General features: G+C 41.5%; 9 protein-coding genes across 14 annotated transcripts; 4 read left to right on the top strand and 5 right to left on the bottom strand.

Annotated features, from left to right (window-relative positions):
* The first annotated feature begins 60,623 nt into the window (after positions 1-60,623).
* Positions 60,624-68,511, top strand: tbxas1 (thromboxane A synthase 1 (platelet)). The gene is made up of 14 exons (XM_042412377.1): positions 60,624-60,870; positions 61,765-61,921; positions 62,411-62,504; positions 63,213-63,265; positions 63,373-63,469; positions 63,617-63,733; positions 63,943-64,031; positions 64,113-64,261; positions 64,588-64,718; positions 64,874-65,203; positions 65,352-65,440; positions 65,628-65,765; positions 66,446-66,608; positions 66,924-68,511. Exons 2-14 carry the CDS (start codon positions 61,821-61,823, stop codon positions 67,035-67,037), a joined length of 1,665 nt encoding a protein of 554 aa, XP_042268311.1. The 5' UTR covers positions 60,624-60,870; positions 61,765-61,820; the 3' UTR covers positions 67,038-68,511.
* Positions 68,501-78,022, bottom strand: parp12a (poly (ADP-ribose) polymerase family, member 12a). Its single transcript, XM_042412376.1, has 11 exons — positions 77,536-78,022; positions 72,428-72,563; positions 72,024-72,288; positions 71,735-71,935; positions 71,420-71,609; positions 70,632-70,806; positions 70,179-70,414; positions 70,009-70,096; positions 69,763-69,893; positions 69,521-69,672; positions 68,501-69,219 (listed from the first exon to the last, which is right to left on the bottom strand). The coding sequence occupies exons 1-11, from the start codon at positions 77,856-77,858 to the stop codon at positions 68,963-68,965; spliced, it is 2,154 nt and encodes a 717-aa protein (XP_042268310.1). The 5' UTR covers positions 77,859-78,022; the 3' UTR covers positions 68,501-68,962.
* Positions 78,023-78,203: 181 nt separating this feature from the next.
* ccdc113 (coiled-coil domain containing 113) lies at positions 78,204-84,325 on the top strand. Its single transcript, XM_042412379.1, has 9 exons — positions 78,204-78,402; positions 78,950-79,085; positions 79,387-79,548; positions 79,633-79,782; positions 79,996-80,106; positions 80,360-80,458; positions 80,622-80,729; positions 83,504-83,659; positions 83,830-84,325. The coding sequence occupies exons 1-9, from the start codon at positions 78,317-78,319 to the stop codon at positions 83,968-83,970; spliced, it is 1,149 nt and encodes a 382-aa protein (XP_042268313.1). The 5' UTR covers positions 78,204-78,316; the 3' UTR covers positions 83,971-84,325.
* Positions 84,326-84,537: 212 nt separating this feature from the next.
* Positions 84,538-169,635, bottom strand: srgap1a (SLIT-ROBO Rho GTPase activating protein 1a). Of its 5 annotated transcripts, none has more exons than XM_042412371.1 (22): positions 168,866-169,633; positions 137,643-137,838; positions 129,590-129,752; positions 123,224-123,286; positions 117,748-117,927; positions 116,851-116,979; positions 115,067-115,288; positions 114,332-114,433; positions 109,005-109,202; positions 108,372-108,456; positions 107,219-107,246; positions 105,671-105,776; positions 103,458-103,518; positions 102,624-102,701; positions 102,266-102,400; positions 100,008-100,113; positions 99,581-99,805; positions 98,268-98,347; positions 94,108-94,288; positions 92,195-92,332; positions 88,236-88,608; positions 84,538-87,391 (listed from the first exon to the last, which is right to left on the bottom strand). In XM_042412371.1, exons 1-22 carry the CDS (start codon positions 168,927-168,929, stop codon positions 86,984-86,986), a joined length of 3,321 nt encoding a protein of 1,106 aa, XP_042268305.1. In that variant the 5' UTR covers positions 168,930-169,633; the 3' UTR covers positions 84,538-86,983. The 5 variants fall into 5 exon arrangements, with proteins under 5 accessions (XP_042268305.1, XP_042268306.1, XP_042268307.1 ...); XM_042412372.1 differs by lacking the exon at positions 105,671-105,776 and adding an exon at positions 104,947-104,980 and having other exon boundaries at positions 168,866-169,632; XM_042412373.1 differs by having other exon boundaries at positions 87,310-87,391; positions 88,171-88,608; positions 168,866-169,635.
* A 1,244-nt stretch (positions 169,636-170,879) lies between these two features.
* rxylt1 (ribitol xylosyltransferase 1) lies at positions 170,880-176,484 on the bottom strand. The gene is made up of 6 exons (XM_042412378.1): positions 176,229-176,484; positions 175,899-176,084; positions 174,511-174,613; positions 174,050-174,364; positions 173,742-173,912; positions 170,880-171,932 (listed from the first exon to the last, which is right to left on the bottom strand). The coding sequence occupies exons 1-6, from the start codon at positions 176,374-176,376 to the stop codon at positions 171,530-171,532; spliced, it is 1,326 nt and encodes a 441-aa protein (XP_042268312.1). The 5' UTR covers positions 176,377-176,484; the 3' UTR covers positions 170,880-171,529.
* Positions 176,485-179,066: 2,582 nt separating this feature from the next.
* zgc:112052 (protein C19orf12 homolog) lies at positions 179,067-183,199 on the bottom strand. Of its 2 annotated transcripts, none has more exons than XM_042412421.1 (3): positions 182,934-183,199; positions 180,036-180,196; positions 179,067-179,811 (listed from the first exon to the last, which is right to left on the bottom strand). In XM_042412421.1, the coding sequence occupies exons 1-3, from the start codon at positions 183,197-183,199 to the stop codon at positions 179,546-179,548; spliced, it is 693 nt and encodes a 230-aa protein (XP_042268355.1). In that variant the 3' UTR covers positions 179,067-179,545. The 2 variants fall into 2 exon arrangements, with proteins under 2 accessions (XP_042268355.1, XP_042268356.1); XM_042412422.1 differs by lacking the exon at positions 182,934-183,199 and adding an exon at positions 180,654-181,041.
* Positions 183,200-183,292: 93 nt separating this feature from the next.
* uri1 (URI1 prefoldin like chaperone) lies at positions 183,293-190,107 on the top strand. Its single transcript, XM_042412420.1, has 11 exons — positions 183,293-183,373; positions 184,485-184,519; positions 185,665-185,743; positions 186,017-186,152; positions 187,369-187,460; positions 187,562-187,625; positions 187,716-187,911; positions 188,019-188,259; positions 188,393-188,544; positions 188,680-188,920; positions 189,458-190,107. The coding sequence occupies exons 1-11, from the start codon at positions 183,302-183,304 to the stop codon at positions 189,644-189,646; spliced, it is 1,497 nt and encodes a 498-aa protein (XP_042268354.1). The 5' UTR covers positions 183,293-183,301; the 3' UTR covers positions 189,647-190,107.
* A 4,164-nt stretch (positions 190,108-194,271) lies between these two features.
* LOC121897360 (zinc finger protein 536-like) lies at positions 194,272-219,266 on the top strand. The gene is made up of 4 exons (XM_042411779.1): positions 194,272-194,304; positions 202,738-204,391; positions 209,909-210,844; positions 216,654-219,266. The coding sequence occupies exons 1-4, from the start codon at positions 194,272-194,274 to the stop codon at positions 216,887-216,889; spliced, it is 2,859 nt and encodes a 952-aa protein (XP_042267713.1). The 3' UTR covers positions 216,890-219,266.
* A 21,686-nt stretch (positions 219,267-240,952) lies between these two features.
* tshz3a (teashirt zinc finger homeobox 3a) lies at positions 240,953-257,851 on the bottom strand. The gene is made up of 2 exons (XM_042412840.1): positions 257,466-257,851; positions 240,953-245,206 (listed from the first exon to the last, which is right to left on the bottom strand). Exons 1-2 carry the CDS (start codon positions 257,503-257,505, stop codon positions 241,890-241,892), a joined length of 3,357 nt encoding a protein of 1,118 aa, XP_042268774.1. The 5' UTR covers positions 257,506-257,851; the 3' UTR covers positions 240,953-241,889.
* Positions 257,852-288,358: the final 30,507 nt, after the last annotated feature.

Raw genomic sequence — 288,358 nt, 5'->3', positions numbered from 1 at the left:
GGTGGTGATAAAACGCTCAATGTCCTGTCCAGATTGTTCAGGAATGTTGGAGAGGAGTTCAGTGATCCATATGTTCTTTTCCACATGGCACAGCTATCTGGACTCTTCAGATCACATCCAAACCAATGTGTTTCATTAGAGCTGGCTGTACACGCTGCCTGCGGGGGATTAAGTCTATAAATCACGGCTGAGTTACTTATTGAAATCAGCAGCAAGCTTGTGAGAGATATTCCCCTGCAAATCTGAATCGACTGATTGCTGACGTGAGTAGTGGCACGATTTTGTTGACCGCCGGGCTACAGGAGTGTTTCAGTGATGTTTGTTAGGGGATGTGTGTGGTATAGAGAATATGAACATGCACTTTTACAGAAATACAAAGCAGATCACCCACACTTTATCAAATAAGAATCAAAAGTGTCATTTAACATCCATGTTAAGAGGTGGCCTGATAAACTGTTGAGAAAGGGGGGGATATTAAGGGGGATATTAAAACATTAATATGAATTGACTTTCTCAGTATTTTGATAGTTAGTTAATCATTAATAGTCACTGACCTGACTAAGGAACACATTGTGAAACAAACATGTAATATGTAAGTAGGGATAGTGTATTTAAAAGGGTAAATAACACCAGCTTTAGTATCTCATACTGCCAATAAGCTTTGGAGGAGCCTGTAGCTGTGTGTGTTCACACCCTCACCTTTACCCAAGGAAAGACATTTGTGGTTAAAACATTGTCATGTTAATGTAGCATTAAAGAAAAACTAGGAACAGGATAGCAGTGTGCAGGTATTTTTTTATTCTCTTGTGCAGATTATTGTTGCCCAGCACTGCAAATAATTTATGGATGTGTGTGTGCCTCCTGATTATTGTCTGGAAACAGAACATGGAACAAAAAAAGCAAAAATCTTACATTAAATCGGGGTATTATTACCTTGCTACAGTTAGCTTGTTTTAGTCTTAGCTTGTTGATAGGCACAGTGATAATGGGAGTGACATGAGATTCTGCACGGGTAAAAAGTAACTAGTTGGCTGTATAGCTTAAGGACAAAATTATACTGACTGCTGTGTAGAATTGATTTTTACAGCATTGTTGCTGTTGTTGATGCAGTTTTACTTATTATCTTCTAATTTTCTCTAAATTACACTGCACATTTTGCTCCACTGCCAATAGAGAGAGCAGCAATCATCAACTAACCATATCTTTTATGAATCATTCATAACATAGTGAAATATGGTTTGGGGTAAACCAAGTGCTATCAAGCTTTTGTTTGTTTGTTTTTTTATCTGATTTTTGTATCAGATAAAACATTCAAAGGCTCGAATGCATCTGCAAATATTCACCACCAATGCTTTTGAATGGAATATCCCTTCAGTACTTCACTGCATGGCAACTGTAGTATGATTAAAGTTTGGCCACTGAATTACTAGCTTAAGGTTCATGTAAAGTTGGTGGTTAAATAGTAAAAATGTCAGTGAGACTGTATGAGCCTACACGTCAACAACAAGAAACCTCCACAGTATTTTTTGCACCGGCACTGAAAGTTGCTGTTGAACATACATCACTAATGCAGAGTATTAATTGTAGGAGTCATGGTTGCAGCAGCATAGGAGGTACTGTAGCAGCAGGTGAGTGAGGTCTCAATTTCACAAAATGGTTACAAAAACATTACACTTTCTGTTTTATAGCTACAGACAGGCTTCATAGAATCCTCTGGCTGATAATCAAGGAATCTTTTTTAGAATAATAGAGAAACCTTGAGTACTCCCTCTCATTATTCCCTTTACTTTGCATTTGCTGTATTGTTTTCCGGCACAATTAGGAGGAGACAGGGAGAGACCTACAGAGGCCTACAATTCACGCATTCTAAGCTTAAGGCATAATAGCATCTATTTTCAAAAATTAAACACAATCATCTTGTAAAGCTGGGAGGAGAAAAAGAAAAAAATGCATTGCACCAAGTCTGTCCACCTCATGTATAATACTTTTGCCTGTGCGTACACATGTGAGTTCATCTGTGCATCTGTTTGTTAATTAAGAATGCTTAATAAAAGGAGCAACTAGACTTTACATCCTCTGTAATAATCAGGATTTTCTCTTTGGTCATGTGGGCTGAAGCCCTGACAAGAGAGTCAGCAGCTTCTGCTAAGGTGTCAAAAGACTGCGCATCATAAAGCAACCCACTGCTTCCACCCCTCAGATACACACACATACACCTGCATACACACTCACACGACTGGATTACCATGATAGTGGACAGTAGACAGGTCTGCTGACTAGGCAGCCCTGATGACCTTCCACTCTCTATGTTGCAGTTTGACTTGTGTTGTCATTGGCCGACCTGGGGAGCGCTTATTGTTTAATTGGAGCTCATGGGATGGCTCACATCTATTACAGTGTCTAATCATATCAGTGCACAAATGTTCTTTACAATTAGCCTTTTCCTAGATGAGCAAATAACATAACTGAACGGCGTCAGTAATCATGATTATTACTTTTATCAACAGTCACATTTGATACATTAGAATAAGCAACAAATCCTGTAAATTGAACCTGTAAAGAACAGTCTGACCTGACTGAAAACATCATCAGTTCATTCTATTTCTATTTTTCCTCTCTTTAAATGTTTCTCTTTTTAACAACATTCAACCATCACAAGATGAGACACTCAGAGCCTCCTAGCAACAGGAAGAGTGTCTGCCCCCCCCTCCGAGAGCTCCTGTTAATCTCTAGCCTTGTCTCTGCCTTTACGACCGCACTGACGTCAAAGGACAGGTCTTCTTTTTATTGTTTCCCGAGGATTGAAGTGCCTCAGACGCGGGATTCACACCAGCACCATGCTTCCTGTTGAAGTCTAGAATAGCTATCCTCTCTTTCTCAGACTGGCAGTGATCATTGAAGTCACCTACAGTATGTGCTGAGAAGGCCAGCTTCGTGACAAGAAACCCGGCCTCCCGGGGGACCTGGCTGTAAATATCGCTGTTGTTGTTGAGGTGGATGATGTGCTCTGTGGGGAGGGGATGCACAGTGTTGTGTGTATGTGTGTGTGTGTGTGCGCACTGGTGGGTAAGAGCACCAGAGATGGCACAGGTAGGGGGGGATCCATGTGACTCACAGCGAGTGGAAAGACTATGGATTAAGGATCACATGCAGCTTTTGTGTTGCTATAGGAAGGTAGACCGGCAGGTATGGCATGCCTTTCTCTGTTCTCAGTGGTACACCTGGCTGATGATTTGCCCTCTTGGCACATATGACTTACATTAAACTTCATAAATCATATCCTCTCTCATTTTCCCTCATTCACTTTTCTATTGTCTCCCTCTCTGTCCGCTCCTCCCTCTCTACTTTGCTTTGTCATCTGTCTTCTTTCTTTTAGAGGAAAAAACATTCCCCCTTTTTTCTCCTGCCTCAGTGGTTCATTTCTGTCTTGTGTTGTTTGTGGAGGCTCAATGGAGCGTCGCTTACTGGCCCCTCGACAGATTCCAGACTACACACTGCAGCTCTATAGAATAGACGTTAGAGCTGGCACTGCGTTGCTCCAAATTACTCGCTCTGCTTTCAGTGTTTAAATAATGGTCTTAGCACAGAATTAATGGCAGCAGTGGGAGGCCAAGTGATGAACACACTGTTTTTGGTGCAAAAGTGTTCCAGCTAGTGCAAGCTCAGGATGGCCTGGGTCCCTGGGTTAATAGGGACCGGGGAGTGATATGTTGTCTTAATGGAAATGAAGGCTGCTTGAGGGAGGACATTACTGTGATTCTTCCATGTGTGATGTTTTCGAAGGAGTGAATGTGGCCATTATTTCCTCCCATCGCTTTCTCTTGTTGCATCTTTGGGGGATGGGAATTAGAGTGAATGGGTTACAGTCAGCTAGTGCCCTTTTGTTAACAGCGTCAGCTTACATGCAAAAGGACAAAAAGCAGCACATTGATCAATGTGCGCATGTGTTCCTCTCTTTCTTTCCATTTTTCTTTTGTCTTTCTCCACTGTCTCCTCTTTGTAACCGAACATTTCTGAGAGACAGAGACAGACAAAGTGCGGACAGTCCTGTCGCTGTACAGCCTAATTTTTTTCTCTGTATTTCAGGTCTGTGTTGCGGTAAAAGACTGTTTCATTAGAGAAATATTCATGGGTAGGGAGGCTCAGTTATTGATGCAGCTCATTGGCTTTTTGTGAGGCACAATGGGTTCTCTTGATTGATTGTGCTAGACGGCCGATGATGTGACACAGAGGAATGTCAGACATGTAGAACTATATGAGCTATAGTCGCAGATAAACCCCCACTGAGTGCACAAACACACACTCATGCACTAAGCATACTGTAAGAACATGTCTCTGTAATGAAGACAGCTCTGTGACGGTAATGAACAACATCTAGTCCTTTATGGTGAGGAGATTGGCCCATGCTCAGACAAAACAATTAATATTCATGCTTGGCTGGCAATTGAATAATAGCTGAGATTCTCGCTCGAGCCCCAGTAGGTTTCGATGATAAAGGATTGAGAGCAGTGGAGGGTTTTCTGGGTGAGCTGATTTTGGAATGCAACTTGACTTTTTAAAGACTGGATAGGCCAAGCTGGGCTGCTCTGATCTGGTTCTGTTTTTGCAAAAGCTTATCAGGACTAAAGTCATCTTCAATTTATAAGAACAAGATCAATGTTCTGTTTAGTTTTTGTTCATTTTGGGGCAGGATTGTAGCCTGGAGCTAACCAGATTTGGTTAGAGCGGATTCTTTTGGCTTGTGACTCTGCAGTGCCATAGCTTATTAATCAGAGGAGTGTTCTGGTCTCTGTGATAAGCCTGTGTATTGTGTCCGTGTGTGTGTGTGTGTGGTGGTGGTGGTGGTGGTGGTGGTGGTGCAACTGTGTGACCACCAGCCAGGATGTGGGAACTGGGACTAAGCTAATACAGACAATGCTCCACAGTGCAAACACACACACACACACACACGCACCCTCACACACATTCACTCACTTGTGACAAGAAATGTGCTACAGCCATGTTTCAAAGTCAGCACCATGCGGCATTCAACAGCATGGGGGCTCGTCCCTCTCTCCTTCCAACACCCTCCCGCCCCCTTTTTCAGTCTCTACTTCCTCTTTCTCTCTTGCCCATCTGGACACATCCATTTATTCATCCTTGTGTCTCAGTAGGCCAGTGTGGGGGTCTCAGGCAGGCAGATCTGATGCTGACATCCTTGCATGTACCTGCCTCTGTGTACTCTTTTTCTTGTGTGTGTGTGTGTGTGTACACTTGTGCATCTGGCGATCATGTATGTTCTCCATCTGGGGAGCTTACCCGGCCGTGAACAAATCAATGGCCATGTATCGATGCTGTTTTTATGAGGCACTTAACAATAAAAAAGCAATAAGCTATGACATGGATAATCCGGTGGGGCATCACAGGCATTGCAAAGCAATTATAACGGCTCTGCTCCTCTCTGTATGATTTAGAGACATGCCTGCAGTCTTAGAAAGCTCTTTGATACCAACAACATTTCCAGGAAGTGAAAAGAGGATTTATAGAACTGTTTGTTCGTTCATCCTGCGCTACACCCATCCATTTTCAGGGTTTTAACTGATATTGAGCTGAAGTGATATCATTAATAAATGGAGTGACTTTGCTTCTCCCTGGAGCTTGAAGTGCATTACACTCCGACAGTGGGTGTGTAGGTGTTTTTAAATTGTCACATATCACTCTTCACAGTCCATCACAGCGGATACATGTTCACTACTAATATTATAAAACCCAGCAATTGCATGATTGCGTGTGGGCTGATAATATTGTTTGTGGATTTGCCCACAGCTTGCCTACCCGCTGATCATAATGCCGGATTATTCATGGAGTAAGACTGCAGAGAATTACTGTGAACTGAGTGTAATTATACAGCACCTCAAAGTGGCCTTATGTGGGCGACTGAGATACATAACTCACATGACAGCAACAAAACTCCATTTGATCAAAACTTTTGTTTGGAGAATGTTTGCTGGGTCGTCCATTTTGATCACATGCTGTCATTCCTAACTTTGTTGTATCATATATTGCTTTTTGTGTATAGGTGTGTGTTTTTTTAATTTAAATTGACAATTTATTATATATTCAATGATAACAAACAGAATTTTCTTGTAAATGGATCCTGTGAACTATTAAAAAAAATTAATGTGTCAATATGTGCCCATTAAGGGCGTGGTGCGATATTTCACACTGTGGGTAACAGAAGCTTACCCCAGATAGCAAATTTGCTGTGGCACAGATCTGGCCCACACCCGATACTTTCAGCACTTTCATCTGGCCCACATACCATGTGGAATGATGGCACTTGGGCGGTCCCAGGCGTTTCCCAGATCTGCGCCATAAGCACGCCATATGTCAACCAAGAACAAACCAGAACTGGCCCACATCCAGAATACACATACCTGAGAGCACCGCATCTTTACCAAAAAAGGGACACATTTGATTTGGGATATTTGGGCCATTTTTGCTATTTTACATGTGGGCCATTTCAGGCTCACATCCATTTTGTCGGGACCAGAAGAAGGCCAGCAGTGCTGCATCATTGCCTGAAGTGGCCCACTTCCGTATGCTATTTGGGACTTCATCAAAATCAGGTGTATTTTACTCACTGACACTGTCACATAATACCAATTTCACCAAGGCAGATTCATTCTGTTTCACAGTGACAGTTGAACATGATTGATTTGGACATCATAAGTGAACTTTACAAGAATTTCAAGTACAATATTCTAAAGTAAGTAAGGTTTTCAGTTCAACAGCCCACTTATAAACTGAGCATCTACTCAGTATCTGGTACAGGAATAGTGGTTGTGAGGTTAAAAGCACCAACAGCATCTGTTATAGTGTCTATTATAGTGTCTGACCGAAGTTAGCTGATAATGTTTTTGTATTGTTTAGTTTTTCCTTTCATGTATTCAAATGCACTGCATGAACAAGGCAGCAGGTTAGCCATGTATGCCAGAAAGAAGCATGATTTATGATGATGATGAACCTTAGTACTCGGTCAATTGACATCAAAGATTGTGGTTTCTTACACACATTCTGGTCTTTCATCGTTTGTGGTGCAGCACTGTGCATGTGAAGTTAGTGTCACAGAGTTCACCAGGGTGGAAAACAAATATATTTAGGAACCTTTCAGGGCCTATATTTCTGTATTGTCTCACTCTGGCTTTGCTGAAATTGTGTGCCCCACAAAGGCTCTAAGCCAAGAGCCACCAATCTGTCATAATCTGATATAAAAACCCTTCTCACAATCTTAGCTCCCTCATCAGGGGGACACTAAATGGTTACATGCATATCACCTTATATGCAAGCTATATCTAAAGCTAACCATCTAAAAACCATCTCAAACTTACATTAGGTGGAAGAAATCATTGTTGATTTTCATGCATTATCAACTTCTAAAGTTTTTGGGAACTTAAGTCCAGTATGTGGAAATTTGCTTTATTCCCTCTTACAATAAGTGTCACATCCACTCTGATAAACATGATGTGAGAGTCCTCTTCCCAACACTCCATTAAAGAGAATTGCCAACAGCTGGTGTGTCAGTACTAGGTATGCTTTATATAGTTCCTGCATAAAGCAAAAACTGATCTGACCTCAGCTGCGGTCTGATAAAAGGAAACACTTATCAGCTATCAAATCCCCCAGGCACTAAATTACCTGTGGTCATTTCTTTTTCCTCTGTATTTCTATATTTCTATAACCATCCCATATTTAGTCTGAGTGCTTAGGACATGGTGTGTGTTTATGTGTGTATATTTGTGTGTCATGACGTCTGTGGATGAAACACGAACGTCACACAGCCCCTCCTCACACAGCATGCAACTATGCCTCCTCATCTTTCTTTCCTTCCCTCCTCTGATGGCCATAATCCATCCTCTGTCTCCTCTTTCTAACCTCTCTCTCTCTGTGCTGTCCCTCTCTCCATTCTTCACATTTGTTCCTTCTCTTTGCTCTCCTTTGGCTTGTGTATCCATAATACATCTTCCCTGATCTTTTTATCACTGCACACTCCTCCCACTCCCTCCCATGTGTTATCCTATACCTAACCTTCACTGATGTAATACTTAAAGGAGACACTCTTGATATTGGATGTCTATGTTAAAGATGGTCAGAGTTGCAAAACTTGAGGTGAACATATGTAAAATGCTCCCTGCAAGCCAAAAGCCCAGGCTTCAGCCTGCTCTGATTGCTTCGTTTACAAAGTAACCTCTACTTCCTTCTCGTGATGACGTCATATTGTTCGTGCATGCCCACAAAGTGCCGTCCATTCCATAGCCTTTGTTGCTAAGGTTGTTCCATGTGTTGTTCATGTTGTCCACTCGCATATTTCAGATCGGATTCTAGCTCAAACATGTATGGATGTATTTAAGAAGTTTCTGTTTTGAACAAACAACGAGAAAAAGAAGTGAAATCTTGTGTGGTTACGTAACCTCCTGAGCCGCCAGAAGTCTGACAAGGGGTAGCCTCCAGCAGTTAACCAATCAGAACGCAGTGGGCTCATTGAGAAGGGGGCCTTAAAGGTGCAATGTGTAAGAATTGGCCACAATTAGGGGGCAGCAAATCCCCCCCCCCCCCCCCCTGAAAAAACACATCACCCCACCACCATTATCACTGAATATAGCGTAAAGCTTACTGTTTACAGTATCAAAATGCTACGGAGACATTAGAGCCAGCAGTAAATTACAAAAGAACTGCACAGGTCAGAAAGCAGTTGCACCACAGAGATAAGTTACAACATAAGTAACAACTAAATAGTTACAAATGCCCCTAGGTTACATGTAAATCATAAAATGTCACAGAACTCACCAATGGTACACAGCAGTATTTCTGCCACACAGCCTCATTTTTCCATTAATTGCATGCCATTTTACAACACAGTAATCCAGAAGAGACCTAATTTAATGATATGATATTTCAATATAAATCTAGCTTGCTACAATGTGCTACAGTGCCAAATGGCTCATGCCAGTTTACACATAGCTGGTGCAACCCAGTGCAGTTCATCGGATCACACAGCTGATATGCCCAGCTGACATCTCACCTGGCCAGCGTCTGCAGCAGCAGCCAACTGCTCCTGCTGCAGCGTAATTTGGATGAACTAACCACATATTGGTAATCTAAATGGTTACTTTCTTGCCTGAAAAAATATTAAGACTTAATAAAGTGACATATTGACAGTCCTACAGTGAAAATTACAGCAGCTTTCAGCCTGGCTCCACCATATTGCTGCCGGTTGCCCTGGGCAGCGCTACTTCTTCTTTCTGTCATGTTGGACTGAGGGCAGACTGGACGCTACAGTGACTCACTATCACCCCTGTGGTACAAAGTTGTATTACAAGACAGTACGGGCTGGACGGGGCCGGGGCTAGCAGATTAGTATGCTAACTTCAGTAGATAAACTAAAATTCTGGCCAAATCTTATACATTGTGCCTTTAAAGCAAGATCTAAAATGGCCTTTTTAAGACACAGGCTGAAGTGAGGGGCTGCATAAAGGACCAGTACAAGATAAATACGTTTTTTCGAACTGTAAATCATGCAGAGATATACCACTAGAGAATAAAAATACTGGAAATGTGCATAATATGTCCCTTTTAATAATAAAGAAAGTTGCAGCAGCTGAATAAAAGTCAAAATGGTCATGCAGCCACTGTGTTCTGTAGACTTTGGTCATAGAAATCAAGATTTATGTCGACACTCAATAGTGTGTGAACTCTGTACTAACTAGACTTGCAATCAGGTATAGTGGGGACCAAGAACCAGACACAACTCAGAACCGAAGGCGCACTGTCTTGGGGCAACCGAGAGCACAAGGCCATCACTGAATAGGGCTTAAGCAGCATGTGTAATACATGTTTGTTTCTATGCTTTTGGCCAAGATCTGCTCCAGCCTTGGACTACAAGCACCGTGGAGTCTGCACTAAAACTATCCTCAAAAAATAATTTTGCAGCTCATCTGCAATCTTTTAAACCTAAAAGTTTCTTTTCCCTTTTTTTATTTCATGTTGAGATACAACTCTGAACCAACCACAGTATTCTGCATGCGTATATGTATTGTCTACAAAGTAGAATTACATGATATTATATGCAGAAAGACTTGTGATGATGAAAAAATATGATCAGGTACAATTGTATCAAAACTCTGCTCTAAAAAGGTCTTTAACCTGAGTTTATATGGACTGTATACTCAAGTACCCCCCCTCCCCACTCTGACTATATTGCTCTTAAGGAGTAGATGCAGCTCTCAGAGGCTTCCTCCCCATCCCTCCCTTCGTCCTTCCACCCCCACTTCTCTCCTCCCGCTTTGTGTGAGTACAGGAGATGCATCTCCCAGAGAGGTTTGTTGCTCATCTCTCTCTCTCTCTCTCCCCGGTAAAAAAGGAGTATCTCTCTCTCACTCACTCTGTCTCTCTCTCTCTCTGTCCCTCCCAATATTCTTCAGTCTCTCCACCCCCACCCCTGTTGCCTTGTTTTGAGGGAGAGAGAGAGAGATGCTGGCTCCCAGAGGCAGACTGCTCATCCCTCAATAACTCCAGCCGGCTCCCTGCGGTGCTGAGCCCTGTCCTCCACCACTCAATTACTCCCCTCCATAAAGGCGTACAGATGGGCTGGGATGCATATGTGCTACATGCACACACACACACACACACACACACACACACACACACACACACACACACACACACACACACACACACACACACACACACACACACACACATACAGGCAGGCAGGCAAACCTGTGCTCATATCTCTGCCAGTTTGCACACATTTGCAGTGCACACAGTCAGAAAAAGCATATGTCTGCACACACATTGGAATTGATACACACACACAAACATACACATCTTGATCAACCAGCAAAGCTCCACTCGCAGGTTGCTGTATCGTGCCCTTCCTCCTCTCACAGGTTCACAAATGACGAGGAAGACAAATCTTTCCTCCTTCTGCTAGTTTCCAGGATTTGGAGCTAAAATCTCTTTGTCTGCATTGTTTTTCTGTGTTTCTCTCGCTGCTTCTCTTTCTCTCTCTCTTTCTTACAGCAGCTTTCCCCCCTTCTTTTTCCCTCACTCACTGTGCATCCACAGGCGGTTAATGAGAACACAGCACAGATTGGCTTACCTGCCTGCCTTCCTGCCTCTGTTCAGCAGAAAACAGCTCGGAGTCTGACAATGACTTTCACTCCGTACAATAAAATCACTAACAATGGCTGTAAAATAAAGACTCCCACTTAAATACAAATGCACACACACGCAGGTTAATACAGGGGCAGCTCCATGCGCTAATGGTAATTTTCACAGGTTATAATGAGACAGTAGCACTGTTGTGTGTATGCATGAAATTTCAGGAGCTGTACAGGTACGAAACGTTGTAGTGCTGCAGGCATAATGGTGTTTTTGAGATGGTTTGATGCTCACTAGACCCCCTGCCACATGCAGTTTGAGAAAAGATACTTGCTTATTTCACCTTTTTCTGACTTCAGTCACATGAGCAATTTCTACCTGCTGAACACTATGAGATACAGCTGAAATCCTCTATGTGAACCTTGACTTTAGAATTTTTATCACAGTATATTTGTTCCCAAGGTCAAGAATAAACCGCAATGCTCAAATTGCATAAATAAATAAATCTGAATTTTTAATGTAGAGAGTAAGTGCAAAAATGGGAAGTAGCTCAATTTAGCTAGAAATGAATGCTAATCATGGTATCAAAGTATGCTTTGATTTAATCTTTGCATTTTTAGTTTCACACAGCACTTGGCTTGTGTCTCAGTAAGCTCAACATGGGTTGCAAGAGATGCTTTTTAAATTAAAAAAACCCCCAAACATATATCTATATATCTATATATCTATCTATATATATCTATATCTATATCTATATCTATATCTATATCTATATCTATATATATATATATATATATATATATATATATATATATATATATATATATTGATATATAGATATATAGATATAGATATAGATGATATAGATAGATAGATAGATAGATATAGATAGATAGATAGATATTGCAAAAAGTTAAATTTGGTAATCAGAGAATACTTTTTTATCATGTTTAGCTCATGAATCTATCCAAGCTGCTCATAAATACAGAGCAATCATGGTTTAGAAATCTTAGAGTGGTAGAATCTCGCCAAAAAAATAATCAATTAGTCCTTGAACCAAGAGCTCTTTGTCCACTAGCTTTCATGTGATCCAACTGCAGTTTTTGGAGAAAGTATCCTGCAAACAAACAAAGCATTCAAGCATGCACTTGATTTTAAGCAATTTGACTCAATTTCAAATTGTGCCTCGAGATCTGCTTACACATTTATTACATTTTTAAATTCCCAACATCAGCATCAGCATGAAAACTCTCAATTAGGAATTTCAAATACAACGTCTGTGGTCATATTTTCCCTAATTATCATTCTATATTTTCTCTGTTTTTTTCTCTCCTCACCTTTTACCTTTTGTAATTTTTCTTAGCTGTCTCTGTTGACAATGATTATTTTTATTCATGGTTTGCATGTTGCAACAATGAATTTATTATTTGGAAGATGCACAAAAGACAAAAACATTCATAAGTTTATCTGTATATCTAACTCTAACAGTATACGTATCTTGACAGTTGCAAATCATCAGTAGTATGGATTAGTCTTGTCTTGTCATTTAAACTCCTGCAATCTTGGTCCCAACCACATGCTGCGTACAGAGGTCTCCACTGAGACTGTCTTGACTACAACACTGCCATCTGCTCTGATCAGCCACAACACTGCACAGACTTTTATAGGACTTCCTTACATCGTATTAACTAAGCTGTTTGTGACAGAGAGAACCGTTATGTCTGTTTCGACCTAACCTGACTGAAACTTGCTGTCTTATATGCATTAAATAGCGCGTTCCAGTGTTGGAGCACCGCTTGTTTCTCTATCTCTGTGTCTACAACTGATATTTTCATGCCGCACACAAAATTGAGCTTGTTTTTTTTTTTTTTTACAGTAATTGTAGCTATTTGTATGGCTTCACATTTGTTGAATTTCTCAAATCCAAGTCAAGCATGGCACATGTGTACTGTTGGAATCAAGAAAACAAAGCATCTCTCTCTCTCACTCACATACACATTCTTCCTCTTCTCTTTCTCTACAACAAACATATACACTCTATGCACAAACAGACACACACGACATCAACACATACACACACACAGACTTCTCCGCCACGGCAACAAGGGAAACAAACATCGTTTCTCACCCAGTCTGCAGTGCTTACACTCACATTAGACGCCAACCGCTGTGTCACTCAAAGCCACAAAATACAATCTATTGAACACAATAGCAGCTTAGTGTCAGACACAGAGCAACAGTAAACTGTGTACGCTATATTATATCTGGGGTTTTACAGCTTAATAATGAGCACTCCTGCTGAGAGTATCCCACACGAAATACTGTTTGTATCAACACAACATTCTACAGATTTTTTTTTTTTTTTTACATTATTTAGGCCATTTTGTTTACAGTTTCCCACAGGTTCTGGGGTTATTTGTAGCTCTGGGTACCTCGGGTATGCAAGAGATACGGAACAACAGAAAATAAACAATTTTAATATGTTTATTTTGTGAGTTTGAAAAATCTTTTTTTGACACCAAGTAAGAGTAGCTGCTGCTGCTTAGAACAGATGTAATCTGCTCACAATAGCATCTACATCACCCTCCTCTCCACTATAGTTCAGACACATTGGCCCATGTCTCAGGGCCAGTTAGCAGGTGAATAAGCCAGTTTGTCATATTCACGCCTATTTATAATACAGGCAAGATGATTAGGATCAAAGCCTATATTTAACATGTGGAAGAAGAAGTAGAAGAGGACACAGTGTGTGTGTGTGTGTGTGTGTGTGTGTGAGGGTGTGTATAATATATGCAGGAGCCCTGTCTGTCAATTCTGACACATGCAGTTATAATTATCACACTGTCATTAAAATGACTCAGTGTGAGTGCCTGGCAGGCTGCTTTATTGCCGGGTTTAATCTATGACCGGTTCACATCTCATTATTAATATGGTAATGGATCTCCTTGAAGAGATTAAGGGATGGAGTGGTTGGTGGTGACAGTAAAAGCTATTTTAGATTTTAGAGAGGGCTTCAGGGGGGCTGATGCTACTGCAGATGAGTACTGTCGTTTAATCTAGAGTGAGGTTTTTTCATAGCTCTTCTGCTCTTTTTCTCGTGTTTTTTTTAGCAAGTTGTGGAATTGGAATGGGTACTTGTATGTGACTTGATAAAGATAGTCTGATATTGCATTTTTTGCCATTGTGAGTGCCTTTTTATGCACTTGTGTGTTCTCATGTACAAGCTAGTATCTGTGTCTTGGTGCGTTCAGTCTAACAGCTTTGTTTGCTGTCTGTAAATGCCATCACCACGCTGTTCCTTCCAGCACACAGTGAGGAAACCCTAATTGGCTTTTCATCGGTCAAGACATCCAGCGCTAATGCTGCACTCCAACACCGAACCCTCTCTTACTTTCTTTCTTTCACTCTCTGAGGAATTCGTAAAATACGCTGCAGAGCAGGGCACCAAACAGACGAGACATATAACATGACTGAATAACACCCTGCCACATCCCATAATGCCCCTCAAACAAAGTCCTGTACAGAAGTCCTCCACACATGGCCAAGGACTTGCACGTCAGCAAAAACTGTGCCGATGTTTATGAATAATGCATGGCGGAGGTTTTAGGAGTCTTGGGGGGATTTTTACATTCCCCTGAGCAAATAAATCCATCAAGTGTCATAATGTTATGTGTTTATGCGAGGGGATGCTTATGTAGTATATCCAGGTAATTAGATGTGGTAATGTTGGTTGGAATATCTCCTTGTATTGGCTCTTATGCATCACTCATCAGGATACTCTTTCTTCTAGGTATTCAGTCTTTCCTCCTTTCCAGTCCTCTCTCGATGTGGAATCAAAAATCCTAAGCCATTGCCTTCTTTTGGCAAAACATCTGTAACACCAACAACATTTCCATCCAACTTTTCCATCTAAGTTTTTTTCCCCTGGCTGTCTTTTCTTTGTCTTTAGCAAAGCATTTCACCCATGTCAAAACTACTTAAATTCTTGAGTCAAACCCACACACACACACACAGACACACACACACAGGCATATCACCCCCTAAGGTGAGAGAAATCTTGCTTCTAACATATTACTGCACTTCATTAGATTTGTTCATTAAAGAAGGCTCACAAGTAATGACTTTTTTGCACCATGTGACCGCCAAATAGATTACAGTATTGATAATTGCATTAGTTTTATGATGAATATGTAAAAAGTGGAAAAGAGTGGGCGTGTTTAATATCGCAGAATTAATAACGTTTTATTTTGTCTCAGCCTCAATTCCTCCACAAAGACACAGATTTTTCAGCGCTGTGTGTTTTACTGAAGGGATTATCAGCTTGGATGTAGAAAATGTATCCCCACTGGATGAATAATATCCATGCTGTCATCATGGCAACTATGAAAGAAGGCAAAACCAGATAAGGATAAAAGAGATGAGGATATACACTCTTATATATCTGCATATACCTATATTTTTTCATTACATTAAAGTGCCACAGGATTTGATGGTGCATGGATGTGTCTCTGCAGAGCAGATCCTGATGTGATTCAAGGATCAATACTTACTGAGTCAGACAAAGTGGACACGGTCCCTCTGTAGCTCCACTGCAGACATTTTAACCTTCTTGCTTATGACACACATGAATTTTCCCTTCAGCCTCGGCCTTTCACTCATTCTGTCAATTTCAGTTTCAATTTGCTTTTGCTTCTTTGGCTTGAGATTTGTGTTGCACAAAAGAAAACAGCAAAGATAAAGAAAGAAGTTGTGATTATGGGACAAACTGACTAAATAAGAAAAGGGTTATCAACAGTGAACAGTAAAGGCAATCATCTGTGTACGCTATCTTCATGTGTTATATTCATACGATGAACTTCTAGTCTGATGTTACAAATACAGTTGGGTCAGAAGCTCATATTATTCGTATTGTGTATTTAAAAACAAATGGATGTCGACGTTTGTTATCTGTGCCTTGTGGAAACAGGTAATAAACTGAGCTGGTAGTCTTGTGGTTTTTATATCCACACCCAACAGAAAAGGAAGCTTTTCATCATCAGGGAGGGTCATAAAGCCCGGAAAACTTTGATAATATTTATCTTGAATGGACACATTCCGAGGAAATGTATTTCTGTTTCAGTGTCCGGGGGAGAGTGGTTACAGATATGTTCCTCTGGTGGTTTCCATTATTTCATAAAGCGACCTCTTTCCATCTCCAGTTCATGAAGGCTCACTCACTCTGTGTCTCACTCTGTGATAATACATCTTAAATTCAAGCTTCACTTACAAGCTTTTTCCATGGCTTTTGACAGTATTGCACAGCTTTCTGCAGCAAATGGAAGCAACTCAGATGTCATCACATGACCCAAGTACAGAACTTTGGTCAAGTGGTCGAATAAAGGGGTCGTTTAGTCTCTTATTGGAGGTAAAACCTGATATTTTTTAAAGTAAGGCAACATTTTTGCTGCTTTACTGAGACTCCTGTCATGCTATTGCATATACTTTATCTACACGGGCTCCAGATCTCCCCAACTGTTTCTCCAGTCTTGCCAATTATTTGTTGTGGGTTTTTTATGTATCAGTTCAGAACAGGTAGCATTTGTTTATTAACTAAATAAATTGAATTGGGACCTCACATTTCAGAAGACTGACGTTTCTGCACAGTTCTTACAGTACCTCTTGCTGGTACTAGAGCTTTTATTTAATATTTTTGGCTTAATTTGATAGTTATAAGTATAAGTGCACACAGGAAAGAAGAGGAAAGAGGGGGTATGACATGCAACAAAGGTCCTCAGTTGGAATCAAACTGGGGATGTTGGGTTCTACGGGGTCTTAACCACTTAGCTACCAGGCTCTTTTATTAATTTAACAGAAAATGTTTAATTAAAACAAGGATCTTCCTCAGGTCACTCTTTCTGCCTTCTCAGATATATGATTTCACTTTTCTACAACAGCTTTGATTTTGAATATATTTTCTCATGTTTACTTTTTTTGTAGATTTGCTTATAACAATTCCTCTGCATGTTTTCCTGTCAGTATGATGATTGCTCGCATTTATATTGTCAAAAATGCAGTTCACTCTGACAGAGCACAGAAATCTACAATTAAACATTTTTAGTTTTAGACTTTGCAATCACTATGTGCATGATAGGTACATGAGAGCAAAAGTCAAACACACTGTCAAAACAAATCTTTTCTCCTCCTGACACTGTGTCTGCTAATGAGTTGTCACACAATGGCAACCTAAATAAATTTAGTGTTTGTTAATGTATATTCAATTTCCAGTCATGCCCTTGCACAAGCACATGCAAATAGAAAAGCTAAAAAAGAAGCTATGACCCAGAGTCCAGAACAAACTGAAGAAAAGGGAATGAATGGAGGAGTTGTGTTGGCAGTGGGTTTGGCAAAACACAGCAGTGGAGCCCTCTTGCTGTGCGATGGCAGGGAATGCTGCGACTGTGACAGACTGAGAAGGTGTTGCTGCTGCTCCTCTACAATTTCTCAAAGTCTATCACTCAGAGAAAAAAAAAATATAACCCACCCATCTGGCCATGATAGAAGATGATTCAATTCGAGCAAGATCTTGAAAAATACAGTTCAAATAGAGCTTAAAGAAGGAAGGAGTTTCGTGTAAAGAACAAAGGCCAGAAATCCATTCCTGTCAGACTGCCTGGATCACCTCTTCCTTTAATTCATATGCAGCCTCCACACCAACATACTGTACAGCATATTCACATTTTGTATGATCTTCATCAAACGAAATAAGATATCGTTTCATGTAATTTCAGGCGAGTCTGCATCAGAAGCAAGTGAATTTACAGCATGTCACCCCATTTAGCAGAATAATCAGACTCATTACAGGACTAAATGACTTGATAAGATGGACTTTTTCTGTAGTGTGGCTTCACTCAGCCTCTAACCCACTACCACCCCCTCTGTTCCCTGAATACCCAGCAGTACATTAGCCAGAGAGCTACTATTACAGAGTTCCAGTTCCACAGAGCAGCTATAGAAAGCTGAGTGTTGCAGTAAGCCCCCACAGGTTTAATGGCGTGGACTTCTCTCACCACCTCACCAGTTCATAGCCAGCTCTCCCCAGGAGCACCAAGGTCACATTAAAACAGAGGACACAGCAGCCTCTGCGTGTGTGTTTGTGCATTTGTGCATCTATGCTTGTGTGTGTGTGTGTGTGTGTGTGTGTGTGTGCCTCTGACTACAAAGGCAGAGGAGAGTCATTAGGAGGGAGCAGCTAAAAGGGCGAGGTTTTCTCTCTCTGGCTCTCTCACGTTTTCTCTCAACCTAAAAGTGGCTGAGAGCGAGGTCTCAACATCCTCAAACAGAAATGGAAGTGTCTAATCCCCCTCGGTAAAAGAAATTCCAATAGGACAAACTTCAGATCATTCTGCGTTGCGCAGAGTCAAGAGTGCCGTATTGATCTGCTCTGTCTGTGATGAATCCACAATTAGAGTCATGGCAGGCCGCTGGGGAGTCTGTCCTCTGTTTGATTGAGCCTGTCCTCTTTGCCTTCATGGCTACAGTATGTGGATGAAACATTAAACAGGACGGAGAGAGCTGTAAGTGTGTGCTCATGTGTGCGTGTGTGTGACAGCTGTGGCAGGAAGGAGCTACTTCTGCACAGCAGCAAAGAAGGAATAAGGGTGAAAGACAAAAGGAGTAAGGAAGTAGAAGAAATGAAGATAGAGGTGGTAGATTACCAAAATGCTGAACAGCAAGAGAGGGACAAAGAAACATTCCTTTTGGCTGATGTAGTGCAATGAGGGGATTTGGGTAGTGGGTGCACACCTCTTGGGAAAAGAAAGGAGAGAGCCAGTCAAAGATGTGGAGAAGACTGCCTAGAATTGGAGAAAATCATTATTTGGGCTGATGTAGTGCTACAGTAGGCTTATTTGGGACCCTTGGTTGTAGGTGCATACCCCTTTTGAATTGTGGGTGACATGGTTGGGGGGGTTCAGCCTGTAGGAATGCCTCTGTCAGAGCTCAGCAGTGCAGGGGAGAAGGGGGGGGGGCATTCTGCCAACTGGGTCTGCAGCTTAATTAACTCTAAAGCAGGCGAGCTGCGGGCTGCCCCGTCGCCTTGCATATCAACGACCTGAGCGCTTTCTAAGCACCTTAACAGACAAGCCCTCCTTTGTGAGCCTGAGGAGTCTATTCAGTTGGGGCCCGGTGGAGCCCAAGGAGCTCCTCTCTTGTCTCTCCTCCGTGTGATGGGCATGTACTGGTTTCCTCACATAAACATTTGAATGGAGCTTCTGGCTCTTCTGTGTGGAGAGCTGAGCCCTGATTGAGAGCTGTATATCCCTGTTTTTTCTGTTAAAAATGCAGAAGAGAATCACATTTAGGTGTCTTGTTTGTAGCCAAAGAAAGTCTTGACACAAAGACATTATTCTTTTGGCTTACATGTGTATAATGATACAAATTTTCTTATATTTCTCAAATCCAGGGGAAAACTGGTTGCTAGAGTTCTGAGTGTAATTAGGACTATGTTGCATTTAACCACAATTTGAGAGTTTGCAGCGACAGTATATAATCAATTCTTAGTTGATCTGTTCTTATCTTTGAGAAGGTCAAACCGGTGTCTCCTCAGACAAAGCTTTCTGTACTACAGCTCTCGGCAGCAGTCCTGCTCAACTCACTATGAGCATCAACTCAACTAGCCACTGACCTCTAGTGGCTGGGGATGGAACTAATCACTGATCCAAAATTAATTAAGCCTTTTCTAATTAGGATGAAAATGAAGGTGATGGTCAAGGGGACTCTGGTTTGTGATTAGAAATCAGCACTTAATAGTCATGGTCCATTATCTTTAAATTTACATTGAGGTTGCATATAGCCCAGCAATTTCTTTTAATATTTAATTTCAATGAGTAAAAGCATTATACTAGGCTACCAGTAGATTAAATAGTTTTGTGATGATTTATCTATCTGTAATTTGCATATAGGTGTTTATATATCAAGGATGCCCTGTTAGATATATGATGCACAGTGCACACACACAAACAAATACATAATCAAGTTCAAAAACACACATATCTCATAGAGCAGCAGAACAGAGGTCAGGCCTGATATATTCTACTGAGAGCTCACCATGATCTGTGATGAGAGCAAGTGGGATTATTAAATTTGGACCTGCTGGCTCCTTCAGGCTGGTTGGCTGGCTGACCTTGAGTTGCTGGCTGGCGGCACGATAGCACAATGACTGACTGGGTTTGTGGTGGCTGGCCAGTCAGCAGACTTATTGACTACATGCATGTCTGCAGGGAGGTCTAGCAGGCTGGCCAGCTGCCTGTTTTAGCTGCTTTTTCACTGACTGACTGAAAAGCAGGCTGATTGATCAGCTGCTGGTTTGTCGATGTCGAGGTGGCCATACATACAAGTGGACGTACAAGTGACTAGCTTGCTGGCTGCATAGATGGCCACTTGCTGTACAGTATATTTCATTATTAGGCTCTACTGTTACACAGCCAACACTTAACACACATCTACTATCGCCAACACACCTTTATTGCCCTGCAGAGTGCTGCATGTGTTAAGTGTGCAGATGGACAAACCAGTCTTTTGTTCAGTTACATCTCATTTTTAATCAAACATATCTCACATCGGACCCTCTGGGCTCAGTGTTTCATTTACACTGAATAATATCAACTGGATTCTGATGATAAAAATGAAAGCATTTGGTACACTTTTTAAACATGTTAATTGCTCCTTTTTAAAACTGAGATTAGACAGCGTTTATTGTGTATCCAATTCGCCCATGTTTATCTTATATGTATATCTTATATCTTTTTCCCCCCATCAAACGAATCAAAAGAAAATAATTAGCTAAAGTAATTAATGCATTCATTAGAAACCTGTGAGAGTAAGAGAGTAGGTTGTTAAGTTTGTTTTATCAACCTAAATTGCTGGAGAGCAGAAATTGCTTCATTCAGTACAGTATACAGTAAGATCACCTGAGATCAAAATCATTTATCATCATCAGTGTAGCTTTAAAATTTTAAAAGATGTTTGAGGTTGTGATGAACTGGTCAGTTGGAAAATGTATTTGATGCAGCTAAAGGGACACATAAGACCATGTTTTGGGAAAACACACTATCCTCACATTTTTATCTTGACAAAGCTCAAAAGACATATATAGAGATGTACATATAAAATATCCATACACATGGCGGGATTAAGCTGCCAAGGAGGCCTAGGGCAAAACTGAGTGGCTGGGCCCCTATTATCCACTTGAGAGACTGCTTTTTCTGCAGATATGGTGACGGATCCTAAGCTGTCCGGGCTCAGGGCAGAGCTCCTAACCATTGAGAGCCTGATCAGCGAACTACTTAACCAGCAAGCTAAACTGCAATCCCGCCTGGTCGAGCTGGAGCCTGCTGGCCTGGATAACAAGCTGCCCAATGATGACAGTGGAGTAAAGTTTGGTCCCCCCAGTAGAAAGTCTCCATCTGGGTCATCTTGGGCATCAGTGGTCAAAGGAAAAAAAAGGACTGTCTCTTTCCGAATCCCCAGAGGTTGACAGTGTCCTCTCGCTGTCAAACTTCTTTGCTCCACTATGTGATCTCCCAGAGGACAACAGTTCATTGCCCCCATGCCTGCTATTTGAACATCTCCTTGGAGAAGGAAGGACCCGGCTAGCCCTGTGAGCAATGCACTGTCCAGTCCTTCCCAGCCCAAATGTCAGAGGATATTATCACCACCCCGCAGGCCCGAGTCTCATTGTCCAGAGGCCTCCACCTTCCCTCGTCAGCTAGATGGGGTGGACTCCGTCCATCTGCGATGCCCTGCCTAGTCACCTTCCTGAGTGGCTTGGCAGTCCGGTCCCGTCTGGCTCTGGCTCTTGCTGACAGTGTGGCCCCTCTTGTGCCTACTATCAATTTCAGGGACCCCCCCTCCCCACCTCAAATCTTGCTGTGTACGGAGGCAATGTCTCAGTTTCTGCTGGTGGGAGACTCAATTGTTCACTTTGTGGAACCGCCCAGGGGCTTAACATACTGCTACTGTGATGCGAAAATTTTAGATACAGCCCATTTTATCCCTACAATTATTTAGCTTCACCCATCTGCCTATACAGTCTTCGTCCACTTGGGTACAAATGATGTCAAGTATAAACAATCAATCAAATTCCAACATGATATCGAACTTCTTCCTGTAACTGTTATATCTGGGCCCATTCCAACTCTGAAAAAGGGTGTGAAGGTTTAGCCGGCTTTTTGGTTTTAACCAGTTGCTTCTGGTGCTGTGGTCTGCCACCAGTTTCAGTGAATTTGCTGAATTGCTGTCCTTAACTCTGCTTAGATTTGATGAGTTTCTGATCCATGGAGACTTTAATATTCATGTTTGCTCTGACACCACACTGGGCCTGGAGTTCTTAAACCTTATAGAATCTTTTAACCTATCCCATGCTCTGACTGGACCTACTCATCCAAAAGGCCACAATCTTGATCTACTGCAGTCTTATCCCATGGTATAAAGATACCTGATGTCAAATGTGTAGATGTAGATGCCTGTAACTCTGACTACCAATGCTTTATGTTTAACATGGTGTTGCCTTGTGTTGCCTGTATCCCAGCCCCCAAAGCTAGATCTAGAACTTTTAAGTCATCCTCTGCTGCTAAATTCAATACTGCCTCAACATCCCCACTAGTTTCTCTGGCTCGCCTCTTTCAGCAAGTGAGCTAATGAATAATTTTAATAATACGTGTTCCTCCATTTTAGATGAAATTGCTTCAAGACCAAAAAATCTAGGCACCTCTTGATGCCCTGGATAAATGAAAATATTCAGGTGCTGAAGCAAAAATGCCAATGCAAGACTTTTAATGCAGAGGTTAAGAATTCCACATCTGTACTCTTTTGCTACTCTAATTGAAAACAATCAGTCCAACCCAAGAATGTTGTTCGACATTGTGAGCCATGTCACTGATCTTCCACCAAGCTAGATATTAGATACCACCTCAGAAATGCAACAAATTTATTTCCTTCTTTACTCAGAAGATCTCAATTATTAGAAGATATATTTCTCCCGCAGATTCTTCAATTACTGTTGAGAAACCCTGTGCAGTTTCCCTCTGCTCATTTAATCCAATTTCTCCATCTACACTGACTGATATGGTAAAGAAAATGAAACCCTCAAGCTGTCCTTTAGACATTATTCCTGCAAAATTTCTAAAGGACGTTTTTAACACAGTTACCCCCTCTAGTCTGCAAATTTTAAACTGCTCTCTGTCGACAGCTTCCGTTCCTGAATTTTTTAAAACTGTTCTTGTTCAAACACTTTTAGAAAACCTGTCTCTTAATTCCTCTGTTAACAATTTCAGGCCTGTTTCTAATGCCTATTTCTAAGCTCCAAGTTTTAGATAAGATTTTAGAAAAGGTTGTAATAGATCAGCTGCTAGCTTTTTTATTCATGAAAACAATCTCTTTAAGAAATTCCAATCCAGTTTTAGACAAAACAACAGTACTGCCTTATTGCTGTCAGCTGATGCTGGCCATAAATCCATTCTTGTTCTCCTGGATCTAAGCGCAGCATTTGATATCATTGTCCATGATATCTTCTTGGACCGTCTTGAGACCTGGGTGGGTATCAGTGGCACTGCTCTGCAGTGGTTCAGGTCCTACCTAAAAGACAGACGCTTTTCTGCATTGGTATCACTGTGGGGTGCCCCAAGGCTTGGTGCTGGGTCCGGTCATCTTTTCAATTTATGTGCTCCCTATAGGCCACCTTATACGCATAATATCAGTTTCCATTTTTACGTGGACAATACTCAGATCTATCTAAGCTGTGACCATGCAAACAACTATCAGAGCACTGTCAACCTGCTAAACTGTCTTCATAACATCCACAAGTGGATGTCACAAAATTTCCTACAGCTAAACACTGATAAGACAGAGATATTGATCATAGGTCAAGACAGTGTACATTTCCAAATATCAAACTGTCTTGGTTCACTGTATCATTCAATAACTCAGCATTGCAGAAATATTGGTGTTATTTTTGATAAAAACCTCAGCTTAGCCTAACATGTTAAATCAGTGGCTCAATCCTGCTTTCATCATCTCAGGAACATTTCAAGGATTAGAATATTTCCTCTTGCCAAAAATCTGGAAACTGTCATCCATGCCTTCATAACCAGTTGATTGGACTACTGTAATTCCTTGCTCTCTGGCATCAGTAAAAAAAATCCCCCTCCCGCCTCCAGCTCATCCAAAAACTCTGCTGCCAGGATTTTAACTTGAACTAAGAAATATGATCTCATTTCACTGATCCTGGTTTCCTTACATTGGCTACCTGTTGATTTTAGAATTAATTTCAAGATATTATTGATTACTTACGAAGCCAAGAGAGGCCTTGCCCCAAGTTATTTATCAGATCTCTTATTGCCTAAAATCCCTTCCCACTCCCTAAGATCCTCAGATATATCATTCTAGTCAGGGCTTCTAGACTTTGGAATGACCTGCAAACTCTGTCTTGTCTTTTAAATCACTTTTAAAAATCCACTTGTTTAAAATTTTGGTGATTTCATTTACATTTTATGGCATTATTGTTTGTTTTACTCTTTGTGTTTTATAATGTGTTTAGCTTTTTTGGCTTTTAGGTTTGTTTTAATCTCTTTGTATTTTGAATGCATTCTGTTTTTATTGTAAAGCACTTTGTAACTGTGTTTTGAAAGGTGCTATATAAATAAAGTGTATTATTATTATTATTATTATTATTATTATTATTATTATTATTATTATTATTATTATTATTATTATTATCCTCCCCTACTGTGTACAATATTCCTATTCTGCAATATTATATGTTTGTTGTGAGACAACACAAATCAATTTAGAAATATGCAAATAGATTCAGCCAAATTAAAAATGGATTTTGGAGTCATGGCCTCAAGTTCAGGTAATAAAGCAGGACCTACCTTTAGGCCCTTATCATGTCCATTGATATTGTGCTTTAGTGGTGCATACTCCAAACAAAGCTATAGTAAATCAACTGCCACACAATGAACCTAAAGCTTTTGGGGGCACCTGAGGGTCCAGCACTGTGGGGCATTTGTTTGCTTAGAGAGTTAAGTTCTTTTTAATGTTTTGTATGCTGACCCTGATGATATAAAGTTTTTCTTTATACTACAATTGTTGCTGGAGTTTTGACTTTTTCAGCATTTGTTCGTTTAGCCCAACTGACGAGCCAGCTTTGATCAAGCAAGTAGAGTCATACCTGTGTTAATGTGCACGGAATAAATATACAAACACTCACACATGCATCCATTCACCTGTTTCATTCCCACCTGTGGTTACTGGTTTGGTCAAGGATCATAGTTAGTTTCAGTGCTGGTTCTTTTATAGGGTTGTCAGTTGTCTGTTATATGCAGCTCTCATTGAGATACAGACAAAAGTCTGGACACACCTTCCCTTGAATGAGAAAGCGGGTCTAATCTTTTGACTGGTACTGTATTTAAAAGATTTTATACTTACAAAGACATTTAAGGATGGTCAGTTCAGCTTTCATCTTGTTTCTCTTGGCTCTCATACTGCTCTGTATTTTACATTAAGGCAATAGGCTGTGACATTTTATTGATTTCTTGCACAGTATGTTGTGAGATAAAAAAAATATGTGAGTTGAAAACTGTATGTTGTTAGCATATATATATATATACATAAATATATTTGTGTAATAAACACTGGGGAGCAAGACTTTTATTCCAAATCATGTTAGGTGAGAATCTCACCTTACCTATTGAATAAGATGTGACTAAATTGTACATTCATTCTTCTGTTTGCTTTCACAATACATGTCAGGTATCAGAGTGTATCATGAGTAGCACCCCACTATGACAGCCTCCCAGTGGGGATACTGGCATTAAAGTGCCACACTTTCCTATGGTTCGTCTGATCAGTCCTAGGTTGATGAGAAAAGGGTGCTTATGAAAGGCAGATTTCTTTCTTAAGAACACATCAAAGCGACCAGGCTTCCGTCCTTCCACATTCTGCTGAGGCAGAAGACAGAAAACAAGAAAGGAAGCAAGGTTGGGAGGAATAAGCACAGCAAATTGGGTTTGCCATGGCTAGATTTGATGCCAAGACCGGACGAACTAAGTCAGAATTCAGGGATATATGCCAAAAGAAATTACTACAGCTTTCAATGAGCGTAATCCACCACTTCAGTGTGTATTTCCTTTTCTTTTCACAGCTAGAGAAGCTCATGGCATCTTTATTGAACTTCTGTTATCTGTAAGTGTATACAGCATCAGTTGTCAAAGCATGAAGTATTCACTGAATATTTTTTTGAACAACTCTTTCAAAAAGTTTATTTCTCTCTCAGATGGATTTATAATTTATAAGTGCTTAGGTGAAATTTACTTTGATTTAAATACAATCAGTTGGTGCTGGCAGTCTCAACTATTACAACTCCTCAAACAGGAACCTACTGAATGAGAAAATCCAGTCAGTCAAAGATAAAATAAATTTGCATTATCATTAGCTAGTCCATTATAAGTAAACAGTCATATTAAAGCAATAAGGAGGTGGAATATAATACTTGTAATCATAAATGGAAGCGTGCAATGTTAATGACCTTGTATGGCATTTAATAAAGGCCCAAATCCCGTTGGAAGCTAGCATTATACTGCTTGAAAGCTGCTGACTCACATTTGGTGCCCTTGCACCAACATCAAGGCCTTTTTCTTTGTCCCAGAACCTGAAAGAATAACCTGTAACCGAAACATGAACACGGTGCTCTGAAAGCTGTCAGTTCTTTCTGGAAAGAAAAGCTTTTGATTCATAATTTGTGTGGGTGGGAGTGTGTATGGACCACCAGCAGTTAGAGGGCAGTGGCTACAGGGGGCCTTGGATGAGCATGGTTGTCTAAATGAGTACTGACAGTCTCGCTGCTCTTCTGTAAGTGTGAATACACACCGTGCACAGACAGCTGAAGATTAACTTAGCCTGTGAAGGATTCTGTGATGTATCCATTTTCTGAGCATCGCCTCCTAAACAATTTCCCAAATCTCTGGAGTAGTCACTGGGTATATCTTCACACCTGGGCTATGAAAATGAAGCTTTTTAACACCACCACGCTCAATTAATTGTTACCCCAATTTGCCTTGAATATTTGATATCCAATTATCACTTCAGCAATAAGAGAGTTTAAATTACCTACACATTTTCAATTTTTTTTTAACTCTCATTGCCATTCTCCATCTGAAATTGATTCTCATTTAGAAGACTCCTGAGAGTAAAGACAGTCATGTGTTACCTTTTAACTTCCGTTTTTACATTTAATGTGCTGAATACTGGAGCTGCTCCAGAAAAATGTAACAATATTCATTCTAGCTGAAACAAACTGTGCTCAGAAATCAAACTTTAATTTATACTTTATTAATGAATTATATATATCAATAAGGAACTGTACATCACCTCTCTCTTAACACTGAGTCTTTCAGTGTTTCAAGGTTCTTACTTACAGGGGGAGGTTCAGTCTCAAGTGCTCTTTTATGTTGTGTGTGTGTGTGTGTGTGTGTGTGTGTGTGTGTGTGTGTGTGTGTGTGTGTGTGTGTGTGTGTGTGTGTATGTGTGTGTGTGCGCCTGTTATTTTGACAGAAATGATTAAACTTTCTCCAACTCTTCTCCCTCAGGAATGTCAGGATCCCTCATGTTCAAGTTGCGGGTGTGTCATTATCAGACTGACTGTACTGAAATCTTTGTGTGATTCATTCAAGCTTGCCCTGCAGGTTTCTTTGTGTGAGGGCAAACACACATGCACAGTACATGTGCACTCATGTGTATCTGTATGTTCATGTGAGTAGATCGATACGTCAGGCACAGAGACTACAGGCTTTTAAAATATTGTATTAGATACTAGCAAGTCCATTCATTCACCTATTATGTAATGAAGGTAAAACATGTATGTATTTATTATCATTATCATTTTAGATTCCTGAGTTTCACTGAAAGGTCTGCATGTCCATTAATGGTCAAAATGCTGTTTCAGAAACTTGTCACCCTGACCAGAAACAGCGAATGCATGGAATTTCATGGTCATAAAAGCTGTTTTGTGTTGAGTTATAGAGATACAATATCAGCACAAAATATCAACTGTCAGCAGTTTCAGTATAAAAAGATTTCTTTTAAGGCACCACATTCAGGACAAATCAGTGTGGGTATTTCATTTACTATTTGGAACACAGACCAGCAGTGTTGAACTCAGATATATGCAGACAGGTGCTGGTCCAGATGTTTAGTGGTTTTCCTATCAGATTAAGCACACAAAACACACAACATGACAGTACAATGTTTTTGATGTAAACAGTAGCCTTGGTAATAAAAAAAAATACAGATAGAAAAAAGTGTTTAAATGGTTTAAATGAAATGCTATCACCACAAACAATTTCTGTGATAGCCTTTAAATGACCCATGAAGAAATATCTCATTTAGCAGGGTCCTAAACCACATGGAGCCATCTGATTCAAAAGCTGCAAAAATGTACTTCTCTCAGAAATGAATTTTACTCAAAAGCCCTGAAGCAAATAAGTATCACTGCCTTATTTTCTCATACAATTCCAAATGAAATGAAACCCACTCCAACTTTCTCTATCAAAGCCAGGAAGGGTTGGCCATGTGTGTTGTGTGTGTTGAGTGTGTGTGTGTATAAGTGTGTGACCCTGTATTGTGAGAGGATGATATGTGTTTTCTGTACGAGTTCACGCTCTGTGATTTCAGAATAGTCTTTGGGGCTTTGGTGTCCTCGTCCTCAGATCCCACAGCTGAACCTAATACGGGGGAGCGGTGTACGGTGGAAGAGGGCAGGGAACAGAGCGTGAAGGAGCAAAGCAGGGTAGGAGGAGAGCAGGACAGAAGAAAAGGGGAGTTTGAGTAGAGCAGAACAGAACTGAGTGAGGCAGGAAGAAACAACAAATGGAGGAAAACTTAAAAAAGTGGAGAATAACACAGAGCCGTCTATATACGACACCGAGGCGGAGGAAAGGGTAGATTGCACTGTAGTGAGATGAGAATGCAGCATAGGAGAGAGATCGGGATAGATCAGAGTCAAGCAGTATCCCAGGATGCCACAGTCGCAGCTAATGATAGGCTGAGACATGTATCAGACAGGGTTCAGAGGTCACAAGGCCACCCTGGCTTTCATCATCCTGTATATTGGCTCTGGGCTGTACAGTGCCTGTGAAATGTCAAAGGGGGATGAAGCAAGCTGGAGGAAAAATCAATGCACTTTGGAAACACTGTTTGGCTCCTGCGCTTTGTTTTCAGCGCAGGCTCTCTCTCTCTCTCTCTCACACACACACACACACACACACACAAAAGCATGATGCAGACCTGTTTTGACATTTACCTGAAATAAATCAGTCGTAACTGTGCTTACAGCTGGTATTGTGGGCGGCATCTGCCTTAATTTGCTATATCACTTTCCTGTAAATGAAATGCTCCAGGAGCTAGAAGCCACAGGGGTGAATTTTCTTGAATAGCGCAGCAAATTTGGGCCTTTTTTTCAATATGTGTGTGTGTGTGTGTGTGTGTGTGTGTGTGTGTGTGTGTGTGGACTAGGTATTCCTGATGTTGTGGGGACGTCAATCTGTTTACACAGTCATGTTGTGGGGACTCGCCTCCCTTATGGGAACAAAAAGCAAGTCCCCTTAACGTAAATCATTAATTTTAGGGTGAAGACTTGGTTTAGTTTAGGGTTATGGTTAAGGTTAAGGTTAAGTCAGTGTAATGTCCTCTGAAGTGATGGAAACATGACTGTGTGTGTGTGTGTGTGTGTGTGTGTGTGTGTGAGAGAGAGAGAGAGAGAGAGAGAGAGAGAGAGCATGCACAGGGCACTATTTTCTGTAAGAGGGCTTGTTCAGTAAAGCCGCAGAGCTTCATGTTAAATTATATGTTGGGTATTGAACATTTGATGTTTTTGAGTCAGCATCACTCCTTTGTGTTGTATTGCTGCTTTTCTTGTCAGTGTCTGAATCAGACAGTGTCATTAGGAGACCCATAAAGAGTCTGTGGAATAAATAAAAATATTAAATTCCCCACTGGCTAAACAGGCACTCTGAGCAGAATAACATTGATTCAGTTAAGTCAAGTGGGTGAATTCACTGTTCTGTGGAAATATAATGTGCCTTGACCATGCTTTACTTCTGCAGCTGTCAAATTCAACTTGTGTTACACAGACTGCATGTAGCTGACAAACAGCTTTATTTAATATTGTGCGGTTGATATTCTCTCCTGTGTATTCCATGTTCTTAAGAGAAGAAATGACAGATCCTCCTACAGTGATGAGTGGCATACAGTTAGCAAGAGCGTAAACAGAAAGTTCCAACACAAGGAACATACAACAACCTGATGTGGAGCATATTCATAAAGCACAGGCTCATATGAAGATAGGAGATGGGACAGGATCACCTCAGAGTGTTGACACTGTTGGTGGTGGAGTGGAGCCAGCAGGTGGTTGATGAAAACCTTTGGATATCATGAAGGTCGTGGTGGTGATGACGAGGAGGCGAGTTGCACAATATTAGGTTCAAAAGACTAAATGACAGAATTGCAGCAATATCTAAAGAACGGCATCTAGAGACTGATTAGCTTGAGGAATGGTGACAGCGTGGGAAAAAAGAAGTGATGGAGAGAAATAGAACAGGAGAAAATAGCACACGTTTAGCCGTAGTGGAATAAAGGCAAAACGTGAGGGCTCATATTTATCACACGTCTAAGAATTACACTTAAGGATACCATAAAGAGCCAACTTAGGAGTAAAAAAAGCTCTCTGCTGTTTACAATGTAACTCAAGTTGAGAGACAGACTGGCTAGATGACCCGATCACCAGAAAAGAACACTGATACTGGACAATTCTGAAAAACTGCAGTATGGTTGAGGTAAGGGAAAGATCGCGGTAATGTAGAAGCTCGAAGATGCCTGAGAAATGTTTTCGGTGTGGTGAGAAACTTACATCTGAATGGGGCACCATCTTAAACATGGTATGCTGTTGTCTTAATGCATCTATAATCTCACAGTATTTCCTGCACCGGTTCTTAACATTGTCACTGGACTTAAATCTTTAGGTATGGAACCTGGACAAGGTGTTTACATGTCACAGTATCCCAATTTCTATTGGAATACTCTATAATTGTATTCCCAAAGCTATAATTGTGCTTCCCAAAACCCGTATAAGGACTAATTTGAGTTTCTAATACTATGAGGTTTACATTCACAAACACAACCACAAAAATCAATCATAATTGGTGTTCACATGTGCCATTGTGGCAATACTGTATGGATCCATACTGAAGCAAAGTCTCTCCAGAAAGACCAGCAGCTGCTCAAAGCTGTCATGCAGCAGTTTAGTTTGTATTCTTCCAGAGTTCTGCTCTCCTGTTGTATTTCTATCTCTGAGGCCCAGGGATGGAAGGATTGAGGATTTAACGATGATCAAACTCACTGGACTGGACAGGAATAACACAACAGGACAGGCTCTCTGACTCCCCCATCTATTGTCGAGATGATTTGACCGTCTGGGGTGCTGGGGCCGTGGAATGAAATAATGACCCGGAGAATTGCCGATGGAGGATGGGGGTGACTTAGGGGGTAGCAGAGGTGTGATGGGTGGGTGGAAGTGTGAACAGGAGGGCCATTTTTCTATTTCTCAGCCATCTGATTCCCTTGTGTAATGTGGACACAATTAGGAAGGGGAAAAGTGTCCTGGAGCAGCTTTACCCCATCTGCCAGGATGAAAGAGATGAGGGTGACTCCTGCGATGCTCCTTTTTCTTTATAACTCAATAACCCTTTATAAGTTATAACCCTTTTTCCTTTTCAAACCTCTCATGCACTTCTAATCTTTATCCTTACATCCTTTCTCTCTCTCAAACCTTCTATTTTAACCTGTTTTCTCTCGTCTCACGACTGTTGCTCAGTCACTCTCTATATCCTCTGTATTCATTTCATATGCTGAGGCTAGATGTCACCCATAAATATTCATCCATCCAGTATTTATTCTAATAATGTAATTCTTATATGCATGTCCATGCTCACATGCTCATCATATGCTCATCTTTCACGTCCTTTTACTTACATCTCCAGCAGCTGTTTCTCTTTACTGTTCATGCTTTGACCGAATCCTACTTGATGTATTTTCTGTAATGGAGCCTCCCAACTAAAGTATTTCACATGATTGTACTTATATAACCAGAGTGACAATAAACATGAATATTGAATCTTGAAATGTTTTGCTTCTGGATTCTGAATTCAAAATTTCAGCTTTGCAGAGGTTATCAACCCAGAAGTTTCTTCTGCTCTGGATCTGGACCTACATTGCTGCTGCTGCTGCTGCTGCTGCAAGATTTTTTTAAAGGAGCAATCATGCAAACATATTCCCAGTGGGACTTGTGTGCGTGACTTTCCTATCCGCTTGTTCCATCTTTGAGCAAACACAGAGCATAATCGATTCTTGACATCAATGGACCACAGCTGCATAGTAGATTTACAGGTTATAAACATGCTGAAAATAATGCCTTGTCATTTGATTAATTCTTTTTTTAAATTCCAGCGTACATCCACCACAAAACAATGATTTCTTTTGCCACTCTGCTGTGTTTCCTTGTCTCCCCTCATGGCCACGGCAGAGTGCCATTTCACGAGGCTCTTTTTCAGCCTGGAACATAACAGCGAGGGTCTATTGCTTTCTGTGCTTTTGTAACACTCTCTTCCCTCTTCACTCCTTTTTTTCTCTTTCTCTGCCCTCCTGCGATACAGAGATAAGTGGCAGTGACACCACACACCTTTGCAACTCAGCCCTCCAACTGCTCTTTCGTTCTGCAGGTACAATACACAGCATCTTTCAGTTTTTATACTTAGGTAATGGTAGCTTGATATGTAATGTCTAAACAATATTCTTTCAGCTGCTGGCATGAATAGAGAAGTTGTTTTCATGACCAGTTCACTGCACAGATGTGCCACGCATATTGATTTTTAATGCTGATGATACCACTGGTACATTAATATAATGAAACAGCAAGCAGCCTTTTAGCTTTGAAGAAAATAATTCTTCCTTTGCCTCTATTGTTTCCAGACAGGATTATTTAGCTGTAAAATAAAAGAGGCCAACCACAGTGCTTGGGTGAGCTGAGCTGAAGTCTATAATTACCCAAGAGACGCAGGGGTAGAGGAGAGAGAGAGGTGGTCATTTAGATGGGATGTTAATTGTAATTACCATTCTGGTGGGATGTCGCCATAGCAACCTTAGCCACCATTGGTCTCAGCCTGACCTGGAGTCTGTGTGTATGTATGGAAGGATGTGTGTGTGACATTGAAGAGACAGGAGACTCAGATGTCCATGAACTAACTATAGTGGCACTCAGAGACCATTTTCAACTTCCAGCTCTTACTGTACACTCCTCTTTCGAGCGGATACGCATAACAGGACATCCTTGTTTTACTCCTCCACCTTTACCATCTTATCTATCCTTCTCGCTCCTATCCTTCACTCTCTTGTTTTGTTTCCTCCACCTCTCACGCTTTTATCTTCTCTCTTGGAACGCCCTCCTTTCTTTCACTCATGTAGCTCCTTCACCTCCTCCTCCTCCTCCTCCTCCTCCTCCCATCTACTTCTTGATTTTTCCCTCCCGTCACCGCTCCTTCATCCACGCTGACCCAATGTTTTGCTTTCTGCCCCGCTGCTTCCTCCTTTTATGTCACTCGTTAATCATACGCAAGTAGCTCACGGACAGAGTGTTTACTTGGTTTTGGTTTATCAACCAAAGGCTCTTCTATTTTCCATATTCAGAACGTAGCTGTGTGTGCATGTGTATGTGTGTGTGTGTGTTTAGCGGAGGGCTTTGGTTGAGAATAGCTCATAAAGGAAACAAGGCAGACTGGGAGCTCTGCACAACAAGAGGATTGTGGTCAATTCAATAAGAATTAATCACTACTCACTGATTTTGGTTTTCATTAAGCAAACTGCATTTCTTCATTGCATAAACATGTTATTCTGGGGCTGATGTTAGTGGTTTGTGGTGAGTGTGTGTGTGTGTGTTTGTGTGCAGTTGTAATGCTATGTTATAGGCAGGATTGTGTTATCCTTGTTCACTTCACACTCACTCCTGCGGATTAATGAGAACACCAATTACAACGTGGTCTATGACATCAGACTTTGAGCCTGGTTGGACACGCACTCACGTCCGCCTCTATCTTTATATCGCTCTCACACACACATACACACACAGAACACACAGATCCAAGTTTTTACATGGGAGACTGACTTCAGTGGCAATGATTTGGTGTGGTTATAAAAAGCATCTTAAATAGACCCTACAAAGCCTGCCAAACAAACATATTTGACTCTCACAAATGTTATCACATTGCCCAGTACTGTTTACTGCTTCATGCCTGCTTGCTGTGTATGCGGTACAAGATGGAGCAGCCACTGGTTTGGACTGTGTAGTGTGTCTGTACAGTCTACACTAGATAGTCTAGTCATTGAGGTTGCAGTGACACACATTAGCTTCGTGAGTCCTGCTACGTGGCTGTTGCTTAATAGCCTGTTGGCAGATTGAGGAGCAGTTTTACAACACAGACTAACAACAGTCTGTAATTAACTGACTGATACAATGCTTGTTTCAATCGTCATTGTTACACGTAGAGAGACATGTAATATTGCCAAGTGACCAGATATATAAGAAAAGAGGCAAATGCTGAGGAAACCAAGATCTTGTCGTAAGATGAGAGGAGGAGATTGGGAAAAGAACAGGGGAGGTGCAAACGCAAGGTCTGACTCAACGATATTAAAGTTTTGACCTGGATGGAAAAGCTTGAGATTGGATGCAAACATCAACTACAGAGAGAGAAAGACGACGCAGTCTGTGTAGAAAGTAGAAAGAAACACAGATTTAAAAATGTCTTTCACTAGCAAGGACCACAACAAAACAATACGTGATTAGAGATTTAATGGAAATGAGGAAGTATTGGACGTTGAGGATGATGGTTGAATGGATGAAAAAGCGGGCTGGGGTGAGTAGGTGGAAGGAGGATGTTGTCTGTCAGGCTGGTGTGGGAATGATGTGATGAAGATCAGACAGAGGGAAACTCAGTGTGAGGGTTCCATCTCAGGCGTGGTTCCACCCGAGCTGATTACAGGCCCAGACAGTACCTAGAATGGGACATGGGAGAGGTATGTACTGGATTGAATCAGAAGGGATGAGAGGAGGAGGGAAGAGAGGATGAAGGGATGTGGGTAGGGATGAGGTAAGAAGGCATATGGATGAAAGGAAGGGAGAGGGGGGGCGGGGAGGGAGAAATCTGAGACAAACAGAGCAGGATGGGTTGATCAGGTATAAGTAGGCTTGAGAGGTGATTAGAGGTGTGTTTGAGGCGTGGCCCTGCTCCCGAACCTAAGTTAACAAATTAACTTAATAAATCTAAAGGTTGATAACTTTTGGTGGCTATAATATACAGCAGTTTTAAGATAAAAGTTTTTAATTTAACATGATGAAATGGCTCATTCGTACTCTACTCATCTTGTGAAGATACATTTTTTAGAGACTGATATTGAGGTCAAGAGCACCAAAACGTCTTACCAGAAAATCCACACATGAAATCTTTTTCATGTGTTTCACTTTTCCTGCAGGTTCTTCCTCACACTGCTCTTTTTCTGTACTGACACCTGTCAGCATAAGGATTGATTAAATTCTTTATGTTACCTGTCTGAAAGACTATAAACAATGTTAGCTTCACTAGAAAGTCAAACTTTATCCAAACTTTATCCATGTGTCATATCCAAATATTCGCCTTTATTTTCTTAAAATTCATCTTTTCTTTTAGTTTTTTTCTTTTTTCTTGTTTTTAGGTATTTTGTGACCTGGACTGATCCTCCTAATAACCTCTATAGGGTTACTGCCCCCAGTAACCTCTATAGGGTTGAGGTTGGGGCCGTAGTGGGGTTACAATGTATGAATCCTGGCAAAAAAAAAGACATTGGATCCTGAGATTTCTGCCTACGAGGCCTTCATACAGAGAGGGACCTGCAGGTTGAATAAAAAACACATTTTGAATCTATGAAACAACTTCAAACTTGTTGTATACATGTTCAGACAGCAAAATATGTATTTTACTTTAACCTAACAAAATGCTACATCATTAAACGTGAGTATTTGTCTCTCTAAATAAAAGTGCTCTGGGTGCTCTTATATATTTTTCAGTTTTATGGGTGAAAATCTTTTGTCCATTTATTTCAGCCAAAGATGATAGAGATTCAAAAACTATTTTATACTATAATCCTCTGTGAAAGTCATGTAATAAGAGCAACAAAGATTTAGCACAGCATCTCTAATAAAGAACGGCACACGTAAGAACACAACAACCAAAAATTAACCTGATGACCAAGTAGAATACCATCTTACACCAAACAGGAACCGCTGACAGAAATCAAGTCATAAAAGCATCTGGCGTGTCAGCTTGTGTTCTGACTCATTTCTTTGATCCCATGAACTGTGTTGTCTACTGGTGAGCCTCGGTCAGAAAAAGAGTCAGGGAGCTGGTTGATAATAAAGAATTAAACATTTTTTGCCTTTCGAACATCTAGTTATATTTCAAAAGACAGAAAAAGGAAAAGAGTCAAAGGAACAAATCATATAACTTTTATTGAACTCTTCCTCGAGGAACTGGGCAACTTTCTCAGACTCCTTTAACTCAAACTCCTGAGTAACCCCGGCAATCAGTGGGCCATAAAAGAAAGATCTTAATAGCATAACAGAGCTGAGACATCAAATGGAGAAAAATTCCTTCTGTGAAACAGAGGAGGAGCTGGTTGGACTAGGAAGAAGAACTTTCATTTGCTACCTTCCTAGTAGGAATTTGTATTAAAAATTAAATGAATGTAGGAGAGTAGTGGAAAATGTAGCAGAACTGTTGTAGATTCACAGGACAACAGATCTGAAGGGTTTTTTTTTTCAGTCATCATTTAGTTGAGTGGGCACTTTTATCAAAGAATTCCCTCCAATTTCATATGCAGATTCAGAATTTAAGTGTTTGAATGAAAGGTTTAGTGCAACCACTGAGTTACACAAAATACCTCCTTGTATCCAATGTCTCTCATCTGAGTGGCATTGGATCGTCTTTAATTGGCTAGGTGAGATAAGGCCACCCCTTTAGCACATAAAAATCACTAAAGGCTGAATAAACTGCTGCCTCAATTTGCAAATTTGATCCCTCTAAACAGAGATGATTTTGAGATCATATGAGCTGTACATAGGGGAAAAGATGCTGGAAAAGGCATATGAACAAAATAGATATACTGGATTTATATTCTCAGGATCCTTAGAAGGTGGTTCTCAGACAAAAAGGTATAGTACCAACTAACTTGGCTGAACTTATACTGGAAGAATAAGCTTTGTTAGTGGCTGCCAAAGCTGTATCAAGAGTCCTGGACTAATTGTGCCAGTCATGTTTTTCCTACTAGCTATCTCAGCAGACCCACGGGATGATTAAGACAGATCAGAGTAGGATAGGCAAGAGCAGACTATGAATATCACCAAAATATTTTCTTTACTGTGAATGGTGTCTGTGTAACTGACACACACTCAGCATGGTGCTAGATAATGTGTCATACCAAGATTAAAATGAGCGAAAATCAAAATGTTCTTCATTTGTGTGACATTTATTGAACAATCCTTTGTGTCAGTACAGTGATTTGTTTGTCTTATTTATTAGAGTGTTCTCCCTCTCTCTACTTCTATCATGTTTATTTCTGTGTGTATATACAAGTGTGCACACATGCGTGAGTGTGTACATGTGTCTTACGTGTGTATATACGAGCATGCTGGTACACCATCCTTTGACTGACCAGTGGTCTCTTGTTGCCTGCGAAGGTCTGCTGCCGGCGTCACGCCATATAGATTTTCATTTGGGACTCTCGGCGCTGCAGAGAGGGAGGACACTGCTCCTGTCACATCCAATCAGCTCGCCTGTTCCTCATCTAACCCTCCCTCTTGTCTGCCTCAGCCCCTGACCTGGCATCCACCCTCCACCCAGCTGCACTCGAGCCCCCCTACATCACAGCTTACCTTTGAGTCCAATCCTTCTTTGTGTCAAGGAATCTTATTATTTTAGATCACAGCAATGAATGGCTCTGGCCTGTACACATTCCTAAACTAAACACAGCATCCTATCTTGCACATCAATGTTAAGATCTCATCTTTCATTTGATCCAACAACATGTATTGATTGCCGGGCAGCGTGGCGTGTCAAGTGAAAGAAGAAGGGGAGATAGCAAGAGATGGTGAGCGGGAGACAGTGGTGAGATGTGAAATTGTCGTCTAGTTTTTGCATTCCTTTAAAAATTGTTAATAGGCGAAATCACACACCTGCTAACACATACAAACTCTCTCTGTCGCCTCTCTTCTTCTGTGTTTGTCTTTTTGTCTCTCTTTTGCTCTCTAACAACTGACTTACACATACATACCCCTCCGCATGCCCACATCTCCGGGCTTAGGAAGCAACATAGCATGTTTCTGTCATTTCCTTGGCCTCTGGTCCCTGATCCATCTGAGAAGAGATCAATACCCATCGTTAATGTCTGCTGCTCCCCAACCACAGTTCCACTGGTGGGAGATGAAGCAGAGAAACTGACTGTGAAGCTCCCCCTCTTTTTGCCTCCTTTCCTTTGTCTTACTTGCACTCCTTATATTCACTCCTCGTGCTTGTCTTTCTCCTCTCTTTGCCTTTCCCCGCAACCAGACTGACACCTAGTGTGTGTGTGTGTGTGTTTGTGTATGTGTGTGTAACCCTGCTGAAAGCCAAAGCAGCTGTCCTTTGTGGCGCCAGAAAAAAGTCTATGTGTTTTAGTGTCCTTTGAAAAGCAGCCAATACTCTACACTGGCAATAAGTTGCCTTTGATGTTGTGTTCACGTTTCATATTCATATTTTCCGTCTCATGTCAAGTTTTGATGTTTCTGCAGAGACGCCGCACTTGATGTCTGACTGACTCTCCATTTTCATTACATTGCACTAACCATGCTTGCATGAGAGCTGTGCGTTAATGAATAAATTAATTAATTAGATCTTGTTTGATCCACCATCATCATTAGGCGTCTCTCCCCCTTGGTAATGACCTCAATAATGGTGCTGACTTTAATGGGATTTTAATTGATTTAGCTGCTTTAGTTTTCTGGTGTGTATGTGTCCCGCGCTCCTCTGACAGAGGTGAGCAAAGGAGCTGATCCTTAACTGCTCAAAACATTGTCTTGTCGTGTCCTCCTTTGCCAACATGAGCTTGTTCAAAACTGTAAAACACTGAATCAAACCAAATTAAATCAATCTTTTTATAGAGTGCCATTCAGGCAAAATTGCACCAAAGAAAATTCTGATTTGATGGACTATAACAATGCCAGGCTGAGAATACATTTCATAAAGATTTATTAGAAACTGTTTGCAGATTCTGATGCCCTCAGGTCTTCTGGAAAGTGAGGACCACAGATACTAAACCTGCCTTTTCATAGGTCTTATTACAGGCTAGTGTTGGAGGAATGTATTCACGCATTAATCCCCTGAGATTTTTTAAAAACCAGAAGCAAGTCTGTTATAAACATGTGCATGTATTATTCAGTGTTCACTTCTGATTCCCTTCATGTTACTGTGAGAATAAACAGATAATTTATAAGATATTCAACAGGAACACACAACCCTAAAGCAACATTAGTTAATGTCAGATAACATTATAACATACAAACACAGCATAAAGCACTAAAATGCATCCTAGAAATGTGTGGTTAATGATTTTCAAAGGTATCGCTGCCATTCTTTTTACTATCCAACACCTGAAAATAGATCAGGAGGAAACTCCTGCTCTTTAAAATTTCTCCTAGAAGTATGACAGCGGTTAAATTGAATGAATTTTAATTTTGACTTCTATTATTCACATTCTGAACCAACTCATATTTAATGTTGTGAAAGTGTCTGGCAATGAGGATCAAAGACACATCTAATATTTCAGATATTTGAGCATTCAAACATTTATTTTTAAATCCTGAATGTCACGAATCTGTTGGTGTGCTGTAATGCTAAAATAAGCTGTAAGCATGGATAAGCACCCAGATTCACCTGGAATAGAAAACTCAGTTCCTCATTATACTCTCACTCTCTGCTTCATAATTGCCTGTGACAGTTTTGTGGTTGTTGTCCATGTGCCATTAGCCCAGGCGGCTCCGCTGATAAGCCTCTGAGTGCAGATAGCTAGTAATGTTCCAGCGCCTGTCATAAATAAAGTACATTACCACTGCAGCTGCTCTGTAATAACCTCCTCTTTGTTTTGCTCCCCTGCTCTCATCACCCTGCTGACCATGGGGGTGAAGTGGGTTACATTGTGTGTGTGTGTCCGTGCCTTTTTGTGTATTTAATTTGAGCGAGCAGGAAGTTAAAAATGGAACATTCGTATGTTTCTTGATAGTGTTATCGACTGTTTGTTTTGTTTTTCAATCAGTCTCTCGATGTCCTGTAATTTGATGTTCAGATGACAAGCTGAATGGTCATTAAATGTAATTTTTGCAAAATGAAACAGCTGATATTTATCTGTAAATGGTTTGCGGCTCAAACTAACTGTGTATTTCATTGAAAAATGCAATGTTTTATAATGTTATAGTGTTTTAAAAGACAATTTCACCGATTTTCAAGATGTTTCCTATGGTTCTAATCTTGGAAATACCAATATATGAATAACATTAAACTTTCTTTGTCTTAAAATATCCCTCTTCATCCAGCTGCAAAAGTTTGCAAACTCTGGAGATCTGCCTTGGACTACAAACTACTTTTCCTTATTTTTTGTAGTGCTGCATTGAAGGACTGTCAAATGGGGGTCTCTGAACTCAGGGACCAAAACAATCCATTCACCATGTTGTTTTCTCGCTAGCAATAGGGAAAGACAGACACTAAAATATCTGTATATTTGAGTTAGATATGATGTTGGAATCAGAGATGTGGCACTATTGTTACGAGGTCAGATATCATGCTGTAGACACAGACACGACAGTGTGGAGGAGGAAGCGACCACCAGAGCTACGTTACAGCCACAGCCAAAAGAGAGACCTGGTGATGACTTGTGTGTTGTCTGTAGCAGATGCACCACGATGGAGACAGAATTGAAAATTCTACAATGCAACCAACTTCATGGTGCTTAGTTTCTTTTGGATAAACCCTGTGATTCTGCCGACAATGACCCAGAGAATTTTGGGCCGCTGGTGGACAGAAAAGCTGAATCTAAAATGTATTTGAAAAAAAAAAAACTCGCTTTACATTACAATATTGGAGTCATATATAGGCTACAGTGATACTGTTACAAGGCTCATGCTGTGGAACACAACAGAGTATGGAGGAGGAAGTGACCACTGGAGCTACGTAACAGCTACAGCTGCGAGAGATGTGCTGTGGCTGGAGTGACTTTGCAGCATTGACTGGTGCCTGGTGATGGATGCCAGAGAGAGAATGGCAACAGAACTGAAAACTCTGCTGCAAGCTGCAACTTCCAGTGCTTTGGTAAACCTGACTTTGTTTTCTCACAAAATATTATATTGGACTGCCAACTCTGAATACAGAACAGCACAATGGCGAGTGTTCTGGCAGCAGCTCTTGGTAAGTTTGCAATGATCCACATAACTAACTCCAGCGCGCCATTTGTTTTTATGATCCTTGCACACCGGTACAATATAACTGGACTCGATGAGGAAAAATGTGTTTAATGCTGCTCAATGCTAGCTTTGTCTCTGCTAACCAGCTGCTCTGCAAGGGAGCAAATTTGTCACCTGCATTCTGTAAACACACCATCAGTACATTTGGATATGACGGCGCGCAATGCATTGTAGTTGGCATCATTTTTGAAAATAACTGCACATTTCTACTACATAGGTGACCTAGTCTTAAGAAATCATCATGTACAGTGGTGAAATTCCTCTTTAAAAATAAAAAAAAATATATGATTTTATGATGCAAGAGTGCTAGAGTGCTAACTTTTTAGATAAAAACAAAAAAGACATGGTGTTTTTTTCCCCTCCAAATATGCATCTTAAAGGGACAGTTAATCAAAATTCCAAAAACATATATGTTCTCACTAAACCCTTGTAGTATCCAACAACAATTTGTCTTTCAAGTTAAATTATGAAGTTGTCCGTTAGCTAAACTATGCTAGTCAGTTTAATCTACTTCAGACACTTGAGACGTCATCACAATTGATTGAATGTTTGTAGCAATTTCCAGAGACATAATCTAATATGAGGTGAAATAATGTTGACACACATCCACTACTCGTTGTTCAGTGTCGCTATATTTTATTGGGAAATCATAACACTTCCAAAGAGGAGATTTAGAGGTGGATCTTTGAGCTCTGGTTTCATATCAATGACCTAGCGACTGCCTAGCATGGCTTAGCTAACAGACAACTTCACAATTTAGCTGTGTCTGAAATCACTCCCTCATTAACTCATATAGAGTATATTTACAGTAAAGATAATAACGTGCACTATATCGTAAATAGCGAGTGATTTCGGAATGATTCAAAATGGTTGAATTTTGAATTTGAATTTTTGTATGTGGCAGTTGTTTACAGTAATTACGCTAAAAAGATTGTAATTATTCTGTGATAGAGGATGTACTGAATTGAATGTCCTGTACCATCTGGTTCGGGATAAATATATACTGTACCATCACCACCCTCGTGTGTCTAATAGTGTGTTTTTGCTCATGTGTGCACCTTTGGGGATATGTTTGCAGTTTATGAAAGCCATTCTGTCCTCTCCTCCATGCTAATGCCCTGACCAAGGCCTTGGCTCTCTGCGCTGTTCTCGGGCAGCCAGCCGTCCGGAAGACAGGATCAAACACAGGAGGAGGAGATCTCAGTGACTGGAGTCAGTCGCTCTTTCATCTCTCCTCTGCCATGCCAGCACACACTCTAATGCTTCATTTTCCCCACACACAGGGGAGGGGGGTCTCCACAAAGAGTGCTTTCTGAGTGAACTCTCTCTGTGGTCTGTCTCTCTTTTTCAATTCTGCTTTAACTGATTCATCCCTGACAGAAATACAGATCAAGATTTAGTTATGCACTTCAATTTTATATGCGTCTCCTCTCCCTGATGTATGAAAGAGTAAATATGTGTGTTTATTTCTGCTTTTTCTCTCAAGGGATTTCAGGGCTCATGCTGACTGTGATCACATGGTGCAATGAATAGCTTTGTTTAAATAGACTATTCCCTACGAGAGGAAATGAAGCTGGTAGTCATTTCGTTTTCTCTTTAAGACCAGTACTTACAAAATATGGATTCAGCAGCAGTATTTATAAGATATCTATCTATCTATCTATCTATCTATCTATCTATCTATCTATCTATCTATCTGAGGGGGGTCCCTCATTAATTTGCTCCCTTTATCTTCTTGAGTAACAGAGTAAGCTGAGATTTTAATGACTTGGGCAGAGAGTGTGAGACGGGAGGTGAAAGAGAAAGTTGAGATGGAAATTACCAGTATTACTGTGTGTGGATGGTCCTGCTGGAAAACTGCAAAAACTATTCCTGCAAATGCAAGGAAGAGATAGTAAAGAGAAACTGAGAGCGATTAAGATCAAGAGTACATAGACCCCGGCTTCACAGAATATCTGAACAGCCCTCTCAGTAAAAAAGATCTCCAGAGGTGGTCAAATAAAATCTGGATTATCCAGTTTGATGCTACGTACTATGATGCATGCTATTCATTTACATCGGACTAACGAGGCAAGTAAAGTCCTTGATATCAAATTGCCTTGAGTAAATTTAGTCTGAGCACACTACTTCAGATCTGCAGACATGCAGGATTTAATTATGCTGAATTAGCAGCCTAGAAGTGTAAGTGTAAGATGTGTAAAATTCGAATGTTCTCATTAACAAAGAAATAGGAAAAGCCTCTTTCAGCAAGAGGAACTTGGCAAGGCAAGGGAAATGAAAGACTAAAAAAAAGATATAATAGAGACTGTGTGTGTATGTATGTGTGTGTGTGTGAGAGAGAGAGAAAGAGGTATTTAGAACAGATTCTGACTATGAGACAACTGTTTAGTCATACAGCTACATCTCACCTGCTGTGTTCAAATTATTTATTCATATCTTGACAGGCTAGAGTGGAGGAGAGTCTGGGGATATCTCTTAAACACAAATATGACACAACTCTTTTTCCATAATGAAATTCAGTAAGGCTCCAGTGAATCTGGCAGGATGTTTAAGCATCTCTCTGCACCTCTGACCTGTAACTACACTCTGGGTTTGAAAAGATGCTTCTCATAGTTTATTTTTCATATCTATTCCTGGCATAGAATTGCCATTATAAAATGGTTTTGTTGTGTGTTCGATATTATTGTGCATCCACAATTAGGCTATCTCATATCTCTTCAATGTGATTTGAAAATCAAAGTGTATTGGAGAGCTCTGTAACCCTATAGGTTAACCAATAATCCCAGTACAATTGGAATTTTCCTCTATCATTTGATAATTCATGAATAAATATTTGTTTTGTTGTCCCCATCTTTGAACGAGATGAAAGCCAGCTGGCTTACTGGCGACGCTGGTGGGAGGCTGGCTAGTCACATACTGTAGATGGCTGATTTGTTGGCTGTCCAGCTGGTTAGTATGCAGCCCATTGTCTGTTGATATGTAGTTGGCTAAGTGACCGTGCAGTCTAACTTTAGGCTTTCAGCGCTGTATATGATTGAGTGCAGATGGTATAGAGGGTACTGTAGCAGAGCAGGGAACTCCCCGAGGGTTTTCTTGCAGATAATCCTGAGAAGCTGAGGTCCTCGAGATAATTTGGACAGAAGGCTGGCCACAAGAGAGTGTGAATAAGAGCAGTACAGTGAGCCTCTAATTGTAGACCTCCAACACTGACACTCCATGACCCTAAAGCGCACATCAACCTTCCCCTGATAGAGGGGGAGAGGGTGGAAAGCAAAAAGAAGGAATGTTGATGAAGAGACAGATGGAGGTGGAGAAAAAATGATCAGTGGTATAAATGATTTGATAATAAATCCCTTAATAAGATCCCTCAGATTATTATTTTAGAATTGGCTGAAATCTTATACATCTCTTGATCAAGATGCAAAAACCCACTCAAATGCATTTGTGTGCGCATGCAAACGTGGCAAAGTATCTCTCCGCAGTCCCATTTCATCCCTGTGAGTGGCCTCTCCTCTCCGCTCCTCAGTGTTCACAGATGCCTGTCACGTCACCATGAAAAGACAAGAGAGAGGGAGAGCATGACACAGATGCATCCCCTTGACGGAGAGACAGGCGGATTGAGAGGTGTAGCTGATCCCTGAGAAGCACTGCAGGCTTAAGATCCCCTCTATATCCTCTCTTCGTGCTGTCTCGTACCATGACGCTCGGGGCTGACGTCAGTGTTATTTCTGTCCATCTCTTGGTCAGGGAGGGGTCATCATCTCTAATGCATTATTCACACACACACAGCATCAACCTAGACAGATCTTATCTCGACAGGGCAAAGCAACGATCACCTCACCCTTGGCTCAGTGGCTGAATAAACGCAAAAAGCACACAATAGATGTGGCTTCACACTTTTTGATAAATACTACTGATTTGAGTTGCATGGTGACTTGTTTGTCCTGGCATATTTTGAAAAAGAGATTAGTAGTCTGTGTACATTACCTCTCCATGTCAAAATGATGTGGGTTTTTTTTCTTTGTGCTCTTGTGTATATATTTTGGGTAGCACAATCTCCAGTCAAAAAAAAAAACAGGGGCAACAATGGTTCTTTCTTAGGCAGCGATTCTCAAAGAAAAGCAGGAACTTGAGGGAAAAGCCTGTCTTTAATCGCCCTAAACATAATGCCAAGTTATTCAACAGTGGATTTCTGACTGATGTTTTGAATGTCAACAGCTGTCATGCGGCACACATTGTTAGATAAGCCTTCGTTCCTACAGTGAATCCAGAAAAACACACACTTATTGAATACAGAATAAAACACATTTTCTTCATCTCTGTCACTAAACACAATTCTCAACTGCAGTAATAAAGGAGAGTTATCCCTCATCTCTCATTTCGTGTGTGTTTTTCATCATGCATGGTTAATTGTGCTGCCTGCCCTTGATGACAGTGATAGTGAACCGCCATCCTCCATCTATCCTCCTTACTACAGATATCTAACAATTGTACAGACAAAGACCTCCTCTCATAAAGCCTTGTGGAGCGTGCTTTAATTCAGTTGTGTTGCTAATGCATGTCAGATCAATGCACTTCAAGAAGTAAGGGAATATTAGAATATTTTGAAAAAAAATGTGCAAATACTGATGGTTGATATAGACAGTGTGAACTACAATAAATATGTCCGTGTAAAGTTCATTTTCCCACTGTCATCTCTGAAATATAACCATATTTTAGGTTTCCACATGAAAAAATAGGTGTTTTTATTTTGGTATCTGGTTTCATGTGATATCATTTAAAGATATCCCAGATACATATCTTGCTGATCGGATCGGATCTTTGAGCAACAGAGATTTGTCAGAAATTCATGTAGACACGATTTGCATTCCAGCTGGATTCTGAGATGTGGGGAGAACTGGAGCGAAGACAGCTCTCCTCTCTCTCTTTCTCTCTCTCTCTCTCTGTCTGTCAGATCCAGCTATTAGGAGTAAATGTTGCTCTTCCTTCCCAAACCCTGTGGAGATAACCCCTAGAAGTCCTCTGTGATCCTCTCAAAGAGGGAGAGCTCAGTGCAAGTTAAAGAAAAGACGTGGATCATCTCACTTTTGCCTTTGAACAGAAAGTTTAACTGTCTCAGCGTTCAAAGATTTACAAAAACAAAGCAATGACATCAGGAATAGTTGGTGTCAGTTACACTAAGAAGCTACTATAAAGTTTATTTATTTGAATGTCAGCAAGAATAATTAACTCAAAAACATAATTATGTTAAAATATGGTTTTTATGAACTCAATTTTATCTCATGTACGTGTCAAATATAGTTAGCTTGATTGTTTTTTCTTATAATAATGAGACACCTATGTTAGCTTTTAAGTTGATCATGTACTTCTCAGATTTTTCCAAATTTCTCCCAAGGAAGTTCCATCTGTGTTTAGCAGACATAACATACAGACAGAGCTGATCTAATAATGAGAAGATCCAATTAATCCCACAAGACCAGAAAAGCATCATCACGAGCACCAGATTTTCCCTGTGGGGTGAGCAGTTGGAAGACAGACGGATGAAACATGTTTGCAGACAACTAGCTTACCGTCCAAGCAGCAAGGCAAAAGTCGCTGTCTTGGCAGCCTGTCTGAGTGGCTGCTGTCTGCTTGCTTCAAAATATGGCCGTCCAGATGCATCTCTAAATGCTATCTTCTCACTGTAACATCACCACAAATGACAGACTCCACAGTATGGACAGAATACAGACAGGATGTCCATAGTGGCCTAAACATTTACCATTACCAAACCAACCCTTGTTTGCTTAAGAAACCAAGCTTGTTTTTACTAAGTCCCATATTCACTCTCCTTTTTTCTCTGTTTTGCCCTCACTAGCTAGTCGCTAACTTTGCTGCCTGCTGTTTATGTGCTGGGCAGGTAGCGTATGGTTGGTAAGCTCTTTTTCAGTGAGCCTGATACAACTGACACTGATGAGAGCAATAAGAGTGAACCAAGTAAAGCTGCAGGCTTAAAAACAAAACAAGATGGTAAAAAGCTAAAGATGCTAAAACGCTTCATGGAATGAAGGAGAGCTGCAGTCAAGTGATAATTCTCTATTGGTTTTCGCTATTAGTGACCCCTCTCACATGACACTTCTGTCATTTGATCCATTGTTATAATAAAAATATATACAATAGCAGCTTTTATCTCTGCCTCTTTTGCACCCCCCTTTTGTTTTTTACAATAGACTTGTGGCTCTCTGTATATTTTCCCATGCATATTATAAACCCATTCTATTTTAGTTGTTTACAGTAATGACTGTCCAGCTACCTTCATGTGCACTGCTCAGTACAAGACCCCCTGCTTGCCTGGCAGGGAAACACAGCTTTGGGGCTCCTACACTCTTTCATGTAACTCACAGCGGGAGTTTATGATAGCTGTTAATAGATCAACTGTTTCTGTTGATATAATGAAAACAATGCTTCCCAGAGCTATCTCATGTGATCTTATATAAATATCATCTACACCATCAGTACCATACTATATATGCATTTATTCTAAATGTTTTGAGTAAATATATTCCTGATTTCTGGCTCTACCCACCTACAATTTCCAGCCGTGTCCTAAACAGAACAGAAGGGACTCTCTTTTAGCCTTCAGGTAATGGTTATTCATTATCCATGTCATTTCTGCCCCGAACCATTCCCATGATCCTTGGCTTACTGTATATAAATGTGTGACTGAGAAGAAAGGCAGCTGATGGATGTATACGGCAGCCATCAGCTGCCTCCGCTAAAACCATAATTGAAATGGTAATTTTCTGATACAGGATGATGACCTCTGTTCAGCCAGAATCCCAGGCCTTATTGGATAATGAACAGGGAGAGAATTGTCCCATCAAAACTCATTGGCGGATCCATTCGCAATGCAGTCCTAGAGTCTTCAGTCAGTGTGAATTTAGTTCTGCATCCCTCCTCTCCATTTCTCTGCTTTTCCTTTCCATATCAGTAAAGACTTAGCTCTGATATGCTAATAGATTGTGAAAAGTCTTTCCTTAGATTCAGTATGTAGGACTCTCCACTATTTTCCTTTCATGAGGACAGTGTGTGGGTGTATATGTGTAGCAGTGAATGTCTATGAAAAGGTATTTGCATAAATGGGTTTCACCCTGAAACATGGTCTATCCTTTTTTTATTTTCAAAATTCATTTATTTTCCCGGAGCAAATCTCATCTTCTGTTCTTTGTTTCCACTCCTCCCTCTGCCTCTGTTTGGCATATGGCCTGATAGGCAAATGTGGTGTTATTTGTACTGTATGCCAGGCAGGTAGCTTTGTGTTTTTGTCATTCAAATCATTATCTTAATTGCTTTGCATCGCTTAGATGGCTTAAGGGTGGCTAGCTAGTGAACCTGAACAACGAGTGACCATCCCTTTTTTTCAACTCTTTCTATCTCTGGTCTCTTGTCAGACAATAACACAATCAACCCCCCCCAGTTCCCAACACACACACGCACACACTTTTAGCAATTACTTAAACTAATTAACAATTTGGCCATTGGAATAATTAACTCTAGTAAAGCAGAGAGACATACTTGAGTGTTTAGTTCTGTCTTTGTTTTGCTCTCATACTGGCTGTCTAAGTTAAAATCAGATATGTTGATACTATCACAACACTACTCTTCATTATTTCTATAGTAACCGATTATTTGGCCACTTGAGCACAGTAAGTTATTACCTTAGATTGTTAACAAACAGTTGCTTATCTACACATCCAGCAGACACGTAGCAACATAAGCATTCGTTTGGAGTTGTCTTTCTGTCCACCCAGCGACATTAAATCCAATATCACTCATTTTCCTTTTAGCTTTGTCTTTGGTCACCAACTGCTGAAGGGAAATATTTGGCTCTTCAGCTGCTAAATACTCCACTTCACTAGCTAGGCGCTAATTTTGTCTGTTTTCTGTGTGGTGCTAGGCAGGTAGTGTCCGTTGGGTTTTAGAGCTTCTACACTAATAGCTGCCTGCGGCGGCCGAAAATGGCATAATGGGATTGGTGAGAGTCAAACAAATCAATAAAGCTGTGGGCCGGAAAACCAAAACAATGAGCAGAAAGACACTATAAAGCTTTGTAGAGCTGAGGGCAACTGTAGAGTTGGGTGATAATTCTCTATGGATTTGTTACTACAAGTGACCAATGTATGCAGTCATTTGATCCATTGTTATTATAAAAATATTGATTATAGCCTCATGATCATCATAACTGGCTCTATTGTAGTCAGGTTTTTTATCGCAGTCACGTCTCATTGTCTAGGACCCTACATTTGATCCCATATTGGATGAAAAGGTTTTTCCCTCGACGTCCCTCTGTTGTGTCTGACTTTAAAAAGAAATCACAAACTGTCAGTCAATCTAACAGTTACCTACATACAAATACACATTTTTCTTCTTTATTATTTCAACATATATGCATCTTCATCAATAACTACAAGTAACCATTTCTATGGTGAAACTACAGTATATGTATGGAAGACAATAATTCTAAAGAGACCTGTGATCCTGTAAGATCCTGCTCAGCTTCATTATGCACTGTGTGTGTGTCCAGTTTCTATCTCGACCCGTCTCTCAGCAAGCCTCATTCAAATAGAATGTAATACAATGTAAATAAGCCAGGATGAGACTACAGCGGGAACTGCCAGGGCTAGGAAGCCAGGAAGGTACCAACTGGAAAGGGAGGCAAAACAAAGGAACATAGAGGTCCAAACACAAAGACAAATCAGACATAAAAGGCACGGCCACCACAGCCGACATGTGCGCAGTAATTGGTTGTTTTTGTCTCCATCAAATGGGGGCTGTTAATGAATGGAATGGAAATAAAATAGAGATTGCACTGCACCCCAAGCTTTTTTTGAAACGCCTTCATTTCTTAACCTCATTTCACAGAGGAGAGGCTAATATAAGCATAATATAAGCAGAGGCTGTTTAACGTTCTGGCCTGCCAAAGCGGGAATGTCCCTTGAAGTTTTTGGGGTGCTCCTTTGAATACAGAAAGGTTCAAGGAATTTCTGTGAATTTTTAATGCTACATTGCATTTGTGGCTAACACTATTAGACATTATTTGACATGTCGTCTAGTGGTTAACGTTTATTTTGAGGTAATTGCTTCTGAAGGCATGGGTGGTAGGGATTTCATTAGTTCCCTTGCCCCTGTCTCACAGCAAACATTTTACCTGGACTCATTAAGCATCAGACATGACACATCAGAGAGACTGTTCTGCCAGCATTCAAGCTGTTAATATGCCAAGGTCTGCCCTCTCTGTATAACCTGCCAAGTTGAGAGTTTCTTTTCTCTCATGCCCTAAAATTTTCTCTCCTTTTGAGTGGTGTACATTTGTCTTTAAACTGAGAATTTAGTGGTTTCTCCAGGCCTTGCAGCAAAGTCAAATGGTGAAAATTTATCTTTTTCTCAAGAGCTTAAATGCTATTCTATTAACAATTTTTTTTGGGCCTCTTTACTAAAGATCACTGGCCATATTCACAAAACATCCTAAGATTAAAAGTAGCTCCTAACTAGCCGAGTTAGGAGAAACTCCTAAAAATAAGGGGCAAGTCAATCAAAAATGTAGAATGTTTTGGGTCTAAGAGTAAAATATTTTATTGCAAAAAGTAGCTCCTGAGTTTGAGAGAAGTTAGGCAGTCCGGAGGGCTCCAGACCTGCTCATAATCAGTCAAATACTACAGGTAATGTGCCTCATCATGTCATCATTTTGGAAAAATACAACCTTTTAAAAGCATATTTTAATGGCAGAAGAGTTAATAAGGATCCAATCAAAAACTCCAATAACAGTGGCGATAACGGTTTGTGCAACTCTCCAGTAACTTGAGAAAAATGCAGTTTGCAGCAGTGATAAACTTATCTCAGCTGTCTGTCACAAACCAAAAATGCACTTTTCAGGCAAACATGGTAATCACTGGATGACTGAGTAAAATTTATGTTAAACAGTAGGCTGAATTACTTCATCAAAAGATACAGATTTGCTGTAGAAAATATCACATCACATCTACCTTTTTATTTAATTAAATATTGGGATTTTGTCTCATTTTTAATTCAAAACTTTATTGAAGTTTTACTTTTAATAATTAATATAATTTTTTAGTAGAATTTAGTATGCAGTACAGTTTGATATGATTGATGGTATTAATATATTAATTTATTTCTTGTGCACCTGTATATTGATTACTGTTTTATTTCACCTTCACTGACACAGACCAATCACAACCAGTGTAGACATACTGTAGTGAGTATGTTGACTGATAAAACATGATGTTATCCATAGCAACAGGGTCGTCCCCGCCCATCTCAGTTCCTTAGTAAAAGTTTCTCTCTGCAGCTTTTTAAATTGGTCTGAAGTGGAAACTCTTCAGACCAATTTAGCAGGACTTCTAGTGGTAAGATAAGATCCTTTGTGAATATGGTCCAGATGAAACTTTAAGGAGGTTTGGATTTGGGAAGATTTTTGCAGACTGAATTGAAATGATTTATCACTCTCATAATCCTTTGTCATAACAAATAATATCTCATCAGAGCCATTTATTTTATATTGGGGAGTGAGACAGGGAGCTCGTCTGTCCCCTTTGTTATTTAATCTAGCACTAGAACCTTTGGCAGTTGGGATAAGAAGTCATCCTCACATCAAGGTTATTACATCAGAATGTCTTGTTACTGATGATTTACTTGTTACCTTAATGAAATCTGAAGTGGGTATGCCTTATCTTTTTACACTATAAACTGGGCTAAAAGTGAACTTATGTTAATTGGAGAAAATACAATTTTACAGGATTGCCCCATATTTAAAATCTTAAAATCTCAAAAAATCATAAACTTTTGCTCAAATTAAATTCATTGGAAGGTATTAATAAACTAAAACACCATACCATAGAATGCTGGAGGACTTTGCCCCTATCCATGATTGGCAGAGTAAATGCCATTAAAATGTTATCTCTACAAAAATGTTTATACCGATTTTGATCCCAGCTGACTTTTTTAAGAAGCTAGTCAATCATTTTAAAATGTATTTGGGGTTATAAAAAACACTGACTATCAAAAAAAGCCATCTATTTAGCTTCCTGAAAACTGGCCAATCAGAACAGAGTGGGCTCAGCTGTAGGGGGGCCTTAAAGAGACAGGAGCTAAAACTGCCTGTTAGAGACAAAGGCTGAACTGAGGGGCTGCATAAAGCGCCAGTATAAGATAAATAAGGAGTTTTTTGAACTGTGAATCTGCAATGCTGCTCTAATGGAGTCCCCAAATAAAAACAAATATAAATAAAAATATAGGGGTGGAAATGAGCATAATAGGTCCCCTTTAATAAATCCATATGCCTCATCGTCCTCCTTAGTTTTTAAAAAATCCTGCATCTGCTATTAAATCAGTAAGTCACAGTTTTGTTGTAAGCAACTCACTGAAGATTCATACTCAAATTAAACATATCTACAAAGTCCCTAGTGTTTCGATACATACACCATTTTGTCACAACTACACCTTATTCCATCCATTAACACATTTGCTACATGGTGTGTAAAAGGGCTTAAGTGCATAAAGGACTTCTATTTAGACAACAAGTCTGCATCTTTTGGTCAATTAAGCTTAAAGTACAATCTACCTCACTCTAATTTAATATGCAACTTAAGCATTTTATGAAGGAAAACATCCCCCTTTTTGAGTCCATTTGTAAGACACACACTCTTTTGGAATTGCTTTCTCTTTCGCCAGAGAGTAAGAAGCTTATCACTAAATTTGTGAATTTCTTCTCTGGATTCTGTATCTGTCGACTGTATTAAGAAGGCTTGGGAGAGGGAAATCAATGCTGTGTTGCCTGACAAAATATGGAGGACTGCACTTTCCCGTATTCATAGTTGTTCAATAAACAGCAGAAATAGGTTAATTCAGTTCAAAGTGATTCACCGTTTTCATTATTCAAAAGTCATGTTATATAAATTTTACCCCTCTGTGTCTCCAATCTGTGATAAATGTAAATCAAATGATGGTACATTGTTGCATTTATTTTGGAACTGTCCACTAATTCATCCATTCTGGTCAAGAATTTTTTCTTTTTTTTCTGGGGTTTACCATATGACTCTCTCTCCTGACAGGGATTTGACTCTCTTTACATGCTCAGTGGACTCTTTAATTCTACCCTCACACATTCAAACAGCTGTATTGATGGGCATGGTACTAGCACTCAATTTGACTGTATTTGTATTTATATATAGATTGGATTTTTTCTTTTTCTGTTTTTTTTAATACTCCTATTTTTGATGGGCTGTAATCAATAGTCACATATGGATGATGTGTACTGTTATGTGCTTTTGTGTCCCTGATGTGTGGTCAAGATGAACTTCTCTTACCTATATCTTACTTGTATCCCTGTCCCCTGGTGTGTGTGTGTGCATGTGTGTGTGTGTGTGTGTGTGTGTGTGTGTGTGTGTGTGTGTGTGTGTGAGAGAGAGAGAGAGAGAGAGCGAGAGAGCGAGGGTGAGATAGAGAGAGAGAGCGCATGGATGTGTGTGTGTTTAACTTGGGTTTTGGGTATTGATCTTTGTGGGGTTTATATGTTGGTGTGAATAATGTGTCAATAAAAAATAATTCTCAAAAAAAAAAAAAAGAACAGCCATGTGAGAATGTGAAAAACTCCCAAATATATCTGGGCTTACTCTATTTCTTATCAATTATAAATTTGAGCACTCAACATGTTTTATAGCTGTGGACATATATGTTTTATAAAACTGACTCAACTGCAAGGGTGGGACTTATTTTCTTATTATGTTTTGTAAAGTGAAGAGATTATTTGGCTGTCCCTTGTTTAGACAAGACTTTGACATGTACTGTCATTTTACATTTCTATTAAGATTGTGCTTTTTTCCTGTTTCAACAAAGTTGAGGACTGGCAATAAAAGAACAGAGTGATATTACAGCAGGCTATGATGGAAGCCCTCCTGCAGGTTTTTTGCCCTTTTAAAGGTTGTCTGACAGACAGTGCCCTGATGGAGTCTGTAAAGATTTTGAATGGTTTAAAATGGTCTGAAGGTCTCTGAAAAGGTCCACATGTTTTCAAGGAGTCTTGAAAAAACGGCAGTGGGGGTCAGAGAGGGTACTTGCTTATACATGCCTACAGATCGCATTCAGCCACACACCAAACTTTGACACTCAGTGGCTTTCGGCAGTCTGAGTGGTAGTCGATTTGCAGAGGTGGAGGAGGAGGAGGGGTCTTCATCATGTTTCATTTTAGGCTTCCAGTGCCCTCTGGCGGTCCTCAGAGCAGGCAATACCCCACTCCTTATTTATTCCTCAGCTTGTCTCTCCATTAATAGCTTAGTGCCGCTCCAGCTCCCATTGTTATTCCTGCCTGGCTGCATTGCTGCGCAAGGATGTCGCATGTTTATCAGACCAGAAATATTGTGCATCATTGCTTTATGAGAATGAACTTTGAAAGAAAGCCTCTTCTGAATCCAGATGTCCTCTTCTTTTATTTTGTAACTTTCTTTATCTTTATTTTACCCAACTGTTAACTCAACCTTTGTTTAATCCCTCAGAGGATTTGGATAAGTAAGTGTCATTGAGTCTGTGCATAGTTAGGACACTATGTTACCAGAATTCAAAAAGCTCAGTTACCCTGATGATCTGTCACTTTTCCTGGAAGTCAAACACATGAGAATAGCCACACCGCACATCACCAGCATGTTACTGCAAGAATAGGATTGCTTGCTGACTTTGATTTGCATTGTTTTTTCTTCAAATGCAAAAAATATAAGTAAAAAAATGAAGTAAAACATGGTTGGAATGAGCTGTTCCTCTAAGTAAATATTGCATTATTCTATGATGTGTTGACACTTATGGAACAGCTTACCTTTTTTCAGTCCATGCAGTACACATTTATTTCAGTGTAGGACACTTTTGCTTGGTGTGTTCATAGGTGGGCTCTTTATTCAGATTGAGCTATTATTCATCATTTGTGGAATAAAAGTCTTCTTGTAAACATTGCTTCTGAGATTGGTACTGTTATTGATACCCATGTTTTAAGACTGAGAGATCATCAGTACGCAATGTGGTCAGTGAGTGCTCTCTACAGGCCACATAAGGAACTGCAACATGCAGCCTTGAAAGTTTATTATTGTTGGACTGGAGGCTGAGACCCTTCCTTCCTCCAAACCTATAGCAACCATTCTGCCACACTGGTGTCTTCATCTGACACTGTATGTATACAGCACCTCTCCAGCAACTCCAACATGACTTTTAAACTTACTTCTAGGGTCTGCACAAAGCAAGAGTGGGCAAGATTCTTCCACATCTTCCACCTGTTCAACTGATAAAATTACTTTTCATTTTATAATAAGCCATCAGGCTTGCATTTTGTAAGTTACTGTAAAGAACGGGTTAATTAAGGATTCTGCTCTACAGCAATCATTGTTATTACTATTGCTATGTTTTATCTATCTGTTTGTTCTGTTTTGGGGGTTCTTCAGATGACCAGCATCTGCACTGTTGAACCACAACTTCTTCAAGCTTTTTGTTGGTTTCAGTTGTTTAACCCAACTGTTGACTCAAATTTTATGACTCAACATAAACACCACAATAAAAGAGGGAGACATGCCAGAGTTAAATAAAGTTTCTTTGCAAACTTTTGTTTACTTAACTAATTGTAACAAAATGCAAAATTCAACAGTTGAATCTGGCATAGATAATTTTGTGAAAGGGTGCTCCTCGACCTTTTCAGTAGACCCTGATTCCCAGTATTACCAGTGTTTTTCGGATGTTCAGCCATTAATTTCAGTCCAACATTTCAGTTAATCTATTAAATTATTGGTCAAAAAAATAACAGGATACAGGTTTTAGTTGAGTCATTTGTTTCATAAGGTAATGTTCTGTTGAAGGGCTTCAGTGTATTTTGTGTGTGTGTGTGTGTTTGTGATGTTAGGGCAGATCAGTAATAATGAACAGGTCTGTATGTGCTCTAAGCAGTGAATCAGTGAATGACTAGGCACTGTCAGGTCGAGGCAGAAAAGATAAAACTGTTCTGCAGTAAATGACATTCTGTAAAATGCAGTGTTTTCATGTCAGTGTGTGTGTGTGTGTGTGTGTGTGTGTGTGTGTGTGTGTGTGTGTGTGTGTGTGTGTGTGTGTGTGTGTTTGTGTGCCCATAGATAAACTGTGATTTTATCATGTATTCCTTGAAAGCATTGTATTGGTCACCATATTATAACATGTGTAGATGCACAGCACAGGTGTCCACGATAATATTAATGATGACTCCATTCTATTGGTGGGATGGTGAGATGACAAATCAGGTTGGACTAAAGACATGAAGTAATTAAAAAAAAATAAGGCTTCATTGTCTTTTGGTTATTGTTTCATCTAAATTAAAGTGAACAAAATCAAAAGAACAAATATGTAAAAATATTTTTGCTGTATGTTTGAAGCAAATAGTGTTCAGGTATAGTTCTTTATTAAGGTTATGTTATTATTGGAAAATGGTAGAAGGTGAAACATGCTATGAAAAAGAGCACATAAATGTATGAGTTAGAGAAACAGAAACACAAGATAATCATTCCTGATCAGCACTGATATATTGAGAGAAGGATATTTCTACTGTTCTTTGTGTATCCAGCGATGCGTTGATGTTTTAATTAAACTTTCATTCTGAATATAGTGATCTCTCTGTAACTGTGATCAAGTATGCTGTGTATGAGAAACTGTGATTTATAATACATATCAAACATGGTACAAGTAGCTGTGCCTTACATATACATGTATTATAAATTATATTATATTAACATATATTATTAATATATTATATATTATTATATGTCAGTATGCATATAAAATTGTATATATAAAACTTATGTTCCGCTTGATTGACGTCTTCACAGATATATTTAGATGCAACTGAACAACTATTTAAAATCTTTTAACATTGAAATGACATCACTGAGAATAACAAATCACAAAATCATTTTATATGTCTGATGTTGTCTTATATTGAATTCAACACCAAACCAGACACACACATACACACAAAAACAGTAGGCTTTGTAACCATCTTCTTCTAACTGTTGACTATCTGGCTCTTCAGATAAATATTTGGTGTCTGGAAGCGAGCAGGGTGCTGAGAGCTGTTCAGTGTGTTCAGTGGACTGCTGTGGTGCCTGCGTTTCCTGAGATGATGGGTTGATTGACATCCACTCTCTTCTGTGCTTTCTGCCTCCCTGAAGTCCTCTGCAGAACTCCTCCTCTGCCTCTTCGCACTTAACTGCTCCCAGTTCTCTTCCCTGCTCCTGCTTGTGGATGAGATAAGGCAAGAAGTTGAGGGAGTCGGCTCCTCACAGATTTCTTCCTCCTTGAAGTCTTCAGTGGAACTCCTCCTTGGCCTCTTAGCATTAACTTGCTCAGAGTTTACTGCTCCTCTTTGTGGAGGAGCTAAAGACAGAAGTTGGTGGAGTTGGCTCCTCAGCACTTTCTGCCTCCCTGAAGTCTCTGCAGAACTCCTCCTTGGCCTCTTTGTACTTACCTGCTCCCAGTTCTCTTCCCTGCACCTTTTTGTGGAGGAGATGTCTTCAGAACTGTTTCAGTCCATGAAGATTTGCTCACATATTCTCTTCTGAGTTTTTGAGGGTGCTGTCAAAAGGCTGCCAGGACCACAAAAACAGAATCAAGTCATCAGCTGCTGCCCCTTAAGGCCCTGATACTGAACAGGTGCCTGCAGGTCTCTGACAACAGGAGCACCAAAGGGGCCAGGAGGAGACACCTGTTGCCTGCCATGCCAACACAAAGAGGGACTTTGATGCTTAAAAGAATGTGAATGTGGCAGGTGTCCACTTTATGTGACCAACTCAGACTGCTTCAGGATTTTTGCACAAAATGACTGTGTGGACACACTGTGGATTTTGGCCCCCATCACTTACATTGGAAGCACATATGAAGGGGATCTTTTAATAACCAGTATGAACAGGAGGAATGATTACAGCGAGGGAAACCTCTTTCAGTGCTCATTTGGGTACCTGACTGTTGTTTTAAGACACACTTGAAAAATTGTGAACCTGTCCTTTAATTTTAAAGTTATACAACAACTATCACATATATTTTAAAATCACTTAAGACATTACTGCAAACATATTTTTACTTTTAAAAAGCCAATCACACATCCGTTTTTCCTCCATCTTATTTAACCCTAAACGGTGGCTACTTGACATGATACAATTTAAGTTAAACACCCTGAATTAAAATAGTAGAATAGTAGGACAGTGACACTTACTACTGTGTATAAATTGATTTAAAAAAAAAACCTAAGCCTTAACTTGACTACTAGCATGACTGATAGTATAATAAAATCATTAGTAATGATCTAGTTAATTCTTATTTAAAATGTAAATTAGGTTTATCAACTTTGTGTAATGTAAATTTAGCTTACAAATAATCTACAGCAGTAATATTTCAAGGTATAGCTATTGTATTTGCCCAGTTTGTTAGTAATATGCTACACTTCCACAGAAATCTGGAAGGGACAGCCTGCTGCTGAAGATATTTGCGACCAGACTCAGAGTGGACGATGACTTCATCCTCCTTGAAGTGCAAGACACAGATTCCGGATTTTTCCATCAGTCCACTATCACCACACTCCAGCATGTTCTTTAATCCTGCTCCTGTTAGCCCTAATCTTTTCATTTCCTCCATCATTACCTTTCTCTCTGATATACTGTATATTTATTACAGCCAATGATCTCATGTTCCACAGTTTCTGGTAATTGACAACGTTCACAGAGACCAGTTGGATGCTTCCCTATTATATTAAATTTGCTCTACAGATTGCTGTGTCCTATTCTTAATCTAGTTATTATTACCTCCTCTTTTCTGTTTGCTCCTGTTTCTCACACTGCACACTCTATTTTGAATTGAATGTAAATGTCTTCCCCTTATCTCCTGTTCCCAGTGCTGTTGCCACTCTTTATTGATATTTTTCCATACAATGCCCTTCTCCTTTGACTTTGAGAGTTTAATATGTATGTCTGTTTCCTTTTCTAACTGCTTGTTGTGCTAGTTTGTCCACTCCTTCATTACCCAGAATGCCTATGTGCTGGAACCCAAAAGAATGTGACCTCAGTGCCTTGTTTTATTAATCTTGAATGTATTGCAATTATTTTGAATAGTAAGTCGTGACAATTACTTGACACGCCTGACATAAGACTAGACTACATCCAGTTTGCCTGCGTCATATTGTGAAATAGGCCCTTTAGCTTTCCAGCGGTTAGGTTTTGCAGGAGGTCAGCTTGTGTCAAACTGAAGGCAGCTTTTATATCACTATGGCCTGCCATCATTCCCATGACTTTTATGTCTACAGAAGATGTTTCCATAGTTTAGTGATGAGTGTGATCTTCCATTGTCTCTTTAGACACACTGACTCCTGCAGCACCTGTTGGGTAATGATGAACAACATACATGTACTCCACATAGAGCCAAGTGAAATACCAAGTTATCACTGTATTGAACCATGTTTACACTGTTGTATTCAATCGAGTTGTAGAGTGCATGTGTGCAATTATGTTGGTGTTTTGTGAATATAAAATAATTGACATTTTTGCTTTAAGCAAATCTTAAAATCTCGTTTTTCTCAGAATACCAAGATTTTTTCTAATGACTAACTGAATGCAACATTTTCAATCAAGGACATTTTTCAAGGACATAGCACACATCACCTTTATTAATTTATTTTCTTTTATTCATATAATTAAGCACAGCACACATCACACGCACATATACTTGGGCTCAAATCTCAAAGTCAGTTCTTGTTGTCATGTCCCTAGTCCATGGTGTCTGTCATGTGTCCTTGTTACTGTGCTTTGTTTTATTTGTTTTTTCCTACTTTCTTTCTTTTTTTTCTTCCTCTTTCAATATTTGATTCCACTGTGAATGGGGTAAAGTCGTGCTGGGTGCAGTACTCTCTGTACACGCCGGTACAGTAGGGGGCAGTATGTAGCTAAGCTCTCTCTGGGATGCGACCAGATGACAGGACGAAGAAGATTTCATAACATTTATGCAACGAGAGAAGAGAAAGCTATGAGGTAAATAACCGTCTATGGCATACTCACATTCGTTTTTGACAAATTTGGAACACAGCTGTGCGTATATCTTTTTCCAAATATAAACATGACGCTGGATATGAGGACATGAAAACGTCAAACATGTCAGACAGCTTGCTAGATGTTGTAGCTATTAGCCTAGCACCTCAGATGACCTATGACGTCGGGCAAACACTGTATGTCAACATAAACAAAGGCTGGTTAACTATTAAAGTCGCAGTGAAACGGTAGTTAGAACATCCTGAGCTTCTGTACAGGGTCGTATTTCCCAGTGAAACGGAATATTTGGTAAACAGTGAACAGTTACAAAAGGGATTTAACTCAAATTTTCGCATTTGATTGGACCGCTAAAAGTGGGCGGGGCTTGCAGAATAAACTCCATACGGAGCAAGTTTGAGATCTCAGTCCAGAAAGAGATGCCGCTATGTATCTCTTCCCTTTAAAGAAGTATAGTTCACAGCATGACATTTAAGATATAGTCTATCAGTCATGATTTGTGTGGTGCCATCAGCATACTTGTAGCTTTACAAAATACTTACACAGTGAGATTTTTAATAAATAATCATCTGTAATGTGAATATAATGACTAAGTGGGTTAAGGGCAAATAATAGAACAGCTAGAACGGTCTGGTAAGTTCAGAAAATTACATCACTGTACTGTAATGCAGCCTTGAAAACCAGGAAAAGACAAAACTTATGCCATATCACGATATTACATTAATCCAAATCTAAGACGATATCCAGTCTCATATCACGAAATTGGTATAATATCGATATATTGCCCAGCCCTACTTATAGTGATAACTGAGGTGTCACATACACATATTCAATAGCATTTACAAAGCCCTAATCTTTTTCTGTCTTGTTATATTCTAGGTGCAGTGACCCAGTGCAGGTGGTAGAAAACTAAGAGCTGTTTTTTTTGTAACATCATGGAGGCTTTAGTTGACTTCCTAAATGTATTCCACATAGAGGCCAGAGGACTTCCCGTCACACTCAGCCTCTTCCTCGTCTTTCTGGGTCTTCTCTATTGGTGAGTAAATGCTTTGAATCCCTGTTGCATTTGATGTCGCAGCTGCTGTGACAATTAACTCAGTCATATAACTGACCAGGAACATAAATGAAAAATGTCCATGGTATAAAAAGTGAAATAGAAATTATGAGATTGAGGAAAGTCAAAATGCATACAGAATTGGTAAATTATACCAACAGTATAAACTTAAGTCTTCTAGCAAGTTAAATGTTGTGTGTTTGAAACGCTGCCCTTCATGAATCAAAAAGTTGAAAATAAGATTGGAGAGTTTAAAACTAAGACTTGAATATAATATTTGTTTCATGCTCCCCTGTCTGAGATTATTATTACACTTAGAAATTCAACACACCCCAGATATTCATTATATGTGGCAGTGGCTGTGTGTTTATTTTAGCTGTTACATCCAAGAGAGTATTTTGGGATTTTTTTTTTTACTGTATTTTCCTTTAGTCATCACTCATCAACACACCTCTGTGCTCTTTCTTTTAGGTATTCAATCTATCCTTTTTCAGTCCTCTCTCGATGTGGCATCAAACATCCAAAGCCAATGCCGTTCCTCGGCAACATATTTATGTTTCGGCAGGTAAGATGTGATGGATGAAGATTTAACGTTCTCTGATCTCTAAAATCTGCTGGACTTTCTGTCAACCTGAGAACCATAGTAAAAAGCATAAGCCTGTACTGAAATAGCTTTGAATGCAGATTGATTTGTTTAATCCATCCAACCCCTGAAAAAAAAAACCCATCTCAGTCTCAGAGATTATTGTGAAGATGGAAGAGAGACTCTTATCATCATCTTCTTTGAAAGAAAGTGCACCAGCACCTGAATTTGTTTCTATCGGAACAAAAGTCATGAAAAGCATGTTTTACTGAAAATGTTTTTCCTGGTTTCTCAGTTTTTCACATTATTCCTCTGATACAAACCACAAGATGTACACACAAACAAATACACACACAAGTTTTCACAATTTTTCTTTATGTAAGTGCATGTGTTTAAACATGCATGCTTCTCTTAATTAGTTTCATTCCTCTCTCTGGCTTTTAGTTTTGGTGAGAGATTATAGTTTCAGTACTGGTCCTTTCATTGGGCCATCAGTTGACTGCTATGCAGTATATGCGGCTCCCATAGACGCATGTTAAATAGTTGTGATGCTATCATACAATAGTTTACATAAAGACAACAGTCCATCATTTGGTTTTCAACATGGGATTATTTAATTCTTAAAGAGCTTCACTAGTTCTTTCTGTTCTTTTACTCCGTTGTGATGTTGGTCTTTAATGTTGTTTTCAGGGATTTTTCAACCCTATCAATGATCTCATAAAGACACATGGCAGAGTTTGTGGGTAAGTAAAACAAGCAATACATTACATTTTTAAATTTGTTTTTTAAAAATCTTCCACATTGTGAAATAAGATGAATACTTTATACAATTGTATTGTTTGTATTTTAGGTATTATTTGGGCCGGAGACCAGTGGTAGTGGTGGCCGACCCTGACATGCTCAGACAAGTGATGGTCAGAGACTTCAGCAGCTTCCCAAACAGAATGGTGAGGACATTAACTAAAACATATCTAAGAGAGGAGAAACAGCTGCCTCATACATTAGATGTACACTGTGTGCTGATTCCAACATGAAGTTTGTTGATGTAACGATAACAAACGTTTGTGTCCTTACTCTCTTGTCCCTCTATATAGACTGTTCGCTTTGCAACCAAACCCATGACTGACTGTCTGCTCATGTTGAGGAATGAAAGGTGGAAGAGAGTCAGGAGTATCCTTACCCCTTCCTTCAGTGCTGCCAAGATGAAGGAGGTGAGATAGGAATGCTCAGATTGACTGGGCGCTGATCAGAGGCAGAGGATATTTATATGTTCCAATTAGAAGGGCACATAATAAATGGCTACATGATACACCTCACAGACCTATCAGGGGATTATTATTTTTTTGACTGATTATCTGTCCATTCCTAGAAGTCATCTGCAGTTATGACAAATGACACTGTCTTTTGTGTTGTCCTGTAGATGGTTCCACTCATCAATACAGCCACCGGTGCCCTGATGGACAACTTGAACACCTATGCCGAGTCAGGAGAGGCCTTTGACATCCACAAGTAAATGCGAACACACCTACAAATCACACACAATCAACATACACAATTAAGATTACTTAGTCTTGTTCTGTCCTCTCTCAGGTGTTTCGGCTGCTTCACTATGGATGTTATCGCCAGTGTGGCATTTGCAACTCAGGTGGACTCTCAGAACAATCCAGATGACCCTTTTGTCCACCACGCTCAGATGTTCTTCTCCTTTTCTTTCTTCAGGCCCATCATGCTGGTTTTCAGTCAGTCCAATCTATTTGTATTAATATTTATATACTGTATATATAAACTATGATATTTGGGACATGTTTCTATAGGATGCTATGAAGGAAAAAGAAATAAATTAAGAAACCAACCAGAAGCAGAATGGTTTACTGTCCTCTGTTGCATAGATTTAAGAGGAGTATGTCACAGTTATCTGGGGTTCCCAAGTAATTCTTATTTGGATGATAAATTTGAAGAAATTGAGCATAAAATAAAATAGAAACAAGTAAACATAAAACATTTTTATGATTGCACATTGAGTCATTTGCCAGTGTGTAAAACAGACTCTTGTTTTTATGTGCAGTTGCGTTTCCATTCATCATGGCTCCTCTGGCGGGACTCATCCCCAACAAAAGACGAGACCAGATGAATCAGTTCTTCATCAACAGCATTCAGAGGATCATCAAACAGAGAGAGGAGCAGCCTCCTGAACAGGTGAATCTTGATAATCGCAACTTAAAAATGTGTGTTAAATCCTTGATCTTTCATTGAAATAGTTCTATGGAAAACCCACAATTTCCTTCATGGATATACTTTCTGATATATAGTTTTTAAAAAAATTAATTTCTCATGTATGTTTCTGTATGTAGAGACGTCGAGACTTCCTTCAGCTGATGCTGGATGCACGAAGCAGCAGTGATGCAGCAAACCATGCTGATGAGCCCGAACACAGGAACCAGCAGACGCAGCCGTCAGCCTCGAATCAGGATGACGGTCTTCACTCACAGGAGACACCCACCAGGCGTCCACAGAAAAAGATAATGACGGAAGATGAGATTGTGGGTCAGGCTTTTGTCTTCCTCTTAGCGGGCTACGAAACCAGCAGCAACACGCTAGCTTTCACCTGCTACCTGCTGGCCATTAACCCTGAATGTCAGCGCAAAGTACAGGAGGAGGTGGACGATTTCTTCACCAGACATGTGAGTGTGTTGCCTTGTGGTTTGTTATGATCTCCTTATGGCATGGGTGGAGAGTTGTTGGTTTATCTCACTTGAACTTTCTTAAGTTTCTTTAAAACTCTTCATACATTACTCTGAATTTATCATGTATTCTCTTTTTTCCTTGTAGGAGTCACCAAATTACACAAATGTCCAGGAGCTGAAGTATCTGGACATGGTCGTCAGTGAAGCATTGCGCCTTTACCCTCCTGGATTCAGGTAGGAACATTAAATGAGAATAAAAGATGCATTTTTACTAGCAGTGTCATAAGGTGCAGTTCACTTTTTGTTATGATTATTCTGGCCAAGACCTTTCAGGCATTGCATGGAGTAAAGAAGGAAATATTAGTTGAGGTGTATATGACATGCATGATCACTCTTTTTCATGGCATTTTGTCCCAAAAAGGTTTGCACGAGACATCGACAATGACTGTGTGGTGAACGGCCAGTTCCTCCCTAAAGGAGCGACGCTGGAGATCCCAGCAGGCTTCCTCCACCATGACCCAGAGTACTGGCCAGAGCCTGAGAAGTTCATCCCAGAGAGGTAGACGGTTGTTTTTACAGTAGATAAGTAAATAGTACTATAGTATCTTCAGCTTGTGTATCAGTGTCATCTTAATCTTGTAGATGGCTCACTGACTTTGTCTGTTACCACCTGCAGTTAACTGAACAATCAATCTGTTGATATGTCAAATTACTTCAGCTGGACATTACTGAAACCAGCTCAGAACAGCACTTTGGGGGACATGGATCCTCACAAAAAATCACTATGATTGAATATTTGTGGATTAACATCATACCATGCCAGTGAATAGCCAATACATAATGACTGTCACTGGTGATATCTAATTGTAACTGTTTTTGACACATTGGCGGGCAAAATAACTTTACCTTTGTCTTCTACAGTGCCATGAAAAAAAAGTGGTGTTGCATCTAGTTTTTTTTTTTTTTAATGTTTTGTGTAAACAGTGATGTTGAATGAACCTCATGCAACTTGCAGTTCACCAGTGCAAACACATTTCTTCTCTTGTTTCACCATGTAACACCAGTACATAAACTGTATCCCTGCAGTCCAGTGAACTTGAAACTGAAATATGTCCAACACTGCTATAACAACAGCAGTAAAATCCCTGTATTGCACTAAAGCTAAATGAAATACAGTATTTTGACAATGACCTGCAGCTTTTAATTCATCCAAAAATATAACTTGTGGTTGATTTCCAGATTCACACCAGAAGCCAAGGCCAGTAGACATCCATTTGTATACCTGCCGTTTGGGGCTGGCCCCCGCAACTGTGTGGGAATGAGGCTTGCCCAACTAGAAATCAGAATGGCTCTAGTTCGTCTGTTCCAGAGATTCAGCATTGTGGCCTGCTCTGAGACGAAGGTGGGTTGGAACGACTGAATACAAACAGCATCTGTATTATCTGCTACAGATCATTTTGAGTCACAGAAAGGATTCATACACTTATGAGATAAACACCCAAACACTGCACTTGTGGGTGTCACTAGACATGTTGTCTAGTGACACCCATGTTGCTGTGATTTGCAAAATTTAGCTAATGGAACTAATAATGTAAAAATAGTAATGTAATAATATAAAAATTCAATATGCGTCTGTCAGCTGTTTCCATATCCTACATTAAAAACACAAATATTTATGGAAGATGTTGCTTTCACATGTGGTACTCTTTTCTTTCAGGTTCCTCTTGAGTTGAAGTCATCAAGCACTCTAGGACCTAAAAATGGCATATTTGTGAAAATCACAAGAAGAGACAGTGAAGAAAGTCAAGTGAATTCTCCACCAGACGATTAGACAATGAGTGTTTGTCTTCTAGATGTCAGAGGGAAGAATGAAGAGCTACAAACCATCCTGCAGGTCTATATTGTTATAGTGGCACTTGGTGTCATTGTCTCTGGCTCACTATCTATTATTTTACAGTAAGTTACAATACACAGTATACCTCCATCTATTGCCTTTTTTTTGATTGAGAGTGAGCTGGAAAGTGAACTGAAGATGAGCAACAGCGCTGCTATGCTGTCATGATGACATTTGCACAGAACTGTGGTTGGTCTAAGTGCTCTTCACTCAGGCAGTTTAGGTCCACTTGAGCCTTCGACTGACTTCTCCGATTGTTAGCGTGATAAAACAACAAGGGAGAGCGAGGGAGAACACAGAGAGCAAGGAACAAAGGAATAGGATTGCACTTTGCTTAAAAAGAGCAAATCACAGACTCTTACCACACGATTTAGCAGTATTGATCATTTTTAGCTGCTGCCTTTCATAAAGTCTTTTTCAGGAAAGGAATTTTCTCATTTACCATGAATCGGTACAATATTTTTTTTATTTCACAATGAGCAGGTAACTATTTTTCTGTTTTGCACTGTAGCATTAGGTTTTATAATTGATTTGTGCATTTAAAGGTTTGACCTTATCATCTTCTCAAGTTTCTGTGGTTATTATAATGCAGTAATGATGAAAAGGAAAAGAAAGTGAAATTGAAACTTGTGCAGTGTGTTATGTAAAATCTAATAATAATGACGAAGCGAGCCTGTAGAACTAGTTGAGCCAGATCAGTCGATGCTGAACCTGAAAGTTTGCACATTCCCTCAACAAAAGAACAGTCTGTTGTGTAACTAAGCTGCTCACTCTTTGCTCCTGCTTCCAATAGACTGACAGAAAACCAGCATCCCTGTATCCACACATGGGCTTTGTATACTTCTGTGATTCCCTACAGGGTTACTACTGATATCTCCCTGCAGTTTGGTTTGTTCAAGAAATGATACATGCAAGGAGAAGTTCAAACTGCTGTTTCCTGATACGTGATCCAGTGTTTATTAAATGTCTCAGAATAGGAAACTGGACCTAACTGGATATTACAGTGGATATTAGGTCCAACTTTAAGGTGTTGAGCCACAAGCATTTGATCACTTTATCTCTTAATAATGTCATCCATGATTCTTTAATGAGACCATTTATACCTTTTATTGAAATTGGACGAAGGGCATTACATAATTATTCATCATGTATGTGACTTCCATCCTAGTTTGAATTTTAGCTAATGACTGAGTGATCCAAGATCAATTTCATAAGATGAATTTTAATCTTGAATGTATACAATAATATGTATATTACAGCAACTGTGATCAAAGGTGATTAAAGGCCTGTTAAAAAGGTCTTCATTTAAAATGGGTCAAATACCTCTTGTTTGTGAATAAATATTATAATGTGATGAGATTTCTGTTGGATACACAATGAAAATAATGACATTAAATGAATACATAAACTACTTTCATGGTAGCTTGTGATCTGTTTATTTCAGAGCAATCAGTGAATTTCAATTCATATTTAAACACCAGATCATTTGTCGCCCTCAGTATCCTTCATTTAGACTTGTGTTCAGACATTGTCATGACGAAATAGACACCATCATCAAAATAGACATGCTCAAAGGAAAAGCTCTCTAGTAACTGTATACGATCTGCAATGCAAAAGTATTTTCTGTCACCTAATAAATTCATCAGAACACACCAATAAACTTGCAGAAAAATCCCATAAGCAGTCAATTGTATTATAAGTATATATGGATATCCAGAGTTCTAATCTTGCCACATTTTTGTGTTGATGTTATTTCACATAGAAAACTACACAAACCCTTAAAGCCACTAACAGCTACAGTATAGTAAAATTCCCCTGACCATTGACGTCCTCAACAAAAACAGCACCACTGTTGTCACAACTCAGGAGTAGTCAATGATGTACTCTGGATAAATCTGTTGTTTTTCAAAGACGACGAAGATGCTGGGGTCGCTCTGCCTGTCAACGCAGCTATCATAGAGGGTTCTGCTGTTTCCTTTTGATGGGGGCCGAACGTAGCTGCTGCTTCCCTTGGTGTACTCCCCCACCAGGACCAGAGCAACAAACATGATATAGTTCAGACTTCTTTTGGCCCTGGCGTATCTGTCTGAGTAGGACGCATCTCTTGCAAAGTAGCTCCCTAAAAAAAATTAAAAAAGTATACTTGTAGTATGCTGCTTCATGATTAGACATTCAGTTCTGAAAGCCTGATAAACCTGGAACTTCTTACAAAATAATGTGTTCTGAACATATTTTTAATGTGCACTAAATTTATGATCAAAATCGTCTCTAAACAATGTCACAGCTGCTGAGATGGGAAACAAAACTGTAATCAAGTCACAAGTGGACAAAGTAAAAGTGCGTTCTGGACAGCCTCCAATATCATATATGCGATATCATATTTATGATATTACTGAAATACTGAGGCTTTTTTTCTGTACCTTTGCCGTACGCCGTGCCATGCACACCACACATCCTCCAGTCAAAGTTTTGCTCACAGATGGCCTGAATCAGGGACTCATCTGTCCCATGGAACAAGTACTTCTCATCCACAGGTTTCCCTCCACTCCTCTCCTTCATCTGCTCTCTCTGCCTGAAAATGAAATATTTAAAAAATTAATGTGATTATGTGTTTTAGGGCTGCACAAATTATTATTATTAATAAGCCTTGTCTGTGATTTACCACTGAAAGACTTTCCACAGAGATGGGTTCTGGATTCTTTGGATGCTGTTGATTTTAGTCTGGGGCATGGTGCGCCTGAATAACATCTCAATCATTTTATACTCCTTTGCAGATGTCGAAAGAGGTATGAGCTGAAAGAAAAGAGCTCAGTGTACATAAACAGGTCATCAATCAAGGGTATAAATATGTGTTCAGTGTTCTTGAGGGGAGGGGGGCTGTAGTGTATAATACAAGCTATGAAGATACCTTGTATCCAAAATCAGGTAAGGCACTCTTGTCCCAGTAGGATGGGACATTTTCAGCTGTGGAGGGGCTGGAGCTAGGTGATAACGCACTACCGAGGAGAAAAACATACAGTAAGCATTGTCTGACTGGAGAAGTCACTTGAGACACGTAAAAGGATAATACAAAAATACCTCTTCAGCTGCACTTCCACATCTTGAACAGACACAAAGCGAGGCCTCCTTCTGACCTCTCGTTTGGTTCTGTATTTTATGTTCTGCTGATACATCTGCTGGGCTCCCGGTGCACCTTTGAAGTTGAGAGTATACTGCTGTTTGCCAGCACTAAAAGGAATCTCTGTGTCTCTATCCGCCAGGTATACATTCTCCAGAGTTTGAGAAGTGACAGAGACTGGTGTGTCAGTGTCACCCTAAACAGAAAAAAAACAAAACAAAACAGAGAAGAATTGAACAAAGTTTCGAAGTATAACTTGATAGAAAAAAAAATTAATTACTACGGAACAGACTAACAAAACCAAATCTTATTCCCTCAGACAGGTACGATACTATGAAGGATCACAGGCTCTTAAAAAATAAGTTGTCTGAACAAATGAGACTTGTTGCTGCTTTCATCGTCCTCTGACTGACCTGTCCAAACTCCTGCCACTTCCCGTTTTCATCCTTCCAGTACCAAAGCCATGTTGTTGTGAGAATGAAGTGAGGGGGTTTGGAGACAGATGAGGTGGTGGACAGGCGACGAACCGGAGACCCTTGGTATGTCATTGTCATGAAGTCCACTGACTGCGCAGCAGGGGGTGCAGTGCTGAAAGCAAACAGTGAGAGTGAACCAACAATTCCCCCCCCCAACACTTTAACTATGTGAATACCAGACTTTAAATTGAATTGTTGCTCTAGAATAGAAATAACCCGGGAAGACTGTTACTATGTGAAACATAGACTTAAAACCCATCATTTCAGACTGGCTTTTATGTAGTGCCTTATAATTTTATGGTTTTATGATTCTTAATGTTTTTATTGCTCAATTAATTTTACATTTCATAATTTTATTTTAATCTAATCATTTTGTATAGTGTAGTGTTATATAATTTCATTGTTTTGTGTTTTTTATTGCTTGAATTTTTCAATTTTACGTTAACTGTTCTCTCATCATTTACTTATCTTTTATTGTTGGCTTATTCAATTAATTTTTTACAGTGGGTTTTTTTCCTTGTTTTCCCCTTCATTATCTTTTATTATTTATTTTATTTATATTTTACAAGTCACCGTGTTTAAATTCTTGGTATTTTACTTGTATCTTGGTGTGCATTAGTCTCCCATCTTGTGTTCACTTGTAAAGCACTTTGAATTGCATTCGACTTGTATCAAAGCCGCTATATAAATAAAGTTTAATTGACTGACTCATTCATAATGATCACCTTTGTAAAGAAAGAAATCGAAAAATCCCCAATGTGGCCGATGCTTGATCGGTGCAGCTTGTGTCTTGTCCTGGGTCACAGTAGGCCTTCTCAATGTCCTCCATATTGGGCAAGTCCTTCCAGGTCACATGATCACTCTCTAAAACCTGCCATCTGTAAGGTAGGTGCCAATGGACACGGACACACTTATCTGCAAAAAAAACCATAACAAAGATAAAAAGGCAGTACAATTTTCTCTCCACACACAGATCTACACACATGTATTGAGAGGTTTCTGTGGATATGACTCATCTGTTCTGGTAGCAGCAATGTTACCTTTGAAGCTGCAGTGTCTGCGAATGAAGAAGAGGCATATTTCATTCCTGTCAGCATCACTTATTGTTTTAGTTGCCCCTGCAGAACTAGTGGGGGATGTGGGGGTAGTGGGGGTAGTGGGGGATGTGGGGGATCCAGGGTTGCTGTGGGAGGGCTTCTTGGAAGGCTGCGGCACCTTCACTGGCAGCACTGGAGGAGATACTAATCACACACATAAATACTTGTATAGACTATCACTATCATAAGATGACAAAAAGTTCTCAAATTATTCATAAATGTAATTCTTTACCAGTAACAGCAGAGGGTTGTCTCTCATGTTGACCTAAGATGATGAATTTATTTCTGTAGATTCCAGGAAGGTTTGAAATAGTCTCCTGACTGAACCCTCGGAAAATCTTCATTCCTTGTGCTTCAATGTTATGGTTCCTCTTACATGTCGAGCCAAACTTACAGTCACCTTGGAAATGGTGCAGGCAGACGTGAAGCTTGGTGCATGTGGTGGTGAACTTGCAGGAGCCGTGCACACCATTGCCCTTGTTGTAATGTGGGCATATCTAGGTATTGGGGGGGAGGGGGTTTGACCAGAGTGTTACAACAAAAATATATGATTCAGAGATTTACATAATTTTCTACACAATAGCAAGAGATTCTCAAGTCCCACCTCTGTTTCCCACTGTTGCCAGTATGACCTACCTCAGGCAGCAGATAAGGATCATTCTGCAGTAACAGCTGGAACAGCTGTTTCTCTGTCAGGTCGCGAAAACCCCATCTCTTCAAAAGTTCAGCATTGTACGGTGACGCCAGACTATGGGGATTTTTACACTTGTGTCTGAAAATGACAAAAATTCCATCCCAGGAGTTTTAGTTTTAATGAATTTTAAATTTCAATTAAAATGTGGTTTATGTAGTTCCTGTACACAGTGTATACGGACCTCTAGAGATTTAAAAATACATTGACAGTACTGTTTTAATACTACTGTTGATACTGGTTGCTGATGGCCAGGATATGAAACCTACACTGGCATAAATACACACATTTGTAATCATGTTTATGGTTTTCATATGTTAATGATAATAGTTTTGGGTTGCTGTTATTGTTGGTTGGTTTGGACAAAACTAGTAAAAATATGATATTCCTATATTCTGCAGTCTATGTAGTGGCCTTATTCCTTGACATGTAAATTACTGGCCATAACAGCTATAATCAACAACACTTACAAAGAGGAAATAATAAATGTGATAAAGGTGAATTGATAAGATGTGAACACTGCCATCTTCTGTTTGAATAAAGAACTGGCAATTTGCATTTTTGATAACAGCATACAGTCACATGATCTGCTGTTCAACCAAACTTAAGTTTTACAGTGTGTGGAGTGCATAGTTACAATAATAATAATCTTAATTAAACTTTGTTTTGTTATTTCCTTCATATAGACTTTCAACAGCAAAATGGTTAATTTTTCTTCAAATATAAAGGCCATCTTTTTCATGTATGAATGAGCAGCTTTCTTTTGGTATATTGTGTGTTAGACTGAGCTGAATAAGGTTTTGGCCATAAGGTCAAATGTCATAGTGACATTCTCAATTGACAGACATTTTGACCTGTCATAAGCAGGAAAAGCACAGGTGGAGCTAATAACATTACATTCAATGTACCAGTGAGTCATTCCAGTGAACTGGTATGCACAGTAGCAGGACCTTGAAACTGGCTAATCTAAATTGAATTAATGTTAATGATTACACCTGCATTTGTCCTGCTGTGACATCAAACTGTCTGCTGAGAAAAAGGCTTATTTCTTTATAAATGCTTCATACTCTGCATCTACCTGAAAGATTCTGTGCTCTCACACGGGTGTTTTGCATTGTTTTTTATTTGAGTTCCTCCTAACTTCAACTGAAGTTGAAGTTAGGAGGAACTGTGCTGGAAATTACATAACTTGTTACTTAGTGTACCAATTATATGATGAAGTTGTGAGTTGTCCTGTGCAACAACACTTACAGGGAACTTTATTTAACCTTTATTTAACCAGAAGAGTCCCATTGAGATTAAAAATCTCTTTTCAAGGGATACCTGGCCAAGACAGGCAGCAGCATAAATAAAAAAAACAAAGTTACAGACAGAAAACACAAAAGGAGACAAAATTAACTCTTTTAAAAACATTTTAAAAGAGAAATTTCTCGGAAGTCAGTTTTGTAACCAGGTAAATTAAAAACATTTACATCTTAAGGAATCTGCCTCTAATTCTTTAATTCTGACTAACATGTGAATCAAACAGTCAGCACATACCAAGTCATGAGCAAAGGTCTAATCAGGCAACACAAGTAAACAGCTATGAGGGTGGACCACGGAAAGGGTGTAGTCTCAATAGATTTAACTTTTTTCCAAATATGATAATCACAGGCGATGTAATACAGTAGATTTGACATAAGTTTTTTTCAAAAGTTAGAGAGTTATAAACCGACCGTTGCACTACTTTTGATTGCGAAACTGAGCTCGATATCTTTCGAAACTCTGGTCAAACCACAGCCACCTCTAAATTTAGAATGCGCGCATATTCTCACCTTTACGATAAATGCACTGCACTAAGCGAGCTGGGAATTAAACTTTACTCTGGCAGGTGTCTCACTTTCCAAAGACAAGGCTATGACGTATTTATTCTACCCGAGCACACCAAATACAATACAATTTATCAAACTACGTCAGACTAGGCGCAAGAATACACATGTGACTACGTCCAGTTTTCAAAATTAGGTGTTAACACAGGGTATATCATTGATGGTAAAAAAAAAAAATTATGGATAAACCCTCCGTGCCGTAACCCATAGATTTCCTGAAGAGTGGTTTTGAAGCTCAGAGTGGTGGGTCCAAGCCCCCAGGAACAGCGTCGGGCTTTGAGAGAAGGGCCTACACGACACGCCCACTTTACTAGATCACACGCCCCCCTGATGTTACCATAACAGCATGTCACATGACACACCACCCCGACCCCTAACCATCCCCGTCTTCATGCCTAAATACAACCAAGTGGGCGCAAAAAAAATCGACTTCCGGGTATGAAAGTACCTGGATCTTCCGCATTGTGCGGCCCATAGAGCGAGCGCACTAGTGACTTTCGCTGGCCGAGTCGGCTACTTTAGCCCACCGGCTAACTTGAATGGGGATAAAACAATTCAATCATGCGGCTCTTCTAGGCTTTTGAAATGTGATCGGACCGAATGGATTTAATTCTGACAGTGAGACAAGTCATTTCGCGGGGGATGTGACTCTCAAAAAAATGTATCCATCTGATTTACAGACGTCTCTTTCACAATGTAAGTCTATGGGAAATTGTCTTTTTGGGCTAGTGTGCATCACATGACCTTGTAATTACACGGTTTGGCCGCTGTGTCAAATTTGCTTTAAAGCCTGGCGCCCTTCCTGTATCCAGTTGTCTTTATACATCCATGGCCAAACCATGGAATTTAAACTTCCGGGTACGAAAGGGGCCCAAAAAGCATTTTTCCCACACGCAATCATGGGAAAAGGAGCAGCTGTAAAATGGTGGATACATTTTTTTGAGCATCACAACCAATCCCCCAGGAACAGCGCCGGGCTGTGAGGCCAATTTGACATAGCGGCCAAACCGTGTAATTACAACGTCACTTGATGCTATTGGGCCCAAAAAGACTTTTTTCCATGGACTTACATTGTGAAAGAGACGTCCGTAAATCAGCGAATAAACTTTTTTGAGCATCACAACCCCCGCGAAATGACTTGTCTCACTATCAGAATTTGATTCATTCGGTCCAATCACATTTCGAAAGCCTAAAAGAGCCGCATGATTGAATTGTTTTATCCCCATTCTAGTTAGCCAGAGGGCTAAACTGGAAGTAGCCAGCTCGGCCGGCGAAAGCCACTAGTGCGCTTGCTCTATGGGCCCAATGATCTCGGAAGATCCGGGTAATTTTATACACGGAAGTTGAACTTTTTTGGCTTCATGCGCCACTGAGCAACTTTCATAGGAATGAACGGGGCCCCGCCTCTGACACTGTATCCAGTTCTCTTTATACATCCATGATCACAACCCTCATGAAATGTCTCCTTTCACTATCATAATTTGATCCATTTGGTCCAATCACATTTTGAAAGCCGCACGATTGAATTGTTTTATCCCCATGTGTCTGTCTTGGCCGGTGAAAGTGGGCGCACGGGGCCCATAGAACGTATGTTTTCATGTGGGTAATTTCTTCACAGTGGGAAGTGGCTTTTTTGGCTTCATGCGCCACTGAGCAACTTTCATAGGAATGAACAGGGCTCTGCCTCTGACGCTATGTTCAGTTCTCTTTATGATCCATGGGTGGCTCTGGCCATTGTCATTTTGATTGTGCCTGACTCCACCTAACTCCTGGCTAATCTAAAAATAGGCAATGAGGTGGAGCATGGGTGAGCTGAGGCTAGCCACCTGTGACGGCACCCACTTGTCACTCAAAGCGGCCACGCCCTTAATTTTGCATAACTTTAAGCCTTAATAGAATTTAAATAAGTGAGTTGGTAGTTATATGAAAATAAGCAGTACAATGAAGACACTGTAATGCCACTCAATTCTGAAGATTAGTTCCTGGCGGAGAGTATTTAACCCTTCACTAGACCCATAAGATTTACTACGTGTCCAAATAAGGTTCTTCTTTACTCATCTGTACATATGTGAGGATTCTATTGGGTACTGGATCAACAAGAAACTATGCTTATTTACACACACATTGTCTGCATTCAGGTCACATTATACATTCTAAGAGGAGACAGTCTGACTGTCTGAAACAGAGTACAGCATATTCTCTATGACCTTGGTTCCCCTAGGATACAGCCAGCCTTATCAGGACAGCTGCCTTACCCAGTCATCTATAACAGACAGAGAGATGAACTGCTCTGAAAGAGACAGACCATGACCTACTGCTCCCAGGTTTGCAGATGACCCGAAAATGCCCCGGGAAACACTGTGTCATATTACCTTTAAGCCTAAAGATGGCAAATTACTTTACAGAAATTAGATTAATTGGATTATATTCATAGGAAGCATAAAGCATGTTAACTGTGTCCCTTATGAATGAAAACATCCCATTAAATTGCAAGTTCACTTCCATGACCGGTCCATGCATAAGATCCACCCTCAGCTTCACCCAAACACCTGAATGTTTCATGTGTTCATTCCACTGGTACACCTTTCAGCCTCACCCACTCCTAGAACTGGTCTGCTTGTTTAGAATCTGTAGCTGTCCCACCCAATCCCTGTCAGCCACACCCACATTAAAACCCATCTTGTTGTTATAGGGACTTTTCCATTTCTTTGGATTGCAGAGTGACAGAAAGTGAAAATGCTTGAGTGGTCACAGTTGTCCTGAACTCGAATATATCAGTCATTGTCAGGATTTTTTTTTCTTGCAACCCAAAAATGAAAAAATAAAGTAATGTCCCTCACGATTTGTGGACAGAGTTGCATACTACAACACCTAGTCTTCGGAAAGTGAGACGTGACAGAGTAAATGTCTGACTCTTCATGTCAGCTCGCTCTGACCCGTTCCAATGCATTTGCCGTAAAGGTGAGAATACGCGTGCAACCCCAATTTAGGAGCAGCCGGTTTCACCACGGAGTTGTGAGTGACGGCTAGCTTGACCGCAGTGAATGACGGCCGAGGTTTTCATTGTATTATACTGGAACTGCTTTAATCTCAGCATATTTTAGTGAAAGATGCTCTAGTATTAATATGAAGTAAAGAAAAATTACAAAACCTTCAAATATCGGCCTACAGCAGTCTGTACTTACCCGAAAGTGCAGTCTCCGCAAACAAAATACCTGCACAAATGCAAACTATCGCACTGTGCACACTCTCCGGGTTTTTTCTGACAGATCCGCAGGGTGGTTTTCGCCACAACCAGACTGTCCGGGCTGATTATTTGACCAGAACCAGAGACACTCCGTCTGGCCTCTCGAAGAGCTATTTTACCATCGTCGAAGAGGACTTTCCTCAAAACTGGTTCCGCGACAGTGAAACTCTGCCTGATCTTCTCATCCAGGCTCTTGAAGTCCAGACATCCCTGGTTGTCGCACAGGGTCTTGATAATAAAATTAGAGATGATCGTGGTCATCCTGACATGAGTTTCGCCAGCTCATCAGACTGTGTTTACAACAGGGCTGCCTTAGTTTCCCACAGCTCCAGCGAAGACTGTTACAAAGAAATGAAACTGAAACTTAAAAAAACAGGCCCTGCCCCTAAAGTCGTCTATCATCTAATATTAGAATAAACACAAACATTAACATTGAGCTATGCGCATGCATTAATGAATCTGACCTTTCTGTGGACGTCATTGCCTTCATAGAAATATGTTAAATTTACATCTAAAAACTGCAAATATAGTTATTCTTCTTCTTTTTCTTATTGTTGTTGTTGTTGTTGTTGTTGTTGTTAACGTTTTAATCACGCTTTTTAAAAATCTGTCTATAGGCCTATTCGTTGAAAAGTTAATTGCAGGGTTTTACACGAGCACGTGAAGGCAACACACTAGCCCTAGCAACCACTGCAGGGGCTCAGTGTACCTTAGCAACCATGGAGGACGAGATGTTGATGGAAGAAAAAAGCAAGGTCACGCAAGAACAGAAAGAAGTCCTCCACGGCCGAGTCGAAGAACTTAAGTAATGAAAACTTTATATTCAGAATATAAACGTATGGCTGAAGACCATGGATATGTTAAGAAGAGATGTATTAAAGACGTTCAGCCTAATGCTACATGGTGAATGTTAAGGCTAGCTTAGCTTCTTTAACGCTGGCTCTGTTGTTGAGCCGTGACAGCGGTAAACGTCAATATTATATTAAAACCTATTTAATATCTGTGGGAAGAACCATTAGCTAAATGCAGAGGGTCAGAAAGTTTCTCTCATACTAGTGTTATTCTTACCTAGCAGCACCTTGCTCATACTTCAAATTATTCTAGCATTTACATTGACTATGAAAGAAGTATTTTCGTTTAAAATGTTGAGCTGTTACTCTAGTTTCCTATAGAAATGAATAGAGGTGATGAATAAAATACAGTTATTAGCTAGATGGTCAAGTTGTAAACAATGTGAAGCCGTCTTGTAAAGTTTTTGGTTTATCTTTTCAGCTTAATCAACCAAACTTTTAAAGTTTGAAGCCTTTTTTTTTTTTTTAGCTGACTTTGAAGTTGTTGTCCCCTCCCACCAGGTATTCCATTGCAGCCCTCCTGGCAGAGAATGACATGTTTGAACGTTTCATCAGCCGCCTGGATCCAAAAGACCTGGTGCCCCAGCCTCCAGGAGAGGGCCCGGGGCCAGCAGGAGCCTCCCAGCTGGAGGGTGGGGTAAGACTATATACAGTCACTATCTATTGTGATTGGGGGTTTGCTCTCTCTGTCTACACACAAAGAAATATATAGACAGAAAGCTACTTTCCCCATCATAAATGACAAATGAAAGTATTGTTGTTAGTTATTTAAAACCCTTTTGATGAGCTGCTTATATTCTTTTCATGCCAGTAAATTTTGATATTGACACTGAAATGATTTTAATTGTGTTCCAAGGAAAGATGACCTGTCTGCACTGTACTCCTGATAGCCCCACGTCATTTTGTGTGTGTGTGTGCTTATTCTTGTGCCTTGTCAGGGTCGTGGACGGAGGCGGAGGTCCCGGTCCAACATGTCAGATCGCCTCCTGCAGCTGACTCTGGAACAAAAGCTTTATATGGCACAGAAAGAAGTAACAGAGACACAACAAGACCAGGAGAAACTCAAACAGAGATACGAGAGAATTCAGGACAACTACAAGGTTACTGCATGCTCTTGCCCAAAAAAAACAAAGACGAAAACACATAGTTATATTTCTCCTCAGTGATTTCTTTTGTCATTCCAGGCCTCCCTAAAAGAGGCAGAATTACGTCTAGAGGAGATCCAGAAGGCCAAGAAGGCGTTTGAACACAGACTGCTCAAACCTAAGAATGAGAGCAAATTGGAGATGAAGGAGCCCAACAAGGTGCTCCAGTGCATTGTGGACAAGTTAAAGGTAAAAATCAGGTTCAGTATAATGACATCAACCTGTTCAAAAGAGGAATATGAATAGATGCTAAAACATAAATCGACTACTCATTTTAACTGAAAATTTTCTCTCTTTTTTTTCCTATTTTATCTTATTTCCACTGTAATTTTCTTTCATTTTTCATCTTCTTCCCTTTGTCCACATTCTCTTTTTGGTATTCACACATACAAACTCAAACAGGTCACCCAGTTGGAGAAGTTTAATCTGAAGAACCAAGCACTGAAGGTCCAAGAAAAGAAGCTCCAGCAGCAGCTTCAGCAGAAAAAAGAGACGGGAAAAGCTGAATATGAGGTAGAGAATAAAAGCGTGAAGGTATAGCTGAAAAAAAGAGATGCTTATATCAGTTATGTCTCAATAGATTGTTGGTTGATTGTGTAGTTTTTTTTGTTAGACCGTTACAAAAAAGCTGTGCTGTTCTGCTTTTGTAAAACAGGGTTAGTTAAGTAGTTACATGCTTGGGAATTTACCTTTTAACTGTTGTTTATCACTTCCAATCATTCACTTGTTAGTAAATGTAACAGTGTGTACTGTGTGTCGTATCTAGGACATTTTCCAGGCATACAATGAGCAGAGAATTGAGAAAAACCTGGATGAACTTCAAGTTAACAATCTGAAAGTACAACGTGTCCTCAGTTCACACAAGGTAACTCATTCTAAATTTGCATATGAGAGAAAGACACATTTCTCAGTGTGGTTTAGTGTAGATGTACGAAACCTATCCCACCTTTTGCAGTATAGTTGATCTTACCTCCAGCTTGTCAAGTCTGTGTCTATATGTTTGTTTGTGTGTATGTTTGTATGAACAGGAGATGCTGCAGAGTGTGACATGGGAGTCTACGGAGCTGAGCAATGACATCACCAAAAGGAAGCAGATGCTGGCAAAAATTGAGGAGGAGATACAGCATGCTGAGGAGGTTTGTTATGAGTCCAAAAATGTTCTGGACATTAAAATTATTCAGGACAGACTCAAATACATGAATGAATCAGTTAATATCCTCTATTGTCTGCTCTTTAAACTAAACTAAACTTGGACCTCTGTTTTGGTAGAGACATGCATGTAACCATTATTGGTATGTATCCCCCCCAACGTTGATGCTTTGGAGGACATTGCAAAGCTCTGGTCACTGTATGCCTCCTCTGAGTTAATAATAATGGGGGATCTTAACCTGGACCAGCTCTCTGACAGCTCTTAACAGATTAAAAGAACAATGCATTGATCTTAATCTTTTTCAGCTCATAGACAAACCCATCAGCTCAAATTTCAAAAATCCTCTTAACTCTACATTAACTGACATCATGCTTACTAACAGTCCGCACAAATACCCTGCCTCTGGAGTTTTAGCCCTTAATGTTGGTGATCACTGACCCGCTTGCCTGTGTCAGAGACACCAAAATCCCTAAATCTCAATCTCAAATTATCACCACAAGAAATTACAAGCATTTTGATCCGCAGGATTTTTTAAATGATTTGTTCATCTCTGACATTGATAATACTTTCTCTATTACTGATCCTGCCATGGCACTGGAGAACTTTTCACAATCTTTCAATGTTATTGCTGACAGATATGCCCCTTATAAAAACATGGAATTAAAAACAGACACAGTCCTTGGTTCTCCCCATAACTCTCCAATGCCATCCACAACAAAAACAAAGCCTGGTCCAAGGCTAGATCCAGTGGACTGGTTAACCTTTAAGCAACAAAGAAACATCTGCACCAGTATGATTAGGAAGGCTAAATCAAATTATTATCAGTCAGCTCTCTCTGCCTGTTATAGTTCCACTAAATTTTGGAACACTGTAGCGTCTTTTAAGAATTAATCTCGGTTATATCTCTCACCTCAAATCACATAGATCATCCATAGTTGAAGCTTAAAATCACCATTTCCTCTCCTCTCATCTTTTATTTAATAATAAAAGTCTAAGATTCAACTGTAGACAATTACCTTATCAAATACCTCAGCTTCTTCTGACTGCAAGTTCTTTTAGTTTGGCAAGCAGTGCAGATGTTCACAAAGCTCTGCTTAGGTTTAAAGTGTGCAAAAACACTGGTGCAAATAATCTTGATCTTCTCCATCTAAGTGCCGCCTTAATCTGTCCACATCAAGCACATATTTTTAACCAAACCTTTTTAACAGGCATGATTCCAGCTTTGCAGAAAAGCACCTTAGTAGTACCCTTACATAAAAGTGGTGATGTCTCCGATCTAAACAACTACAGTTCAATGTCTAAACTTCCTTTCTTAGCAAGAATCCTAGAATCATTGGTCAATTTACAACTACACACTTTCATTGATTCACTCAACTTTCTACAGCCACAACAGTCTGGTTTTCACCCGGGTCACAACACAATAACAGCTGCTGTTTGAGTCAATGATAACATTGTCTCCTCCCTGGATAAAAAACAATGTTGTGCTGCTCTCTTCATTGACTTCTTCTGGCATTTGATACTGTTGGTCATAAAATCCTACTCCACAAACTACAGTCTATAGGTTTAGATAAAGCCACACTTAATTACAGACTCAGACTGTTGTTGCTGATGTAAATGGGGTGCCACAGGGGTCTACCCTCGGTCCATTGCTGTTTACATTATACATAAATAACAAAATTCTCCCTAATCAATACATCAATGCCCATTTTTTTGGCAGATGATACAATTTTATACGCCCCAGGCTCCACCCTGGCCCAGGCCCTGACTCGTCTTCAGTCTGCCTTTGATGCTTTCCAATTATCACTCCGTAATCACAGACTAGTTTTAAATGCAGAAGGACTAAGTACATGGTATTCTCCACCTCCATCAGTGAATCTGACTATCCTGCCATTAAAACTTTAAATGGCACCCATATTACTGTTGCTAGGTCATATAAATACTTGGGAATTTGGCTTGATAGCAGAGTATCATTCAAGATTCATGTTCAACATTTGACTTTGAAATCAAAAATCAAACTAGGCTTCTTGTATAAAGTTAAAGAACGTCTGTCTTCTTCCAACTGTAAGACTATTGTGCAGTCAACCTTCATGTCTGTCCTTGACTGTGGAGATATTCTGTACTGTCATGCTGCCCTATCAACACTTCAGCAGTTTAACTTTGTGTCATAGTATCATAGTGCATTACACTTTATCACAAATGACAAATTTCATACTCATCATTGTTCTCTTTATCACACGGCTGGATGGACTTCCTTAAAGTCAAGAGGAGATAACCATCTCATGTTATTCATGTATGAAGCTCTACTGTTGAAGCTTCCAAACTACCTCACATCTCTTCTCTCATTTAAATCTATTAACTACAGTCACAATCCACTAACTACTTAACCTTAGATATCCTTCATGTTTGCACTTATATTAGCAGAACTGGTTTCAGGTATAATGCACTTTTTAAATGGAATGAACTGAAAACTGCCCTCAAACTTGAGTCTTACATTCCTCTTGGAGATTTTAAAGCCTTATTATTTGATGTTTTTATGATTCTTGTAACTGTTTTTATTAATTCCTTGTTTGTTGTGTAGTTGTGTTTTTTCAGGCTGCTGATCGTGTTCTTGTCTTATGAATGTTTCTTCTCAGGTCTCTCTTGGAAAAGAGATTTTAATCTTATTGACATTGCCTGATTAAATACAGATTAAGTAAATAAATAAAATAATTCCCTTGCTGTACTCCATCCACTTTTCCTACTTCATTTTTTTCTCTTCAGGAGCGTTTAAAGGCAGAGGCCCTCAACCAACACCTGCGCCGCCAGATGGCAGATTATCAGGCTCCTGAAATCATTGAGTACATGCACATCAAGGATAAACACAAGAAGCTGCGGCAGAGCATTCACACATGGGAGAGGAAGGTTGGGATTGCCGAGGTAAACCATGTTTTATTTTCACTCTCTGGTGTAAAAACGGGAGCAGATTTTGAAGCGTAGTATCTTCTGTTGCACATTTATATCACACCAAGCCTCAGTCCAGCTGGAAAAAAAAACGTTGGCGTGACAGTATCCAAAACAATGGGCACTCTCTTTTCTTTTTTCACCAGATGGCCTTGAAGACCCACACTAAAGCCTGGAACAAACAGAGAGCCACTCTTACTCCTGCAAACAGTGCTGAGGCTGGAGCTCGGTCTGGAGAACACCAGATCCCAGTAAAGCTCCCATACATAGCAGAACACAGCACTTAGATGGGCAGAGAATCAGAGAGCTTACAGGATTCATGTAGGAAAACATTACCTGTCCCAAACTACGGTGCTGACTTCAGTGAAAAATGCCTCGTGTCACCATATTACAATTATCCTACATTTAATGATTTGTCATAATAATTTGAGACTTTCTTGTTGGGAAATGTGGAAAGAAAACTCACTCAGTGTGAGTCCTTGAAATATTTTTACTACACACCATTATTAAGAATGAAATATACTGTCAAAGTTCTGTAAATTTAAAAGCCAAGCTTCATCAAACTATTTCTTAAATATCATAAAAAAATCTCTGCATACCAAATAATAATGAAGAATAAAAACAATTTGATTTCCTATACTGTATTGATTACGATGTCCATTCTGCATAATGAGTACTTTTCAGTATATTTTTCTGATAATACATCTGTACTTTTACTTAAAGTAGAACTTTTATTGTGTATGTTTACATTGTGGTATTTCTACTTTTACTTACATAAAAAAATCGGAATAATTCTTCCTCCAGTGATTATAAATAAACTGAAGTTTACAGTGGAAAAGAAATCTACCTCAGACTCGACAAACTATTTCCTTTATTAGAAAGAAATCCATTGAGGTATAAGCCCTCAAAGAACTCTAAATGTTATGATGTTACATGCCATATATACAGTTATATACATAAAAGTGCAATGTCACAATGGGTAAGCTGTTTATTTATTATTTACTCTGTCATATAACTTTGGAAAATGGCATCATTACTTATTCATGTGTCTTCTTCCTGCACTGCATTTTCTCAAAACACAGCATCTGACATGAAAATGCAACAGCACAGAATGTCTGAAGTTCCTCTAAAACATTTTCAAAGGCACTTTCACAAGTACATACTACAGATGTACAGAACACCACAGAGTAGCTTAACGCCTACACACGGCATAACTGAGTCCTACTGTTGATGATGTTACATAGTGACAAAAGCACACTTTTTTTTTTCTTTTTTTTTTTTACAACTGGCTTCATAGGTGCAATATCTGTATCTCTGGATATTTATTCTACATCATTTGTTCTAAATTTAAAGTAATTTCTACCCAGAAACACAAAAAAAACAACAAAATGATTATAAAAATAATGAAAGTTAGTAATTCAGAAATCAATTAATTTTTGATTACTATACACACAATATCTGTCAAGTCAAAGATAGTGTAAACCTGCTGTTAGAGAGCATTGCTTATTCATTGCAAACCAAGTCTTTTCTAAGTGTTGTTACGCTAGCCACACATCCAAGACATGCACCCAGTTCTGCTATTTTTTTACAGTACAGAGGTTACTTAAAAAAGACACATACAGGGGTGCAGTCACACGGTTGGAACTCTGGCACATACAGTTTTATGGGGCTATTGCGTTTTGAAATTATTACTTGACATGGACGCGTATGAACTGACCGACGGGCTGTTCGCTGACGGTGGAAGACTTCCTCTTGTTCCACATTTCCTGCCACACATCAGGCGTTCAGAGGTGTCATCATCCACAGAGAAAGCCTCAAGGTTAGTCAGAGAGCAACACAAGAACACACTACTGACATTCTAACCTGTGCATAAAGCAGACTAGAGGGACTCAGCGAGCTGCTGTTTTCAGAGATCTTGACAAAGAGAAGCACAGGAAGCAGGGGGAACACATTAGGAGGCTTTTACACTAACAGTCATTAGGTCCATGGCTACCGGCAGCACTCCCACAGGGCGCTGCCATGAGTCTATACACATCAGTCACTATGAAGAATGCCTACATCGTATATGGAGGGTCAACATCCATGCTTTAACTTGTAGTCATGTCTTTGGGTAGATAAAGCAAAGCAAGGCGCAAAAGAAGCGATGGCATGTGTTCCACGCCGTATAATAGCATATGTGTTGTATATACTGTAGGTAGGAGATGATTTGTCATAATTTTTAAAAGTACAAACCACTTTCACACTGCTCCCCATGGGATACACAGATGCAAAGGCATAAGTTATTAGGCATATTTTATCCCCGCATCATAACTTACTGACGCAAGAATTCAAGAATGCATCGAAAATGTTCAAACAAAGTTCATAATGAAGTAGTGGTTTTATCCAATAGTCATATCTCATTCCAGGCAAAGTGGAAAATATGTTAAAATAAAATTTGAGTGGATCCAGCACAGAGGTGATCTTTGTACATTTCTGAGACACAACTGATGGTATGCTTTGCCAAAGAAAGTTGCTGAGTTTACACGCTACTGAAGAAAAAAAGCCTACTTCTATCAGTACTATTAATTCATTAACAGAGTACCGTTAGTTGTTAAGGGCTCTTCAGACCCATTATCAGTCCAACCTTCATACCACTTCTGTCCAGGTAGTCACAGCACCTTTATAATAGTAACATTTTAATATTTGAAATCAGTTACATCTCAGAGTCAGTAAGGCCTTTGGACCAGTTCACAAATGCCTTCAAGGGCCCTCCTAGGTTAAAGAAAAAAAAAAAAAAAAAATCTAGTTCTATGTGTGAGAATGCCACTGTGGTCACTGCAGTTCTCATCAAGCTCCGTTTCAGGTTCAGTGGTAAACAGAGGAGCTACATGCACTGTGTTTTGTTTCAAAGTTACACAGTTCATGAATGTCTGTAAACTAAACTAACTAGTGTACATTTTCTAAAACCTTAAAGGAAGCCTTTGTGATTTGTTGTTTGAGTTCATTAAGAAACAGACTTATGTTAGATAATATTAACCTAAGCTTAAAACACATAACTGTGCACGTGTTATTGAGACAGAAGATTTGTCCGGCTGACAAATCCGTAACTCCTACACCAGTCTCAGAGTGCCTTTTATGATCTACTTTTTTAACTTCAGAACACCAAAAGGAAACAGCCATCTCAAAATGCAAGTAGTTTTTTCCTGTCCAGGTCCATGTATTCTACACGCTCTTTAAAGTATAGACACTGCTAGCAGCCCCCGTGGAAACTGGTTAATGAGAGTTTATCTTGTTTTGCATGTCTGGTTTCTGTCCCAGAGGTTACATGGTGCAGGACTTGTCCAGAGGGTCCTGAGGAGATGTAGCTGGAGGCTGTGGGACCTGGTTGGATTTGGGCAGGACCATGGGCTTGGGTCTCAAGGCGGGAGGTTTGAGCTGCACCCCCATGCGGGGCGCTACCATAGGCTTGAAGGTGCTCATGGTATCGCTGGAGGAGCTGGTGCTGCGGCGGATGGGCGGCTCAGTGTTGGCGGTGGACCTCAGCATGACGCCATGGATGGGGCTGAGGGACTCGCTGGAGCTGGCCGGCGTGGGACCCCCGCCGCTGCTGCCGGAGGTCTGCCGCTGCTCCAGGGTGTCCAACACCACGTCGGGGGCGTGCTTGGCTGAGCTCTGCCGCTCCAGCTCGCGCAGCTCGTTAAGAGCCGTGTTCATTGTTTCCTCTATGTCCTGCAGGAGACAAAGAGAGTGTGTGTAAGAGAGGAGGAGGGGGGGGATGTGGAAGGATGATAATGACATAGGTGAGAAAAATGAGTTGGACACAGGAAGGTTGGCGTTAAAAATGAGAAAAAAAACAAAAAAGACAGGGTGGGGGAAGGAGCGAGAAAGAAAAGCAGAGATGATATGAACAGCAAAGACGTGAGAGAAGGGATAAGGTAGAGTTAGGCTCGGTACGAAACATAAAAAGCAATGTTAACAGAGGACCACAGTGACAGATTCTCAAGAAAACACATAGCATGCATTATACATGCAGAGAGTTAGTAGAGAGTATTACTTTGCACCGACACCCTCCCTCTGCATGCTAATGACTTTGGATAGCAAAGGAGATGCAGAGATAACAAGATATGTTCATCTGAGCATGCTCCCGGTAGGCAGACAGACAGCACAGCACAGTTTAAAGTGCTCTCTGTGACCTCTGCTTTCCAACTGAGGCTCTATACAAGCGTCATTCATGGCTCTACTTTTCATAAATATGTTCAATCTGTGCCAACATCCACTTCAACGCAAATTATTGCCTGTCAGGCACGAATATGTTTTGTAACTCTATATTTCATAGGTTTTCTTTGCATGATCACAATCAAGACTACTGTAAATAAACTGTGATGAGTCCCAATGTCAAACTATGCTCCCTGCTGTCTGCCTGTGAAGCTAGTCTTTTGCGTGTATTTAGCACACAGACACAGTTGCAGCCAGAGGAAGCAGAAGACAGGGACTGACTATGTTTTTACAGGGCGGGGCAGGGCTTTGATGATGGAGGGAGCTGCGGTCGGGTCGCCGCTCTTCCCGCGCTGACCTGTGCGATGGTCTCCGGATCCAGGGGCTTGCCGCCATGGTGGTGGTGGGTGTCAGTGAAGCCTGTGTACTGGCCCGAAGAGGTGGAGCGGCGGATTGGAGGGCTCTCCATCTTCTTCAGGGACTCGTGGCGGCTGATGTTAGTCAGGCTGCCGTGGCCAGTGCGGCGCCGACGCTCGGGGCTGTCCATGGGCAAGTGGTTGCGACTCCGCAGCATGTCCCGCGGGCTGAAGTGGCCTAGAACTGGGGAACCCATCTCAGGGGTGCCTCCATGTCCGCCATGACCCTGCTGGGAAGGGTGCACCATGCAGTGGACGTCGCTTGGGCGGGCGGGAGGCCGCCGAGAAGGTGGTTCTGATCTTTTCCTGTGCCTGCTGGGAAAGAAATATAAGGGAAATACATTTATTTATTGTATTACAGGTTTCATAACTGCAGAAAAGGCATCTTTTACTATTTTAACATCTAGCTGCACTCAAACACTGTACTTTGAGTTAAGCTTATTGTTTTATAATTACAGTTTTGTGCCACCTCGCATCTCTCTTATGTAAACTTCTAAGCCAATAAAAAAGACAGTCTTGTTTTTGGATTGACTGCTATGTACTCAGTAATTTAAGCCCTTCAATTACTGAATTTATTTGGGTTTAACTCTTGAGAAAAAGTTATCCTTCACACATGAAAATCCTCAAAAGACATACAAAGTCTTTATATTACAACATGTGAGCATTATCTCTGGTCAAATATTTGAGCCTCATCAAATATTTGCCACTGTAGAGAAAAAAAAATTAATCATCAATATTGTGAGAGGAACCCTAGCGTTAGTGCCTGACAGCTCCAACAAGCTTATTTGGAGAGCAGGTTGAGTGGAGTCTAGCTGTCAGCCAGAGGGGGGACGCCTGTGGTTCATCAGAGCACCAAACACCAGGGCTCTCTGGGAGAAGCTACAGCTGCCTCAGCAGGATGGCTGTCCTCTATCTGAACCTGGACCAGCACAGCACCACATACACACACACACACGCACACATGCACACACACACACACACACACCTCATCTGTGACACTCTACTTCATACTCACACAGATGCATGCTTGCTGGGTTATGCATGATTTTGCTCCACAGTAACATCTATTCCTTTGAAACTGTTCTATTGCTCCATAAAAGGCCAATAGAGCAACACATCTTCCTCAGTACGGCTCTAATAGGCTCTGCTCTGCATATTTATGAATACCAGCTCCACAGTAGCTGGGGACAGCCTGAGTCAGAGCTGTAATGTTTAATACAGCTATCATCACACCATCATCACTTACAGCCTCACAGCAGGATGACTGAAGAGGATATTTGAGCATGACTGTTGGCAAAGAAATAGAATTTTAATCTAGAGAATTTAATAACTTATTAATTTAAAGTTATGTGGTCTTCATTACATGAAGATATTCAGATGAATTTTTAAAGTGAAAACAGAAACTAATATATCATTTTTTCATATTATGCTATCGCTTTCGGTGACAATTTGAATCATTAAATTCATAACATATAAAAGCTAATACATGTCAGGTTAACAATTTTAATTGCGTCAGCGTTACTGGTTCTTTGTGATGATGAACAAGCGGTGAATGAGTCATACTTTAATCACTTCTCTGAGGCAAATGGCTCAATTTGAAAGTTTACATCTGCCTAATGAACGTCGTCAGAGCCATTATCATTAAGTTTTACAGGCAGCTTCATCACCATGCTAAACAAAAAGCAATAACGAGTAGGGATATCAATGATTACAAGGCACTTAGATAATGTAATTGGGATCTTCCCGTAAAGCCACTGTGCTTCAGTATCTCCCCAATCGTGTCATTTCATCACCAACAACCCCCCCCTCAAAAAAACAACAAGCGACTACTTGTCTACATTAACTAGAGAGTCTCAGGCCGATTCTTACGCAAGACACTGAAACCCATACCTGCTCACACACTGCAAAACCCTCTAGGTTGAGAGTGTGAACAAAATGTCTTAGACTGATGTGCCTGGTGAGAGAAAAATACTTTTTTTCTGACTGCAGAGAAAAACCTGGGAAAGTAAACAACTGCAGGAAGCACTGATAACCTGCAGGGGGAGCAGTCTGCATTCGTAACACCAGTCCTCCTCTGGGACAGCGTGTACAACAACAGTCACTGCAACTTACTCTGCATGCTGTCACCACACCAACAGCTCACCCTTTGTTTATCATGGCCTTGCCCGATAATAATGTAAATCACAAGACATTCCTTAAGTTCCTCTGCCTCGAATACAGAAAGCGACTGTAATACTTGATATGATCGCATCAGCGTGCGTCCTTTCCAGTAGAAGTGTTCATTTGAAAGCCGCACTACTGTTTACTGACACTTGCTGTGATGCCAAACTTGAGGTCCGTTGGGTGAGTGGGTTGTTGATTGAGAACACCAGGAGAGGAAAATATCTAAATAAAGCTCAGGCTATAAATGATTCAACAAACAAGGATTTGTCTGAATAGCACAGCAGAGTGAGTGGGAGGAAGACAGGAGAGGAAGCATGAGGTGGGGATCACCTGGGAGCTGGTGACAAGTAGAGAGCGTTGTAGACGCCGGCTTAGGGGAGTTAGAGGAGTCTCATTAAGGCTGAATGTGAAAAAAGACGATTCATTCACATATATACTTCATCCGCATACAAATACCTGCAGTGGTGTAAATATTTCTCCTAAGTATGAATCATCGACAGCTCGACGGTGAAGCAGGGGGAGCGAGTATGGCTCGGAATAAAATAGAATTTGTTCATGTGTTTGGCACAGACGTTTCAAGGTCGCTTACTCCACCAGCAGATATGCGGCAATGAGAAGAGGAGAAGGAGACAAAATACTGGCACGCAACCAGCGCACGCTGCCAGAAAGACTGAGGTGTGACTGGATATGTGTGTGTGTCTCCTCTCTGCGTGTGCCATTCCTCCGTGTGTATGTATATATGGTCCGGTGTGAAATGCTGATGACCAAGCACCGTTGTTAAATGGGTTTTAATACTCGTACTTTACAACAGGAACTGTCTGTTCGCTGGGAATAAAATAGAGAGGGAGAAGTATATTTCTCTAGTGGCAATTAGGCTTAGAGAGGTGAGGTGAGGATACAAAAATGACAGGAGGAAGCGTATGTGACACTAAGGAGTGGGTGCACACTGTACAGCTCGTTCCTGCTTCCTTCAGTTCTGTTTGAAGGTGGAAAACATTACTGATGATTTTCAGCAACATATAATCCAAGTACCCCACCTCTCTAAGAAAAACTGTATAACGAATTCAAAGTTTGTTCATTTTTCTAGTGTCTGAGTGTGTGTGTGTGTGTATTCACACCTAAAGCTATTTTATACATCTTGGATTATGCAACCGTAAAGTCTTTGCAGCTAGACTATGAGTTGTTATTGGATTGGCCATCTCTCATTAGATAAAGCCAATGTGAAGTCTTAGATGTGTTGTGGTCATTCATGGATCACTATGGTGTGAGGAGGACGGGCATTAATTAGCACAGTGGGGTGCTTGTTAGTCTCAAATGTGTCCTAATGCATGTTTGGGTGCGGATAGAAATCTTAAGTACTCATCAGAAACCTTTATGAGCTTTGGTCAGATCTTTGCTGCCTCTTCATTATTAATTTTGTTGCTCTGCGCCTTGCAGAAATTCCTTCTCAGTTATTATGGCAACCGTTATTTGATTTTCAAGTCATTAAGTGTGAGTTTCTGTAGATGATGCTCTTCATCTGTTCGACAGTAGTGTTTATCACTTCTCATGCCAACTGTCCTTTTCCAAACTGATCACTGCTGCTGCTGCTGCTGTTGTACAACAGAAACAGACATGTAAAACTCATCACTTCTTTTGGACTAAAGGACTTTTTTCCGGAAAATTAAAATTCTTATTTAAGTCCCATACAGCATGTTTTTGAGACAGACATAAATAGTGCAGTTGGGTGAATACCAACCTGGTGATGTAGGCCTCAGAGATCCTGGTGTCAGAGGGTGAGCCGATGTCTTTTCCTGAGCATTTATCCTCCCCGGCGTGGCCGCTGCTGGCCTCGCTGTCAGCCTTCTGACTCAGAGTGTCTGAGAAGTTGTCATCTCTGGGACACAGAGACAGAGTGACATTGAAGCATAGAGAGAGCAAGAGGAAGTGACAGCCAAAAAAAAAAAAAAAAAAGGGAGAAATCAGCGAATCAGTCGATCTTTCATATTTTGCACCATTCTTTGATGACAGTATTTGCTATCAGTTTCCTGTGAGTCAGCATGTCTCCCTGCCTCCCGAGGCCCAGAGAGTCAGATGAGTCATATTCCTCAGTAGCCTGGTGATGCACTGTGGTGGTGACATGCACACACCCACACACCAGCCAGCTGTAAGGGTTTCAAGCGAGGTGTGTGACTGGATACTGGCTACAGTTGGTGCCTGTCAGGTGGCGGTAATCAGAGCCACTGAGCTGCACTGTTGCCCATGATGATGGTGTATTAGCTGATATAAAACCACAGTCACTTATTTTGTGCTTCCACATGGATACACTCAGACAGAGACAGAGCAAGGACAAGCACTTCTCCAAAGCGGAGGCGGCAGTAAACTAAATTTACAGACAGACAAGAGAAAGTTTGAACATCCCGATCGAGCTGAATCTGGAAGGGAGACATCCTGTGCTGAAGTGGTCTCTCAGACGTCTCTCTGCGTGTTTTATTCTGGGCTCTTTCATGGGACCAGTGAAGATCACAACCCTGTCTGCTCTTAAACCCCGCCGCCTGCTCTGTTTGAAGTAGAGAGCAGCGTGTTACTACACTCGGGTCAACCCGTACAGCTGTAAATTCCCCCGCTCTTTCATTAACTAAGAAGACACACCATCAGCAGTGCCACTCCTGGTGAATTATTGATAGAGGCACATTGACAGGATGGTGGCAGAGTAAAGAAGGGAAGGCATTCTAAATAGCCATTTTGTTGGCCAGCTACTAAGCGATTGGAGTGATTTTGTTCTTGTCCCAACAAGACAGTAAATCCAGTCCATTAGGCACCAACAGTAACCATGGCAGAGTGAATGCTTGTTAGGGCTGGGAGCGGGAGACAGTGACAGAGGGGCTGGTTAAGGACTTTGGAGATGGAGAAATGCTCCACAGCTGAGCAGGGAGAACAGCGGTGGGCAGGACAAACAAGGTTGAAGGTCCTCTATGCATGACCCTATGCTCAGCTGATGGCCCATGGCCTATTACATAGCAAAGTCAACAAGCATGAGTTGTTGTTTAACCTACAGGTATATCATCAGGGAGAGCTGGAGAATTATTCTTTGAAACACACCTCTAACGCTCTGACTGGAGCTGGTACTAGTTTAACAGGTAAAACAATCAGAGGAACTAGAAGAATACAAAGTAACATTTTCTCAGTGTACCACCTTTATGATTTAAAAAAAAAAGATAAAAAAGGTACATACATGTTTTGGTTACTCTCACTCACTCTCACATGCTGTATGTAGAAATGTATGTAATGCTTAATAAAAGGCATATCTTTATTTTCAGAAATAGTGGTATAATAATTTTCAAAAACTTCCCACACTTAGAGTTGAGGTCATTAGAGGTGACCTGGTTAGTATTCACTGTGCATGCAAGATTTGTGCACCATGCAAGTTTGGAGGACATCCCATATATAAACACAAGATTGCAATCATTATTATACCAGTTACTTCTGTACACAGTGTTCTAATATCAGTATGAATTCAATATGCTGTCATGGAGCCTAAATTCATATGCTCAATGTATCAGTGCATCAGCTCCGAAAATCCACAACACTCAACAACTTGATGCTGAATAGATTTGTATACGTATATGTATATATATACACACACACACATATGTATATAAAAACACTCACATGTCCTGGACAACTATATACTGGTGTGGCACCAGGCCGTCGATGCCGTTGTGGCGTCCCTCCCACCAGTCTTCAGACGCCCGTTGATACAGCAGCAAGGAGGCGCCCTTCTTGAAGGACAACTCCCTGGATGAGCGCCCGACGTAGTCAAACTTGGCAATGGCTTCAATGGGCTCACCCTCTGTCAACGGAGAGAGGATTAGACAGGTCAGGTACAGTAATACCTGATACATTTAATTTTGCTACAAAACACTCAAGTTTAATCTTAATCTGGTCAGACAATACAGTACTCGCACTTAAATACATGTTGATGCGCCGAGAGTTTGACACTGGCATGACACACGTGTGCATGTGGATGCTCATGTGTGACAGTTCGTGCACATGGAGTTCAAGTGTGCCGCCTGTGTGAGCCAGTTGGTAATTTTAGTTGTAGTCAGGCCAGGGCCACAACAGGCCCTGAGGAGCTTTAGCAGGATATTTATAGCAGCTGGTGAGAGGAGATCTATATGACTCAGGGGCATGTTAGCCACTGTGTGGATCATTAGATTGGGTTGATATCTACTCAATAACTATACAAGTAGACCCCTGGATCACTGACATGGGAAATAAACATGAGAAAGACCAGCAAAACTTAATAGTATACCAGCGCAAGTGGTAGTTGCAGTAATAATGATGCTTTATTTCAGTTTATTTTTTATTGATTGCTCTCTCTAAGCCCATTATTTTTCATTTAAAAATCACTGAAAACCATGTTGATGTCAATCCCGAGGAAAAAAATCTGCGGTTTCAACAACAGCTACCGTCGACTCTTCTATATTCTCCTACATAAAAAAAGGTACAAGTCTCCGAGCCAATATGCATGCACTACAGCAACACAGGTCTAAAAATAGCTTCTTTATTCCTCCCTCACTCCTACCTCTGCCCTCCTCCCGTCTCACTCTCTCACTTTAAGTCAGACAGGGGGTCCCTGGACAGACGTAGCCTCACCCTAGCGCAGGTTCTCCGTATACATTGGCAGGGAACAAAGTAAATGGCTGAAAGCTTGTATCGGCTGTGAAAAAGTCATCATGATATATCTTTCACAGTAGCCTGAAAGTAATCCCCAGATGAGCAGAAAGGCCACGTGAGCGAGGAAAATGCAGCCACGGTTCTGAGCAGAGCGGAGGTTCCTTCGTTTCTCTCTGTGTCCTTTTCAACCTTATCTATTTTTATTGTATTTCTTTTTCAACCTTTCATTTGCCACCTTCCTTGCATCACTGGCTTGTCAAGATTGACGTGGTGGATGTGACGTGGCTCCAATGAAATGTGACAAGCAGGAATTTACTATCTGAATTAATTGGGCTGCACTGCAGCGGACAGGCTGTTAATAAAGTTGACGGCGCCCTTATCGGTGCAGGGGATTTCTCTTCCTCTCTCTATTTTCGTCCGTCTCTTTCTCTCTCTCTCTCTCTCTCTCTTCAACCTATCCATCCAACCTCTTTCATGGTCTGCAAATGTTTACCCAACATCTCTGCCAAAGTCACACAAACACTGTAACGTGGCTGTGGCTAAAAGCAGCGGGCGCACACGCATACACACATTCACTGTGACTAGAGTTAGAGAAATGTTGAACCGTGAGAGCCGGAGGCCTGTGGTGTAAGAGATACGAACTGTCAGAGGTCTTACACAAGCCACTGGAGCGGAGGCAGTGTGGATGTTGCTCTACATCCGTGTTCACACATAGAAATAGGGGAGCAGAGGCCTGGCATGAGAGATGATTAAGATCAATACAGTAGAAGAGGGTATAAAACACTTTTTCTTTCTCTTTTATCCATGCTTTGCTCTGATGAAAGATGCAAGTGGGTTAAAGGCCCCTCTTTATGGGGGGAAAAAGGATAACCTTCCTCGTACAATAAAATGCACTGCCCTTTAACATGTGCAATCCAATATACAGTATGCCTGCTGGGGCACTTGACAACAAGGACATCCCGCTATCCTCCTGCAAAGTGATATATAATCAATGTGCCAGTTAGGTCACCTCTGACCTTGTGGTGAATTTACCAGCAGATAGAACATCAATGTATTGATGGTGTGCGAGAAGTGCCACCCTAAAAACAGACAGTTAATCTCCCTGCGTGACAGCCACAGCTCATGGGACTGTCATGTGTGTCAGCGATGGGCAGAATTACACTGAAGGACAATGTATGGCTGAATACAACATGTAACATAACACCGAATATGTCTTCATCATCCATGATGGTCCCTCTCTTCATTGTTTACGCTAAAACCTGATAAAAGTTAACTTCATAATGCTTCCCTTCCTGTGTGTGTGTGTGTGTGTGTGTGTCTCTCTGTGTGTGTTTGCTCTGGTCAGTCCAGATCATCTATCTGGGCTAAAGAGCTCTAACACACTCCAGGGGGGAGCTGCACCGACGAGAGGGCGACTTAAACCAAACAGGTGAAATGACTTTTACTCCTCTCTCTCTCTGTTTCCTGCTCACTTACTTTAAGGACAAAAAAGGGCAAACACATTTTGAGCCTTGAGGAGAGAGAGAGAGAGAGAATTTAAAAAAATGTAGCTCATTTCAGGCTGCAGAATCAAGTGCTGGTAACTAAACAGCAGTTTGTTTTTGTGTCTGAAATCCAAATGAGGTTATGGGGATTTAAAAATAACTGATGGCAATAACTTGACCACAGTTCAAGGCTCCACTGGGAGGGACTCAGCTCAGTTAGGGCATTCTCCCAGTCCACTCAGAGAAGCTTTCAGAACAAAACCGTGGTAGCTAGCGAGGGATTTCTGGAGAACATAATCTTTCATTAATTACTCAAGGAGTTGATAGCTGCCATCTGTGTTTTACAGTGGGGATCCTCACATGCAGAAGTTTCCCTGTCCAATCAAATGTCCTCTTTAGTTATGAAGGATATCCAGATGATGATTTTAATTTGGAAGCGGAGTGATTAACAGCTTATGTAATGAGAAGAGATCAAATATACTTCCAATGTGGCACTCTTGAATAAACTCTGCCTATTGAAACTGATGATGAATGATGACAGGGAGTCCATAAAAACAATTGGCTGGGAAAAGGAGACGGGATTGGGGCAACTGTTGTCACCATGGAAACAGGTTTAGGGAAGTCTGTTACTAAGGCAAGATATAGACTTAGCTCAACTACAGGTCGACTCTTTTTTTTTTGCTCACACTGTCTACATCTGGTCAGCTCTCTGTCACGGATATTTATCACTTTTTAATGAGCTGGAAGTTTTATTGTCTTCTTCTACATTTCGCCGGATTTTAAACAGCAACGCCTGACCTCGTCTGATCTTCTGGTCTCAGCTAACACAGTCACTGTTTAATTTGGACTGGACCAACCGGTATCCGTTTCACTCGAACAAAAGCACCACATGTATGACCACACATCTTGAACGTATACCACCATGTCGGACAGAAGTCTATTGTGTCCTCTAGTTTCTACATGATATTTTTCTTGGACACATGGAAATGTGGTTAAAAGGAGAGAAAACAGACAGTGTAATTTCTGAAAATATATTAAAATCTAACACTACTGACACAAACTTTATAAACTACTCTAACACTGTTTTTTCACAAGGTAATGAAAAAACAATAAAATCAGGGGGATTTAAAAATTTAACCCAAGACTGTGACCCTGAGAAAACAGGATTTCTCTCAAAAGGGGTCCAGTTGGTGCAGACCACCATGGAATTTGCAAAAGGGGGGGGATGTGGAGGTGTCCAGGGCCCCAAGGGAGAACCTGAACCATTAGAATATGAATGGCCGTCCATCCTTCTGTGCCTAGTTCCCTGGCCATTCAAGGTTACTGCATTTAACAGGCTGAAAGGCAGGATTAGCCACCCCGAGCTGAAGAGAGCTGGGTTTAACCCTCACAAAACCAGACACTGGGGAAAGCTTTAATCTGGAAACAGCATATGGAAGGGAGAGTGCAGCGTTTTACTTTAGGTGTGTGTGGTGCAATGGTTAAGATTTACGAGTGTGATGTTAAATGAAGGACGCTGTTGTAGAGGAGAGGCTGATAATACAGTTTGGTGGGAAACTTTAAGGAAAAAAAAGGTCCAAAAAAGGACAATTAGACACATGATTTCTATAAGTAAGTGCATGTGATTATATACTACATGAATGCATAGATGTTAGTGTTGTTACTCACCATCCTCACTGGTGTGTGTCTCCGTCCCTCCCTCATTATCTACCTCCTCCAGGGCTCCATGTTCACTGTAGGGGCTCTCACTATGGGAGACAACATGCAAACCATCAGAGTCACAGCCACGGCAAAGGTCAAAGGTCAGGAATTTTTTTTTTCCCCTGCAGCAAAGTTTTTTTCTTTCACTACTTTTTTCTTTCATCTCCTAAAAAAAGATTCTAATTTGAAGACACTTCATCTCCTAATCATGTTTGCAGCAGAAGACTTATGCTTAAATCTCAACGGCCGAGCCTCATTCCAGTGAAGATGACAAGGAGGAAGTTCAAACAGCGGTCATTGTCAGTATTCTATGAGAGGCTTATATCCTCTATCTGGTGGTTGGGCCTCCTTTTCTAAATGGTCTCCTTCTGGCATCGTGCTGAGAGAGCTGGCAGTAATGCCACACACATGTCCACAGATTACCCCTGCCCGGAACTGAGTTTCCCCTCTCGTGCTAACATGTCACCAGCCTCCTCTTCTGTTGCAGGAGATGGTGAGATGGGTGATTAGCTCAAGCCAGGGATAAATCCCTGTGTGCCTCAGCCTGTGGTGATGAAGGGGATACAGGCATAGAAAAGAAGAAGAAGAAGAGGCAGATAAAGAGAGGAGGAAACAAGTGATAAGTCCTGCTTAAAGATGTGAAGCTGGCAAAGAACTCCGGTATGTGCTGCTATTCACCTAATCACCGTGTCCCTGCCAGGTGACCTCTTTCTCTTTCTTCCTGCGGTGATCATGGTAATTAAAGTGATTGTTTCAGCCTGTCTCACCTAGAAAGTAGTCCACCATGTAAAGTCAGCACTGAAACATGCTCTGCCTTGTCATGTTCTTTAACCACAGACACCTAATTGGTTTGTAATTACTCATATAAACTCCACTGACGTACTACTAACACAGCTGCAGCGTTGAGCTGCGTCTCAGAGCACACGCATACCTGCATGCTGAGTGAGTCTCAAATGAAGGAGGTTTGGCTGTGTGCCTTTGTGCTATTCACGATTTAAAAAAAAAAAAAAAAAGGAGTGAGAAAACCACTGCTGTCTGCCCAACTCTCAAACCTACATCTCATTTAAGAAAGCAGTGACCTCAGAATGCTTTTTGTCTCCATTTTTAATCCTGGATAAACTACGACTTTACCCTTAGGCACCACTGACAGGGTGGTATTGCAGCTAGCAAGTGTGTGTGTCTCATAACTCAAGAGATCACAGGAAACTTAACCCTGAAGAATGACGTTATGTTTGGATGATCCATCTGTAAAAGCATCAGCTAAATGCTTCATTCCTCACCAATAGTCTCCTCCAGCCATGCACTTCTCATAGATGGGCCCGTCCAGTTCTTTGGCATCAGGAAAGATGGTCTCATGGTGGATGATGATGGTCTTGATGATTTCGTTCACGTGGGCCTGGCAGGACACCTGGTCCTGGCTGTCCGGCGTGGGCATGAGTGTGGGGCCAAAGCATATGGCCAGGTTGTATGGGTCCATCATGTTCTCGTCACTGTACTGGGACAGGCTGGAAAGAGGACGGAGGGAGGTAGGAAAAGAGAGAGAGATAGGGATAAGGTGAATGAGAAAAGGTGGAATGAGGAAACAGTGAGAAGGACATGGCAGCAGAGACAGTATTTTAGACAAATCATGATGCATAACTTAAGAGGGAGGAAGCCTTATAAAGTGAAATAAGAGATAGATTTACTGTTTAGTGTCTTTAAACTTACTGGTTGAGGAAGGCGAAGAGGTAGCGCATAACGATGAGGACTGATCTCGGAATGGTCAGGAGGATCTTGCGGATGTACAGCGCTCTCTCATACAGGTTTTCTATTCCTACAGCAGCAAAATAAAAATAAATTGTTAAATGAATGAAGTTTTCTTAGCTTCAGTTCAGTGTGAGAGTAAGGATTTACATCTGGAGTTCATTTTTGTCAATTGGCCTCTCAGATCCAATGCACCACCTCGCATAGCAGCATATTTAAAACACTCATCTATCTCATGGTGTCCACATATTGGTTTTACTAAACCAAGTGCCAGGATATAAATACAAGAGCATTATTGAAGCTGAGCCTGTTACTTATCAAAATGACTGTAGGTTTCTGAGGGACTGGCAAAGATTTACTAATGCGGTAACGTTACGTGTGTGTGTGGAGCACACAGGAAAACGTATTCACTCTGTTGTCGTGACCCTCACGTCAACCTGTGTTCCTATGCTGACACCACACAGGAAGAGGAAGAGGAAGTGGGGAAGGAAGTCGGCACTCTTCGTTAGCACCTGACACTGAACACGCCAAGGGGTTTTTCCTGCTCTAAAAGAAAACGGCATCTCTCTAAAACTGTTCTGTCCACATCTCTCGTCCCTGCAGAGACGAGGATAATAACAACAAAAGAGTAACCATTTCTCAATAAACTTCAGCACGTGATCATTATGGAGATTTAATACATAGGCAAAACATTTTAAATCAATCTCGTTTTTTGCTTTATCAATAAACAAGAGAATGCCACCCTTTAGGTCTTTCATTACTATCTCATTTGTTCCGCTGTGGCACTTGAAGCAGCCTATTTTATTTGGCTGAGCTGGGGCTGTGCTCGCTGCTAAAAATAGCCCTGTCACCCTCCAGCCACTCTGTGCCATCTGGGATTTGGGCTTCTGGGATACTTGTGATGCATTTCATCTTTCATGAACACCTAACTAGGATTCTGCAAGGTTCCTGAGACCTTCGGAAGCTACTATTTTAAGATCTACTCCAGTGCAAGCTTATACATCACTACAAAACACATGTGTAAGCACACCCAAGAAAAACATCCCCACTGCAAATTCCAAAATGAAAGATATCAGGAGCTGCAGTGTGTTGCTGTGGTGAAAAAAAAAAAAAAAAAAAAAAACACAGTCAACTGAGAGTAGTTAAAAGGAAAAGTGATCCTGAAGCTGGTCTAAGCTGCTCCATATGTAATAAGCAGAGGGTTTTTAATATGGAGCCTGCTGGGCGTACAGCCCACACTGCAATCACTGGCATGTTGAGCTGGGGAATGTAAACAGGGAATCCCCATTACTCATCCTGCACAAATGTGTAAAAGTACACCCAGGAAGCACACACAGCTACACTTTGCACGCTCACGAGTACACAAAAGCCTACGCGAACACATTTCACACACAAGTACACATGGTGCACACGTACAAGGCGTTACAGCGCACATCCATGTCCATGTGACTCCATGCCTGTTTCATTGTTCTTTAACAGATCCTCAAAGCCCCCCCATGTAATGTCTTAAAAGATCAGAAAAAGCCACACAAGGAGCTGACTGATCTTCGAGCTGACTCACAGTAAAGTGACAATGTGACTATTCTCGTGAGGATTCAACTGTAGATTCAGCTCTGGGTTCAACCATTGCTCAGGACATTGCTGCGGACATTTAACATTCCACCACCATCATGTAAGCATGACCACTTATGACACATAATAGCCTTCTCAGTACTCAACCGATAACACAGTAAACACAAAGTGTCAAAGAGAAGTCAGAGCCATTCTTCTAATGAAATTCTACAGACAGTAGTTTTATCTATATAAATTTATTTGTATAATTTTATACACTTTTTTTTAATGTTACTAACTTTGAGATGCACACATAGCCAGATGAGGACTAGTGCATATTCAGTGCACATACATGATATACAGGAGAAGAGCTATGTGATGTGCATAATTTAGTTTTAGTTTGATCATTTGCTCTAAGAAATCTAGACACAACTGAGGGAAATGTTTTTCCAGAACTGCTGTATGCTATGAGTTAATTTGGCAGTAAAGTACATAAGTGAGGATCCATATTGCATCTGGGTGAGATGAATTTGCCTTTTGAATGAGACAAAAATCATTAAAAAAAAGTTAAAGATTTGAACAGGAAAACATAGTGTTGTTATGTCAGAACACTCTGCTCTGATTGTAACCTCACAGATATTAAGCTAGTAAAAAAATGTGTGTTCACTTACTGATGCAGGAGAGCAGATCACTGAACCTCTCTTTGGGGAAAAGAGGGTTCTCCAGACCTCGGAAATAGAGTTTGAGAACGCCAGCCACCGAGTTGATGTCATGATTGTTCTCATCATCTGTCAGAGGGTCGTTTCCTAGAGACAAGACAGCAGGTCAGTTGGATATCTTTAAAAAAGATTTAAATGCACATGATTTAATGTAAAATATATGCTCCACAAATCAAAAAGCTCACTGGCTAAATATCACGATGAGTCATAATAATGACGTAATTGGCCCAAACATTTGGATCTGATAACAGTGAGTCAAAAATAGATAAAAATCATTTATTGTTCCGGGAATTTAGCAGACATCATGTACCTCTCTCAAACGAGTTCTTGATGTCATTGACTTCCAGCTGGGATCCAGATACGCGAAATATTCCTTGATGTTGAAGGCCTGCACGGAGACAGACAAAGACAAACAGTTTAAGGAAGGTGAAACAGAAGCCAATGGAAGAACATAGACACACTCATAGAAAGAAACTCCCTCACTCAGCAAATAAAGCCTACTTTAGTTTGGACCTAAAAGGCACATCCTGTTCGTTAAGCCCCTTCACTTTTCTAATTAGAGATAATTAATGAGTCAGAGACACCGCAATCAAGTTTTACTAAAGTGTCTTCCAGCTGGGATTAGGACTTAATAAGGGGAGAGGTCAGGGGTCAAGACGAAGCATAATTAGTCTGCTGTTTGTCTTCTTTTAGCTTTTTCTTAGTACGTCATCAGTTGGCTGCTTGATGAGATACAGCAGACGACCCAGCGAACCCTGAGACCTCGCTGCTGTCTCATCTTTAATGCTTCAAAGTTAACATTCTTTCTGAGTGTCCTTTTCAATCTGGTTTAAAGCCTCATCACTTGTGCCAGGCTAAGCTGTCTGTCTGTCGGGGTGGAAAAGGCTGCGCCGTTGTAAACAAGATGGAATCTGCATTTTCCCATGACTGCAACCAGAGTGGAACAAACTGTAACCCCAAGATGAAAAAAAAAATAATGTACACGCCCAAACAATTAGCGCCTGTAGATTGCTTAGGTTTCACTTTACACCAAAAATAAAGCAGGTTGCAGACAGTTCAGGAAGAGAATATACAAATATCAGTGTATGATTGTTTTACTTAAGTGGCTAAATGTCTACACACAGTATAATAACAACAAACTCACCATACAAATTTATGTAGCGAATACAGCTTTCAACCACACGAGGAATAGCCTGTCCAGAGTCCTTAAAAGACAACAAAAAACATCAGATCACCTATAATTTACACTAATTGTATTTTTTTTTTACATGCACAAGAGCCATAGAGCCCAACCAATACTGGATTTCTGAATATGATACAAATAACAATAATTGAGAATAATACTAATTTTTTTTAAAAATAACATAAAAACATAAAATACAGTGGTAAAGTTAAGACATTTTACAGTTACACAATGCACTTTTTTTTTTATAAAATATAATTATACATATACAGAATTATAAATGTAATTGAAATAATTTTTAACAACTCTAAATATATAAACACTTGACACAAAACTTTATGCAGTATCGAATGTAGGATAACACTTTTATTATGGCACTTTATGTCTCTACAGTGTCTTTTTACATATCTGAAAACATACATGTTGATGCCAATATATATCTGTGATGACCCAATATGGACCGATGATATTAGCCTTCCGAGGTATTGGTCGGGCTCTGACAAAAACTGGTTAACGTGACGTTCAAAGTACATAAACATGCACACCCAGTGTAAGTGAAGTTGGTAGGTTTAGATAGAAAGTGAGGGTTAGTATGCTGAGATCTCACTGAGACAGACTGAGTTGACATAACAAGCTGTGAAATATCACAAAGTATCGAACAAATCACTTACTAGACTACAACAAGCAGCATGTAAAACCCTGTTGTCCCACACATTTCAACGGGGCCCCAGTGATCCTAAATATACTTTCTGTCTTGTTATGCTAGCAATCAGTGTGTTTGAAGTGATGAGAACTTATCTAAAGAGCAACACGCTCGATATGGAGTTCTGGGCAGAAGTAGAGGAGATGAGAGGAGCTGCACCGTCTCCTTAAGAGAAAACACATTCCTCTCACGCACTTAGACGTGGACTGCACTCTTGTTCTGCCGCTGTGCCAACTGCTCCCGAGGCTCAGTGCTGGACAGGGACTCAGTACATGCTTTTAATGATACAGTGGATCTGTTCACATCCCTCAGGGGTATACGCACGGTCCAAACACGGCAACCATGCCAAAATCAACTATCTATCGTTGGAGTGGAACCGTTGAGGGTTGAGGCACAGGTCTGGTGCAGCAGGATTATGTAATACTATCTCTTTGCGTATGTGAGACTGGGGATGAGTGCTTTCTATCAGATAAACTCAATACCAATTTCGACATTGGAAATGGTTCATGCTGTTAATTTCCAAAGACAATTCGACCTAAACAATTTGCTGTAACATCTTTGTTGAAGGAATATTGATTGACCAGATTTTGGAAAACAAAACATCAAATCAGTCTGTCTGAGTCAGTTGATGATTACAAGATATTAACAAACACAACAAGAAGTGAAAATGCTGTTAAGGCAGGACAGATAAAGGAAATGAGCGCAGGCAAGCAGCATGGGCCCCCCAAGATGCTTCAAGGTGTCTACCTGATGTCGAGCGTGTGAGTTCCGTCGTCCGCGGCTACAGAGAAATGACGCAAGAGCCACAGATGGAGAGAGAGAGAGAGAGACAGAAAGAGAGAGAGAAGCAAGACCCAGATTAGGACCACAGCAGCTGCCCATCAAAGCTTTTACTAAGAGTGCACCCTCATTCCACTCTGTGCTGGCATCACACCCAAAAGAAAACAGTGGGAACTGGACAGGACAAGGCAGGACCGGACATGGTCACTGGTGGGAGGCAGAGAAAAGGCCGGAGGAGAGAGGCGGCACACCTTATCAGTCTGGCATCCGCTCACTGACTGTCATTTACCCTGCTGCTTTCACTGGCCTCTGCTCTCACTCTGGAGGAGGAGGAGGAGGAGAGAATCTCTCTGCCAGAGCAGCTCAGTGATGCCGGGTCAGCAGTGAGTCAGTGGAGCTGACTGAGACAAACATTTATCCCTCCAACTGCCCTTCCTCTCCTCCCGCAGCCCTCCGAATCTATCAGTGCCACCCCTACATCTCAGACGCCGACTGCCAGAGCTCACTTACTCATGAGGGAGGTTTCAAGAATCCATCTTAGCACAAATACGTTGTTGTTATTTGTTGGTAAGAGATAAACTAAAGCTAAGATGCTTTGGGGGAACCCACCAAAATGACCAGAAAGCCAGAGCAAGACAGGAAATAGATAGGAGAAGGAGCAATGTCAAGCGGGCAGACTGGTAATCGGTACCTTGATAAATGACTCCAAATTGCCATTAAATAACCTAACATTAAAAACAGAGCGGGGTCTAGCCCGCCGGGTGCCAGTGTGGGTTTTGAGCGGACCATTGGGATGTCTAGAATACAAAAAATGCATTAGAATAAGTAAACAATGCAGTTTTCCTTTCAGAATAGTTCATCTCTGCGAGGCTTCTCTCCAATAACTTTCATGCCCTTAAAGAACTTGAACTGAAGTTGAGGCTGACTAATCTTTAAAACCGCCCGACTTAAGATGACAGACAGGTGAATGAGGGTATTTTCAGCTGCCGCTGAGACCCATGAATTATTTTTTTTCTTTATAATCCTGTCTCTTCTCTCTCTACAAGATATCACAGGCCAGTGAAATATCAGACCTGCTGAGAGCATCATGTGTCAGCATCCACCTCATGACAGGCCCCGCGGGGCACTGCCTCTCTTAGTTTGTGTGAATGTGTGTGTGACTTAATGCAATTTGGCTTTTTGTGACCAGCAGGACTGAGATGAAAAGAGTGGAGGACTTTAGTCCCTTCTGCTGCTCAATCACAGTGACAGAACTACTCTGCACAGGAAGGACTGGTGATGAAATATCTGTTCATACCCACACAGAAAATGAAATATTTGTGACGTGAGTAAAACTTTGTTTCAGATTTCCTAATGATGTAAAAGCACTGTTACTTTACTGATATTTCACCTGAGTATAAACACCATTAATTAGTTTACTCAAAAAATTTTGTGTGCACAGAAGAAACATTTCTATTCAAAAGAGAGGACATTGTTGGACATGACCTTTCCTGTGTGATTCTAAAAGGACAAACTAAACTTCAACATAGATAGTTTTGATTATTAATATAACTAAATATTACAGAATAACATGCAGTAACAAAGTTGAATCAAATTACTTTTCTTTGCTGACTCACAATTCACTGTGAAAGGCTCCATAACTGTTTCTCATAAAGAGCTGAGAATAAGGTTATATAAGTCAAGTATGCTGATTCTGTGATGGGAATAAATGTAATAAGTTAATTCCATACTTGATCCATTTTCAAATATGCAAAACTCTGACTAAGGGTTCAACTGACCCGTCAGTTCTTATTCACTCCTCTGGTTGTTCTTGAAACCTGACGCTAAAAACATTAAAATTTCATGCGAATCTTTTGCTCTATGATTACTTAAATATTCTCCACTTTACCACCTCTCATTCCCTCTAAAGGTCTGATAAATAGTACTATTAGGACCGGGAAGTACAGTAACCCAGCCATATGATAGCAGCCTAAGCTTAAAAAAAAAACACAGAGGCTTGCACATCTGCTCAGTGCTCTTCTGAGTCTAACTATGGACTCCTCTGCTTTCATGGTCACAGAAGATTTCACACGACAATTTCCTGAGGCTAAGTGCTCTCGCATTGATGAGCTGCAACACGTCACAAAAGTTTCTGTCGTCCTCGGAAAAGAAAAGCGGACTGGATGTGTGTCTTGAATACGCGCAGGTCCGTGAAGTGTGTGTGTGTGTGTGTGTGTGAGTGTGTGAGTGTGTGCTTTACCTTGTGGTCATGTAGTCAGCTCTGTGGCCTGCGGGTGAAGAGAGAAAAGAGAAGAGATGTGAGGGGAAGCTAGACATGTGGACATGCCAGAACCTGTCTCTGAGGTCCCTGCGGTGCATTGTGCATACGCCTAGTGAAGCATTTGAAGCCTGCCATCTGTCCGCAACCGCTGGCCTCTTGAGCAGCACAAACAAAAACCCATACACACACCTACGCGCACACACACACACACACACACGACAGCTCATGGCTTGCACAGAGACTTATACAGGCAACTCTTTAGTTACATCGACCTGGCACACAGTTGTACGTTGACAACTGACACCGGCACGGCCAAACAGAGACACACTAATCATTAAAGTAATACACAGAGCTTCAAGTTTGGACAGGCAGAGTAAGATTTAGCACAAAATAAGTTCCAAATGGTTTTGGAGAACAGGAGTAGTTTTGAATATGGCCATCTGTTCCCGTGAACAGGATCTGACCTGTCTGTGTATCTGAGTGACTCATACTGTACCTCAGCTCATTGACAGCAATATGATTAAGGGGCACGTTGGAGAAGCAGGAGACTTTTCTCTTCCTCATTAGGACACGGCTCCATCACTTATTTAAGCAGACAGTTTGACTGAGACCACCAGGACTGCAGGTTAGCACGGTGACTGACAAGACACACTTTGGGTTGACGGTAGATTAGCTGAGGCCTCCAGGAGATCCCACCAATGTAGAACAAGGGGAGACCCGTCGTAATGACCACCACCCCTCTAATACATTGCAGTCCATTAAGTTTGGAGCAAATCAATCACTAAGACGGATAATACGAATTCACAATCCCCCTCAGCTCTGGCTTGCCTGGCTAAAACCCAGATTACTGTCTAGGAGCTTTGACTAGTGGAAAAAGCAAGCAAACAATGGGAAATTTGCCATGGAAAAGACTGAAATTGCTCTGGAGGACTGCAGAAAAAAAAAGAAGACAAAATTCAATAACCAATTGTTAGTTATGTTGGCTGTTTGGACACAGATTAGAGCTAATACATCCTCATTTTTGGCTGGAGGAAGGCAGGTGGAAGGTAAGAATAAAGTACTCGACACAGTGTGAGAACGAGAACAGTGGGAGCTACGAGAGGAGGGTAAAGTAAAGCGATTGTGACCGTACCTTCACCAAGTGTCCTCTTCAGCAAGTCATGTTTGGCCTGCAGTTTGGAGATGAGATTGCTGCCCTCCAGAAACTCCCGGAATTTCTGTGGAGAATTGAGAGTAATTACACGGCGGCCCTGAGTGCCAGCTACAGTGCCCACTCTTAAGATAGCAATCTCCGATAAGGCAGCCAAGGGCAAAGGACACACTGAGAGTCTTTTTAAAGCCTTTATCAGAGCATGTCCATCTTCAGACTGGAACAGGATAGCGGCTGGGCTTACAAAATGGAAATATTTTGGGAGAGTTACCCCTCTGCCGGCAGATCAAAGATTTCAAAAGGGGGCTAAGTGAATAAATTCAGAGTTTTAAGTCCAATAGAATTTATAGATTAAGCTTTTTAATTTCTCCATAGAGGCTTTGAGTTCATATTCTAGAGATTTTCGTAGCATCTATTAGAGTGTGTAATCAGACATGGGAAATGTGGCGTTTTCACTTTTTAAAATATCTAAATATAGAAAGCTAAACGAGGCATCAAAGAGTCTACAAGAGAGATTTATTTTTATTTTCATACAGAAATATAAGACATCTTTGAAGGTTTTTCCTCTTTCTATTAAGCACCCTTTCTTCTCTTCAGCCACACATCTCTACTCACCATGAAGTAGAACTGCTCTGTCTCCTGCTGGTTGGCCCTCCTCTTGGCAATGCTGGGTTTGCTGAGGTACGTCTCCGACACAGTGGACTTGACTGACTCGGTGGATCTGCTGTGGTGGAAACACTCGGACACGTCATAGTCTTCGATGGTCACCATGTCCTGGATGGTGGTGAGGGTGGCCTCTGACGTCTTTTTGATCTGAGCGAAGAAGGGATGGAGGGAAGATGTTGAAGAGTCATTTGCCAGAGGAGAGACCGCCCCGCTTAAAAGCTTGATGTCATCTCTTCACTTTCACCACTGCGGCGTACTAAGCAGCTTGAATCATTACACTTCCTAAAAACCTCTCTTGCTATCCTATGACACTCTGAAAAATTCAGGTGGTTTCTGACAAGACACACATTCCAAAAAAAAAAAAAAACACTATCCCTTGAACATGACGCCCAGCCAAAGCAATCAATTTGCATGCACTCAGAGGGGCCAGAGGTGAGTAGGAGATGGTACATCCAGTTGCAGGCTTTTAAGATTCATTTCCATAACCGCCTCTTCCCTGTCAACAGAACTGCTTCTCTTGGAGCTTATAAACGTCAGGACTTGGCCAAACATGCCCCGCCACTTACTGAGAAAGATGTTCGGCGAGGGAGTGCTGCAGGCCATGACTGTGTCCAGTATACAGTGTGATCACACAAGACAAGAGAGGATGTGACATACAAATAAGAGGGCAAATGAGTTTCTAATAGCCCAATAAAAGTTTAAGACATCAAAAGCAGATAAAAATGGATTGTTCTTGCAGTATAGTGTGATGGAACAAGAGTCTTAGGGCCAACGTTGGCTAAAAAAAACAAAACAACAATGTTATGAGAATAAAGCTGTACTTTTGAGAAATAATCATAATTTATGATAATAAAACTGGAATTCTTGTGAGAAGAAGTGAAATAAAGAGGATTTAACTAAGAAAAAAGTTGTATTATTTTGAGAGTAACATTTTAATATTTTGCTATAAAAGTTCTCATAGTAGGAGAATTAAAAAAAGTCTCTTTTTAGGAAAAAATGAGAAAAAATCATTATATGCAACTTGTCCTCAAGAGTGGCCCTAATTCTACATTAAATACAGGGCCATATGGGCAGAGGACATTTGCAGAATGAGGAAAAATAGGGATAGAAAGAGAGAGAGAAAAAAATAACGGAGACAAACTGACAAGGAGGAAGAGTCTAGAGACTGTAAAGTGTGAGCAGGAATCACTGATGTGGAAAAGCTGCAGAGGAAAAGAGGCCCAGCTGATGTAGAAACACCAACAACTGCCTCTCAGGAAAAATTCAGCAAAACGCTCCTCTGCATTCAACAGAGACACTGCGGGAGGGGGGGGGGGGGGAGTGGAGCGCTGTGACCATCGCAGCTTGATTGTGTGGGCTTTTAAAAGGTGGGGGCATCACAGGTCAACGGGGCCCTGAGTGAGGCGCAGCTGGAATTCCTCCTAATTATGTTTAATGATCAGGAGGACCCCCACTCAAATGTGTCACCATTTCTCAATTATTAAGGGAGTCTGACCTCAACACTAATGAAAGAACTAACTGTTACACACACAGAGACAACAGTGGATAATAGCTTGTTTTTAACTGCATGACCTGTGACTCATTTGGCCTTTAAAAAAAAAAAGAAAAAACCCCACCTGAACAGCAAGGTGGACTTCACCTCTTTCATGTGTTGCTGTGATGGATTACAGTGCTGACACGTATGCCTCTGTGCACAATGTGAGTGTAGTTACAGTGTCATCCATCCCATTGGAAAGCAAAAACACACTGCAGGTTGGAACAAGGCTAATGACAATGTACAAAAGGAAATTGGGAATTCTGGGATCATAAAACTTCGCAAAAACATCATCTTGTCTTGTGACGACAGTCAGGGATTGTCAGTTGGTGATCAAAGGATTGATTTTCTGTGCCAGAATGAAAAAGAACCTGCTGACTCTAATAGACAGAGAGAAAGGTAATGAAATAAAATGATAGATCGGTGATGCTTGAGTCCTCTCCTGTGAGATTTAGACAAATCAAACATCCATGACGTGTCCCTAAAATAGATAACTACCTGCCACAAAAAGTCATTAGTTCTGCATTCTGAGTGCTTTTGGTCTCCCTCTCCTCGTGTCCCTGCAGCCTCATCCTGGGTGGCCTCGTGGAGGCGAGAGGCCCAGCTGTCATCAGAAAGACAGGACCCATGCATGCGAGAGAATTGCTCCCAGTGAAAAAAAGCTGTTGGGTTTATCCATTATTCAGCAGACGAATAGTTACCAGTGTTCACTGCTGGGCTCAATTACAACGGAGCTCTTAGAGAGACATGGTGGACATTCTCATTAGTCCCTGCCGCTGCACAACAGACCTGGAGAAAGTCCCTGGGATTTAGTTAAGTTTGTTTATTTTAATGCAGAACCTTCACCCAAGTGTCTTCTACGGTGCTATATCAACAGTTCGGCAATTGATGAGCCAAGTCTCAGTTTGGTTTACTTGTGGTAAACGTTTTCTGAGTTGAATATAAGTCATGTTCCATTCGCCACACTTTTGAATCAATGTTATACTACGGGGCAGCCGTACAACGTCACTAACAGTTATTTCAACACCTATTATCTCATCTCAGAAGGAAAACTGCTGTCCCCAGCTTTCAACAGACCCTGTAGTAAGTGTGTAATCTGCTGATCATCCCGCTATGAACACACACACATGCACAGGCTTTGATGTGCCTCCCTGAGATTTATCTGAGGAAAAACAAACACTCCCTGCAAAGGAGATGGTTTTAGATTGCCCGGGTTTAGTGTGAAAAGTCTTGAGAATAACCGTAAAGTGTGCTTGTGTATCTGGTGAAAAGACGGAAGAGAGTAGAGGAGGAAATCATCATCTGTGCCGGCTCTGGTGCATACAGAGGCAAATGAGATCTAAATGGCCAGATTATTAAATCTGAAAAAGAGATGAACCATGCTGACTGATTGAGGAGCTGCAATGAACGGTGTCTTTAGAGTAATTGTAATTGTAATTTCTGCCGTGACTCACACAGCAGGGTGATGTTACCCCAACCCCTCCAAGTGAGAGTGAGATCCAAAGTCTTCCTCCCCACATCGCACCCCATTCACCACTGATGCAGAGTAAATTATTCAGCAATGTTTTCTTTCACCATTTCACGGGAGTCAAAGAGGTTTGAGGAAACAGCTGCACTTCTATTAAGCACTGCCCTGCAGCTTTTCCTGGCCGGACGAGCACGGACTCTCATGCTCTCTTGTACATTTGACAGTCGTGCTTGTAGGTCGACACAGAGCTTTGAAAGTTCATTTTTCAAGGATGTATCTGGCACGCTGTGCCCAGGAAGAGAGGCCATCTGGTGATCCTAACACAAGGCAGCAGCGCCCTCCAATTCTGACCCACCAGGACATCCGCTTAGAGAGGCAGGCAGACAAGGACATGAAGCACCAGAGCTTGTCATCATACCCCCACACACACACACACACACACACACACAAGGGTGCAGTAATATTGTACATACTGCATGCAGTGTGAACTGTGATGACACCAGCAGGACCCAGACCAGCCTGGATACACATCATAAAACAACACACTGAGTCTGAATGATAATTAGTAGGGCTGCAACTATAGTCTATGAGATGTCAAAGGAATAATAAAAATTGCCCAGGAAGAGAGCACAAGGTCATATTTTGAAATGTCTTGTTCTCTCTGGCAAACAGTCCAAAACCCAAAAAATATTAAGTACAATGATATCAAACATATAAAACCAGTAAATCCTCACATTTAAGAAGCTAGAACCAGCTAATATTTAGCATTTTCTTGCTTGATTAAAGTCATAATCCTTAAAATTTTCATGAAATCAAAGCCAGTTTTTGATATGATTTATGATCAGCATTTTGGCACATTTCAGCAACAGCCATATATAGTTGTTTAATTGTTAGTGGTGGAGTCCGCCATTCCCGTGCTGGATTCAAATTGCCTACGAACATACAAGGTATTCACAGGACACAATGCATGCATTTAATCATGTTTTTAATTGTCTCTCATTGATATCAGCCTCACTGTTTACTGTTCACTCTCTTAATGCTCTATCAGAGCTGTATCAAGTTACCACTAATGCAAACCCCACATTTCCTACTGCTGCTAGTTCACTTTAAAAGCATTCAACTGGTGAAACATGGAGTAACTTTTATTGTGAAGCAGTCACAGGAGATGCTAAATATTTGTCACAGAGATTAGTGCTGACAGCAATCATTCATCAAAAATGCACCTACAAAGTCCTCAGCTGGGTAATCAACTTGCATTCTCGCATTTCTGACAAAGTAGCTACTAAAGGAGCATTTGTTGCATTCTGGAATATCTGTCGGATTATACGGCATTTGCTGTTACCATAGGTAACCAAGGGATGTCGCCAAATAAATCAGGACTGAACTCTTAAGGATTATGACTTTAAACAACTTTAAAAATTAATTGATTATCAAAATTGTTGCTGTATAATTTTTTGCCCAAAAATACAGCTATCTTAGTCATCATCGTTCCTTCCTGTAGATGTATTTTCAGTCAGTTTCACTTAAAAGAAGCTCAAGCCACAGTGGATGTAGAGGAAGTTGAATGACATGTTCCTGTGTTTCTGTTAGTCTTTGTACAGGCATAAGAGAAAGTGCACTGATGTGGAGGGAAGGAGAGAAACAGAGGATAGAGACAAAAGGCAGTGAGAGCTCATAGAAGGGAAGCAGGCCAGACGTTATATACAAGCCAGTCTGATGGACGTGATTGCACTCTGTGAAACAACAGCAGTCTTCCCTATTGGCCTTTGTTTTATATTTAAAAAAAAAAAAAAAAAAAGTCGAATTACTCAAGCATGCTGCAGACAGATTAAAACAATACAGCCTGCAAAGATGCACCTCCAGTGTCAAAACAGAGCAACAAAAGATAGGTTTGTGCAAATAAAAGCGAGACAGTGAATTCTACCGGCGGGAAAAAAAATTGAGGCTTCACAGAGAGGGTTTGATGGCTACCTGCAGGGCATGAGAGAGAGGAAAATATAGAGTGTGTATGTGTATATGCAACAAAAACTTTAGAGATCATCAGCAACTATTCTCTGTCTCAGCTTGGATGACTCCATGATGGCTAAAGTTAACTTTTTCTTTAGTAGCTTTAATACTCCACATCTTGCAACCAACAAATGGCAGCATAACGGAACTCCTGCATCTCTTGCAGACAACAAAACCAGAGCGGTATAGAATATTTTTGACGTTTTCGAATCCCCTATCAACCGCAAATACCTGGATATTGAGTTACATTTATTTGCACCGTTTTACCTCTTCGTTTTCGATCTTCAGAGTAGCTAGGCGAGACTGCAGCTGCTGGAACCTCAGTATGAGCTCCCCGTTCACTGGTGGCTGCACTGAGATCTGACACACCTGGGGAAAGAGGAAATAGACTGTCAATGATCAGCAACCTGAAATTACAACCTACTGGAGGAACAAGGAGGCCAAGTAACCTTTGGTTTAAACAGGATATAGGAATCCAAATTCTTCTTCAATTGCAGAGCAAACCACAGTGAATTCTGCTGACTGAATGCAGACAGCCGCACAACAACAGCTAGTAAACAGACATGATATCAGCGGTGGTATTGCCAGCCAAACAGTAAAACTCTTAACACATGGTGAGCTACATGACTGCAGGGTGAGGAATAACACATAATTTGTCAATTGCAGTGCCCCATAAAACCTGATCTGGCAGCTCAGACGCAGTAAAACGCTGCACTTAAGCCACTGAAAATCAGACCTCATTAAGTCTGAGACTTTTTTTTTTTTCTAAAATCAACTCCAAATTCACCTCCATGTTGTTCAGTCTATCTGCAGTATGCACTGAGCACACAGATGTCTTTGGAGCATTTCCACACTTAATAATAAAATTTTTAAAAAAAACAAAACATATATTTTATTGATTCAGATTTGGTCATGTAACAACAACCCAATTTATATAACGACTACACAATTACATCAGATATTATCATCATCACACCACCTCTTGTTAAATGAACTCTGTACCTCGTCTCCCATGTGAGGCTGGAACTCGAATTTTGCTGGTGGGCAGAAGGCTGTAGGGTACATCTCCATGAACCTCTGTCGATCACTGCGTGGGTCCAAACTGTCCACAGCATTTTCGATGATGTCAAGACCCTCGTGGCGTGACGTCTCAAGGTTGTATTCGGCTGACAGGTAGGTCCGCAATGCCCGATTCAGACTGGCGTGGTACCCCAAATCACAGCACTGGATGGAAAGAGGAGGATCAACGTAAAATGGAAAATCATAAAGATGAGTAGTTATAATTTGATGAACCTTTTAAACTTTTATTTGAAATACTTTGCGAGCACTCAGGACAGGTAGGAAAACTGGAGACAGCTGAATCCAATGTTTTCTGATACTGTTTAAGGTTTGTTTATATTAGTAATATCAGTAAATCCGGAAAAAACAGGCCAATAATTTCATATGATCAGTTCAAAAACAAAATACTAAAGAATAATGTTGAAACATACCTGTAATTCAATGGTATATACTCAAAGAAATAAGACACATTCCACTACTAAACCATGGTTGTCCATTCACTTTTTCAGCCAGCAGTGTTGCCTCTGTGTTACACAACCTCAATGTTACCTCCAGGACCTAATGCTGATTCTTAATAACTAGAACCTTGGCCAAGGTCTCTCCTGGGAAGACACATGAGCCCCAGGCACACAGTCACATAGTTATACACACAAATACGACATGGCCTGACTGATAGGCAAACAGGATACCACTACCAGCCAGCATGTACACTTTGTTTTTGACTATAAAAAGTCTCCTTCATCAATAAACAAATGTGTACAAGCCTGCAAATACAGCTCACGCAGAGCGCATCCCGCACACAATCACACACACACACCCTGGTGAGATGTGAAGGCTTGTGAGCAAAGCGGGGAGCAAGGGAATTTCAGAGCACAGCATGCTGCTGAACAGAGGTTGCGTTTCTCTTCTCCTTCATTCCTGTCTGGAATATAAAACCCCAAATGCTCACTAAAAACCCGGCCTTCTCCTGTTTCCTTAGAAACACCACAGAAAATAGTGCTGTAAGTTAGTTTCTCTAACAAAATAATAACAACCCAGGTGAGCCATATTATAAATAAGTCATGTTTATTGGTGGGGTAGCGGAAGGTCAAACAAAGCAATCTGCTGGCAAGGCAGAGTAAAGAGACCTGAGTGCTGTAGTGAATGGAGTGATGACCCACAGCTGTAAATGACAAAAAAGGGGGTCAGGGCCAATCCCAGACTCCATTCAGCCTGAAGAGAGTCTGAGAGATGTGGAAAATATTCAAAACACTGACATACTGTCAGAAAAACACGGTAGAACTGAATATAATATGTGGGATTTCAATAATGACATGGAGAGAGGGGAAAGAGGAAAGAATAGTTTTTCTTCACAAAATTTAATAAGCTGCTTTACAGTAGTTCTGTCCCACACTGTAATTTCCATCCCACAGTCTGGTGTCCTAAAATGTCTTTTATATTAGTCCTGGCTGCTAAAGTCATCAGTCTCTCCTCTGATTATGATTTTCAAACTCTTCTAAAGGTCTGTGAAGGTGGTTCGTCTGCATGAGGAACACAAAGAAACATAAAAACTTCTCACATGAACCTTAGGTGGTATAAAACTCCAGAGAAAGACGGATGCAAAATGTGTTGGCACTCTGTTTATGTAAGCGTGTCTTGAGCAAAAACTTTTTTGAGTCTTATTGCAGGCAAATAAGCCTTTGGTGAGAATGAAACTGTCTTAGAATAGTACGTGGTTTTATACTTACATCAATTAAGTCCGACAAGTCGTGGATGTAGTATTTGAAAACGGAGGAGTTTGACGCTTCCAGTGTCAGTAGGTACTCGTTCCGCGCTTTGATCGACTTCAGCTTGTTCTCGGAGTACTTGGCTTGACGCTGATGAGAGAATTAGAGGCAAGAATGAGAAACAGACGAGCAAGAGAGGAGGAATGTAATGAGTCTGGAAGTGCCTTTCTGACAAGTGATTGTGCTTTTATGTCTGCACGCACTGCGCATCACGCAGCTGAGACTGGATTGCCGGCAAAGCAACAGCTTCAATAAACATAAGAGCAAAAAAAAAAAATTAAAAATAGCCAAAACAGGAACAAGAACAGAAATAGAAAAATCTAAACTAAAAGTGTCCTTCACTTCATCTGGGATACGTCTGAGCCACCTGTCTTTATCCTACACTTCCTCTCAACCAGACAAACAAGGCTGTTAGTTAGTCACCATCCACTGACCAATGGGCTCCGACTCACGCACTTCCAAATCATCCATATTTTAACACTTCCCAAATGCATTGCAAGAAGAGCGGTGTGAGAAAAAAATTCCTTTCCCCTGGACATTTAACAATTTGTCACAGAGATTTAACAGAAAACAGGCCCCTTCAGAGAATGTAAAGCTGTAAAAGACTCTGTTCAGCAGGACTTCTGAGCAAAGATAGTGTTCTTGTGGTTGCACGTGATAACAAATACATGTGAATATGAAAGTGCTTCATATCCTGATCAGATGTTTTGTTATATTCAAAGTACTAAAAGATGCTTAATGTCTAATGGAAAAGTGGATGGTGTGACTACTAACTGCTGATGGCTGCCTTTTAGTTTACACGCAACTGCCACAAATTGGACTGGAATGGTTTCGGAATGTAAACCCCAGGCGTTTTACCTTCTCTTTCATCTTCTCAATCTTCTTCACGGAGTTGCGCTTCTGGTATTTGTCCTCCATTCGGATGCTGAAGACAGGATCTCCCCTGCCAATCTGCTTCTCCTCTTGCTTCTCAGCCTCCTTCAGCTTGCTCTCGGCGCTGATGCTCTCCGAGTGGTACATGTGGTAGGTCTTCATCACCTGGAGACACAGAAAAGGATCTATGATGTGGAGAATAAAAATAATTTCTAATCTCTGTCATTATTTCATCCAACTATAAAGCAAGAACTCTCTGTCTGTCTGTATGTACATATGTACGTATGTATGTACGTATGTATGTATGTATGTATGTATGTCCTTCACATATCTCAAGAACTGTTCATCCGAACTACTTCACACTTGGCAGGTGTGTTGCTGGGGACCGAAGGATGTGCAGTGTTGAATTTGGTGCAATTTGAACATGCAACACGTTCAATATTAATAAACACTAAATAAGCTAGAGATAAGCAAGTCACTCCAATCTGCAGCAGTAGGGCCCAGAGGCTGTTCTGGACTCAGCAACTGAGTGACAGAGAGACAGGCTGGTAAGGAGAGACAGTGGTTGACAGCTTTCTCTGAGAGAGAGAAAGCCTGTGAATGACAAAAATAAAACGTTATTTTCTTATTGTTTCACAGCAGTTATGTTCTAAAGCACGAATAATTAACCATCAAACATTCAACAGGTGATTTACTATGGAGACAGATGCTCTTGGTTTCTGTTTCTTTTTCTTCCTCTGCATTTTTCCTCATACATCCAACTCATTCAGCAGTAAATATAAAGAACAACAGGACAAATCAGTGTTGTTTTTTCCCCTCATGTGTGAATGCTGTGCACGGCAGCTGAAGAGCGTGCAAATGAGAGAGAGAGAGGGCGCAGTGTACCGAGGAGAGGGAGCGGTGGAAAGCTTTCTCTGAGACAGAAAGCCCGTGAATGAGATAAAAGACTGACCAATCAGTGGTCTACAGTGTTTTCACGTCACCTTTTAATATCGGCTCAGCTCAAGAAAAGATTTTTCACATAGCGTGCTCTAAAAAAAAGAAAAACAGACAGCTTTTAGATTCTTAGCTTTTATACTCGCTCAAATGATCCGAACTGAAGCCACAGAAAATAAACCATCTAAGAGCCCGATATGATTGATCCACTTAATTTTAGAATGCATGTTTTTTCAAAAGCTCTGTTATGTATTGTATTTTTAAATGCAGCCCTCATTATACTTGAAAAGAGAAAAGACTCACTATTACAGTACTTAACATCTGAATGTTAGTTTCTTTCATGTTGTTGGTGTTAATACTCATTCACACCTCACATCAACAGTATTCATTTTTCTATGCGTTGAAGCAGCAATACCGGAGGCCAAGCAATAGGTCCGTTCCAAACCGGCATGTTTTGAAGGGGCACTGCACTAGTGTGCAAGATTGACAAAAGGCAACACCCTGAAACTGAGGTCTCTGTTAAAAAAAAAAAAAAGTTGTCTCAGGTCAGTTTCTCTGAGGTCAGGGGTGAAAATAAACCTTCTTCATAGTCGAGACTGACCTTTTGTACCCACAACTGAGGCTTTCATCATTTGACCCGCTCATTCATCTCAAATCGATTTAACTCATCTCACAGCAGGCGGTTCGTCTCTCGCTAAACCACAAACCAAAGACAGATTCTGTCTGGCCCTTTCATACAGGGCACTCATACAACCACAACAACCACAAATCACTACAGCTAAATGTAATGCTGCCTTAACTGCCTCATGTTAGGAAGGGGGGAGGGGGGGGCATTTAGCTCTTGTCTTTGAAGTCAATTCAAGTGAATACCTTTTGAGTTTTTATTAAAGGTGTAGCAGTTGATTTTTTTTTCTGTTTAACATGTAGCATATACTCTCAAATAGATTTAAATGGGGATATTTCTTATTGTGCAAGCTATAATGGAAAATAAGTTGAACCCTTTCACTCCTTGTGTCATCACAATGCAGCTATTCAGTACAAGAAAAATGCATTATCTTGATGGTGAACTGTTGATTAGAGCTACTTCCTACGGTCTGAGTCATCATCGTAAGAAAAGGTAAGAGTGTGTGCGTTACATACTCCTTGAACCCATTAGGCAGTGACTCAGTTGTTCAGCAACAGGTAAACCACAAAACACAAGCAATGAATTCTTCAAGGGCGGAGAGACCAGAAAGATTATAAAAGTCTTATTAACAACGGCTCAGAGTGTATTTCGTCAGGAGAATGGAGGACAAAGACATCTGGGGGCTCTTAGGACAGTGCAGATGAATCTCTGGCTGTGGAAGAAATACTGATCTGCAGCCCCTTTCACACATGCAGTCTATCCCTGAAATGTTCAAGAATATTTCCTGCTGTTACAAAAAAGGTTTGCAGTTACACATCTATCTGTTTGTGGGTGAAAAAAGTTCACACAGAACTCAACTGAATGTGTGAATCCCAAGTTTATAGCTACAAATCAAATCTACGAGTACAATTTAACAATGAGGATTGGTGATGGATTGCTTGTTAACTAGTCGTTTAAGTTACATTTTTACTGAAATAAGTCCACATTTACCTACAAAATGGGTGACGAATTAAATAGTGGCTCCTAACGTTACTTAATTTTTAAAATATCATGCATGTTGCTTGTCTTACACCTACAAACAAGGCCTGTTTCAAATTGTATATTTTTATAAGGGAGTTCAGCATGAGTGTTGATAAGTTCAGAGCCTCAGAGGCTGTTCAGTTGGGGCGTGCTTTAAGCACCCTCAGTGGACACGCCCCCAGCATTTCAGAGCATCCCCATTGGCTATTCGGGAGGAAGCGTCAAATGTGGGACAAAAATATTTGTACTGGCAGATTCTGTGTGAACTTTTTTCACCCACAAACAGTTAGATGTGTAACTGCAAACATTTGCGCACTCACACTTTGGAAATTATTTGTGCAAATCTTTTTCAGATATGGTGATACACAGCTACAATGCATATGACCCTAATTTAAGCCCATACATTTGGAGATGCCAACTTGTATAGTGTCAACTTTAAAATGCAAACTGATCCAGATCTTATAGAGGTCATTGAATCATGTAGAATCATGGGTGTTATAGTGTGTGAGTCTAAATCTTTCCATATAAACAATCCTTTGCTTTTTGCATTAAATTAGTTAAAAAATGACAAATATACAATATTGTGTGAATATCTAATCAGAAGTGAGACTTGATCAAACCTTTTTGATACAAAATCTGTCTTCAGTAAAGCTAAATGAGTTTGAGTTCATGGCATTTGGCCAAATTTAGTGAACTGAGAACAAGGGCAGAAAATACACTCAAACACCCAGGAGAAGACAGCAATATAGAGCACCTGTGGTTTAACCTGGAATGAACCAACTCCAGAAAATTACAGCTCCACAACCTGTGTATGCAATACACTTGTCTGCACCAAACCTCAACTCCAGTACAAATAGAGACTCACCCATCTCAAAATCTAAACAGCTTTCTCCCAAACTGAGTTATTTCTGTATGAATGGAACAACAGAGCAAAGCCCGATTTGTCTGGAGCCCTTTGCCTTTGGTGAGGTTTGGCCTAACTGGAACCAGTTTAGAGATGGGTGACTGACCTTGGGCCATGTACTCTTTACTTACTGGTCTGGAGTCTGCCGCTGCTGTGTTTACTTTGCTGCTTCTTTTAGAGGGACATATTTAGAGACAGACCAGACCTGTTATTTCATTGGCGGTAGCCGACATCGGGACTGTGGCTGTCTGATGCAATAGCTACCAGCGTGTGTGTGTGTGTGTGTGTGTGTGTGTGTGTGTGTGTGTGTGTGTGTGTGTGTGTGTGTGTGTGTGTGTGTGCGTGTCTCCTCCCACAGGGGCTAAACCAGGTCAAATCTGGAGTGCGGACTGTGGTGAGAGTGACACACATTGAGTTTGGAGTAACACGTTGTTGTGTTTGGAACACATCGACTCCGCTCTAGTCCTCAATAGTGAGTCACTGGAGACTATCAAGCAAACTAAACTGCTCTTCGCTCTATCTCTCGGGAGAGCACCAAACCCGCCTTGGCTCATATCTCCATCTGTGGAAATCCCAAGTTACCACGACGATCAATGCAGTGATCATAACATACAGTATCTGAATATCTGACTATATGAGTTAGTTTTGATTGATGAGCAAACTAGTGCACACTGATCATGCTAACAATGTCACTGATTTAAGTGAGGTGACATGGCTGACTGATGACACACACACACACACCTTCCAATGTTTTTTAATTATTTTTTTGGGTTAAGAATGAGACATTTTGGTATCAGGTGCACTGTGGTAGATTCAAGTGCTGTTGGTCACGGTGTAAGTGTTCATGTCGATAAGTTACAGCCTTGCTAGAAAATGAAAGGATGGGCCCCTGGAACAGTTGTTTGAGACCCTAGAGAAAGTCATACTGACATTACATTGCTTGATCATTGCTTGTTGTGGTTGATGCCTGTGAGTGATCGAAAGTTAGGAGACAGTATAAACCGATAGCAATAGTATGTAAACATCACTGGATACAAGTTAAAAAAAAAAAAAGAAAAAGCCGAGATTCATCCAGGTAATCTAAGAGTGCACCAGATCAACATGTGTGAGGCATTATACTAAGCTAGAAGGCTACCAGGGCTGATTGTGGTAATTAAGGCAGTGGAATTAGCTATTGATTGACCAAGGTCAGAGCAACACACAGACTTACAGCAAATGCATCGAACAGAGGAGATGAAATAGGCTTTATAGGAACTAGACTGCAGATGTGCGGCTTGTATGATGCAGAAGTTTGATGGTCTGGTGAAATACTACTCAGACAAACAGAAACTTAACCTCTAGGTTCAAAGGTCTGAAGCCAGGGCTACATTTACTATGCTGTGTTTCTCAAAATATGTACAGCGTGCGTCTCTGTGAGCTAGCGGTCTACGGTGTAGCATACAGAATATACTATGTCTACAATTCAGGCTGGGGATTTTCTGTTGCATGTCTCTCTGTCTCTACTGTCAACTATTAAAGTAATGATGCCAAAAAACACAAAAAACAATCTTGAAAAATATATATGGCAAGCTTGTTACTTTTTCGCTGCAACCCCCCTGGTGTGGCTTTGCATGAATTTGTTTTGAAGAGCAAGAAAACACAGCTGATAAAAACAACAAAACATGAACTCCAGTGAGTCGAGCAAACATGACGATGACACTTTGCATTTTGAACAGCGGGTCCATGATGGTATAAAGATTATGTTTTCATTCTTTTATGCTGTAAAAATGATTTCCCTACAGTTTTGAACAATCCTCTTTGTACTGGTCTATTTGTTTGAATGTTAGATACAGGACATCTAACAGATATCCCTGAGCTACACGTTAAAGACTTCAAGCTGTTACAAATGCAGTCAGTGCTATAAACCAGTCTCAACCGCAGCAAAGACCAATATACTTAAGTGCATTAGTAAAAAGAAGGCAGGCATTACTACTTACTGTGTATAGCTCATTTAGGACCTTCATTAAGTCTTCCTGGAGCTGAAAGGCTATTTCCTTGCTCTGAAAATGAAACAGACAGAAAAACAATTAGACTTACATTGCAAATTGCTAATTTGACAAAGTGATACGCTATGTATCACTATGTTTCTTCCAGACAAAACATTATAGTGAAAGCCCCTTTCAAACAATGTGACCTCATTTAAAACCATTCAAACCATAAATTCATCTCTGCTTATTATCAGGGATACTCAAACATTTCTTTATACGACCAAATTAAGAAATTAAATCCCATCATGTTTTATGTATATTAGATCTGGTATAATTCTGGGGTTTAGCAGTGATGTGTAAGCTGCAGACTCGGGTCTTGTAAGAATAGTGAGCAGCGAACAGACATTAACCTGTGACCACGGAACAGAACAGTGCATTAATCATCCCGTGTCAAATACAGGGTTTTTTGTGTGAAAGTGGCGTCACGACAGCTTTTCCACTCAAATCGTTCAACGCAGCTTGAATTTCACTGTCCACATGCTCAACACATTATCTGGCTTCTACACTTGAATGTGAGGGATTTTTTCCCCAAATATGTTAACTCAATCAGGCGTGCCACAAGGCTGACCCAGTAATACTATCACACACACACACGCCCACTTTAATGCATCTCACGGTGTGGGATACAGTTAACAGATGAGAGAGATCCCGTGATGGATTTAGTAGGGCTTTTACTATTAAATTAAGTGTGGAGCGTCCATATTTCCTTCACACTGGCTCATATACTGTATCACGTTTATGAGATTATGAGTCATGACAGTGAATTTTTGATCTCTCCACTACAGTTGATACCACGCGCCTCTACCTGGGTGATGTTACAGCCTTGGCCTGCACTCCGGGTCTTTCTCTAACCCAATTATGCTCAGACAAATCTCATTCCGGGAGCCGCTCCTGACAAAAGGCTGTGACGGTCTGAGAAGGCATTGGACCATCTAATGTAGTGGGATAGAGTAGTGATTTACTTCTGATCAAGAAATGGAGTGCACAACACAATTTCTACTATTGCAATTCTGTCAGAGTTGTTGTTGTACACACAAAGGGCAAAATGACTGATAGGAAAAGACTTTTTAAAAAGTAGGTTGTAGGGCTGTTCTTTGGTCGTTTAGCTTTAGCACTAGATTTATAAAATATGCATTAAACAAGAATTTTCTGGATCCAAAGCCATGTTTTTATAATGGTTGAATCATGGCCATCAGAATTTGTGAGCAGTCTGTCAACTGGCTTTAGCCGCAGGATCTAGTTCATACACAGATGTAAGCTGAAGCAAACCCGCTCACACCAGGATGATCCCAAACCCATAAACTAAATACATTTCATAGTGATAGCGCATGCATTTTGAGGAGCTGTTTTCAAAAAAAATATTGCTAGTTACTCAAATTATGAAGCAGTACTCATGGTAAAAAATACACTGCAACAAAACTGCATCCCAACAAATTGATGACCTGTGTATGGGATGGGATTTCCTGGCTGGAGACTAGATGAGTCACACATACTCTGCAGCCAAGCACACATGTGGCCTCCTGTGGGTTTGAGCAACGGGGAAATGTCTCTACTGAGGTCACACACCTCATAGAATCAGGGGGAACAGTCTGATTCTCAGCCCTGAAAAAAAAGATTCCTCTGGACTATAAACATGCAGACAGAGACAAAAGGAACCCTCCTGGAAACTTGGGTGCACAAACTCTCACTCTGGTCCAAGACAAGTCACTCACAGGTAAAGCTGCACGATGTCCAGACATGTGAATAGACGGCAAAGAGGATTATGCTCTCTGTTACTGGCTGCCAGGCTGGTGTCTGAAATTAGAGCGTCGTGCTGAGTGACCTGGCCGAATGGCAACATCTTCCTAGTCACCACCTGGTCCGTCACTTCCCTGATTTGTAGCTCTTACCTAATCGGAGGGCAAATAGCCTGTAAGCCTGGATAACCAGAGCTTTAGAGGGGCCAAACTTGGCAAGAGGCAACCACAGGCATGTTTGTGAATTAAGGTTAGATAAGAGAACTGCAGTAAAGTCTTGAGTTTTGGGTAAATTATAGGGTGGTCTGGTTCTACATTTATAGGAGATCTGTAATTATTTCTTGAAAAAGATGACAGTACCATATTTTAAATAGACTGCCTTTTAATTGTAAATTCTTCCATATCATAAGGATGGTAGAGATACAGGCTTTCTCCTGTGGGAAAATCCATTAGCAACCATCAGTTCAGAGGACAGAACCTTTGACTATCTGTCAGATCTAACACTCGTCAGCTCTTCTCCATTGAGAAGGCTGGGAAGTGATCCAGAGCTCAATGAAAAGCCTTCTAAGGGATCACATGAGCTGCGAGAGTGTGTTTGTGTGTGTGTGTGTGTGTGTGTGTGTGAGAGAGAGAGAGAGAGAGAGGTAAAGACGGGGATGAAAGCAAAGGGACATTAGATTCAAGACATGTTTAAAGTGCCCTAACCAGAAAAGCTGCAACTAACAAAATACTTTTAAGAACTCTTTTTTTTTTTTAAAGTAATCTCGTTTTTTAAACAGCAGCTAAATGTAACACGCATACTGTACACCTCAAATTACAAGCAATAAAGGCTGTTTACCAAATGCTGTTTTGTGTAACTGATGTCGTTGATTTGATTTGCACAATTTAGCCTCCTTTCATTTTAAAGGAATCTCAATTGAATTGGGGGTTTCCAATTCGATCCAATTTATTAAAAGGATCCTACAAATGGGTTTCCCCTTTTAAGGTCGTACCATCTGTATTCCAACCACATTAGAAAGATGAAACAACCCCAGAGAGGAGAAACCATGTCAGCCTTTGGGGAGTGGTGGGTTTCATATTGCCACTGACATTAATCATGGTATAGAGATGGCAGTTGAATACCCTGTGGGGCTTGTGTGTGTGTGTGTGTGTGGGGTACTGAGTTTAGATCTGAGTGTCTTGTAACTGTAACACAGACAAGCTGTTAAGATGCGCAGTAGAAAGTCTGACAGAGTTAGGTGGTGGATTTGGTAAAAATGTTATCTAGTGGTTAGATGAATAACTTAGTTACACAATGTAGAATTATAAAAGACGACAATTTATCCATCTTTTACCAGTAGCTTCTCTGACTATAGTGAAGGTTGCCAGATACGGTCAGGTTTCGGTTTCTATAAAAGCCCAATGGTGCCAACCCTGGCAACCCTCACTGTGACGAAAAGACTATTTTTCACTTTGGAAAGAGCTAGACTGTCCCCCCCCCCTGCCTCAAGTCTTTATGCTAAGCTAGGCTAACCACACACTTAATACACAGACATGAGGCTAATATTGATGTACTCATCTCGCTCTCTGGGAAAAAAAAAAGCTAATGAGCATATTTCCCAACATTGTTGAACTATTCCTTTAAGATATATTGTAAAACCAAGTGTTATCTTCAGCTGATTAAGCGCGAAGATCAAACACTGGGGGTGTAGGCCTCCGCTCAGCCATAAATACACGACTGTAAAATGAACACTATTCAGCACATGCTTTGCCTGTGGAAAAGTTAAAAACTGCCTCGAGCTTTAAGAAATCCAGCTTGTAGCTGCAGCCACAGAACGTGACTTCCATAAATAAAATAGGGCAGAGTAAAACAAAGAGCCAGTTGTATGAATAATGAAAACTGAATACATGTGATAAGATCTGTCCAAGCATAAAGAGAGAAAGAAAGGAAGAAAGAAAGAAAGAAAGAGAGGTCCACTACTTGACTCTTGTATTCAAACAAAGAAAGCAAAAACAGGGTCTTTCTGAAAGGATTTGCGGCTGTGGTGTCATTAAAGATGTCCACAATACGGAACTGAAGAAATAAACACACATGCCAAATGGCAAACAGGTCAACCGGAGGATGTTGACGAAGACACCAGGGCTACTCTGGGGTCCTCCTCTACTGTTCCACCTCACAGCATGAGACCCAAACATACAAGGAAATAAAAACACTAGTCTTTGATGTGCTGGAAGGATGACAACGCTACAGCTGTCTCCTAGAAGCTGTGAGGGAGCCCACGTAACATCGGGGACTTCTCTGTTGTTTGTGCCTCGTTACTGAAGCTCTGCTGAGATCAAAGGCTCAAAGAGGCTTTAATTAGAGGCCGAACCGTGTCTCAGGTCTCCTATGAACCGGGACCTCCCACCAGACTGCCGTTTGTCTGCACAGTGTCACCTGGATCCACTGAGAAACTGCATTAGAAACTTTACAGGGACAGCTATTGCACATATGGTTGGATATTGCAGATTCCAGAGCAATAATGATGCGGGTGGTGCAATGGTGGGACGGGTTGGATTTAGCAAAGTGTCTTCAGAGTTACACTAAAAACTGTAAATCAGCGTTGAAGGTACTCTATCATTATGATCATCAAAGTGTGTTGAGTGAGGGGAGGCAACGAGAGTAACATCTGAAAAATTACTGTCTGTTTCACATCTGGCCTCATTAGTAGAACCATGAGCCTTTAAACATTATCAAAAGGAAATGACTGCTGCAGCTTCCTGTTTGTGTGCTGGGGGTTCTGGTGAGTATTTAAAAACCACGCCCTCATACAATCAGATGAAACCGCAGCCTTGAAGAGATGTTAATTACTTTGAAAACGAATAAAAAAAAAAACCCTCACTTTTACTTGGAGGGTTAGATGGAGGTTTGCAGCATAGTGGAGTTAGAAAGAAAGAAAGAAAGAAAAAGTGGCAGCTGAACTGACACAAAAGGCACTCCTCTGAAGCAAGCCCACTTTGTAATTTGGGCCTGCGGTGAGTTCATGTGACTCCTGAAGCATAGGAGCTCATAATCTGTTAGGGAGTTGTCGTCTTTGTGGTGAAACAGGCAAGCAGAGGCCCGGTTTTGGTCATGAAGCCACAGTCTTCAGACGGGAGAATGGAGGCATACTGATCCGAAACTGTGGTGACCGAGGCTCCTCTGCGTTGCTCTAATTCACAAAACTAAACCACAGGACTGCAACAGAGCTTCATCCCATCAATATATATACTGTACATACAGTACATATCCTATCGTGCAACTAAATATACTTTGTTGCCAAATGAATGGGTTAATTGAAAGTGAAAGATTGTTTATATAACATGAGTGACTGGAGACATTGCTGACCACTATGAAAAATCTGGATTGTGTTAGCGGTGAGTTCAAACTTCTGTTTTGTTGATCAAAGACAAAGTCATATCTGAGCTGTTTTAGTAGAGGTCAAACATTGGTATAATAAAAATCAAGAGAGAGGGGGGTTGAAGCACTCGTGTGTGTGAGCGTGTGGGAGTGACAAATATATAGAGAGAGAGACAAATACTAGTGGAAGTGAATTTATTCTAAAGATATTTCATAAACATCAGAGTGAAATGAGTCTCAAGTCCCAAGATGAACATAGTGACATTAATGTGGACCAAAAAGGATGTTTACCTTCTTGTACCCCGTCTTTGAAGGGGACATATATGTCAGGTATGTTAAACATAGTCAACGTTCCAAAACTTGCTCTGAACACTTTGTTTGTGACCTTTTTTTCTACCTTGCGAGTTGACGTCAGCTTTTCGCCCAAGCCCATAAACTGCCGTCCGTGCCGTAGCCTTTGTTGCTATGGCTGTTCGATGTGTTGTTTGCGTCGTCCACTATCATACTGAGGATCGGATTTCAGCTCAAACATGTATGGATGTATTTAAGAAGTTGACATTTTAAGTAAAGAAGGAGAAAAAGTAGTGAAATCATACTACTATAGTTTGTTGCATGGTTTAGCCTCCGTAGCCAGCGGAAGTCTCCCAAGGGGCAGCTTCCAAGAACTGGCCAATCAGAACAGAGAGGGCTCCTTAGGAGGGGGGCCTTAAAGGAGCCAAAAGGACCTGTTTCAGACAGAGGCTAAACAGAGGGGCTGCATAAAGTGTCAGTGTGAGTTTTTTTTTTTGAACTGCCAATCATGCAAAGATATTCCAGGAGAGTCCCAGATTAGATGCTTTTAATTTACCAAAGTTTAAACTTTCTCTACAAATATGTAGTCATCAGCTATTTAAAAATTTTGATTTCTTTTCATTCTATTCAATCTCTTTTAGATTCCTTTCTCAGCCCAACCACCTAAAAGGCCTCTCTAACCCTAACCCTAAAAGGAATGTTTTGTTTTTTCCTCTAAAACCACAGAACCTACCCCTAATTTCTACCGTATTGGAAAATGACTTAAGGGCCTCAAAGCTTACATCACACATATTATAATACAGCTAATTACAAGGGTATTAGCTCACTTGTATAATCAAAATGTAAGCATGTGTTAGCATTGTCTTTGGGAGTGCCCTGACAATTATATTTAGCTTTAGTGTGAACATATTTTGTATTTTCCACCCTCACCTTCTTGAGTAGCCGCGTGGAGTCCTCGCTGATCTGCATGAACCTCATGATGACGTTGTTGAGGTAGATGTCGCTCAGTGTGGCGTGGTCCTTACTCTCCCTCCTCACTTGGTTCAGCAGCAGGTACCAACAGTTGACTGGCGACAGCAGGTTCTGGTCTTTCCTAAATAAACCAGGGAAACAGGGTTTTTTTGCATTAGTGCAACATTTTTCTGTCACCATGTCGATGTCTCAGCCCTAATTTCTTAAGATAATATTCGTCATTTTCACACGGACACTGTGACAGTTCCTTGCCAAGCAGGATGTCTACAAACACCTCAAGTGCACTGAGGCCTGTTACAAAAGCAGAAGAGAGATACGTCATATGCCTCCCTTGGTATTAAATGTCCCACATACTGCTGGTTCTGGACCTAAAATACTCTCCATATATTACAAGTATATTACACAGTTAAAATGGAAATACTTTGTATCAGTGACATTTCTGGGGCAGAGCTCATGCAATGCTCTGAGCCAAGCGGACTTCCTTCAACTAGGGAAGAGTGTGCCACAGGCTTTAAATACACTTAGTGGAATGAAGTGGGAGAAGCCATGGATGTATTTTAAGTGAAGTTGAAAAGTATTATTACATATGAACTGTGACAGTAGAAGACAGACAAGGAGGGGGAGAGAAGTCACAGCAAAGGGGAAAGATAGGGATCTGAGTGCAAAAAAAAAAAAGCTAAAGAGTAAAACATACAGCAGAGCCTGAGAGTTGTTTCCTGTGCTGTGTGCTGCTGCTTCCAAGCTAACTGTAGGACATTGTCCAGGCCAGAGTGAGCTGGGGCCCTGCGTAAGCACTGGCCTGCAGGCTGACTTCCTCTGGGTTAATCTATAACATTCCTCCTGCCTGCCAAAGAGCAGCACAGAATACGAGCGTGTGTGTCTGCGCATGTGCGTGTTTTGGAGAAGTTTTAAAGGTTGGGTCGTTGAGGTCAAGCCTTGCAGGAACCATATGGAGACTCGCCTCTGCTCTCTCCTCACAAAGTTAGTTTGCATAGATAGTCAGCACTTGTCAACACAACAGGTGAAACTCTGCACTCTGCAAGTGACCTGGCCCTGAACTAGCCTTCAGCAATGGCACAGCATCTGCTGTAAGAGCAAAAAAAAAATCAAGCATTTCTCCAAATGAACAGCTGATAAACATTCCAACCGGCTGAAAATTTCCCTTAGACTTCACAAAAACAGGAAGCAAAATGCATTTGATAAAGGCAGAGCCAAACAGGCTGACATGAAAAACATCCGAGTGTTCGAGAGCACGGTCGTTTCCTACCAGTAAAACACTGAATGAAAAAAACTGATTTAGCTAAAAGCTGAGTGATGCACTGGTGCCACATGCCCAGGCTACACGTGCAAGAGAAAGCTAGAAAAAGAGAGAGAGAGAAAAAAAAAGAAGCAGTACCAGAGCTATAGCAGCAGGACCGCTGGACAGCATCACACACACACACACACTCACTGTCAAAGAGCAATTACCATAAATCCTTTCTGAATTATGTATCAGTAGAGTGCGATACTTCCATTCTATGGCCCTAAATCTAGACGTGTGAAGACAGCACATGTGTGTGTGTGTGTGTGCTTGTGTGTTTATTAATTCATGCTCACTTTTGCATGTGCAGTTGCATAATGTCCAGGTGACCACTGACATGAAGTTGGACATCATGGACTTCTGCAAAAATGTATAAAATAGCCTCCTCAACAGCAGTCCTTTGCTTTATGTTTGATGTCCCTCTGACCACCTGTCACCGTTTTGCCCCAGTTGTTAAAAAGATGAAGCTAATTTGATTAGGGATGCAAAATAGCTCGAGTAAAAGCAGCCTGTTGGCAGGATTAGCCGATGTATTTTCAGCCAGCACTTGAATTTGCTGGAACTCACCTTATTCCTTAAAGCAACACAGCAGGACCCCTCACTGTGAATAGTTTGACCTAATTCACAGCACCAGAGCTAAACTGATACAGTACGTGCACACGTCTTATAAAAATTCAGCATGTCACACTATAGGCAGTCAACAAAAGCAGCACCCTTCTTTCACATGAAGCCTATTTTTTTTGATATCAGACACAAGGATGACCCAGAATTCATTATAAAACAGTCAAAGGAGAAAATAAAGTAAAAGTGTGTTACACAGTAGGGATGGCAAAAATTACAAAAAGGTCTAGAGAAACTCTGGGGGACATCACTACTGCACCCAAATGTTATTTCCCCATGAATCATGAATACATTTCTTCAAGCACCATGTATGTTTGTTAATGGGCTGACCTACTAAAATCAAACTGAAGGCCTGCAGTGAAAAGAGGACAGAGTGAGAAAACAAGCTGGGACTGACAGGCCGTGACGACAAAATAACCTCTGGGAGTTGCTTACCCCACATAATGGCAGGAAAATCTCTCAATGTCATCATTTCCCCCTCAGCCAGGGCAGGAACTCAGTCAGACAGACACACAGACAGATAGACGGGCCACAGGAGGCAGAGACTCAGGTATAACGGGAAACTGCTGGGGCTGTACCTGACTCTGAATTTTATCAGTCGAATCAGATTTGGCTGTTCAATATGGAGATTCAACTATTCGTTCCTTTTTTTTTTTCATACAGACTATCCAGCAATCAGAAAATCCATTGGCATGAGTTTCAGTGATGATTTCAACCACATTGACATAGTCAAATGCATCAGAGTCAAGGAACATATTTTTGAGCACTTAAAAATCAATAAAAGACAGGTGCATATGATTCAAGATTTGAATTGCGGCCTGTTTGAGTTGCTGACACATTATGTTGGTTTACTGTATGGATTTGTTGGAATAATGAGACAGGCAGCACACATGTATTTTTGTTTGTGTTTCTGTTCTGTTTGTTATTGCCTATTTTTTTTAATTTCACTTTAAATATCGAAACGTGTATGAATAAAAAAAAAGAAATAGTTTTCATTCATACCATTGGCCACTATGAAATAACTCTTCTTCAACAGGATAGGCCTACTTCTTTATTTCTCTTTAAACATAAAAACAAACAAATCTAAACAAGAATAAATTAACAAATGAAATTATTTAAGATTGGAATTATTTTAAGATGGAAATAAAAACAGTAGACCTGACATTTTTAAATAAATTCACGGAATTGTCCGCTTTCAAATAACAACTTCTCATCTTCAACAGGATCGGCTTATTTATTACGACTGCTCGACTTGAAGAATCTCAGTCGACTGAAGGGTTTTCCGACAGATTATTATCATTTTACAACACAAGGTTGCATAACGAAATGTGGTCTGTAGCCTCCCGACGCCACACACAAATGGACCAACAAACAACAAGTCACAAAAATTATTTTTTATGTTGTAGTGAAGAGGATGAATTGAGGAGTCTCACAGCCTGAGGAAAGAAGCTGGTCTGTAGTCTGGTGGTGCGACAGCGGATACTTCTGTATCTCTTGCCAGATGGCAGCATGGTGATCAGGCTGTGGCTGGGATGGGTATTGTCTTTAAGTATCCATTGGGCTCTGTGCAGGCTCCTCACCTCACTGATATCACATCAATTTTAGGGCACAGCCCTGGAAACTACTGTCCTGGAGAGGCCGGTAGGGAGACAAGCTCATTTTCAACTTGCTGCCTGCTGTAAATGCTTTTGAACGTGTGTGTTCTGTCTATTCTCGCAGCCTAAATCCAGGAGTCACTGAGTCAATGTCAACATACTTGCATGCTCATACAATAACGGGCTGCTAACAATGAATGAAAATTACCACTTAAGTATGCAGGGCATTGAAACAGGAGCTCTTATCAGCAGCGGAGGCAAAATGGCAAAGTCCTCTATTGCCTTACTGATAAGATCTTTCATTAATGAACTGCGCTGGCGGCCTTTATAGCTGCAACACAGTGACTGACGTTCATCTACAATGCGGCCTTACAGCTGCTACCAAAGCAACGTGATCACTGCAAATCCAGTTGGCCTGAGTGTATCATTTACAGGAAGATTTAAGTTTAAAAACTAAAAAGCAAGCAACAGGGTGAAGGTTTTCGGCTGAGCTCTTGTGTAACATTATAAAAACAGTTTGATTTACTTTATCAACGCATCACTTGTCCAGCGAAGACGTCCAAACGAAAATGGCGTTGAGCTTTAGTCAAATTAGATTGTTTTTAAGAATTTTCTCCACTTTGCAGCTCGTGCTCAATTCTCTGCAGACATTAACTTTTAGCAATATCTACAATATGCAGCCGCAGCATGTTGTACACCTACGTTCTATCCTTCGAGACAAAGAGAGGAAGTCCTTTAACCAGAAACCCTAATTCTGGATAAAAGCAGCCTATTTAAGATGATCCCCGCTGTGGCTTTGGCAATATAAATAATTCAATGAGTTCTCTGAGCACCATCTCCGTATCCCTCCCTGAACAAACTTTGCATAATACAGTATCTGGTTGTGTGCATGCACGTGTGTATGAGTGTGTTTAAGAAGGAGCGGGAGAGACAAGAGGAGAATGTTTGCCCATATTTGTTCATTTGTGTGTGTGTGTGTGTGTGTGTGTGTGTGTGTTCTGCAAACAGCCGCTAGAACACAAATGAACGGCAGACAGGACTGAATAGCGCTCCGACAGAGCGTTGCTGTGGCCTGGACATCATAATGTGGCCCTGTTGTTTTCTCTCGGTGCAGTTTAATTGAGAGGAATAAACGTTTATCCAGAGATGAACAGTATTCCAGTCCATACATGAATATATATTCAGAAAATCTTGATTCCTTGAGAAGGTGCGGTTGTCAGGGTGACTAACCAGGTAATATCGTGCATTGCTACTGTTTATCTGGGTGTGTCCATTCGAAAACCCACTTAATTCTTAAAAGTAATGGTTCCTAACCTGGAGTTCAGGACCTCCTGACCCACGAGATAAATCTGAGAGGTTAAGCGTTGATTGACAGGAAGAAAAAACATATTTCTGCTGCACAAAAATTGTCATTGTTAAAATCATATTTCTAATTTGCCCTCTCTTTTCTTTTTTCTAGAGAAACACTAGATAGTTTTACCTCTTCAGATGAAACACTCGCTCTATGTCTAATCTTCTCACACCTCATATGCACAAGTTGTGACGAGGGGTCTGAAGAAGACAAAAAGTTTGATAACTGCTGTCTTAAAGGATGACGCTGGTGGAATTGAACTTTTTCCTTATTGTCATTAGTGGCCGTTCGATGTCTAAACCCCCTGATGCATCTGCTACAATTAGAGGCTACGTGCTGCGTGTTCCTCTGCAGTATTTCCTGACTAAACTCCATTATAAACAGCTCACAGAGAGATGATCATGCCTCGTGTTGAACAGCATGCGTTTCTGTTGTGTTTCCTTACTTGACTTTACAACAGCTAAGTATCAAGTTTAATTGGGACCGTTTCCCATTTTCCCATTACAGCACACATTTTTAACAGTTTTTACCTCTGATGGTGATGAAGAGGAAAAACAGAACTTTAGGGAAAAAACACAAAAGTCTCTTCATACTGTATTTCATTATTTAGTAAAGCCGACTTTTGATATAATTGCAAATCACTGTTACTGTGGTGCAACACAGCCACACCAGCAGGAAATGTAGGCCAATACGTGTTACTGGGAATGAAATAGTGTGTTTGTCAAGGAGGCAGGATGTCTTTGTAGCTGCTTAAATTGATTTTGTTAACAACTGGAGGCTATGACGTTCAGCAGGTGAAACAAACCTGCGGCAGAAGAAACATCTGTAGCTTCTGAATGCTGCAAATAGGTTGGTGTGTTAGTGTGTTTATTTTTTTATCATTTTGTTTTATCTTCAACTCCTCTTACTCTCCCAAAAGGCACTTTGCTTTTTTTACAGACCTTCACAAGAATTTGCTGGCTTAATTTTTATATTTTAATTAGCTTAATCAAATAAAAATTAGAATATGAATTATTCATTGTGTTTAATATATTTAATTATACATCAGACATATAATATAAAAATGTTTCTGAGAGGCTCATATGTCGTCCAGACCCCCTAAAGCTGAAAGTCTGAGACAATCTCTGTTTCTTTAAAAACATCAGCTTTTTCTTTCTTTTCTTTTTTATAAGAGTTGGCATTTTTACTTTCTAGAGCAATCTTGCCTGCAGTTTTGTCAGACTCGACAGCTGAACAGCAGTACACAGGACACTTCCCCTGAAGCGAGATGGATTCCTCTCCAACAGAGAGCTGGCGCAATACTCCCACAGGTGGCACAAACTCTGTGCTTTCTGACAAACACTAACTTTATTTCACTCCTGAAGAGGATAGGACTCAACTTCTACTGTGCCAAAACTTTTTCCTAGTGCCTAAGGAGCATGAGAGTGACGGAATTAGACCTGTGGGACATACAATGACATATTGGTGGCAGAAATGAAAACATTTACCAACCACCTGCAGAGATCCGGGGTTGAATGGCAAGGTTTTGCAGCTGGGTGGGAAGCCAGTGTGGGATCATGTCCCCCGTAGCTTCACGAGCAAAAAGGGCCTTTACAAATCAGGTTGGGATTCTGAGAAGATAACATCAATTTCCACTTGTGTTTTGTCTCGCTGGTAAAGATTCTCGATGGCGGGTGAAACAAAAGTAGCTGGTGAATCGAAAGGAGGCTCGTGACCACCGTCCTCTCCACAGTGAACTGAGCATTTCCAATTTAGGGAGAAAAGGGCGAAAATTATCCTCCAAACAAACAAAACCTATTACACATACTGCATATTAATGCAGCTTTAACTACAAGAATGATGTCTTGTCAACTTGTCTCACCATCAGTTATGTAAACCGGATTCAGAAATGCCGCTTCACTGACAGTCACAGCGCTGGCCCCCTTTTGAATGCAGCTTGTCTAGACTAATTACCCAGAGATTTAGCCCCTCATTTTAATGCTACTTTAGCATTTTGCTTCTCTGCCAAGCTGACCTGTCATTTGAATGCTGGCTAAAGGCTACGGACGGGAATGAAAATGCATCTTTTTACGCACCATAGACAAATCTGTCCAAAGAAAACAGCCGAGAGAATGTGGGGAACACAGAAGCCTTACTGTATGTGTGTTGTTTATGTGAATACAAAAATATAGACCTCGCGATTTAAAACCCACAGGAAGGTTTTTAATGTTATTCAGACGTCTTGTATTTACTTAAGAAATACGCTCCTAGGTACTTGCCAAATGTTTGCCCTGTGAATCAAGTGACCAGACTGTACATCACGCGATGAAAACCACAGAGCGCCATACCAGAGTCCCCTCACCAGTTACTCACATGGGCACACACAGCTGCTAGAGCCATTGGAGTTTCATACAGAGAGCAGGGTCTATTTGCAGACGGCGAGGACAAACATACGTTTTATTTTTGTTCCCACCACAAGTTCAAACAATATGCTAATGTCTGCTTTTTCCATGAGTAGAGTCCTACAGTTTAATAAGGTCAAAAACTACAGCACACTGAACTGTGTCAAGAGAAAGAGAGAGAGAGAGAGAGAGGTTAGGGGAGGAAGAGAGAAAGAAGAGATAGATTGAGAAAGGAAGGGATGACAAAGGCAGCAGTTTCCTCTTATCAGTTTGAGAAAATGTTCAATTTTATGCCGTATTCTTTTTTTGTACCAATCCAGTTTCATTTGTTGTGAAAGCGGAAAAATTTGCATCTTAGAAGAATTAAAATCATAGCAAGGAATTAACTTGTAAAGATGAATTTCCTGCGCTAGACAGGTAAACATCACTGTAAGAAAAGAGAGCATCCTGGCAGCAGAGCTTCAGAAAGGGTGATTTCTGTGATGAAGACATGAGACGGCAATGAAAATAAGATGTCACTGAGCTGCTTTTCTGTCTTCATCTGACTGACTTTGAATATGAAATGAAGATTGATATAGCTCATCAGCACAAGAATCATATTAGACCTTAGTGATCCTATCAACATTACAGTGAAAATGAGCTCCATATGTCTGCCTAAAATCAAATGTGTTGTTTTTTTTTTTGTTTTTTTTTAGACCAGCAGACTATTAGTATTCCCAGGCCCAAAAATGAACCCACATAACATCATAAACAAACTCCTCACTTGTACTGCTGGTGATCCTTGGTGCTGCGAGTCTTTGCCATGAAGCGCTCGGCCAGTTTCTCCAGGTTTCTGGAGTATTCCATCTCAATCTCTGCCTTTTTCCTGAAGAAGTCCTGCAGATCCTGCAGCAGCTGGACCCTCATCTCTGTCTGCTGGTCCAGACATTTCTGCTGCTCCACCAACTGGGCCCGGATCTCTGAGAAAACACAGGAAGAAAACAAACACACAGGTCAGGATGGAGGCAGAACGTGAAGGGCCAGAAATACAGTTTGTATCTTCTGATGATAAATCAAGAGATTCTTAATGTGGTAGAAAATATGATGTACAAATGTAGATATGATGTAGTCATTTCAGGTGTTATTTATTGGAGAAAATCATCTTTGATCAGCATAGTTAAGACACTGGGTGCAAACAGTAAGATGAGCAGACAAGGGCAAGGAGTTAATTGGCTACAGATGAGCGATAACATGATAATACCATTTATCATTCAACTGGCAAAATCAAGAGTTGCTGATTTTCACCTCTTACAATTTTAATACATTACCCCAAATTAAAATCACAGCTCTTGCAATTTGAAAATTACACTTATTTTAATCATCTGTTTGAAAAAAAAATCCCATAAAGAATCTGTATTTGCTTTGGTTAGCTGAAGGTAATATGTTGAAGTTGGCTCTTTAATGTGGAGATTTATAGAAATTGTCATTTGTTTTAAATGTTCTCTTTTTGAAATTGGGGAACTGGTACATTATGATTTGACATAGGGCCGTCCTGGTTGTTGTTTGTCTTGTAAATCCATAGGCTAGGCACAAAATCAATCATTCTTTCAAATCTTGAATGAGTCAAACACTGAATCATTCAGGCTTAGTTGTTAGTTGCACAACTCGGATCTACAAATCAGCAGGAAAACATCATTCATCTAAAATATACTGATGTGCAAAAAAGGACAGCACATGTACACTACAGTAGTAGAAAACAACTGAATGCAGCTTATTATCCCTTAGTTATGGCTCTTTGGAATGCTTGTAGGGATGTGAGGTTGGCCACAGTGGTCTCAGGTGTTTCATTAAAGCTGAAAATAACTCCAGGATGAATGGAACCTGATTCCCATCACACCCGGAGTTACAGTGTAGAGCGGGCTACACACACATACACACACACACACACACACCCTCATCAGTGCTTGTAACTGAAAACCCAAGTCCCAAAAAAGCAGAGGGGCTGGCCTCACTTAAACAAGTTGTATTTGCAGGTAAATTACCCTCTGAGGTCTTTTCTGAGGAATCACGCCTGTCAAGAGTGCCCCCTCATTTAAATTTACATCCTCAACAGGACAACTAAGATCTAACACACATACATGCACGCACACACACACACATACAAATTGTTCCCTCTCTGTGTCCTGCCTGGCCAGGGCCATGTATAATGGATTTCTTCTAATGGAAGGTAGCCTGGGCCAGACATCTTCAGCAGAGGAAACAGATTAATGAGGTGATTTAGAACCACACAGACAACAGAGAGGGGCAGAGAGTGATTCCTCATCTTAAAAAGGCAGAAAACACTAAAGCTGCAACATGCCTTCACAAATGATTTGTACAACTCACGGGACAAGGTGCTATTATAAAAGGTAACAGCTTGTATGGTCTTAGTGGCTGTTTCTGGTAACATATGGAAAATAAATAATACGGTCAGCGGCACTGAACAAGGACCATTTTTTCAGGGCAAAGTTTAACATGCATGATATTTTCCCTACTTACAGTTGATGTGGTGATTATAAAGTAAACACCTACCAATATATGAGAGTATGGCCATTCCTTGAGAGCAGCTTTAAATATGTGTAGTGGGATTTGAGAAAATTAAATCAAGAAACAAATCACCCATTTCTGATCTGGTTATGTTACTTGCGTGCTGATTTTTGAGTCCATAAAAGGAGTATGAGTCATTGTTTATCATCAACTCTTTTGTTTAGCTGTGAGACACAGTATTCCTGGAATATGGGAACATCGTGACAGTGCAGTGTCCTCACCATAAGATACACCGGGTTCTTTTAAATGAGATCATATTACTGTACTCGTCCAATATTGTACTGAACAAAAAAAGTTCATGCAGTACATTCACTGGGACAATACTGATTTGTAACACTGTCATGTGCACTTCATATTAATATATGGTTAAATAAATCCCAGCCCATATGAACGAGTGTTATTCATTAAACCATCTTATTATGTTATGTTGCACAGCCCTCCAGTTTTTTGCCCTTTATAGCAGCTTATGCCGTTCTGCCCAGTTTCAGATGTAGGCCATTCCTGAATAGCGGCTCTGCTGCAATTACCAGCTTTCAGAATGTCACAATAAATCATTTTTCTTTTTTTTTTTTTTTTGGTTAGTCATAGTTTAGAAACTGTCCTGTTGAGTGTCTTTCTGTCTCAGGCAGGGAGGTTCAACTTGCAACTTTACCACATCAAATAATTTGGCTGTTTTTGTAGCCAATAGACTATTTTTCCTCCTTTGATGATTACAAGCTCCGTGTAACGACAGACACATGCTGCTTCCATCTTGTGTAGCAGTCTGTAATTGTAATTTATTGTAGTTACTACAACATTAAAAAATCATTTTCATGTGCAGTTGATTTTGTCATTGTCTGCCTGCCTCTGACCCCATAATCAGCTGAAAAGAAATATTCTTTTTGTTTATTTCAATGAGAACTTCAGCTTTTGTAGTCAACATCACTTGAACTAGAGACTAAACTGAACCGGAGCTAGGCAAACAACAACAGTGAAAACCCATCCTAGCCAAGAGTTTCAATCTGGCCAACCTGCTGCCTAATGAATGCTCTCATTAATATGGAAGTAAAGTGGACTGAAACACAGATAGGCATTTGATGAGAGAATAAGACAGCAACAAATGCCTTTGCAAAAACAGCCGAAAGATCCCCGAGAGCCTTTAAAGGAAACCATCAATAGCTCAGTACATCAAGCTACTTAATGGCCAATCAACTGCTGACTCAATTAGAAAACTTCCCGTCAATGAGGGGTGAGAGCTGCATTTATGTGTGTGCTCGTACGGGCACGTGTCCTTAATGCAGTAATCAAATTACCACAAGTTTCCCCTCCATTCATCAGCATTAAATCTTCTCACAATCTTGATAAATTAACCATTTACGTTGGGGTTTTTTATTAGAAACCGTTTATTATTTCTTGCATTTTAAAAGGAGCAGCTACTTCCTTTCTGGCACTCACCAGGAAATAAACCACTTGATGTAAACAGACGTGACACATGAGAGGCGTTCCAGCAAAACTAAATCTGAATGAATGCTTATCATGGCAGCTACACTCTCAACCACAGTGAACGACGGGCATCGTTAACTTGGATGATGGGATATCAACGGCGGAGTAGAGGCTTGGCTTCAACCAAGAACTCAAAACTTCAGGTCACTGGTAAAATGTATAGATGACCGTGTGCATGAAGAAGGTAGTTGTGTTTAAATGTGACTGCAAGTCCACCAGGCCTTTTTGATAAATGGGTAAACCTTCCAATTGCTTCCATCTCCAAAGGATGTGGGGATTAAAACAAAGCTACCATGGCACTGACACAAAGGAGCGTACTGGATCATTTAACACAATTACATTCATGACTGCACATGGAAACTCATTAAATCATTCATTTTCTGAGTCAAACATTGGCAATTGAAGCTGTAGCACCAAGTTGAAGTATGGAGGAATTAATGCTGCAAGGCAACCCACCTGTCAGAGAAAATTACAGGTCTAGCACTTCCACAAAATAGGACATGTTTTGCAAACACACTTTTTAGCTCAAGAAAATTGGCCATGTCCACACTAAGGCAGATCTTTATTTTCTCAGTTTATTTTCTCCTTTTATACTGAACCGTTTTTTGTGTTTGACAAAAAAAGTGGTGTTTTACGAAACCCCTTTCATATGTAAAAACGGCAACCTTTTGTCACCTCTGTGACTGCTAATTTTGAATGGCAGTATATGTCATCTGAGGATCAAAATGTCCTTAATAAATTGGGTACGAGAGTAGGGGATTCTTACGTAAAGCTTTATGGTGCCTAAGAACTATAAAGCTTATAAAATAGTTTAACTGATCATCAGTGGAGGTTTGGTTTTTGTTTACCAAAAGAGGATAATGGAAAAGTTTTTACTGTTTTTACATTAGATTGTAGATCTTGAACTTTTCACATACAGCAAGTGTTCATGTACAGCATTTTCAGGTTTGTCTGCCTTATATTATCACCACAGATTATGATCTGGCATATATATATGTAAGAGAGAGAGAAAGTTATCTAAACCCAATTGCAAATATTTGAAACGAATAACTAAGTTACTGTAGTGTTCAAGGACAGCCAAACAGCTCCCTTTGATCACACTGATGCTTCATTTGAACCCCCTGCTGCAGGCAACATCAGCTGTCTGACTGCTTTCTCACAAAACTAACACAACCCACACAGACTCACACATGGGACCTTGAATTTACTTAACGCGCTAACCACTGTAATCCACATTTTTTCCTCAAGTTAGATCCATCTTAGTGTCATTGCGAGTGTTCCTCTACTATTACATGGTACATTCCTGCCATTCTGAGGTCATCTGTATGGTAAACACGTGTGGCCTCTGTGCCGAGGGATTTGGGTGTGGGGAGAGTGTGTGGTGGGGACATCAAAGCCCTCTGTGATCCTTTTCAAACTGGGGAGCTGAGAGGAGATGAGAGCACCTGTGCGCCGTGTTGAGAAATGACGCTACAGGATACAGAAAGAAATGGTGTAATGTTGCTGAAAAAACAGTCTGTCACTGCATTTCTCTCTCTCTCTCTCACTCTCTCTCTCTCTCTCTATCTATCGAGCAAACAATCAATCCAACAAAGCTCCATAGGCTTTTATAACCATTTTGGGGTTCATGTTGACATGAGTGGCTTGCAGAATTAAAACAGGGCCTATAAAGCAGTCAGCAACAAATCCAGCTGACTGATGAACATTCAGTCAATGTGGCCCAGAACGCACATGGTGTCGATATGGACAATGAAAGAGCGCTGTTTGGTCTTTGTGGTGATCAGTTTGGACCAAAGCCCTTTTGTTTCTAAACTGGATGTTATCCAATTGCTCCTTTGGAGGCCACATCACATACTTCCAATAACCCCATTCATGGCAACAAATATGTCCAAAGTTGCAGTTCAGAACGGCTTCTGATTTGCCAGATAGGCCTGTTCCATTGTCAAAGAAACTGCCTTGTAAGCAGGATGGGTACTGACCCACAATGTTGACCTGCAGAGAGAGAAACTGGGCTTCAGTGAAAACAACTCACCCACTGTGAGAGGGCCAGAGACATACGTTTTTTTTTTTCCCCCTCTCTGGAACCCAGTAACATGCTCTCCCCTGATGCTCCCAATTAACCTTGTGATGAATCGCTCTCTCTAAAAAAGTATCTGTTACTTTTGCTGAATGCACTGTATGTATTCCTCTGCCATAAAAGATTACAAACTCTCCAAAAAGTTTCTACAGTTTCTCCAAGTTGATTACAGTCTCTACCAACAGCTATCTGGGACATGCTGTACCACATCAGTCCCAAGGCTGCGTTTCCAAGCCACATGCAGAGTGGCTCATCAGCAGTACCTGAAATAGCAGCTGAGGCTTGAGGAGGGACAATATGCGAGGGTGCCCGGCCGCACCATCTGCCTTAGATCTAGGATTTGGGACTGGCAAAGTTGCCTGTGCCTCTTCTGGAGGTTGGATACAAAACAGAATAGATGTGATCAAAGGTAATTACGAAATGGCTGATCAAGTTTTTAACAGAGCACAAGCTTTCAATTACAGCTGGAGTGGGATCACATGCCTGAAAGAGCCAAGTATCTACAGTACGTCTTCTTTTGACATTTTTTGAGTATTCATAAAATCCAACAAGGCTATACTGCCATACGTAATTATAGCGGGGCTATCAGTCATGTTCATGCTTCTTTGATAAATGTATACCATATGGTTCATTCCAGCAATTAGATTGGTAAAAGATGTGCCTACTACGTTGCTAATTTCCACTGAGCATGGCTCACTACGTAGTGAGTTGGTGTTTATGTTGAGTCTTGCAGAAACCAGGAATCTGTTGTTTGAGCTGGTTTACCTTCTAATGTCTCTACACATTTCTAGTTGCTTGTCAAATAACAGACGATACACTCATTTGCACTTCTGCCAGTGAAGAATGCCCTCTTAGTTATTAATACATTACTGTATCAGTTGAAAAGAATAGTTTGGCTTTGAATAATCAATGCAAGCTATGGAATAAGGCCATGTTCACATTAGATATTAAAGAGCAGAGAGATGCAGGAAAGATAGTAGATCAAGAATGTGGGAAATATAAAGTTGGACGTAAGCCCATGGCAACACATGGCACACACCTGTGCCAAAGAAGCTACCAGCACAATTCATGTAGTCACAGTGTTCAACCGATTCCTACCCAGTTTGAAAACTGATATGGCTCATTCCCTAGAAACCTCTATTGGTTGGATGGCCTTTTGGCCATCCTACTCTCCACCTGAAGCGCTCTCTGCCTTCTTTCTTTCCACAGTGTTAAGGAGAAGCAGATGGATGTGAGCTAAAGGTCTGCCAGGTGACTGACTCCTCACCAGTCCTGTTCCACCGGGCTGCTGTGGAGCATTTTATCACCAACACCTGGACCAGATGGGGAAACACTTGAGGGACTGAAAGGTGTCATGTGACCGACAGAATTAGACATAGGCTTTTTCGTACGCTACTTGAACTGTACAAACTTGATTTGTAAAAAGCAAAGTGATCAGCCTCAGCAGATACATCAGAGGGGCGCATAACACAACTGGCCTCGAAAGTTGCCAGTGAGAGTCTCCAATCATCACAGCAAAATTCCTTGTGAGTATTATTACTAAAATGCACAAAAACAAGTATCCAGGAATTCACTGAAAGCCCATTGTGTACTGTCAACAGATGGTCACACTGTTCCCTCAGGTGGTGTGTTACAACAGGCTGTATTTTGGTCCTGAATACTAAACCCCTCTTGAATTGTACCAGTAAGTTCAAGTGAAACCAAAAACAATTCCAGGTCCATTATTTCATTCAACCATTTTATACCTAAACATAACTATTTTTCATCTTTTTTTTTTTTTTTGAAAACTCTTAAAACAAAATGGGGTAAACCCACAGCCAACTGTGGCCTGTTGGCTACCAGTGTAATATTACCTCACCAACCCTAGCTTTGGCTAGACTGCATCCACTGGTCACATGTCCCACATCATGACTGGTGTAGCACCCTCAAGAGTCTCCCAGATGGGAGAAGTTTCTACATTTGACATCCTGACTCATAAGGGTCGGTGAATCATGACCCAGAAAGTCACAAACAATGTACTTGTAAAATAATCTGCTGTTAACTACCGCTAAGTCACATGGTATTCTTGTAATGACTTCATTACGTTGGTGGGACCAGTAAGAAATTCATCATGTGCTTGGTATGTGAGACATTGCTGGACCTTACTACCCCCTTTGCTTGATCTGGACTTCACCGCTGAAGTGTGTCACCGATTCCTGTGTGGTTATCATCTGAGATTACGTCACTACTCAGATTATATTACTAATGTCCTTATCTCCTTTTATTTACCAGCATGTTTAATACAGTCTCAGTCTGTGATGAAACATATAAAGCACTGGAATGGCGACAAATCCAATTTTAGGTTAAAATAAAGCTGTCAGGGACACAGTTACAACCTGAGGAATAGTCAGGTATGTCTGAAGAAACATAGATTTGCCAAAAAAAAAAAAAAAAAAAAGCAGAGCAGATTCTCTCCGATCACAGCCAAGCTACACACAGCATACTGCCAGCTTTGCTAAAGCATTTTATCTCAAAATATTACAGAACTGGCAATGTGGGCCCCATTACAACATCTGACTGACATGTTAGCAGCTTCCAAAACCACAGAGAGTGTTCCAATGGAAGTACTGTAGACTACGGCGATCCAGAGAATGACTGTTAAATCACGGTGGAAAAGAGCCTGGCCCATAATCCCCTGTTTCTTTCAAACACTGTGAGCTGAACCAATGTCCTTTGGGATATTTCATGATCTAATAGGAGTATGGCATTACTTGTGTGAAGTGGCTTACAAGAAGTACATATGCAGCAACATATCAACAATGGCAAATTAGTTTGTTGGTCACTGCTGCCACATCCATACTGCTGAGGAAGAAAACACTATGAACTGCAACTGGGTCACATAAATTAAGATTTCCTCTGACACAGACACAAACAACCCCCCTCCACACAACATAACAGGTCCCATGGACAGAGACGTAAACCAAAAAAATTTGTGATTATACACACACACCCGCTGCTTCTCTCAGCAACTACAATACACACATACACACACGCACACACAGGAAATGCAGTAGTGGCTGTGATTTGACTTCTTGTGTTTTCTCTTGGGCCTGGGAGTATTGTGGGCGGCAGACCTAAAGAGCTCAGGTTCCTTCCTGCTCTCTGGTTTTTATAGTCTGATTCAGAAACAGCTCAGCCATGCCGGCTAACCGTGCTTACTGTTCAAACACAATACACTCCAACAGTCAAAAAACAGATGTGAGACTAGACGATTCTAAGCGGGCAAAATAAACACTTAAATCTGTGTCAGTCCCGTTTAACGAGGTAATATTTAAAATGTGTGATTTCAATAACTGAAATGTAATAATGTCTGCCAATTAGATTCAACTCTGCCAAATAACATGAGCCAAAAATTCACAGTTGCTAAGGCAACACCCCTACAGACAAGAGGCCTACAGCAAGCAGGAGGGAGATCAATCACCACTGACATTACGGTGGCCTGTGAGGACCATCGTTTTGATCCAAACCAAATAAGAGAGCGAGGAGCTGAATGCTGGGAGAAGTAAGCACACTTTAGAGGCAGGGCTGTTTGTTCAGCTGCTGGTTAACATCGAGACATTCTGTTTGATCTGGACACCAGTCTGTCCAGCCGAGATGTGTGTGGTTGTATGTGTGCTTGTGCTTGTGTGTGTGTGTGTGTGTGTGTGTGTGGGTGGGTTTGCTTCTGTGTGTGAGTGTGTTGATATATACAGTGCCAGTCAAAACTTCACACCTTCCCATTTTCTTGAATGAGAAAGTGTGTCCAAATGTTTTGACTGGTACTGTACATGTATGTTAATGTGTGTACCCTCTCAAAGGAACACTACACTTACAACCTTTTGGGTGTCAAATAAGCCCTGTAGACTTGAAAAGTGATGCAAAGAAAATGTGTAGTTTCGTATAGGATGACAGGTGTATCATCTTAGATTCATAGCAGTGATGGGATTGCAATGGAGTCCCGTCAAAGCTTATTAAAACTTCCATAAAAACTTCTCAAAACACTCCTGTGGTTCACTTGGCTGCCCTACATGATAAGTATATTCCAAACACTCATAGTTTAGTCATCGTGTTGTGGCCTCCTCAGAGGTAATGTATTAATTGAATTATTGGCGATGCAAGGATATTAGGAGCATACTGAGTATGCAGATCAAAGGCAGAGAGAAGGATTAACACAGTGAAAAATCACCCATGTGTCTTTGTGAAATATGTGGGACTACTCACTGGGCTAGTTTGTAAACTACTGTTGTTAGCTGCCAAACCGCTAACACTCTAGCCAGCTGGTCTAGAGCTAGTCAGACACACTTGGTCTCCGGAGCATCTTTCTTTTTTTCCTCTGTACTGGGCCATTTACTCCCTTTTGGCATTTTGTTCTCTGGATTCTACATCATTTCATTTCAACAAAAAAAAAAAAAAAAAGAGTTAATGAAGGGGGAAAAGGTTATCTCGGGTAGCAAGCTTGCCAATTGTCTGTTAGGAAGCTAGTTAGCCCATGAAACAATAAGTTTACACAGTTTACGCAAACCATTCCTCTTTTACGGAGCAGAAAATAAGCTAATAAGCCATTATAGCTTTCTCCATTTTGGAATCTCTGGCCCTCTGTTCCCTAAGAGGTTAACACTGTCAAGACAGCTTGCTATTGGTCAATGGCACAATGTCAAAGTTCATCAAAGCTGCCAAAAATCAGTATAAATTCACTTCACACCCTTGAGCGAATCCACTAATCGCAACAATCCAAATGCAATGAATTGATTTAACCACAAAATGTTAACAATTCAAAGACTGATGTGATCAGGCTTTGATACTTCAGAAGTTGTTTGAATAGTTTCCATGGGCATTTGGTCTTTTCTGTTGCTGTAACTCTGGGTCACCGTTGGAATTCTTTTGTAGCTGCTGTGAGTCAAAGCTGACTACAGATGCTGTCCTCTGCGAAGGAGCAAGCACATTTCAGACATATTTTAAGCCTATACGGGGCGAGAATTTGATACTCAAAAAATAGATTTTCAGCAGACTATCCCTAACAAAACAGGGGATAAAATGATCGACTCACCTCCACTTAAACGCTTCACGCAGTGGTAGAATGTGGACACGCAACTCTAAAGATGGGAAGTGGTTACATCTGTGTGGCTCAACATCAGAGAAAATGGAATTTGTGCGAAATACATTGATCTCTTTCAGTCTCTTGGCCAGACCTCACCCACTTTTCTCATTCATCTCTACACCATACCCAGCTGCTCTGTCTGCTGCCCTAAAGGGACCAGTGTGGGAGCTTGTGTATGAAAGAAAGAAGAGAGAAAGAGGGATAAAAAAAAAAAAATCTGTATACTGAAAACCAGTCCGGGCAAAAGCCCTCAGCATGTTTTAATTTAAAGGCTAGCCCATACACTGAAGTTTGAAAAACTATACTGGGCAGAGTATGAACAGCTCGGATGTAAACTTTTTCAACTTTTCCGAATGAAAAATGACACCTCGCCTTGCATATGGCCTGCCTTTGTGCTTTTGTTTGGGGATATTAGTGATGGGAGAGATAAAGGGGCTAAAGCTCATATGTCAAGACAGCCTCTCATTCTCAACAAAACTAACCTCAGGCAAAAGACTTGGCTGGGCAAGCCTATAGCTCTTACAGTTGGGATGTTTGTTTGGGGTAACAATACTATGAAAATTCTGTGGTCAGACAGCTGAAGAGATAAATGCCATTTAAAAAGGGTGCCACACCAGAAACATCTGGAACCGAGGCGCGCAAGCTTTCATCTATAGGAATATTTACTTCCCCTCGCAGAAACCAAATAGAAACCGAAGCATGCTAGCAGGGACCTGAATAATACAAACACTGAAAGATGAACCTTAAGAATGGCAGAGCAGTTATGTGGCCTGCGGTGATAAGCGTTTGAAGGAGGGTTTGTTTCTAAGAGACTGTGGATATATTCCCTCCTCGTGGGCCCCAAGGAGGCGGGAAGGAGAGAAAAGAGAGACAGAGAGTGCATATAAACGAATAGCTGCACAATAAGACTCCTCACCTACGCACCTGCATGCACCCTCAACACAAACAGGTAGACTTCAGACTGTGCACCTGTGTGGGGCTTGAGTCCATTACATTTTGCAGGTGTGCAGAACAGACGGCTGAGACATTTCCAGTGGGGGAGACGGATCCATATGACAGCTTTGTCACTTTCACCTTCTTTGCCCTCAGTTCCTGAATCTCCTGTGTGTATGTCCTGACCTCTGCTCTCCACCCGTCTCCCTCTGCTGCACACTGGACAGTTTAGTCTCAGGTCATGTTTTGTCAGCAGTCTCTGATGGAGCTCAGAGTGCTTGTGGTCTGCTCTCCAACACTGATGCTTATTCCTGTCTGTAGGTCATCAGTGCATTTACTGACTTCAGTGAGATAGCAGTGCACACAAATTTACAGTAAAGCAACCAATTATTATTTATATTATTGCTTTATCTATTCATTATGGTTTTTTAATGAAGCAAAGTCTATAAAATACAGAAAATGCTTTTTAAAAACAGTCCAAATGCTCAAAATATTCACTTTACACTGATACAAAAAAGTAGCTAACATTTGAGTAGCTGAAAACAGTGAAATGTGTGGTATTTTTGCTTGAAAAAAAAAAAAAAAAGTATGCATATCTATTTGTCTCCACACTGTCTGTTTGCTTACCTGTCTCTATTGTCCATCCACCTGTTTGTCTCTATCCAGACGATCTACATAGCTGCTGTCCTACGCCATCTGTCTGTCTCTCTGTCCAGCTGTCTATTTACCCGATGTGTTTGTACATCTGCCTTCCTTCACAGTATGCACACCTCTATTTTAAAGGCCTGCTCTTTTGTCTGTCTTCCCACACAGCAACGTGGAGACACAAGAGCTGGGCAGGGACCAGGATCCGTGGCCCAGAGCCAGCTGGACCCGCTGCCAGCTCGGATGACAACATGTTCCCGCAGACGGGACACCATGGCACCGTTGGGCCAGAGGAAAGTATAGTGGGGAAGAGATGACAGTACATAGCTACAGCTGAGGTGTCAATGACAGAGACGGACCACCCAGCTAACGCACGACCAAACAATAAGAGAAAAAGAGTCATGGATCATAAACAAAACTCTTAATTTGATCCAACAGACTCTCCATTTTTTTGCCATGAATTGCACAACAATAACTGGATACAGACCTAACCATGATTTTTTTTTTTTTTTTTAGTTATGTGTGAGTCTGTGTCTGTGTGTGTGCACTCAACTTCCCTTGAACCTTGACCTACTGAAAACTGCATCCCAAGAATCAAAGCCAAGCAACTCAACTCAATTCAGGGTTTCAAGTTCAGGCTTTTGTCTGAGCTTAAGGCAGAAGGTCCACTGAAAAAGCACAATGCAAGCAAATATGATGAACAAGAGATTAAGAACATAGTGTATTTGTTTTCATTCAAGTGCAGAGTATTCTGATCATTCAGGTTAGAAAGGCTTGCTGGCTCAGGAGATTGGACAAACCAGTCCCAGTGTTACTGAGGTCTCTGTTAAAGCCCCCCCGAGTCTCCCTTATTCTACACACCTTCTCCATAAAAACAGCCTGTCTCCACGACTCCCTTCAGACTCTTCAGAAAGGTTTAGGCCCTTAATGTAATTTTAGTGGACGGCTCTCCTAGATGAATTCTACATATAACCGCAGAAGAGGAAGGGGAAACACACCTGGGGGCTATTTTTCATTCTCCCTTTCTTGTTCAAATGTTTCATCTTTCGTCTTAATGAAAACAAATACCAGCAAAAAAAAAAAAAAAAAGGCCAGTAATATTAGCTTAATCCATCTTTTCATGACTCCAAGAAAAAAAAAAGATCAGTAGATGAAGGGAGACTGTGAACTTCAAAAATATGTTAATGCAGGAGCAGCTTTAAGAACACAAACAAAAACACAAACACCAGACAGCAGTGAAGTAACGAGGAAGCTCCTAATGGTTTGTGCTTTAATCAAGGTTTGTCCCGCAGACACGCTCTCCATCATTACTTCCTCTCTCGACCCGGCCGGTTGAGGCAGATGGTCGCCCACCTAGAGCCCGGTTCTGCTCGAGGTTTCTTCCCGTTAAGGGAGTTTTTCCTTGTCGCTGCCGCCTGGCGCTCGCTAATGGGGGAATGTTGGGTCTCTGTGAACTAAAGAGTAAAGGCCTAGACCTGCTCTATATGAAAAGAGCCCTGAGATAACTTCTGGTGTAATTTGTTAAGACTGAGGCTGAAGCTGCACATTACTGACAAAAAGTTAGTATCCTCACCAGCTGATGATGAGGAGCAGCATTGTTCATGAGCAGATAGTTAGTCATAGTATTATAGTACAGTGTTCTAGGTTTAGTACAAGCAAAAAAAAAAAAATTACACCACCCTCTAAACTCTTCAGACATCAAGCATCACTTTCATTAAAGAAGAGAGAAATCCAAAGCTTGACAAACTAGTTGTGCTTAGTTATGGTCACTGTGCTATGATTGGACAATCACTGCTCACCTCAGAGTTTAGCAAACGGTCAATTCCTGACAACATAATGTTAACATATGGAGAACATTTCATCTATAAGCCCACAACGGTCAATGTAGAGTGAGTGAAAAGTAAATCATTGTCAAACACAAGTGTATGTGGTTACTTTCCAACAGTAGGGTGGGAAGAGATTTATCTCCGCTGATATGTTGTTTGATTCCTACTCATTTCTTTCTGTGGTTGGGTCAGTGATTGATGACACCTTCAGGAGTCAGCCAACCAGCACGTGTGTGCCAGAGACAGAAAGAGCAACAGCCAACCTCAATCTTGCAGCGTGGAGTACATTACGACTAACATCACAGGGGTGCACAGCTACCCTGAATTAAGGGCAAAAACCAACATGGGAAACATCAGCCATTCCTTCCTGATTTGTTCTGTATCCACTAAACGGCGAAGAAAAAAAAACATCATCCTTTGCTCATGTGTTTTCCTTCTCGTTACTGACCACCCCTTGCTGCGCCCCTCCCCTCGCCCCGCCACAAAAAACAGCACCTCACAGGATGTGTGGTTTCTAGGCCTTTGATAGGGTTAAGCCAGTAGAGGAGCTGGAGGGACCGATGAGGAACAACCCTACTATTCAAGACCAGGCCTGTAATTCCAGAGGCAAGGACATGTGCTGCAAAGCACGCTGGGGGAGAGAGCGAGGGAGCAAGAGAAGCAGAGAGGGGAGGCAGAAATGGTATGAGGCCGGTTATTAGTTGGAAAAGTGTTAAAGAGGAGGACTGAGAGCTCCACTATCTCATGAGCCAGAAGTAGGCAACGAAGTAAACTTTTCGACAAAAAAGGAAGAGTGGCTCACATTTTGTTGTCAGGCCTTCAAGCTCTGCATACAGTAAAAACTGTTCCTGGACCAACTCTGGCTTCTTTCATATTATTATATTGTTGTTTTAAGTAAACTGAAACCTGCTTCAGATGCATGAGAGATAGGTCAAGTGGCACCAGAAAGGACAAATCCATGATTTAAAAAAAGGACAAAGACAATAAAGGCGACGCAAATAGACAAAAGCATCATACAGACGTGTTCTTAATGGACAGAACATTTCACTGGTGGGAAAAGAAAGTTAGCACGACTGCACAGTGTCAGTGTTCATTCCACAACAAACAATGGAGTCTTTTCTCAATTGTACACAAAAGCTTCCATCTGTTGCTTTTTTCTTGGCCTCATCTGTAAATCGAAGGATTGTTTTGGTAGACTTTTTTTTTTTTTTTGTCCCTCTTTGCTTCATCTTGGTTATCTCCCACTTCAAACAAAATAGAAAAAAAAAATATCCCCAAATTCAATTTAGGCTTTACATTTGCTAACAAGACTCTTAAAAAAAAAAAGAAAAAAAAAAAAGCTGGAACCCATGAAACAGACTTTCAAAACTTATAATCAGTTCCAGCGTCCTGCTCAGATATTCCCGGGACAAGTTTTTTAAGAGACAAGGCTACTTTCAAGGTCAAAAAAGATGGATAACACGTCTTATCTGCAAAAGAGCAGCTGGCTGAGACAAAGCTTAAAGTTTATACTATCACTCTACGCACACACACACACACCACACACAGACACACATGCTCATTCAGCATAGTCTAAAAATACTTTTACAAACCCAACTGTGTCTACACACAGGCAGTATTGATTACTAGGGTAATGCCTTTAAATTAGAGTCCAAGTAGCACACAGCGTCCTTGTGTGCTAGCCTCGTGAGTGTTAGTAGGATGTATAAATGTTTGTTTAGCGTCATGCTCTGTGTGTGTGTGTGTGTGTCTGCCGCTCCCATCTGTCATCATTTCAATCTTTCTGTGCGAGTAAATGATGGTACATTTGACCAAAAAGGGTTTGCAGGTCATGAGAAGTTCTACAATAGTGAGGAGTTCCATGAGACAGAAATCACATGCATAATGCATAAATGAGCAGAAGTACTGCAGAAAAAAATGCAACACGGCAACATCAACAGACTGTAGGAAAATGTTCTTAGTTCAGTCGAGTAAACTCTCGGCCTTGGAACAACAGTTTATAGGTAGCTGACCATAAACGGCATGACAAAGAGATGGCATAAAGATAAAAGCTCTCGCTACCAGTGGCAACAGGGGCAATGGAAGAAAAGCACTCTAGCATAAGGAGGCATTTATGCTCCTATTTTAAACTTTTCTGTGTATGGGCTGAAAACAGTGTGTACAAAAAGCAGAAACTTCCCTCAAACTCCTCTGAGGAAAAACAGTTCATCTTTTCCCACCTGGTGCTCAGAGTTGTGACAGCTGAAATAATCCACTGGTGGAGATGGCTTCAGCCTCGTGTAAACATAGTCACTTTGGGGAATGCGGAGTGTGATCTCTTTGCACGAACGGTAGAGTGATATAAGAGTTGTCCTTCAAAAAGGTGCTAGAATATACAGTCTTCATTAAACGTAGAGTTTTTGAGATGTCTGAGTGTTATTGAGACTAGAATGAAGCAAACACTTAAGACTGCTGCAGTTCTCTATACTGAGGACGTTAATAGAGGTGTTCAAACGTGCTTCATTAAAACTTAACACTAAAGGAGAGAGTTTGCCTGCTAATGTTCACAGTGCTGAATCAAACACCTCAGTCAGCTTCACATTTGCTGTCTATTAATATCTTTGTCATAAGAATCAAGTCGAACTAACAACTACTACTTTTGTCTCAGTGCGGTTGACAAATAGCTAAAGCAATCTATTTACTTTAGTAATGGGAATGGCTCCTTTGTGTATTGCGGAAAAATGTTCTCAGTCTAAGCTGATCATCATTTCGCTATCCTGACGTGGTCATCTCTGAGCACAGCTGATGACATCAGCTCTAAAAGGGACATGGGGAGCAGAGTAAAAGCAGATCAAACACCTGATGTATCTGGACAGCTGGTGTCCCGTGAGGAGGATAAGAGAGTTGGGAGCCAAGGTCTCTGAGGCCAACTGAGTCCGATCAAGTCCGCCTCCTATTTCCTCTATTCATCTTTCTCACTCTCTTGACCTCAGTTTGATTAAAAGAAGGGACTTTTAATACATAGTGTAATGGGATTATTGTCCGTTGTAATTAGATTGTCTGTTGTTCTGGTCGATTATATACCAATCTTCTTCAACTGATTTTTTTTCTCCCCAATTGACAGTGCTAGCATATCCTTTTAATACTTCTTCTGCTTTTCTAATTGAGTGAGGATGTTTTGGAGAGCGCCCTGTTCAAGCCCCTTTGAAAGATTTTGCACCTCTCATCACATTTTTCTGTTGTCTCTGTGTACATCAATATGTGTCTTTTGCAAATGTGTAAACAAATCAAAATCAAAAAATCAAAAATCAACAAAAAGGCCTGTGGATGTGCAAACATTTGGTTCTTTTTCAGGATATTTTCTCTGTAAATACAGAAGTAGGAAGTAACCGATGCATTTTCTTGTGCACAGATCCAATATGAAGATTTCTGAGAGGATGAAAAGATCTTTCATCCTTTGGGAGGCTTGAAGAGAAAAACCTGAGAGTTGAGGCGGCATTGACGACAGGCACAGTTTTTGGAGCTGTAAAACCATGAACACACTGAGAACAAATTTGAAATGTGTCAAAATTCATTTTCAGTTGGTAACCACACTTTGGCAGCTATTTGAGCTGAATCAAATCACCTCGACCTTTATAAATACAGTAAGTTTTATGTTTGGAATTCTTTGGGAAGCACCCAAGGAGTTCCAAAGATCTAAACTGCAGATACTATTGCGGGACTGTATCTGCAACTAAATGTGCAGAGCAGGGAAAAAAAAAAAAGAGAGACCACTGACGAGCACATGGTTCATGTATATGTATATGCGTACAGTCCACCTGTACAGTCATAAACTTTCAGCTATATGCAGACAATCCATGCAGACGCTCGCAGACACGGGTAGACGCTGAGATTTACATCACGAGGACCTTTGCGGCCACACAAATGTGGAAAGTATTTGAGTTTAAACCATCCCTGATCAGAGACCAAAGCGAAGTATATACCCCTATATTATATATAACTCTCCTGCCTGAACAAGCACATCAATATGACATGCTTTAAATCCACACTTGGCACGCTTTGGCCTTTAGGCTGACTGGTCACAGGCTGGGGGATTGAGGGCACGGGGTTGGGGCAAAGAGGGTATGTTGGGGGTTTGAGTAATAAAGTGCATTGGTGGGTGCGCTAAAGCTGGGATTGAAGATTGAGGGTAGAGAATTAAGGGCAGGTGGAAGACAGTGGTGGGGGGTTGCCCGAGGGCTGTGGTTTAAGCTGAAAGCCAAATCTGATAGCCTTTATGAATAATGATACCATGCACAATGTCCCATACATACATAACCATGGTCCTTGTTGACCATGGTTATGTATGCACAATCATTCTGTTTAATTTTAAAGGTATTATAATTAGTGGTGTATGCAAACACTGAATGAATACAAATATATATTCAAGCTGATTCCCACCATCACAGACATTTGTGAAGGGTCTTTTCCAAAAGCCACGAGAAAACGCCATTGAGATTTTGCCAAGAGCCGAACTTCAAAGTTAAAGCATAATCTAAAATCAAAGAGTTATAATTCTGCTGATATGATACACTGCTACATTTCAACCAAATATGCACACATGCATTTTTAATGGCTGATTAAGAGCTGTAAATGAATCATCAGAGCCAAAGAAAGAGGGACCATCTTAAGCCTGCAGTCATTATCATTTTATTATCATGCAAGTTTCAAACGTTCCCAAAATCGAACAAAATATTAAGTAGAACTCCGTGTTTCTTGAGCTGCGACTAACCAAACTGACAGCTCAAAGCAAACTTTAAAAGAGAGAGAGAATTTAATGCTGTACTGAAGGATTTGATTTTTTTTTTTTTGCTCTGTCTGATGCAACAACATCTGTAAGGCCAAAGCCGCACTGCGAGGGCATAATAATGAGGCTGCCTTGATCGAGACAGCCCGCTGCAGTGCAGCTGAGTTTAGTGGTTTAAACTGAGGCGTGGATAAATATTTGCTCTACATTCCTCTCCCCCCAAACATTAAAAAGGATCATTTCGTCAATTTTCAACCTTATCTCTAGCTATCAGAATTAGGGATGGAGTATGAAAAACGCCTGCTGTTGTTGCCGATGTTCTCTGTGTCTCAGGAGCACAGCTGCAAAATCTGTTGTTCTTCTGGCACTGGCGTCGTCATTTGACGGGGTGTGCTGTAGATGCCACTCAAAAACAGAACTTCCTTGTTCTCTTCGGTTGTATTGCAGACTAGCTACATTTCCAACAGCGAAAATGGCATCCCATAATATGAGTGCAGAGGATGTTATGGACGAGGATACATTTTACACAGTGTTTTGGCTGACTCAGATATTCTGCCGTATTTATTGGAGCCAGAGTATACAGCCGAAGAAATGCAGTGCAGAGAGGTCGAGGCTGTGGCTGCATTTTGAGGGAAAGCAGCTTGTGCGCAATGCATCCTGGTACATGTAGGCACTGCTGGTAGGGCTCCATGAGTGGGAAAACTCAGCTTTCTCGGTCGATATAGCACACACTGAAGAAGTTATTGCTTCAATTGACTACAATTACCATCAACACTGATTGGACATCCACATTAAACGTGACACCTGACAAAGGAATCTTAAGAAAAGGGGAGCACGAAGGAGGAGGATAATGACATGTTTATGTCAGATTGAGAGCTACTCACTCAAACATGTGAGCAACAGAGCACATTTTCTCAACTCTCAGTTGTATCAACACTTGATAGAACAGAGGTCTAATTTTTATCTGAAGCATAAATTTGTATGTGTAACTTTTTGACTTGTAGCTAAAATATGTTGATTTGTGCAAGCCAAGCAACTTACTAACGATTGGAAGCATAATATACTGTAAGTAGTTCAATCTTTATTAGGTCTTTTTCCTCACCCAGCATTGCTTTAGAAGACGTAACTGTACTTCAAATCACATCCTAATCTTTCCCCTCACTCAGGTTTCAGATTGAGCGACCCAACCGCATCCCGTACTGCCGCCTGAGGCCCAATCAGTCCCCTTGTCACAGTCCTGGTCACAGCCAGCGGGGGTGATTTCTAACAAGGTATCTGAAGTGAAAGCCAAGCCGCAGAGAATGAGGAAGTCCACAATGACCGCCCCCTTCCTCACAGGGCAGAGGCTAACATGACTAACTTCAACACACACACACACACACACACACACACAGAGAGAGCGAAGACGAGAAAATGAGGAGGCTTCACAAAAACCTCATTTCCAGATAATTACAGTGGAAGCCAATACGGAGGAAGTGACAGAGGGTTACGTGTTGTTATCTCCTCCGACCTACCCTGAGGGAAGCTTTAACGGCCAATCCTCCCCCACTTTCCTAAGTACCAGTGACGGACTCTGAGAGCAGTTTCTCAGGAGCTGAGATGACATGTCTTCTACTTTAAAGATGTCCATCAGAATATCTCATTAAAAGCCTCTGTCATCTTCCCTGCGCGAACACAAACTTGACTAGACTGGACAGGTGAAACTGAATGCCGGTTTTGCCCGCAGGAGGCAACACCACACAGATCCGCCCAACGCTTTCGGATTACCATAAGAGATCTGAGCCGAGCGCGGCCAGAGGATGGGATCGACCTCTGGGCAGCTGCTCAGAGTGCGAGAGCGGGGGACAAAGAGGGAGGAAGAAGAAAAGAACAGACAGATCAGCTTTCACTGCTCTTTGTTTCTCTACACTATAGCGAGCAAGACTGGGGCTTTCTCTTTTCTGTCTCCCACAGAGCTGGGAGATAGAGGCCACCCTTTCGTGAGCGTGTATGTGTGTGTGTGTGTGTGTGAGAGACAACGGTCCAGTCATGCATGTGCCACACACCCAGCCAGGTTGCCATGCATCACACACCTCTGACACGCCATTAACCAGGACAAATCACAGGACCCCAGGGGAGATGGTAGCTTCCTCCACATTGCCTGATTAAAAAGTGAGATATATGAGGCATGTCCACAGTGTCTGTGGCCATGCTAAAGCAGCTGACTGAGCAAGTGTATGCAGACCCACACACACACACACACAGTGCTGACATTTTTGAATTGTTCTAAACATATTCCCAAGCGACAATGGTGCTTCAGCAATTTCTGTCAGCCTGCTCTCAGAGCAGATCATAATCTATAATTAAGAGGGAGATAAAAAAGTGTCCTCTATACTATTTTCTTAATGACCATTTGTGTCAGATAGACTACTTAGGGTTATGAGAAAAGGGGCAGAGCAGTACAGAATCACACTCATTCTATTTCCAGACCGGTTTGATCTAAAAAACTAACTTTGCTTTGCAGCCCATGCCACTCCTATTAAACTATAATAAAATGGGCTGTCAGGAGTCTGCAGGGACTTCTTGCAGAGAGGAATGTGCTCCACTTCATCCTAACCTAAAAAAAAAAAAAATCCCCCAGAAACAGATATGACACGACTAAGATTTCCAAGAACTCAGTTGCAGCTACATGCGGTGCTACTGTGCTTTGCCAGGCCGGTTCCTTAACAGGATTTCTTCACACAGACATCACTGAAACAATCAGTAGATGGAAATATGATAACAGAAGCATTAAATTACTTTTTTAAGTGCAAGTTTAGTTTCTAAGTGCGCTGTGGAAAAATACTAACAGCTTGTTTCCACCACAAGAACTTTTCCAATGGTCCAGGAACCATTGAAAGACCTCAAGAACCTCACCTGTGTTTCAACCAGAGTGACCAGGGACTAAATTGAGTTCCTCTGCTATAGTTTCCTTAAAAAAGTAGCTGATTTGGGGGCGGTACTTTCTAATGATCCAAGAATGAGCAAATCAGAGACAGCAGCTATCAAGAGAGCTAGCCAGTGAACGAAAGAAACAGAACTTCATTTGCCGATTGTTTCATCACAGTTACGTACTAAAGCAAAAGTAAAAAAGAAACATAAAACACTACCCTACTTTCAGTATCCTTTTCCATCTCTGCATGTCCCCAATATATCTGTTCATTACTTTCATTCAAACATCAAAGTCGCTCCACAGTATATACAAAGAACAGCATGACTGTTTCTTCTTCCTTCTGTGTGAAAATTGCGTCGTAAAAATCATTTTTTGAATCTGTCAACAGACTAGTTTTCCTAACCTTCACAGATCTTCACGTGTACTGACAATCCAAACAGTAATGAGCAAAGGTTTAGTTCCTGTAGCTTCATATCTCCTGAAACTATTTGGGCAAAAGGGGGCTTTTATTTCCAGGGAAAGGTGTGCCAGTTAATAGTTACTTTGCAGTACGCGGTATAAATGTGAAAAACATGAGATTGAAGACTCATTAATTATTCATTTGAATGGCCATTGGGCATCCGCCATCCCTGCTGTCGGCACACCCATCCAATAGGACAGAGGAGGGAGTTGGCAGAGCTGAGGACTCGGGTCAGGGAGCAGAGGTCAGAGGTTTGGTGACCAGAGTGTCAAGTTGTCCTGGACAAAGGGCCTCCAGTAGGGGTTCAGTGAGAGGACAGAGACAAGGGGCAGCACAGACAGAAAATGAATACCACAAGTTGCATGTCAGAAGCATTTCACTTAAATTCTATTATTAATTAGACTGCTGTGTGTGTGAATGTGTAACTGTGCTAGAAATAGTTGATGACTCAGGTGGATTCTTTTCTTTCATCTGACGGTAAACCACAGGCAAGAGGAGGATACGAAGAAAACATCCGCTGTTTCATCTATTGCATAATAACCGCATGACTTCAGGTCTCATGACAATAAAATAATTGTGTTATTTATGGAAACTGTTGACCAGTGTTGCATAGCAGCAAGGAGAGTTTTCAGGAGAACTAAAAGCTTCACAAATGCATCGAAAGATAAAAAAAGAAACTATAAATATAAATTCATGTGTCACCTTCAGTTTGTTTCCCTGTTTAAAATGATCTGTTAGCCATGGAGGAAATCTCTTTGAGAATGGGGCATAACACAACCAATGAGAAGGACAGAAACTTTCATCATGTGTGACCACTGGAAGCGGGACACAACGAGCAGCGGAAGAACACGGCTGACAGATCTTTATCCGAAAATGGCTCTTTTTTTCTTTTTTTTTTTTGAAATTTCCGAGCACCCCTCGTATTCTCGAACCGCAGCTATGGCTTCGGTTTCCATCTCGGGGGAGGGTGGAGGAGAGTTCAGGCTGGAGCTCACAAGACCTGCCCCGGGGCTGCTCAGACACCAGTCGTGGCTGCACACTCGGCCCTGGCTGGCCTCCTCCCGCTGCAACCCACAATGAGCCTTTATTGTGAGGCTGATAAACTGAGACCATGGGAAACTCTTCCCAGCTCCTCACTGCACTACGAAAAACAGACCGCATGCACCGAGAGAAGCAGAAACAGAGGGAGAGGTGACCACATGAAACAGTGAAGAACATTTTGGGGGTGTCCGCAGCAGCCAGACTGCATTATATTTTCAAATTAAACAGAGCCGGCTTCTTGGCTTGAAGCTATTATCAATCAGCCTTACAGACACAAAAAGGGGAAGAAGCCTTTAGTTGACATTTCATTGACCGCTGCTTTTTATAATACTATTCCCCCCCCCAAAACCTCTCCTTAAGGCAGTCAGCCAATATGGCAGCCGTCCCTCAAGGGGTGGTCTTTGGTTATTGATTAGGGGGGCAGTTGCCTCAAAGGCCGCTTCCCTCGGGTCATAAGGTCAAGACAGAAGAAAGGAAAACGGGGGGGAGGGGACAAGGAGGAGTCACGAGATCAGTAAATTAAACTTGTGTTCATCAGTGTTGAGGGTGAATGGGAGAGAGATGACGGCAGAGGGTGGAGGGGAGAACTGTTTGGAAGAGATAGTGTGTGAAACTTTACACTTCATGTAAACTGTGATTTTTTGCTTCACATTTATCAGACCCAAAAGGATCTGGTGTGTGTGTGTGTGTGTGTGTGTATGTGTGTGGTGTGATGACTGAGGCCAGAAACTAGTGACTTTACAGTGGCTTTGGAAAAAAATGTGATGCAGTTTGCAGCATTTTGGGTTATTCTGCAAGAAATTGTGGCAGATGTAGCGCTGGGGACAAAATTTCAAGCTCTCATGAGAAGTCTTTTCTTTTTCCTACGACACGGAAAGTAGCTAATGTGATTGGCTTGTCTTAGTCAGGTGCTGGAAATATGACTAGCCATTTGATGGACGCAGACAAGGCTTGACTTGCCGCTGGGTTTGTTATTCCTGCCAAACATTTGATTGTTTTGAATTGCATTATTTCAGGAACACTGGGAAGACTGCCAACTAAAGGCAGTCGGAAGTAGAGAGACATACAGGCACAAGTTAAGGCCCAGGATCAGATAAGGTGAACACAATGCTACAGTTGTTACTAAAGAGACTCCACATTTCAGGGTGTTTTTTTTTTTTATATATAAAGGCATTTCTTATCACTTTAGGTTTTGGTTTGTTTATGTCTCAGTGCTCTAATGAAGTCAAAATATCACACAGAACCAGATCTCCTTCCACGCAAGAAAGTGGAACAAAGGTGGGAGTTCTTAGTTTAGTCATTTTTCAAATAAAAAAGCCAAATTGCAGCTTATGTATTAACTTCTTTTCTGTTTTTAGATTACTGTAAACTAAATATCTTTGGGTTTTGGACGAGATATTTCAAAATGTGGGATTGCAATGGCACTAAAAGACCGAGTCAGCAGTCCACTGTGACCGATTGAATGTAACGAATTGCAGAAACACACATTTTTTATAGTCGGATTGACAGACAATCTTTAATGTGGATCAGTCACGTCATGGTCAATACATGATTCACTTCATAAGGTCAGTATCAGTATCGCTGCATGCCTAGTAATTCAAAAACCTGATAAGTAAGCCAGCTGGTTATATAGCTATGCTTACTGCAATTACAAACTTAACGTGAGTAAAATGACCTGATTGTGGTGTTAAAATGCCTGTTTCAGTAATCAAAGATCTGCCTTGCATAATCAAATTAGCGGAGCGCATGTATAAGCAGTGAGTGACTATGACGCCTCTCTCTGAGCACATCAGTAATTGATCTGATGAGTTAATAACTCAGTAGCAACAAAGGTTTTTACAAAGGAAACAAGTATTTACCTATCCATGAAAAAGTATTCTGCTTAAACAAACACTGAGCACCGTGAGTCTTTGCCACTGGGAGTAGATGGATGACTGTACAACTCAACTATAGTTCCCAGGAGGTTGATTCAAGACCTGCGTACCTGAGCCGAGCAGCAAACCCCAGCTTGTGGACAGATTGTCGTGGCCTGTCAAACCTTTGACACAACAAAAGAGGGAAGCTAAAGTGACAGATGTCACATTGTTTAAGTGAAGACAGGAAACAAGAACCAGCAAGACACTTCACTTATAGCATGATTGCACTCATCTTAAAAAGCTTTCGGCACCGCTAAACGCATAAACGGCTTACAACCGGCAGACGAATCTGTTGAACACACACAGACGCAGATTAAAACAAGTCAACCAAGTCGGAGCTTATATGACCTCCGCCTTCACTTATTCCTGCACTGACCTCACACCATCCTTTCCCATCCCCCAATCTCCTTCCCCCTAATCCAGTCCTACTGGGAGGCAGGCAGCAGCATGGCCTGATGGTCAAACTGTGTCTGTCTGCCTGACTGTCTGTCCATCTGCTTGGGGCCCAGCAGTGGTTGAAAGGAATTAAAGTTGTCCAGAAAGTAGCCAAAATCTCTCCCAAATCCTCCTTCAGCCCTCCCTTTTATGTCACTTTTTCCCCCTTCGGTTTTAATTCCTCTGTCGTACTTTCTCTCTGAGCGTGGTCCAATTCCATTAACACCCTGTACCTTCTATTAGCTAATGCAGTGGAGCTACACACTGAATCTCATCCAGCTCATTACCAGCCACTCCGCACCCACACAGGGATCCTTCTCCCTGCCTAGTGGGGGGAGTCGAATCCGGATCCAGTATTCGGAAAAGCACAAATAGTGGGTTTTTTACGAATATTTATTTCGTACAAATACTTTTTTAAATTATTTGTTATCGAGAGGAAAAAAAAAAAAAAAATCAAATAACGCGCAGGTCGAGACTCGTAGCATAGCGAGTTTACCACTGTCTCCTCATGAATGTAGCCTATAAATAGCTGCAGGTCTGTGTGTTTGGCAGAGCTGAGCATTAGCAGCGTAGTCAGCGTAGTTGTACATGGTCCAGGGTTTGAGACCCGATGAGGGAACCCTCCTTCGCAAAATGGTCTACTGAAAAACACTTATTTTAACACTTTAATATCCTAAAGTTATACGTGTAACGAAAAAGAAAAACAGGATTGTTACGCCCATTTCCACTTATTTGAATACAAATAATTTTGCTGCCTCAACAAATACAGATACAAATACTGGGCTCTCTGTACATCCCTAGCTCCAACACCACCAACAGAGAGATGGGACAGAAAATAGCAGCAGAACATTGCACGTGCAGCAACTTGGTCAAAAGAATGATACACTTATTTCTCAGTCTCTGCATGATTCATTCACAGGTAGAACAGCCTCAGTCAGCGTCACACTGCAGTGGGTTTGATTGGATCCTTTCTGGGAAGAAACTGAATTCACCAGTGTCAGTTACAACTGGAGACAATACACCAAGGTTCTTGTTTTGTCTTCAATTGCAACAGTGCCACTTGAATTTCAGTTCTTTGGTTCAGGGATGCGGGGGCATGGATAGGGGTTGGTTTTTGAGGGGGAGGTGAGGGGTCGGAGGGCTGCAGCAATGTCCCACTAGCCTTTGTGGCTTCATTGAAAAGCACAGCAGGGAAAGTGAAGCCTTGCTTGTGCTCAGCAGAGTTTATTAAAACTGCAAAAAGGGTGAGTGGCCACAGATGGTCCTGTCAATAACCATTCACCCACTCATGCATGCTGGTGCACAAGCACCAACGCCACACCCTGTGCCATACCACAAAGTGGAAATGCACTAGAGACACGCACACAGTTATAGACAGAGGGGTAGTGAAAACAGATGGTAAGTGTGTGAATGGTGTGCGACACTCTGAAGAAGTGCTCCAAGAGGCGTTGGGATTCCATTAGTCTCTCAACCTCTAACCTCCATCAACACCTCTGAGAAGCTGTTAGGACAGAGATATCGGCTGACCAGCATGAGCTAAAACTTAGCTAACTGTTGCAGCAAGTGTAAAATAGTTGCCAAAAATAGTTAAATCTGCTACTTGACATAACATATTATGGCTGTTTGGATTAATTAATGTGCTATGGCTATTGAAAACAGCAGTGGTTCACATGTTGTTAGTCATTCACCTTCCGGTATCCTATTTTACTACTACTACTACTACTACTACTACTACTACTACTACTACTACTACTAACACATCTCCGGATGACTGTACATACAAAGGGAGGCACTCCATCATGTGGCTCCAGCATGGTGTTAATGGGACAAAATGTGACTGGTCACATTTTGTCAGGTCAGGTTATAGTGACAGCTCCGCATATCCTCTCCAACTCACAACTGACAGTGTTTGGTAATGAGGAAGGCGAAGGTGACATAAGGACACAGGAGTCTGACAATTGCTTTCATTTTCATAATCACTCTATTCTCAAAAGGGAGTCAATTCATAAATCTGTGGAAAGATTTTATCACTAGTGATTCTGATAATCAATTCATTGTGTAAGTTGCTGGTTTTGGCAAAAGTTTCATATATAACAAAACAAGCGATTTGAAGATGCCACTTTTGGCTCGGTGATCTTTATTTGTCATTACTTTTTCATTTTTAGCAAATACATAATCAATTAAAACAATAATCAGTAAATTACAAATCAGTTATGACATGGGGAACATCAATATACAGCAGCTTTAGTTAAGTATTCTGACCTAAAATGATTATGTTTAATATTGAATGTAATGTTGGTGCATGAAAACACTGAACTGCAACTGAATTGTTTGTCTTTCTTCCCCTGCAGAGACTGTTTGCTGAAGGACTCTAAAGCATTGCCAGTGTTTTATCATCTAAAAATGTGTTTTTTGAGTGAGATGAGCCACAGGTACAGTGAAGAGCCTTCTTTAAATAAAGAGCAGGCAGCTTCAGCACACCATCATCATCATCTGGTGACACATTGTGTAACGGACAATGATCAACACATACATATTAATCTTCCGCCGTACGATTGGACAGCATTATTTCCCACTATTACTACTGTACATAAACAAAGAACTCTTAACTGCCAGACAAATATTATCATTTTGAAAGATAATCACAGCCATACCACCTCAGTTCAGCTTCCTCCCTCTAATCCCCCTGCATACAAACATGAGCAGACCACTCTCTTTGAGTATGCAGAGGGGCTTGGCTCTGATTTCAAACAGCAGTGAACGCAGGTCAAAGGGGGCAGCCTTTATGATGATCTGGGAGAGAACCCCTGTCAGAGGCTCAAGGGGTCCTGCCATCAGAGTCACGACCCCCAAGTCACAAACAGCGAGCCATAGCCTGACATCAAACCGACACTTTGCCCAAGACAAAACAGGGGAGAGAGTTGCTATGCCCTGTTCCACCCGTCCACAGAAACAGAGGCACACACAGAATGCCGACATACCCACAACCTTCCCCTCGCTGGTTTAAAATGACTTCAATTGACTGTGACCGATGTGCACTATAAAGCACAAACAAATTCCACTGTCTTAACCCAATCTTCTTAATGTTTTTTTTTTTGTTTTTCCAAAACAAGCCCAGCCTCGGTGTGCATATCGACTCAACAATTAGCAAGAATTAAATCCCAATGCTAGAGAGCTTTTTCAGTAACAGCACAGTTTCCCTGAATGGCCTAAATGACATCCATTTTCATTTCATCTGTGGGAGGCTATTGGAGGGTAGGCTACTTAAGAAGTGAATGTCAGCTGAATGACAAGTCGGGCCTGAGAACAGTAGCGTTAGCCATTGTGGGGAAGCTTGCAGGCAGACATGAAACACCTCACATCTACCAACTTGAATAACAATCACAATCTGCACACTGTCGCTATCATGACTTTGATCAATACTGACAGAGTATAGGAATAAAAAAATGATTTGAAAAATACAAAAAAAAAAGAGGACTGTAACACTAAATATGCATAACTGCTGGATAGCTGGATGATGGCAGACGGTGCACACGTCCCCTGTCACAATCAGGACAGAGGCTTCAGGCTATGGTTCAATGCGTAAGGTGATGCACAACTGGCCGCCAGACATGTGGAAATACTGTGAAAATTAGACCAGTTTTTACACTGTGAGACAAAGCAGATGCGGAGCAGAGGATCATGCATCAGCTCAGGCTGTTTCCTAGGCTGCTTGTTGTTCTACTTCTTGAGTAATCAGTGTCTGTTCAACAGACTCTGCCTCTGGCTATCACAGCTCCACTGCAGATGTGATCCCACTCATTATCACGCCAAACTCTCAACTCATAAAAACACTTTACAGCTGCAAGATCAGGAGCTACGCTGAAACAGAATACTTAATGTTGACTTAACACTTATTACTAAGCATTTTCTTCCACTGCTAACTAACCACTCGTATCTTAGCTGTATCCAAGCTGACAGCTATTTTTCCAAAACAAACAGGGTCTGCATTTGCAGTAGTCATCTGACCTACCAAAGACTCTCATTGTTATGCTTGCCAATGAGCATAAACACACTAAGTTTTGCAGACATGAATATGCTGTGCATGAAAATATGAAAGATAATGTTTTTCCGTGGTTAATTAGTGAATTAAACTACAGCTGAGTGATAATTTGTCAATGGTAAATGGAACACAAAAGATGAAAAAAATGTCTTTGTCCAAGAAAACAAATTTGAATTGAATTCAAACTGAATACCCGCAGGTTATTTGCCATGCAAAAAGAACAAGTACAGTTCTTTATGCAAACAGTTGAGCACAACCTGTGTGTATCAACTCTCACCAATGAAATATTTACAGTCCATGACAAGCCTCCGTGCATTAGCCTCAGAACTGAAATCTGCATCTTCTGAAATATAACTTCACACTGATTTACTGAGGCTCCGGTGGTCCAATCTAGCAACAACTATACTCAACAGCATCAGGTTGTAGTTATTACTCCGCTGGGTTCTGCATGACAAATGGGAGGGCTTTGTCATCTCTTGTTCAGCATCCCCTATGACTGTGCATCATCCACTATTATAGGCCGAAAGCCCTTAGTCATCCTCACAGGGAGAAGGAGGGGTGCTGAACATTTCTTGCAAATGAGAGCTTCTACTCAGGAACATGCAATCTTGTAATTCCTCAAGTAGCACTGCCCCCGACCCCCGCTAACCCCCCCCCCCCCTTCCCTCCCACCCTTCTCTCTCTGGATTTAAGGTTGGCTACAGGGACCTGAATAGGTGGTATTTCAGCATGCTAACGGCGCTGAAGAAAAGAGCTGGTTGGCTAGGGGCCAAATCCCCATGGTTACCCTGGAGCAGCAACTGCCTCTTTCCTGTGTTGGTCTGTCTGGGAATAAGCTACCTCTACTCTGCATGTGTGGGGAGGCTTTAAGGAGACAGAGGAGACAAGATAAGTTAGGGTGGCATCATTGTGGAGTCTTGCACACCTCTAAAATCATCTACCCAAGATCAAGGCACATAACAGTGAGTGTGTCATTGCGACATTAAGAGGGAAACGGAGACGGTACAGTAGTGTACATAAGGGCCCCAAGCCGCGAGCACCAGCTCTTCTTGAGTGCCCCTGAGCAATACACTGAATCTTCACACAGGTGTTCTGTCTGAACTTGTGCTCCTCCTTTCTTCAGTTGCATAATCCTGCTGTGGGAGCAATGCGGTAAATACAAAGTCTCACACGACTCAGTCACCAGCCTTAATGGTAACAGGTTGCTGAACACATCAGCTTAACATAAAAAAAGGCACCAAACCAACTCAACAGTGAGATGTGAGATGGACCAAGGTTGGAACCAGCCTGAACATACAATCTGAACACAGCAGGCTATATCTGGGAAAGATAGTGATATCTTTTCAAGGCTACTGGTGAATCTGTGGAGCACTTTCACTGGCTTTCACATGCAAAACTACCAAACAAAAGCCCCCGCTGAACTCAATTAACAATCTTTTTAGTTTGCTAATTAAGTTCATCCCCCTTTCAATGCATAAAACTCTTTCAATCCGACCAAGCCTGTAAAGTAATATCACTATAATGCAAGTTATGAGGATTTTGGTGTTTTGGGTTTCATGTGTGCTTCTTTGCCTTGCAGTAAAACCCTACTAGTGGTCAAGTATTACCAACTTTTTCTTTTTTTTTTCCTCCCCAATGTATCACACCATATCACTAGCTATGACTCATTGGCAAGCAGTGATGAACTAGCCTGGTCCCAATTAGTCCCTTCCCGTCCTCCCGGTGGCTCCAACAAGCACATTTTCCAAGCGAAACATGTCACTCTCCCTCACCTTTTACTTGACTCTCGTACTCCGCGATGATTTCTTTATCCTTTTTGAACCTCGGCGTGGACATTTTCTGGCTGCTAGTGTCCGGAGCTTGTTGTAAACTTCTTCTTGTCAACAAGGGGGGATCCTACAGCAGCCGACGCATCCCACACACAGGACGAAAAAAAAGGAAGCGCGAGATAAAAAAAAAATGACACTATGAACGGATTTAACTTTGCAACAAGCTCGACTTGGAGCAAGAAGAAAACGTTTAGTCCTTCATTGTTCCTCTTCCTTCGGGATAAGCGGTGTATGTACAAGCAGGGCCAATGCGCAATCCTGCTGCGACCAATGGATCCACTCAACTAGTAGAGCAGCTCAACAGCACTGCTGCTACCACAGGAGGAGAAGAAAAAAACAATCACGCAAGTTTCAGAGCTCTCCGCCGTATCCACTGCTCTGGAAAGTAGTGCCAACAAGCCAGCCGGAGCGCATTAAAGTCGACTTCAATGTGTGCGCTTTTTGGTAGTGGTTTCCAGTTTGGACCCGCGCGCGCTCACACACACACGCACGCACGCTTCAACACACACATATACACACACTATCACCCCCTTTGGTCGTTCGCTCTCTCCCTCGACGGTTTTCTCCCCCCCAAACTCCCGGCAGGCTCAGAGGCAGACAGGGCAGGCCGACGGCAGCACACAGCAGCTGGAGCCAGGCAGGGAGAGGAGAGGAAGGAGAGGGAGGGATCTGCACACACACATATACACACACATACACACACGCACGCACACACACACCCAGACGCAGCTAGTGGACACCAGTGGACTGACACTCTGCTCCCAAATCTGCAGGGTGTTTTTTATATATATATATATTTATTTATATTAGTCAGCTGTTGGAACAGACTAACCTTCACAGTGTGACTACAGGCTTCTGCAATTTAAAAAGTAATAATGAATGGAGTAAATATGCATGAGACATTTTTTGGATGATTTCAGATAAACACAGACCCCTCCAAAATGTTTTTATGACATAAAACTTTTATCATTTGTCCACAAACAGAAATCCCATTACCTCACTGAAGAAATCTGGAAATGTAATCTACTCTCGTCTCTCTCATTGAAAAATTCAGAATCAATGAATGTGCAAATGTTGTTCATTTCAAAAGTTTAAATGAATGAGACTAGATTTTAGTTTGCTACTTCACTGAAAAGTCTATTGTCAGTATATATGCACAGGAGGTCTCAGTTTCCACATCACTCTTGTGTCCGGACTCGTGATGTCACAAAAACAGGCTCATTGGTACACATCTTAAACTGAGATTTAAGGTGGGAACAGAGAAACTTTCCCCCTTCAGCAGGTGAATTCGAAAAACATTCTCCTAGTTTTACACTCCGCACATGCACATTTTTGCGCTGTGAAGCTCAAACATCCAAGTGAAGTAACAATAGGCAAAACACATTTTTGAGTAGAAGGGGACTTTAAGTATTTGTAATTAGTTACTTTTGTATTTATTTAATCAAAAGAAAGACTCCATAGAGATTAAGAAATATTTTTCAAATGTACACCCAGTCCTGGAACTGATGGGATAAAAGGTAGTGATATAGGGGCCCACAAATAATCCAGTGAAAACACATTCAGGGGCCCCATACATCCAATCTACAAACATAAACTCATAGCTAATATAGGCTTCTTGTGTCACTAGAAATAAACATGTGTTCAGAAGTTCTTGAGATTTATTCCTCTGCTGGAGCAGTTGCTAATCTTCCCAGGGTCCACACAAAATGTTAAACATGTTAAATTAAAACATGAATATGAAAATGAAAACTAGGTCAATAGAGAGAAACCACCATGCTTTGCTCTACTACTTACGTTGACTTGGGTTAAAGTCAAAAGTTTCAGTTTCCCTTCATCACTGTAACAATTTAGCAAGGCTTTTGTCTCACATTTCAGTAGAAAACGTTATCTACTGACAATTAACTGGTCCACAACGCCATCTGCAGGACAAATGAAAAGACTGGAGAAGCACATCAGCTGATTTCTCATTAGGACAACACTCCACTTTATTTTATTGCACTATCTAAAAAAAAAAACCCATGCACCACAGTACTTAAATAAATTGAACAAAAACTGTAAAAAAAATAAATAAATTATATTTAAAAAAAGATCAGACAAGCTACACATGCCACACCAACATCCATTTTCAAGCTGCTCACAATACATAATAGATTTATGTACCATTTTCAAACAAGGCCTATAAACACATTATTATCTCATTCTACTTCTAATGTGACATTGTAGTGTTTTCGTAAAAATCACATTATTAAATATGTACAAACAGAGATATAAAACATACTTAAAATAATACAAGGATTTTAAAATGCAAAGGCAGCTTATTCATTATTTCTAAATAACTGGACATTCCACCACTGTAAACATTTAATTGATAAATATTCAGAAATGTCAGGGGCTCCTCACAGGGCTTAAACTGATTTGTAGTGGCAGCTTCACTACATACATAAATGTTTTTATAATAACCTGCACAAGAAGATTACACTGAACATCACCAGGTTCACTACACCAGTAGGCTATCACATTTCTCCACATACCACAAAATAAATTAAAATCAACGTTAAATGATACCCCTGTTGATCTTTTTTAAAATTTGTTATTTAAGCACCACAGTCAGCCGCTTTTGAAGAAGGTCTCCTCGATGACCTCAGTGAACCTCTCCTTCATCTGTTGACGGAAGCTGGCGTACCATTCCAACAGCCTCCTCCTCCTGTCCACCCGCTGTTCCTGGCTCATCCCTCTCTCCCTCTCCAAGATGGCCGGCAGTTCCTTCCAGTCACTGATGAAGATGAAGGGTGCTCCCGCAGCTTTGAGGAGACGTAGTGGGGAGCTGGGCCCGGCTGCACAGGTCCCAGGTGTCTGTATGTCTTCCACCACGGGCACTGAGCCGTAAGAGCACGCCTCGTAGATGCGGTAGCATTCTGTGTTGACCCCGACTGGGCAGAGAGTGAGCTCGCTCTGGGCCAGAGCTGTTTGATAACGTCTCAGACTGTCTGATGTCTCTTGAGGGAGCCACCTACGGCAAGAAGTGCGGAAAAGATACTTAAGCCAACAGTTAAAGCTACTAGAACAACCATACACGATAAATTCCAGTACTGTGCCAGTAAGACAGTTCATGTTGTAGCTGTCTCTCTACAGCTTAATAAATCTGAACAAAACAAAATTCTATGTTTAAAATGAGCAAATGAGCAAAAATGTAGCTACTGATAATTATTATTGTTCAAGGAAAACCTCAGCTGAGATTGCTGTTCAGCTAACTCTACATACATCTACACATATGTGTGACATAATGGACGAAATGCATTATGTCACAGCAGCCATCTTAAAATATGAGCGTAGCATCTAAACTCATGAACATGCCTCAGCTATCTCTGGGCCTTTTTTTAAAAATTTTTTTTAATGCACCATTATTGCATTCTACTTGATAAGATCAGCACAAAACTCTCTGTGATGTCTAATTTTCCCCTAGAAACTTTATCTGATGTTGTTGAACTGTTCTTGAACTTCATCACACAATTTAAATCTCATTAAATCTGATTTGAACCAACAATACTGTTATCATAAATATTCAAAAAGACTTTGTTAAAAAATGTCTAGAAAGGTCTGTAAGACTTTTTTTTTATATTAATATTCTTCATATCAGTCTTTTTATTGTCTATTTATATGATATATGCAACAATGCAATATATAAATTGTGTCAACGGGCCTCATTCACTAATATGCAAGTAGAAATGTTCTTACTTGGCGCAGAAAATAAGTGTGCACGCAAAATTACCATCGGATTCATGGCCAATTTTGTTATTACCACCGTGCGTATGTATCATTCTAAATTGACAGGCGCGTGCCCACTATCAGTAATTAGCATACTACCACGCTACCATTTCTCTATATAAGGAAAGCTCTGTTTGAGCGGTGCAGCAGTGCAGAGAGCTGTCACGCACTGCAAAGAGTGCAGTGATGGTAAAAATGTAGAAAAACTTCACTGCTCAGAGTAGAAGCCAGAAAAGGCATATTTGGCTGGTAAACATGTCACTGGCACAACCGTTTGGAGCCTGATTGTGGATATAGCCTGCGTACCTGTTGCACCACTGCTTCCATAACAAAATAAAAAGTTGGTAAATGCGTAAATGTGATCTGTGGAATTGATCTGAATAAATCTCTTCTGCTGCGCCAGGTGTGCATGGTGTTTCGTCACTGTCCACAACAGGCCGTGATGTAGCGACAGCAGAGCGTCCCTCACCGGACCACTGCTGAACTGTCAGGCTGTGAGGACACTGAACAGGCTGCTGGTTAACCAGCTGCATATGTCACGGCCAAATCTGATGCGGTCACATACTAATATGGAAATGCCGATATATAAGCTACTGTCATCTAAAAGTGGGAACAGGACAATTTTAATATATTAATAATTTCATTACATTTATGATGATGATTTATGGATTACAATGTCTTAACTATTAAGTTTATAATTAGCCTAGTAAATAAATTGTGCAGCAATTTCACAATTTTAAATGTTGTATATTTAGGCCCAATTATTTTTTAAAATAATTGTGGATCTACTATATTGTTTACATTGAATAAATATTGACTATGTCATTTTTGGCTGTGGGACATTTATGATTTGTGCGTACACATGGTCTAAGGCAGTTGTAAATTTGTTCACAGAGTAAGAACAAATCCAGGTAAGAACATACTGATGAATCCCGGATTTGTGCTTAAAACGTTTATACACATGGTTTAAGCTCAGGTTTGTACGTACGCATTGTTTGTGAATGAGGCCCAATATATCTGTCCTAAACTATGACTGAACACAATAATGACTCACTTCTCCCTGGCAGTGGTGATGCATTCCTTATCCAGGCCAGACTGCTTCAACACCTGCATGAGTGTTTCTCTGGAGGAATTCTTGTAAACAGTTCCTAGGAAATTGCAGAGGTATGGTCTGTTGGACGTGATCATCTGGGCATTAGGTCTGATCATCGGAAACTGCCTGTATCTGCACAGAGAGACAAGAAAAACAGCCATGGATAATGTTATTCATTTAAAAAGACAATCCAGTTTAATCTATGAGTGTTGAGCACTAATGATGTCCACATACACACAAACATGCAATACTACTAAAGGATGACATACGTGGCGACACCAAGAGGCCACTGGAAGACATCTTTGTCATTGACCCAGGGACTGTCGTACACCACAAACAGTAGATCCACAAAGCCACCGTTTCTCTTTAAGTACGGGCCGATCCAGTCATTGTTGCAGTGCTCGTTGCCCAGCAGGACCACAGCCACATGAGACACAGTGTGGGACTGTACCAGAGCATGGACATGCTCCAACCAGCGCGTGGAGTACGACACCTTCTGCTGCTCGCGGCCGTTCAGAACCAGAACCAGGCTGTTCATATCCAGAGGGACGTGACCCTGGACCACCGCAGGACCGGTGTAGAAGCTAAAGACAGACGGGCAAGAGGGGAGGAAAAAAATGTAGTGGTTCTGTCTTATTCAGTGGTATAGTATGTTTCATGGAGTCACAAAAGCAGAATATATTATACTTGGGTTTGACAGATTTTAAGTATTCCATGTGTGACTAGTTACCTGAAATCTATTTTTTCTGACTGCAGCTCCCCCTCTCTCCATTGTGCTACTTTGTCAGTGGGGTTGAGGGGTCCTTCTAAAATATGTTCCCAAAGATAGAGCCCTGAGGAGAAAAGAAGGGTTCAATGCAATGAGTTAAACTGTCAACGTGTGCAGCACCATTATGTTGTAACTCCTACATTGCCAGACAGCAACAGAGTATAAATCAATTTATATCTGCAGTATAAACTTGTGGACACTCACACTTTAACTTAATAGCTTGTGAAATATGAAAGCATGTAAAAATAAAATTTACAAAGCAGCAAAGGGATGAGAAAAAATCATGCTGAAGCTTACAATTTTTGTAATTTGTTTTTAACTATGAAATGTTTATATTTTAAGCTTTATTTATTATTCTAAATCATCATCAAGATTATGTAATTTTCTCACAGAGACCATGAAAGTGGTTTCCCTTTTTCTAACAAACAGCATATTTAAGCAATGTCGCTTTAAATAAGGATGATTTATAAGTAAGAGAAATTATTTAAAACCCTTTAAAACATTTTATGGACGCAGTTTAATTTGATATTTGTTTATCTGATATTTGCTCTTTTTCTGGGCTACACCAATCAGACACTATTTATCTACTATCATATCTCATTTACTTTTAGACTACAAAAGAGAATGGTAGAACAATCTTTTTGATTCTGGACATTAAGATACTCACAATCGCTGCAATTCTTTTGATTGTGAAAAAGAATTCCAATCTTATTTTGCTTTAGATCGAGTGTATTCATTTCAGATTTTCCAGAGGCAGTCTGAGTTGTACTTGTCAAATTACAATTTTTCCAATCTAAACACTCTTCACTTCCTCACCAAAGTGTCCTCTTACATTTGGCATTCACACAGCAAACTTTAAGTACAAATCTTGTAACTATCTCTTGTTTGTTTATTGATCATAATGGGGTGAGAGTACTTTACTTAACTTTGCCCCTACACAGACAGGCTCAGTTTCACATCGGCAGACATGCACGACAACTCGTAGTGATTCTGTGTATTTCTTGATAGCACCTCAGAACTGCAGATCACGAGGCTAGTAGACAGGTGGCTGATAGTCTTCCAAAACATTTAATCTGGATATTTATTATTGATTATGTATTGATTACACGGGTTTTCTAATCTGCATAAAAAATCACAAGAGTCAATGTAATTTAGGAGCCATGACGTCAATTTGGAAAATATATCTGCAGTCGTTGGACGAAAGTTGGCCAAGGCCAAAAAGTCATTTGTTGTGTGTTACTTTTATACTTTAAATAACTGGATTGGATAAAGTTAGATTGATGAGTTCATATGTTGAAAACTAGAATCTGGGACGGACGCCAGTGGCATTTCATGAGGACACGCCTTACCTATGGCAGCTTTCCCCCAGATTTGGACCCTGTATCTTTTAGGTTTGTTCTTGTTAACTCGGCCCAGGTGCTGTTTGAAGGCCTCTCTCCTTTTGTTGAGAGCAGAGTTGTAGTCCACCTGTTCATCCTCCCACGGATTCCACTCATCTGCTAAAACCGGAGCAGCACCACCACCTCTCACACCACCTGCAAAGCACAACACACAACTGTTTATCGACAAATATTTACCTAATTGACAACTAAGTTTGTAACCATTCATTTATGAACATGTCAGGCAGTTTATCTACTAACATTATAGCAGCTAGATAACAGTTGTGTTCCGTAGACTACCTGAGTGGGCTGCTGACTCTTTCTTTACCACCCGGTGAACGCGGGAGATTACTTTGCTGCTGAAGAACACATTGTACGCAGCATAGAGAGAAAACGCAACATAAGCAAAAATTATGAGAAGAAACAGTTTTCTTTTGGGTATTTTCATTTTTTTCTGTTTTTTCCTCTCTCAGGTTACCATTGTGTAACTCATCTCCATATTTTGAGAGAGGACCCTTGTTTACATCACGAGGACCCCTGAATAAGCTGACCCAGAGAAGTGCCTGTCCTGAATTTGTCGTTATTTTAAATGTTTCTAACCTTTTTTTGCACCAGACATATATTTAAAAAAGGAAATAAATACGTGAATGTCGATATTAATCGGAATCTTTTAAGCAATCTTAAACCATTTTATTCTTTAAAAAACCAACGGCACACTTTTTTACGGTCGTGTCTGGATGGTTACCTTAGATTTGCGAAACTCTCGAGAGATTTGTACGCGTTGTTCAAATGATCATATCTTAAGATGTGACAACGCTGTGGTTAAGGTCTGGTTAGGTTTAGGCACAAAAAAACCCCCAAAAAAACACTTGGTTATTGTTAGGGAAAGACGGAAATATCATGATTTAGGTTGAAACGATCAGTCTCGCGAGATCCATCTAGACACGACCCACGGTTACAGCACTTTGTGTATATAACTTGAGTGTACAATCACAAACACTCCAGGGGGGGACTAAAGGTTGTAAAATTAAATAAACAAATGAATAAGTATCTTGCAAAGCTTACAGTGGTTTACGTTTTCACTGATTTTTTGTACATTTGGATGTTAAAGAAATGTATTGTTTGAAAAGTTTGGCCTTTTACTCATGAATTTGGATTTGTGAATACAACATTTAAGTCAAAAATAGTAAGCAAAGTAATCAAATAGTACGGAGAGCAGAGATTCCTGTCATATTAAGTGAGTACAAACAATACATTGTCAGAAAAGCACAGTGTGGCAGGATGGATTAAGAATGAAGTGGGCGATCAACATTAAACGCACCGGCTCGATAGTCGTCGAGTGTATGTCAAAGATACAGATGGAAAAAGCCTTGAAAATCTTGGTGTTGGGTGCTGGGATAGATATTTACCCAGTGGCATGTTTTCCACTCAGCAAGAAAGCTCCAATAGAAGGTGTTGATGATGGAGTCTCACACGGAGTGGATGCAAGGAGATTTAAAGAGTGTAAAGGGGTGACAGACAGCTGAAGAGGTTTAATGAAGTTGGTATGAAAACATGTGGTAAAGGTGGGGAGAATGATTGTGAACGAGACTGTGAAAAAAGATCCAGAGTGTCTTCTTCGCAATCATGCAGTATGGAAGGATAACTGTCTCAAGAGAATAAGGGAGGCAGAAATAATCAGGGTTAGCTCTCAGAAGAGATTTAAGCATGAGGAAGTAGATAAGAAATATTTTGATGTGAGGCAAGAAGCTATAAGGAGGCAAATCAGCCAGAAAAAAATGATGAATTTTGTTTTTGTAGGGTCAGGTGAAGTTTTTGGCCTTTTTGGCAATGGCAATTCATTGTGCTGCTGGAGTAGAAAGAAAATCTGAGGAAATTGACATAATTGTAGATGCAGCAGGGAGATTTCTGGGTGTTGTTGGAGTTTCTAGAGAAGATGTTCAGCAGCTGCTGAGAGAAACTTTTAGTCTCTTTCAAACACCTGAAAAATAGAGAAGTTACAGGCTAGCAGAGTAGGAATGGTTGGGAAGGGGTTGTTATTTTATTCAGTCATTGGAGATTTGAGTTTAAATCCAGTAGATGGCAGTAATGTGACATTTTGGACGCCAACCAAAAACCAATAAGGATAAGAAGATTAGCACATCATAACAGAGAGGTTACATACCAGGTTATGTCCCCTGCTGCGGGATGCAGGTGTCTTTATTTTGAGCAAATATGATGTCCATAGACGAACGTTACGGGGCTTTTGTCCTGATTTTGCAAGCGACAAACCACCCAGTAGAGTTTGGTTTTGCCTGGAGCTCCGAAGCTGCTGGTAAAGTCAGTTAATGGACGTGTTGCTGTTAACGTTTGATAACGTAGGTTGGTAACTTATAGAGTAACATAACTTGACATTTCGATATTTCACTAGCTAAGTTACCGTATGAATTCAGTGGATGACACAGTCATTGTGTGATAAATACTGGAGCTCTACCTCAATTCTCCTCTGTAATATGTATTTTTAAATATTTGTGAGAGTTGGGGGTGACATAAGTTGTGTGTATTTACTAATAAAGAGATATTTCCAACTTTATGACACTCATTGTATCTTTTCACTCTGTCTCACCAGATTTCTCTGTCTCACTGTAACAGGTTAATTGCCACTGAATTATAGAGGGTTTCACATATACTTTAAAACATGAGCTTTCCTCGCCTGAATTCTACTATATACTAATGAAGGCCTTTGATGGAGCCTCATTAACCTGGCATAGGAGTAATACATTTCCTACATCTGCTTAGAAGTAGCGGGGATTTTCCACGGTTTGGAATGGAGGGGTGTTTGATTGTTACATGAAGTTGAGTTGTTACAAGTAACATCATCAAGAAGGCGCACGTGAACTACCAGAGGCAGTGGGAACATTTAGAAACAGAACAGTTGAGAGAGCAGGAAATGGTAATCTCAAAAAGTATCATTCAAACCAGTTCAGGGATTGAGATCAACAGATATGGATAGTCTTCTTGACTAGCACCAGGTTACGTCTTAAGAAAGTGTAGATTTCTTGTTTTTTTTTTGTTTGTTTTTTTTTACAGTTGAATTACAAATTGATTTAATCCTGAGCAACAAAGTGTACTTTGTATAACTACTATATGAAACAGTGACAAATTTGTTTTTGTTTTTATTGATGAAATGGTCAACCACACTGTGCACAGATGCTGGTAAATTCCTACTCTTAAATAGTGTGGTGCTTAATACATTTACACAAAGTCTGCATATTTCAAACTGTCTAATATATGATAGGTAATTTGTACCCTTTGTACCCCAGTTTTATATTGTCAGACCTTAATTCATGGTAACTTTTACAGCCAGATTTGATTATCAGTGCCATTGTAGGCATAATAAAAGAATCCTTCAGCTGATAAGTGCACTTCACATAATAAATTAATCCAGTTATAAAGCTGTTTGAATTCACATTAATGTGCAAACTTTTAACCAGTGTTACCTGTTACCAGGACTGTGATGGCTGTGCAATATTAGTATGTGATTTCACATTTAATTAAGAGTCTGTCCAGCTTCATAAAAACAGTTCATGTTCTTTTCAAAGGCTCTCTATCCTCCTGAGCCAGTGTGTCCACAGTCATTAATCCACATAGTGCACCTCTGCTTGGAGCTCCTTGGTGATATACCCAAGGAGAGCGACTGTAAGCTGCTGCTTCAGGGCGGCGTTGCCCATCACCAAAGCCGTTAGCTGAGCCAAATCTGTCCACTGAATGTCTCCCAGGATGGCCATGAGATCACCATAAAGCTTCTGCTGCTGCTGAGGACTGAGCTCCATGATGATCTGAGGCAGAGGTTTAAACTGTCCACTGGTCAGCCAGCAGCCAAGAAGACCTCCGACAGCACCACCTACGGGGGCAGAGGGTTTCAAACTTGTGAAATGAAGTAACTGTATTGATCCGTCCCACATAGAAACAGACTTTCGCAATAAATCATTTGCTTTTGTAAATACTGAACAGAGTACATACGCTAAATTCTAGTATACCAGCAGTCACAAATGAGCCAAGATGACTATACATATTTTTTATTCTTCAACAAGGTAGACAAACAACTGTTGCCTTTTTTCCACTCACCCACTGCAATACCAAGAGGACCTCCAACCAACCCTCCAGCGAAGGCCAACCCCCCAGCTGCTGCTGCTCCCTTCCCTGAGCCCCTCACTGTGGTCTGGATTTGCTGATTGGCAGATAACTCACAACACAGCTTCATAACATCATCGATTCGATGACACATACTGTGAATCACATTTATAACTTTATGAGACATGACAAGTTGTAAGTGTAAGCTACTTAACAACAAGCATAGGATAAGAAATCAGGAAACTATTGTAGGATATAATTGTTAAAATTCAGGTTAATTGTTAGCTGAATTTCAATTAACTAACTGAGCTCTAAATTAACCAACTTGTTAATTGATAGCTCTTTAAAAAAATCACATGACACTGACATACACACTATCATGATCATACATTTACTAAATACCGTGGCACATAATTATATGTTTGCTAATGCAATTATCTACAGATTAGACTATTTTATGGTGTAATAGACCTGATTGCATCAGAAAGCATCACAGGACCTAGGCTACACAGTGTCATCTGATACACAGTGTCATCTGTAGCCTCTTTATAAACACAATACTATAAGAGGCAAAGCCTGCTGCGATAACAATCAGTAAACGTTTAAACATACCTTGCTGTGTTATGAAATCCACATCAATATTATCTCAGCTGATGTAACACTGTTATTGTAATTGAAGCTGCGCTGCGCCCAGTCGGCTACACCTGATTTCTGAGCTTGTGGCCGCAAAGCGTGATGGGAGCAAAAGAAAGGATACGTTCAGGGACCATCGAACAATCCCGAATTTTACTAGTGATACCTTGTGACAGGAAGTCACTGAAAATGCTCATCACATGTTTCATAACAGATTTGCTTTGTAGGAGATTGAGACGAATGATGATAACTTTATTCCAATCCTATTAACAAAAGCAAATGTGTAAACTGTGGAGAAAGTCACATACCTCTGTAACTTTAAGGATTGGTTCCCCTTAAAGGATTGGTTCACAGTTTTTCCCATCACTTACATTATAAGTGCATTATGAAGGAATCTTCTAATGATCAGTATGAACAAGAGGAATGATTATGGCAAGAAAAAACTATTTCAGTGTTTATTTGAGTGCCTGACTGTTGTTTTAAGACAGATTTGAAAAAAGTGTGATGCTCTCCTTTAGTTTGTTAAGTAAGGGCTTTTAATTTTATTTTTTTTTTACCAAACAATCTTTGTTTAGTATATTTTAAGGGGCAAATTAAGGATTATTTAATGTTTTGAAGGTATTCTTTTCTTTGCTATTGCAAGAACTTGTAATTGTGATATTTCCGACAACAATTAAAAGCAACAAAATCAGCCAATGAGCGTCAAACAAGAAGGGGGCTGGAAGCATAGATAGAAAATGTATTTTCTGAAACCATACTTGTTCATCACAATAGCACTGTGTGATATAATTTATCTCTGCAGATAGCTATATGGGCTATTATGTGCATGTGTGTGTGTGAATAAAGGTTGTCTGTAACTACGACGTTTGTGCAACCAAAGGCAAACCCACCGGGTCACATGGGGAGGAAACCCTGTCCTAGTTTTCAAATACATTCATGTCTGAAAATGGCTGTGCTTGTCACTGCGTTGCTGTGTTTGTGTAGCTGCAGCAGGATTTTAGCTGCTTAAAGTATGTCGATTGTTTACATTTGTGCATTCGTCCACATTTACCCAGAGTACACCGGGAGACAGAGAAACAGCTGCGTCAAGCTAGCTTGTTACGGCTAGAAAACGGAAGTTTTAATATTTTGTCTTAAAAATAAGAGCGCGAGAAAGCGAGCGAGTTAGTGGTAAAATGTAACCAATTTTATTTTCTCAAGTACTGCATATAAGTACAATTTTACTGTACTTCGGTCTTATGCTACTTCATATGTGCATCTACTCCACTACATTTGAGATTTAAATATTTTAATTTTCACTCCACTACATTTATTGGTTACTTTGCATATTAACAATTTACACACAACATATGTGACCATCTTATAATTGCATATAATTTAACTTAAATTAAGTCACACTTAATGAAGTACAAAATTATATGCTGCTTACACAATCATATCATCAATAGTATCAATAAGAAGAATTCAATAATGCAATAATACCATAATTATAAACAGCAAAAATGGAATCATTCTGTATGAGTACTTTTAATTTTTAAATATTTTGTACACTTTGTTGACAATACCTTGAGTAGTTTTACTCAGTGCTTGACTGCAAACCAGGTAAAGCAGGCAACTGCCTTGGGTCCCCAACCCAGGGGCCTCAAAAGTGCCAAACTCACTATCTGGCAGTTGTTTTGTGGCCACTTACTAAATTGTAATTTTGTGTTGGAATATGGAAACACAGGCTTATGGTGGGTCCTGCTTCCGTCCTTAATTAATTTCAGCGTGTAAGCAAATTACCACACAGCAAACAGGACTATGTAATATTCCAGTACAAGAATACTGTATACACTGTTTGGAGAGAGGGAGGAATGGGAGTCAATAAGGGCCCAACCACACTTTTAGTTAAATAAAATTTTGAACACAGAATTTTTACTTGGAGTAATTTTACGGTGTGATATTTTTGTTACTGTATTGTAATTCAATTACTGGCTTACATCTGTTCATCCCTTGGTTTTTTTCTTTATCTATGTTTTATGTTAGTATTTTATAATTTGTCACAACCCGACTCAAGGCTGTACAAAGGAGGGGAGACCACACGAGTTGTAACTAAAAATAGGTGTATTCTACACAATTAAAAGGGAAATTAAAGTAAATACAACCAATCTTAACACGGTGGAAGACCAAACCCAAACTCCCTGACTCCTACTGACTCCTGCAGAGAGAGGGAGTCTGGCACAAAGAGGTTCCTCACACATACTGAAAACAGCGACCTACCAATGAGCTGTTTTATGTTGAATATCCTGACCGGATGTTCTGTAGTCATTTCCAGGATCTTGACGTCGGTCTGAGGTGCATGGCGCAGCGAGAGTGACGAGGAATATTTGCCCTGGGATTATTAAAACCGTGGATATTTTTGGGAATAATGCAGAAATCCTGAAATGAGAGTGTGAGATGGTATCACTTCCGAAAGTGTGGATAACAACCACTGCCACATTGATGAATAATACCGGAACGGGTCTCAGGAATAGCTGCTGCTGCATTCATAAACACTTCTTTAGGACTCACAACAAACCCTGAGCTTTTGTTTCGGGGTCAAAAAACACACACACATCACAGATTCCTGCTGTGCACGCGGGTTGACAATGGCTGAAAAAGGTAAAATGGATATAGAGCATCTCGGCGGAGTTGTCAGGATGCGAGAGGAGCACGAAAAGGTAATTTTACAAGATGACACTCAACACTTTGCTGGCGATCAACCAACGTCTCGTTTAGCAAAGCCACGCGGTCTTTGCGCCACGAGTGGGTTTGCCGAAGTGCTCTTTACACTAACTGTAGACGCTTGTGCACTTATTGTACTGTGTAGAATATGTACAAGTTGTGACTTTGTCGTGTTGACTTCTCGTTTTCTAGAAGCTTCCTCCTTGCAGCCCCTTAACCCAGTGGTTCTCAAAGTGTGGTCTGGGGACCCCCAGGGGTCCTTGAGGTGGTTCCAGGGGGTCCCCAGCAAGATAATTTATTTTCACTATAATTTTATTCATAAGTAACACAATGAGAGACTTTATGACTAGTTTGGTCATGGGTTTCATACAGATTCTTTAAAAGCAACTCTCATATCAGATGGCGGTCTAATCTGCGTCAGTTCAGGGACCCTTGACGTGAAAAAGTTTGAGAACCACTGACTTAACCTACATGTTCAAGCTCCCGTTTAACAAATGTTGCCTTAAGGAAGGTTTCATTTCACTTCTACACTCCTAACAATACTACTAGTTTCACTTGTAGGTCTATTGGCCTCCACACCTTTCACTTAAAGCCAGAGTTAATCAGCCAGGAAGTCACAAAAGTCTGGTTTTCCTTTTGGTTAACAACTCAGTGTAAAGTTGACACTAGACAGAGTGGAAACCTTTCCTACGGTGCACTCCTTTTACAGCGCAGTATTCAAATAGGCCTATTTTGAGTAGAGATGTGTAGGGGTGATTGTGCTGCTGTCCTGACCATTTGGATGTTGTTTTTCCAGCTGTAGTGTTTGTCTTCACCTCCTGTGTCATTGTTTTGCTTGGGTGTTTTGTATGTTTCTCAGTGCATGATTCTTCTACTTTGACAAAATATTCATAATCTGTGTGTTTGCATAGTAATATCTGTAGTAGCAGTCAAATAAAAGCACTAATCATAAAATTTTTATGTTTAGAGAATCTGCTAGTGGTGATTATCACTGTGATCACTGTCCTATAACTTCTGTAGGCTATTATTAAATCCTCAACTCATGGCTGTAGAAGATCTATAGATTGTCAGTGTGATTTATGTTAAAATTATTTGTCCTAAAAACAGGTGGTGAAAGACTGTGAAAGTCGGATTCAGCACTGGTAAGCATGACTTTTTCAGCAGTTGCACAGTGTTGGTATTATTTTTGCTTGCGTTTGACGGAACTGTATAAAATCCTGATGTTGCATCAGGCGGCAAAAAGCAGCAGGTCGACAGAGGTTCTGATATGACGGCTCTTTGTCTGTGCAAAGAAACTCACTCAAAAGCTCAATATTATTTTACTTCACCAAACACAACTGTGTCTCTATTCTGCACAAGTCCTGCCATGTAAAATCATGTGTAAGTCAAAGTCAGGAGTTTTTTTTACAGGACCAGCAACAGCTCTTCTGCACTCGTGTGTCTGTGAGTGTGTCCATATCTATGAGTTCAACCAATTGGAAAAGGAAATCAAATGGATACTTCACCCAAAAATCGAGCTTCCGTCCTTCCTGTCGGTTAAGGTTGTGTGTTGGGTTGAATCACAGTTGGTATAGCTCCACGTTTCAACTGCGCAAACCATTTTGTAATAATAATTGTGAGTTTTGCCTCCACAATTAAGCGAGCGTTATTCTGTGCAATATTGATGCTTTGCATTTAGAGTGCCGACTCTGGTTAAAATCAACAAATTAAACACTCCCTGACTCATCAGAGGCATTTGTTTCAAGTAGGCTCTGATTGGCCGGTTCATTCCTGCTTCCCAAACACAGTTGGTGATGGCAAGAAGGAGAATTTTCAGTACACAGGCAACCTTAGCAGCATGGTGGGAGTTGTGTGATGTCATCATACTCTTTGTTAAGGGTCCATTTTCCTGTTTGACTACTTGAAAACATCATAAGTTGTATTTAGGTTTTAGAAGAACGCAGTAGAGCAACCAGTGAGGAAAACCAATGAGATGAAGTCTTAAATAAGGGCTTTTGGAAGCACGGTGCATTCTTCTCTCACCAGTATACCTATAAATGTTGGCAAAGGCATTAAAAGTTATGAATAACTACAACATCTCACTTAGTCAACAAGCCTCCCGTCTCCACTGACAGGGAAACTGGGACTTCCCCATTATTCCCTCGCTGTGGTTTGCTTTCCATTGTTCTACTTAACATCCCAAAATAAGTCAAACAAACAAAACTAGATAACAATGGCTTCAGAAACAGATGTGATTTGTTTACTTGAATTGTTGGCCTAACATCATTGTCTATCCATGATTTTTCAGGAAGAAGGTGTCAGGTGATTACGAAGCCCTGAAGGACCGGCTCACAACTCTTCCAGATCAACTGTCTTATGACATCATGGTGAGTGTTAACCTTATTTACAACACCCAGGAGAGAAAACACACCTACTGTTACACAACTTGTTTATAATGGGTCAGTTTTAGGGTCAATTCCAGTGTCATGAGCAGGGCTGGTATTCTTAAATTTGCAGAAGCAGACCTTAAAAGTATATATTTTTCACCACTGTCACTAAAATCTCTTTCTTTATATCACTTTCATGTCCGCATTCTGCCACCTGCTTTGTTTCAACCGGTTCTCTGTCTGCTCTTTTTCCATCCGCTGTGCTATAAACAGGTACCGTTTGGCCCTTTGGCCTTCATGCCTGGGAAGCTGGTGCACACAAACGAGGTCACGGTATTGCTCGGTGACAACTGGTTCTCCAAGTGCTCCGCCAAGCAGGCTCAGAAAATTGTCGACCACAGGATGAATTGTGAGTCTGTTTTGAAGAGATGGTTACCTGGCCTCTATGATAACAGAAAGCATTGTTTCGTTTTAAAATATAGAAACTCAACACTGCTCTACTTTGTCCAACAGAGGGAGCTGCTGCACCAATCTAGATAGCTTGTAGGGGCCAAAAGAACTTTTAGCTTTGCCGTGATTCACCACTTCACTAGGAGAAACTTTTCTTAATATCTGCGCCATGCAAAGATATCTCCTAGATTGAAACTGTAATGCTGCTTGTGATAACTGTACTGTACGTGCTGGAGCATGCATGATTTTTAACAAAGGCAAGGTCCTTTATTTCACATGTGAAATCATCTGCAAGACACTTTTGCAGCACTCATTCACTGCACTTGTTTCACCACTGTCACGGCTTTTGTTGCAAATCCTGTGATAAGCGTTTTATAGCCTTTTGCCTTTCATGTAGTCAAATCAGATCCTGTCTTATGCAACATTATTGTCCGATGAAGTGCAAGAACTTTTTTCAGGAAATGATTTGTTTATTGCAACACAGGCTATATGTTGCTTTACTGCCCTGTGTGTTTTCCTTCCTGCTCATTCTAGGTCTGAAAATCTCATATCGAGTCAAATAGGCCCAAGTAACGATCTCTGATGTGAACATTATTAGAGTGTTTAGTGAAGCAGAAATGTGCTGCCACAGCCCATCCGCAGCCGTCTGCCCCCCCTCCTCCCATCACACCCCCCCACCACCACCTCCACCTCCCCACCCCACCAATCTTCTGACCCTGCCCACCCCGCTATTACAGAGCTAAATGCTGTAATACAAACATAGCTAGCTGAAATGTGTCAGACAGCGGCTGAGTTGTCAGGCCTTCTGTGTTTAACCTTTCCTCACTTCCAGTTGATGCACTGACTGGAGGGGCTCCCGATCGCCATGGAAACAAGGGCCCTCTGCTGCTATTAGTAAAAGGGCTTAATTGTTGTGAAGATTTAATGATCCGGAGTAGTATTCAGGGCAGAAGATATTATGAACTGTTTGTGTCATCATTTTTCAAATTTCTTTTTTTTCTCCCCTCAACTTGTTTAGGATTTTAACTCTTTAGTGGTCGGTTGTCAGTGTTATGTTAAATGTTTTAGTTAAATCTCTGTTGGCTTGCAGCCTGTTTTTTTGCTCATTAGGTTTTGTCAGTCTGTCCCCATCTCCCAGAATGCACAACATGATGATGTTTCACCGTTTTCTGCAGATGTAACCAGTGAAATTGATGATCTCTCCAAGACGATGAAAAACTTTGAAGCCAGAGTTGGGTTGGCAAAGGATTTGGAAACCATGTCAACCGTATGTTGCATTACTTCAAAGTTGTCTCACAAATAAGATATTGCATAAGAAATAAATGGATTGTGAACAGAACAAATGTATTGACTTTGCTTCTGCTTTAGACTAAAGGGGAGTATGTTGAAATCAGAGAAGACGTCGGAAACAATGACGCTACTGCCACCAAAGGTATCTTTGTCAGCCTTTAAATGGATTCTACATCAAACTCCGAAAGAAAAGATGTTAGAAAGTTCTTTCTCATGTTTTCTGCCTCAACAGGAAAACAAAGAATAGCCCACAAACCAAATTCTAAGCCTAAAGTGGATGCCGTGTTGGATCTAGAAGAAGAGGATGAGGAGAATGAAGGAGAGGACAGAGATGGAACAGGCATAAAAAGCGTCATGACCAAGGAGGAGTTGTGGGCTAGACTGGATGAACTGGAGAAACTGGAGGAGCTCCAGGATGAGCGGGACAGGTACATGAACACTCTCTGTGAAACTGTTGAAAGTTATAACTGCACATGTTCAAATCTAGTGAGTAATTCAAATGTATATGTTTGTTTTGTTTTGTTTTTCTCTCCAGATTATCCGATAACGCAGACATGAACGGTGAGGACACATCATCCTCTTCCTCAGAGGAGGAGAAGGACGGAGATGCTGCTCCTCCAGTAAACGGATTGAGTCTGAAGCCAAGCTGGAGCTCCGTGCCCCACAGTAAAACGCCACCCAGCGGAGACATGAAAGAAGAAGAAGACGACGACGAGGAAGAGGAAGGCAACTGTTTGCCAACCATTTATTTCTCCCACACAGTCGAACCCAAGAAGGTCAGAGTGACAAATAACTTTAACAGCATTTTACAGATAATCCTGCAAGTCAGTTTTGTTTTGGCAACTTTCTCTTTATCCTTTCCTCCTTCCCTTGTTTCACTTCAAATCTGTCTTTGTCGTTTGTTTTTAGGTGAGGATAAACACGGGAAAAAACACCACGTTGAAGTTCAGCGAAAGGAAAGAACAGAAGGAACATTCGAAGAGGAAAAAGAAGAACGGCCACAATAACGGACACTCTCATCACGAACTTCATAAAATCATAACACCAGCAGACATTTACAGGTGACAACTACACATTAGCACTGAGCAGTATACCAAATCTTTGGAATTACTGACACGCAGACTAAATTCATTCATATCGTAATTAGGTCTCTTTTAGTGATGCTGGCTGCTTGTTGTTGTTGTTGTTTCTGTCAGGTTGTTCGTGGATGTGAAGAACGGGGAACCCATCCCCAGGAAGTCCATCCTAAAGTCACGTAGCCGAGAGAACAGCGTGTGCAGCGACACCAGTGAGAGCAGCGCGGCAGACTTCGAAGAGCGCCGGATGATCGGACGCAGCTTCAGCCACGACGAGGCGACGCACAGCGACACCAGCGATGGCATTACGGAGGAGGACAGTCCGACAACGGTGCCACTGCACCCCGCCAGCAGATTTGAGGTAGAAAAGACGTGGTTGTCTTTTTGGTTTTGTTTTCTTTGTCATGTTTCTACAGTGCAGACTTTGCAATATACCTATATTATGAAGCAGATAAAGAAAATGACACCTTTGAGCCTCGGATCCCTTAATGAGAACACAACAGAAGTTAAAATGGGAGTGGAGCACGGCTGAACGATGATTAAATGTTAGTCACGAAAGGCAACATGAACAAAGAAACAGAGGATGAAAACGGTTAAACGCTTTTGTGGACGTCCTTATCTGGCACAGAGCATCAGGTCTAACCCGATAACTATGTTCAAGCCACCGCCACCGCCACCAAGGTCATCATAGGAAAGACATCTAGAGCAGAGACGTCAGGAACAACTATTTTCATCTCAGGGGAGGCTGAGGATTTAATGCTCTCTCTTGCTTGATAACCAATTACCCTACACTTTTGCCGTCTCTGTGAGGTGAAGGTTATTAGTCATCAAAGTTAACATAAGTGTCTTTTCTTTTTTTTTCTTTTTTTTTTTTTTTCGCTTTTTCTTTCCTCCGCAGGCCTTTTCAGGCACAGTTGTAGAAAAAGACCCGATGCCTTCAGCTGTTCCCCATCTGACCATCGCACCACCAGCTCTGCCCACCATACTGGAGAGGAAACAAGAGGAGGTGATGCCCGACGTCACCCCGCCCCAGCAACCTCCGAAAAGGGTGTCGAAGTTCAAAGCTGCCAGGTTGCAGCAGAAGTGACTGTTAACAAGCAAATATCCATCATTCACAATAACTTCTTCTTTTTCTTTTTTTTTTTTCTTTTCTACAACTGGACAAACCACAAACCATCCCCTCTACTCCTTTCTTTCACTTGTCTTCTTTGATTGATCTCTTCTCAGTCTTTCCGGCTTGTGTTAGCTGATTGCTGTCTGAACATGTTTTTTTTTAAGAAGTCCTGTTTACCTGTCTACTGCTTTTCTGTTGATCCATGCTATTACCAGTTTAGGTAAGACTGTAGGCTGCGCCACTTAGGATGAGTTGCCTTTTCTGTTTCTTTTCAAGTATTGATTATTAAACAGAATCAGGTACCAGCTAGCTATCATTTTAACTTCTCCTGACCTACCTAATGAATGTATGTATTCCTTTGTGACAAGCTTTATGTAAAGACAAAAAAGACTATTGATGGAAACAAAAAGGAAAATAAATGATTTTGGCTAAAAGTCTTGTTTCTTTTTCCTTCCTTGTAAGAAAATATTATCTTGTTCTGCCCCTGAAGGGATGGATCCCTGTTTGGTTGCTCTTCTGCAGACTGTGTGTTGCTGACAAGTCTTTATTCTGCTTCAGAATTTTTTAATCATAAACTATTTTGAAAGGTTTTCTCAAATTGTCATCACACTGCATAGCAATAGTGTATAATAGTCAAACATTTTTGCTCCTGATACCTGTTGTAAATTGTTTTGGTCTTTAAACAGCTATTACCAGACACTGTCTGAGCTAATATGGTCTTTTAGGAATCACTGTTACCCCAGTTGTACATTAAAATTTGAAGAGCCATCCCTGCGTCAAATTGCAGCCAAACATTTAAGGGAGCAATAACATTTCATCAATGCTGTAATGCCAGCTGAACACAAAATGCTCACTCCAGTTAGTAAAAGTGCAGTCAAAGTTCAGCCTTAATGGGAGAGAAGAAATGTCCAAGCCAACCTCTCTGGCAACAAATCAAGCTTAGCATGGGCTCAAAAACATCAAAATTGAGCTGCTGAAGATGTGAAGAAAGTCTGGTTTAGAGGTTGAACTCTATAGTTCATGGCTGCAGTCAGTCAGCTTACATAAGGAGAATCCTCACTGGAACACATACAGCACAAAACTGCTGCCCTGCTCTATGAGTGGATATATGGATGGTGGGGAAACACCCTCTGTGGCATCACTGATTGAGATGCAAAACACTTAAAATCTGAGCTAACAAACAGGACAACATGGTGGTGGAGTGTTTCACATACTCTAGTTGACCACTTTAACCTGGAAAAAGTAGCATTTTTTATTTGCATTGAATGGTTTCTGACCATTCATGCACTTAAACATGACCTGAAACTTTGTCAAGTCTAGTTTCAGGATAAGGAAGAGCAAAGAGTGGTGACTTGCATGGCTGTTCTTTTTTCATTTGAAACAAACATCACAAGACATAGTGGGATACCGTAACTTGATTCTGATTCTCATGTATGTTTTCTTAATTCATATATGATAATATAAAAAGACAACAAGCGACAATCAACATACCAAACTTTAACTCAGCACCATATCACTTTACTACTTTGAAAAATAAAGAAAACATTTTTTTTAGAGCTATTATTACGATTACTTTGCTAATTCTAAACAGATGTACCACTATTTGAAAAAAAAAAAAATTAAAAGTTGACTTTGGTTCAATTTAGTGTGACTAATTATTCATTTTACAGCTCATTGACAGTTTGGAATTGTCTCTGACTCTTTGTAGTTGCTTACAACCATCACTTTGAGCCCAGATTAATTTCTTTTAACCCTATAGGGGAAGACATGGTTTTGCTTTTATAGAAGACTGGAAAAGACCATCCTTAGGGACTGAACTGTATTGTTTTGGACATGATTTTGATTTTGAGTGGGGGCCACTTATAGACACCACTGTACTTCGTCTCCCACCGAGCTGCTTTAATTAAAGCTGCGGCTTGTGAGCTGAAAGGCTATCACTCCCCTTTTAGTTAAATGGTGGGAGTGCAGGTCTCTGATAAGAAGCTTTTAAACAGGTCCTGAGGTGACTCTGCCCCCCCCTGCACCCCCCCTTCATCAGGATTATTCCTCCAATATGAAAATCCAGGTAACATGAGACAGATTAGGCAATGCTTAACATGCTAGCGTTCTGTTGGTGAGACACAGATCAATGGATTTATGTGGGTTAAGCTGTGAAGGTATATGCTGGAACATAGCAGAACTACATTTCAAAGAAATCTAGCATACAAACTATGTAATGGGCTGGAACAAGCACACATGCGAGATCTACATTTCAGGGATTAAGAGGGATTTTAAGAGTTGTGTGATGAAGGATTCCAGCAGGTATTGTTGTCCAGACAGGTGCTCGGGCCTGAGAGGGGGAGAGGAAGAGTTGCACTTAGCTGCGAATGTCAGACAAACGGATTAAACAGCAGCCAGTATATCTGCTTAACTGCTATTTGAACATATGATGCTAAAGATCCAGCTACGAGGTATCTACATCATTTACACTCACGGCCTATAAGAGGAGATGTTTCTTTGTTCATAGTCTAATGAACCTGAGGTGGAAATCACAAGTGAAAACAAGTGTTCAGGTGATCCATGGTGATGTCACAGCTTGGATGATCACACTGCTGCTTCTGTCCTCGAGTTCAACTCAAACCAATTTCTACCAAATGTTAAAAAATATTCGTTCTTGCCGTTTGTTATGTTTATTGTGTCTTTGGGTGGATTAAAAACTCAATATTAATCATTCAAAAAAGTATTTTGCTTTAACTTTCACCTCATGATGTTCTTTTTAATTTCAATACAAAAAGAGCACAGAATAAAAAAATAAAAAAGAACCTGATCCAACATTTTCTCTCTGAACCACCAAGGACCTGTTGCTGTGTTGGTGTCCTCAGTGTTTATTTGCTTTAAAAAAAAAAAAAAAGTGTATTATGTGTAAGAATTTCTGAGAAGAATATTTTTGGAATGCATTCACATATTTGAAGTAAGATAGCTCCTCTTCACTTTCTTGGAGGATGATCAACAGTGAAGGTCAGATTGGTGGCAGAAATGTGATAGATGTTAGAGAATCCAATTTAGCTTCCTTAATAGAGCCATTTACCAACTAAAATGCTGAATCACTGACGTAGTCATCCTTTGTTCCCTTATATGCCAACAAACAGTTTGGGTCCATAAGCAGCTGTTGTGTTAGTCAATACATAACAACACATTACACAGAGCCAGCGTGTGTAAAAATATGTTTGTGCGAAAATGATTTTTGTCTCTAAAGAGTTTAAAGATAATGAATCCATCGCGCTCTCACGAAAGTTTTCAAAGAACATAAAAGTACTCTTGCAATTAATCACCATACCAAATTTGACATCCATAATACCACATAATACGTTCAAATACATGCATCTCAGAGGAAGGACTGACGAGGTCTGCGTCTTGGACGCGCCAGTGCACATTTTACGCACGGTGCCAGTCTGTTACACTTACACACCAGCGGCCAGATGAGGGAGACATACGGCTTCCGGACATGTCGAAGTATCCCGAGTAATTTTATAAGATTTCATTACCTCTTTCTTCAAACTGGAAATACAACACAGCAAAGCGCACTGCTGCCTTCGTCTGGTGAAAGCGTTTCAGGGTTTCAGTGGAAACGGCAGTTCAAGAGGAAATCTGGGTCCGACTGTGTGCTGGGCGTTTATGATAAAAGCGTGTGAAGCGTTCAGTCCGTCAGTCAGCAGTCAGTCATCCAGTTCAACATCACTCTCCTCTGAACTCCAGCTGTCACCTCGTGTCCTCCGCGCCTCGAATTGGACAGGTAAGACATCACTGCCGCTTTTTGAAGATTTACTCAAGTTATTTGTGAAAAGTGATTGACTTTAAGTTTCTGACGAGTCGGATTCTGATAGACATGCGTTTGCCGGAGATGTTACTGTTGGCTTTTCTTTTCTTTTCTTTTTTTTGACGAAAAAGAAAGTAATAGCGAGGACAAAAAGGTGACAATGGAATTTAATTATTATAAAAATTAAACGAGTTATATTTATGTGTTGAGTGTGGAAAACAGCAAGTGTGTGTTTCCGGGGTGTTTATTTGTGAAAATGTTTTGTGTACAGTGGACCATGAACATATTCCACGATGTTTATACGACCTTCCATCATATCAGATTATTTCAGAGCGCATTAGATATTTTTTATTCAGTGTTTATTAATGTCTCGTCACAAAAAATAAAAATGATACACCACATCCCATTCAAACATGGATTAAAGAAGTTATGTGGTTGTGACTAAGAATCATGATGCAAGATTTCTGCATATTTAAATTCCTCCATATTTATTAAAGACAACGAGTTGCCTAAAATGAATGACACCATTCACAGGTTTTTAAAGTTGCAGCCTTTATTGCTTCAACACAGTTTTTTTTTTTTTTTTTTTTTTTTTTGAGAGGCCATGCTTTAGGTATTGAAACCTTTTTTTTTTTTACTGTCACCTGTACAGAGTGGCACAGCCACTTTCAAAGCCTCCCTCACCCTCTGCCCCCCTTCCTCCTGTTTCCAAATGCTCTCCTTTGAAGCGATGATGCCCCATCTGTCATATGTGAGCAAAGAGAGACCATGCTCTGCTCTTCTCAATTACTGAATTCTCCTCATGCCAGCTCCGGTGGGACAGGAGGAGGAGCAGGTGGGTGGCAGTCAGTACGATCAATCAACATGAAATATTCAGCTTTGAATATACACATCATTTACTACTACTGCTGCTGTCCTTGTTAGAAACACCCCAAAAAAGAGTTGGGGCATTTGTCTGAAGCGTTTTATAACTGGGACCATGTGCTTTCTGTGACACAGTTTCTGATTTAAAAAAAAAAGAAATTGGGGAGAGGGAGTGTGTGTGTGTGTGTTTGGGGGGGTGTATTCAGGTGACACCATCTTTTTAAATGTAAAACTATGACCTGTATGGAGACTGGGGGGCACGGGGGGGATTTGAAATTATCATCATAATTGAGAGGAAATTAGGCGGAGGGAGGGAGAGTGGATGAAACTGTATTAAATGTATCGTCACAGCCGTTTCCTCATTATGCCGCCATATATTCATACAGCTTACATGACAAAGCTCTGCTTGGCAACTTTCTCCCCTGATAGAGGCACTTGTTTGAACATGAGGCACATGATTTGAATATCTGTAATCCATGCTGAAATCAACAGGCCAGATGAACTTTTTGGCACCCACTTACCACCACATTGAGTAGGATTTCCCCCCCCCCCCAAAATACCTAAGCTATTTGGACTTAGGCTTAAAATCACTTGAAAGAGAAAAAAAAAAAAAGTGAGGCAAAAGTTATTGGATTTGTCTTTCTCACACGGGCCGCAGAAATCCTGGATCTTTGAAATCTTATCAGAGAAAATCTGAACCTTTCCAATCATTCAAACTCTTCAGGAAACTTTGAATCTCCTAAGTGTCTGCCTTGTGATAATAATATCTCTGTGATGTTGCCTCATGAAATTTGCCCGAGTACCATGGCCCTAAGTATTTGAGCTATGAGGCAATACAGTGAAAAGCATAGCCCCCTCATATGAGAACACAACAGTGAATAATTAATAACCTTGCTCCCAATTCCAGGAAAACAATAGCATATTGTAGGAACACTGCACTAATTTAACTAGAGGAGAGAAAAAAAAAAACACTCGACAACTTCGACAAAATGTGGAATGCATCGCCATTGTTATAAAGCATGTCTGCATGAGTTTTGGTCTAGTTATTACAGCGGCTGCAATTTTTTCTCACTGCTCTGTAGTAGGCTATGTGTATATACAGTACTGTACTGTCGTGTTGCATGTGGTATAATGTTTTAGTGTAATGCTGTTTGCCTTTGAGATTAATCAGAACCCATTAAATACCCCTCTCTCACCTGCTGGCAGTATGTGAGGTGGAAGTGCACATGCAGGAAGCTATATTCCACAGGCCTCCTCTCTTGGCTGTCAACTCCCATTAAGGGGGAAGGTGTCATATCTGTAACACAGCTGAGTGCAGATGGCAGAGTGGAGGGGATGGCTCACCGATTTAAACAATGATTAATGAACAGAGATGGAAAACAAATTACATTGGACTATTGGAGGCAGGGAATTGTTTTTATGAAAATGTTAATTGTGTCTGCCAGGCTGATACCAGAAATGGGGGAAGGGTGGAGTGAGGGCAAGGCAGCGAGGCAACCAAGGGGCTACTGATAGGACGTCTACTACTCCCCTGGCTCAGATTATCGGCGCGTCTCAGCATGCAATGTTTAATACCATACCTTGGCTTTAAGACCTCTAATGTGCCATAACTTTCAAGGTTTAGCTTTTTATGATGAACCCCATGAAGAATTGTCGCCCACCACTGCACCAATTAGCGTTATCTCTAATAATAAGTGGTTGTAAGTGACGAGAGAAGGCGCCCTGTTCTAGTTGTAATTATTGCGGGCGGGTGCAGCTGCACTACTTAGGGAGATGATGATAATTATTTTTCTTTTTTTTTTTCATTGCGGGTTGATTATTTAAGAGCATCATACACTCATCAGAGTAATCAGGAGAGAGTGATTAGTGAAAATCCACGAGGCTAACAGCTGCCACATTAAACACTTGCCTCTGTTGCCAACACACAGAGGCAGAGGCCTTCCACAGGACAGAGACGAGCAAAAGCACTTCACCTTCAACTCCAGGACCACATGTGTTTGTTAGAAAGTCAAGGCTCAGGGCACACAGAGAATTAGAGTAAACAGAGCTCCCAATGAAAAGGCATGTTGTCGTGCATCCAAGGTCAATCTTCAATGCTTCAATTCAGGAGCGAGCTGAAGGGGAGTAAAAGTATGCTGTGGCGTTTTTGGAAGTGTGGGAAATAGAGATAGTTACTGTGCAGTGACCTTGCCCTCCTCCTGAATTCTCTCCTGTTGTACTGAAATGTGTCAGTTTTTACCGCGCTGGCTAACGAGGGCCGCTTGATAAGACACCCAAACCCAAACCGAAAGCAGTCTCAATTGGAAATGTGTGTGTGTGTGTCCGGTGTTCATGCAGCGCTGCTTGCAACTGTGTAAGGGCCATGGATGTATTATGGTAAGGCCCGCTAAACTAAGGGCTAATTCTCTTAGCCCAGATGTTGCCTGAGCACAGTCCTGGGATCCCACTGGGTTGATGAGCTCAATCAGTGAAATGATGAAAAGATGATTTTGTCCCTGTAATTACAGTGTGTAAACTACTTAGCTAGGATTGCAAAGGAAGTCATTTTCTAATTACGCTGGTACCCCGTTGTCTAATGGTGGATGTTTTGTTGTTTTAGAGAGCGCGGGAGAGAGAGAGAGAGCGAGAAAGAGAGAGAGAGAGAGAGAGAGAGCGGAAGATTATATATGTGTGTGTGTGTGTGTGTGTGTGTGTGTGTGAAAGAGAGAGAGAGCTGGGGGCGAGAGAGAGAGGAACTTCATGAGGGGTCTGTGCTGCGCTGCTGCGGCTGAAAAAAGACCATCACAAGGGCAAGATGGCTGCCAAATGAGAGTTCATTGAATTATCAGCCCAGTTAATGTGCCTTGGATTATGCTCTTTGTTTGTCAGTTTTTTTTTTCCTGTAGATGCCATAGCTTAATGAGATACTGTAAGTGGCATTACCAGGCTCCTGCTGTGATTTTGTGATGACTCGTTTAATGACTTTTGTTTTAGTGCCTCCGAGTGCTTTAGCAATTGAAAGTAGACGCATCTAGTTTCTCCTCCGTTTTTTGCCATCTCTTTTGCAGCTCTGCAAATATTGAGCATTGTCACAGATGAATGTAAAAACAAAATCATCCAGACTCAGGCAGAAGTGCTGTTAAGTTGAATTATATAGCGACAAGAGTTTGCATCGGCAATCCTGCCTTTCTTCTCTACTAGGGGAAGTTGTACTTTTAGAGAAAGCAAAACATGTCAGTATGTTGCGGACTGAAGAAGCTCAATTCTTTGAGATCTGTGTGAGTTCTGTTGGAGCTGGCTGCTGTCCTGCAGGGCCCAACCATCTGATGCAGCCTACACCATGTGGATAGGTTTCTCTTGTGCAAGGCATCCCCTACGCACCCCACACTGTTAACACACCCCATCGCACGCCAAAGCTTTGTTTGTGTCCAGAAAGAACAGGTGGTCTGTGCAAACAAGAGCAACTGTTTACACATTAGTGATTTAAAATACATTCTATACGCACGTGCCCGTGTGTTTGTGTGCTTGTGCATGGGTGTATGTATTAAAGAGAGATAGAATGTGAGAATGGGTGTCTTTGTATGTGTATGATGAGGGAGAGTTAAGGGGACAGTGTGTGTATTTCCTTCGTCTTCAGGCGCAGTGTGTGAGCGCTATTGAAAGCATCAGAGGAGCCTCATGAATGCAAAGTTTATTTATGACAAACAGGCATGCACACACTGTAATGCGGTTACAATACTGCAAGTTTGCTTTTTTTGCACACTTTACTTAGTCACTTAAAGTTTTTGCACAAATGCAAACAATTTGTTATTTAAAGTCTGTGTAAAGCAATGATAAATGTGTTCTGAGTTTCTCACACCACAGAAAAGTGTGTAATCAACCACCCAGTTAAATTTGAATAATTAAAAAAATAGCAAAGTCTATAAAATTAGTTTTCAAAATCGTGCTAAAATAAGCAGTATTCTCTGCTCTGAAAAGCTGGGAGAGTGTCTGCTGAAGGTGCTGAAACTGAACAGCCTCTGAGTTAACAACGCTCATACCAAACTCCTGTATAAAAATACACAATTTAAAATAGGCCTTGTTTGTAGGTTTAAGGCAAGCATTATGGATGATATTTTAAAAATAAAGTAACGTTAGGAACCACTGTTTAACTCGGCACATACTTTGTAGGTAAATGTGGACTTGTTTCAATAAAAATTGAAACAAGTAAAAGTAAAAGTAACTTAAATGACTAGTTGACAAGCGATCCATCACCAATCATTGTTATGTTAAATTGTGTTTTTTCAATGGAGTTCGGTGCACTTAATGTTACTTCTCTGCTGAAAAGTCCTTGATGACTTCATCGTGGCCATCACTCTTGGAGCAGTCGCCTCTCACGTAGTGCTTTTGGTGAAGTGCTGCCCGGCAAATGCTCTACCACTGGCTGGGGACCTCCCAGCTGCACAGCCGGTACTGAAGTTGAAGTGGCAGTCAGTGACGGCTGCTGCTGGCGCCACATCAGTTGATTCTACCTGTCCTCCCAGCAGAACAGCCGGTGCTGAAGCCGAAGCCGCTGGCAGCTCCACCCGTCAACAAACGCTTCAGCTGGGTTTAAAATAACTCTTTGAGCACTAATGTTGACCGAAAATGGCCCCATTCACCAGTAACAGCAGATTATCCAAAGTGAATCTCAGTAAAAGTTTGTAAAACTATCCGGTGTAAACTGATAAATCGGTCAGCCAATATTGGCCTTTTACAGATATATCAGTCAAGCCCTACATGCTAGTAACTCTTCTACATCATCGAGCCACCATTTCAGGCCCTTTTTTCATTTCAGCGCTCTAACTCCACAATTCAGTACCGGATAGTTCAGTCTTTTCACGTTTTCAGCAATTATTTTCTAACATGTATACTGTGTTTAAAAAGTAATCTCTGATTTTCCTTTACACTGACTTTAAGAGTGAATTAGAAGTACTGACATTTAAGAAGTTTTCTTGAAAAGTTTGAAGAAAATGGTTGAATGACTCGAACAGGTACAAACACATCTGGTCACCGCTAAGCAAGCCTGCTGTTTTCAGTCTGACTTGCAGTCGCTATACCCTGTAGCTTTTAGGACAGTATATTGCCAGAGGAACATATTTTCCCTCTGTTGTACTCAAGGCCACTAATCTGCATTACTGAGTGAGACAAACAAAATTAATCGAAAGCCTCCTTTCACTTAACATGTGGACTAGCTGACTCCCAAATAACCGCACATCACCACTGCACCACATGCAAGCCAGATTTATTTTTACAGGGACGAAGCCAGATTTTTGATAGTTGTAAAAGGAGTGGCATAGATTTACTGCAGCCACAACAAATGTGTATGTATTCCTTTATGAGTTCTTTAGCTATTACTCACAAGGAGCTAGTTTGTCAGTGCTGTGTATGCTCTTTCTGTGCTCTGTACTCCTGCAGTAATGAATGGTGCTGGTTAGACTATTCTGTCTCCGTCAGGCTTTTGGGGGGGCCTACAGAGAAGCTCCTATAGGCTTTCATTAATCTACTTGTCAGAAAGTATATGGGTGCTATCTTTTGTATGGGTCACGGTGGGCAGCTGTGTTACCAGTGCCCTCTTCCTTGTACAGACTCTTCGTCCTCTGACAGGGCAGTCCACAGGATAGTTGGCTGGCTGATTTGGTGGGTGGGTGAAGTGAGACACAGGGGGCGTAATGCATGGCACTTGGCTTTGATTGTCTGCACATAAGCCTGCTCTGTAATAATGAATAAATTGTCAAATGCAGACTGGGAAGTCAGGGAACTCTAGGAATTTGGAAAGTCATGTTCTTGTGTCATCCCGGGTGATTTTGAATTATATATAGATATTCTCTTAGTATACAGGTTGCATTAGAGGGATTACTACGGTGCATTCATAGGCTTTTTCTGCTTATACCAACCAAACAGATTATTAATGCTTTGCCACTGCTGTTAAAAAGAAATATGCACTTCTGATCTATAAATTTGATTCATGTGTTTCATTTCAGTGTCACCTCACTATGGATTTACAATATTGTCCATCCATCCTAGCTGACAATACACAGCAGCTACAAAGTAAAAATATTACATCTCCACCCTCTTACAGATTAAATACTTTACAGAATCCATAACCTGACGGCGGTAAAAATAAATGTAACAATGTTTGATACTGTCAGATCTAAAATCATCCAGAATGCACAGCTCCCATTGCTGGTTTAAATGTGTATGTGTCACTTTTTTTTTCTTTATTGCCTGTGCTACATCACACCTGCTCCTTGCTTGTCTACTCGCGGCCACACCTAAGAGGCGCTACTGTGACATGATGCTTAATAACACTCAAGCACTCTCTCAATCTCCACCAAAATAGCCTAATCCACTCTGACAGAGAAAACACCTGATGGCCCTGCACGCCGCTCCCATCTCCACCAGTTCCTACATAACCAGAGTCCACGCACACAAGCACACACGCACACATGCGATGAAGGTTTTATGCCGTCTTGCTATGCTTAGTTAATCAGAGGAATACCACTTTAATAAATATGAAGTGGATCTAGTGTATGCTAATATCATTCGCTCACTTTCTCCCTGTCAGATATGATTAGGTCAGGTCTGTATCCTTACATTGATCTCAGCTCAGAGCAGAAATGCTGCTCACACCAGCTATAGCTGCAAACATGTCACGGTCTTTATCTTTGTGGTTTTGTGCACAGCATTTTCATGACCTATGGACCATAGACAGCAGTAGCAGCAGCAGCAGCAGCAGCAGCAGCAGGTGGCTGAGACTCGCTTTCAGACATTTTGTTTGGGAGATCAACACTTACATTAATTAAGAGTTTCTTTTATAAGGTTTTAAAATAATGTTTTGTTTGGGTCCCTCTCACTCTCTCTCTTTTTACAGCTAGAAGTGACAGACAGGTAGGAAAGAGAGCCTGTGAATTTCTCACAGTAATGCAGTAGTCAGAGTTATTTCATGAGAGGCTGCAGACACAAAGCCAGTTGAACTTGAGTTTGATCAATCATTATTGATTGGGTGCAGCCTTCAGATTGGATACACTGTACCACATTACACAGCCAAGGCTACAGTACAGTAATGACATTAATAGAGGCAAATGCAATAATAGTTCAAATTACCGTAATCCTTGAAAGTGGGTGGGAGGTGGGGGGAACAACCACCCCCTCCCACCCCCGTTCTGGCATGACCACAAAGGAATTCCAGGTTAAGAAATATGAAGTGGATCTGGTGCATTTTCATATAATTTACTCCCTTTTGTTTCTTGTCAGATATGATTAGGTCAGGTCCATATGGTTACATTGATTTTGAGAGCAGACACACTGCTCACACCAACCACTGCTCCTGGCCTGCCAGCTCTTTATCTGTGTGGTTTTGTGTACATCATTTTCATGACTGACTGAGGCTGCAGTCCAGGATGATGTAAGCCTGTGTTAATTCAGTGTGGACAGTGCCGGCTTTGTTCTGTGCCCTTTGGTGCTGCTCTAGAGCTGTGCAGGGCTCGCTTATGTGACCTCTATCATTGTAGCACAATGTGAATTTGAAGCTTTGTTTTGCTGCTACAGTTGAATCAAAAAAAAGAGAGGCAGGGGAAAAGTGAAGCATATTTTAGCTTTCCATTTGGATATTTTTCCTTTAACTTTAGTTTGCATTTTTGCATCATTAAGTTGTTTATTTTCCTTAGTACTCCTGTGACATAATTATCCTAGTAAAGGTTTTATTCAAATATGCAATAGACCTGCTGAAAAAGCTTAACTCTCATACTTTAATCTTTTTTTTTTTTTAAGCTTTTCAGAGATTTGTGAAATGCAAAGGAAGGGCAAGTAGAAGTAGACAGTCTTTGATGTTTGTGCTGCCTTAGTATTGTGTGTCAGTAGAAAATGAGATCAAGACAAAGATTTTCACCTTACCCTTTAGTAAAGATGAGATATTTGTTGAGGAAGCCTTTGTGGTTATACTTAATCAGCATTTTTACGGTCTCCAACAATAATCTAAAACCACAGGTATACTTAAAACAGGATGAGGAGAGTCAGAACCTGCTTTGCTCTATTTCCTGACCTATTTGTGGTGCATCACTGGCATTATACATCAGTTGCAAAAGTACAAATTTACACATTTAATTGACAGCACATAACCGTACTGACATTTTACTCATCTGTTCTTGTGATTTTCAAACTAGATAGTAATGTATTTGAATACTTTCTTTGTTTTGGGAGAATTTGAATGCGCTTAATGTTCTCTTTGTTCTCTCTGTAGGTCTGAGCTACAACAAACAGACATTTCATCTGAACAGCATGAATCCACATCCTGTTTCAACTGAATAAGTGTAAACAGTCAGCATACAGTTTACTGCTAACCTCCGGACTGTCCCGGATAGACACCCCTGACCACCATACTGTAACATCGGCCAGTCCCTGAAAGGACAGCTTCATTACCCCATCCACCCACCCAATTAGGAGCCAGATGGCGCTTCTGGCCAATCAAATCATGGATCCAAGGATTCTCAGCAGTATGAATGGGAGAGTGGAGCTATCCCAGTTCTTGAGGGTTACCAATCAAAGCATCGTATCCCAGGTAAATTCTGCGCAGGATGACAACCGCAAGAACAGGAAGTATCCTTGCCCGTTGTGTGGAAAGCGCTTCCGCTTCAATAGCATTCTTTCCCTTCACATGCGCACACACACTGGCGAGAAGCCCTTCAAGTGCCCATACTGTGACCACAGGGCTGCACAGAAAGGCAACCTGAAGATACACCTCCGTACTCACAAGCAAGGCATTCTGGGCAAAGGCCGCGGGAGGATCAGGGAGGAGAACAGGTTGCTTCACGAGCTTGAGGAGAGGGCGATTCTAAGGGACAGGCACATGCGTGCCAGTCATGTTGGCCTTCAGCAAACATCTAATATAACCCAACTTCAAAAGCCACAACCGCCCCCGACACACAACCAGTTCTTAAACAACTCAGTCGCTGTAGAGAGCCAGCCACAAACATCCACATCCCCTGACGTGACTACCATCCATGATGAGCCCATCCAGCCCCCACCCACAGGTTTCAGATGCTCATTCTGTAAGGGGAAGTTCAGGAAACAGCAGGAGCTTGAGCGCCACATCCGGATCCTGCACAAACCCTACAAGTGCACCTTGTGTGAGTTTGCAGCCTCACAAGAAGAGGAGCTCATTGGCCATGTTGAGATGACACATATAACTGCTGATTCAGGCCCAGGACAGAAGCCTACGTTGGGGGCCAGTGATAAGGGGAAACCCGCTGGTGAATTCCCCTGCGAGGTGTGTGGCCAGACCTTTAGTCAGGCCTGGTTCCTCAAGGGTCACATGAGAAAACACAAGGACTCTTTTGAGCACTGCTGTCAAATCTGCGGCCGTCGTTTCAAAGAGCCCTGGTTTCTCAAGAACCACATGAAGGTCCACCTCAACAAGCTGGCTGCTAAGAGTAATCTCCCTGCTGAGCACAACACCTCTGTAAACATGAGTAATCTAACCCAAGACCATCAGAGCAACCTCTACTCACAGTACATCTCCCGTATTCACAATCGGTTCCTCACAGCTGAGAGAGCTAACCAGACAGATTATCACCAGATACTTGCCACAGCAGGTGTTGACATGAAGGTTAGGGAGATGTTAGGGAGGATGATTTCCTCAGGTCCGGGCCCTCTGACTGATGCAGAGAGCTCATCTTTGTTGGGCTTAAATCATCTCCACCCTCCACTGAACTCCACTAGTCTGGAATATCTGCAGAAAGTCATCTCCAACAGAGATACACTAAACAGCAGCAGCAGCTACCCAGGCTGGCAGATCATGACACCAGGGCTGCCTGTTGAGCAGCCAATGTTCAATCCTAAAGACCAGCAGCAGCAGCGCTCCTCCTACCTGCCTGAGAGATGCCTCCCTGCAGATGATGGGAAAGTATGTCTCGGTGACCCGGACGCCAACAACATCAGCAGACCCAGCAGCCCAGGCAGCCTGAGTCATCATGGGCCAACAGAGATCATCACAGAGACCGGGAGCTCCCACTCTGGCAGTGCCCTGGACCGTCAACCACAATCCTCTTCTCCAGCTACAGGTAACTAAAGGCTATTGTAAGATTTTGTTAAAAGGGGCACTCCACCGATTTTACACATTAAATTCAGTTTACTCGACCTAAGGAGTACTACTTAGTACAGTACCAGTTAACACAGTTTTATAATGTCTCTGGAGAGAGGCTTGGAAGGGTCTAATGAATGACACTATCCAGTTGGATTTTATTGGTTTTGGTTTTTCAAGCTTAATCCTACTCGGGAACTAAAAGTCAGAACATTTTGGGCTCTGCAGCTTTGATTTTGCATTAACATTCTTTTTTAAACATTTAATTATGCTTTATACTGTAATTGACAGTATAAAGTAGAGATGCTGGTTGAAAATGTGGGGAGAGACAAAGAGGGGGATGGATTCGGACCAGGGATGTTTCAGTTTCTGTGGTACGTGTCTTAGCCGTGACACTCTTACCATTCTTTTTTTAAAGTCTCAGGCAAGTATCACAACTTTAAGGAATTGAGTACTGAATCGCTGGAGTACCCCTTCAATATTTTGTTGGTTTATTCAGCATGATTACATGTTTCTAGTATGAGAATCTATATGAGTTTGGGCTATTGTAGACCCACAAACAGACATAATTACAGCACATTAAAAAGCTTCAGATATCACATGTAGATGTAACAAATGATCAAATTAATGCATCTCATAATCTTTTATATATGTTTTCTTTTTTCAAAATATAATAGCTACAGTAAGTGACAGCTGTGGCTTCATCTTTCTTCCCACTTAGTGTAGGTGGACATCAAGTGCAGGGTCAGCAACACCACCACAGATATTACTGTCATCCACAAGGACTTTGTCTTCCTTTTAAAGATAATGGCATCATGTTGAATTGTAGGGATAATTAGTACCCTCTATTTTATATCCGTCACATCCCCACCCCTTGCCTACGGGGGCACAAGATGTTAATGCATGCCATCTGGTGTTTTTAATGATTTGATATATACCACCCAGTGATTTTTATGATTTGATCTACCACCTGGTATTTTTATTGATAGTCTTCTGTTCCACCTGGTGATTTGGATGATTCGGCTCTCTGGGTAAATGCCTTTCTTGTCATGGCATCCTGCTAACATGTTATCATGAGCCTAAATTACTGCTATAACAGCGATGTTAAGAGAACAGAGGAAAAATAAATCCAAACTTTGTCCTGCTTCCTCTTAGCCTGTGACTATGGTTATTTTCCTCAAGCGCTGGAGTACTGCTGTTATGTGCATCTAAGTCTGATGCGCTCTTGCGGGATTTGATCCAGTATCCTCTTAAATGATGTCCGTGTAGCAGAGATAAATGGATCAGGTCTAATCTCATTAGATGTTTTGTTTCCATATTGTACACACATACTGGTATCTGCATATTTACATGTAAATGCTCGCGTTTTATGGCCAAATCCCTCTCTGGTTGCTCTTTAAGAAACATATTCAAGCTCTGTTGTTTTTACTTTCCCTCTTCTCCCCTATCTCCAAGACCATACGGTGTCACTTCCAGAAACATTTATGATAGCTGGCTAGCTTAGGATTTGAGTGCACACAGTTCTGGGATGGCACATTCAGTATCAGACTCTAATTTCAGTCAATATTAAGCATGGAAACTAATTCATTGTAAAGGTCAGGCGTCATTGCTTTAGTCAATGATGGATCCGGCAGGCTCTCTCTCCCCCTCTCCTCCTCTCTTCTCTGTTCTTAGTCCTGTGTAATGGTAGACTCACTCTGGGGGCTTAGCACCGCATTGTTTAGCTCTGACAATATATCCCAGAGACCTCTGCAGCTGCTCCCTGCGCTCACAATGACAGATTAATTAACACAATCACACACTGCTGGCCCTGGCTCAACACACAGGTCTGCTACGGGACAGATAGGTAAATCCTACACATATGGAGAACACGCACCACTTGATGAGGGTTTAATAACAGGGATAAGTTTTTTCAGAGGTGGGGGGTTGTAACTGATCAAGTCTGTCTGTCTCGATGGTTGGACGTGGAGGGAGAGAGAGAGAGAGAGAGTGTTTTCTAATTCAGGAGAGCGGAGATGCTGAGGAAGAATTACCACTGCCAGATGTTCAGCTTGAGGAACATTGATTAGTCCAGAATTACTGGCTGCATTATTCATAGTCAGCCTATGGTGGTCATGAAGTTATTGATGTTCTCAATATGGATAGCAAATATAGTACAGTCATGGCTGTCAGAGTGAGAGACGGCTCCTTTGCTTGATACATTCAGATACAGTGCCGGATTTAGATTTTTAACTACAAAGACCCAGCATCTTAAATTAGAGATCACGCTCTGGTTTTAAATAGGAGGCGTGTGTTACAAATTACTTCTCTCAATATCTAATCAGGACAGATTTGAAAATGCACTTTGACTTTAATTATAATCTGAGATTAAGAATAACGACTCCTCTTAAAATGATAAACTAATGAAGGGTGCATGCTTCAGGCCTCTGACCTACATTGGACCAGTTACATTGCAGCTCTGAATAAAAACATGCCTAACAAACATAAAATGCCCTGACAGTTATTAATTAGGCCCATTCAATACTCTTAACCTCAAGGTCAATGAGCAGACACCATGTAATGATGTTGTCCCCACATGTGTTTTGTCCCTTATTCCCTGCTTTTGCACTGCTTTTACTGTAACAGCCGAGAGAGCCTGAAATGATAAGAGTCTGTGAAACTCTTGACGGTCATTTGAGCAGTGGTTTACCCAGAAACACAGATAAAGCACTTTTCATTCGGCTGTTCCTGTTACATCAGTCTTTTCTCTGTGATTGCTGACAGTAAAAGCATCTTTTAACTAAACGGCTCCTTATCTGACTCAGTGCTGTGTCGAGCTTAACAAATTCAGCTCTTATTCAGAGATCAGAGTTGGTATGACTGGTTTGTCTAAACTGATTACCTGTTGGCTTTTCTGTCTCCCTCTCACTTCTGTCTTTTAATCCTCTTTTTAATTATTATTGCAGATATGAGGCTCAAATTAAGCTCAAAATGCTTGTTTTCCTAGCATGCAGATAAAAAGATTTACCCAGGGAGTTCTGAACACCTGCCTTGAAATATTGTTCCACTGTCTCCTGAATGCCATTTGGCTTAATTGACTTGGAAACGTCCCAAATGCGTCATTGACTATGTGGTCTAATTAATATTAATAATATATGCTATTATAAACATCAAAGAACATCTGGTGCCCCTGTTTTTCTCACCAGTCTTGTGTGTGACTCTCGCTCTCACTCTGTTTCATCTTAAACCAAACCAGCCACCATGTATCACTGTTTTGCATTTCAGGTGCTTGATTACATATATAGAAAGAGCCCTCCAAAGCCCCACTGTATATAGACTTTGATATCTACAATATAACTGCCAAATGCCTGTGTAAGCATATAGTATGTGAGTCCGTGATTGCATTGACGGTGATGTATGGTTGTAAATCTTAAAGCCTATTTCCATATGAAATGAATCACTTGTCCAAGCCCAGCTGCATGCTTTTCCCAAAGACACGGCTCACTTGAGGCATTTATTTATTTATTTATTTACCTTTTTCCTCCGCCTTGCACATCCAGTAAGGGCGGATAACTCATACGCATCACTTCATTAGATGCTCTGTGTTAGGTGAGAGAGGCTGGGGTTTGTAATGATGCAGTAATTGGAGTTTTGGTTGATAAATCTAAGCTCTAAAATTACTCCCCTCACATAATGTGAGCCTCGGCACTGTAAGTAAATCTTAAACTGATTAAGTTAGCATGAACCAGGCAATCACAAAGATGGCACCCGTCCAAAGGAAGAGAAAAAGGCAGAGTCTTCAGTCTTTGTGTTGTTTTACTGCTCTCATGTAGGCTGGCAAATGGGTTTAGGAAGGTCCATGCTGAAAGATGAGGTCAGATATATGTGTTTTCTGCATTTGGAGCTGACCGGTAATGTCATCGTAATTTAAGCCACAGAATAATTGAGATATATAGCGTGTCTGAAAGAGTTCCATTAAGCTGTTTGGAATTTTTTTTGTCTGTTACTGGAGACAAGGGTGTGGCACTGTTGAAGTCTTTTTCCCGTTCTTGCACACCCACGCATGTCGCCGTGCACATGTAATGTACGCAGACATTAAATCAAACATACTGTAACGCACTGTATCCACACACACACACACACACACACACACACACACACACACACACACACACACACAAATATATATATATAGTACAAACAGGGATGAATGTCTTTAGTTCAAGGACACAAATTTACCATTTTAGCTGTGATCTTTCCAATTTCATTAGGTTCAGCTCTATTTAATTAACACGTGGGTGTTATTTTACGGTTTTATAAATTTTAAATATTAAAAAACAGCCTTCCTTTACTACCATTCAGCGCACAATTGTGGGTTTTTCTATTAAAGTTGGAAACAAAGTAAAGTAACAACTACAGATCATTAGATTTAGATTTACCTCTGAGAATTACCTCAGGGTCAGATCTTGAGGTGTATGAAATTGATATTTCTCTGGCGGGGATGAATCACTGTTGTAACTCAGATATTAGTCCATTAAAGAAGAACAATAAGGCATCAATATGCATAGAATTAAATTAATGGTGGTGGGTTTATCTCCCTATCCCAGACGCATCCCTAAAAGACACAGTATAATGTATGACCTGACCTTCAAATGCCAGGAGAGTGTTGGGCAATAAACTGCCAATATTTGTGGCTTAATGGCGTCGGATGACTTTTACTGTAATTGGAATGGCAGCGAAACAGCTGGGCTGTTTAAAGACAGTGCAAGGCTGAGGTCTCAGACAATCACTAACTCAAAATGGTCACAGGGAGTGTGTTTAACCCTGGAGGATGTTTCTGTGATAGCTAAAGGATTAAACTGTAGGTAAACAGACATTATATATTACCTGCAATTAAAAGTGATGGTGAGCAGGATCAAATCTTGTTTCCAGATGGATATTTTTCGCAGGCTAAAAGGAGAAAAAATATCCTTTGTCATTCTCCACAATAATACACTTTGTACTTTTTGAATTATGCTCTCGACATGCCATTTTTCAAGTATGAAGCAAAAATAAACTCAGCTACAGTACATGGTGCGGTTAATCAGAACTGTTCACATGTTGGACTTTGTTATTTTTGACTGGGAAACCCACTTACTGGTTTTGATGGAATGAGGTTCTTGTCTGCGACATCTGCCTTGTTCTAGTTGCTTTACAATTTCACTGTTTATTATTTCTGGAAGAATCTTGTTTGGTGTTAACATCTTTGGGTGTATTTATTGCACATGGTGGTGGCGTCCATACTGTAAAATGATGGATCACTGGAGCTGAAAGCTGATTACAAGCTTGATTTACTGCAGGGCAGCGCTTAAATCATTCAGCTCAGCCTGGTGTGGGATTGCAACATTTTTCATGTGTAAACAACAGTTGATGGTACATACTTTTCTCAGAACAAAATGCTCAGTATGCCTCATATACTCATAGTTTCCTAATTTGATTTGGATTGTATTATGTTTTTTGCTGTTATTGTCTGTGTTAGGTGAGAAAGTCTACAGGTGTCCACTCTCCAGTGACTACACCGCTGCACAGACTGCCTCCCTCAGTTTCCATCTGGATCGCTACCACTTCCCCCACTGGCAGAACAACAGGGATCTATCCTCGCCACTGCAGCCCACCAGCAGCAGCAGCTCCAGTCCCAACCCCAAGCTCAGACCCAGGTCCAGGGAAGACTGGAGCCCAGTTACAGGTCACTACCTTGCTCTGGAGAGCCACAGTGAAAACACCTTGCTCACCAACAAGCAGTCCGACCTCACTGACAAAGATCCAGTTGTAGACAGCTCTTCATCTGGTCAAACCAGGAAGTCCCAGTATGAGCCTTTAGATTTGTCTGTCAGGCCAGAATCTGTTACATCTCACTCAGCCATGTCTCCTGCTGTACTGGTGCAAATGTCTGGCGTTTTTAGTAATGGACTGTCCTCCTCCATCACCCGCCAGCTACAAAGTTACTCCAATGCCACAGCTGAACTCAGTGTGAAACCTGCATATCAGTGTGACCTTTTGGCGCAGGGAACAGCAGAAGAAGAGATGAATACACAGAATGCAGGCTCCACGGGTCACGATGGTGAAGGTGAATTTGAGAAATCCGAGCAAGGGAGGGAGGATGCAAATGATGACGCAGCCAAGTGGAAGATGCTGAAAAACAGTGTCCTCGAGCCAGAGGAGACAGGACAGGCCAACGCTGATTTCCAGGGTCCTGGAGAGAAGCACGATAAGCTGGGACAGTGGGGCAGAGCTGTGGCTGATTCTCCCATCTCCTCTCTTGAGAATTTGACTCCAGGACAGGCCAATCCCCTCCAGCACCAGGGTAGCCTGCTCTCCTTCCTCAGACCCCAGGGGAGCCTGAGCAGCACACCTGCAGGTGCACAAAAAGCCGCCCTGAACGGTGGGGGAAACATGGAGAAAGATGTTGCATCAGGTGAGCATGAGCTTATATATCATATATGTTAAATGGAGCCGTCACTGTTACCAAGATGTTGTCAGTACTGTCTTCAGTTTTGAAAGTATATATTGCCACCTAGTGGACAAAGACTGGTTGTTCCTCATCTTGTTATCTTCTTTCAGATGCTCTGTACAGTTCCATGGCATCTGAATGTCATTATCACAGATGGTTTGATGGGGAATATAACAATATTACAATTGGTTAATTTAATGCTTTATATATGTGGCTGACTGTTTGTTTTGTATGCATGTGTGACATTGTCAGCCACAAGGATGCTGCCATAGAAATCCAAAAGAAGTTTTTGGCAGTATCTCAGCCCTCATCACCTGACAGCGGAAGTGTGAAGAGTGAGTGTGAGTGTGTGAATGAATCATTCCAATTACGAACAACACACTTCCCTTATACTTATAGCACTTATGTTTTTTTTTTCCTTGCCAGATCTTATCACTGATCTCAAATAAGGGCTAAAGAAGACACAGGTGTGTGGCACTGATTACCCCTACACTTTAAGGGATGATATAATCTCCTTGTGTGATAGGTTACAAATCGCCCAAGCCAATGGAGCCCACTGATGGAAAGGCTTAAGCTCTTGTGCTGGTGTGATATGCTTGCTGAGTGCAGATTTAATAATGCTGTCTCTCAGGAGAGGGAATCCAACAGCTGGGGTCTTTGATATGCATGTATTATGAGTGCAACATGATACACCTTCCCTCTGATCCCCCTCTTATTCAGAAACTCAATATGTTCATGTGAAAGACAGGAAAGTGCCTGTCAACTCCATTAGGGATTAACATCTGTTCCCTTTCTTTATGATTCTAACAGCAAGATGTAGTTTTCTATTTGATTGTACAGATGGTTATTATAATATGCCGAAAAGCACCCCTCCCCTTCAACTCCTGTCGTAGCTGTCACACTGTTAATTTTTCTTTCTTTCTTTTATTGCATTTAATGCCATTTGGATTAAAAAAAATTGATAGGATTTAGAAAATCTGGCAGTTTTGATTTGCCTGTGAGCAAACCTCATGTTACAAATTCCTTCAAAAATATAAGAACAATGGCAGCAATCAATCAACCATCTCTTTTCCAAAGAAGCAGCATATCATAGCCACAGCTTTTTTTGGGGGGGGCGGGGGGTTTCAGCAATCTCATCAATGCACTAGTAGCTGCAATGAGTTATTTCAAGCATCCCTTGCCTTTTGTTTGCTGTAGTTTGATCATCCATATTTTTTTTTCTCTCCCTGAGGAAGTAGATGTCAAAGACACAATAAACACCTGTCAGTCAAACGGGACACTGAGATGGGTAGCTGACATTGAGAGTCCGTTGAGTGTCCTCTAAAACTGAGCTAAGCAGGTGGCCCAGCAGCCTGTCCTGTCTGCAGTGCTGACCAGGTGGCTTTGTCATGGGGCTGTCTCCTGTTGCCCCCATCCTCTCCATACTGTATGGCACGTCGAGTGGCATGGTGACATATTGCCGGGCAGTTTGGACATGGAGTGATGTGTTTGTGATGACAGTTCAGGTCGGCTCCAATGTGCCAGCAGTGGTAATTGGCCAGATGGTGACCTCTGGTTGAACCTGTCTGCATGCTCATTAGTCTCACTGAGCCTTCCCTTGTGTTTTAAACAGCATCTCTCTTCACTGCACTGCTTTGATGAAACCACTAGATGGCAACATTTACCACTCTAAGATGCTGTGAAGCTTATAAATGTCTGCACCAGGTATTACGGCATGTATTCATATTTCATAGACACAATTAGGACAACTATGTTTGATAGTAGAGTCATGTAGCACCATGAGGTTTAGAGGATTATCTAACTTTAAACCAGTTAACCAGTTAACTAAACCATTATGATCTGACATGAGATCAGGCCTCTCAGACGTATGAGAACAAGTGAATATGAGAAGATCCATAAAGAAAGGATTATGAATGAAAGAACACGGATGACAGAGAGAAAGAAAAGGCACTGATTTGAAAGGTTGAAAGGGGTGAGTCATTATCTCATTGTCTGACCTCTGTATACCCTCCGCGGAGAGGGTGACAAGAGAGCGAGAGAAAAGGGAGAGAAAAGGAGAGAGAGAAAGATCACCATAGATGGAGATGGATGGAGCGACAGCGAGGTGAAAGAGGAGCAGTAGTGCGGATGTCTCCATGAGCAGATGTCGTTTGAGGGCAGCGAGAGGGCAGCGCGGCCTGCCTTTGTGCCGTGCTTCTCCCCATAGAGATAATGAAGGGTGGAGCACTGGGAAGGATGTGCAGTCATCACTCACTGTCTGTGTGCCATCAGAGCTCAGCCCTGTGTCATCCGTCACCATTCAGCTCCTCTGGCCCCCGTCGGCCCTGCCACTGTCATCATGGTCATTATCTCACATAACACACTCTCACCGCACACACACACACACACACACAAACACACATGAATGCATGCATGCAGGTGCAAACATATAAATGGGTACAACTTCACACAAATATGCAAATATGCAATATATGAGTGTCAATGCTAATAACAGAAGAAAACTTTAGAAATACAAACAAAAGAAGCCAAAGTTCTCAGTTTTAACTGTTGACTAAACACAAACTGTTCAAGAACAAGAAACAAAAGCATAAAATTGGCAAAGTTGTGATTTAAATAAGTAAATATCTAACTAAAGAATACATAACTACTACAAGTCAGTGTAGACGTTTAATGCCAACTTTTAGTAGCAATGGACACCCTATTATTGCAAGTTTGCAAAAGGAACAGTTTGACATTTTTGGAAATCCGCTTATGCTATTCTCTATGTATGTCCGTAAATATGAAGCTACAGCCAGTTGTCTTAGCGTAGCACCGTGACTGGAAACTGGAGGGGGAAATAGCTAGCTTGGCTCTGTCCAAAGGTTAGAAATCCACCTACCAGCTCCTCTAAAACTCCCTTGACACATGACATTTTGTTTGTTTATTTCGTACAAAATAGAAGTGTAAAAGAGCAAAAAGTTGTGATTTTGAAGGGAGTTACGTATATAAGTCTGAGGTAAACATAAGTTTTAAATGATCATTCAGGTTTTCAACAAACCCTCGGGTTAGTTAAAGTTTTTTTCTGTTTTACTGGCAAATAAAGTGGTCAAGTCTGATCATATGATCATCTCTCTTGCCCTGTCTGGCTTTGTTGTAGTAATGTCGACGGGTTCCCAGATCTCAGCCATTATTTGGTAGTAAGAGTGTTATTATAACAAACATAACAATGGCTTAAACTACTGAAAGATGATCTAAGTTGTTGTAAATTGGAATTAACCTTTAATACAGTCCAAGGTCAGTACTCTACAGAGTCAAAGTCAGTAATCACTCATTCTGTTTTTCTTTTACTATTGGCATATCATCTATGTTTCTTTCAACACCACACAATCCCTCCCCTCTCATTTCCTGTCCAGCCTATTTGTGCATCCGTGCATGTGTACTTGTATAGGTGTGCATGTACTCTGTGTGTATGTGTGCGAGTGTGCGGCTGGTTTTAAGCTGTGGCTAGAGCAGCCTATGAATGGAGGATCATGTGGTGAAGAGATGGATGGCTCTGAGCCCACTGCTGTCTCCTCTAATTGTAAAATATTAGTTACATTAGACTCTGGCCTGTGATTAATGGAACTTATTTGGAGGTTGCCCTCTCTTGGACCTCCCCTCTCCTCTGGTGGGAGGAAGAAAGAACGGCAGACCCAGGAAGGAGAGAAAGAAAGGCGATAGAGAGGCAGTGAAGGGAAGACAAGCAGGGCAACAACTGCCTGATGTAGACGCGAGACCTTTTGGCTTATTATTAACTGACTTTATGAAAGCATAATAGGCTACAGGGTTGTTCACATCATCTGACTGCATTTGCAAGATTTTAACAAGATTGAGGGAAATCTGTTCCGTCACTCAAGTCACAGTAGATGTGTGAAATTTGGGAAAGTGAGGTGACAGTTTTACAGTTCTGTATGTGCAAGACTGCAACTTTAAAAACTTTAATTTTAAAAGGAAGCAGCATTAAAGTTTCAACAAGTGACTTTAAGACATACACTGAATCAGAGCGTTTTTTTTCCTTTTGCTGTCCACCCCCATTTCCTGTTTTTCCACTGTCATTGATTGAGGCTCGGATAAGTTGAAGTGAGTCAGGTGGAGTTGAACACACGCCACAAACTGCTCTGTGTACCTGGATTTTGACAAAGCTTTTCTTTTACTATTGTTCCTTCCAGACAGCTCCCCCCTCCTCCCCGTCATGCACATACACACAAACACACAAAACCCTCTGTGCCATTCTGATGATATTCAGATGTGTCAGGCCTTATCCTCTCGCTGACTAGTGTGTGAATATGTGTGTGTGTGTGTGTCCTTTACGGCCATCAGGTTATTATACACCAACAGATGGAGCATTACCTTTTATTGCTCACACCTTCTGTGAATTTTCCCACTTCCCCCCCCAAAAAACACCTTTTTTATGTAGATGTGAAAGTGAGCGTTCAGCTCCGTGCAGCTGTCTCGGCTCTGATGAGGAGCATGATAGAGAGGAAGAGGCGAGGGCGGGGTGAAAAGGCTGAGACAGCCCTCAGTTTTTGGGAAGTGATGTCAAATGACATCAGCACATAATGGTTTACTGTAACTATGAATCACAGAAAAACACATTGAAGTGTTAGACAGAGGGGAAAAGAGAAAGTCATTATATGAGGTAACATCTCAAAAATAGCACGGCAGTGAACAAGGACACATGGCTGTCTAGGTAGAAAGGTAAATGAGTCACCCAGTGCAGTTTTGGTTTTGATCTTAGCAACACCTTAAGGCTTTGGTGTCATACTGATTTTTTTTATTAAGGTCAGATAAACTTCTGGAAGCTATTAACGTTTTGCTTTGTTGTTTGTATCTTAAAGGTACACTGTGTGCTGTGTCATGTAGGTTCACAGCGTTTGTAGTGGAGTTATGTAGCGGCCGCTAAAGAGGGGGACAGACAGGAAGTTTTGGCATGCCTTGCCTCCCAGCTGCAGACGTCTGTCATTCCTCAACTCAACACTTGTGCGTGTGTTTATTTGTCTGTGTGTGTGTGTGTGTGTGTATGTGTGTGCGTGTATTTGTGTTGTGAGCAGGAAATATGTTACAATGAATTAGAACTTGCTGCCCTTTTTTGTAAAAACCAGTCAGCCTATGATTTGTCACAGTGTTTTGGTAAAGTTGTGGTGTTATAAAGTGCTAATCATTTTTTTAAACATTTTTCTACAAAACCACAGTGACTGTGGCACGCCATAACTAATCAGAAACTTGCTTGAACCCCATTGAAACGTGTAAACTCTAAATGTAAGTGTGGTCTTGGTTTCCCCCTCTGGCATGTCAGAGCCTCGATGTCAAAATTGTATCTTCTCACCTGCCAACATCTGGTCCAGAATACTGGAAAAATGACCTGCCAAAAATTATATTTAGTATCCAGAATTATAACATACATTTCAATCACACCCTGCTCATTTTCACAAAGCTTATATCATAAACAAGAAGCAGTACAGTATGAAATATTCAGAGAAGTTTTGTCTAGAGCCAGATCCACTGGTTTGCTTTGATTTGATTGGCTCACAAAGTAGAGTTGGGACAAGGTTTGAGTGCAAGCAAGCAGTATAAACTGTCAAATGATATAATCTCAAAAGTCATCCAATGGAAGCTGATGCTCAATGATTTACTTTTGACTTATATTGCTACATTTGGCAGAGCCTGCAGAGGTTAAATTACTACAAACTATATCAGCATTTGTGTTAAGTTTGGCTTCTCAATTTGGATTTCTGTTTTTCTTTTTCTTTTCCAGCTCGAAAGCCATTCCAGTGCAGATACTGCCCCTACAGCGCCTCCCAGAAGGGCAACCTGAAGACCCATGTCCTCTGTGTCCACCGTAAGCCCTTTGACAACAGCCTCTACCCAGACCGCCGCCTCCGGCGCTCACACACGCCCCAGAGGCCTTCAAGATTGCCCCCAAGCATCACGGGAGACAATCGTGCGCCAGGGAGGGACCAGATCGGCATGACATCGCTCTGTGGGACTTGATGTTGTCATGGCAACAACAGATACAGACAGTTATTATTATTGTTTTAGCGTCACCTCGGAGGGGTTAGGATGATTGAGATTGTTTAAAAAAAAAAGTTAACAATAAACCTTGATGTACATTCCAGTGTTTACTTGAAGAGCCACAGTATGTATTTATCTGTAGCAATGAAGCTGCCTATAATAATAAAGTCCATTGTGATGTGAAAGTGTAGCAAGGGTATTTTAGAGCCGTCCATTTTGTCAAAAGTGTCCAAACAATTTACTTGTGTTTACATGCATCTATCAGTTCAACACTTGTCTGATAGGGAGAATGTACCGTGCCTGCCCGAAGCTCTTGTTCTTTCATCCAGTAAATACCCTGTGTTACATTTTTGTAAATATCGCTCGATTTCCCTTCCAGTCCAGAAGTCTTGTCTATCTGTCAGGATATGGTGCCAGATGTTCGGGCTGTAATCGCGGCAGATGTAATGAAGTAGAATGTTGCACATCGGAGCTTCCATTTGTTCTGGATTCCACTCCAGGGAGAAAGCCTCTCTCACATATAATTATTGCCCATTAACTCCTATGCTTCATGCCCTCGTGCTGGAACAATGCTCAATTAAGAGGAACCAAGGAAATGGAAAAACTGCAGAGATTCATTGATAGTACATTCAAATCCCTTTTTTTCTCTACTTTTTTTGAAATTTTGTTGAACTACTCGAGTGTGTGTGTGATTTGTCCACTAGTGTAAAATAGGCCCAATCAACATGGCTATTGTGTGCCATGCGTGGTAATTTTAGCATGATCCGGGCTGCCTCAGCCTCCCGTGCCAACAGTCTGCCTGTACACCCAGAGATCACCTTGGGCAGCTGTGTGCCTGTTCAGCCGGGCCCTTGTAGCCACAGCGATGTGACTTTGACTGACAGTCAACCTGACAACTCCATTCATGCGCCACCTGCTAGCTGTCAATCAGGGCGGCCATCCTGGGGCTATTGACGGAGCTGTCAGCCTGTGTGAGATGTGTCTGTCAAAGCCCACCCACTCCGCCACTCTGTCTCCCTGCCTGGGCAGTCTGACATTCGTTTGCTGTCCTCCTTCCACCCTTCCCTTCCCTTCCATCTCTTTCTCTTTCTTCCACTCTCTGTCTGTCTCCTGCCTGTTTCCCTTCAGAGACACGGCAGCCCCTTAATCCCCGATCCAATCACAGATTCTTTGGGTACACATTTGTCATCCTCAAACCCTCTGGTTTTTGGAAAGGAGTGCTTTGCAAACACTTCTGCAGGTGACTTGGGCCTGATATACATGTGGTTTTTATCACAGCTTCTTGTATTTGTTCGTACCCCGTCAGCCCTTAATGCCACTGTCACCAATCCTTTTTCTCCTCTTTTTTTCCTGCAAGCTTCTCTCTCTGCCTTCTTCCTCCTCCTCTGCTCAGTCACCCTTCATCTCTCTACCTGACAGGTGACAAGGTCTGGGCCTCCAGCTGACTGGCTAATCGGAGGCCTGTCATTTCTGTCAATACTTCCAGAGCCATGCCAAGCCAGATCAGACCAGACCAGACCATCTTCTCAGTTGACCAAGGGCACAGAGTTTTGCGGGTAGAGGAAGAAATGCTTCAAAAACTCAGAGCTTTAGAGAAATTCTGTCACTTGTACCCCTCCAACAGCCCTCTGGATATGGATCATCCCTAAGGCCTCATCCTGTCAAACCTCCTAATTAAGCGCAGTTTCCCTTAAAGCAGGGCCCTTTAATTAATGCTGGAGAAGTTTGTTAATTACCTCTAATGGTGATGAATGTTTTAGTTAACGTCTCACTACCATAGTCAATGTCATACTCAGGCTTTTTGCTGCTTTGTAAGGGCTCATCTTTCCAGTGTGCAGCCCTGTTCTTTCATAATTCGCAGTGTTTTTTATTTGCTCAAGGACTCATCGTATCATCAAATACAGCTTTATCTACAAAGGCAGTTCGCATTTTATCAAGTTCTGCCTTCGCAACCTGATTGGCCTCACAGACAAGTGAAATACAGAAATTCCTGTATTTTATCCACTAAGCTTTGGCTCACCTTGACCTTTTGCTTAGAATGACATCCTGTTTACCTGCAGTAAATCAATCCTCATTCTCTGACACCTATAAATAACCCTTCTCTGGAGAAAAGGCAGGCATGCCATGTCACAGACTGTCAATGTGGGGTTTATCTTTGTCTAAGATCAGAATTTTTTCATTTTTAATTGGTGTCACGTGAAATTTTGATTTGAAAGTAAACTTTTGACACGCTAATTGGCTACAAATATTGTTCTGTCCAACCAGTCTTTCTATCATTTGTTTTTCTTTATGTCCATCATAGAAATGATCACCAGCTTCTTCATTTTTCTTCTTCTTTACCTTCTCGTCACTCTCATCCCCTCATCCTTATCCCCTCATCATTATCACTATTTACAGTTGCTTATCTGCAGTCCATGTTTGAGGTCTCTTTCACAGCCTCATTGAGAGAGGCGGGCATGTTCAGCTAATCAGCCTGAATAAGTAAAGGAAACAGTTTGACAGGCCAGGTAATGAGAAGTAATGAATCACTAATCACAGTCTCTTACAACCCTTGGAGCACAGATGAAAAATTAAAGGTAATTAGCTTGCACAGTTGTGAAAACAATATTTAAGACTGTTGGCATCACATGGCACAGACTTAACAGATTTTCTTCGCCGACAACATACATCAACACCGCACTGAAGTCCTAATATCAAGCTGTTATTGGAAAAGCTTTCTCGATGTAATTTTAGTGACTGATCTGATCAGGGTATACAAGTCTCCCTTTTTTCTCTCACAGGCAATCTTGCCAAAACGCAAGCATGAAAAATGTTTTGCTTTTTTTTTTTTTCCCCTTAGGATTTTCGCTACTGAGGAAAAGAAGGAACATGCCAGCAACATGCCTCTGAGACTCAGCTTGGGTAAAAGTAATACTGGGGAACACACACACTCACACACATATATAGAAAGTAAGGCAATTAAGAAACATGTGGTCAGAGCTGCGAACCCTTTGCAGCTCTCCATGGCTCCTGTGCTTGACAGCAGAGTGAGGGATGCTTTGACAGAGCCCGTGTTTGACAAGTCTGCGTGAGACTCAAAGTACAGGATCCAGACATGGCCTGTCAGTCAAAGCCGGCACATCTCCCAGCTGAGACGTGCCAGTTTAGTCACAGTTACAAAGGAACTAATATGCGTTAACTGGAGCAAGGCACACATATGGGCCCGGTAGAGCCCTGTGTCCCGAGGCTGGGATTGAACGGATGCCAAAGAACATAAGCCCAAGATATAAAAAGAATTACAAGGGGACAAATAAAACACGGGGATTATGTCAGTGTGAGAAATGGAGGTGTTGTAATTCTGCATGTGTGCCGGCTCGCCTCTCCTGTTTCAGCATCCAGGGCCTTTGGGCTGTAGCCCCGCAGTCCTGCACCTGTGCTCTGACGATCCAGGAGCTTTAGAGGCAGTTATACTGTATGTGTCAGAGAGGGGGAAAAACAGAGATAGAGGGAGAGTTGGAGGAGAGAACTGGGACAGGACAGACTGATTGGGGCAGCAATCAGGACCCAGAATGCTGTATCTGCCAAATCAACTGCCATGTTTGAGTTTTAGGCGTACATGCAGGAGAGTAACTCTCCCCTCATATCATATAATACACATGTTCAGTTAAATACCAGCGACAGGAAGTGACTAGATTTAAGCCCACAGCAACTCCTCTGCTCAGCCGTTTGTGTCGTGTTATTGCCCAAAGTTCATTTGAGTTTCTCTCTCTTTTTTTCTCTCCCTCTCTCCTCTTTCTGCTGAAAAGACCTGTCTCACATAACAAACAATTGCACCAAACTCCATTAAAATCACTTCATGGGGATGTGATAGTGCCTCAAGTTAAAGGCTATAATTGAAAAGCATTTGACAAACCACGCACCGAAAAGCGACAATAGACAAGCTGTGATTCTCACTTGAGTTATTCAGTGGAAATGATTATCATCATTTCATTCTGTGCCCTACACAACTTGGTTGAATAGTACCTCTCTAAAACAGTGATTCTCTGATTTGTTCATGCTAACAATCTTCAGATGGATACATGCCCAGATAATGATTTTCGTTTTCACTACATTCCTCAGTATATAATAGCCACTGGAACCAATACACAGTTTTCTACTTAACTATCTAATGAAATAAAAGCTAAAATGAGCTACTTTGACATTTTTTTTTGATCAAATGACACCTAAACAGGACTTCCTGACTGCCTCTTTGACAACTTACTGTTCTCCAACCTGCACTGAAGCGCAGTGTAACCAGTCAAACCTCAAGAAGTGGAGAGTCTCCCTGGGAAGATGCTCCCGTCCATTGATTTGAAGTGACAGCCACATCCTTGACAAACACACCTGTCATTGTTCAAGTCACATCACATTTTCAGTTTCATAGACAGGAGGCAGTAGAGGTGTGCAGGTGTGTGTGTGTATGTGTGTGTTCATGCACATGTAAGCATGACTTCCCATAAGAAAGTTTTTCCATCCTTTCTTTGTTTTTCTTTTGTTTTTTTGTGGGCAGATACGTTCACTCTGCTCCAGCTGTTATACAGAAACACAGCCAGATTCTTTCATTGGCTTCTTCAGCCGATGTTTATGAAACAAGACATCTGGGGTATTTATTTTCAAACATGCGTCAGAAATGGATTTAATGTGCCAGAACCTGCTGACCATCACTCTGTGTGGATAAGTTAGTGTCGCTGGGCTGGTCAGAGAATCCTCTTCTCTGTGTGTACGTGTGTGTGTGTGTGTCTGCAGTGGTGTGGCAAGTTTTGGGGGGGGGGGGTGGGAGGAGGCTGGTTATGGGGACTGAGGGAGGGGGAGGGTGATGAGCTGCTGCAATAATAAGCAGATTTTAATGATTTACTATAAATCAGCAGCCGAGGCCTCTGCTTGGGGAGACTGAGGGGGATGACAGCTCCTGACTCACACACCTCGCAAATGCCTTGCTGATGATGTGTGCGCGCTTCAGATCATCAATCACTGAGCGCATAAACACTCTCGCACACACACACATACCACACTTTTACAAAAACATGCTTTCAACACACGTACGCAGGTGCACAGGCACGCGCGCACACACACACACACACACACACACACACACATGTGCAGCAACACACATGTTTCTTGTCTCTAATGTCTCCTCTGCTGTGGCAGGGGACAAATCAATCACGGGGTACAGAAGTTCAAGGGGGTAAGAGATTGTCTGGTCCGTTTTTCCCTATGCTATTGATCCCATTTTACTGGCATCATCGCCAAGCTGTCTCACAAACCCCGAGACGGCGATGGATTGAAAGTGGATGATTGAGAGAGGAGGTAGGGTGACATTCACTGTAATCTCAGCCCCCACCCACACCTCCACCCCACCCCGCCCTCCTCCTAACAAGCAGACAAATCCAATGACATTGAAAGTTAGCATTGTACCAGGAGTTTTTAGAGCAGATAGAATCGGGCCTATCAGTTTAAATCTGTGCTATCTGGCTCTGAAGGAAAAGCACTTGGCAGCGATTAACAGTACTTTTTTTTGTTTTCCTGTCTCTTTGCATTCCTACTCCAGCCGTTATACTGTACGTCTGACTGTCTGAAGGTATTGTGCCATCTCCTGTTCCCTGAATTTGATGAAAAAGACATTGGAGAAAACAACTCCTGACAGCACATCCCAGAGTGTGTGGGAGACGAACAAGAGTGACACAGAACATTTCTCTGAAATTTCAAAATGGGGCTCATGTGGAAAATATTGATGCATGCTCAATTTCCTCTTAAGTACTTGCAGTGTTTCTTATCTCCTGTGTATAAACAAATGAGGGAATTTTCCCAGTAAATGATGGAGAGCCGTCTGGTTCGTGAATGTGCATGGAGCAATGAAAGCAACACTGTTGAAGGCGTCAGAGGGATCACAAGATAAACATATTGCTAACAGATTTCCCAAGATAAAACTGTTTCTGCCGAATCCTGGGATGTTTTTATGACGTTGTCTTCCTGTGTACTATTGATTCCCACTGATCAAATGATGCATTTTAAGAGAAATAAACAATGTGGTCCAAATATTTCAGTGTTTCAAATTTTATACCCTCTCTAATGTCCTTCCAAAGAATTAAGGATGTATTTACAGTAAAGATAAATGTCTATCCTATTTATAGGAGCTGTTTCCTTCGGCTTCATCAGCGAGTTCATTTTGTAATGATAATTAAAATCATTCACCCTACACCACTAAATTACACCAAAGTGAAGATATACAGTAGTTCATATCATTCAGCACCCAATTTTACAATATAAAGCCATAATGACAATATAGCTCAAATTATTTACCTTCAGTATCACAATGCAAACTTCAAGCAATGATGAAGCTCAAATCATTCACCGCACTATTAGTATCAGTATATCACCGTCAGGCTGTTTATCACATTATATCTACATTATGATGATGCACAAGTTTAATTACAGATAGATGGATGCTTCATTCATCTTTCCTGTTGCTGACGTCTTGATTAAAATGTTTAAAGGATTATCTATGGGACTCCTATTTGTGTCCTTGTGTTTGTCTTTTCAACTTTCATCCACTCGCCTGATTTATTCCCCTTGTCTATAAATAAGTAGACAGGGTCCATGTGATGGATTAGTCTGTTGACATTGTACCAACTGCAGGTAAACAATTACTATTCATGCTTCATCGTCGCAGAATCTATACCAGGATACTGCCACTTAGCAAGGGACAAAAGGTTAGATTCCAAGCTATTGTTCTGCATTTGATCAAAATGTCATTTGTTTCATATTCCACTGCAATAACAGAAATTTTGAAGTTTCAAGAGATGTAAAATATTGAAATGAGCCTCTCCAGAGCTGATTTTTTAAAATGGAATTTGTTGAGTCTCTTAATCAAAGGCAGGCCTGTTTTTTACATCAGTGCGGTACGGTCAGTGTCTGTGGACTATGAGTATCCCTTTACGTTGTGAAACCCACACTAGTTTATGACCACATCCAGACACTCAACATACGTCATTCATTGTTTATTCAGAATCCAGCATTGCTCCAACCCCTCAGCCCCTGTGGGCTGGATCAGTCCACGGTCATTATGCTGATATGAGCAGTGAGTCACAGAGAAAAGAAAGAGTGGGTTAAATCTATGTATATGTGTGTGTGTGTGTGTGTGTGTGTGTGTGTCTGTGTGTGATTATATGTAGTATGCCTACATCTGTCAGAGTGTGATTACAGTGTTAGGAGTTCATGAAACAGCCTCTGTATCAACAATTATTCATGTCCCTTAGGCCATAAGAGTGAAAGGCCTTTTTCAGACAAGACTGTGGAAAAGAGGATTAGGGAGAATACTATGAAGATGTGTGGCAGAGGAAAAACATGTTGTACAATACCAGCTTTCAAGCGTTATTCAACCAGTCTTTTCTCTCAAAGATGATTTGTTTGCTCAATCAGATTTGACTAGTTTGCTATTGTTTTCTTTTGTTTTAACTGTGAAAATGAAATGAAAACATTATTATTCATAATAAGTAAGAACCAGTGAGTTTTTGAGCGGTCAAGCAAACATAATGAAACAACATAATTTAGAGGAGCACCAAACACCTGTGATTGTTCTTAAAGGATAATTCACAATGTGGGTCTCATTTGCATTGTTTTGGCCACCAGTTCTACAGGTTTAATCTATCAGTTAAAACAGTGCACTCACCAAAGTTATTGCTGAAATCTGGGAACATGGCAACAGTAATAAGAATGAAATATGGTAGCAAGTGAAATTCTTTCAGCCAGATTATCTAAACTACTTTTTTGGAGATAAAATTGAAAGTGAGGGCACCCAAAATGTTGGTAATAAGCATTTCAAAGGAAAACTGTGTGTGCACTATTGCAGTAAGTACAGTTTGTTAAAGTTTGGTTGATAATTTTACAATTCATCTTCATATTCTCTTCCAAATACAGTGCATTTGGCTAACCTGAGAGTATGTTTAAAACCTGTCACAGTGTCTGACTGCTTGTATTTCCTTGGCTAGTACGATGTTACTGTTAACTGATTGTCTGAGCTATAAATATAAGATCTAAATTATATTACACTGGAATTATCCTTTAAATCCACTATATTATTGACACAAATTAAAATTCCTCCAAAACATGATTTCTCAAATTTACAGTGTTGAGAGAGCTACAAACAGTGTCGGATGGTTTCATTAACACTGACCAGTAAACCAAAATCAGAAATCTAAAGCAAGCAGAAACAATGTGATAACAGGTCACATGAAAGAGAGGCATTGATGTGGTTAAGGCAGGTGTTTATGTGGGGACACATTAACAGACAGTGACAGCAGCAGGCTGCTGTTTGGTCTCAGCGGTGATGGAGGGACAAAGCTGTGGCCCGTGGTTCATCGGCTGAGACATTACTGGGCCATTTCTGTCTTAGGCGGCGTGATGCCTTGTCACCTGACACTGGGCTGCTTTGACAAGCTGTAGCACCTTGCTGAAGTGTTCTGGAGACCTCGTGTACACACACCATCAATTTCTCTTACTCATGTTTTCTCAATGACTTTGCCTCATGTAGAGTGTGTCACTGAGAGTGTGTGTGTATCATGGAAAATTACACTTTTGTAAAATAATTGAGCCACGGAGGGGGAATGGAAGGAGGGGAGCATTGTAATTGCAGATATCAATGATTTTCATATTAGAATGTGAAATATTAACTGTAAAAAACATTTCATGTGGAGAAATTTTGATATGTTACAATAGGTAAAATGATAAAAATAATGATGGCCGAATTCCATTTAACAGCTTCAGTTTCAAGGTCCTGCATTGTTCATGCTGGTTCACTGTCACACTGTCGTGGCTTTCTGGCACACTTGAACAGAACAGAGCCATCATTAATGTCATCAGTAACACCTGTGCTTTTATTGCTAAGTCAAAATACCTGCTGTAAAAATGGCCTATTTATTAAGAATACAAAGATTTTCAGTTTTTCAACTCCTGATGATTTATAAGGGGTACGCAAAATAAAAATGAACACCTGACAATATTATAGCCTGAATATAAATACTGCCACTATGAATATTATGTTCACAGAGCCTCTGCTTCAACTCTGTAGTCATTTCTGAAACAGCACTTTGTGATGTTGTGTTAGATTTAGCCATATTTTCCAGTTGCTGCCTCTGTGAGGCTATATTGAGAATCAATCAGCATTATGGGAATGGTAACTCTAGATGTCCCTGGGATGATTTTTAAGATAAAGCTTGATTCTATTATTTGAATTTGTATGCAGTATTTTAACCTTTTACCACCTAATTAGTATTATGTATTGTAGAACTTACACAGACTTCTTTCACCATGAAAAGTTACATGAGTTTCTCATCATAATGGTAACAATGTCGTGAAAGTAGTCTAGATATATTGTATGTAGGACAGACTATACAATTGAAACTTTAAAAATATGGTGTTCACAGGGGGCTAAGTCTTAAAGGAATAATAAAACATTTTTCAGTGTAAATGAGAAGATACCGCTCTCAAACCTGTCTATTAAATATGAAGCTACAACCAGGAGACTATCTTAGCCTAGCATAAAGACTACTAGCTAGCTAGTTAGCAAATCTAATTTCTCACTAATTTACACATTATGCAGAAGTGTTCGAACAAAAAGTTGGGGTTTTTTTTGTGAAGTTATGTGCTACTTTCCTGGAGTTAAGAGTGTCCCCCCCCCCCCCGCAAAAATGTTGTTATATTCATTTAATGGGTTAAAACAATGTTCTTTATGAGTAAAACTTCACTATATATGACATTTTCCAGTCGACCATTTATTGTTCAAAAGCTCTCTGTTCTCCATTATTGGTGTACAACATGCTTGCTTGTATATTGGTTGTCAGGATAACATGAAAACAGGATTTGGGAGGCAGCTGCTCATGTTGTAGGCCTTAATATTGATTGAACTGTAGTGGACCATAGGGAAAACATGCAAATTGTCAAAGTGAGCTGTAAACCGCTTTAAGTGGTGTGTTTGCTTTAAACATTAACCTGTAACCGTCTGCTGAATGCATAGTTCAGTGCTTCCAGGTATTGTACACCTGCTTCCTTTCTTTATTATAGATGAATTACAGCATTTAATGTATATCTATTGTTACATTTTATGAGCTTATGAATTCTCTGCGTGTTTTTGTATGCCACAGTGCGGTATGAAATGTGTGTGTATGTATCGACACGTGTCTATAAACACAATACATTGTCCAGTAAAGTCTCAGAGGGGATCAGTTTCTTACCCCTCCCCTTCCTTCTCCTCTAACCCTCAGGAATGGAAGACATTTCTTGTGAGAACAAACCTTTAATTGTCTGCCCTGTCGACATGTAAAGGAAGTGATGCGTTATATTATATCATCACTCTCCCTGACGTCCCCTGAATGACCCCAGAATCAACGATTCACAGCTAAATGGACCTATTGTTGATCACATTTTAATCTTAACCTTTCAGTCATCAGATGAAATATTTGTGTGACTTTAAAGAAAACAGTCAATTTAAATCACTTCCTGCGTCTATTTAACTGACATTGCAGATACCTGATCGGGATTGACGCGGGCCCCAGTAACCGTCAACTCCTAAGGGCCACGGTCGATGGAGAACATCCACCATACTGGTCGAGCCTTAAACTGTTTCTGCTCTGTCTCTTTTGTTCTTCCCTCTTTGCGGCAGCACCAGAGGGGAGAGCTTAAGAGGGACTGCAGCTGAGTGACAACAGTGACTGAATTACCCTTCACCCCGTGAGGGTGCAAGTTTGGGTCAGTTACTATCGACAAGCCTCTGCCGAGCTGTGGAGTAGCTGGAGGGAAGAAGGGAGGTATTGTTGTCTTTTTTGTGCTGCTATTATTGGCGTAAATGTTACTGCAGTTAGACAAAACACACAAAACTCCAACTCAGAGCCAAAGGAAGTAAAGTGAGCATACAAATTTCCCCAAACACAATGTCTGCATTAGCCTATTCTCTGGCAGTAGTGGGGAGGCACACATTCTTTCCAGTGACTGACAACTAAATCAGCTGTGGAATTACGATGCTATTGCTCCCTTTGTACATGTTGCCTTACACAAGCTGGGCCCATATTGGATAACTAATTAGGCAAAGAAAGTAAAGTGCGAAATCCTGTATCGCTGAAAGGTTTGAGATGGGGAAAACGGCAATGCATTCTCAGACAAGAGACTATTTGGTGGACCTTATTGATTCCGAGGCAGAGGCAGAGATCAATGAAAAGAAACAGACTGAGACAAAGAGTGGCATTTAAGGGTGGAAAAAGCTGACATTTTCTCCATCACTGTCACAGCCGCGGCCATAAAGCAGCAGCAAATATTAAAACATTTCTCATCTGCGCAGGAGTATTGGCAGCAGAAATTGTTTTCTCCGTGGTGTGATACTCAGGCTGAACTCCCAGTAGGATCCCCGGGGACTGCAGATTGGTGACTGTGACATATCGGCACCAGCATTTACACACACCTGCCACTCATTCCCAAACAGCCCAGGAGCAGGGCTGTAGAGGGCAGATAGCAGCCGAGGAGGCTGTCGGTTGGACTGCTGTCAAGGCGGGTAGGTGTTGTGGAATTCATCACTGATAACACGCTTATGTTTGCAGGCCGCATAGAGTGCTTCTATTAGTCAGCAATGCCCTCGACACTGTATGCTGGTTATGCATATGTAATGAGCATGTGTGTATATGTGTGAATGGCGTTTCTTATCTGTGTCTATGTGCGCTTGTGTTCATGCAGCACCATTAGCGCAGAACACAGACGTGTGTGTAAAATGTAATGTATGTTTATGCGTGCGCACTAACCACATTGTGTGTAATTATGAGTGTGTGTTCTGTCCTTCGAGTGCACTCCCTGAGTCTTGAACTCTGAGTGACACGGGTACTGCAGGGTCATATGTCTATTTGTGGGATAAATGATATTATGCTACACTAAGAGAATTACATAGAGGATGTCCCTTCGAGTCACCAGGTTCAGTGATCAGTCATAGTTACTCTGTGTGTCTCTTTTAAGCCCCCCTATCTGTACTCATCCACTGGTCTGGAACGGGTGTTAAATGGATCCTAGACCACATCCCGTCATTATGAGCTTATGATTTGAGCCTTATGACGGAGAGAGAAGGAGAAGGAGAACAACGCAGAGGGGAAATTCAGAAAAAGAGATCATTGAGAGAATATGACACATTCGTTTTTGCAGTGGTCCTTCTGCACTCTCTTTTTTGGCATCACCTTCCTCCCTTATCCTAACTCTTAATCTCTTCGTCTCATCTCCCTCTTATCATCTTTTCTTTATCGCTCCCTTTCTTGCTCTTTCTTTCAAAAATCTGCTCTCCCTCCCTAGCTTGCAACTTTTCCTTTACATCCCTCCCTCTCTCACTCCCTGCGCCTTCCTTCGCTCCTCCACTCTCCCTTGGTGGTATTTGATAGCAGTAAAGCAGGAAGCAGGAGAGCAAACAGCAGGTGAACCCACTCTAATACTCAGCTGTGCCATCTGCTGCTGTCACATGACTGTGCTGCACGCCCGCTCTAACGCCATGATGCCCCATCATACCTGACACATCAATCAATCATGACCAAAGAGCAGAAGAGAGAGAGAAAGAAAGAGTGAGAGAGGAAGAGTCTGAATGATAAAAACATCAGGACAACACTAAACACTGTACGTCCTATCAATGAAACCCAGCCAATAATGCACAAATATTATACCTTGTTTAGTAATTTTGGCATCTCCCCTGGAATAACATAGTTAAAAAGGGTTTTATTGACAACACTGATTTGCATGGTTTCCCTAAATTTTGTCAAAATCTTGTTTATGTAAAAGCTGCATACAAAACAAAAAGGGAATTTAACAAAATAATGTTGCACCCTTGATTAATTTGTGTAATTTTATGTCCCATAATCCAAATATCCATCAAAATCTGATCTTTAAAGTCTGATTACTGCATGCCTAATGCGACAAATGATGACTGCAAAAACAAAAATTAAACCACAAGACCTCTTATTTCACACACACGCACACACACACACACACACACTCACACACACATATACACACACACACACACACGCACACACACACAAAACAAATGAAAAAACAAAAGAAAGGGAAAACCAACAAAACCTCTGCTTCAACCCAAAGTTCTTGATTGGGTGTGAAGAACACATTCAATTACAGCAACAGTGGCTACAGGAAATGATTTCAGTCAAAACTGTCCCTACCACAATTAAGCTGTGTTAATTATGTATTTCATTAAGTAAGTGGATTAGAAGCAGTGCTGATGAAATCATAACGGGGTTTGCCGGAGGCCAGGCTGCAGAGAACAGACAGGAAACGACTGATATCTCTCCCTCTTACTTACACTTCTCTGTTATACCCTGAAATAACCCTATAAATACTTAACACCTTTGCAGGCCTATCTAGGTTGTCTTCATTCGCACACAATCACCTGGCCCCTCTATCTGCATACCGTTTTTGTGTAGGATCATATAGTGTAACTGTGCCATAGATACTGTTGACATCCACATGCTGTTTGCGAGTCCTCTGGAAACCATCAAGTCTCTCCATTTCATCTAAGCCAGTTCATTACCATTCAGGTGCAAAAAGGAGATAAAGCAAAATGCAGATCGCTCTTTCTGTCTCCCTCCTCTTTCACACCCATACTCTCTCACTCACTCGCATGCACTCTTTCACTCTATCTCTCTCTCTCGTTCTCTGTGTTCTCTGATGTTTTATTTGATATCCCACAATAAAGCCTCTCTTTGAACTGCCATCAATTGTGTATGGATTTTTCCTCTGAGGAGAAACAGAGAGCTGTCTGAAAGGGCTCCAGTCCCGCAGGCTGCCTTCATATTGATGCAGAGGAGTATTGCCATCTTCATTGCTGGATCAATCACTCACGTCACTGTTGTTTTATGGCTGGGGCCACTTCACAGAAAGAAGCCTGACAACATCACCGCAGAGGTTTGCAAAACGATACAGCTCTGATAGTTGAGGAGGGTGGAAGGGGGCGGTGGAGGGCTGCAGGAGGCTTTCAGAGGCAAGAGGGGATGAATTTAGATTCTGTAACTGTCACACACACATGCGCTCGCAGATATCTCTCTTCTCTACAGCTGTGGAAGCCTCTGGTTTATCGCTTGGTGTGGTTAAACAAAAAACACTGAGAGGACCACCGGATGTTGTCAAAGCTTGATCTGATCTGGGTCACCTTGGATGGATGCAAAGTCTCTGCGATATACCTCCACTTCCACTTTCTGTTCAGGTGTTTGCTTTCAGTAGCCTACATTCTGTGTGTGATGCCGAGCTTCCTGATTTATTCTTTTATAGCAAGAAAGCCTTAACTTGAAAACAATCTAGTAATATGGCTTACTAAAAATAGTGTGGTACTGCCCTCTTTAAAGGGAAGTTCCAGGATTTGTCAACATGGGTGTATCATTTTAACATCTCACCAAAGATTTGGGAAATGCAGATTCAACTTACAGTAATAGAAAGCCTCTCAAACTGTTCTTTGAGTCCAGCCAGAAAGTAGTCCCCTGGAAATTATTGTAGTGGACTGCTTGGCACGACTCCCGCACTAGGTCTCCTATCTCTAGGAACAGCTGTAGATTTCAAGCTGGGGTGTTTTTGATCTGAACTGTTGTGGTAGTCATCCCTTTCAAACACTTTACTACAAACATAATACTCTACTATACTCGTATTCGAGGCAATTTTAAGAGCAATTAGCCACAAGTGTGGTCTTTATCAAAAAATCACTGTAGATCAAAACAGCATGGTGCATACCTGCCTTGTCTTTGAATTTTTGCTCTTTGGAAACCATCTTCTCGTGTTCACCACTACTTTTCTAGCATGCAGACAAACAAAACAGAAAGCGAGCCGCAGCCATAGCCTCACACTAATGTAAACAAACCTGCATGTGACCATGAATACGAATGGACACATGCACATGAATACAGTAGGTAAGTCAGCTGTCAAGTCGATAAGGAAATGTACGTTAGGTCAGACAGAGCGCGTAAATTTTCATCAGAATCACATTCATTCTTTATTGTCCTCTGTAGAGGAACTTTGCTTTCAAATTCTGCACACAAACACTCAAAAGATGTAACACTCAAAACAGGATATAAACAAACAAGAACATCACAACAACACAAGTCTGTTACAGTGTACCCAGGCTGTTTAAGGCAATGATTGCTGGGGGCAAAATACTTCTTTTTTGCAGAGTAGGTGTCTGTATCTTTGTCATATGGTCTTCAGTATGTATGTCAATAAATAAACACGCTATCATTCAAATGTACTTCAGTACAGTAAGTGAACGCATCATTGTTCATATGGCCTGATGTTCAGCGTTGATCCTGTCCTCAGTTCAGTAGTGCATTCAGTCTGTTGCTAGCCCAAGCTATCATGTTCAGTTCAGTACGAAACTGGCCAATAAAAGCACTGCACATTAGTTTGGTAGCTCAGCAGCATATTATATCAGATTATAGTTGTTTCTGTAGCTTTTGCTGTCTTTTAATATGTTTTTCCAAGGAGGTAACGTACTTTGAGTCACAGCTGAGTTGACAGCGGCACTCTCAGTCACTGATTAAAGGTACTGATGTGGTCAGTAACAATGGTGATTCAGTATATATCGTAGATAAAGATTTGTTCATACATGTACTGATCACCTCAATATTACTCTGCTGATGTCCTCATGGAACGCTGCTTGCTGCAGTAACTCCCTCCAGCACCCCAACCTCCTCCACCAAAGATCTGATGTTCAGCAACTATCTCTTGTTGAAGAGTTTTGTTTTCTCAGCAGAATCTTTGTTGCTGCCCTAATTCTTTGAGAACGAAACCTCTTTTTTTTTGCTAAATCTAACTGTGTAATTGCCAATAAATAGTCAATGCCTTGACAAAAAGTAAATTAGCTATGCTATTCTGTTCACTACAACAGGTTCAGGAATTACTAGGGGAATGCTTTTTGAGTTTAGTTTTTTTTGAAAACTGTATGAACCATGCTTTCCTTTCCCCAGTCAGCATGCTTATATTCCTGTTAGAGTCTGTGTATCTCAAATCTCTGCAATGCAGTTGATGAATAAAGTGTTACATGATTTATATGAGCCATTTCTCGCAAGAGAACTTAACCAGATTGTCATCTCTTTGGCTGAAAATAACATTATCTTCCATAAGTTCATCTTTGGTCAACTTTTCACATCTGACAAGCTAACTGATGGATACACCTCCGCAGAGAAAGAAGAACTGTTGATCCAGTTAACGGCAGTCTGAAGGCACTGTGACTTAAGTTCAGACCTGCCTGTCCTTGGTCTGGTCCCAGCTCAGCCCAGCCTGCTCACAACTAGTGAAGCCTGGTCTTTGAGAGGTGCAGCAGTAGACACCAGAGTCCCTCTCAAGCCATCAGTCATCACTTCACTCTGAACTCTATATGACCTTCCCCTCTGCTCTGGAAGACTAGTTGGCTGTGTGCACTCTGGCATCTCCATATTCACCTTAAAGAGACAGGACCTACTTTTTTCTGAATTACCCTAAATGTGAAGCTTCCTGTTTCAGCATCTATTAGGTATGAGAGCTGATCTAAAAGCAGTAAAAGCCGCGTAAGAAGGGGTGGATGAAGCCTGGTCGGAAAAGAAGTGGAAGTCCTCACGTCTGGTGAATGGCCCTTTAATTCCCTCTCCTGACAGAAGGCAATGGCAGCCTGGAGGAGGGTCAGGACACCAGTTGGCATGAATAGACACATTTTTGTCTCGTCTCCAACTTTCTCTGCTCTGTGCCTCCACGGACTGTAACATCTCATTTTTTTTCCCCCAAGCTGGAAGTCTCAACAGCCATTCTCTTGTCACTGGAAGGCGGGCAGGCAGCTCTCTGTCTCCTCACTCACAGATGAATAGAAAACATTGTGCCAAAAGCTTCAGAATCGCCAAGCTGTTTTCGATTGCATATAAAACACAGAATTTGAGAACATGTTTGAAAATGACAGCCTGATTGGCTGTGGTCATTTCAGGCTGTGTGGGCCTCATTTTTTCCTGTGTTTCATCAGTGGGTGCATTCATCCATTCAGGATAGATTGAAGCAGTAGCCTTTAATAAAGTCACCAGGCTTGAAAATATATGAATAAAATGACATCCACTGCCTTGGATGGATCAAATTGACTTATCCTGGTAATAGCCCAAGGATAATGTGTGCATGTGTGCGAGTGAGAGTGTGTGTGTGTGTCAGAGTGGAGACAGAAAAAAAGAAGAAAAGAGCAGAAACAGAGATGGATATAGTGGTAAGACAAAGGCAGGAAAGACAAGAATATCAGTGAAATAAAACAAACTTGACCTAAGGGGACAGAATTCAATGAAAACCTGGAGCTGGACTCATGACTTTGAATCTTATTTGTATTGGTGAAAGTGACCCATCTCAGGCGCAAGTGTTATTAGGGATGCTGGAAAGGAGAAAAACAAAGCCATTAAAGGAGAGAGCAGAAGAGGAAGAGTGACAAACTTGATCCTAACAAAGTTAAAGGGTTATTCAACACAAAACATCAAAATTATGAGTCCAATTTCTCCAATTCTACAGCAATTTGATCGCGCTGAGCCACAGAGGAGTCCCAAATCCAATGATACACCAGAGGAGGCATAAAGAGTTGAACAAAGGCAACAATGATGACAAAGAAAGTTTCATATTTCAGTCAATTACAAGGAAAAAAAACACACAAACTCATATCTTGACCCAGCATACTGCTTTCCTCTCATTTTCCTTATTTTCCTGTCCTTGTTTGGCAGATGGCGGTTGGAGTGTGATGTTGACGGAGTGGTCGTGAACCACAATAATGACAGTCAGAAGGGATGGCTGTACAAGGAGACACATGTCTGTTCTCTGCTCTTCAAATGTCCAGCTTAAACTCCTGCTATGTGTGAATAAAGAGGACAGGAAGTGGCAGTTTGGCAGCTCCAACCAGGAGTGTCACTCTCAATTGCGTCCCCTGCCAGCTCCAGACACATTGCACGGCCAAAGAGGTCACGGGTCTGACTCCTCTTTTTCTCTCTCCCTCTCTCTCTCCTCTTTTGTCTGTTTTACAGGACATTCCATTTCAATGCCACCTACGCCATGCATAACAGTCAAGGAGAAGACAGAATGATGTACAGAAGACACGAGTTAGAGCGACGGCGGCACATTTTTTTTGAACATTCCCATAAAACATGAGGCCTGTCTTGTCAGATTACCCTGACACCCTGTGTCAAAATCCCTGCCATGTCTCCGTGAAGCAGAGAAGCAGATGTCCTGAGTTTGCCTTCCTCCTCTGGACAGAGCTGTCAAGATTTTCTCATGAAGGACACTGAAGACAGTGCAGATGGAAAGAATGAATAGTCTGAGGTTTAGCTTGTTTCTCTGTCAGGAATGAGTTTTATGATCAGAAACAGTGAGCTCTGTGTTGAAAACGGTGTTGGATTTTCTGGTACAAAGTTTAGTCATCTTAACAAATCACACAGCAGTCACGTCTCTAAATATTTCTTTTGTGTGAAAAAAAAATCTGCTAAGGTATCACTTTCTTAATGTCCATTATCTGCCTTAATCTATGTTAATTCAAACTGTGTTGCAAAGATTTACACAAATGTATGTATCATTAAATGACTTACAGACAGTGGTGGAATGAAACTATATACATTTACTCAAGTACAGTACTTTCGATTATGGTTGTACTTAAGTATTTCAATTTCAGGTTACTTTATACCTCTATATTTCAGAGGGAAATACTGTATTTTTTTTACTCACTACTAGGCTACATTTGTCACAGTGATAGTTACAAGTTATTTTTCAAGCTGACATTTGACATGTAAACCATATGATCAGCTTATAAAATATGACTATAATTTAGCTCCTCATTGACAACATTGAGTACATTTTTCTAATTCTTCCGTTCTTTTACTAATGAAATGAATGATTTTGAATGCAAAACTTACTAACCCTAATCCTAACCCTAACTCATGGAGTATTTTACAGTTGGGTGCTGCTACATTTACTTGGGTGAAATGTCTCAATATTTCTACTACCACTGCTTAAAGGACATTGAAAATATTGCGTTTTTACTCCTACACAGGAAAAGTCATACTACTTGTTCTTTGTTTCAGATGTCAGTTCCTACACTAGCTGCTGATAAAACAAAGCTCCACTATTATAACATTATATGTATTAAATTCAGGAACCTAGATTAAAATGCACCCATAAATGTCATTTATATCTGATAAGAAATGGTTCTTGATGATAATAAGGCCTTGCCAAACAGAGGGGAAGTCAAATGGATTTTGATTCCACTCCAAATCATTCAGTAGCTTCCCACTAATGTAACTTGATCAGGGCACTCTCAAACTCGAGCTCTGTGGAATGACAGTTGAGATTAATTTTGTCAGCCTTGTAATCGCGCCTTATTGATGTGTTTCCTGTGAAACGGCACATTGGAAAGAGCAGCTTCAGCCACGGGGCAACTGTGTTTCATATAGTAGTCATGGATGGACATTTGATGTTGACCTCCTGATCGCACACCTTCATACAATTGGGCAGGCATGCACGCACACACACTCACAGGTAATGCTCTATTATGCTGATTTATTGAAGGTTAATTTAATCACTCTTGTAATACCTGACCAGAGGGTGTTTTTACCCGTGAAAAACCCAAGTAGCAGGGAAAAAAAGGGAGAAAAACATGACAACAAATCAAAAAGTGATTTCATGAAGGTGGCACCAGAGACAGGCCAATCCATCAGAAGGGCGGCAGAGTGTGGACGTGTTGCCACGCGTGGTGCCAGGCGAGGTGCCAGGCGGTCCAAGGCACATCCTCCATGCCAGCGCCCTGAGGCTGTGTGTCCTCGTCACAAGGACAGAGAGGTCGTTAGGACCAACTGCACTAAATCACATACCTCCTCCCACCCACTGTCATGGCCGACGAAGCAGGTTGATGCTGAAATACTGGGAGAGGCAAGGCAGTTACTGGTCGAATCTACTGGTTTATTCCAAGTAATGTACATCACATCCTCTTATTCCAATTGATACCATGATATATGATGTTGTTATGACACTTCCCCTGCTTTTGAGTGCACCCCAATGTCAACAAGGCTTTACACAGAGTGAGTGATTCCTCCTAAATGCATTTTAGAGTTTTGCACAAATACATTTTCAGAGCTAAGTAAACAATGCAGGCCATTATCTAGATGTATTGTTTATGCATTTTGCGCTCCGTGGCTGGGATGAGCAAGTGAGCAAGAGAGCAGCAGAGAGAGGGAGAAAGACAAAGAAGGAGGAGAGGAGAGAGAGAGAGACAGCCTCCTTCTCCAAAAGACATCAGCTCTGTGAACAGCACGGGCAGATTTTCCATTCTGTCAGCATTTTTCTTTAGGTGCCGAACAGATAGCTAAAGGTAGCTACTACTTAATGTGATGGGAGACAGGATCTAATGGATTGATACACAGGTTTTGACATGCTATTTGAGCATGGAGCTCGCTATAATTGGTCATGTCATTGTGCATTAAACTAACGATATATAGAGTAGTGCCCTGAGACGAGTGTCTTTAGCAAATCTGTCAGATATCACACCAAAATACCTCTGACAGCTATCTCAGGCAGAGGCAGCACACTGCAACACAGCAACATGAAAACCTGCACCCAGTAGTGAATGCACATTTGGAAATCAGACCCCCTTAAATTCTTAAACCTCTCTGTCTATTTCTCTTGGTGTCTCTGTCTCCATCTCTCCCCTACTTTGCTTGCTCTCCAACAAATAGCTGTGTCTTGTTGTTAACTTAAAGGATAGGTTGTATCTTAATACAGTACTCACATGCCCATAGGTACATCAAAGCCGTTTTGGTAGTTTTTTCTGCTCCTCCTCTCCATACTGACCATCAAGAAATCCCTTCCCGACACACTTCTAATGTAAGTGATGAGAAACAAAATCCACAGTCCTCAACATGCATAAAAATGCTTTCTAAAGTTTAGTTGAAGCTAATGTGAGGCTTCAGTGGTCTAAATGAGATAAATCAAATGACAAAGTTATAGTCTTTTTAGTTAATAATTCTCTTGCATTTCTGTTGTGTTCTGACTGAACTTTACGATGCATTTTTATGCAGAACGAAGACTGCTGATTTTGTCCTCTATCACTTCTACTGGAATCGGGTTTGGAAGGGATTTGTTGATGGCTGCTATAAACAGCAGGAAGGATTATATAACCAGAAACTGCTTTAATGTACATAATGGTATGTGAGCTGAAAAAAATGTGAACCTATCCTTTAAATCTTTTATTCCATTTATATAAATTATATTATGGTTGATTTCTTTAGTGTTGTGGAAACTAAAGGCAGTATTTCCTTTCTGGCAGAAATGGTGACAGGCCAATGACCTTCATATTGGTTGACATAGATGCGTGTGGCTCCTCCCATGCAGTACAGAGACAGGGGTCAGAGGTCCAAGGTGAAGCTAACTTGGCTCTACCCATGACTCCTTCTCTGCTGTCAGAAGACATCATGTCACCTTTGGTATGGAGGCTGCGTGAATGGACAACACGGATTGTCTTCCATTTTGGCATGCAAGGATTTAGGGAGACTTGAATCTTTGTAGGCAACGACATAGTTGTTAATCAAATTATGATGTCAGCCCAGAAACACGTGGGAGGAGCATTTGATGTGCTGTTCCTCTTTGATAGCGGTTAACCCATTTTATCCTCTTAACCTGTTGATATTTTTAAGACTTTCTTTGATTAACGTGAGGCATTAAAAACACGAGAGAGCTGGCTTCCATAAATCTAACTGAAATCACAATTTATAGATTTTCAGAACCTTGTGCGTGTGCGTCACACAACAGCCTGTATCAGTTAACACAACTGTGCAAGCACGCTAAGACAGGAGCAATATATTTCAATGTGCTCTAAAGACATCCGCCACTATTTTGGCAGCCATTTTGTTTTCCTAAATACATAGCCTCTCCTCCTCAGCTGTCTGTCTGTCGTTGCTGTCAGCCACTCTTGTGTGATTGGTCTGATGGGCTTGATGCTCATCACTCTGTCAGGCTAGGCTCGCCTTTCATTAGTCTGGGCCCCTCCATCCGCCACACTCACACAAATCACATTGACATCCAAACTCCTCAGATCCACAGAGCAATTTAACTGATATTCATTAGAGGGATGACAAGAGCTGATGGGAGATCTGTGGAGTGGAGGAGTGGGGGGACTCATTCTCCTCCTATCCTATCCCTGTCCTGTCCGCCTCCTGTCTTCCCCCTTCACTGCTGACTTTGTTTTAGGAGCATTGAGGCGCATCGGCGTCTATAACTACCCAGCCCTCAAGGATAGTCGAGACAAAAGAACAATGGATAACACATCTAATCTCCTCTTTATTATCACAGAAAAATACAATTGAGAGGAGTTTTGTGTTTTTCATGCTAAATAATTGGCTACAGCAGATCCACAGCTTCTACATCGCTCTCTCCTCTTGCAGCCACTATAATGCTCATCCAAGCAGAAGTCCAATCATTTAGCCCTCTCCCTCCAGCCCCTCATTAACCCCCAAAGTGTCAACTATCTCATTAACGCCCCCAACCATCTTCACCTCGACTCCATCAGTTAGCCTAAAGCATTCATCAACACATACAGTGTTGGGGGGGGAAAAAAACACTGATCACGTCAGAGAGATAATTTTGTATCTGCAAAGACTCAGTAAGCTTGGAAAACTCACAAGATATTCAATAAGGCAGCTCAGTCTTTTTCATTTGCATTATCAATGGCTACCGGTCTGAATCCCATCTTTCAATTATCATCCTTTGTTAAGGGCTTTATTCTGCTTGTCAGATGTGAGTCATCACCGGGTTCTCCCACAACGTTAGACCAATGTATCCTAAACGTCGGAGGGCCGGGAGCAAGTCTGAGGCGGTAATGAGTTTGTGTGAGAAGACGGGGTCAGGACACAGTGTGTGTGTGTTAATTAATCTGTTCCCGGGTGGGAGGAACTGAAGCGAGATGATGAGATTTAAGAGAGTAAATGGGTGTGCTGCACTCGAGCTGTCCTCTGTTGAGTGAGCGAGCAGGGCCAGAGGCTGGGCAAATGGCCGTCACCATAGTAACCAGATAACTTCCCTGGCCCAAGTCACTCAGTCAGTCAGTCATGACAAGCAAAGCCTGGGAACATCAAACAGAAAGAACATAGTGTCCCCAGGCATCTTCAAATGAGACAAAGGTAGATGGTAGAGAATCTGAGTAAATGTGTGTGCATGTGTGTGTGTGCCTTCATCGTGCACACTGAAAAACATTTTAAAAAAAAAACTTTCTCTTTACATGGCACTGAGCCTGAATTGTGACTACTCTGATAGCATCAACACCTGCCAGTAATATTGTTAGATCCAAAAGCCTGCTTTGAGGGAATAGCACCTGTCTGTGCATTCTGCACCACTGTCAGCTTGTCTCAACGCGCGTATATAGGATCCGCTTTATTTTTTCCATGGGACAGTCTTGGAGTCCAGGTGTGAGTCAGATCTGCTGTCTGTGCCCAGGGCTCCTGATGGCATCCAAGCCCCCGTGGTAATCAGCCCACTCTGCCTGCTGTTGCAGCCCGCCTGCCTCCTCCTCCTCCAGTGGCTCGTTTCAGAAACATCTGGTGGTTTACATGCAGCACACACCACCTGCCAGACGCCTTGCAGGCAGTGGCACCACTCGCACCTCTCAAGTCCGCCCCACAACAACGCGGCGACACAGAAATCACCAGGAATATCTAGACAAACTGTGGCTGTGAAAACAACTGCACAGAAAAATGCTGAGCATTTTTAAGTTCCGTTCAGCATTTCTGCAGATGTAGGCTTGCAAGCAATCTGTCAGCTGATTTGTAAATGCTTAGCCATTACACTGTGGAACAATGATTGTGTTTTTTCTCGGATGCATGATTTTCCAGTAAGCCAGGTGAAAAATTTGATATGGCTGGCTAACGTCAGTCAAGTGTGTCAGTTATCTCTCTTATTTAAATATTGCTTTTTAAATTAGAAATTCAGATTCACCTTGATCCACAAATTTCTCTAATTGGTAAATATGAAAGAAAACAAAGGTTTTATGCAGCAGTTAATTCAATTTAATCATAGAAGCACAAGGCATTAACATATTTGTATTTTTTTTTATCAAATAACATTTATAAAACTATTGTGCAAAACAATGTCCTTTTAATCTTCTTCAAAGGCTCTGCACCAGTGGATAGTCATAGTCCTCTTAAATTAGGAAATATAACAAGTATGCATAATTTAAACAGCAAGTTGTAAGCTTATACACTATATTTACATTTTTACACAGACCTGGATTTCACGTGCCCCTCACTCAATGATAAAGAACAAGGCAGCTTTTACAATCAGCAAGTAAATCAATAGGCTGTACAGAGAAAACTATAAAAACAAGCAATGAACTTTTGCTGTTTGGCAGATTCTTTTAAAGGAGCTTTCCCAGGCATTTGGCTGTTTTAAGGTGTTAAGAAAAATTACCAGTTTGAAAGGGCATTTTAAAATCTGGACAGGACAGGACTGTACAAACGTAACAGTAAAACTTGTTGAACATGCAGTCTACCAGCAAAGCAAAACCAAACTCACAAAAATACAAAATAAATACAATAAAGTTAATACATTTCAAGTTATCAGATGACCTTCTTGTCAAGAGATTCACCATGATCATGAAATAATTTGTACTCTGTTGTCTCTCATTATCAAAAGGTGTACATACTGTATAGTGAGGGAGACAACAAATCGGGCTGAATATCTTTGACCTACAGTATATTTTGACATGTGAAATAAATGTCTTTTGAAATAGAGAGAAATCAGAAATGTTTATAGGCCGAATAGATGTAAACACTTTGTGCTGACATTTTTAACAGTAGTTCGTGGCATCTTTGTGCATTACCACACTTTTCAAATATTCAGTTTTTTTATTTTTTTGTTTTTAACAGTCAGTCTATATAAATGTATATAGATGTCTTCCAGTTTTTCTACTGCTGAGAGTACTTTAGTGTTTTTCGAGTTCACACACATATAGCAGATGGTCCTCTGGAGACTTCCCATGGCTCTTGCTGAGGTGAAGCTTGATGGCGTGCTTAGTGGCAAATTTACGGACACAGAGCTGGCAGCGGTACACTACCCCATTACTACTGCAGTCATCTTGTGATTGTGGAGAAAGGAAGGACTCCAGGGGCACAAGTTTCTCAGTGAGAGTGTGGGAGTCCCTGACAGTCTGTTTTGGGGACAGCTTGGCCACGTCCCTGATTCTGAACCCCAGGTGGGCTTCCAGGTGGCATACATATGCTGCTGGGGTTCGGATCTGCGAGGCACAGTCACTACAGAAGAATATAGGCTGACCAGAGTCCAAGTTCTTGAGGAACTTGGTTCTGCCGGTTCTCCTTAGCTGGTACTTGACGTTAGCCAGCCAGTGGCTGATGGTGGTCATAGAGAGACCTGTGAAACGAGACACATGCATTCTGTCCTGTGGGCTGAGGTCATTGATGATGTACTTCCCCTCTGATGTCTGCCTCAATGTTGAGGCAAACTGGGCCTGCAGAAGGAGGAGGTGCTGTGGGTTCCAGTTGGAGTGACGACCCTTGCGTTTGTGGCCATGCAGGGATGAGTCATCATCATCGTGCGTAGAGACCACAACCTCCGCTTTGTCTGTGACCCGGGACCGTGAGGAAGGCTTTGGGACATGGTGGGACTGTGTCAGGTTCCTCAGCATGTCTGAGATATCTGACAAGGCGTTTTCGTGTAGAGGGCTGCTGGATGTGTAGGGAGAGACCACTGTTAGCTTTGCAGGAGTAACAAGAGAGGAGGGGGAGATGGAGGAGGCTGTGGATGAGGGTGTTAAGGGGGCTGAGCCTACAGAGCCTACTCTATCGCTTTTCCCTTTTGTGAGGTCCATAGGCTGGTCGTCACTGGGCTGGCAAAAGCTATTATCAACTACACTTTCTGGCTTTTTGGTCTGTGAGGGAGGAGCGGCCACAGCAGCCCTCTCAGCCATGCTCTGGCTGAGCCTGGAGAGCAGGCTCAGGGGATCTTGGTTTGGCAAGGAGGGCTTGGCTGCTTTCCCCAAATGAATGTTCATTACTGACTGAAGAGCACTTAGAGGATTGACAAAGGGCTGCTCTGGAGGAGTATGGCCAGTGATAATGGCGGTGCTGCATCTCAATGCAGAGGTGAGTGGGGATTTGACTGCTGTCTCTCTCTTGGGTTCTGTTGCCGGGGATGCTCTGTCGCTATGGCTTCCCCTGTCACTATTGGCTGGGGTGACTGCCCTCCATTCCCGTGGTGAGTCAGCCTCTCCTCCCTTATGTGATTCTCCAGCCTCACTACTACAAGGAGAGAGATGGTTCTCCCTCTTTGGAGACAACTGCTTCACCCTTTGCTCTACTTTTGCTACTTTCTCAGTCACTTTTTTCACTAAATCCTCCATTGCCTGGAAGTTGTTGCTGGGGAAGGGGGAAGACTGCGTCAGCGGTGGGGAAATTAGGGGCTGGTTCTTGGCGAGGGAGGACAGCACTCCATCCCCTCCGTTGAACAAGAACTTCATTGGGGAATTCTTTTCCATGCTGCCCTGTTGGAGCTTTAGGGCACTGGGGAACTGGTAGGCTGCATGGATGCTAGGGTAGCCGCCCCAGCTTGGATTTCCACTCTGGGCCTTGTTGATGGCTGATGTCACAGTGTTTTCCAGTGATTTCAGAATATCAAAGCCCCCTTTAGGACTCTCCTTCAGGTCTTCTTCAGTAAGATAGTTATACTTTGAGATGTCATATTTTTCCTCCTTCTCAGCATCCTCTTCCTTCCCAACTAAATCTGCAACTTGCTTCTCATTTTCAACAGCCTCTTGCTTAGTGCACTCCTCCTCAACCTCCTCCTTTTTGATCTCTTTGAGAGGAGGGGAGGTAGCGGGGGGAGTCGTGGTAGTTTGAAGAGGTGGAGGAGAGAAGGTGGAGGGTGCGAGTGGGACAGACTGGACCCTCTGTTCAGTAGGTGTGGTAACCCTCCCTGGGTTGGGGGAGGTGGCCTCAGGAAGTGTTTTGATTCTCTTTCCCACAGAGCTGGTCACCCTCAGGAAGTGTCCTGTCACCATCATGTGGGTTCTCAGCTCTTGCAGTGTATTATGGGAACTCCCGCACTCCATACACTTAAGGATTTGGAATTTGTTGGATTCAAACTGCCAAGCATAGCTAGCGCCGTTCTGGTGGCCATAGCGGTTATTATGGGCGGTGTAGGGGCTGGAGGAAGGTTTCTGTGAGGATTCACTCAGGTCTGAATGTAGGTGCTTAGCTTTGGGTGTTCCTTCTCTAGAACGTGGTGAGGCAGTGAGGTCCAACCCCACAAGCCCCCTTTTTTTAGAAGATATGATTTTGGCTGCCACAGGGGCCATGGGCTCCTTCAGAGGCACTTTCTGGTAGTGTTTGGTCTTGATCATATGGACACTGAGGTCCTGGAGGGATTCAAAGGAGTGGCCACAATACATGCACTTCAAAACCTTCTGAGCATCCTCCTTCCCCTCCATTTCTAACAGGGATCGCTTGCGTGGTTTGGACCAGCGCTTTGCACCACTGCCTGCCCTGTCCTGGTTGTCATCGCGGTAGTGGCCTGTATCATTCATGTGAACTGTCAGCTCCACCAGGGTATCATAAGCAGCACTGCAGCCCTTACAGCGGAATTTACTGGCTCCAGTGAAGATTGAGCCAAACAGCTTTGGGTTTTGCCTGTGGAGCTGGACTGTACTAAAGAGGCTGGACTCAGAATGAGCAGGGTGACGACTCTGGGGAGGATGCTGTTGAAGTGTCTTTGCCACTGCAGACTGGTGCCAGTCATAGCTACTGCTGCTGCAGCTACTACTGCTACTAGTGCTGTTGCTGCGAGTTGGCTTCTCCGTAGAGGCAGAGGACTGTGCCTGCGGTGGTGTAGAATTAAAGTTCAGTGGTGACCAGAGCGGACTGGTCAGGAAGCTAGAGTAGACAGCCTTCATATGTTCCAAGGTGTCCATACCTATGGGGGGTGTCTTAGTGCCACCATTCAGAGGTGCTGTGACCAAGCTGCCCTCAGTTTTTCTGGAGGGGCTCTCAAAGTCTGAGAGACGATCACTGGTCTCACTCACATGTGACTCACTGTCAATCTCTTGTCCAGAGAGCTCTGCGGCCCCTGCTGATTCCTGGTCATATGCCTGGTCCTTAGCAGGCCCTACACTTTGCTCCGCAAACTCATCTTTCATGGGAAGGTCGTCCTGAGGGGCTGAGGGTAGGTCGTCTGCTTCCACCTCCTCATCCCCCACAGTGTGCTCTGCCAGATCCTCAGGAGAATAGGCTGCAAGAAAATGGAGACAAAGAGAGAAAGAAAGAGATGAGTTAAATTGCAGAGAGTGAACACACTATGTTAGAATAACTGGAGAAAAAGTTTCCCTGCTATGTGTGCCTGAGGACTCCCAGGGATAAATGAGCCATCTGTGTGGGAGCCTTTAAAGCTGAGCTGAGAAATTACAGTCATCCCATTTCACCTCATCAACCGTTGAGGTGTTATTTTCCTCTAGGCGAGCCTGTATTTATATACTACCCCAGCCACACGGAACTTATGCCTCCCCTCTCTTCACTCCTTCTATTGGAGGAAAACAAAAAAGAAATATCTTGGCAAAAACATAATGCGCCATTTTATTTATCTCAGGGCGCAACAGCTTGAAATGAAAACTAAATCTGAAATTAATGAAGCCCAATCTCACTGTGGCATTCTCCTCTGGGGTAATAAATGAGTTGGATCAACCTCCATCTGTCAGTTAATATGTCTGACGCCTCTTCATCTGCCTCTTCTCTGATTACACACACATACATACAGACACACACACATGCACACGCACACAGACAAAGAACATATCATGAGGAGTTTAAAGAAAGGGATGTCAGAATTTTGTTGAAGAAATTTCGACATGTTAGATAGAAATCCCACAGTGTCATCTGGACTGAAGTGAGTTCATTAGTGTCTTAATGTGTGGAAAATGGTCAATACTCTGGGTTCATGCCGCATTCATGCTGCAAATCTCAACAGTCGACACAGGTGTTAAATGTCATGCAAACGTAATACGGAGGCATTTCACACATCATAAAAAAGAAAAAGACAGGAAGAAAATAAAAGTAGGAAGAGAATGAAACAGAGGGAAGAGAGGGATTTAGAGGATGAGGTGAGAGTGAGGATTGTCAACATGATGGCGATGCATAAGCGACCTGTCACTTTGCATGTAGGCGCCCACTGCTCATATGGAGAGAAATGGTAAGTGTGCGTGCGCATGAGTTTGTATGAGAAAGATACGTGTACTTTAGGGCTGCACATGCACACACACACACACACACAAATACACACAAATCCCCATGTCCTCTGTGGCTGCAAACCTGCCCACACAACGCCAACTCACCCACCACTCACCCCCGTCTTCCGCAGTGTCACCATGCCCCCCTCCCTCATTTCCTGTCCACCTCACTCACTAAACCGCTCAACTTAAGGAAAAACAAATAATCTCTGGACAGGTCTGAGGCCATTTGGACAATATTGTAAACTAAGACAAATGCCACAGAAAGAAGCTGTAGGTATGGGCTTTAATGCTTTGGGCACTCACACAGTCAAGCTTGTGCATGTGGACACAAACAAGCACACACACACATACACACACGCTGTGACTAAATCCTTCATTCCCCCCACCGCCCTACACACACACGTCCAGTCTAAACAAAAATGTCATAGCTGAAATAACTCTCATTTCCAGTGCTAACAGCCAATCTCTAGGCAGCCATGCGGCTGGCGCTGGTCTGATTTGGGCCCTGGGGGCACAGTCAGCAGGCAGCCCCACTGAGAGGCCAGCCTAATGGAGACCTGGCAGGTGCGGCCCACTCTCCGTCCTCCCGGAGATTTGGTTTGTCACTAGATATCCATTACCTGCCATTCTCCGCTGATAGGCCCCGACAGCCCTGATCAAAAGATGTCGTCGGGCCCCAGTCCGCTTGGCAGTCAGTGGCATGTCGTTTGTAAAAAGGGCCAAGCAGGGTGTAAATAAAATGACATGATCACTTCCCTGGCCCCTCATGTTCTGGACACAATTATGATAATGTGGAAGTGGAGGGGAGGGAGGGGTCTGGGAGGATGGAGGAAGGGGGCGAGGAGGTAAATCGCTCATGCTCGGGCAAACATGCGAGGGAGATATCGCACTGCTACCAGTGCTCAAGCAACTGCCCATAACCTTTTTCCTTTCGCTTTACTCTCTTTTCTGCCTCTCGTCGGGAAGGTAGTAGTGTCAGATTCTCATTTGAAAGAGGAAATCCAGCCAGGATGAGGTAGTTAATGTGTTTGTCTCCTGACTAGCTGGTCACAGATGTCAGCTTGCATCAGGGGAGCCTGGCACACCGCTTGACCAAGTTGTCAGGTCACCTTTCTCTCCCTCAACAAGGAAACATTCCACATATTTCTCCACATTGTCTGGCTATTTCATCAAACTATCGTTATATCCAATTTCACATCATGCGATCACATTCGTAAGCCTTCCCTGGCCTCTCAGTGTGCTTTAACTTGGTAGTAAATGTTTTACATTTCATACTAATAGAGCTGCGGCCCTTTAGGTTATTGTTCATTTGTCATTAAGCCGAGATAGCGCGCAGAGGGGGAGAGAAGAGTCCAAAAGGACCAGCTATAAAAACCTACAGAGTCTAGCCGTGCTCCCAGGCAATTTAAAATGCAAAACAAAAACCATTATGTCTGAGCACTATCTGTTAATTTAATCCCCAATGACTGATAATCCATCACACAGGGTGACAACCACATCCAATTATTCTCCCTGGCTTGACTGACAACAGAGGTTATTTATCAAGCTAATAAAAGGTGATGGGAGTATAGAGGCTCCCTTAGAATAAAAAAAGAAAAGGATTATAAATGCAACAATACTCTTGGATTGCAGTCTTAACTAATATCTAAGCATATGGTGTAGGGCCAGTGTGTGAGTTTTCCTAATGTTTGTGTATATGAGAGAGAAAGTGTGTGTGTGTGTGTGTGTTCTTGTAATGATAAAGTGAGCTGATGCCATGTGGGGGAAAGACAAGAATCATTAGCTTCCTTGAATGATTCCTTTGGGGTGGGGTGAATAAGAAGGGTAGGAGGTGCACTTTCACACAATCTACATCTCAGTCACGGCTCACACAAAAATAGCAATAACACGTTCACACAAACACACGAGCTGCAGAAAATATAAGTCTCACATGCAGAAACACACATTTCACCTTAAGATACACAGCCTCAAATATACCCTCACGTAATTATAAATAAAGCAAGTCAGTCAGTCATGACACCAGCGCGGCCCCCCTACCCCCCATCACACACACAAACACACACGCACGTAGATGCAAGAGATGAAGAAAGACAGTGACATCTTGGCATGCAGGAGGCATTCCTGTGGAGTATCATTTTCATAAACATAAGGGCCGCAGACGAGGAGGGAGAGATCATCTGATAGAAATACTGCAGTGCTGCTCTGACGATCAGGAACAACAGACAGGGCAGGGACAGGGGGTGATTAAGCAGGAAGGTGCTGTGGCTGCCTGTAAAGCAGAGCCTTTCAGTGTCTCTCTCTGCCTCCTTCCCTCTGTCCCATGGGTTATTTCTCCTCAAGTGCTGCTGAAAATACTGTCTGTTTTTGATGCTGTGTTTTAAACCAGGCCTCGTATGCATAAGAGATTATATGAAGACCTGGATAAAAAAATAAAAAATAAAAAAAAATAAATCAATCGTGTGTTTCTCAAGTAGAAATCGTACACTGCCATCTTTAAAATAAGCTTCAAATCTTTTAATAAATGAGTGAATTTGTGAATACGTCTACATCAAGCTTCAATGAAATCCTGTCCTTTTTCTTAAATCAGTCCCTTGATGACCAAAGAGCATGTTCCTGGTTTGGCCTCCACAGCTGGGGAAACAGTCTGGAAGCCAGATCACACCCAACAGCAGCGGGGTAAACAGGATGTGTCATTAAAATCTCTACCTGTGTCTGACCCTCAAACTCCAATGACTGCTTGGTCTCTGAAAATAAAAAAAAAATACAACCTTGCCACAAGCATTGTGATATAAAATGCTGAGTCCTTTGTGCGGTCATTACGAGTACGATATTTCATCTGTTCTTTTTTACGCTAAAAAAGGCGCTGCATAGACAGAAGATGTCTGTATATTGCAGAAAGAATGTACAGCGCCTCTGTTTCTTTTTCTGACATTATTGTGCAAAGATGTGGTGAGAACACACACGCACATACTCCTATGTAAAATAATCTCTAAAAATGATGGTTAGGCACTTCTGTTAACTGATGTAATGTATGATGTAAATTCAGTGTGTTCATTATAGTACATTATGTGGATAGAAGAGAGGAAGAAGAATGCTTGGTTAACATCCTCAGGGGATTTTAAAGAAAATAGAACCAAAATGCATGCTATTGCAAAAGTAATGTTTATATGGGTTTTCATAGCTCCATTGTATCTTTATTTATCACTGTATCACTGTACGCAGAGAACTGTAATATGCGCAAAGATGCAGCTGGAGTCCAGGGAGGGGAGAGGAAGTTGTCTACATGGGTGGTCCTTTATAGCTTACTGTAAAGATTACAAAAAAGCAGTATAAAGACAAAAACAACAAAAACAAAGCACAGATTGCCGTCTATTGTTACTAGTTAAATAAATTCTACAACTATGCATGATTATAGGATTTTGCCCTGTTGACATTAAAGAACTGAAACACACTGAGCTGTACTTCTTGCATAAAAATACTATCTAAATAGAGTGTATCGTGTCTTATTTTTGAACAACAGAGGGAAGGAGGTAAGACGTAGTTGCCGAGACCTTTGATCACATGTTGGTTTGGATATTTGAAGTCAGTCGGTGATTGGGAAGCAGGTCTCTAAGAGGAGAGTTAAACATGAGTGTATCTTGACATGTGTACAGTATTTTAACTGGACCTTGACGCCCTTAAACCAACACGGCCCCTCAGCAGGGGGCTCTTACCGACAGGAAACAGCTCTAGAACGCTACAGGACAGGAAGTCACCTCAGTCACAATCAAAAAAACCACAAACCACCGACTTCCACTCACTCTCTCAAGTTTCCCAGCTGCCCTAAAACTCTTTAAATAGATTAGAATAATTTAGTCCAAAACAGCCTCATTCTGTCAAAATAGCAGCAGATCAGTAACATACCTAAAATGCCTTTCTGTTGTACACATTTGTCAAAGTAACGCACTCAATCTAACTTAGTTCTCTCTCTCTGTTCCCTTTGATCCTCACAGTCTGGCTCAAAGTCCCACGAGAAAATATGTAACAGGTGATCAGTAGCCATTTGAAAAATTAACAAGTCCTGACATAAGTCCTTTTTTTCAGATATGACCAGAGAAGGCTATCTAGTGCTGCGCACATTCTGGGTTTTTTAATACATATCTCTGCCACTATGTTATGCTCATACAAGCTATCATGTTACAAGTGATCATGGATGTCTTTGTCAGATTTTATTTGTGTGTGTTCTCTACCCCCTGATGGCATTGTGAATACATTGTGTCCGCCGATTGTAGTGCAGGATGTGTGATATGGGAGATGGGAAAAACAGAGAGATCATTCTGGCCCCAGGCAAAGCTTAGGGCTGAACCTTGTCAATGCACAAAGTAAGAAGAGGGAGGGAGGGAGAGAGAAAGAGAGAGAGATAAAGAGAAAGTGCAGCTGAGAGATAGACAGAGAAAATGAAAGAAAAACAGAAAAAGAGACTAACACTCAATAGATTCAACTGTCGGCTGCTCGTTGTGTTATGACTGGACCTCAGAGCTGCCAGCTGCACATACAGAGCTTCAAGACCTGAAAATTAACCTTGTTTGTCTGACACGAAGCGATCCACAAACACATAAATGCCTCCAGTTATAAACACCGATATAGAAGAAAACGAGGTGACCAAACTCATAAAGTCCTAGTTTTTACAATTTGAAACTTGATGCAGTCACAATAAGCGATAAACAATGTGGAAACAAACAAACAAAAAAAACAACACAAAGAGGTTAAACAGGTGCAGACTCAAGGGCAGTAACACCGATGGAGACTCCACAGGAAGGCGATGTTCCAGTCCGACATGCACACCGAGCCTGTCTCATCTGGTGATACGTAGTGAGTCAAACTTCCTAAAACTATCCCACATCTCGGCCTCCATCACTCTTTCTCTACGCCTTATTCAAACAGTTCACAATCAGAGCTCCATGAAGCAGAACTGCTGTTTATTTCCCCATTCCTTGAACTGTTTAGGTCTCATTTAACAATGGTGTTAAAAGGTCATCAGGCTGTGTGAAAGGAGCTATACAGTGAGGGAGGCGATAAACTGGGGTTGAAAGTAATGCTAAAACTAAGCTGAGGACACTCACAGTCTGACTAGGTCCAGTAGGTCAAAGACAAACAGTGTGCAATGATTAGTTTAGTTACATTTCTTTTCACCTCCAGTGTAGTGTTTTCATAACTGGATTACACAGGACCTGTTTAAAACCTGTCTGGTCTGCTCATGTTTTCTTTGCCCCATGGACTTTATTGTATTTTATATCAGGCCTGTGCCAGCACAGGGCAGGGTGTGCAGATGTCAGACCTTCCCTTTGAGGCTTTCATGTGCATTACTGTAGCTAAATCTGCAAGTCTAACTTGGATGTCTGTCAGGGCTGAAGGTATGGCTGGGAGTAAGACAATAGAGTAGGAGCTCAAGCTGGAGCTAAAGTTGAACCTAAGGGATGGGCTCAAGACTGAAACTGGGATTAAATTTGCGGCTCCTAGCTGGGACTACAACTGGGACTGTGTTGAAAGTTGAATCTTGGGGTAAGTGTGTGTGTGTGTATGTGTGTGTGTGTGTGGGGAGGGGGGGGGGACTGGGAACAAAGTCTGGGCTGGGAGTGGGACGACCAAACCCCTCTCACAACACACAGCTGCTGCCATGATCGCCTAGCAACGAGGAGGTGATGGACGCAGCCTGAAGATGGATGGCCACCATAAATCACGGTAGTGTGTAGGAGGAGGACGAGGAGGAGGTAGGAGAATGAGAGAGGGAACAAGAACAGGACAAAAAAAACCCAACAAAAAACAACAACAACACAACAACAGTTTTTGTGCAGCAGCAGTGTTGGCCTTGCCTTGACCTCTCACTGTACTCTTTTATTCATGATTGTTGGGGAATGACGTGGGGCTGGGGACTCTTCTGGGCAAAGCTAAATGGAAACTTCTAGGTAGTCATTACATTCGGTTCGATTGGATCCAATGGATCATTTTAATGTATAATTGCAATAAACTCCTTTGAGGCTTCTACAGAGTTTTTTCATGATTCTGCTAACTAAAGATGATAATAATGACAGACTATACCTTTCATAAAGCAACTCTCCAGGCAAGGCAATCTGGGTAGTGAAGTTGCGGGATAAACATCCCTGGGCTATCTGATTATGGCCTACTGCTGCGGCACTGGTGTCTAGTAACACTCAGAGAGAGCGCTCAGCCATCCATCACACAGTGAGTGTCTGTCTAAGGCTTTCCACCCTGCTTCTTCTCGTCCTGGCTCTCCAGTTACAGCAATACACGGCTGGCCTAAATAATATTCTTCATGATAAATGGCACTATAAGCCTGGTATCCATCATTAATCTGATTTTTAAAGAAGCATCCATCTTGCAGAGAGCCTGTTAGGGCCACGGGAGAGCAGAGCAGCTCGGGTTCATTTAAAGGCCAGGCTGCTGCATGAGTGATACCTGTCAGCCCTGCTCATCAGGGAGCAGCACACACACACACACACACACACACACACTCATAAGGCATTAAACATTGACGCCATATGGTCACACGTGCATGCGCACACACACATACTTCTACAGTGCCTCTACACATGTTCAGCTTGCATATATTATGAGTACACAACAACAATCACACACTTGTCGGACTTGTTGTATACTCACAAAGCATACTTCTCCCCCTTATACAGACATCCAGAGACGTGTCATGGAAGAACATTCTGTCACTCATCAAAACACAACTCAGTGTAACTCAATCCTCCCTGTCATCTCGAAAAAATCTCCCCTCCCAAATGCTTCTGCTCAAGGGTTTCAGGAAAACTCACTCTTCCCTGGAAAAACTCTCTCACACACAAACGACAGTCTCTTTCCTAGCTCTCCATTTCTCTGTCTCTCTCCACTGACTCTGCACCTCATTCCCCATTCCTCTCCTTCTCTTTGTTTCTCTCAGTCCACTCTCTGTCTTGTTTTATCCTCTTTCACTCTCTCTTTCTCTTCCTCTCTGCCCCCTATCCACCTCCCTCCTCTGTGTGTCTGGTAAAGCCTGTTTGATAAATGACACACGTCACCGTGTCAGAAGCGAAGGGTGGGTCAGTGATAAATGACTCTGTTGAAAAGGAAATCGGCTCTCTGGCATGGCTGGGCTATTCTCCTCCTGGATTGGGTTTCAGGACCCCTGAAGACCAGAGCGGCTCAGTTTCCCCGAAAAGAGCACACATCCCATCAGGCTCTGACGCTCTCTACCTCTGGGAGGGGTGGAAGACTGAGAGCGGGTGGGTGGGTGGGTGGTGGGGTTGGAGGGATCCAGCCTGTCCCAATTGTCGCCACAGTGCAGCTGCATCTATCACAACAGCGGTGGGACTATTTTTACAAAGCCTCAGACTCAGTGCCCAGACAGCAGTCCCGGCTGAAAACCTCGGCTGAAAGCACACTGAGAGCTGAAAGGAAAGAGTGGATGGCTAACGGTTTTTCTATTTGTGACACTACTACAGCACTTACACTTCTCTTTCTCTCCCGGAGCCCAACCCTATGGCCTGACATCTGCCAAGTGCGTGTTAAAAAGGAGAGGAGGCCCATTTCACCACCCCCGCTCTTCTTCTTCTCATCATCCCTACCACCAGCACCTCCTCCTCTTCTTCCTCCCCCTCTGCCCTCTTTCTCTCTTCTCTTACACTCCCTCTTTCGCTCACTTGCTGGCAGAGTGGCACTGTTATCATTACACAGGCAGGATTTATGGAGTCAGGGCCTATGGCAAAAACAAAAAGGCATCTGTCAATACCTGTGGGAAACACTCTGTCAGCCCTCCTCCTCCTCTATCCACTGGTGCTCACAGCCTCATTAGGTATGCACTTATCAGACACATAGATCACAGACGTGACTCAACCTCACCGGAATCCAGCAACAGGACTTTCATTAGCAACGGGGACTGCAAGGCCAAAACATTAGCCACACTCACACCTGCAAACAACGCCAGCGGAGGCGTATTGTTGTTAAAGCTCACTAACGCTGTCAGTCCGTATGTCGGCCGAACAATTAAGTTCCAACTCGCGCTCCCCTGCTGCTTCCGTAAGGGCATGCTTTTCACACATAAACAACAGGAAGTCAGACAGATATAAAAACAGCGTACTTCATTTCACTCACTGCTTTTACAACCCAGCCACAACATGTGCACATGTGTCTGCAATGTGTGCTATAAAAGCTTGTATCTTTACTAGCGTCAACACTGCATGTTTGTCTACTACGTCTTGTGTTGCTAAGTTGGCATATAGACTGCATAGGTGAGAAAATATAGAAGAGAAGAAGAAACCGGGCGACGTAAAAGGACTACAGGGTTCAGAGAATTATGGCAAGACCCCAGCAGGTAGTCTACAGTTACAATTCCTTTCATCACTATCATAAGCCAAACCACACACACACACTATCAAACCCAACAAATCAGAAAGTGGATGCCCACTGATTTGAGCCTGCACACAGACACACTCACAGACAGACATGAGTGATGGCTGCCAGTCTGGCAGCTATAATCCTGACCCTGCAGAAAGAAGAGACTGTTGCTGTGGAGCCTGGTCCAAACCAGCCTAGCTCCCCCACCCCTCTCCTTCTGTCTCAGACTCTCTCTCATACACAGTCATACACAAATGACCAGAGCACAGGTAATGGTGTATGAAAAGGGAAGGCGGCTTTCTCTACGGTGGCCTGACAGTGCAGTGACACATGCAACACTCTGGATACTGTAAATACATTGACACCATTCTGTAGACATACTGTACAGGTTCGACATTCCACTCAAATAGCCGCAACTTTGCCCACATGTTGTAAAGCCGATGTCGACTTCCCGTTAAATCAGTGGAGTATTTCAACTTTCTGCAGCCATTTCAGCAGCTTCGGGCCCCAGGGCTTGCGGCAAAGCTAATCGCCAGCCACGAAGGAAGGAGGTCTGTATTACCACAGCTGGGAGAGTCTCTTTCTCATGTTTGCTTGGCTGTTTACGTGGCCAGCTGCCCTTGGTTGTTAAGAGCACTCAGACCTGACCCAGGTACGCAGGCCCATTTGTCACCTGCAGCGGAAAATTGAGTTACAGCACAACCAAAGGCGAGCGGCTCTGTGTAATATCAAGTTGATTACATCAAAGTGGTGGCAAACCTCATTGGGCTGGGCACCCCGAGCTTGTCATCTCCAATCACAGGGCCTGTCAGGACTCCATCAGCCTCACGGCTAATTGGACCAACGCTAATGAAGCAGGCAAAACAAGTTTTCTACTATGGAGAGAGAAACCCTCTCAGACAGAGGAAGGAAAGAGAGAGTGAGAGAGAGAGAGAGAGGCAGAAACTGAGAGAGTGTGTGTTTGAGAGACAATGAGAGAGCAAAGCAGGGTGTGTGTATGTGTGTGTGTATATATGGGGGGGAGGGTGGGGGGGTGGGGGTAGATTTTTCATGCAAGTCTCAAGGTTGCAGTGGGCTGACTCTCCCCCTAAGTCCCTAATCAGGGCCCATCATCTGTCATCCTTTTCTTTGCTCTCTCTATCACCATGCTCTGTGCTGCAATCAATTCATCATCACCCTTTGTGTGCCACTGAACAGTTGACAACTTTATAACTTGCAGCTGCACGGGCTGACTGACAGGGGTGGAAGGGGAGCATGAAAAAATGAAGAAATGAATAGATGAATGAATGAACAAAGAAGCATGGTTTCAGGGAGAAAAAGTTGTTTTCTAAAAACACAAAACGATCTATATTACAGCCTTTTATTCCCTTTCGTCAACAGAGAAACAGCAGTGTAGCAGGGAGGAGAGAGTAGAGAGGAGGAGAGGAGGAGATGAAAAAAAAAGCATCCTTCTCACTGATCTGAAATCAGAAAGCTTTCAGTCATTCTTTATGTGCTCCCCGCGGCCACTCTGAGCCAGTGAGCATGTACATTAGGCTGGGGCATTTTGATGAAATAAAAGCCCAGGCCAGCTTATGGCTAAACAGAATGGGAGCACTCACTCAGCCTGTCTCTGATTGACCATTAAAGCCATTGATGAATGGGCCTGTCAGGGGAGAGACAATTATATCAAACATGAAACAAAGCCGTTGTGACGGCCGGTCTGACAGAGCAAACCCATTCCTCCCCTCCATTACATAGCACACGGCTCCTTTTACAACCCCTAACCCACTCCTCCCGCCTCCTCTACCCACTGTGTGTGTGTGTGTGTGTGTGTGTGGGTGTGTGTGTGTGTGTGTGTGTGTGTGTGTGACTGTGAGTGACTGTGTATGTGTTCAAAGTGAACAAGTGAGCATGTGCACATGAGAGTGTGATGTTCTCTGCTGGAAGTGTGTGTCTCTCTGTGTGTATGTGTGTGTGTGTGTGTGATGTCTCACTGTGAAACCACTTTGTCCCCCCTTCTTTCACTTTTTCGTGAGTCACTTGACCATCAGAGAGAGAGAGAGAGAGAGAGAGAGAGAGAGAGAGAGAGAGTAAGAGAGAGAGAGTGTGTGTGTGTGAGAGAGAGAAAGAGAGAGAGGGTAAAAAGTACACAGGGCCTTTCAAAGTGGTTTAAACGTGACGTCAGGGGCCTGCAGCACATGGTGGGAAGTGATTTTCTGATGCAAATCGGGAAGGATCAGATCAAAGCCGCATGACAGCCAATCAATCAACCGTCAAATCAGACATGGCAACTGTCGATTATGGCTCCTTCCAGCCCACGAAACCCCATTGTCTGCTCTCAAATTGTTTATCTTATCCCAAGAAAAGAAAAAAAAAGCTCAGAGGTAGGGGTTTTTCTTTCTCGCTTGTGCAAAGAAGTTATGCGCTCGGATCAAATGCGCACAAAGCCCTTATGTCCACCTTATGGCACGCCTCGGGCACTCGCCCTCAACAGGAAAACACTGTTTATTTCCAGAGTTACTATTACAGATCACATTTAGATGGCAGTTCGGATCGGGAAACTGTCGGGGATTCAAGTTGGGAACAATAGGAAGCGAAAGTTTACAGCAGCCAACTCATCCGATGGGACTACTGTAGCTGCACAGCGTGGAGAGCGAAAACGCAGAATCACAGATCGTTGTATACAAACTGTACATCCGCTTTTTAAAAAAGGTAACAGTTTCTATGAGGTCTCGCAAGAGTAGCCAGGAGTGACAAAGCGCATCGTTAGTGAGCAAAAAAAAAAAACACAAAGTGGAAACGGAAATGCTGTGACTGTAAAGTGAGCTTTACAAAACCAAAGGTGACATCCGCAGCTTTATCATAATAAACCTTTTTACGCACATTATAGTTGGATCTACGTACCTGCTGCGCGCTTGGGCGCTTCTTGTTTCCTCCGTGGCATTTTTTATTTGCGGGGATTTCCGTGAAACTCCTCTTTTTTTCTTATTCAATATACCCCCTCGCTGTATCCGGGAAGATCCACCTCTACTCAAAAAAGATTCACGCCTTCGTGTAGTAGACTGCACAACATCGGGGAGTCCGATGGAAAGAAAAACTAAAAATCATCGTTACGGAATAGCAGCCTGCGGGGAAAGTCAGCGGGGAAATAAATAAACGGAGCGGGGTTTAAATAAAAAAATATTGGTGTGGTCGCGTTGAGAATGTCAGCGTTGATAAGCCAGCGTCCACCTCGGCTGCCTGGTCTGGCAACAGGCGAAGTTGAGGGATAAGAGAGATGATCGCGTCACTCACAGCAGGAGAATGGGCAAACCCACCGCTCCGTTAACTCTTTACTTCTCAGAGAGGGGCGGACACCACACACCAGTGTCCTCCTACCTCTGCTCTCCTTATGAATCACCGCTTACGAGCTATTAGTTGATTATTACACATTGCAGACTGATCATCACCAACCACAAATAATCTGAATAATATCCCAAAAATGTCTCCACAACGGACATGTGTCAGGTATACTCATCATGAGGGAATATAACATTTTCACATTTGAATTTGAATCTATCCTGGTGAAATTCACATGGAAATGTAGGAATGTGCTGTATTTATAACTATTTATTATTATTGGAGTTTTATAGTTCTTTTAAGTCATTATTACATCCTAGTGATAATAATTAAACACATTTACTACAGTCAATTTGCAAAAAACACACTGATGATAAAATTATTTAATCTGACACATTTTCAAAGCTTTTGAACAGGTTCATGATTTCAGTTGTTTTGTGCAATATAAACTATTAATTTTGCAATGTAGAGCAGTATTTATTACCATTTTTTACATATCATGTCACAAATGAAAAAAAAAAGTCTGATAACCAAACAGATTAGACTAGATTGGATTACAATTTTAGCATCATTGCAATGAAATGTAGTTAAGTATCTAACCAAACAGTGCACAAAAAGATATGGTTGTAAAGATAAACTAATATCCAGAATGAACAATAGATCAGTGTGGTGGTGATAGCAGGAATATGTGTATCTGTGATTAATATAAAACAATTAATAGAAAATGTACAGTACAAAGCTACGGTATTTACAGTATTGACAGGAACTAATAAATAGTGTATATTATGTTGTGTTATTTACAGTATAAACAGCAAGCAGCAGATATGTAATATGTACTATGTAAAAGTAGGAAATATGCAGTTGAAAACGGTTACTTAGATACAATCAGTTAAATGTAGATAACAGGAAGGGTAAATGCAGAAGGAAATGAGGCCTAGTAGATGTGGTTTTTATATGTTGCTTAACCTATTTGTATAATTGTATGTATTGTAAAAACAAACAAAAAACTCACATTCATAGACTATATCATAACTGGTGCAAAAAAAGAAAAAAGTTAAAAACCCCCTTCTCACTCCCCCAAAATGCAAACATGCTTGATGCCTTTTCCTTGCTAATTTAATGTGAGCCGTTAAATGTTAGCTTTCATCACAGTAAAAGCATCAGTTCTCCCATATATCCGCGTTAGGCAGAGATCAAAGCCAGTTCAAGGAAGCAGCGTTAAGTCTTAGTGCCAAGGTAATGAGTTTTTTTCACCGCTTGTCTCTCTTTTTTCTCGAGCCAGCAGTATCTCTGCAGAATGGGATGGTCCTAGATCTCCCTCTGTGCCTCTGATGTGAGCTGACCCCTGCCAGCAAAAAAAAAGACACATACAAATGCCAAAACATGCTGCGTGTGGGTGCTGGATGCAGCAGCACATATTATACACACACACGCATGAAGTAGAGCGTTCTCTGACTCAAGAATATGCTCATGCTCTTAGATACAAATCTCACAAATGTTAACACACATCCTCTTTCGCTTTATGTTGCTCTAGCTGTCTCATGCACACATACTTGCACACACACACAGGCATCCTCACTCGGAGAACAAGAATTAAAGGCCTTCCTGATCACTTGCCCCTGTCTCCCCGTCTCTAAGAGCACAGAGGCTGGGTCCCTGTCACTTTAACAACATAAAATTACAACCCAAATGGGATGTCAAGGGTTAGCAGTGTCTCTAAGAGAACTATGTGAATATATATCCTCCTATGGACTTGCCCCCATCATGACCTCCCCCAGGAACAAGAAGTAACCCGGTGATTGGCGTTTTTACAGCCAAATTAAAGTGTCTTGGAGCCAGCTGAAGGCAGGAGGAGAAAGCAGCCTATCCAAAATTAGTGAGCCATCATCATGACAGAAAGTAGCAGGGACATGGTGTCATCCAGCTACTGTATCGATTAACCCATAAATAGTATATGGCCTCTACACTGTGGCTCTCCCCGGCTTACACTGTAAATGGAAGTTATCTCAGCTGTGCATCTGTCTTGCTTTGCTCTGTGTGTTAAAACGCTGATATCTTCACTGCAACCTGGTTGGGTGTATAACACATTATGAAAAAAAAAAAGGACATTATGCATTCAATGAGTGAAACGCAAACAGTCTTGGATGTTTTTAGTGCTTTAAGATTATTTCCCTGATGAAAGTGTAAAACAAAATGTGGAGAATTTAATTAACGTAAATTAAACTACACAATTCACAAAGGCAAGGTTACTCCGCCGTATTAAGAGATGCAATTTGATACAGTGTGTGTATCACATTTCACAATGTGTGTGCACATTTCTAAGAATATTCAGATTTTTTTTTTTCCTACACAGCACTGTGTGTGATTTGCTCTTGTGTCAGGTAGCCCAGCTGCATTATTCTCCTCTTCTTTCTCTTGACACCAGGATTATCATAAAAGAGGAACGTCTGTCAAGCCTGCATTGATTTGCACACAAGTTCGCCCAATCAATCTCAAAGTTGCGATTAAAAAGCACGAGCTGCTTCTATTTTTCTATTGAAATCTTTTGGCAAAAAAGGGAGAAGGCTTTCAATTTCATAGCCTCCAGAACACTCAAGTATTCATTGCGCTCTACTTTTCGCTTTCAACCTCTCTGCGGGAGGCAGGACTCATGACATCTATGTATGCTGCTCCTATTCACGATGCTATTCAGCCTTCAGATGTGTGCTGCAAGTGATCCCTCAATACCATCAGATCGCTCTTATTGGCATACACCCAATTATGGGCTTGTCCAGAAAGGCAGCACGGTGCAGTGTCAGAGTGCAAACTGACAGCTCTGTTCACATAAGGAGTCCTTTTCAACACAGCTTTGTCCAAACTAAGGACCAATCATTTGCCCAAAATGGGATGAAGTTTTGCTGCTATTCTTAAAAATGAGTCTTATAAAACTTTAAAGGCCGCAAAATGACACTGAATGTGGTTTTCATTCATTTCCTGCCAACAGATACATGTGTTTGCCTGCGAGTGTGCTTCGTGGGCTTATCTGTGTATTCATGTGGGTATGTTCATGTGTGGGTGTGGGTACGTAATGCATGGCCCTGTTGAGAAGAGTGATTGCTTTATTCCTGCCTTGTAGGTGCTATGGGGGCCAGGGCCGTGTCTTTGGGCAGCTGTATGGATGGCTTGAGGAGGTCTCCATCATTCATAAAGCACACTCCTACATGTAGAATTGATCTTGCAAAGAAACAGGGTGGCAATAGCAGTTCATCAGTCTTCCCCGACCACAAATCACTCGGAGGTGTCCCCCCGGGGGAGAGGTGACACCATTGTCACTGCAGCGGTCCCCTTGGACAACAGAAGGGGCAGGGCAGGGACTCTCGCTCATATGGTGGCCCCAAAGTGTCCGGTGAAATATGAACAGCATTTTGGTTCATGTAGTGGCGCTTACGCAAATATTAGCATAGTAAAAGCTCATAAAATATATGCATTATAATATAACAACATGGAGAAAAGACTATTACAAATACTTTGGCTGACAATGCAGCTAAATCTGACTCTTTTTCTATTTATTATCTGTTTGAACATTTTCTAACTCTCATTTTTCTGATTAATTTTGAAAATGCATCTACATGTCAGGCGCTGAAGTCAAACAGGTTTTATAAAGGATGCATAATTAAAGCTACCTTTACTCATAGTGTTTAATATATGCATCTCAGCCTATTAATAACCCAGGTCATTAATTTGTATAAATCAGCTATGTATGGCACAGAGTAATTTCCACTCCTGTAAAGAGAATTGGTGAGATGAAGCTCTTGCCTTTGGCCTTGGGTTGCACATTACACTCATCTTACATTAGGGCAAATGCTTCTCCTGTTCCTCCTCCTCCTCCTCCTCCTCCTCCTCCTCCTAGCCTCCTCCTCCTCCTCCTCCTCCTGCTGCCGCTCCTCCTCATACCGTTTGGACTTTGTCATTGATCTTCATTCTAAAATAATCTCTTATCATTTCTCATTGTAAGCCTGCAGAGAAACCTTTTCCAGATCCCAATTCATTAGCTTCACACTGAAAATAGAAAAGCTCAGGGAGAAGGTGGACATGCGATGAAGGCTCAGAGTAAGCACCTTTAAAATATGTTCACCGATCGACCTTAAACACTCGTGATCTTTATTTAAGCTTTTGACATGCTACATATTTCTCTTTTGGGATCACTTGTTCCCCAAAGCTTGAACTACTCATTATAAAGAATAGCTTTTCAGCCATGATGTTGTCACTCTCCTCTTGGTTTTCCCCTGTTATCAAGCTGTATAGTTCAGTTTTCAGTTCATGTCTTCATTAAAAAACATTAACATTCACAAACTGAGCGGGTCAGGCATTGAAAAGGTCTCCTTAACATTTCTCAGTGCTTCTCCCCAGAGCGCCGACACGCAACTCTTTCTCAATCATCATCCGGACAGGAAAGGAGAGGAGAGGCATATGTGAGACGAAAGTAGATTTTATTATTTTGTGGTAAATTATTATAAAAAAATCTGATAAGATTCATCCTTTAGGAATGGTAGATGACTCCACACCGTTTCAATTAGCGCACCTCTGATTGTAGAGGCAGAACTCAGACAATTGATCAAGTCTCTCTCTCTTCTTTTCGTTCCCTGCCTCATTGCCCAAAAGACCCTTTTAAAATATTCAGGTAGATTATGAATGGTTACACCCCCTATCTATTTATATCTCCTTTATTGACAGTATTACATTTATATGGAGTCAAGGTGAGGGATTTAATTTAAGACTCTCACAGAACTGCTCAGAATATTTTAGAAAAAGACTGATTAAGGAACAATGATTTATATGATTAACACTTTTCAGAGAAAGAAAGTTTAACATCAGTTGTTACTCTAATATGGGTTTGCTGGCTTGGACAATTCTAAGCAAATTCAGGAATATTTCAATAAGTTTTTTGAGCTATGGTTTCACTGAGTGACTAATAATTGTGGTGTTACCTTGTTATGGAAATTCGAAGCTACGTCTGGCACATTGCTCCTCTGATGTCACGTCAGTCTGCTTAGTGCTGTCAGCTTGTGTTTGAGAGAGGGCTGATTTCTCTCTTTCCCCTTCCTTCTCAGGCGGGGAACATAAAAGGGAGGATGTTTATGATGGACAGGCAGCTTTTTAAAGAGAGGCATCACAGGGTGTTGGATGGGAGGGATCCGAATCAGGACGGCTGTGATGTGACGAGACAGACAGGAACATCCTTCTCCTCGTGTCGAGATGTCAAGCAGGGGGAGTCTTAGCAGAGTAGACAGTATCATCACTCTCCCGAGTGAAGCAAGAATTCGCAGGGGAGGAGAGAAGTGGAGGGACAGTGGTGCAGAGCGGGCGTCGTCTCAGCCATGTTGGCCTGACTTTTGTGCCAGGTTGTGCTTTTTTTTTTCCTTTGTTATCTTGCTCTCTGTCTCAATTCCACATGTAATCTCACCATTTGTGTACAATAATAATACAGTAAGTAAAATAGGTGCTTTTGCATATGTATGATCTTGACTCTTAAGGATATACTTTAATAACAGATGAGGCCATGTGATACAGCAATTTGTCCTTATTATATTCATTCCTGACATGAGATAAATCAAAGGCAAACACCTAAACAGACATGCTGTTAAACTTTGAATGCCCGTGTCTATGGATGCACTTTGTGAGGTGCCTCTTCCCCTAGAATTATGGCTGAAAGACAGTCCAGTCTCGAGATAATCTGCATAAATTTACACCTTTTAACAATGTGAATGTTCTGTCTTTCTCCTCCTCTGCCTCTTATCCTGTTTGGTAATTAGCCTTTGACCCCCCTGGGCTCACGCAGGCGTGAAGATTGAAGGACAGAGATAGTTTAAGCGATGGATTTGTCATAGAAATTTCTCATCAGTCTGAAATCTTGAGGGCAGAGCTCCCAATTTATTACATTATAGAGCACATCTTGTAGCACTATCACTTAGGGAGGAAGTGTCAAACGGAATCTGGCTTTGACTGTCGTGCCAGCTCCATTTGCCTGGGTTTTACAGCGTGCCCCTTGACTTTGCCATGTGTGGAGAATCACTAGACGCTGGTGATGGGCAGTAATTCCCTTGCCTATATGAGTGAGTGATCAGAATTCATATTAGCATCTTTACACGCTGATGGCAGCCTGTCACTCCAGGTGCCAAGTGGTCTCCTTGGACTGCAGTCAGTCACTCACAGGGAGGGAGCAGCATCCCATTTTTATCCTGCTAGAGAGAACAACATGGTGAGTTCCATTAGTTCCATCTGGAGCACAGAAAATGATATTTGGTGTTTGGAGTTATATCAGATTCTAGCACAGAAAAAGAGTCTTCTGCTATAAAAGTCACTATTTTACGGAAATATGTCTCCGATCATGTGATGTATATGCCGGTAGCTTATGAATGTGCATTTTCACAGGATATCCACAGAGCAAAAAGTGGCTCTCTCTATGTACGTTTTCTGTTACCGGCCTGTGATTCTGCTGTATTGGTTTCTCTGTCTGTAATTTCAAGAGATTAATGACACTGTCACACACTTGTGAAGCGTCCTTAACTAAGATTCAGCAGCATAATGTCCACTCCATCTTTGTTTCATTTTTTCCCATTCAAAAGGCATTCCAATCAGCATTAGGCCATCTTGAATCCCTCCTCGTTCTGGCTACTGCGCAGCGATCGTGCCAGTGTTGGAGGGGGAATGTTTTTGCCAAACAGATGGAAAAGCATCACTGTGTTGCACACACACACAGACACACATACTTCCCTCTTGGTGATTTCACGGCCCGCATTGACATTCAGTCATTCATTACAAAGTGAATTAATGTGCCAGAGTTGCAGTTTCCCCTTAAAAACAGATGTCGCCGGAACATCTAATTAAGCAACACACCAAATCATTGCCTCTCGGTCATCTCCAGCCATTTCGTTTCTGCACTGCATAAGAAAGTCCCGCTCGGAAGTGTACAGTAAAGCTGTATCTCATATGAATCTGGCTAGGTGTTGTGGCTGTGACCTCAGTGCCCAATAACCTAAATCACCATTTAAATTATTCACACAATAACGACATCGGAGCACTCCATTATGAACATTATTGCTGAGAAATGGGCTCGGCTGAGGTGAAGGATGAGTCTTATCTTTCGCTGTCAGTCGGGGCATTAGTCATGGTAACGGGTCCCTCAGACCTGTGTTCAGGGTTTTCATTGAGCTTTACATAGCAGATTTATCACAGATCACTAGCTGATGTCAGTGTCCTAACAACGAGATGAGATGACCATCTAAAGCTGTTTGCTTTCAGTATTGTAATTTAAGGTCTGGATGATGCAGTATGCGGACGTAGGCATGTGATCTGTGAGATGGTGTCAGTTTAATGTAACCGATATTGTGTAAAAGTTGGTGTCTAAATGACACGTCTTGAGTCCTACAGATAGCAATCCGCTGCGGCACTGCTTTGACATTAACATCTACATTTACTGCGGCTCAGGAGTAAATGCAACTTCACTGACAGAAAAACTTTCCATTTCAACCAAACAAGACAGAAGAACGGAAAGTGTTTTCTCTGTCATTGCTCTTTTTTCCCCCGTCAAGAAGCCAAACTCAATTTATGTCAAACAAGGTTTAAAGGACCTTGGGATTAAAGCCATAAACTGGCTGCTGTCAGACCTGAAGCCCTGCTAACAATTTAGTGCCAAACCAGCGTTGTTCAATATCATTTCATATTATATCATGTCACGACACAGTGACAGCTACACATCAGCCCAGTCACAGCTGGTTTGCCCTGAAGAACTCCTCCGATGTCGGCTCCAATCGAAGCTGACTCCACTTTCCTCTGATCTAAATTGGGAAATCTATCTGAAGTACTCTGCAGGGAGCGGGTCCAGCTTTTGGTAACGAATGCTAACAGGTCGATCAGGTAATGAGAAGCGATATTTGGGTGGGTGGGTGTGGAGTAGGGTGGACTGCTGCTGTAATGGGCCTGCCAAAAGCCTTCACTGCCTCCATTATAACGGCTAGAGACAGCACTAATGGAGTACTCACCTATACAGAGATACAAAATAGCTACAGTGGGAAATCTGGAATGTTTCTCCTTTTTGCTGCAAATATGTTTGTGATGCCAATTAAGCTTAGTCCCTTTTAAAGGTGTCAAAGGCCACGTCCACACTAATGTGGATACATTTGAACACTGTTTATGTGTTAACAGTTTTCTGTACTTGAATTTTCAAATTGCTATGTAGAATTTTTTACCAAAAATGCCAACACATCAGAAAAAATGTTTAAAAATGTTGGACACTCACAAGCTGCTTGAATGAGAAGCTTTAGGCAATTTATGATTAAAACAGTTTCTCACTTTTTGCAAAAAGTGTTGTGTAACCAGCATGAGGAAGAGAGTGTGCCAGCAAGATTTTAAACAACAGATCACACGACAATCAAGTGTCTGAGATCATATGACAACCATACCTAAACCTTTTTAAATCCGTTATTCTGATCCACACTGCAGCACAGGACTGGGGTTCTCAATTTATCCACAAAGGACAGTTTTTGAGTTTATTTTTCAGTCCCATGAAGATAAAAAATAATGACATCATATACACCTATATGGTGTACATAGGATTATGAACTAACAAGGGACAAATGTAAAGAACTATTATTACAAAATATGTTCACGTATGCAGAAAAACATATATATTGTATATGTCAACATGAGGGCACACATATGGTGATTGTGTATTGCAGGTGTCAAACATTGGCCAATTTTTTCAGCATTGCTCAATAGTTGGCCTTACATCACCACCGAGACACAGGCATGTATGTTTTACAATTTAGTATGTTTTTTTTATTAACTGAAGAATCAAATTGCTTTATAAAACAGTTTTAGGATCATATCGTGTGTATCTCTTGCATATCGTGTGTCCTTTTTCCCATTAAAAAAATTGACTCAGGAAATTGAATTGATTGGTTCCACACACAATAAACAGTGACCTGATTCAGTTATGGGTCAGTGGAAGTAATTTTGTTGTTGCCTAGCAAAAAAAATTTTAAGGCAACAACAAAACAAAAAAGATAATCAGTTTACAACGATATAAAACAGAGAAAAGCAGTAAATCCTCACATTGAAGAAGCTGGAACCAGAGGATGGATGGAGTTTTTGCTTGAAAAATGACAAATGATTTGTCAATTATCAAAAAAATGTTGCAGATGAACTTTCTGGGAATCAATTAACTGTTTCAGCTCTAATTTGAGGTCATACATTCACATGAACCTCGTATTCATACTGTTTTCTTATAAATTAATAAAATAATCGATAAACAATAAAAGGTAAAACATAAGCTAAGGAGGCTCAGATTTGGCCCACAGGCTGCAACTTACAGACGATTGGTGTGTACAGTATGTCACTGCATATATACACCATATACATATAAATGCATTGCGATTATTGTATGTCGTTATTCAGTTGTTTTATACTCTGTTATGTTGTTATTACTCACATAAATTATGAGTCATATACACAATTTAGCTGTAATATATATTGCATACATGCATAAATGTTGAAATGTGCCTGCACATTTAATATGCAATTAACTGATATGCAATATATTTGTGTATAATAGTTTGTTCTCAAATATACAAACATATATGTTCATTCACCTAATGACTTTATTTATATTTTTCAATACATGTGGTCTTATATACAACCCATATATAGAGTTATCATTGTATCGTCAAAATATACAGTAGTGTATGTTTTAGGACGCTATCATGCAGCCAGACAGTGATATTGTAACAGCAGCGTCTCTTCTTAATAGGGAAGTCCGGGTCTGAATGTGATCATTTCTGTGTTGAGTTTGTTCACCTGGGTTTCATCACATAGTCTAGAAACATGCAAGCTGGACTTGATGTATGAATGTGCTGGTCTGTCAGAATGAACAAAATGAACTGTATGCCTTTCATTTCCTATCCACAAGTTTCCCCTTTTTACAGGCCTCTCAGTAGAGGCATCCTGGGTGTACATTGGTCGGTAAAATACACAAATGAAAGGGATCTGTGTCTAGCACTTCATGTGTATCTGTTGCTATCTGTGAGTCTCTTAAAGTAAAACCTCTTGAGCAGAGAGCGAGAGAAGAGAGGGGGGACTGCGGGAGCAGAAGGACAATGGGACAATTTGTGCAATCGGAGGAGGAGGCAGAGAAGGAGAGTGACAGAGGGAGGGCGAAACCTCCACGTGTTTGATGGTGATTGGAGACATCACTTACACAAACAATGAGGCGGAGGATGACAACATCTTCTGCATGACGAGTGTGTTTGTGAAGGCTGTCCTCACACAACGAAATGGCACTTTGAATCATCCTCACGTCCCAGACGCACGATGACACGCACAAACGCATCTAAACACACATGCATGCACAAAGACATTTCACTTCACATTTTCCAGCCTGATGTCCAAGTATGCAGCTACTAGCGAGGTGGGGGAGAGACACAGGGTCACTTTGTAAGAGGAATGGATGTGCCTTGTTTGTCAATCAATATATAGGCACAAAAATGAGTGAAATAAATGCAGGTGTTGGGAATATGGACACATCTGTAACACAGAAAAACACCACATTGTTTGAAAGAACTCTGCTCACTCTGCTCCTCTCCCTCCTCTCTCTGTCTTCGCTTACCCTTTCTGTCTTTCTCGCCCAAACGTAAATGGCTTTGACAACTCACTGGTCTATGGCCATTCCACAGCACTATCCTTTCATTCGCCTTCCCTTTAGGGTAATGTGATTTTACACAGTGGAAGTGGAGGCTCTCGCACACACAGGACACGGGGGATCAGTGAGCTGTGCAGACAGGCCAGCATGCTCCAACAGTGGGGTCCAACTACGCAGCTGCCTTAGATGTGGCTAACACATTGTGAGGGGTACAAGAAATGAAACACAATGTAGTGACTTTACAGAGTCTACCTCCTGTTCTCACTGAGGTCCTCAGACAGGAGTCAGTGGGCCATGCTAAAGTGCAATTTAGCAATTTAAGAGGAGGTTCAGGAGGTTCTTAAGTAAAGAACAATTCCTCTTTTTTTGACAGTTTCTTACAAATGTTTACAGTTTTCACCTATTTTTTTTTCTTTTTTGGCTGCTCAGGGGCAGCAGATGTGAAGTTGTTATGTCAAACTTCTTAACAAACTGTTATATTTTTATATAGCCAGCAAACACTGAGCAACATTAGTACTTATTCAATGTAAATACAATATCCATTCCCCTTTTAGCTTTGTTTTGGTCTCCTCCAACTCCAGAGGGAAATATCTGCCTCTTTAGCAGCTAAATGCTCTACTATGGTCACCAGCTTGTCTCTAACCGTCTGTCTGCTGATCGGTGCTATTTGGCAAGTAAGGTACAGCAAGTTTATCAGAGCTGTTTCACTAAAAAAAGCAACTTGCTGTGGCTGGAAATTGAGCTGATAAGAGCAATGATACTGACCCAAACAGAAAGGTGTGAGCCACAAAAAACCAAGTAAATTGACAGAAATGTCAATTTACTTAAACCAAAACAAAGATCTAGAAGGTGCTAAAAAAAACTCTGTAGAGCCGAGGGTGCTGCAGAGTTGAGTTTCCCTTTCACATTCACATCAGTCATATAATATTATATAAAAATTTTGATTAGTGAAGCTTGCTCGGGTAAGAATGCTGACCAAACCGCCACAATTTAATCAAACTTTACCAGACTAATATTGTATTCTCAGTACTTTGGATAAGGATATTTCATAACATGCAGCCTGATATCTCTGCTGTCTATAAGTTTGTAGGACACAATTTGAGACACATATGATGATGGTTATCTATATGGTTTATTTGAAAAATAGCTTTTTTTTAAATGCCATGAGCCTTAATGCCATGCTGTCTGTTGCTTAATGGCTTCTAAAATGATTAAGTTTCTTGGATGAAAAGTGGCAAGAAAATTATATAACTTGTAATAATACAGGAAGTAATACATTAATACATTGAAATAGTCTTTTCAGATGTTGGTTTAAAAAACAAATTTGTCAGCTTATGTTTTCTTTTTTAGAAAAATAGAATATAGAATAGAATAGAATAGAATAGAATAGAATAGAATAGAATAGAATAGAATAGAATAAAATAGAATAAAGATGTATGTAAATAAATAAATGAAGAATAATTAAAAACTCTTTTTTGCTAATTTGTAGGCAGTAAAAAAAATAAGTCAACACTTATGGACTACAGTATCATGATGAAGATAATCTTTCTAAATATTTCCATTAAGTCTGTTTTTTCCTATAAGGATTTTGTGAATGCTGACCCTAGAATCTAATCCAAAGATTAGGTGTTATGGTGTTTTAAACATATAGCTCAAGCTGAACAATCAGCATCACGCGCTAAAACATGCACATACAGACAGACAGTCGTGTCACCTGGTTTGCTCATTTTAATCTGACATGTATGTTTTTAATTACTGAATTTCTTCTACTTATATGGTTTTCATTATTTGTGGTAATTTTTCTCTCTGCGTCTTCCACGTGTGGTGGAATAGCTTTGAAATGGATGTGGTCACTGGAGAAAAAGTCCCTGCTTTTTCTTGCCCTTTCCACTCGGAGGTCAAAGTGCAGAGTCACACACACAAGCACGCCACTGGAGGTGATCATTTTTCAGTGCTCAGCGGAGCAGATGATGCAAACATGGAGCTTGAACATACCCCTTCATGTCAGACTATAATGCGCTGTGATGCCTGGCAATATAGATTTTGCTGTAGATCTGGAATTGTATAGTATTTTCATTTAATAAATGTTGTATACCGTGTGTTTGTACAGTAAATTGCACATTTTTAGTCGTTAGCACACAATCCAGTTCTACCACACAAGCTGTCCTCCTACAACACGTATCATCCTCAGGTGTGGTCCTCCCAGATACAGACCATCAGCTGTGCAATCCACCATATTCTGCTGCCAGGCTAATAAATGGCTTGTGTCAGAGGCAGTGTCAGTCTATTGGTTGCTCATTTTGAGTTTGTCTAGGGGTTGGAGAGGAGCTTTGCATTCTCCGCCACCCTGCTCAGTGACTGGCAAAGTCCTGACTTTATTGATTTCTTTCTTCAGTGCTCTTTGTCAAAATATCCAACTGCAGACCTTAAAGACCTCCGCCATTGCTCGACATCTGCAGCCACACACGACTCTTCTTATAATGTTCGACTTCAGCACTTTGTTTTTGAAGAGGGAGGAAGGGATGATAGGCTGTGTGAGTGGAAGATGATTGGAGAACACAATCTAAACCCTCTGCAGCTCTCTCTCCCTCTCTCTGTTTTTTCTCTGTATCTCACTCTCTCTCTTTCCAGTCTGACACAGAGAAAATATTGTACACTGACTGACTCCCATTGAATCCACGTTGTGATTCATCGCCCAATTTCAAACTGCCAAGCAGCTAAATTGCACCAGGTCTGCCAAAATTCATCCCAGGAACACGCAGGAGATGTGAAAAATTAAATGTCATCGTGGCACAGTGGAAAACTTTCACCTCTCATCGAGCAGAATATGCTCGCTTCATTCTGTACTGATGGATGATGGCCCGGGGCTATACTTAACCTACTTAGTAATGTCATGTACCGCAGAATGTGTTTACTTTTGAAAAATAGTGAGAAAACATAAACTCTATCAGAGCTTGACATCTACGCATTCTTCCTCCAAATAAAGTGGCTTTTTATGTTGATGCAGGAATGAATTTTCCCCCTCATCAGACTTGTTTGCTGTATATCATGTACTAACGCTGGAGGTGTAAAATAATGCAGGCGAGATGAAAAGACAGATACTGTTGCTAAATATTAATAGATATCTGTTAGACATCACTGCTTAAATATCTGGATAAGCTGGGAGTGATTTTATTTTATTTTTTCACATGGCTACTCTTTAGGTGCCAATTTGAAATTTTATGAAGGAGAGCTACATCCAGACATCTGAAGAGATAAAGGTACATTACTGAGCGTGAATGAGAGAGAGGGTGAGAGACAATGGGCTGAAAAGCAGAGAAAGGATGAGGTTGGGCGGCAGGGAGAGGGTAGGAGGGCTGAGCGATGACTGGCTACTTTAGCAATTAAAATGTGGGGCAAAGACACAGAGGCTTGGTTTGACCGAGAGACTGCACCATTCATCATCCCAGCTGCCATAAAGCAGCAGTAGATGGAATCTTTGATTTGAGCTTCACAGGAACATAAATCAAAATCCAAACCATGGCCTGTCAGGGCCATCGCCAGAATAACCCATTTGAGAGAGGGAGAAAGAGGAAGAGAGGGGAGGTAAGGTTGGAGAGAGTAAAGGTAGTTACTTTTCTGGTTTTGCACTCCATCCCACATGCATGCACACACACACACACACACACACACACAAAGACAAATACAGTTTACAGACATACACCTTCAGCCCTTCATATGTATTTGAAGTTCAGACGCAGCTGCCTCACACCCCGGCGCAATATTGAATCCAGGGATCATTGATCAAGTGGCTGGGTCCTGTCAGTGGCCAGTGGTTTGCCTGACCCGCCCCTCCCTGCCAACATCTCTGCGTCCACCCCCCTCCTCTCCTCATACCCTCGAATACAAGGCAGAGAACAAGGAAGTGAGGTCATGCCGCGTGTACACCCATCCATCTAAATAGCATGACAACGACAGCTAATAAATCATTCATTCATTGTTTAATCTATTGTCTGCCCGGGCAAAAGTCATGTGGCTGATATGAAGACAGATTTACCCCATGCAGGTGGGGCCCGTTGGAGAGGGATTTTTACTGGTTTCCTTATCAATTAGTAATGCGTTCATTATACCTTGGAGCAATTAAAACCTCTAATGATTGAAATAACATGGAGGGTCTTTTATCAAGTCAGTGCCAAAGTAATTTAAGCCAATTTAGTCATACATTTTATTTTTGCTGGAGGCCTCAGGGTTTCAAACATTGTGATTTACTGGTGTGTGGTTGACTGAGAGATGAATGATTGCTCATCTACAAGTTATTTCAACATTACATTCACCTGCACAGGAGCGACTTTAATAATATATTCATTTGGCAGGGAGAGGAGGGGCTCGGGGGATGTGGGCGAGGTTCTTGACTCACTAGCAAGGTCAGAGCAGGTTCACTTTAAATGCAACGTACAATCCCAGAAGGATGAATATTTAGGTTCATCATCTCCACCCTGAGCCATGTTTAATTTATTATAATTACAGAAAGTCTGAGTGAAGGCAGCGTGTTATGAGCAGAGGTAACAACCCTAACATAACCCTATTATGGAGGGGATTACGTTTCCCCAGTGCAGAATCAATGTAAAACATGTGACCTGAAACAGCTCAGGACAGGTTAATGAGGCTACATTTGGGATATGCATCTCATTATGGCAGCCAGAGGGAAGGTCACTAAACACCACTGTTTACCTTAGCCCACACGTTGAACAGACTCATCCCTGAAAACCAGGGCGAAATGTACCAAAACACCAGCAAATCATCACGTTGTTATGGTATGACTTGTATACAAAGCCCACATTCCATTTGGGAGAGGTCACATACGTGTGTCCCACGGCGAACACGACCGCCATGTTTGACCTGTTGTTAAAGCGACGATAGTAATTGTTTTACGCCAGATGAGTCTGATACACAATATGATTTAGAAGCCATAAAAAGCGATGAGGTAGTGTTGATCTCTCAGACAGCTATCATCGCTGATGAATGATTGAGCTCGGGACGGGCTCGAAGCCGACGATGGGAGGCCATGAGAAGGCGTGTGTTCATTTATGTGGCGGCATACAGCAGCCAAAAAGCGGTGTGTGGCACTCCTGTCTGTGCCCGCATGCGGAGCGTGGCATTAGTCAGAGTGTGTAAAGCCCTACCAGTCAGACGGGAGATGGGTTGAGGGAGATGAATGGGAGGCAGGTTCACTTTATTACTGTCACTCTGCTCTCTCCCAGTCTGCCTCAACCTCCCGACTACCACCCATCCATTAATCACATGTTACTGCCTCCTCCCTCCCTCTCTCACTGTCTATTTCTCCTCCCTCCACCTTGCTACTCCTCCTCCATTGCTCCAGCTATCCATCTATCCCTCTATCATCCACAATTGCATCACTTTTACCAAACTCTCACTTACTTTCCCTTCCTCACACCCCCTTTTCTATTATCCTATCAAATCCCGCCTGTCTCTCCCTCCCTAATCTTGAGGGGCACACACGCCTTAAGATCAAATTGTGGCATTCTGTAAGAAAAATTAACCTCAGATGTGATATATATCAGCATGAATGCAAGAAACCTCTTCTGTTGGTACATAAACATGCAGAATGTTACAGTTGAGACACTATAGATCAGTGTGGAGCAGCAGCATTACCCCTGCAGTGATGCCACCAGCCTATCCCTCTGTCCCAGCAGCTATCAGCCTCTCTGCAGCTCCCATGGGCCACACGTCAGACAGTAGTGCTGTGTTGATGCTTTTGCTACATACTGTATATATATATAGCCAGCTAGCTCTGCCTCTCTGGGGTACCTGGATGAGCTGTGTGCTATGTGGATACCAGGGCGGAAGGGGAGAAGGAGGGAGGGAGGGAAGAGAGGCCCCCATAGGCTGGCCATGCCGCCGCTCCCCGGTTCCTATCAGCTAATGGGTCGGCAGGGATTTGGGGAGGGGGTGGAGGTGGACAGAGACGGATGGCTCCTGACAAACTCACACTGACAGCCAGTGAATACAGGGCAGCCTAGCAGAAAGGTCAGAGCAGGGATGGATAAAGGACCGCTTGACTTTCAAAGTTTCACCCTGCTTGGTGCCACCGCACTGTCAGCGTGGAGAGAAAAGTGTTTACGGCTCGTCAGATTGTTTCTCTGTCAAGTTAGCTGTGCGTCTTTGCTAACTGCCACACCAAAGTTTTAGATTCCTCAAAACATTTACATCCTATATAGCACACAAACAGATTTTTACAAACAGCAAACAAAATGACAACAATTTCTAAAATGACTGTGCCTTTTAAATGTCCAATTCCGAGTGTGGCACATATATGCAACAGCACTGGCATTCTCATTAAGCCCCCAGTAAGCTGTGTACCTTCAAGGAGAAAGAATCAAACCTTCTCTAAATGAACTAATCTGGTGTTCACCCTAGAGGCTTAGTTACTGTGTGTGTGTGTGTTTGTGCGTAGGTGATGTGTTTATTGACTCCAGTAGAGGAGTGGATAAGAGGAGAGCCTCTGACTGAAGAACACTGATCCAGTCAGATGTCACAGGCCCTCAGAACTGCCTCTAATGGGGCCCAAGGGACTCTCTATCTCTCTTTCACCCTCTTCTTCTTCCTCTCCCTGCCTCACTAGCTCTCTATAGCCTATCCCTCTGTGTCTAGAATATCTGGCCCCTGGCATTCTGCTCCTCTTATGCTCTCTGAATCTACTGTTAGGTTACATGTATGCATTTTCAAAACTGCTAAATCTGCATAGAACGCAAAGACCACCATCAAAGGTGCCACCAACACAACACTGGTACCTAGGAGTGAAGCTTTCCATTGCTGTAGAGTATATCTGGGTAAAGTCAGACTTAGATATTTTAAAAGAATGGTTTGACATATATTGACAAGATATAATGTGTTCATTTGTGAGCTTTAGAGGTGCTGGTTGGCAGATTTGTTACCTTTGCTGTTAGTTAGCTGTTTTAGCTAAGCTAGCACAAAAACTCTTCTGGCTGTAGCCTTGTATTTAACAGACAGAATATTCCTATTACATCGACTTTATTATTTATAAAAATATGTATCATACTGTATATTTAACAATAGCTCTTCATATCTTTTCATTTCATATTGTCATTTGTCTTCCTCCTCTTCCTTTAACCAGCTAAAAGTCTCACTAAGATTAAAACCCAACTAGCTAAAAACAGTGCAACAACATTATATACAGTACAGCATAAAAAAGCCAAGAAAACAGCACAAGCAATACATTTTACATTTGAATTTTCAAAAATCATCCAAATATTTGCTAGCTAAATTGCTAAAAGACTGCATGTCAGTGAAATATCATACGTTTTGCACAAGCTGCTACAATGTCATGTACATTGCAATATATTCAACTTAACCCTACACATTATCTAACATTTTAGATAAAAGCACATAGTTGTCTTTAAGCAGTGTTTCGTAACGTTAACCACCATCTAAATATCTAAAAAACAAAAGAACAAAACTTTTGCAAGCACTGACAACAGTCAAGCCTACCCAGATTACATGTGAAACACTTAACCGCATCTGATTTGCCTACTTAGCGTGAGCCTCATCATGTGAGATCAGCGAGGACACCACTCGTCAGTGTGCTAGAGGAACCAGAAGGGACAGTTCCCGGCAGGACATCCACTCCTCCCACCGCTCCCAGAAGGCCATGCTTCAGCCATGTGTCCATCAACGCCGTCGGGAGGCGTCCATTTTTGAGTCCTCATGTCCTCCATCTGAGGCACCCCTGTCTCTTTGACGAGTCGTGTGACCTTTTCCCCACGTCAGGTGTCGTGCTTGGTTACGTCAGGACGGCGGCTGAGTGTCAAAATGTGGTCCTGTTTGTGTCTGTTGACTCTGTTAATGGTTTTACCCAAAGAGCACCGCTTTGGAGTGAAACAGGACCTGATATGAGATGACAGGGGTGACACAGACGGGGCTGGCCTGGCTGTGTTCGACGAGGTGGCCCTGGCTCGGTGGGGAACATCCTATTAAGACGGGACACACACTGTTCATTATCAATGTGGTGGAGAGCAGATTCCTGGAAAAATGCAAAAGAAATGGTCTATTTTTGCATGTGTGTGTGTTTGTGTGCATGTGCTTGTGACACCCAAGAATAAGAGAAGGTGCTGAGAAAGCAACAGGGAGGTTCTAAGAGGCCGCGCCCCCACACTCAACACACATCCTTTTTCCGTTCTCATCACTTCCCCTCAGTGGGTTCATTATGGTGAACCATAATTACTCTCAAAAACTGCACAGATAAAAACCAGTTGTGTGCACATGATACGATCGATAGAATAGAATAGAATAGAATAGAATAGAATAGAATAGAATAGAATAGAATATAGGTCACAAATCTGAAACTGTGTTTTAATGAGTCTCTAGGGTCACCAGATTTGACAAGTCTAAGTATAGTGGCTTTTAATTAAGACCTGGTCTAATGTGGTCTGGATGTGTTTTCTTCTGTTTTTATAAGCAAAATAAAGGTTTCACAAATCTGAAAATGGGTTTAAACAGCTTTAAGGCTTTTGCTATGATGTCTAACATATTTTCATAAGTTTAAGTGGTAAAAAAAAATGGAGAATTAGCCGCTAAATATCATTATTTATGTTTCCCCTTGTTCTCTCAGGCAACTGCCTGTCTTTGCCAATCAAAGGTCATGGTGAGTATTCCAGATGACCAATCAAAGGAGTAGTTTTTTCCTCCAAAGTCTCAAAAGTCAACTTGATGAGCAATTGCTCGTTGAGCAAATCTGGGGTAAATTTGTGAGTAAGCTTCCTTGTTTTCTTTTTGACATATCTGTATGCTGACTATTAAACAGAGAAATGAGTAATGGTGAATTGGAGAAATGTGGAGTAATGTGCAGACTTAATGGGACTAAGAAAGTTTGTTTTTTCTGATTTTTGAGTTAAAGTGAATTAGGTTTATGATATTGTGCCGCCATGCTGCAATGGTGATGGCAAGAATAGCATGCATGCCAGTATCTTTATTAAACTGAATTAGCGATGAATCACCCTCATGCATGAATCATACATCAATAATACACTAATTTTACGCATGATTCATGATGATGAAGATACAGAAAAATAGAAATTCATGGAAAATAGCATATGGTCAATATTTAGAGATCCCCCAAAATTTTCATGTTTTCATGTTGAGCTTGTGTCTCATTAAGGAGAGCCAATCTCCTCCTGGCTCCCCTGCAGTTCACACACTGCTTGCACAGTAGAAATGCTTCCTCACAAGGATGGTGAATACTGTTCTGCGCACTCATGTGCACGTGCCTGTTTTTTTTTAAACGCCATAGTTCATGTGTGCAGATGTTGCGATCGTAGCACTTCAGCATCTAGCTAGCTACAGAAGGGGAGCGAGCCTAGACGGAGTTGCTTTTTCTGAAGTGGTAGGCAATTTCAAATGTAATGTTTCAAACAGAGCTCAACAAGTATTACCAAACACACAAGCTGTTTTATGTACAACTTGGTTATGAGTCTTGCTAGCTACCAGTACGGTAGCTGACACCCCCTGCTAAGGGGGTTCCTGACTGATATCGCAAGCAGCACTGGCCAGGGAGATAGCCAGGGCACACTTATTGCCACGACTAGTGGTGAGGGGAGGGGGGGTGATTGTAGCTCTGCCACACTGGTCCCGCTGCTAGTATGAGGAGCATAAAGTGCCCTCCAACTGGGATGAGTATTTCCCAATTAGAAAATACATTATTAACGTTAATGTGTAATAATGATAAAATTTAAAGCTTGCATAAGTAACGTCATTCATTTTAGATTTTTTTTTTAATCAGACAGTGGATATTTAGGGCTGCATGATGTGTTGTTGAAGTTAATTCAAAGCACAGCCCAGAGTAGCCACAGCAGCACATAGCCTGTCCACAAAGACAACAAATCCACCGGCGCTCACAGTAAAAATCAATTTGGAGATGAGGAGGAGGTGAGTCATTTTTCCCTGCTGCACCACTACACTGGATCTTAGGGTTCCCCCACCTGCCAAATCCCACTTTAACCCCTGTACATGCATGTTCATGTGAGTGTTTCTAAATGCACAATAGTCTACACGCTGACCTTACAACCCCCAAGAGATTTAATCTAATGCCAGACAGACAGTGTATGTCCCTCCACTGTGTCATAACCCCTTTTCTTCTCCCTCATTACATTTCTTAGGGTGGACAAAACACATCGTGCTCACACACCATTGCCTGATCATGTTAGAGTTGACTGGGACACCAGAGCCAGTGTCCACTGGCCTCCCCTGAGGCTTCTTTACCCCCCACTGCTACTGTACAATCACTGGAACAAGGGTCAGTCCAACAAACCCTCTGAATCTACCAAACACACTACATTTTCCTTTACATTATCAATGGTTATGTTAGCCGCTACAGACTGGAGTGCTCTGTATCGTTATCAATATGTCATGGTTTCCTGGGAAGTGCATTTAAAAAGGGCACAACACATCAGTGTTTGTTTCAGCGCATGGCCAATCTGCAGTTTATCTGGACACATATTTGCTCCAGTAAAACACGTCTTAAATGATGGTTCTGTTCCAGCATTTAAACCTGCTTGAAAGACCTGTTTGAAGCCTCGAACATTTGGTGTTAATAGGGCAGAACGGCAGGGTGTATTTGATAACCACAGCAGCTACAGTATGACATCCACAGCCAAACGATGGCTACCAGCTCTGCAAACAACCACCACACCCTCGATCCATTTTTATTGTATTTGAGCAGCAGTGTTATATTTCCTGGCCTCCCCTTAGCACCACACACACAGGGCACTCCAAACAAAAAATCCATAGTATCGACCCGCCAGTGTCACCACAATTACTCTTCCCAAACAGCCATTGAGGACAAATTACATCTGCACTGCCTTTTCACCCGGTCACTATGGCTGAGCAGTAGCCCCCTCACACCTCCTCCTCCTCCTCCTCAGCCTCCCGTCTCCGTCCCTCCATTTGCCCCCTAACTGAAGTCTGGATGATATGGACAGAGGGGTCACAACAGGGGACAGGACAGCGATGCAAAAGAGCAAGCAGCTTAGACCATACACAACAGAGACACTTCATAAAACATAGCTTTAACTTATCATTGATCACGCCATTTCAAGCCTTCGAGGCAGGTGCCACTAAATGTGCAAAAGTTATTCTGCTTGAACACTCAGTTATCAAAGCAGAGATTTTTGTTTCCCCCTACACTGACATGTAGCGTGGGCAACCAGAAAAATTGCCTGATATTTGCATACGTCGTATTGAAATAGGAGATGTTCAAATATCATCTTCCTGCCGGTGGTGGCAGACACAAGCTGAGAGCTGCATCTTCCTCTGCACACAGGCAGGCCTCCAGTGGTGAGAGGTAATCTCACTCTGAGGTGTGAAGAAAACCACTTCCCATGTTTACATGAATACAGAAGCCCAACGCCACAGAAAACCCTCTGGTATTGATTTTCCTGTCTGTATACACTGCCAAAATCATTTATTCACTATTGGCAGCGGCGCTAGCAACAACCAGCATTTAATGCTCTTAGCTATTAGTTTCTTTGCAAGTAATCTCAGAGAATGTTGTCCCCCCTCCAACAGCAGACAGGGTGATTGAATTTTCCTGATGTTACGATAGCCCAGGAGGACATTAAAATGACTTCTGGTGCAGGTGTTGTAGGTCTATACCTGGGTGTCAGAGTTTGATTCTGTTTCAGACGGTGTGTAGGTCCCCTTTCTGAATCAGGATCATCAGTCACCACCCACACACGCACACACACACACTGCCTTTCACCTTCATCTTAAACAATGAAAAGGTCTACACAGTTTTAACTGTCATAGCTCCAATGCCATCCACTCAGTATTTCTCCTCACAGGAGCACTTGTGTAGAACTGCCTTCCTCTGAGGCACATCAGTTGCTTCAGTGATATTTTCAAAATTGCATTTGCACAAGTGCTGAATGACTGACTTACACACCAGATTTAAGAATATAAATGATATTCATAAACAAAGATTTTTTTCATTGGGAATAGGAATATGAAAGAAATAAAGAGATATATGAAAAAACAGAGAAATGGGAAAGAAATAAATCTTTGATTTGGTGGAAAACTTGGCAGCGTCAAGTCATACATCAACAAAATCTCATATTCTTGAACTTGAATGATTCAAACGACAGAAAATATTTGACTATCTAATTTTCAGAGAAGTCTTATGTACATCATATCACCGGGAGACTCATATTTCAGTGGGAAAAGATGAAACTCAAAATTGCATTTTCACAGGCACTCCTGCTGCGTTTCAGGTTTTTGAAGAGATGATAGAAGCGGACAAAGCAGACATTTTAAACTATTTCACAACACAAAATAGCAACAAAAATATATCCAAATAAATCCAACCGCCTCCAATTCACACGACAAGCTATTATGCTCCTTCTCTAGACCCTGCATTAATGCACAAATCTGCATTATAACACTAAAGCTCCAGCTATCAAGACTGTGTGTGCGTGTGTGTGTGTGTGTGTGAGTGAGTGAATCATTCATGCATCTGTAAGTGTGTACTTGTATGATATATGGTGATCAGTCACAGGAGGGGTTTTTACTGCGTGATTATTTCTGCTGTGACACTAACGAGCTTCGGCTGCAGATCCACTGCAGACCAATTACACTGGAGAAGAGGCTGCTTGCTTATTACAGTCAGATAATCAGCAGGTTTTACCCTCCATATTACAGCTCCTGCTACACACATGAACATTTGATTTTTGCAGGATGTGCATGGCTGAGTGTTTGCTTCATTTATACATATATGTCTGTGTCTGTGTTTGTATATCACAACCCTGCTATTCAAATGGACAGTGGGCTATTGTCTGTGATGCTGTGCTGTCTATATTGGGGGGCTCCAGCTTGTTGATTTATCACTCCTGCATTGTGTTGCCAGAGCTCTCCATTCGATTGTATCATTGGTGCACCAATATGCCACCTCTGCATGTGTCAGATTGCGGCCGGGCTCGGTATGAGGGATTTGTGACTGCAGGGGAACCTTGCAAACAGGAGACCTATGAGGAAGGAGAAGATGAGGGAAGAAAGAGGGATCAAAATCTCTCTGTATTCAGTGATTGGGTTATTCTAGACAGCACTGTCAGCACTTTCCACAAAGAGTTGCAGAAAACCAGGGAGGGCGGTAGGGGAGATCTTTTGATGTATACTGTATGTGTGTGTGCGCGTGTGTGTGTGTGTGTGTGCACGTGATGCACTCTAATCACCTTAATTATTTCCTCTAATTACCTGCAAACAGCTAATGAATTCCTCAGGAATCCTATCATGTTGTGTATGTGCTCACATCATCATCCGTTTTGCACGGCTGCCATTAATTTGCTCATAAACAAATACAATTAGCATAAAATGTTTCATTACAGGCTCATATATCTGGTTTAGTCTCTGGTAAGGATATGAAACAGCTGAACAACACAGACAAAAAAAAATCATCAATTTGTGGCATTCCCTGTCTCGCTTTGTAAATGGTGTGATGAAATGAATGTGGTTTAGAAAAATATTTCATGTTGTGTATGTTTGTTGTCCTTGGAGATGTTTATGCATGCACTAGTATGCATGTTTGCACGCATCTGTGTTTGTATTTGTGTGTGGTTGTTATTTTCTTTTCGCTTTATGAATTTTCCATCCAAGGTCGAATGCAGAAGAGGGACAATGGACTCGGTCCTGGGTGGACTGATGATGAATGTGTACATTTCATGACAACAAAAGCATAATGACCTTATTCTATAATGAATGGATTCATCATTAAAAATCTCTGGCCTGCGGCAAAGTCTTTTTTGCATATTCTGATGTCACCTCCTCTCTGAACATCACATGCATTTGTAGTCTACACCTCAGGTGTACTCCGTGTGTGTGTGTCTGTGTGTGCATGTCCAAGTGTGTGTTTTTCTGTTTTTTTTTGGTTTGTGCAAGTCTGCATGTGTGTATCCACATATGTGTGTGTGTGTGTGTGTGTGTGTGTGTGTGTGTGTGTGTGTGTGTGTGTGTGTGTGTGTGTGTGCTCTGTGCCTCTGTGGTGCACCACCAGTCCAGACATGGCTAACTACACCACCTATTAACACAGTCAGACATGCTAGCTCCGCAGACCTGGTGCCACAAGGGGCATTAAGGGGGCTTAAACCCCTCATTATTTTTTGCCCCCTCCGTTTAAGCCTCATGTATCTATAGAAAAATAACAAAATTATTGGCTGAGATACATGTAACTATTGCTGTTGTTTCAGAACAATGAATAGTGCTGCTGTTGTTTCAGAACCATGGACAGAGCTGTTTGTTGTGTATAGGGGGTGCGTGCGCTGCATGCGACATGATAAAAAAAAAGCCGCGAAAACCCAAGCTAGCTTGTTTACTGGTAGTTCAACTGACATTAACGTTGACGTCAGCTGAGACTGAGTGAGCTCCACTGGCCGCAGAAGACATTACACCAGTAGTGGCTTATGTTAGTGCTCTGACTAATAAATGTATTTTTTGATTTTGAAACAGTAGCCTTAAGCTCTTGTTATATAGCCTTTCTGAGGCTATTGCATGGTCAAATCAATGAATTTTATTTTATGAAAAAATTGCCCCCTCACAATATTTAGCAGTCCCCAAAGTCACTTCATCCTGGTACCGGGCCTGTGGCTCCAACAGACTGGTGTTCATGCTTGTCACAAACATATTTATGGAAATAGTTTTGCTTATGTAATTAATGCTGTCATGATTGCAAAGTGTATATGTAGCATCTTTCCTTTAGAGAATTTGTGATGAAAACCTCCAACTGACTACACAATGTCACCAAAGTCAACTGTGAGAAACCATGTTTATCAAATCATGAACATTTAACTGTGTTGTGTAAGTTCATGATTTCCTGAAGTATTAAAAGTCAGATGTAATGAAATAACTTTTTTGTTTCGTCTGAATTCTTATGTCAGCTGTGCTAATGATATTTCATGGCAGCTATTTCACAGCTCTTGTCTCGACAGTGATATTTCTTTGATGGCAACAAAAGGCCAAAGTCTGCTGTAGCCTATTTTAAAACTCAATTGTTTCGGATTTTAACATTTTAAATGGTGAGAGAAATTTATTACAGAAGAAAACCATTTATTCTTCGGCAACAATTCTCTCTCTCTCTCACTCTTTGACCCTCTACCTCCACTTCTCACAAAGAGACGTTTAATGGCTGCACAAACACAGTGATTGATTGACAGTGGTCAATTATCAGTGCCTCTCTGTGCCGTATTGATCCACGGGCGAGATTAGTATCTTTCTCTAGCTCGCTGTCCTGCAGGTCATGTAACATGCTCTGACCCTGCCATGGATACAAATGGCACATACATCTCCTGAACTGCTCCAAATGTCACCTGTCAGACAGGAACACAGGGAACAGAGGGGCAGAGAGTGGTTTGGGGTAAACACACACTTAAGTACACAGTACCGTCAGGGTAAAGGATCACAAAGCTGAAGAGATGTCTCTCGTTATAAAATGGCAATTATGTCATTTGACAAGATTCCTGTTTGCATCTCTCTCCTCCTGTGGGGGGAAACTGACTTATCCGCTCCACTATGTCTGCCCTGCAGGTATAAAAGCACTTGAACTGAATCACCCTTTCATAAAGTAAACACTAAATTGGAATATCTAATACAGAGCAACATTATTACTGAGCCAGCTACCGCACCAATGCATTTTACAGATAAAGAAGCCCTCTGAATTTAGAAGCCACAATGGATGCACTGTACAGTCAGCGGGCGAGGAAGCAGTGGAGTCCGGGTGCCAAGTTGAGAATTCAGAGCTTCCCCTCTGTCTATAGTCAGGTGGGATGACAGGGGCGAGTGCTGGTTGGTGGCTCTCCGGCAGCTCTGACAGCCTGTCACAGGGAGATCACTGCCACATGCCTGTCTGTCCACAACGCTGACGGCTGACCCGTCCAACACGGCCCGGCCTGCTGGTCATGCCATCCCTGTCTGCTGTTGGACGTCTCTGACAGCTGACAAGACACCTGGGACACGGCAGGCAGGGGCCAGAGCACTGCTACCTGTATAGACATCAGGATTTACTGCTGCCAAGGAGAAGAGTGTGGAGGAGGAGGAGGAGGAGGAGGAGGAGAGAGCAGGCACACATTTTCAAAAGGATCACATACTGTAGTTGCTAAAGTCTATTATTATAAAACAATAGGGATTTGCTTCCAGTTAGTAAGTCTTTGTCATCAGTTGTTGTCTAAACATAGATGCACAGTACAGTTAATACAGCATATCCTGTCTTTTGACAAAAACCTGTGTGTGTGTGTGTGTCTAAAAGTGCTTTGTTTGCGTGTGTGTGCGCATTACATTTCTCACAGCATAACTCCCTTTAGATGTGGAGACAAAGGAGGCTGGCGGCTAGAGTCTCGGCTGCTGAAACATATGGGCCATGTCATTTATCACGTCTGCTGGTGAAGGAATGAGAGCCCATCAGTGGCCTGGCATTGATCCCTGTATGGGCCAGCCATTGTTTCCAGCAGCACCTGGTGGAGTTCTGTCTGCAGTAATGGGGAGAGGAAGAGGAGACACACAGTGAGGGGGAGAGGATTAGTTTGGAAAGAGAGGTGTTAACATTTTTTTGAGCTACTACTTTTTTAGAAGCAGGATTTGAAACAAAACCAAAGTTTCAAAGCTGATATGAGTCTGACTTTGTTTTTGTAGTTATATGTTTGGTTATGTTTTGGTAAAGTGAATGAAATAAGCGATTACATTTCAAAATGTGCTCCCTTAAAGGACCAAAAATTGAGGATACATGCTCAACTCTCTTCTTCTTCTCCTTCTATGAAATGCACGGGTGCTAGAACTTCGAAATTGATACCACCACTTATGCAAAAAAGATTATTTAGCGCCATTCAATAACCTTTTCCGCATAAGTCATGGTGTGCTAACTTTCTTTTCTTACATTTATTTTGTGTTCCCATCAAAAGATCCCACTTTCAAATTGCATCTGTTTGATACCACTTAGTGTTAAATCCATCTGACTTTATACATCATATTGTTTTCGATGCAAAAAGACGCTTAAAAAATACAATCAAAAAATTAAACAATATTTCAAGGTTTAGTAGTGTGTAGTAGTGCAATAAAGAAAAGTTATTAAAACAAGATTAAATAAATGGACTAGACAAATAAATATCAAGTAAATTCAAAAACGTAAAAAAGGCGAAAAATACATGATATAAGAATTAAAATGCTTTGCTATGCTGTTTGCCCTCACATACCGAAAAAAAATGAATGAATAGAACTTATATTTTAATGTCTGGCGCTCTGAAGAGAAGCTGTGATATTTTCACCTGGCTTTGTTAAAAACACATTTGCTTACTCAGCATTGTTTGTCTGCAGTAATTCATCACACAGGCTTTGAGCTATTGATGGAGCCAGCATCCGTTAGCAGGCCCCTGTCAATGATTCACTCACTAAGCCCATCTGTCAGGCGCTCTCTGCTTCTCCTCTCTTCCTCGCCACCACTGCTGTTCACAGCTCAACCCTCCTCTTCCTCATTGATGGATGGAAGGAGTCCTTGACGGCCTCAAATGGCCGCATTCAACACAAAAACACCTCACAGATTCACTCGCTCTTATGTAATCCCCACAAATATTCAATCAATTATAGTCTCAAAGTCACCTGTAGCGCACAAGGAAAACCCTTTTACAACTTTTGAAAAGAAAGGCTGTGCGGGAAGGTGATTTCTGGAGGTGATTGGTAACTATTTGAGTATTCACAGCTTAGCCGAGGACAGTGATCAATAAATCAACTGCTCACAGAATCCATCACGATTGTGCCATTAAATGCTCCCAATACAGTCAATGATAAAGTGTGGCCAGCGCATTTCTGGGAGGTTGTGTGGTGCATCCATGCAGAGTGGAGTACCGGAGCACTGAGACACACAGGGAGGGAATGAAGTATCTAACTGTCTGCAGTCTGAAAAGAAACCTGAGGATCTTGATGTGAGCACAGATCAGCGGTGTGAGTCAGCGCTCAGGTGTGGCAAAGAGTGCCATCTGTGGGTGGATGGGAAGAGCTGCATGATGGGATGGCATAAAACAAATCAGACTCCCATAGTTTTGACATGCAAAAACTACCACAAGGTCATATTTAGCAACTTTTCTGGAGCGTTCCATCATATCACATGATCTTCATCAGCAGAATGAGTTTGATCATTTGTTGTGGAATTGTAGGTGCTGAAATTTCACATTTTTCCTGAACACTTTTGGTACCACACTTTTCATTCACAGTAAGTCTTCGTGTCCATGTTGGCTTAAAAATCTGAGATTTAAAGTTTATTCTTGACCCTTGGAAACAGTATTTCAGAAAACAATCTCACAAGGTACATTTAGTAGCTGATTTATTTGCCATCTATCACCTCACAGTTATCCAGGTTGAAGGGAAAATGTTTGCTCTTTATATCTGATTTAAAATGTTTCTGATCACAGCTGTTTGTATCCCTCACTGAGTTAAAAATAAGTGTTTTACCCCCTTTTTTATGTCATTTCTTACTTTCTTCTATCTCTAACCAGTTAGTGGTACTCTAACCTAAAACGATGACTATACACAAAAGCGTCTGCTTCCTGTTGCAGTGACAATGTCCTGAGGAGGGTAACCATGTTGGAATTGATTTTTCATTTGCCCCATCCCTCCGTCTACCATCTGTCACCTGCCCTTGTGAGAATCTGTGAAAGTGTGAATTCCCATTACATGTAAAGAACAGGGGCCCTCTTCCCGTTTTGTGCAGTAAACCACACAATCTTGTTCTGTAAAGCAATCTCAGATTCAGCAAAATGTTAAATACAGTGGGGGCAGGTAGAGGCTGCCAATCTTCTCAGTGGTGGTCTTGTTTTGTTAACAGTGTCCCAGAATGAGTGGGATAATGATTTATTGATGTTAACATGCTACACGTGACACATTTAAGAACCATGTCAGCCCGTCTCAGACAAAAACAGGTTTCTCTTACATCCATTTAGGAACAAAAGGCCGTAAGTGAGGTGTAGCATAGTCGCTGCGTCTCCAGCTGTGCAGAGATCACTGCAGCTTTCAGTCACCCTCCGAGAGCCCGGGCCCTCAGCGGTGACCCCCTCACATCAAACTTGACTGCTCATGTCCTGTCTGCACGCCAAGTTGTCGGGCGGGCTGTGTCGCTCTGTCACAAGACATGTCCCACATTTGCAGCCGCAATCGTTGGCCAGCAGGATGAGAGCGTCTGTCAGGAGAGCTGACACGCATGCCACTTTACTGGGCGACTGACAGAGGGCCACGCCACACTGTCACTTCTCCCAGATCTATTGCCTGAGGATAAACACACACACACACACATACACACACACACACACACACACACACACACGTTAATAACACAAGAGTAAACAGAGTTGGAATCTTTGAGTGACTGACTGACAGTCTGACTGGATGACCGGCCGGGGCTGAGGAAGCTGGAGCTCTGTGTCAGCCCTCATTCTTACAATCTCCAGCTGTCACATCAAACACTCTGCTTCTGTGTTGCTCCGCCTTTTAGACTCAAAGAGCCCCACCACCGCCACCACCACCACCTCCCCCCAACCCCGCCATCTTCACTGAGATCTCATCAGAAATGTATCCTGTAGCGGAAGAGGACACACAGACACACTGTATCATCCATTCTGGTAGTGCCTGAGTAAATATTGCCTCATGCTGCTGCCGCCATTCTGTTGAAGATATTCTTTAGTAAGTTGTTATCTAGTCATCACAAACTTGATGTCTTTTTTGAGACTTTTTTTTGTTGCTGACATTT

Source organism: Thunnus maccoyii, chromosome 5 (assembly GCF_910596095.1).
Source record: "Thunnus maccoyii chromosome 5, fThuMac1.1, whole genome shotgun sequence".
In the NCBI taxonomy this organism is placed as follows: Eukaryota; Metazoa; Chordata; class Actinopteri; order Scombriformes; family Scombridae; genus Thunnus; species Thunnus maccoyii.
The sequence above is the reverse complement of the archived record's forward strand: the minus strand, read 5'-3'. Positions and strand labels throughout refer to the sequence as shown.

Excerpts from the sequence above, each read along its gene's own strand:
- tbxas1 (XM_042412377.1), top strand. The coding sequence starts at position 61,821 with ATGGAGGCTTTAGTTGACTTCCTAAATGTATTCCACATAGAGGCCAGA. Across the intron at positions 63,470-63,616 it reads GCAGCTTCCCAAACAGAATG|ACTGTTCGCTTTGCAACCAA; the intron begins GTGAGGACATTA and ends CCCTCTATATAG. Across the intron at positions 64,262-64,587 it reads GCCCATCATGCTGGTTTTCA|TTGCGTTTCCATTCATCATG; the intron begins GTCAGTCCAATC and ends TTTTATGTGCAG.
- parp12a (XM_042412376.1), bottom strand. The coding sequence starts at position 77,858 with ATGACCACGATCATCTCTAATTTTATTATCAAGACCCTGTGCGACAAC. Across the intron at positions 72,564-77,535 it reads TGCGGAGACTGCACTTTCGG|ACACAAGTGTAAAAATCCCC; the intron begins GTAAGTACAGAC and ends TGTCATTTTCAG. Across the intron at positions 72,289-72,427 it reads ATCCTTATCTGCTGCCTGAG|ATATGCCCACATTACAACAA; the intron begins GTAGGTCATACT and ends CCCAATACCTAG.
- ccdc113 (XM_042412379.1), top strand. The coding sequence starts at position 78,317 with ATGGAGGACGAGATGTTGATGGAAGAAAAAAGCAAGGTCACGCAAGAA. Across the intron at positions 78,403-78,949 it reads GGCCGAGTCGAAGAACTTAA|GTATTCCATTGCAGCCCTCC; the intron begins GTAATGAAAACT and ends CCCTCCCACCAG. Across the intron at positions 80,107-80,359 it reads CGGGAAAAGCTGAATATGAG|GACATTTTCCAGGCATACAA; the intron begins GTAGAGAATAAA and ends TGTCGTATCTAG.
- srgap1a (XM_042412371.1), bottom strand. The coding sequence starts at position 168,929 with ATGTCCACGCCGAGGTTCAAAAAGGATAAAGAAATCATCGCGGAGTAC. Across the intron at positions 105,777-107,218 it reads GCTGACTACATGACCACAAG|ACATCCCAATGGTCCGCTCA; the intron begins GTAAAGCACACA and ends TTTGTATTCTAG. Across the intron at positions 94,289-98,267 it reads GACACACACCAGTGAGGATG|AGGGTGAGCCCATTGAAGCC; the intron begins GTGAGTAACAAC and ends CTCCGTTGACAG.
- rxylt1 (XM_042412378.1), bottom strand. The coding sequence starts at position 176,376 with ATGAAAATACCCAAAAGAAAACTGTTTCTTCTCATAATTTTTGCTTAT. Across the intron at positions 174,614-175,898 it reads CTGGGGGAAAGCTGCCATAG|GGCTCTATCTTTGGGAACAT; the intron begins GTAAGGCGTGTC and ends TTTTCTCCTCAG. Across the intron at positions 174,365-174,510 it reads TCAGAAAAAATAGATTTCAG|CTTCTACACCGGTCCTGCGG; the intron begins GTAACTAGTCAC and ends GTCTGTCTTTAG.
- zgc:112052 (XM_042412421.1), bottom strand. The coding sequence starts at position 183,199 with ATGCAGCAGCAGCTATTCCTGAGACCCGTTCCGGTATTATTCATCAAT. Across the intron at positions 180,197-182,933 it reads CAACATAAAACAGCTCATTG|TATGTGTCATCGAATCGATG; the intron begins GTAGGTCGCTGT and ends TGTGATTCACAG. Across the intron at positions 179,812-180,035 it reads TCCTCTTGGTATTGCAGTGG|GTGGTGCTGTCGGAGGTCTT; the intron begins GTGAGTGGAAAA and ends CTGCCCCCGTAG.
- uri1 (XM_042412420.1), top strand. The coding sequence starts at position 183,302 with ATGGCTGAAAAAGGTAAAATGGATATAGAGCATCTCGGCGGAGTTGTC. Across the intron at positions 187,912-188,018 it reads CTCCAGGATGAGCGGGACAG|ATTATCCGATAACGCAGACA; the intron begins GTACATGAACAC and ends TTTTCTCTCCAG. Across the intron at positions 188,921-189,457 it reads ACCCCGCCAGCAGATTTGAG|GCCTTTTCAGGCACAGTTGT; the intron begins GTAGAAAAGACG and ends TTTCCTCCGCAG.
- LOC121897360 (XM_042411779.1), top strand. The coding sequence starts at position 194,272 with ATGCCAGCTCCGGTGGGACAGGAGGAGGAGCAG. Across the intron at positions 194,305-202,737 it reads TGGGACAGGAGGAGGAGCAG|GACAGCTTCATTACCCCATC; the intron begins GTGGGTGGCAGT and ends AGTCCCTGAAAG. Across the intron at positions 210,845-216,653 it reads GGAGAAAGATGTTGCATCAG|CTCGAAAGCCATTCCAGTGC; the intron begins GTGAGCATGAGC and ends TTTCTTTTCCAG.
- tshz3a (XM_042412840.1), bottom strand. The coding sequence starts at position 257,505 with ATGCCACGGAGGAAACAAGAAGCGCCCAAGCGCGCAGCAG. Across the intron at positions 245,207-257,465 it reads AGCGCCCAAGCGCGCAGCAG|CCTATTCTCCTGAGGATCTG; the intron begins GTACGTAGATCC and ends ATTTTCTTGCAG.